Consider the following 288,358-nt stretch of genomic DNA (forward strand, 5'->3'; position numbering starts at 1 on the left):
TTTCTTCTTTTCATGTTTTCAGGCTTAATGGAAATAGTACCGAAAATGTGATCTCACAGATCTGGAGGACTCAAAATTAAGAATGGCAACAACATGCAAGACCCTAATTTTTTTTGACCATTTTTAAACTTCTGAACTGCAAATGCTTAAGGTCCCAGGACCAAGTACTAAATATGCCTTTAATTCTGGGACCCCAGGGTTACTTTGTGGTACATTAGCACTTTCAATTCTAATGTGATCATTTTCAGCCTGAGGCTGAAACAAACCATTTATGGGAGCATACTAAGCAGTTTGATCCTTTGCTCACCACAGAAATGAGTACAGTGATTAAAAAAAAAAATCCATACAACAGAGCCCTGGATGTACATAAGGGCTAGATTGTATGCTTAAGAGCAAAGTAGGCAGGAGAGTACATGAAAACATATACTTGGGCTCAATGGCTCTCAATGAGCATTAGAGGTCACAATGCAAAAAGCAATTCGACATGAGAAATCCCACTGATGTGATAACAAAGTTAATAAGAGCAATGAATGTATAAACAAGGAAGAAGTGATTAGGAGAGGAGATTAAGGTAATTTTATCTCTCTGTACAGTGCAAAATTGACTACTAGGAGAATTCTTCACAGCTGTAAAATATTACTGAAAAAACCCAAAGAAACTCAAGACTCATAGTAGGACTTAAACAAGTAGAGCGTCTTCCAGACAAAACCAGAATAAATTTTCGTTATCTTCTCAGAAAATTTTGGAATGCTCCGAAGAAAAAAACCTAAACAAAAAATCTCTCAAAAATAATCTGAAGATACAGTGCATAATCTTTGATACAGTGGACAAGCCATCATGTGGAAAAAGGTCCAATGTATTTAGATGAAAACACATCTTTCCTTACTTGATCCAAGATGAATGAATAGACACTGTTCTAAGGGAAGTGACAAGTATTTGCCTCTCCCTGTGTTGACTTTAGGTCTAGCTGCCTGACAGAAGAGCACACATAAATAAAACAGAGTTAATGGAGCAAGATATAGTCATAACTAGATGAAATGTAATGGCCTGTGATGTACACAAGGTCAAACTAGATGATCTAATGGTCCCTTCTGGCCTTAAACTTCATAAACTGTTTCTCACAGCTACCCTAATGATCTAGTTGCCAGTTTAGACTTGAGTTGGCTATGAGTTTTCCACAGCAATTTCATTGCAATAGCAGCATCCGGGACAATTTCAGAGCCAGAAGCACTGCAGGTGGCTGAGAAATAGTTTGTACCTGGTGTCCCATGCATGTCAGGAGTGTCACAATGTAGTGATGCATGATACTTGGTTCTCAGGATTTTTGTTTCTGGAGTCTTCGTGGTTTCATTGTCCTGGCTAGCTTGTCCCCAGAAAGGTGCATCTTTCAAAGAATCTGATTTTCCAAACTGATCGTTAGGAAGCCTGTGATCTGGTACTCACAGCTGTGGGGCTGTACATGCACCTGAGCATAGCACTGCTCCAGTGCTGAACAGGCCACAAGTCCCTGTAGAACCTCTATGGAGCAATACCTAATTTAAGGTAGATGGAGGCCTGAAGGCCGATTTTCTTATTTGAAAAACAGTCCCATTGTTTACTTCATCAGCTGGCTACACTTTGCTGCAGGTGCTTTGTACAATGGGGAACACGCTTTTCTTCTCCATCCCATAAAGCTCTCCCATTTATTAGCATTTTTGTGCAGAGTGGTTTACTTGTTGAGGGATTCAATTTCTGTAGGCATCACAACAAAGACAGATGTCCATCAAGTCTGTTAGAAATTAGTGATATCCTTTCATTCAAATTTAATCACAAGTGAAGTTTAACTTGCATTTGTGAAGGATGAGGCATTCAGATATGGTTTTATGGTTACAAAACACATGTAATGATTTTGATACTGGAGCCAATAGGACATCATCAGACAGGAAGAAAATTGTCTCCTTAGTAATATTTAAAATACTTTCAAAACTAAATGCCTTGAGTTGATGCATTCCTAGCTCTTGAAGGGCATAGTAAATTCTCTAATGTATTGGAAATTATATCTAAATGTAATCAGCAAAAGCACTGGTACAGTTTATTTCCAGATGAGACCTTGAAATTCTGCCGTATTTTTCAGATATCATTGTTACACTATCATCCCGTTAATTAATTATTTATCACAATTATCCCTTCTTGCCCTCCATAAGAGTGAGCAGTTTACTTAGTTATATACAAAATCATAGGCTGATACAATTTGCTGACTAGAAAAATCACTGCTGGTTTTTTTGTATTTATTTGTGTAGAAACACATGCATACAGACATGTTTGGTCTTATTGCATAGCTGATAAATTATAATTGATTTACAAAAATTTTCTGGATACTTTACTCTAATGTACCATTATACTAAGAACATGTTGATTATAACAAAAAGCACAGATATTTAAATGGTACTTATGCATTTGCTTATGTGTATATGTGATTTTCCATGCTGGTATAAAATGCATGGCATATTTTTACAATTGCAAATATTTACTGCAATTAAAATTTAAAATAATTAAAATTAATAAATAGTGAAATAATTATTATTTTTTAAAATAAATGACTGAAAAATATTTAGTTATAAAATTATGTGACATAACACAGTTCCAAAATACTTATAGGTATAAAATGTAACTGCAAAAACATCCTTAAGCACCTTTTTGATTACTAATGTCTCATTTGATTTGAGACTTGACTTCAGGCAGTCACCTCATTGCAAATAATCCTGTGGGCTTGCTTGGGACAAATTAACACATTTCACATACAAAAATGAAAGGTCCTGGACTTTGGCACACACTCTGAGCCATGCCAGAGTGTGACAACAGAATTCAGTCTTGTTTTGCTCTGCTTTCTTTTCTCTACAGTACGAAGGCATCTATGAAGGAAAGTAAAACAATCTTTTTTAATGGTCTTTAAAGTTTTTTGAGGCATATCAAATGTGCAGTAGCAATTGAATTGTACCCTAAAATGTCAGCAAGATTTTAATTAGAAGAAAGAGAATCTTAAATGTATCCTTTGCCATCAAAAAAGTGTAATTAAAAAAAAATCTTACTAGGAAAATGCACCAAATTTCAGAAGCTGTCACTGATTTAACTAATGATGAAATCCTTTTAAAAATTATAGTCATGTGCTTTGATAAACATTATAAAGTCTTGATCCATGACTAATCCTTCTTCATTCAATGAAGTTGAAGTACTTTGGGAAAATTTAAGGAAGGAAGAAAATTTGTTGTGAATCAAAATTCTGGAAAAATTACACATCTCCATAAAATTTGTTATTAAGCAATTTTTCTTGTGAATTTTACAAAGGCAACTGAAAATTCAATCAGCTCTGTTTTATGGACTTAATTACTCTTTTAAATAGTTTATTTTCAGTGGTTTTATTAATTTTCAAATACTGAGAAGAAATTATCATATGCTTAGAATAATTTTGCTGTTTTCCTTAAATCAGTATTTTCCATTAGCAATATTTCTTTCTGTCTTTTGTGTACAGAGACATTTCTGACTGACATAAAGCAGATGAACTCAGCAGTCTTCCTACACCCTTAGGAGGAAATGAAAATAAAAGGCCAAAACAGAGAAAAAAATATTTCAAATTGTCGTAAAACAAAACGAAGCTCTTGGCAAGAATTTGTGTAATATATCTAGCAGTTTTAAGATTATCAACCTAACCTCACTGCTTTTGTTAATCTAGTATGAACCTTTGTCTTTCTGGTGAGATTTTCAGGTTCTGTGAACAATGCATGGAGATTGTAATGATGGCCACCTGTCCTCTTCATGCTCATTTCACCCATCATTACAGCTTTGGCACTAATTAGAGGGAGCTAAGAGATAAAGATAAAAATACAATTACTACTTTGGAAAGTACAAGACTTTCTTGGTGTACCAAATTTTTTGGTAAGCAATTTTCACTTGCTGCAAACACAATGAGTGTTTTCTCTCCATTTCAGTTTTAATTTAATTTCCTTCTATTGTATTTCTAATAATGTTCTAAACTATAATTCTCATAACAACTGAGAAAAATTAGTTAGCACCATGAAATTTTAAATTGCATAGGGTTTTTATTTAAAGGAAGCCTTTTGCCTCTGTTTCCCCCATTTACTTAGGCAAAGCAGTGTTTGTAACTTGTTGGTTTTGGAACCTCTCTGTTTGAAAGCCAGATGTCTGCTAAGGAAAGCAGGAGCCGCCCTTGGAATGGAAAATGTAAACACCCTTCCTCTGAATTATTATAATTTTGAAATTAAGGGGGTCTCAGGCAAAGATATGAGGATAGGAATAACATTTCTTTACTGGTGTGTATGATAAAGCAAACAAGCACGCACAGCTGCGGCACCGACCCCAAACAGGACCCGGGGCCCAGTCCCGGCCCGCTCGGCCGCGGGCCCTTTCCGCCTGCTGCAGTTCCGGGCACGGCCAGCAGGGGCGCTGCTGCTGCTGCCGGGGGCGGGGCGGGGGCGGTGATTCCCCGCGCCTGCAGGGGGCGCTGTGGCGCGGGCTGGGACGCGCGCGGTGATGGCGGCTCGGGCCGGGTGGGAAGGGAGGGAGGAGAGGCTGCGCCTCACAGCCCTGGGGCAGCCGATCCCGGTGCCCAGCAGGACTCTGAGGAGCACCAAGCCGGGACGGCAGGAGTCTCGGCAGGCAGGGGGAGCGGGGCTGCAGAGCAGTGACAACTCGGAGCAGTGCTGAAGAAGGGGCAGGGGCAGGGCAGGGGCGGCCCGGCTCCCAGCAGGGCAGGGAGAGGCGAGCTCAGGATCCCGGGCACCCGAACAGTCGCGGATGGGTCCCTCTTGAAGTGAGGGAGGTGATAATAAGGTCTCATTTCAGTCACTGCTCTCACGAGCAGAGGCTCACCTCATGCCGACCGAGAGAGGGAGAGAGAGACAGAGCAGCTGCCCCAGCCTCATCCCTTACCTGCCCAATTCCTGCGGGATCTCTGATCCTCGGGGAGAAACTCCCAGATAACAGAAGTGCAACCAGATGCTGTCCTCCCCTGAGCTTGGCCACTTCTTTTGCTTAAGTACCCAGTTGTTAGTGTTTCCTAGAAACTTATGGGAAAAAAAAATTCTGTAAGTAAAAAGGAACAAAAGGAAAGAAACCTAACCCCCAACAGAACCCTGCACAACTTCTGGGGTGTAGCAGAAAAAGTTGTAAGCAGCTTTGTGTTTACTTTGACAAAAGATGCTCCAAAAGATGTTGTACAATTTGAGTGTCGATATGCCAACTGGCTCCAGATGTTTGTATTGTATTGCTTTTTAAGAATGGGTGTGCAACCATGCATGACATCCCTGTCTCCCTGCTTCTACTGGTGTTACTCTGCCTCTATAGATATCTGCCCTCATTTTCTGGTGATAGTTATGAGAGATGGAACTACATGATCAGCAGACCACATGATACTATAAAAACCACAGGAAGAAATATATAAGGGTTTAAAGGAAGCATTGGCTTAAACTAGTGTGTCAAATGCAAATGTAATGGTGAGTTGCCCTGCTCATAGTTTGAGAGATACGTCATAATTTTTTTTTTGTTTAGGTATTGTGGATACAGGAATTAAGAAAAGCTTTTAATTCCAATTATTAATAATTTTGGTCTAGTCCCTTTGCCCTACAGTATACAGGGTTATTAATCAGTATGAATAACAAAAGAAACTATTTATGATTCAGTTTATAATGACACCACACTCCTGAACTGTAAGTACTATGTCACTGTACTGAAAGAGCACAATGTTTATGTCAAACCTTGCTGGGATGGGGCTCGTTACTTGACAGTGATTATTATGGCAAATATCCCAGTATCCTGCAGCATTTCTACATGGTATTCTCCTTACAGAAAGAGGAGGCAATTGCTCACATGTCTGAGATGAATTATAGCTTCCCAAGATCAGCTGGGAATAAATTAGCTGTCTGCTAAATACAATTAAGGTGGCACGCAATGTTTATTTAGTGCATAAGATAAAGAAACTCCTAGTACAAATATCTCTATATTCAGAATATTATCACTATATAAATAGCTTAACAAGATGAATGGTGGCTTTCTAAAGTAGGCCACATATAAACTGGCTGCCTTATGCCTGTGTCAGATTGACTCTGTTAGTCTTATCTACAGATACTCCTGATCCCTTGCTGGCTCAAGCACAAGTGACCTGCACAGTGTGAAACATCCTGCAGCTTCCCAGTCACTTAAGACAATCAAATGTTTCTTCACAGAAACCTGATTTTTTGACATTACAGGTGGCTTTATCTCAGATTGCTAAGGTTTTTCACCCCTTCTGCCTGATTCATTACACATGTCCTGCTGAGATGGATTGTCACATCTGCAATATTCTGCATCTGCATCCTCCAGTTCACCTAACTCATGTACTCTACATGTGTTGGTTTTTTTTTGTTTGTTTGTTTGTTTATTTATCTTCTCAAACTCAGAGCTTAAGACAAGTGAACAAAGAAAAAGACAATTGGAGGACACCACAAAAGCATCAAGAATAAGCAATGCTCTTGTTCAACAGTGTTTCTGAAGACAAAAACTCAGGCGACATAAACATGAAGACTCCATCTTACTTTGAATGAAAGTACTTCTTTTGCAGAAAGATTTGTGGGATTTACTATTCATTTGTCTCAATCCAATCCCTTAAATGACTTCTGATAAACAGGTGATTTTAAAATGTTTTCCTGTGGCATAAGATGCACTTGTCCTCACTCTTTCCTGCTATTTATTGATTACATTATCCCCAGAAATCAGTCTGGGATCCACTACAGACTAAAATCTTTGCTCATTTATCTATAGTATTTATTTCTGTCTGGTGCATTGAGATAACATCAAGCCTGCCAGTTAAGTAGCTATTCTCAGAGTAGGCCTCTGTTTACAACTCTCACCCAAAAAATATCTTCAGAAACCAGTGAAGTGGCTGTTCTCTCTTCTCTAAAAAAAACTTGTTTGTTTTTTTTTTAATCCTTGTTTTTATTTTTAAAGATAATGATGAATATTTATGCACTGTGGCTTGTGCAGCATGGTGGTAACAACCAGCAGCAAGTTTTGTTGGGGTTTTTTTAGGGTTTGTTCTCTTTCTTTCTTTCTTATTTGTCTAAATAAATGATGTAATAATTTGCATGACAATTGGCTATTGGCATATATATTTCTTTCTATCCCAGGCTTAAGAAGCTTTTGGGAAAGTCAGTATTTTGTTTGTTTTTGTTTAAAGAAGAACATACTGTGAACATATATGAATAAACACGTAGGAGCTTAAAAGAAGCTGCAATTGTATTTAAAATTCCAAAAGTGAAAAGCTGTATTTAAAATTCCAAAAGCTCCTCCCTGCAGAGGGAGCATTTTCTCATTTGAGTTGCTATGGAGACAGGATTTATAAATGCATATACAACACATTAGCAACCTGTTTCTCACATATAATCTACAGGTTTGAAAGCTTTGGGACATGATCATCTTTCTGTATAAGAAGCCTGCTAGGTTGTAACAGTACCACCTGAAGCAGAGACCTTCACTCTAGGAGACTTTGGGGACCACTGCAAAGCAACAAAGGGACCTGAACAGAGATTGCACAATCTGCATTTTTTTTTCCATCTGACTTTTAATAGGGGAACTATACAGTATAGTTCCATTTACATCTTCAATGTAGTTCCATAATTCTTGAGTTGTCTCAAAAAACTTGAGGACTTTAACCTGTCATCACTATAACAAACACCTGATTGAGATTTTTTTAAAGTCACTCTGGGGATAGGACTTGAGCATCTGGGTAATTTTAAAGAAAATGGCTCGATGATAACTGAAAGTGTATGAGCACAAATATTTCTCTTCCATCACTTTGTGTACTTTGTGCGTTACATATTGCTACAGTCCTTTTCGCTAGAGATTCCAGTAAATCCTAAGCAAATTTTATATGAGACAAAAAGTAACGAATAGAAAAACAGTTGTACCAAAACCATTAAAAATTTCAAAGAATACTCGATAGTTAAAGAAGTAAGAACGTGAACTATTTAAATCCCTTTAATCTCCATTTTAACGAGACTTTTATTTCAGATTGAGTTTGCTTGAAATACCTGAAATTTCATTGTCAAGTCTTTATTGTTCATCAACAAAACTATGTATTTTTAAAAGAACAATTCCCCTTCAGAAGCAATATTTTGTAGATACTAATCTTAAAAAGTATTGTTAGCATTGCAATTAATATGTCACAATACATGAGAAATTCTTATTGTCAGCAATTGTACTGCTGAAAATCAAGTCTGCAGTCAAATAACTAGGTGAGTGGTTGTACCCTGACTGATCAAAGGTATCCCAGCTCCAGGACCCACTTGTAGCAGGTGTCTGGAGAAGGACATGGACAGGAGGAACACACAATAATAAACTGAGTCTTTTTCCACCCTCATATGGGATGTAAACCAATTGTTGGGGTACCTCCCCAGTCTAATGGTGTCTTACTTTTAAAATTTTTTCAGCAGTTTTTTTTCCAATATAATGTCCAGCAATTCTTTAATCCATTTTCATTCCTACTGCCCACAAGAAGCTTTGGTAATGTTACACAGCTAAATTGAAGAGGCTTATCTTATTTTGTTGCTTCTAGAGCATGCTCCTATTTCCTGTTGCTCTCAGCACCTGCATCTTGAAAAATGTAATCATGCAATATTCACCTTCATCACACCACTTGGGATTTGTCAATTTTTCATTTTATCCTCCTGAGGTCTGAAAACTTAGGACTGTATTTAGGGTGCTACTGAGGCATTTCTTTCATGATAGCTGCTGCAATAACCAGGACTTTTTTGGCCTTTCTTTGAAATGAGTCCTGTTCTACAGTACTACTTGGGATAAATGCAACATTTGAGGAGTAAGGATTTGCTGAGGGACTCAATGATATTTTGTTTCTTTTCTATTCCTACCTCTGTTGGTGCTGGCAAAGCTGATGAGCTTGATGAGCAACTGACCAGTAAAGTAGTCATTATATCAGACGTAAGAAAGGACATACATTTGTGTCTAGAGTGTCTGAGTTTTTCTTTTTGGTGGAAACCTTATATATCTTGGGAGATTTTTGCAAGCCTAGGGTGTGTGAATGCACTCTATGCACAGTAGTCAGATTAAGAGACATCTGAAAGCCACAGCAGGATTATGACTGACTTAAAGGGAGGCTTAAGGAACTGTCTGACAGTGAGGGAACACCAGTGGATAGTGCACTTCCCTTGAAGACTAAGCACACACTATCAATTTTCATGTTATGAAATTTAATAAAGGCATCATTAATTCTTTTGTCTCCACTTCTTCTCTGCATGCAGGTGAAACAAGTCACTTCTGTTTTGTTGAACCTTGTATTGTTTGTTCCCAGAGTATGACTGTATTTTGCTATACTTCATATAGCTGTAATTTTTTTTTTTGCTTTATTGTACAACTGCATAGAAACAACCTAGTTTTTCACTGAAATAATGCATTTTTAACAACAGCAAGTAAAAGGCAGTATTAAACTGCATCACTGATAACTTTTTTTTTTTTTTACATTCTCTGTTATTTAGGGCTTTTTTAGAATTTTTAAAATTGAAATTGAAAAAAAAACCAGTGGTAACTATATGAACAGTTGTGATAAAGGGATGAATAAGCATGTGAGAAGACAATCTTTTCCTGAGCATACTGCTGTGACAGGCATCAGTGAAGCGGCAAGGGGCAGAAGTCCTTGTGGTAGTGGCTCACTGAGCTCATTCAGTGGCACCACAAGCAACAGTAAATACTAATCACTGTGCAGATAACAAGTAGAATTGGGTTTGGAAGAGCTGCCAAGTAAATTGTCCTGTCTTCAGGATGTCATTTATATGGGTGTGTTAGCGCATCACAACAATTATTTAACTGAGGAAGGAGGAAATGAATGGAAAATTTGTTCAACAACACCCATGCTCATTCAATCAGATCATTCAGACTAGCATTGGAGCACCTGAACATAATTAGTCTCTTGCAAGTCTCACCAATTGCATCAAAGAAATTTTTACCACTTATTTCTGGAGAGAGGTGAAAGATATTCATTATAGATATTCATTACAGATCTTCCTTCCCCTGCTCATAGTGAAATAGAGCAGTGAATCACTGAACCAGAAAATCAGTTTATCATGATCTCTACAAGTGCCAAAGCATGATACACAGTATTCTTTAAAAGAAAAAAAAAACCCAACATAATGTTCAACTAAACAAAACAATAGAACAGCTTGGTCTGCACACTTCTATAGTGAAAGTCCCAGTGTGTCAGAGACAACTGAATAAGGTGCAAGGGCTTACCAGTGCAGAGCACCAGGCTGGAAAAATCTGCACTGTGTCATGTACTCCAGTCTGAGGCAGAACAGTTGTTTGTTTGTTTGATCTGGGGAGATATACAAAAATGTACATTTGCTGTGAGGTGTTCCTGGTGGCCTGGCTCAGCTGTGACCTGCCCAACCTAAACTCAGAAGATCCTCGCCTTGGTGTGAAACACGTAATATCTTGTCTTCAGTCTCACTACTAAGTAAATATCACTGGTTTTCTAGTTGCCTTTTAATGCCTCCCATCTCAGGGAAGGGAACCCAGCTGAACTCCCTCTGCCTGGCTTATGGCCGTGTATTCTGACTTTCTGAGGTCTGACAACAACTGGGTATACCAATAATGATCTTCTATAAAATAAAACACAGCCTTCTTAGAACATACAAAAAGTCTGCACTTTTCTGAGAGTATAGGCTTGATCCAGCACCCAGCATGGGTGTATCAGCCTCTTTGTGAATGGCTACCTCATCAGTGGCTCTATGTTAGCAACTGGAGCTCTGCCTTTTTAATCACTTGTCAGTTGTGTTCCTTCCCAAGCCCAGAGCATTTCTCATTTGAATAATTACTTTCCAACAGTTGAATGAATAAGAGTTAGTTGCAGCCCTCTGCACAAATTATCACCCAATGAATGCAGAATAATGCATTTTAAGTAGTACTCTATTGTATTTATTGTACAGATACTGATGTGTGTTGAATTTGGCCTATATAAGAGGCACTTCCATGGTAAATCATTTCTCTTGACAAAGTCTTTATGTCTGAGAAGAAGTGGAAGATGCAGAAACTTAACTTTGGGTAACCAGTAAGAGGAAGGTGGCTGGCATTAACCTCACCTAAGCACCACTTGAAAACAAGCTGATGTGTTTTGCTCTCCAGGGAATTGCCAGCTCTCCAGGGAATTGCCAGCTGCAGGGTGAGAATGGAGGCCAGGCAGCAGTTGGCAGTGTCTTTTTACAGTAAAACAATAAATCTGTGCTGCATTATTTTCCAAGATGCTGGCTGCCCACACAAATTTAATCACTGGTATGTTTTGAAAAGAAGATAACAGAATGGAAGGGTTACCTCAATGTAGCAGTGTTACTTAATGCTGTCAGTAATAGAGTAGGTAACCATATAGCCAGAAGGATCAATATAATAGCAGGTGCACTTTTCTGCCTTTCACTAGTTCTGTTGTTTTCTGTTTATATGCAACAGCTTTGCTAGCATTTCAAGGTACTGATAGAGACTGTCAATTTCAGGGATTTTCACGCTGGCTCTGGCTCACTTTCTTAGTCTGGCATGAGATTATCGAATCCCCTCCCAAATCTTTTAACATTCTGTCTGTTCCACTGAGATTCCTGGATTTTGACCTCTGGAAGGCAAAGCAGCAGCAGGGTTTGATGCCTGGACAGGGTCTCAAAGGACATTCCCATTGCTCACATCACAGCCCACACTCTCCTGGTCTGGATTCTACAGTCCTCAATGACTCCAGTTCTGCAGTTGTATGCTGCTAGTTGTGTGGAGGCTAGGCTGGTTTGTTGGTGCCACAGACTTGAGATCAAGAATATTCATGTCCATTGGCTGTATTTCTGTCTTTCTAAGGAAAATGTTAACTTTGTCTAAAAAGAGCTGACAGCCAAATTTGCCTTATGTGCCATTCTGACTTGGGGAAGCCATTTTTGGACCCTGCCCCGAGTCATAGTCACATAGGTGTTTAACAGCAAATCTATTCTAAAAGTAACTACTAAGCAATTTGTATGATGGTGCAAGAGAATTTTGCATAGTTTGGGAAAGCTGCATATCCTGCAATATCTCTTTCATATTGCAAACATTACTGATCCCTTCATAATTTTCTAGTATGGAAATCTGTGAGGTTGTACAACACAAGATGAGCCAAAAGCACACTGTAACAGCTTGTGGATCACCTAGCTCTTGCCAGAGTGATTAGACTCCCACTGGCAAACAATCTAACAACAATTACTGCCAATAGGTATTATTTTAACCAAGTGAAGTGCATATTTATTCCGTGGCCTCTGCAGAATCGAAGGCACCATGTTTAGTCTCCATCTGCTTTCTCTTATCCAGGACTCTTTAGATTCTGGGTTGCTAAAACCCCTTGGTGCTAGTGACATTTGCACACATAATTTCCCAAATCACAAAGCAGTAAAAAAGAAAATCCAAAGCAGAAAGACATGACCTGAGCTTATAATGGATCATTTGCAGAGACTTATATGTGTAACTGCTTTGAAGACCTGGAAGACAAATTCTGTCCAGACTCCCTGCACTTTGGGTTGAAGTGGGAGAGGGGAGCAGGGGGTATGAGATCCACATGTTCATCTTACTTTGTCTCCTAACGCTTGCTATTCCTGGCGGTGATGTTTCTTGAAATGTTAATTGTGGGAGCTGGGCATGTCAGTGGTGCTCTTAATAGACTAATTCAACACAGTTTAAAAAAAAAAATCACTTAATGAATAAAGAGACACTGTTAGAAACAGTGATCAGCTGCACCAAAAGCAGTGGTTTGCATGAGGAATGCAGGACTGCTCCTCTGCCCACCTGGCACCACTCTGTCCAGGGCCCTGTCAGTGTATTTCTCCTTATGCTGATGTCTGGCTCTCAAAATCAACCTCAGCAAGAGCTATAAGAACGCACCTGGCTGAGCAGGCATTTCCCCCCCCCCCCCCAGTGGTGAGGCACACAAGTGCAAATACTGCTACTGGCACCCAGCTGGTCACCAGGATGAGAAATTGAGTCAAACATGATGTGTCTCCAAGGAATTCATCTCTAGGACAAGCCATATTTGTTCTCCTTTTGTTAATAGATTTAATAGATGCAATAAAACCAGGACAGGTATTACATTAAGCTACTGAAGGATTTATCAGCTGTCATGCCAGGGTGAAGTTAGACAATGTCTTGCAGAGAGACAAGATGTCCATTCCTGGCTCATCTGGGAATTATCCACTTCACTGCTAGCTGACCTCAAGCAGCTGCACAGGGCACCCAAAAAAGTGGCAAAGACCAAGATACAGGGACGCAGGCAGTCATCAGCTCACTGCACAGCAAACATCAAATTGCCTGAGTTGCAATGAGTGGCACCTCCCAGCCAGGATGTTCACCCAATACTGAGGGTGTGCTCCTGAGGTCATGCACCCCTTATCACAAGCACCAGTCTGTGCATGCCATGACAGGCAGTGCTGCAACTTTCTCATTGGTGACTGGGTGCTTTGAATTCATGGCAGCACATGAATATGGGAATGTGGGCAGCTTATGCTGTTTTTGATGAACAGAATGACAGGAGCCTCCCATCACAGTGATTAACATATTTTCCCACTCACCTTAGACCAAGACCATTGCACATGCTGGAGATACACCACCTCTGCAAGCATACCATGGGACTGTCCCAGTTCACCACAGAACAAAAGGAGGCCTATTGTTAGCAGTTCACCCAGTGTTTGCCAGTGAAAAGGAATAATGTTCGTCACTTCTATCAGGATGTGAACATGCACAAGCCAAATCAGTTCAGACAATTGAGGACAGGGACATCTTGTTTGCCAGGACTGTACCCAAGAGTCACGTGAGGTTGAGGGCCAAGGCAAATGCTCTCCTCTGCGGGGGCAGCTGTGTTGCAACTGGTCTATCCCTGATATATGGTGGGGCGTGATGAGGAGGGCAAACATCTCCATTGAGCCATAAGACACAAGGGTGCTGAGAAGAGATGTTCCCATGTTACTTCTCAGTGGATACCCCAAGCCTCTCAGGACTACTTGGGGCCTGAAGACAACAAGTTCAGCTTCTGTCAGCTTTGTAGGCTGTACTGGCTCCCATTTCCATGTTTTTTCTCCTCTGTCTTACATGGACAAAGCATACTGTTCACCTGCCCCATACATATTGAGAGCATCTGCTGTCTCTGCAGGGCTCAGAAATTAGAGGACACTTAATATGTGCAAAAACCAATTGGCAAAGAGCTGTCTGCTTCAAGGGTGAAGTTGATCACCTCTGCCAGATTGGAAGGTTCTGACCTGCCAAATCAAGCTGGGGAAGAAAAGAGCTTCAATTTAAATATTATGCAGGTCCAGGGCTAGTAGTACCAGGTAGAAGGGCAACAGAAAAGTGGCCAGGAGAGGAAATTTTTTCCCCTTTGATCTGCTATCATTGACCAGTTGTAAATTGCTTTCAGATTGTGAAGCAGAAGGTGATGAATGCCTTGTTATTACTTGTGCAGCCTCAGCTTTCCAAAGAAGGAGCTGGGTTACCCTGAACAGGAGACTACCCTGGGAGTTACTGATATAAATTGATACTCCCACTCCTGCTAATCATCAATAAATTACTTAGCCATTCGCAACAGTTCCTAACTGGGCTAACTGGAGAACTCAGATTAATGAACAAGCAGTCAGCTCTGCCCATGTTGCAACACTCTGAATAGCAGTATATCACTTTTTATGTATTTAAATTAACTGTTTAAGAAAAAAAATGCAAGGACAAAAATCAGGGTAATAGTGACAGACCTGGACTTTCCATGACATTAGCGGTCATTGTATCATAGCAAAGAACTGCTCGGCCTAGAAACATCTTCTTCTGTGTTGCAAGTGCTCAAAATATGTGTAAACAATTTTCCAAGTATCAGTTTTATTTGTCTTTAAGGTCAGACAGGAGGACAGCAAAGCTACATGTCTAATTTTTACAGCATATTTTATACTCTTACTCCCTGATTTTTCTTACTCATCTCTTCTTCCATTGCATTGTATTTAATACAGATTCCAGCCATAAACAGCACATGCTCTTTAGTTCAAATTGTTATTCCTTGTTAAAATGCATTTATTTTCATGATGCGATTATCAGTTCAAAAAAGTAAAACATTTGTTTTACTCTCCACTGTTTTGCTTATGGTCTTTTTAACTAGTATTCTTTACTCAATCACTGATAAAAATAGACCCAAGCCCTAAAATCTTCCAACTATCAAAAGCCATGAATTGCTGAAAAAACTCTGTCTGTTGTGCATGTCAATCTATGCTTCAGAGGTTGAAGTATGGGGGTCTTAGCATAGAAATTAATTGGGTAGTTCTTCAGGTGTTTACTGCAAATATTTTTCTTTCTTGCATGAAATTTTTCGTGCCAGAACCAATGGTTTATGACAAATATTAATAAGCTGCTTTGGTAAGCAAACCTGGGAGCTGGTTAAGTAGACTCTGCCTACCCTGTTCTGAATAGATCCACGTTGTTTTTTTTTCTTTTTGTCCTTTATAAGGCCATGTGTTTTTTTTTTAAACATAAGCTTTCTCACCATTTAAAAAGGAAATTATTATAGCCATTAAAAATACCAATGGGAACAATCAAGAGGCACTGTGAATCACCTTTAAAGCAATACAGCGATCAAGATGATGTTCAAGTTATATGAATCATTTAACACAAAGACTTCTTCACTATGAAATCAGGTGGGGAAATTTGCTGAGATTTAGCGGTAGCAGGTCCAGGACTTATGTTGCATATTCCTTGCTGACTTGGTCAGGGTTTCACAACTCTCTGTGGATTTTATGCAGGAAGTAAGCACTGATAAGCTGAGAGATCTTCAGATGCTGCTATGGAAGGATATTGCTGAGCTGTGCATGAGTGATCTTAAAGAGACTATCAAGTCTGACATGTTTTGGGAGCTTCAGGAGCTCATTAGTCTTTAACAAGACTATTGTTCAACCTGAACTAACACCTTTACCCTTACAGTTGCAGTGGACAGAAGGCAACAAAAATGGCACCAGTCACTGCTTTTAAACTGAACCTCTGCTCTGATACACACCGCATGCTGCAGGGCCGTACGTGCCCAGATGAGAAAAGCAGATACAAAACTCATCTCCTTCGAGTGACCAAGTGATGAGCAAGTTCTTCAACACTTCTTGCCTGCCCAAGGGCCCATCTGGGATTCAGCTAAAAAGATCAGTGGGACTCTGTTGGTACAGGATGGTTGCCGGGGAGGGGAAACCTAAAGTGGCGTCTTGGGTAGGCTGGGCTGCGCAGGAGAGGTACTTGCTGTAATGCTGCAAAAGTTCTGAGTGTACTGCTGAGGCACTCCATGGGCCCTGCTGGCTCATCTGTGTCTTAGGTGCAAAGCCTCCATGAGGAGTGGTAATGTCCTGTCCCTGCTGCAGCTACATGCCCCGAGCCTTAAAAATCCCTGGGGAAAGGGAATGGGGGTGGAGTGTGTGCAGGCTGTTGCACCCATGCTGATGTGACTGCAGGACGATGCTATATGCTGAGGGTTTCTGAAGCTCTCACTGCTCCCAAACAGACTTCATCACAACCAGTTGCCTGCAGAGAGGTGTTTATTTTTGGGATAGCAAAAACCCAACAAATCCAGAAGGCATCAGGATTTTACCATGAAAGTAGGTAAGGCATTTCTAAGCCGCTGCATGAACATGAACTGTCAACAAAAATTTTTAGTGTGTTTTAATAATATTTTCAGTTTTGGACAGATTTCATCCTGAGGCTTCTCCTCAGTAGATTATTTTCCTTTGACCTTTTGAATGATTGTAGCCAGCTCATCTGTCTTGAAGAGGTCTCTTGGCAGAAGGAAGCACATATATTCACAAAGTGGGTCTTGTATTGTTTTACTCTGGCCTTGAAGGGCTTGACTGAGATCAAGCCAGATTATGGAGTGATTTCTAATAAAGTTGCTGAACCTTCCTTTGATTGTCCATGTTCTGAATCTTAATCAAGGACTTGGATTTAATGATATATTTGTTCACAATATATTCATAGAAGACTGACATGAGTTAAAAAGAAAAATCTACATTTTTAACAGGGCTGCAGTTTGAAGGACACTTTTAGGAAAGTGCCAGAAAATACCTGAAGGCCTGCTTCTGCTAGAAGATAAGCAGATGTTTGCTGCCAGCTGCTCACATGAACAAGAATGCAAATAGGACCTTCCTTTGAATACTGAAGACCAAAAAAATGTGTCTACCATTAGGATGGCCATTCCTTTGTCCTATTAATTTTGGTCAGCTCTTCCATGAACTACGAGTTCAGCAACCTGCTTTTGCTTCCCAGTTTTAGAGTGCAAACTTGCCATGCTTCTAAGCATACCAAACGTTTCCTTAATTTCATCCTAAAAAGAATAGAGGTAAACAAAGGCATTCAAACAACAGAAAACAACACACAACACCACATAAAATTTTTAGTGTTTTAAAGTAATAATTTTATCTTTCTTTTGGATGACATTGTTTATTGTAAGACATCATTTTTATTAAATACACTGTAATACAAGAGACTTTCCATGTCATGTTGAGAGAAGCTGGTCACATGATTCACGAACAAAACTTTTAACACTGATACCTAGGCATCACTTTGAAATCAGCCAAGATGCAATGAAAGTTTTAAAGCAATGACTACTTGTAACAAACTGCAAAACAAGAACCACTAAATATTTCCACAGAGACATCACATTAAATAAATTTTTTAAAAAAAGGAAAAAAAAGAAAGGAGAAAGATAGCTCTACACACCAGGTCACAATTTGGTGACAATATAGAGATTTATATTTGTATGTAGATATCTTCCTCTTTACCTAAAGTGACAAACGGAGTGATATCTAGAATATATACACATAAATTATAAGTGGAGAGAAGGGCTGGGACAAATATTTCATAATTAATTGATTCTCTCTCTATTGGTGATTCAATTAAACATAAATGTTAAATTAAATTATTTGTATATAAAACATTCTTAGGTGCTTTTCTACAAGTTACAGAAAGATACACATAAGCTGCAAGAATTAGGCCTCTGGATAGATTTGATTTGTTCTGTTTTCTCACATATTTCAATCAATGGCCTCACTTACTAGCAGCTTCCATAATCTTTGCTCAAATATTCAGTGTCTATAAAATATCAGCCAGTCATCACTCAGAACCTTCTACAAGCAAACAAAAAATCCCCACAGATCTTGTGCAGAATGCATAGACGGAAAAATAACACATCCATCATTTCCCATTTCTTCTCCTGAGACATATGTTTAAAAGATGGCAAAATAGTCACTTGGTTGCTATTGTGAATTTCACAGTGTTTTCCCTGCAACATGTAGACTTTTTTCTTTTTTTTGCTTCATATTTGTGATGAACAACACATCCCCCCACCCTGCCCCAACAAAGGTGTTTTAACTAAGGCTCTAAAGGACCTCTTACTCAAAGAAGCAGTGGTTTATTCCAGCCCTCACAAAAAGAAGATACAACTTCCTGTGCTATCGAAACCTTCATCTCTCTTTAGCAATCCCAACCCAACTTCCTCTCCAGTCCCTCCCTTCTCCTCTCCCCCACATTTTATAGCAGTATTGGAAATTCAGTTACAGGCCTCAACAACCCGAATGTGGACTAGTTCTAGCACATATACATTATACCTTAGTCATTTGGGTCATTTAATTTCTTTTCAAAGTGTTTTGTAAAAGTCTACCTTGACCACAATCTCTTATAAAGTTGAGGAGGGTACAGACAGAAAAAAAAATAGAGGGAAAAAAAGAAATAGAAGGAAAGAAGGAGGAAAGACAGGAAAAGAGAAAGAGGGAAAGGAAATGATAAAAAATAGCAAGGATAAAAAAAAAAAAAAAACAAGATCAAAAAATAAGCAGTTACTTATTAACCTGTAGACAATATATAGATATTTTGCTTTATGGGTCAAAATGAATGCAGTCCTTTAGAAAGTGTAGACTCCATCAGGCATCATGGGATGCTGTTGCTTTACAAGTGTCTTTCTCCATGGTCAGTTCTGAGTTCTGCAGATCTATTGAGAGTGAAGAACAGAGTGCGATGAATGCTACTATTATTACTCCTGAATGTCAGTGTTCTTGTTCTCCAAGTCATGTTGCAGTGTGAATAGTTCAACTCGTTCTTGGAATTATTTAGTTACTGCAGGCAAGTACAAAATGCTAATGGAGCTGCACTATTGTGCTAGAACAATAAAACAACAGGAGCAGAAACCCAGAAAAGACAGTAAAACAAACTCTGTTTTCTGAGCTTGGAAGCTTATCTGTTAATTTCATTGTGAGAAGTCAACAAGTGAGATGGGAATGGAAGAAATGTTTTTATGCAATCATCTGGGGAAGAAAAGTGCTCGTTGTTAAATCTCTGGCATTCTAGCACTGCCTCTGCTGCACACCAGTTAGTTGAATCTTACAAATATAGAAAAAGAAATATCAAAAGAAAAAAATTTGGTTACTCAGCAGACGTTATCAATTTATTAATAGCACTCTAATCATAATTGGTAATAACAGAGGTGTATGTAAATTTATACATATACACACAGCCCATACATAATGTGCATGCATGTCTGCACATATATAAGTAAAATACAACAGACATAGGCATACATGTATATGCTATGTGTGTGTATATATATATATGCCATATGCAAACACACATATATTATATATATCTATATGGTCAGTTCATAGCACAGAAAGTCCTATGTCCAGAAAGACTTTTTAAATGAGCCTGATTGTCATAATTACTTAGTGTACACAATTTACCTGACAGTGCAAGCATGATGAATATGCACATATACTCAACCTTCATTGTGATTTGAACATATTTCTTCCTCTTCTCTGCTCACTCTGCTACACTTACCCATCTTTTCATGAACAAACGCAAACTATGTATAGCTACAGTTTACAGCTTTTCTACTTTGATTACACATTTTATGCACTATCAAGAACATTAATGATATAGGTCAAGGTTATAGGTGGTGGCTCTGTAGAACATTTGGTCCTTTATAAATTTAACAAACTGCTATGTTATTGCACAATGCTTTTTAATACTATTTATTCTCTGAAATGACTCTAAAAGTCTCACTAGTAAACCAAAAAGAAGATGCCATTAAGTACATTTTCAGGGTCTTGTGGTTATTTTTGGTATACATTCTTTCAGTGCTTGCAAAACTTGCTTGCTTTTGGGCTGGAGACACTTTTACAGTAAAAGCATCATCTTAGATGCCTTTTTCTCAGAAAGAACTAAGACAGAATATGCAGGTAGAAACTTAGCAGCCCCCTCCACCAACTGCACCCTCTTCCCACTGCACAGTAAGACGACTCTGATATCTTTCTTTTCCACCACTGTTATTTTGAAGATCAATTTCAAATTCCTTTAAAATATAACATTCATATTCTCAAGAGAATGGGTTTCACTGGATGCTCAGTCTTTTTCTAGTTTTCTGTGAGAACTTCCAAGACAGTCTAGATAAAATCTTAAGGCCCATTTTGTAGGAATCTTCCTCTGGCTTTTTATGTGTTTCCAGTTCAGTAGCAGTTAAGAAATAACATCTAGTTTATTAAAGAAATACTGAGTATGGCTTTATAGTTACACTGTCATGTTTATTTGTAATGCTGCCTTTTCAATGACATTGAGAAGGGTCAAACTTCATCAGTGTCCAGTGAACTGTTTTATTCTGAAAATGTTCAGAATTTTTATAAGCTAGCTCTAAAAGCTTCTGAAGGAAAAACTTAAAGTGCCTCAATAAATAATACATGCGAGCAAATTATATATTAAATGTGCTATGGGAACACTTACAAAAATAAAATGCTTAATTTATTAAATAAAATATCCCCAACACGAAGATGGACTATTTTGATCTGGCTCATATCAATAAGAAATAATAAAAAGAGAAAATGGAAAGAAAGATCACTTTTTTGCAATAACGCCCCCTCACAGAGGGAGGCAGAAGTCTTGAGGAATAGGTAAGGTAGGTTTTCATTTGTAAGAATTCATATTAAAAATAATCCTAGCTCTAAATTTCAAATTGTCAACTTCTAGTTTGAAAAACAACATGTATGCTCATGCAGCGGTCATCAACACAGTGGCCATGCAAATGTTGTACACATACAATGCCAATCCAACCAAAAATAAATTATTTAATAAAGTGTTTATGTTGGTTATGACAGCAATAGTACCAATACAAAAATGACGCTGAGGTCAGAATCTTTGCACTCTGAATAGCAAGCCATAACCACAGAGTAAATTTTTTTTTTGTAGAGATCTTTATCCCCTGCTATGTCTCAAACATAACCAGTGATCTCCGTGCTTTAGATTATTCATGTTATATCAGCCTATAATATCTATAACATTGTAAAGGCATTTTAACATGGCTAATGTCCTCCATTAGCCCCTTCTAATGAAATATAGGTTATATCATTATGAGTTTGCTATGTCTACTAGGGTGTACTACGAGATGAGTGATTGTTTCTGCACAAAGGGCATTAATCGACAAAGACCATGCACAGTTTTGCTTGCACGGTTAAAAAAAGAAAAAAAGAAAGGATTGAGGAAGGAAGGATTATGCTGCTGGACAAGCACAGCATAAGATACACCTGCCTCAGCATTTATAGTTTGTCCTATCAAAATCCTTAGTTCCAACATGTAATCTTGAAATTAATATTGTATGTAACTAAATCTAGCTTCAGCCTTTACTAAAAAAGACTAGCTGGAGAACATTTTTTACACCAGTGGCATGACAATATCCTACCAGAAGACAAAAAAAAGGCATGTGTTTACTTTATCATGTTGTAACACAATTGCGTGCAGTGCAGGCAGCATCTTATTTTGTTTTACTTGATTCTGGCAATGAATGGTGCTGGCAAAGCACCTCCTTAAACAATTCCTTAAGTCCTCAGAAAGACTCTTCAGGGAAATGGCTAAACCCCTTCTTGTCTTCCATCAAATAACTTCAGTGTTTTCATGTAGGGTTGGATGCCACCTGATTTCCCGAAGTCCTCCAGATAGTGTGTCACAGAAGAGTGTCTTCTTTCTATCTGGCTTTGTCTCTGCAAAGAACATTCTTCATGCAGAGAACACCAGTCTTCTTTTTCCACCCACAGGCTGAAGCAAAAAAAAAATGAGGTGAATCCATAGAAACTCCCAGTAGCTATACAGCAGAAATCACAAAGTTTTAGTCAAATATATTTTTCCCTTTTTTTCATCCACATCAAAGGCATGAATACAACAAGGCATTGTTAGTTGTGGTGGGCAAACTGAAGAGTCTGCTGATATAACAGATTGGATTTTTAAGGCCTTTGTCTATGCAGAGTTACAATAATGCAGAAGCCAAATTGATTAGAAAGACAGGAGATAAGGAAAAAAAAAAGATAGAAACTGAGAGAAAGAGAGAAGATACGTCTTGGTAATGTCTAAAAAGTCAATACTGTGTCTACAGATGGAGAAGCACACATTGCTTGCCCTTTGAAAGCTTCTCCGTAACTTTGTCATTAATACTGTCAAAGTTAAGAACACATTTTAATGTAGTTCAGTGGCAGTTGAGCACATTCATTCCCGCAGCCCAGAAGAAGAAATGCTAGGAGACTTTAGCCTAAAATATCCAAGTAGACTGGAGATGCCTTGGCCAAGTTCTGAAGGAGGGAGTGGATTTCTTTGATGTTAAGCCTCATGTGAGGCTCCCGTTGCCAACAGCCCAGCATCAAGTCATACACTTCCTTTGGGCATGTGCGAGGTCGCTGCAGGACTCGGCCCTGAGTGATGCACTCAATCACCTATGAGAAATCACAAGCAAAGGATCAGCTGTGCCAGCTACATAGAGTTCACCCATGGAAGAGTTAACTTTAACCATAGCAGCCTCACTGGTGGCTGCTATGCAGCCATCTCTGGAAAGGACTGCTTTTCTCGGCAGATGTATGAGCAGCAGTATACGATCTGGAAAATTCACTGTAATGTAAGTGGTCAAAGAGCAATAACTTCACTCATGTTAAGTTTACCCACACTGACCACTCCACACATAAGGAAATCGGAGCTGGGAATTAATCCCATAGCTTCTCTCTCTACCCAACTACCACCTCAGAAGGAGGATAAATTTTCAAGCTGCTCATAGAGCATCATTGCCTCTCCTCTCTACCTTCTGCAAGCATATGAGTATCATTGTGGCTAATCTCTGGAAGGGGGATACTTGTGACTGCCTAGAAATCAAGAGATATCTTGATTACTTCAATCTAATCTGTCTGTGGCTAAGGACAGCCACTCTGACACAGTACCATGTATGATACATCTGTTCAGGAGATAGCTAAGGTCCTTTTGATTGTTTCATGGTCTACCCAGGGCAGACTTTATGCTATGCAAAGGAAAAATTAAATTCCAACTGCTGTAGTTCTGCTTGAACACCTTCCATCCATTCAGGGGAGAAAAAGATGAAAAAGAAGAAATTCAAGCATATGGTTCATGACAACACAATAAATACCATATATATGCATTGACCTTTAAGAAATAAATTTGTTGCTGTCTTTTTTCCAGAGACGCTACACCAATAATTTGCATAACAGATTTCCAAATTCAATTTGAGAAAATATTACACACACCTCGTTGTTTGAGAGCTGATACCATGGCTGTTTGCCATAAGTAAAGATTTCCCATAATACAACTCCCAGGCTCCAGACATCGCTTTCTGTGGTGAACTTCCTGTACATTATACTCTCTGGAGGCATCCAACGAATGGGCAGCATGGTGTGACCCCCAACCTGAGAAAAAAAATAAAAGAGTTAGAAATAGTTTCTTCAGACCCTCACAAGACAGTCTAACGACATCAAACATGGAGAATCCATGGTTTCTTTTTTTTTCAATCTGGTAATATTCACTTTGAGGATCTTTGAAGAACGGGGATTCATGGTTCCAACTCCTCTCCCCCAGCAACAACCACACAATATGTTCCTCAACAAAAATCTCAAAAGATGTTGTTTCTGAAGTCTGAACTAATCTTTAATGTTTACTTGGCACACCCTACCTAAGGAACAGGAAAGTCTATATTACACTACCAGCCAACTTTGAATTAGGCCAGTTTCACTCTCTATTTTAACACTCAAGAAACGAAAAAAGATTCATTAAATGAAATCTGGAAAGATGATTCTCTTAGAAACTCTGCAACATCAACTGACATACATGAAGACAATGTGGTCTGACTGTATGAAATGGTAGGAGGATCTGTATGGTTGAATATCCTAATTTTGACTGAATTAAAGCTATTTTAGCATCTGAATAAATGCTATTTTCTCTTGTTAAGTTCCACAGTTAATATATCAAATTATTTTATTCCATGTTAACTACACTGTCCATTAAAAAAAACCAACAAAACACACCAGTCCTTTGGATATATTCCCTTGATAATAAACAGCTTGTAAGATAACGGGTTCCTACCTCAAATCAACTCCTGTTGAATGGGACCTTCACTGAATGAATGCCTTTCTGAGAGCTTTCAGAACATTTTTAACTTTCCTTAGACTTAGATTTCCTAACCTTAATCTAAATTTTTTGAAGTTTTTGATTTCCAGGTTCTAAACAATTTATTATTCCTGGCATGTCCTATTCTGGTTGGATCGCATCAATAAAGAAATCTATTTAAGTAAATTTTAAGCAGTGTAGCTGCTGAGATACTGTGATACAGATACACAGATATGCTAGTTACTTTTGTACCATGAGAGGTGAGAACATTTCCAAGGAAGATTAAAAAAAAAAACAAAAAAACCAAAGCTTTCTCAAGGACATCTTATTCTTGATTAACTCATTTTCCTTTCTGAAAATATATTTAGTTATGAAGCCACATTTACACTTTCAGGATTCTGTCAATTCAAAATATAATTTCTCCTTTGCCATGTAACTTTTGTTACAAATAATGGCCTTCTTGTTCTCATGTTCAAACAGCAAATGGAAGAAAAACCCAACAGTCAGGGTTAACATTATCTCTAAATCACACAGGATATCCATTACCAGTTATGGTAATGCTGCACTAACACTGAATGGTCAACAATTCAGTGTTAGTGCAGCATATCAAACACAGCAATGGCTATGAGAGCTCAGTCCTGTGCATCACTACACGTTCATTAGCAGTGATATCCATGTTCACTACTGATTTCATAGAAACACAAAGTCATGCTAAAATGTTCATAGACTTAGTTTATTATGAGGCGCTTTTTCTACTCTCTCCATATGAGATGTATGTGAGTGATGGAGGAGTATTACTTCACAGGTTGTTGACTGACAGGCAGGGCTCCCAGTTTCAGTTCCTGGCTACAGTGTGGATGTGCTTCTGACTCCATGCAGGTCGCTATGCACAGGTGTCCAAGCCATTTAAAAAGGGACCCAGTTCCTGTGCTGGGTCTGCATTGCACTGATAGAGAATGGATACACATTTTTAAGTGCTTTTTCCAATTTGGCCGATTTGTCTCTATGTTAACAGTTTATCTCCCTGGCAAACAGACTGGTTGTAAGGCTCTGTGCTTTGGTATTTCTCATCAACTTTGATTGAAAAGCCCCTCAAATATGTGGGGAGGTTGAACACACCAATATGCTGAGATGCAACCAAACACTCAGTTTCCCACCTTATCATAACCTAAACTGACATGACAACCAAACGCTTCCAAGCCACTGCCAATTTTAAGCCAGTCTTGAGAGGTATTTAATTAGAAAGACAAAAACGTTAGTCCTTTAGAAACATGCAGCCACATACACCCATTCAAAAGGCAAGTGCCATGAAAAGATCGTTAGTGATGAGAACGTTTTGGTCTCATTAAATATTAAAATGGCTCTTACATCTGCTCATCATATAATCTCTGCTACTGGTTTTGTTCAGCAATTTGACTCATTCCTTTAAAAATTAATGAAAGCCATAGGCAATAAAATATGTGACCTTACTTTTTTTTTGGTCACATCTTAAATCAAGAGATTTTGAAAAAACAATTTAAAAAATCCCCAACCACTCTTCAAATCTTATGTTTTTTCACTACAGATCCAGTTTATTTTTGGTAGGATTCCATGCTGAGTTTTTAATGCCACTCAAGAAAATGAAGGACAATCTCCTCTAGAGTAACATCACCTCTGATCTGTAACATCACACCTAGCTGTCTCTCTTGGCAGTTGTAGCAAGACTGACTTGTTAGTATTGACACCAAGAATTCAGTTTACAGGTAAGCACAAGGCACAGGGCTCATTGGTGCTCTTCCCAGATCATCTTGCCTGGAGCTGTATCCATTCATGTCCCTGAAGGCACAAGAGTTCACCGGACAGAGGGCTTGACCAGTACTGAGAAGTCCTGAGGTCTCTCCATCTCTATCATTCATGTTACTTCAAACACCTCAATATCTTTATGAAGATAGAATTTATTGCCTTTCAAGGTATCAACAAAAGTATATACAGGGTGGTCTTCTTGACAGATGGCACTGCAATGAAGACAATTTATTGCCTTTTAAGGTATCAACAAAAGTATATACAGGGTGGTCTTCTTGACAGATGGCACTGCAATTATGTTATAAGATAACCTTGGCAACACTGACCATGTGTGGCACACTGTGCATCTAACCATGGTCTTAGAGCACCTTGCACTTTAGCTCAGTTCCACCGAAACCACAAGTACAGGCCAAAGGCATTTCTTCAAAATGCATGTTTCCTTCTCTATTAAAAGTCAGTGGTTACTGAGTCAACACTCACTCAGCTCAGAAAAGAATTAAGGGCTCTGCTAGTTGTATGCCTAAAGTGAAGCACATACTTCAGAGCTTTTTGAACTGAAGCCTAGGACTTGACACAACTGTTTGCAGGGTGCCTGAAACAAATTGTGTCTGTTGAGAGCTTCTTTTGATTTTTATCTTAAGAGTCCAAGTGCCCAAGGGTTGTGCCATAGCAGCAGTGAAGAGAGGTGGGGTGCCTTTTTGCTGTTGTTGCCATACTCTCAACAAGGTTAGGAGGTTTTTTCCAAGAGGAACCAGTGAATGAGAACATTACTTCACTGACCAAAGTTTAAAGGTTCTGAGTGCTTCAAAGAGATGCCTTCAGCATATCCTTTAATAAGAAATGCAGGTTATTACAAAGCTCTCAGGTATCACCAGTATTCTGCAGTGTAAGGTCCCTGCCACACATACTGTAATTTCAGTGCCTCTTGATACACATACATTTCAAATGGTTTTGTGCTGTACAGGCTACAGTTATGCCTAAATAAAGCCTTTATATTCAGTCTAGCTAAAGTTATGACAGGATTAAAAACATTAGAATTTTAACTTAATATGTTATCACTTTAAAATTCATAATGTGGCTGTATGACCATTTTATGTATACAAATTAAAGTAGGTTTTCTTGATACTTACCTGAAAGCAGCTGCATTATCACCATAATACCATATAATATCACAATTCTGTTTTATTTAGAGTTGTACTTCTACAGAAATACAGACTTAAGAACTTACTTCCAAATGCCAATTTATGAAAGTACACCCTAGCCCAGCTATAGCCTTTCATTATATTCTAGCTAGCTTTTACTAGCTGCTTTTACTAGCAATACTGGGCTGGAAAACCTGTTAATTAGCCTCTGCAATGTGCAAACAATCCACAGGGAGGAGACTGCTATGCCAAATCAGTGAGCTGTTGTGTTCTCCAAAGAAGCTCTTCTAAGGAAAAACTACCACAATGTCCCATGTATGAAATGTTGCACTTTCCACTACACAATGTCATTAACACTTGTCACCACTTTAAGCAACCATCTTTACAGTGAATTTAGCACTTTGAAAGGTGCCAGAGAAGCTGGCCTTGACATTGTTTTAATCTATTTGCAAACATTAATCTTCTAGGCCTGCTATAGAAGGACCATGTCTTAGTCTTGAAGCAGGGCCTCTAATTTTATAGTTTAAGTTCTTCCAATTAAAAATATATCTGTCTATACCCTGAAATGTTCACTATTCCAACTTCATGGCCCAGCTGCCATAGAAATCCAAGGCCTTGTGTCTGATGATTGTGAGAAAATGGTTTTCTTACAGAGAAGAGAGAATGGTTTTCTCTGTAAGAAAAACCATTGAAAAACCAAATGAAGCCTTGTATTCCTGCTGGAAACAGAAGACAGTGGGTGTAGCTGGGGGAAGCCAGCCTACAGAGATATGGAAGGCACAAGGGGTATGTGGAGCTGCACAGATAAGACACAAGCCACAGGCCAGGAAAGGCACAAGAAATAATCACAGATTATTTCACACAGAATCATCACACAGACTTGCCAAGGTCATCAGAGACCTGAAAGATTGTCTATTTCCTCATCTAGTTAATCATCTAGTTCTAGATCATCTAGCATCACCATAATCACCCCTAAACCATGTCCTCAAGTGCCACATCCAGATGCCTGTTGAACACTTCCAGAGACTGTGACTCCACCATTTTTCTGGGCTACTTTTCCAGTGCCTAATCACTCTTTCAGAGAAAAATTATTTTCTAATCTGAACCTTCCCTGGTGTAATTTAAGGCCATTTCCTCTCATCCTTTCTCTTGAGATATGGTAGAAAAGAGCAAGCATCACCTCACTACAACTTCCTTTCAGGCAGTTATAGAGAGCAATAAATTCTCCCTTCAGCTTCTTCCTCTCTAGACAAAAAAACCCCAGCTCCTTCAGCTGCTCCTTGTAAGGCCTGTGCTCCAGACCCTTCACCAGCCCTGTTGCCCCGCTCTGGACATACTTCAGTAGCTCAGAGCAAGGGGCCCAGAACTGGACACAGGATTTGGGGTGTGGCTTTACCAGTGTGGAGTACAGTGGGACAAACACTGTCCTTGTCCTGGTGGACACACTATGTCTGATACAGTCCTGGATGTCATTGGCCTTCTTGGCTACCTGGGTGTGTGCTGGCTCATGTTCAGCTGCTGCTGACCAGTACCCCTAAGTCTTTTTCTATGGAACAGCTCTTAAAGTACTCCTCCCCCAGCCTGTAGCACTGCATGGGGTTGTTGTGAACCGAGTGCAGAACCCAGCACTTTGCCTTGTTGAACTTCATGCAGCTGTCCTTAAGTCACTCCATCAAGATCTCTCTTGCAGAACCTTCTGACCCTCAGGCAAATCAACCAGTACTGTTGCTAAGATGCCCATTTAATCAATTCACACCAGGTTTATGCCTTATTCATCTGAGTACCATGAGGAGGGATTGGCTGCTTCTTTGCAATGCATGCCAGCTGCAGCCCAGTCTAACTGTAAGTTCACTGGGGGCTGTGGTGCTGGGGGTGATGGGTTGCTTTGGGGCTCCACAACCCAGCTGCAGGGTGCTGCACAGTTAACAAGGGACAGGACAGAGACCAGTCAGAACAGTCTTCCTCCTAAATGCCAGTGACCATGTTTGGGGAAGCTCCAGCACCCCTGGAGAGGACATCAAATGGAATTCCCAGTGTTTGCAGGCGTTCTGTTACATAACCCTTTTCTGATTATCTTTTTTTCCCCCTAATTTCTGGCTTTAAGTAGTAGATTACTCTGAATTCATGCACTAAAAAGCACAGCAACCAATTGCATAGCCTTGGAAAACAAACTTCCTCATTAACATTTCACGTTCCCATGTTCCCACGATTCCTGCAGAGTGACATTTCAGTAATGTGTCATAGCACTTTGTATATTCTGTAAAGACTAGTGATGCTTTTTCTGCCAAGAGAATAAAAGTAATCTCTTTACTTTGTTAGCCCAGTGAAGCTGAATGACTGTCAGGGGTTCAGTCCTGATCCTGTCCCAACGTCCTGTCTGGCTTGTCTGGTGCATCTTTCCACAGTCCTGCTGTTTTCAGGCCTTTTGAAATTCAGGGTGGTAGACTTGAGTGCAGCAATATAGTTCAGCATATGTCCAAATTAAAAGTCATGTGACAAGTATATATTCAATCTCTTTAACACAACCGCACCTTAGTCTGTCAAACTAGAAAGGAGCTGAATCTTTTGAATCATTTGTTCACCCTGTCCTAAAAAAAAATCCAGTATACTTGCAAGATAGTGCCATTTTAGGGTATTTTTCACTATTTATATTTTGGTCTTCTGACTTGTTTTCCCATCTCAGGATGATATAACTGCAAAGAAATGTTCTTTGCAAAAATTATCATGTCTTATTGCTAAAACTGAAAACCTCTCCTCTCTTGCTGAACATCTACTCTTTCCCCCTCGTAAAGCTGGTAAATGTTTCTCTTAGCATATGAAAAAAAAATCAATAATTGTTATTTTCATTTCTTTCATGCCCTGGCCTTGCAGATGAAGTCAATGTCTTCTCTTGAAATATCAGTCCTGCATGTCTACTTGCAGAAAAGAAATATATTATTTTCATAGTCATAATAAACCATACCACTCCAATATAAAATAAGGCATATTATTAGACAATAGCTAAAAATGTGTCCTTTCATTTTCACTTTTAACCCTTATTTATTAATTCTATCAGTGGTTTTGTCAGAAAAGTGAAACGTGGTCTTACAACATTTATTACACTCTAAATTCTCTCTTCAACTGCTCAATATCAGTTCATTATTGTGTGAAAATTTTGTGTCACAGAGACAAAATTCTTCTCGTTAGCCTCTATAAAACCACAAGTAGTATAGAGAAGATGAAGAAAGACCAGTTACTCTGATGTTCATGCAACAAAACAACCAGAAGTTACCAAAAGATGTGTAAATGGCAGGTTCATAATGAAAAAAAAGAGGCACCCTGTCACCTAATGTACATTTGCTTGTGGCACTCACTGACATGGGATACTGCCAATGGGATCAAAAAGTGATTAAACAAATTGATGAAGGATAAAGTCTGACAAGGGTTATCAAATATGAAGTTACTGTCTCTGGCCTAGGGAGCTCTGGAGCTGCAGATGCTGGAGGCTGAGAGTACTTGAGGAAAATATTAATATGTGCTTAGCATGTTTCCATACTATTCCACAGTTACTAGTTTCTCACAGTGACAGAATCCTGGACTAGAAGGGGTTTTGGAGAAGTTATTCCTATGTTTCTGTATAGATGGGCCACATATTGCAATATGCAGTCCTTACTAAACCTCTCAGCAATGCTTATGCAGGGCTAGAAATAATTCTGGCATAAAGATGGAATGATGGGGAGATACCACATGAAATTAAAATAGATCAATGATCTAGAGCATCTTGCAATTCAGCATCATCCAAAGATCTTAAAATGTTAAGTTGAACAGATACAGAAATGGTGCCTATTGTTATGTTTTACACAACACAATATCAATTTGGGCCAGACAAATAGGATAATTAATAAACTGTAGTAGTTATTGCACTACAGGCCATTTACTCCTCTAAGAAAAGAAGATGAAGTGCACTGGATGTGAGATCAGATGAGTGCTGTAAAGAAGATGATGTGATTCACATCTCTGATTAAAAGAAAGATCTCTTATCAGAAAGATAGAAGTGAAGTTAACTTGAGTAGAAATCTGCAGCACTTAAAATGAATGGATAACAGCTTTTTGGTTTCACAGCTGAAGTGTGTATGAACAAAAAAAAGTCTATTCCTTTAAAGTACAATGTCTTTTGATTCAAAATGATAACGTATTTTGGTGTTAAACAACAAACAAACACCTAAGCTAAGAGAAAGGGAGATACGCTGTGGAAAATTAGAAGGAATGACACTTTGAACAGTGTATTTCAGTAAATTCAGTATAGATCTAAATTCTTTTCTGAAGAGAGGAATTCAGGATCTTAGTGAAAAAGCAAGGAGATTGGAAAAGCCAGAGGAGATCTGTTGAATCAGATGACCCTCCTTTCTAAAACACTCTGCATTCTCCTAATTTTCCGTAGCAAGTTATGCCACAGAATAGTTACTGGTCACTCCAGTGGCATGACTTTCAGCTCAGAATGGAGAGTTCATGTGAGGTTCTTTGATATTGAAGTCCTTACAAAAACTTGCCACTATATCCCTTACCTTACCACAGTTTCCACATCTGAATGTCTGCTGGTTGTACCAGCAGATGAAGAGAGATATTAAGTACCAGTAGACAAGGAGCTGGAATGACTCATGTTAAAGTCCTCACAGGCTCCAGGATGATCATCTAATCTGTCCAAGTCAACAGCAAAACAATTTTGCAATGCAATATTAATGAATTGCAGCTACTGCCTTTCTGATTTTCAAAGTGGTTTATAATATATCAAATTCCACTTTTATATTAATCCTAAGTAGTTTGGGCTACCAGGGCTAAGGAGGTTTTAAAAATAATCTTTAATATGCACTGGAAAACTGGCTTCTACAAATCTGTGTCACAGCTAAAATTCAAAACTCTTTTGCTTTTGCAGGTGAGGGTTGGAGGTATAATGTGATGAGATGCCAGATGAACAGCACAGTCAATATCAACAAGTTGCAGGAATTTGAGCACAGACTCTGAAAGCCAAAACACCACACCGCATAAGACAGTATGTGTTCACTGGGAAATCTCTTACTGCTTTGTCAAATCTGAAAGCTATTTCTTAGTTACTAAAGATTGCAACTTTTTCCCATATTTTACTGAAAACCACATTTTTCTTCAAATTTACTGAAGGTTAACATAGCATGTCTGGCTCTATTGGTCATGTCAAATTACATCATAGGAGAAAAGGGGAGCAACAGAGCTTGGTTTGTAGCACTACTTCTCCCTTGTGAGTCACAAAAGTATATTTTATAAAGTACACTGCATGGGAGCGTCACAATTTCTAGCTAAATGTCTCAGATGTTCCAGTTCTTTGAATTTTGTAAGACAGCCTCTTCCCCCTTCCCCCAGATGCTAATAAACAAGGCAATGACAAGATCCTTGTACTCATATTCCTTCTCTTCTGCAGTCTTGATGATGTTTTCTGCTTCACACTTTCTCTGGGCCATAATTTGTTTACATAAACTGGAAAACACAAGATAAAAGTTTCACTAAAATAGAACAGAAAAAATTCTCTGTTGTTTTCCCTCCACGAATTCTAGTTTTTCTCTCCTTACTTGTGCCACAACATCATTCTATGATTTGAAACAAGTATTGCCTCTGAAATGAGGCATCCATCAAACAACATGCAACACAATCATTAAAAATACAAGTAACTACTATTACTGGAGGAAAAAAAAAACCTCATTCCTATGGAGCTTGCAAAATCCTGAATTGTTCTCATCAAATTCGTATGTTGAATTATTCCTCAAGCCATGCTTAAAATATTGTTCTTGGATACAAGAGCCAAAGTGTAGCCCAAGGAGTGATGAACTCATTTTATGGCTCTTGGACAAATTCCTATACTGGTGTAGAGGGAAATTTTGCACGAGCAGAGGGCTTGGAACCATAAATTTGGGGTTTGGTTTCATATTAAGTTGGGTTTTGTTTTGTTTTTTTTTCATTTTTCTTGTCAGTGTTCATCTCTACTGTCAGGACTGTAATTTTCCATTTGGGACTCAATATCCTGCATTGTGTATACAATGGTTCTTGGAATTCACATGGCTGGATTTGTTTAACACCAACACTGAGCTTTAAATTCTGCCTATGAGGCTGAAGCATCTTACCTTCTGCCTGTAAAACAAAGCTGGATAACCTCCTGAGAAGCCAGAATTGGCAGAGGGTGTTAGTCTAGTAAGAAATGGCCCCTGAAACTTCCCTGGGTGTATCCATTCACCGATGGCATGCCATCAGGGCGGAGGTTTGGCTTTCTGATATAAAGCCTCCTTAACTTGCTTATTACCAGGTGATCCTGGGGAACTAAGGAAAATAAGAGTGATCTTTGAAAGGATTTAGGACTCTGCACCAGCACTGCTGCATTTCAGGACTCTCTGAAGATCTAACATACAGATCTCCACACTACAGAATCTGCAATGTACTCCTCACATCCTTCACCAAATGTCAGTACTGTGTGAACAAAGAAGAGATGGGTGGAAAAGAAACACACAACTACACTTATTTTCCTTGCTTTTCCCTCATATTTTATGGTGCCCCAAGGCAGCACTCCTTCCACCTTTTCCTCTGTTTGATGCTACTCCTTATTGTAACCATGCAGCTCTGAGGTGGTTCCATCCTCATATATGCTTATCTTCCTCTCCAGGTAAATAAGAATCCTATTACACATGGAATCCTCTACTTGCTGCACTTCAATAATTACTTCAAAATAAATATAGAAACATAATTTTAGTTCACTTGCTCCAATACAAGTAGGATCTGCAGTAAAATGGAGAGTTCAAAGGTTAGATCTGATTTTTTTTTTAAAAAAAGGCTGCAACTTTACACCAAAGTAATTAGGACAAGTAATGAAATTTTTTAGATCTCTACTATTAGAACTGAAGATCAACTTTTTAATCTTCAATATAAATTTTACATACAGATCTCCCAGACTCCAGAGTTGCCAAGATTAATGAAGTCCTGGAGACATTCAAAATAAGCCAAGTGGGAAATGAAGGTCTTATGTTGTTAGGACAACATATTTCAATTTTTGAGGGGCTTTCTGAGATTGTCTACAGACCCAGTTTTTTAGACTGTCAGGAATACTTCAGGCTAGGACTTCCAAATCAAACTCCGTGAAAATCTATTACTAAACCATGTAATATTTCTATTAGGCTGGAACTAGTATTTTGACTTCTGTTCGCAAAATATCTAGATCAATGGAGTCCTGATCTACATGAGGCTCCTACACAGGCTTGCAGTGTTATAACAATAATAGCAACAACAACAACACTTTTTCTAGTCACTTGTAAAAAATTACAAATGGGTTTACCATAGCACCTGCAGTGTTACTTTTTCATATCACAGTGGGTTAATACAGCTCTAATCCTGTTTGTGAGTCTTTGTACTTCAGAATATTTTTTATCTGTTTTGGATCAAAACTTCTGAAATGTTGTTCCAAAAAGCCTGCATTTCCTTTTAAAGTCATGCTACTTTATTACTCTTTGGACATGTTTAGGACGAACCCCACAGAATATTATTACATGCACTCAATGATGTTCTTATTAAAATGTTATGTGTTTCAGCCCTTTGTATATAATTTTCTTTGCTTTCTTGCCAGGCAAATCTATTTATTCTTTCTGTGTATTAAGCCATCACATTCACTAAATAACCTCTGTGGTTATTTCCATCAAAAACATCCCTGGATCTTGTATCCATCAGGGGTGGTTCTGGTGTTCCCATTAGCCTTGACCCCACACTTAGGCTGCAGCCCCATTTTATTTTCCTTTTCCCTCTGCCAGATAGCAGATCTCTTTCAAGACTCTTCAGTCACTGAGCTAAGAGATTTTTTTAGTGAAAAGCAGATGCAACACTTAAGTTCTAATAGAATCTTCTCCTAAAAGATTATTCTTCCTACCATTATAATTTTTAGTTTGAAAACCCACTGTATTGTGAAAACCCATTCTGTATGATTACTCCAGCCTCCTAGAACAGAGTGTTGATTTTATGACTTGTTAATTTTATCAGTGAGCTTATGCTGAGTAGTTAATACTGACAAAGGAGACTGCCTTGCTAGTTTGGCGAGTATATGTGAGCACTGACATTTTAAATTAATGTCCTCCAAGTTGCTGAAGTGTGCATTTATGTGTTTTAATTCAATTCTTTTGAACACTTTTCAATTCTTTTGAACACTTTACATACTCATTATATTTATATTTTATATTTATATACTCATTGCTATATGAGTGATTGGGTGCTCTGATGCTGAGAACCTTGCACTAGGTAGTGAAAGAACTGGATTAATGCAAGATCATGGAGAGTATATGTATGTATATGTATACATGACATTATAGGGCACTGGTATTTGGTAAAGCACCTCACTGTTATGGTCAGTATGTCACTGATGGAAAGCAAGAGATGCTTCCAGTTTTCTGTGAGAATTCTTGAGCTGTGGAAATAGTCAGGTGGAAGTTAGACATTTGAAAGGCAGAAATAAGGTTCTATGTACTTTCCTTGCCTATTTTGAAGAGATAGCAATGAATATCATATGTAAGCCTACTTGAATCAGACAGAAATTAAGCATTACAATTCCTGGACAAAATGCAATTCCACTTCTTGCTCTTTAAGGTCAGACAACTTCCCAGATTCCATGTCCTCCTGTGAGAGAACACAGTAATGGCAAAAGGAAATCATTGCCTCCATGACTGTCTTAACTATAGCAAAAGTAGGGGAGAATGTTCCCTGTTAAATGAACCTGATATAGGTTACTCCCCCCAATGTACTTGCTCAAATAAGGGCCTCTTTATGCTCAGCAGAAGCACTTTAATGAAGAAGCAGCTACAAAATGAAGCAACAACGTGGCACCCTAGCTCTGGGGAATAGGGAAAGGAATCAAGAGGAGTATCAGTTGAACAGAAAAGAGGACGTGGGAATGGGAAGAGCACAGAGGGTGAGCAGACACAAGGCAATTTCCACTGGCTCCTGATGGATTTCACGGGTTGTGAGCAACCATGCAAAAAGCTTTTCAGCTGTCACCAAGAGCAGGTGGGCTCTCTAAGTGAAACTCAGGCAAAGCTTTGGGGAAAGAATCACAGCATGCAGACTAGCCACAAATTTCTACAGGTCCTGAGGTTATGTCTGCCATCATAGGAACAGACATAATTGTTTTCTCCAAAACTGTAAGTACATTTGCATTTTGTCTTGCAGGAGAAGTATATAACTTTAGTTATTTTGCATTTGAACCAGGATTTCTTCTGCAATGCCCAACACTGGGCAAAAAAGCCTTTTCCATTACTGTCTATGTCCTAGTTCCCTTAGGAGCCTGAGTTGAAATACTCAGCCAGCAAGTTAGGCACCTGTAAATATCTTTATTATTTGTGTCAAAGGCTTGCATTCTATTATCATGCCTTACCACCAAAGGTGAAATTATATCTCTGTGGGATAGCAACTTAAGGCTATGCCATGCTAGTTGCTCATGGTGCTCTTAGATGGAGAGCAAGGGAAGAAATACTATTAATCTTCTGCTGACTTTTAACACTGAGATACATACCAATCACTACAGAGTATTTGCCAAAAGGTCATCTGCAGAATAATTAACTGTAACACTATATAGTAATAAAAAAATCCTATCATTATGATTTGGAAGATTCAAATGTATTTAAAAAATAATATTTTATGTTAACACAATATTATCCTTGTTAATATTAATTAATTAGGCACTGTTCATGCAGAGAAAGAGAAAGATGCCAAAACTTAAATGAAACCTAAAACTGCATCTATAAGCATGAGTTGGGATGCTAGTTCTAGAATTCAATAATCTTTTACTATTCTGAAAAAATGGAAAATCTTTTTCTATTGTACGATGGTATCCAGAAACAGCCTATGTGCAACCAAGCCCTAGATATTTTTGTTTTGTTTTGCTGATACAAAGAAGAAGAGAGTAGAATTAAGCTCTGTAAAGGAAGAGATTGTTGTATTTAGTCTAAGGACTAACTGACAGAAGAATCACAATAAGTTTTGACTATTATGTTAGTACCTTATGATTCAGAAGAATCATAAGTAGCAAAGGATAGGGGGTAAGCAGAATAAGAAGTCAACAAGGCAACAGAAAATTTCCCCCTGTACTTTTGATTTGAGAAAGTCTCCCCTTAAAAATATCTTTCACAACACATTCAAACTGATTGATTAAATGAACTTTTACCTAGCTACTTATGGTACTCTTACTATTCTACTCAACAAAACTGTGGTGGTCAGAAAAATAAGTTCTTGTCTCTGTGAGAATTACTGATGTTTGAAATACTGATGTTTGATTCTGTATCAGGCAAAAGTACTGAATATTTTGTCCGAAATTTGAGCACAACAAAAATTTTTAAAATTAAAAATGCTGGTGTTTCCCAGCAAAACACAGCAGCCAGAGGCTCCCAAAAGATTTGAATGAAAATGTAAACCAAAAATTACTCAGATAATTTGAAATAAAATGTGACTGATGCTCAATTTAGGTCACACATTCTGCAGCATATTTTTGATACTGTGCATCCTCTAAATGGGTGCAGAAATGAAGCAGAGATTTACAGAGGTCTGCTAAGAAGAATCTCAGCAGAGGTTGCTGCTGGAGGGCTGGGAGGTGGAAGGGACCATTATGCTTTTGGAGGGCAGCTTCCTGCACACAGTGCCACTTCTTTGAATATGTAGGTATGCAACATTCAGGGGATTCCCAGTGTGTTTCAAGCCCTGGGTAGCTTGGCACAGTGAAAGGCTGACAGAGACATGATTAGTGGCTTCATGCAATATCACTGGTCTCTGAATTATTTTCGTTATCCCTTCCAGAAAGAATTCTTCCCCCGCTTGGAACTGCTCCATATACAACTCAGATACTCAAGATTTGCACTGAGAGAAGGTACATTTTACAGATATTCACAGAAAAAAAATAAACAAAGCTTCACATGAGATCAATAAAACATGTCTCAAAACAACTGGATCCCAGATAAAGCACTAAAACATTCTATAGGGAACAAAACTACATTGAGAAGAGAATGGATTATCTTACAGCCTAAAAAAAACAAGCAACAACAAAATAATTAATTAATAAGCAAATCCTTCTAATGTTTCTCTAGGCAGACTCTTTCCATGGAAAGTGAAATGATGGTAGAAAGTGATCATGAGCTGTTAAAAAAATAAAAATCTGAAATACTACCAATCAATGTCCCATTAAGATACTTAGAATGCTCTCCCTTCAGATATTAAATATTGTAGCATAACAAAACAAAACCATCTAATAATCTCTCCCCGTGTCTTGCTTTCACCTGTGAGTGACAGAGTTAATTTTCTTCTTAATAGCTGGTACAGGGCTGTGTTTTGGACTTTTTAAGAGAATAATGTTGATAAAACACTGAGGTTTCAATTGCTGCTGAATAGTGCTCACACTAAGTAAAGAACTTTCCAGTTTCCCATGCTCTGCCAGCCAGCAGGTGCACAAGAAGCCAGGGGGGAGCACTACCAGGGCAGCTGACCCAAACTGGCCAAAGGGATATTCCATACCACAGAATATCATGCCCACTGTATAAATCAGGGGGAGCTGATTGGGAGCCACCAGTCACTGCTGGTGGAGGGGCTGGGCATTTTTTGGCAGGTGCTGAACAATTGTATCGTGTGTCACTCTCTTCTTGGGTTTTATTCCTTTGCCCCTCCCCTTTCCATTAATAATACTATTATTAAAATATAAATGTTAAAAAAATAATTATTATAATATTTTAATTTTTGTCAATTTTTAAGCTGTTCTTATCTCAACCCACAAGTCATACTTTTTCTGATTCTCCCTTCCATCCCAGCAGAGGTGGGGAGTCAGCAAGGGGCTGTGCAATAATTAGTTCTCGCTGGGATTAAACCATGACAGACTGTTACATTGCCCTGTTTATTCAGAAACACCACAGAACATTTACAGATCCTGCGCAGCTGCACAAAATTTCAGTAGGAGGCAGCTTTACTGAAGTATTGTCAACCCAGTACAAAATGTTGCAACCATGTAACAGAACAGAGAATATTTTTAAAAAACCCACTGGACTAGGCCAAGAAATTAATAAAAAGACTAATGCAAATAGAAATTAGCTGCTCTACAGGAGGGGGAAGCATATTGCTTGGCATGATAAGTACAGTCTAGCAGACCCCTGTCCTCTGCTCCTGTCAAAATACACCCTGGTCTTCAAGCTGCATTTTTTCTGTAATCCCGTTCTGCCATGGGCTACAAGCTAAGAGGCAGCAGAGAAAATATCAAGTCTTAAGTTCCCCTACTCCTTCCCCTCTCTGCAGTTCTCCAGCTGGACATTTCAGAATGTATAATTTTTGTCCCTATTAGGGGCTTTCTCTATTTTCATGTCCCATTTTTCTTGTGGGGTGGGAATGATGCTGGAGAGCTCATACGTAAGAGAGAGGATGTGTGTCCTGTGTAGGACCCTGTTTGCTGCCCTGCCAGGGCCCTTCAGCTCTCGCCTGCTGCAGCCCTCTTCCACTGGTCCACAGCCCAGGAACCCCTACTGCTGCCTCCACTGCCTGGCCCTGCATACTAATTGGCACATTTAATGACTTTCCCTTGCTGTCCTTCCCTTCTCCTCCTAAGCTGCTGTCTGTGAGCCTGGGAGCCTGGCTGCCATGGAAACTGAGCCGTCAAACACCCTGAACCTGCCCCATCAGCCTTGGGAGAGGATTCCAGGGGTGAAGCTCAAATAAGGGGATGCTGGAGGGGGAATAGAAGGGGAGGAGTGGGAAGGTGCAAGGCTGACTGTGTCAGGAATGGGTCTGGGCTGTTCTGCAACGGGACTGCCCAAGAACAGTATATACACAGCATAAGGAATCAGACATTTAGGAGAAAAACAAGATTACCAGCTTTTTTCCTCACAATGATTCAAATTTCTTTCTGCCCCCTTCGTCCTATCCATTTACTATCTGGATGAAATACCCCTGGTGTATGCACATGCCATATCATCAAAGGGGTTATGACAATCCCAAATCTGGATCCTAAGGACTGTTTTTAGCCAGAAAAAGGGCTGATTACAGCAAGAAAATGGTTTGAGGGGGCCTCAGGCACAAGCTGGCAGAGGACAAATCCCTGCCTAGGCAATAAGACTGTGATCCTCTGCCCAGCTTTTCAGTCCTGCCTCCCTTTCCCAGGCTAACTGCTGGACTGGAGGCGCATGAAAATGCATTTGTGGCACAGTCTGTATGCGCTGATGCCTTTTCTGGACAGGCATCTAGTTCAACACCAGCTCTGTGTCCAAAATAATTCTGGTCTCTGCTTCAGGCTGTGTGGCTGTGGGAATTGTACTTTTGTCCTCAGTTCTGTCTCCTGAGGATTTATGGGCATATAATAAAGGTAAAATGAATGTTTTCTTCAATCTTAGCACTCAAATTTCAGCCTACAAGGGACACTGTCTCTTCCACCCAGTCTCCTTGTAAGCTTTCAGGCCAGCAGTGGTGAATCTCCTTGTGTGTCTTTTTTCTAAGCAAAACTCCCTATGATATGATTTATTCATGAAGGGAGCCCTCAGAAGGTCAATAAAACTGGCGTGCTCCCCAAAATACACAAACAAAACAGAGAAGAAGAAAACCCCACTGGGTCAGCACTTTTCTGAAGACAAGATGAAGCTGTTTATGTCCCAGGCAGACCCACTTATGCAAGGGACATAACAAATGTTTCAACTCTCCTTCTCTATTCCAACCTCTTGAACAACCAGCTCAGTACTGAAAATTTACTTCAGATACAAGTGAGAACTTGCTGTGCCGTAAAGTGAGTGTCACAGGGTTTTGGAGCTGAAGTACCCAACACTCCCAACAAAAGCGCTGCTTGGTATTCCTGTGAAACAGGGGGACCTACTGCAGCTCCGGCTGGGGAGCAGGTCTCAGGCATGACAACAAAGGACACACAGCCCATCTAGCTTCCCAAAGGAAGACACACAGCCCATCTAGCTTCCTCCTTAGCTGAGACCACCAAAGGAGACTTCTGCTTGGATTGCTTCTTTCAGGGACTTCTATGTTGCCTTACACCTGATCTTGCCATCGATTTCAAAAGGGAAAAGGACTGATCATTATAAATTTCAGTACCCTAGCCCTGTTACATGTGAGCTGCTGCTACACAAATTGGTACATAAAAGATGAATAAGTGCAGAAGAACTGTTTGCAAGATATAAGAACGCCTAAACTAAGAATGAAAACTGTTTTACAGGGTTTGCAGCATTTGTGTAAGGCTCTGGTTTCATGCAATTGGAAGTCATTTTATTGAATAGGAAATAATGTTTGAAACAAAAAATGTTAAAGGATTTGCAGGAAGAAAGAAAAGATAAAGATTTTTTTTTCCCCCAAGAAAATAGAGAAACTGCTTAATATTACCAGGGATTCACCTGAGTCAGAAGGCATGCAGGCAGGAAACTTCAGGTTTCTCATTAAAATAAATAGGGAGCTGATGCATGGGAAAAAACAACTCTCTGTATCTTTCTGAACAGAGTGGAAAAAAAAAATCTGCTGGAAGAGATCTCACTCTATCAGCCCAAAGGTGATCTACAGGATGAGTGTGAACAAAGATGATACAGCAGACACAGCATATGTGGATTTTCAAAACAAACACCTTTGATAAGACTCTACATCAGAGGCTATTAAAAGAAAAAGAAAATAAGGCAGCTAAAAGGTTTACAAAAGGCCTTTTTAGGGAGTGAAAACTGGTTAAAGTACAAGAAGCAGTAAGTAAGTCTTCAAGGTCACTTCTCAGGTCAGAGAGAATGCAGTAGTGAAGTCCTCAGAGGCCAGTGTTACAACCAGCTACATTCAACATCTTCAATAGCCTAGAGTCGGAAGGACATTGCCATAGTCAACCTGGGGGGCTGACTAGTTAATGCTGTTAACTAAATGCACAATAAACAGCTCCATAAGCATCTGCTGCCACAAAAACTAAAGACAGTGAGCATCACCAACATAGGTACCAACAACATGGCACAGGGCATAATTCTGCCACTTTACAAAGGCATGGCCCCCTCACATGTCAGTGTGCAGTTGCTTATAAATTCACTAAAATGATGGATAAAGTGAGGTCAGTCAGCAACTACGGCAGAATAGTCATTAACAAAGTCTGAAGAACTGTAACAAGAGAATACTCAAGAAAATTACCAGGAGACAGATTAAAAACAGATGAAAGTATTTTTATACAAAATGGGTACTAAAATTCTGGAGTTGCATCCACATAAATGGACAGTACCGGTAGGTGCAAGCAAGGATAAGACTAAGTCTATGGACTGGTTCACACACAAGAAATAATGAGAACTGTCAGAAGTAACCTCTAACGTCCCACATCCTGATCTTATAGACTCTGGCACAATAGAAGAAAATGCCCACAAAAACTGACAAGAGATAGGGCAGGTAACTTGTAAGAAAATGTGATTCATATCTAAGAACAGGCTCAGTCATTTTTTGGAAAGGGGAGAGAGTCTCCATATTGAACTTGCTTGGGCAGGGTAGGAAGATCAGGAGAGCATCCGTCTAGTCAGCGAAGATTAGGCCAGAATGGAGAGCCCTATGTGAGATGTCTAATTTTGAAGATGGGCTGAGTTTCCACCACACTTTGTCGCTTATTTTTATGTACCAGGTGCATTTCACATCAGCAGGAATGGATTAAACCTTTCATTTGGTAGGAAAATGAAAAATCACCTTTGCATATTGAATTAAAACATAATGAAATGTCTGAAGATCTTTGGCATTTACAACAAGTCCTTGGGTAACCATGTTTATGTGTAGCGGATAAAGGCAGAAACATTTGTGAATGTACTTCATCGGGGCAACTGCTCACGTTTACAACTGTATCATTTCTATATAAATATTTTTATATCACATGTATGATACATATGGGTTTTTTCCCTCTGGAGCAAAAGATTCCAGTGCCATTAGCAATCTAAAGATGCATTATGGAAAACATTTTGAATTACAGGATCTTATAATGTTTTTCTATACAAACTCTTTTGAATACTGCACATTTGCTGGATTGTAAATGCCACATTTTTATGGTGTTTCATGCGGATGGGGGATTTGTTATTCAAAGGATAGTAATCTTGTGCTCAGAAAGGAGGGAGCTGTTAAATATTTCTTAACCACAAGGCTGAAGAACTCCTGCTCTTTCAGCCTCTTAGTGGCCCTCCTCTGAACTCCCTCCAAGGTCCACGTCCTTCTTATCTTGGGGGCCCCAGAGCTGGATGCAGCACTCCAGGTGGGGTCTCACAGAAGTGGAATACAACAACAACAATACAGATTTGGCTATGCCCATCCCCCTGCTCTTTCATGCGCATGAGAGAACCAGTTTTAGCATTTACACATCAAAAACTATCGAAATCAAATGAGTATCTAAGTCTTTTAATTTCATTACTTTAGTCTGATACACTAGAAACTTTAGTGGTCAGTGTTTTTTTCTATAAAGCAAGAAGAAAGCTTTTTGTAAAGCACTTTGTTGAGGTGAAGGACAGGAAATTTCACATTATGTGTTGAATGCCAGAAGAATCATGGAAGGACAAATAAATGCCACATTTTGATGGTGTTTCATGGGGATGGGGGATTTTTTATTCAAAGGATAGTAATCTTGAAATAGCTGTCTGGTAATAACTGTAATTCAACTCACCTGTCTGCAGAAGTCTCCAGGCTCCTTTTAAATTCTGAGTAGTTGCTCTTTAAAAGGCACAGAATCATCCTATATAATTGAAATTACAGTTGCAGAGTTTTAGTCTCTGCGATTTCAGTGTGGAGAAAAACTTCCATAGCCACCCTGGGGCTCATGTTTCCTTCAATGAGAGGTTCCCAGTGCTTGCAGTGAAGACCAAGATCAGAAAAATGCACCCAGACACCCGCTAGAAATCAAACAGCTCATCTTGATGTTATTCAACAGGGTCCCAAACTCAGCAATAGAAGAAAGGATGAACCATTCAATTAACTTCCAGGCAACTTCCACTGGTCCCCTTCTAACAGAATACTATGCTTTTTCTAGACTTTGTGGAAGCTGTTAGAAAGGTTGATTGAGAGAAAAATACCATTCACCTTTGAGAATAACAGGTATCGGTTTGCTTTATTACATCTTCTTCTGTTTCATCCAAGAGGAAAATGAGTCTGTCCATTTCCCTATCCCCACTATGCAAGATTCAGGAAGACTGACCGAGCGTCCTGGTTCTCACATCAGTGTTGGACTGCTGCTGCTGGACTTTCTGATCATATTTGGAATCTCCAGAACATCAACAGACTTTCAGAACTTGAATGCTCTAGAGTGACTGAGGCTGTGATGGCTTTGTACTTTCTGTGAAAGAAGCTTGGTGTATTGCATATAATATGCAATAATGAAAGTGATGAATTTGCTATACATTGAAACTACAGAGAGAACCCAGCACAGTCCAGTGGAAGCTCCAGTACTTCACTTTGCAACAAAGCTGCAATGTTTTGACCTAAAATGAGCTTCTACCTTGCTGAACCAGAAAGGGTTGTAATAACCTTATGACAAATAGAAGCCACTCATGTTCTGAAATGGTCATGAGCAGAAAAGGTAAGCTCAAGTTGTCACACTTCTTTAAAAAAAAAAAAGTGTGAAGAAAACAGAAAGGAGATACAGCTGGAGCAGAAGCAGAACCATTACATATTTTCATCCTCTAAAATCTTCTGACTTTCACTAATAAGTAATGCAGGACACTGGGAAACAAGGTAAAGCAGTATTTTCTCCTGCTGTAGTAAAACAGAAGCACCTATAAAACTAGAACTCAACCTTCCTGGAATGCTGAGGGTTAAAGTTTAATTGTATCTTATCAAAGTCAAGAGCAAAGAGACTGCATGCTGAACTAAAAGATGGGCTTTTCCTGTCACAGTCATGGAGAAGACGTAGTCAAACTTGATTTTCTGCAGTGGGTGTAGTTTCATACACAGCAACAGAAGAAATTCCAAATGAGAGTTGCAGAATTAGTGACAAGTATTTTCATAACTAATAAATATTTTCAAAACTTTTTCCTTGCCCTGAAAATCCAGCCACTTGGAAATGTCTTTCATAAATACTAACAGCTCTACTTTGTATATTTTGTGCAAACTAATGATGGGATAAACTGATCAAGACAAAAGTATTTGTGCTTCAGATTGCTACTCATGCTGGCACTCTGCTTAACCAAGTACTTCCGACACCAGCAAGAGTTTTGGTTCTTTATGTGCTTCAAGGTACCTAAGCTAAGAATTATGCGGAGCACAACAAGTCCTCTGGTCCTCTTGCATCCTAAGGCATAGCTTGTCTGCATTGAATAATTTCCTTCATAAATTGCACAGTGCCACCTTAAAATGAGATTATTCTAAGTTCACCGGTTGTCAAAGAACCTCATGCTTTAATTTGATAACCAGATTGCATAAATTTGTTCTTATGCGAGCATTGTTCTTTAGTTTCAATAGTATTCTTTCATCCCTAATGTTTATTTTAGTCTTTTGAAGCACTCATATAGTACAGTTCTTTTAGACTCTCCTTCAACAAATATTTTAATCAGGAATGCCCTTGTACTGTATTTTGGTTTGGAGAAGTATTCTGTCCTCTCTCCAACCAAGAAAAAAAAAAAATCTTGTTTTTCAGCTGGAATGTTTCATTAACAAAGTTTGTTCAGTTGCTGCAGAAACATTGATGTTGGTGCAGAAAAGCAGATGTTGCAGGAATTAGCTGTTGAGACAAGAGGAGGGCAGGACCTCTGCTTTGGGCAGCAGGGCTGGTTTATGTTGCTTTAAAAGTTTGCTGACCTCTTCGTCTCCAATCGTAAAACTGGCTGTCAATGTTCATCATTGCTTGAGGATGTCTTCTCTGTGTGTGTTCGAGGTTTAACTTTCATATCCCAATAGCTGCTTTGCCTGTATCTTCATATTTATCATTATCCTTTCAAGACCTGATGTTAGAGATTAATTTTGCTTTCAGGCCAAATTAACTCTCCTTCCCACATCATCCTGTCTGCAGTGGCAACACTTTCCTCCTCATATTATTGACATTTAAACAGTCAAGAGACTCCTCTTGTCTATTTTGGTATTCTTTTCAAAGCTAATCTCAAATGCTTTTTGGCCCTTTTCACTGTATCCCTGCTTGTCCATTAGCCTTTCCTTCTTTTGTATTTTTGCTTACTTTCCATGTCTTTTATGAGATGAAATCACCAATAATTCTGCAACTTATTGCTCTCCACTTTTACATGTGATTTAGGGACACACAATTTCCATCTCCTATCTGCATCTATTTAAAGAAAATGTGCATTTCTCCAATTTTTAAGCAGAACACAACAATTAGTTCTTTCTAGTTTTCAAAGTTGACTTGAACAGCAGCAGGAGGACAGCAAGAAAAGAGGTACTTCTAAAATTCTGGGATCCCAATTATTTTAAAGCTAGGAATTCTGAGATTCTCAGGCAGTTTTTGAATCCATAAATACCCGTTTGAACTTTACTTACAATAGAAAGTTACTCAACTACAGGTGCAGATTAATTGCCTATTTTATGTAATCTGAAGGCTAAATAGATCAGACCTATTCCTTTCTTTTTTCATTTTTCCTGTCTTCCATCTTAAACAAATGTATTAAGATGTAATAGATTAAAAGGAATACTTAAGGAAGAATGCTTTATTTACATATCCTCTTTTTTTCTGATCATATTGATTAGCATAATGCTATTTTCCATATCCCTGATGACACAGTTGAAAAAATATAAATGCAAGCTACATTTCAAGCAACTAGCTTGGACATTGTGAGTAGCACAGAGGAAGAAGTGTATGCCTTCAGAAAAGGAACATTCATCCTGCTTCTGAATAGCTTTGCAGTCTGCATTAAGCTCATGTCACAATTTTTGAGCTAGCGGTGTCTGCAGTTTAGATGTACCTTCAGTCTCACACTGTACAGTGGAACTGTATAAACCTCTCCATGAAACTTGTTTGCATTTTCTAATTTATGCCATTTTAGCTGTATTTAAATATGTATTTGAAGGGCTTTTTACCGTGTGCAGTACAGCATAACCTTCAGTTTCCTCATTTTCTATTTAGCATTTTATTCTAGGAACTAAAGTTGATCGAGATGGAAAACCAGGTTAATACTGAATAATAATATGTGTGCATATACAAGCTCCAAACCCACCAATTAGCCCATTTCCAAATTGTGATGGAAATACTTATCGGTCAGAAATGTTCCTCCAAGCATGACTGGTGTAAGAATCACAACTGTGTGTGTCTATGTGAACAGGTAGAAATTGTGCTAGGATTTTTAATTACTTGCAACAGAATTCCCTTTGCAGAAAATGAAAATATTGGACCTATATATTTTAAACAATATACAATCTCTGTATATTGTTTTGTAGATTCAAATAGTATCTATTGGTTTTCTGTTGAGAGGCACATTCCACTCACTGTGTATAGGCATCGACCTTTATTTTAACAAAATTATGCTTTTCCCACACAACTATTCAACACTAGATTCTTTTCTCTAAAAATGGCTGATATGGCATGAGAGACAAGTCCTAGAATATTTGAGGATAGTCAAGGAGCATGGAAAAGTCACGCAATTGAAAACTGCAAAATTTCCTTTTTCATTGGTGCTTTCAATCTAGAAGACAAGACGAGATGTGCTGCCAAAATTATGGCATGAAATATTCAGCTCTATTTTGATCTCTCTTTTTTCTCTGTGTCTTGTTTTGCTAAAGATGATTTAAAACTCTGCTTGCTGAATCCAAAAAACAAACAGCTCATGCATATGACAGGCAGCCAAGAATGCAGGACCCTGCCCTTTGCTTAGCTCACAAGCAAGAAAAATCTTTTACAAGGATAGTGCCAGGCAGTATGCTGCACTAAATCTCATAGTCAGAAAATAACATTGGCAGCATAATCAGCTGCAAAAGGACTGCATGCAGAGCAGTAATTTGCAAAGAGCCCAGCCTATCAGTTAGCCTTCCAAAGCGACTTCGTGGTGACAGGCATCTGGTAAATCAATCTGGAAAGAATCCATATTCTCCTGATAGCATCACAGTTTTATTTTGTGGGCCTGGACTGAGGCAGTATGAGGAACTTAGATGACAAAAACGTTAGGACAAATAATTTGTGATCATACTGACAGTCATGCATGTTTTTTTTCCCCCCTTTTTTCCCCCTTTTTTTTTCCCCTTCTTTTTTTCCCCCCTTTATATTTATACTGGCTGTGAAATAATTGCAATGTTGATGTGTTATCAAAGAATATCTGGCAATACATTTAATGAACAGTTCTTCTTAAAATTCTACTGCCAGAAAAAAAAAAAAAAGAAGAGAAAGAAAAGGAGAAAAATGTATTTGCTCTGTTAAGATTTCTCCCTTTCTGTGTACACCATTACAGCCAGATTTACAGGGACATAATCTTGCAGGCCATAAAATAATCTGAAGGCCTCTCTTCACACACACCCTGAAATGGACTAGATGATGTTATAAAAGAGTTCCTTAAAGGAGGCTCAGATGGCATCATATTTTACATATCAGTTAACAAAACCTCAGATTTTATTTCCAGCAAAACATTTTGATTTGCTTCATGGTGTGGTATGCAAGAATTGGATCACAGGGGATGTGATTTCTTTTCACCCTGTAGATTTAGTAGTGAACATGGAATGAAATCAGATAGAAAGCCATTACAAATTTGCAAGTAATAAGAATAAAAGTAAAATTTCTGTCCCAGTAAAGTCAATGCCAGTTTGCTCATTAGTCTGGGACGTAGACAACTTTTCATTCTTTGGATATGTACCAACATCTTTCTGTCTCCTAGAGAAATTGTACAGGCTGTAGCACTAACTGCTTAGGTCATAGTAATTTTCAATAGCAACAGAAAAGACCCAATATTTTGTGCTTTACAGTATTGTAGTCTCGAGATTATTTTATCTCTAAATGGCTTTAAATCTGTTTCATTTTCATTGTCTACTCCTTTATTACACAGGATCAATATTTTTGTAGATGTAGATCTACAGCCTTACACACTTTTTATCAAAAGTCTCACACAATAGCTCTTTCTGTAAAATCCTGGCCTTTAAGTGTATGATGTGAATAACTGGAGTGACATTCATTTTACAATGTTTACTTCCAGGACTCATATTCATGAAAAACAGCTTGAAGATGTGGAAAAAGCTTGAACTGCATGGAACAGAGGACTGAAATACAGTTTGATGAGACTCAAAAATAATGGATTTCTATCATTTAGACTTCTTCCAAGCATTGGGAAATGGACTGAAGACAGAAAATATAAATGTTATACCTCTCTAGAGATCAAAACAAGTATAAGACTAAATAAGGGAGTAGTTTTGAAATTTCATTTGCATCACCTCTCAGTGTTTGTAGTGCTATCTGATAATTTCAATGGGTCTGACTCTGCTCCCAGCCCAAACATCTGAGCCACCACTATGGCAATATCAAGCCCTGGATGAAATGAACTGTGGAAGAGAAATAGGAACTGATTGTACATCAAATTTAAGGTAAGCTCTTCAAATCTTCATGGACTGGACAGCATTGTTGCAAGAATATTTTTAAGGGCAAATAAATAGTAACTTTTGAAAGCAAATTCAAGGGTATTAAGCTAGTTGTTTGTTGTTTTTTGTTTTGTTTTGGTTTTTTTTTCCCTTGAAAGCATTTCAGTATGCTGTAAAGTAAATGAAGTTACTTCCCGCTCATATGGCTTTTCTTTTGGATGTTTGTTTACCCACCTAATGGAGATAGAAGTATTTGAGTCACCACAATATTTTCTAATTCTTTTGCATCTGTCCTTGATAGAAGGTGCATATTCTGTCATGCACCTTTGTGGTGTTACATTTTAGTTAAAAGGTATGCTCTGTCTCACCCCTCAAAAATGTAGGGTTTATTCCAAGCCTGTGATCCTCCCCTGCAGTATCATGTATCTGTAATCCCATTGGCCCAAGCCTTTTTCCCTGTTCAGCTGTGCCAGGTAGACCACGCTCTCTCTCAGCCCTTTGCTCCCTAGGCTCTCCCTCTCTCCCACTCCCTCCCCCTTTCTCCCTCAGAAACCATGCTGCTCCTGGGGCTGGGACCCCCAATAAACCCCCACCCAATTAGCACCCTCAGAGGCCTGCAGAGTCTCCTTGCCTGCCTGCTGCTACCAGCGAACAAGCAGCTTAGGGGGCCCCCTGGGACCTCAAACGAGCAGCAACACACCTTAAATCAGGCCTTCATCTTTTCCTAAAGTTAGGACACAGCTAGAAGCTTAACAGCATTTTATACCTGTTTTGGCTCCATTTTATGTAAGATTATCATTCAAAGCCAAATTATCTCTCAAGTCTAATTACAAAGTTCCTGAGACTGTAAGATGCAGTATCAGTCTGTTTCTGGAGTCCTCGCCTTCTGGGAAGCTTGGAGAGCAGTTCCTGACAAGGCGTCAAAAACTTCACCACTGTTCATGACATCTGGTATTGAAAACATTTCACAATGGCATCTGTGTTACAGCTACATGGGTAACCACAGATTCTGACTGCATGTTCGCTGTCACTGATGCCAACAGCTTCTGATTAAATCTTTGCTACTGACTTCCCTTCCACATCAGGTTGGAGGGGAGACAAGCTCCATTGGACAGAAGAAGGACCCAGAGAGTGCTGAAGATGGAAATGATCTGAAGTGTCACACAGTTCTTCCCCTCTTCCATCACCACCAGTAGTTCTTTGCTATGCACACACAAAGAGCCAGATTTGTAGCCTCGGCTCTATTACTAGCTGGTGCTGTCCTCTCATCCTCTCCATCCATCCTGTTACACATACCACTTCATAGTCTAATTGTCTAGTTCTTCCTTCCCCTGCTTCCTGAGTTCTGTGGGCCAAAAGAGTGCCGATTGTTCGACTGTTCGTCAAGCCCAGGGTAAAAAATGCATATTTCAGAAAACTGCCTAGCAACTGCTTTCTTTAGTGCAAGGAGAGAGGCCATTTGCATAAGAAAACCTTCCAGCTGGAAGCCTGCAAAGACTGCTGGGAGCTGATTCTGTGACCAGACATCAAAGGAGAATTCCCATTTAAGGATTGCTCCCTCGGGGTGGCCTTTCTGTGCTGTCCCACCATCAGCAGTGGCGGCTGCACAGATCGCACCAGTGCTCTGCAGCACCCAGGAGATGCCATTCCAGTATCCGACTGTGCTCCCAGAGATCTTTTACTGATTTTGTTCTCACACCATCTTTTCCTCACACTGTGCACATCACACATTGAAAAGTCAACAGTTTCAGCTGCTAACCTTTGGAATTCTGTAAAGTGCTTTGCAGATTGCCTGCCAAAAGTGACAATCTGTGGCACTGCAGTACAGTATCTCCAGATATTTACACATGGTTCCTCCCCATACTAAAAGGCTTTATTGTCCGGTCCGGCTGTCTGTCTCTGCCCGGACACGGGTAGGGTGGTTCTTGGGTGGCACGCGTTTTAAAGGACGAGTCTGGACTCTTCAGCTTTTCGATCTTCAGATTGTTTATTGTTCCTTATCTACAAAATTTTCTGTCTGCCCAACAGAGGCCTGATCTGCAAGGCAGCCAAGGGCACTCGTGACTACCCACGGGGCGGTCATGTCTTTTTATACTAAAATCTATGTACATGATATTTACTTTTATTTTCCAATACTTTTCACCCATGTTGGCAAGTACACCTTCACCATAAACCAATCCCCAAGTGCCAACATCACCACAGGAGATGGAAGAAGAAAGAAGAAGGACGAGACATGCCCTGATCCCTCCATCTTGTCTCCATAACCCCCCTGTACCAAAAAACCTTAAAGTTTATATTTCACCCTATAAATGTGTCCCTTTTACACCCTTCACTCTAAAGTGATTCTCAAGTCCTCAAACTGCTGTCACTTCTGTGGATGGATCAAAATCAAGCCACCAAGCACTCTTGGCAACATTCCAGGGTTTCTGAGCCCCCCAAGGGTGCTCCTGGAAACTCTGGACATCGGGAGCGATGTGCTGAGTTCCCACATTTATTAGTCTGCACAAAGGCCTGGCACAGGAAGAAAAACAACTGAAATTACTTAAAAATTTCTCTTGACTTTTTATGCCTAGAAAAGGTTGACCATAAACTTTGCACTTTCTAAAACCCTGGGCAAAACATTGGGTCTAGTAAAGTCAATGGAAATAGCCTCCACCAATACTCCAAGTACAATCCAGCAAATTGTGAACAGGGATGGGATTGAGGACATGGCTCTCTTATGTGCTAATCATCTAAACAACAGTTAAATCGTTTCAGCACCTGCAAAAAAATAGCTCCGTACAGCTCTGCTGCTACTTAATGGAATGAGGCGATTACGATCACAGTTCTGCAAAGCTCTCCAAATTGCAGTTCCTAAGGCTAATTTCAATGTGTGAATCATTGCTTTCCTGCAATTTATATCCATATGTGTGGTTATTTTTGAGAATGATTCAGTTTTGTATGTATAATTTTAAAAGGACTTTTTAAGTTAATGAACATCTGTGCTAAGAGCCCCTCAACAGAAAAGCTTGTGTCAGCCACTGGTGACGATGACTGTGTAGACTTCCTGTTATCCTATAGGCGTGCATGTGGATCCTATGGCTCTCACCAACTGCATAATGCAGGAGTAACCAGCTGAAAAGCACTCCATTAAAATGCTTTAACAATAAGGTGGGAAATCCAAAGCTTCAAGACCCTTGAAAACTGTAATATCTGTTTCATAACCAGCATGGAACCAAATACTAAATTCTTAAAGCTTTTAACAGAAGCAAACAGAGGGAAAAATTCCATTTGAGAATTTCCAAACACTTTAATATCTTGATTGACACACAGTCAACACTTTAAGCTATAGTGTAGCTCAACAGGATTTCTGCATAACATATGTTTCTAGGTACTGCCTCCTGTCTTGAACTTTTTTTCTCAAGATGAACTTGTTTCTTGGCATGCTGCATGAGAACTGTGTTGGTATAAATCTAGTGCTGGTGGATTCACAAGGAAATATTAGGCACTGAAATTCAATAGGTAATCAAGTAACTAGTCACAGCAACAAGGTCACTTTACTTTAGTCTGTCTTTTAATCAGCTTAATTTTTCAACCTAGTTATTATGGGTTTTTGTTTCTGCCGTCTTTACACTCTTTGATCTCACAGACTGAAGGAGAATGTACTCCAGGAGCCATGAAGCTGTCTTCCTATTTGTACATTTAAAGCAAAAGGGGGCTTTAGTCTGGCTAAGTGAAGTATGTCACAACCTCCCAGTTAAAAGTCTCATTTTCTGTATTACCAACCGATCATTAACACTGCAAGACAGAGTTTAGTAAGAAATGATTGTTAAATGCAGCACTCTACACATGTTGGACATCTGATGTTCCTTCTCCTAACACTAATATGGAGAATTTTCTTGGACTCACCTCTTAGGATCTGTGTTGGTGAAAACAGATGGAAACAGAAGTGCAAGTAAGACCAATAACCCTGATGTGAAGATGATGAAAAAACTTCACTTAGGAACTGACTACATCTACAGCTGTACTAAAATTTGGAATTTGTTCTTGCTTAAGACAAAGCTGAAATAAGGTTTTCAGTGAAGAACTGAAAAAGTTAAACAGCTGTAATTCCAAACAAAACCAGAAATCCAACCAGTAGTTGTGTAAGTAAAAGTTGGGGTCAGACCATACCTCCTGCACAGCACAGAATATATTCTGGCATGCGCAAGTAGTGACAGGTATCAAGCAGTGGTGCTTACCCTTGATCATCAGGAAAACACCACGTCCCGGTGCATACCAGTTTTTAAACACTGATGCTACAGTGACTTTTAGGAAGCCCTTTAAAATCATTAGGCCTAATTCTGCTTGTGATTATGTTACTTTAGGTTCAGAGCTACTGCACTGACTTCAAGGCAGCTACTTTGGATGTACATCTCTCAAGCTGGCCTATTATTTCTTGTATTGTTTCCAGTTGCATGAAATCATCTGTGCACGTCTTCCAGGGCTGCTGGAACCCTCTGTCCTCCCCAGCACTACACATGATGCAATGAGACTCTGACGGAGGAGGAAAGCCGAGAAGTCCATGTAGGGAAGCAGATAATTTCCTTTTGAGCAATGGATGCAAAAATAGCAGCTAATAAAAAGCCTTCAAACTGTGCCTTCAAACTGTGACAATTCAATACACACACCTACGAGAATGCCTTGACAAGCTGCTTGACTTCCCAGTAACTCTTTCTTGTTTTCTTTAGTGCAGCCTCCTCCAAACTCCCACACACAGGTATTCATCTCTGTAGTGACAGCTGAGACCTGCAGGTGTTTGCTGCTATTGCCCTTTCAGAATAGACAGACACTTGTTCCTCACTGTAAACATTTGTATCATGATGTTTGCCTGGCTAGTTACAGCCCAAATAATGATAAACCAGCCTTTTCTTTTTTTAGCCCCTTGCTGTCATGCATTAATTCTTTTGCAAATAGGCATTAGGTACTGGAAATAGCTTAAATGAGATCACTCTCTGGTGATTATTTTACTAGCCTTATCTTTTGGAAAACATTTCAGAGAGTGTCACCAGAAAAGTATATCATGCAGTTTCCAGAAATACAGAACTCTACAACATTACATTCATACATGAAGGGAGGAGGGAATGGTTAGTGGGCAGGATGCTCTTCCATTCCTTTAATTCTAATGTTATTTCACTGTTTTTCAAACTGCTACTTTGGCTTTGCTAAGGAACAGCAAAAATCAGAATAAGAACTGCTTGTTGACGACTTTAACACTCACAAGTGTCAAAATGTTTTCTCAAAAGAGTTGTTCATCTTTTTTATGTAGCAAGAAGGTCCAAAATCTATGTATTTTTAAAATAGGCCTGGAATGACAAATTGTGTAACCATTAGTTTTTCTGGAAGTCTGGGAGGTTAAGGGGTTTAATAGCTTTTTCTGTCTTAACTGAAAGCTCATGGGAAATCTATTTTTTAAAAAGACAAACATCCCAGATTACTTAATGTTAGCATCAAATCGAAATTATCAAAGAAACATTAGGAAATAAAGCTACAAAAATCTAGGAAACTTCCTAACTAACCTTTCTCACTCCATCAGCTGTTTACTTTTTGGTAGCCTGATTCTGTTTCTTTAGTTCTTTACACCAATTTAGACAAGATCTGAATTCTAATTAAAAAAAAAAAAAAACCAAAAAAACCAAAGAAAACCAAGACAAAACAAAATAACCCAGCCCCCAAAGAAACCAAAAAAATAACAGAGAAACCACAGTCTTTCTCAAGCACTAGAGGTACAAAATGTGCCAGTATGAATTGCAAAGTCATTCACTGAGGGACTGAACCCAAAAGCTTAGGGGAAAAAAAGGGATGTTTTTCATTTGGAAGAAGTAGAAGATGAGAGTGGCCCAGGGCATTGTCTGACAATACGGTTAACATCTGACAATGACACAGGCTATGTGGGTTTGGATGTACTATCCAGCATATTTTCATTAGAGGCTGGGAGGTACCTCTAATCAAAGAAAGGGAAATACCAGATTTGGAAAATACCACTCGCAGTTCTAGCAACGTCTGTACCAGAAAGAGATACAAAAATTGCTTTTTCACACATTGAAAGTCGTTGGAAAAGGCTAGTGTGAAAAGGAAAAAAAATGAAGTCACTTTTTTTCCTGATAGTGGGCCTTCTTTCTGACAGTCTGGTAGGGGACAGGAGTAGTTTCTCTAAATACAATTGAGATTTAAAGACTGGAAAGATAGTAGAATAATGTGATCAAGTAGGTGTCTATTGCTCATGAGTTAATTCAGGTTGCTGAATTAAAAAAAAAATGCAGCTGTTAGGACAGAGAAGCTGTTGTGCAGCCTTTTGGAATAAGCACTGGCAACACAGGATCCTACTTATTTGCAACATCCACTTTGAGAAGAAGGGACTGTGTGACAGGACAGGAGTGGTTCAGGAGTCAGAAATCCAGGCTTCAGGAACACAAGTTCTGAAGCCTGTTCTATACCTGAGAGGTACTTGAGAAAAAGACTGTCAGCATTTTGCAGGCTGCACCTTATTAACTCATTCAACTAAAGTCTTTCTTCAGGACTTGCCTTTTTGTTTTCCCTCTTGTTTGATTTGAATCTGGATCATCTTTGGTTCCCACACTGCTCTAAGGCGCTGAGGACAGGAAACAAGGCTAGATGTGCTCTGAGGAGCATCACCAAAAGCAAGTTATACCACAGGCTGGTGCAGCTGGCTTGGGCCCACATAGCTTTCTACAGTTTGCCAGTTCAGAAGACAATTTTCACAGAAATGTCTGATGGGGATTGCTCTCACATCTTGCTGTGTGTTAGGTGTGACTGAGTTCTTAAGATCTCTCAGGAAATTTTGCCAAGCATAGCTTCTCTTTAGGTGCTTAGGACACTGTTGAAAACTTCTTCTTTTCCCTGACAGACTAGAATTTTTATGAGGCTTGGTATCTTATATAGAAGGGGCTAAAGTACTAGTGAGTGTTGGTGTTTTCCCTTCAGCATGATGAGGTCTCAGGTTCTTGTTGCTCCTACCCTTAACACCTACTCTGTGGCTTCCCTCAAGAGTGAAAGACTTAGACTCAGTAACTTCTGTCTCTTCTTCCAATCTGATATGCTATGCTCTCTTTAAATAGCAAAATGGTGCAAAATGTGAAGATTTTAAAGACAAAAGGAGTCACTGAAATTTATAATGAAACACATCTCTTAGTCTTCTGCCTGATATGTGCCAGAAGTGAAAGAAACTAATTTGTGAAACTCTCTGTAGTTTTAGGGCAAATTGGGCCTTAAAGAAAGATGGAAACCACACCAGGCCCAGTCTTTTAATAGAGTTTTGAGTGGTTTGTGCAAACTGAAAAAAGGAGTCCACATTTTCTCCACTGTTCTTGTGCTGTTACATAAATGCAAGTAGGTTATACAATAGCTAAATAGGGATTACAAAACTGAGCTCCATAAATCTAAATAAGAAACAGAATGTCTATCCTGCACTGGACAAACATAAAAGTGGGGAAGGGTGAAACTCAGATCCTAATGAAGGTAATGGCAAAGCTCTTGCTTAGTCTGGTGAGATCACAGTTTCATCCCAAACCTTGGCTGAAGCCTGTAGTTGGCTGACCAGGCTGGATGCTTAAAGCTATCCATGTTAAGTTTTTCCAAGTACTGGGATAAGATGACTTCTACTTTTTTTCAAGCTTCTTGCTTATAATTAAGAAATGCTGAAATTATTTTATGATCAAGTACTGAGCAATCACTTGCAAACGTGAACTGGAAGCCTAAAAAGGCCCTGATATATTATCTCTGAATGCAAGAACAAGTAACAACAAAGTGGTTCTTCACAGGCTTTAGTGTCAGCACTTAAAAGCACTGAAAGCTACATTAAAGAATTACCTGGGTATCTTAGAGTAAGATAGGAAACCCTGACCTGTGGGGGTAGGAAATCAAACAGCAAACCTCAGCTATCAACAAAACAAATAAAAGCCCCTAATAAACTTGAGACCTCAGATCTCCAATCAAATAACTTTGTGAAAGGGTCTTTTGTGCTATAAGGATTGCAGTTCAGCAGTGCTGCTAGAGCTGTTTGGCTCACAAACCGAACCAATTACTTGAGAGTTGTTTAACTTTGGCCTGGGGTGTAGAGCACTTATGGGAAAGAAAAATCATCACAGTTTTTTCATGTCCCCGGGGTCTGACTATCAAATCCTACTTCTGTTACATTGGATGCTAGCATGTACATCAGGACTTCCCCTACTTTCAAGATTCCTGCATGATGAAAAAGACAGGAAAAAAGAAAGGGGGAGAAAAAAGGAAAGCTTGTGCAATCACGGCCACACATCATATGTATTCCCAGTCCAAGGGTTACTTCTCTCCCACTCTTCCCTGAAGCATCTCTTAACAGCTGAGCTGATTCAATGCAGAATGTCATTAAAAATCTAACAGTGCACAATGACTTGGGATCATCCTTATCTTACAGAAGCAAGCTATAAATAATCATCTTGGGCAAATCTAACATCATGACTGAGTGGCAGGCTCCAAAAAACAAAAAAACAATTCCAGTGTATTAAAACCCACAAATGACGAACCGTTTTTTGCAGAACTTTTTGGAATTGTGTAAATCTCTCCAGTGAGCATCAGATAAAGCTATCAGGGTTGGGGATGATTTGCTTCTCTGTGAGTGTTTAAGCCTGACCAGTTAAAAAGACTTAGCCTGCTATAAGCAATTAGGTATGGTACGTCAGTGCCATTCCAGTGTTATCATTGACTTAGGCCTGCCAAGGATGCAATTCTCCAGGCAATCATCTGGGATTTCATCATTGCCTTGATTTTTTCATGACCATCTTCTGACCGGCCCACATATGTCTCAGAAATGGCAGGCCAAAACTTCACAGGCTCAACTGGAACTTCAAAATTTATCAGCTGTGAAATATGGTGACATGGCAGGCTGTGGCTCTATCCCTCCTCTGCACTAATTAGAAACCAACTGGAACATGAGGCGCCAGAAAAGCTATCCTTCTTGTTCTTCTTACTGTGTAGAACAAGCAACTTCCCAACTTGAAGTTTCATATCCAGCCATCACTCTGCAAGCTTATACCACCAGTTTGGATGGGGCTATGTTATTTTACACCATCCCCTTTGACACTTGTTTACCTTTTTCTCTCTTCATTTGCATTTCTGTCTTTCACTAACACCTCTCACAATTATCTTTCCCACCTTATTTGTTCCCTCTCTTACATCAATGATTGTACACTCTTCACACTACTCCCTCTTCCTTTGTTATTCCCTGGACTTCCCAGACCCCCTCCTTCACCTCAAAAATAAGTGAAGATAAGGGAGAGAAGGAGGGAAGAAGAGAGGGATTCTGTTATGAGGGACAGAGGGAAATACAATGTACCTCTTAAATGAGATCCTTTCAGAGGTGCCCAAAGACTATCCAGGTTACCCAGGATTTCCTGGACTACTGCTTTGTCTGGGTCACAGGTATTGTTCTAAATTTGTGTTTCTGTGGGTAGAAGCTTTGCTTGAGTACTCATGTGCAAGACTCGAGGATTAAACCCAGATGTGTGTGATCAGGTACACTGATGTCTCCAGGAAGGCCATATGACTACTGAGCTTCTATCCCCTTTTGCAGGTAGCTTTTATGCAGCAGGGGGAATTGCTTTTTTTTTCCAGAAATAAGCAAAGTATATGTTCCAAAATGTTGCCTCCCACTGTAACAACCTTTGGAAACATGTTCTGTCTTGCATATACATTCATTAAGTATAACAACTGACATGGTAAACACTGAAGTATGGAACAGAGACATGACTTCAGTCCCAACAAGTGGTACAAAACTGCAATATGCAAAATCAGATGCAAAATCAAGAAACCTCTGCTCACAGGTGTCCTTTAAAACACAGAGAAAGTTATTACCATCCTGTATATTTTTTAAGCTGTGAAGTGCAGTCATGCTTGTTTTATGTTGATCAAATAATTCAGAGTGCCAGTTTCCAAAATAACAATATACAAGAGGAATCTGGATATGTTTACTAAATACTAGGTTTGTCTTTGAAAGGAAAGAAAATTAACAGTGAACATTTACAGTTAAGTAAACTGTAAAGTAAATTAATAGTACCTTATGAGCTTTTAAGTGAATCAGCATTCAACAATAATTTTCAAAAGTGTAGCATCGTCTACCCTGTCCAGCCTTAGCCAGATGTGGAGACAATCTCTTCCCAGGCATCCCACCAATACTGATGGTGAGGTGACACTTTCCTTTAATAACACAATCCAAATTGACTAGCTAAGAAAGTAATAATGAAAAAGGAATAAGAAATAAGGAGTAGAGAGGCAGATACAAAACATGTGCTTAAGGATGATGAGATTGCCTTACAGGATAAACTCTAGGGTTTGTAAATTATCAGCTTGGTCATGGTTTGCCTTCCCCAAGCCACAAACAGGTTCAGTTCCAATCATGAAACTACAAATGTGATAGCAAACAGCAAGTGGTATCAACTAGATGACTTATCACATAGTACAAAGACTGCATCAACAACAGCATTAATACACTCAGTTTGTTTAGCCCAGCAATCTCTGAAAGCCTTTGCAAAATTCAGATTGCACTTTATGGCAACCAAGTTCAGGAAAAACAGTCAGAATGAAAAGAGCAATGGACTACTCTTATCCTCTGCAAAACAGCTCTTCAACATTAAGAAGAAGGACTAAAGCCCTGGTTTAAGGCAGGAAAACCTTTCAGGTGCTCAGTATAACAAACTTCTCACCTAATCTCTTATTGAGTAAAGTAACTGGTCACTGCTGCTGCCCAGTACTTATTTTTCCTCTAGTTAACTGATGCATTATACAACTGCTTCTCAAATTTACCATTTCCATTTTTCTTAGCAGTATTTAAGAACATATTTTAATACCTTCAAAGTGTTGGGCAAAATTTGATTACCCTTTTTATCTGTTGTTTCTTCTTCACTTATGCCATGAAAATGTGCAAGATTTTTGCCCAGAGAAAAAGACCTTTCTGTGATTTAGAATCAAAACCCAACATATATAAACAACAAAACATGACAGACTACTCTGATTAACTCTCCGAGTTTACCAAAACCTTTAAATTCAGAACCAGGTTCTCCATATGCTAGGCTCTAGATTACCTGACAGACAGATGGTTAAGTATAAAAGCAGATCAGTCACACCAATGTGGTAAGAGGATTAAGCAAGGCCTAGCTTATTATAGCAGTTCACTTACCCGATAGTAGTCTGTGCTGTACACATCTCTAGACATCCCAAAATCCCCAATCTTCACCAGTAGGTTTTCACCAACCAGACAATTCCGAGTAGCAAGATCCCGATGCACAAAGTGCTGTGATGCCAGGTAAACCATACCAGAAGCAATCTGCTGGGCAATGTGAAGCATCTGGGATTGGGTCAGCTCAGCAGGACGGTTGCCCTCTGCCATCAGTCCTGCATCTGGTCCATGTGCCCTGCACCAAAGCACAATCTGATAAACTAAGAGGCCACTTGTGAGGTGGTGAAGTGAAAGGCATCAGTGAGTGTCAGCCCACACAACTCCATCAAAATTGCTATAAAAATAGGGAAAATTTTTTGTCTTGGCTTTTCTCATTTACTGTTTTCCTTTATTGATGAAGGATAGGTGGTCTGAAGAGCACTACAAACAGGGTATATATTACTCAAGGAAATAAGGCATATGTGTTCACAATAGTGCCTGTCTGTCAGAAAGCATCACCTTTCTCCTGTTCCATTCCAGTAATCTTTTCTGGAGAAAGGCTGACAAATGAACCTGCTTGGGAACCAAAGGAAAATCTTATCACTCTGTAAGACTGTAAAACAATTGAGGAAAAGTCAATGAAGTAGCATGCATAACATCACTTTCCCTGTGATTGGCATTCCTTGATTTCTGCAGGGATACAGGCCATTGACCCTTCCATCTTTTCTTAAACAAGAAAGAGCTAACTTCTTTCCCCATTTTAGAAACAAGGACAGCAATTTAAAATTTATACTTCTAATTTCCTATCCAAATGCACAGCAGGAAAGAATTTTTGCGTATTTCATCACCAAGGGTGAGTTCTGCCTGAGACGGGAATCCTTCACAATAGGAAGAGGACACAAAACGCACGCTATTTGGAAAAACAAAATGTCTTCAGAAATATGATGTTTTCAAGACCTAGCAAGTCTCTAAGAAGTAAAAATCAACTGATTAATGAGAGTACTTGTATGCATTTCATCAAAACCAGAGATAGTTTTCATTAGGAAAACCCAGCGAAGTACTGGGTCACATAAGCTTTGCCCATCTTAACTATGTGAGCCCTGGTATGCCTGTACATCCTAGAACCTTGAAGATGCAGATATAAACATTCATATGAACAATGTTTGCAGGAAGAACTAGTAGCTAATCCTTATCCAGTCAATGAGGTAATCTGGCAATCACTACTCATGTGATAGATTTTATAACGTTCTAAATATCCTTTTCCATCCATTCTATTTTTCTGTATTTTCAGATGCCCTTGTTTTTATTCCAATCCTGAAAACTATTCTTTCAAAGAGACCACCTCTCCTCTTCTCTCCTCAATAGACATGAGGCCTTAATTTTTCTCTAGGGTAAGGGCGCAGGAGTTTGGAAAAGATTTTCAAATTAATCAAAATCTGTGAGATCAAATCTGACACTACCAATTAGAAATACGATATTAAAATTGCCCCAAGGGAAGAATTTCATGAGCAAAGTGACAGATGTGAGAAAGAAATGAAGGAGGGTGTGCAGCATTGCTGGGACTGTATCTGGTACCAGGCAAAGCAACTTTCTGCCACAGGGTATGCACAGGCAGCCATTCATCTGGTCTAGGTTGATTGGGGGCAGGAATAAATGGGAGGACATGGAATATCCACCTAAAACTCACTAGCAAATTCCTATTGAAAAGTACTGTACCTTTATCATGCATGGATTTTTTTTAATAAGTGTACTCAGATGCAAATCTCTGACCTGCTAAATTAAAGAACTTTTCATCTTCTGCTAGTTTCCCTGAGGACATGGTCTGCATCTAAAGGAATTTGTAGATTATTCCTAACATTCCAGCTTGCTTGTCCACTCGATGCTGGCCAAAAATGAGGTGATTTTCAGTGTCTGCAATGGCCAGGGATATTGACAGATATTCTCTGCAGCCACGTCATCCACTAGTCTACAGACCAAGCCCCGGGCAGGCACGAGTTTACAGCTTTAGTCCTAGATCTGAACAGGCTTTGGCTGCATGCAGGCAGCCCGGCTCATTTGGGTTAAATTTTCAGATCAATTTTTCTCCAACAGCCTTTGGTGGCGCTGCAGGGTAAGAAATATGGAACAGACCACTTTGCTGTGAACCTCTGGTCTGCAGCACAAGCTGCAGAAAATGTGAGAGGAATGACAAATTGGAGCTTAGGTTTAATAGCTTGTCCCAGCATAATCATTTTATGTTCTAAAGACAAGGGCTGATTAATAGCTTTTTTAAAAGTGAAGGCCTTGAAGTAGGAAATATACTGTCTGCTAAAATACTTTTCTGTACAATAATTCAAAATCAGAGTTACAATGTAAGAAAAAGCCAATCAAAAAGAATCAGGCATAATAAGCATTTCTTATGGAGTAAGAAATTATTTCTCATCAACTGAGAATCTGGCTTCTTCTAATGGAAATTCAGTGTTCTGAAAATGTACTAGGATGGCAGCTAGGGAAACAGCAGTTCTCTCCTGATTCACAGCAGAAGACCAAGCAGACAAACATAAATGCCCTTAATTCTAAAATATACTTAAATCCTTTGCCAGAGAGACAACAATTCTGGGAAGAATAGCGTTTGTTCTGCATCTCCAGTTCAGATCCCAGTTTCTCTGTCACACCTGTTAGCCCTGCCAGTAAGGGAGGATGCTAGTTGACGTCATTTGTTTTATGGCATGGCTACTTTTTCAAGAGGTAGTAAAAAGACAGCAAATTCATTTCACATATGCTATCAGAAAATGCATAAATAGCAGCATTAGCAATCATAGTAATTTCAGTTATATAGAAAATATTAATCCATTTAAAGAGACATCTATTTTGATTCTTTTACAGCTTTGTTAGAGATATCTTCCAAAATGGTGGTACCCCTTGCTATCTTTAGCAGGAAAGACATCTGTACGTTGAAATATCTTTGTGATATTTATTGATAAAATTACACAGTAGACATTGAAAGAATATCTCTTGTATTTTTAACATAGAGCAAATGACATCTCTTAACTGTTTATTTTTATGTCAAAAAGTGTAGGTAGAAATGGCACATACATGAGGCCTTTGTTCATAACTTCCTGGATCATGGGTTACCTATTATTGTGAACCTTATGTATCATCTATTTATTTATAATTGCTCTACTGACAAATTTCAATTTCCTATGCACATTCCTGAACAGCTTTATGAGATAAAGCTCTAAACTGAACCCCAAAGTGTAGCATTTTCCAATTCACAGAAGTTTCCATGGCTCACAGTTTTCTTGCTGCATATTTATAGCAGTCTGTCCAAAACTCTGAGAAGAGGGAAGAAAAAAGGGGTTAGTCTTCAGAAGCTCTCTGACACCTACAGATAGCAATAAGTATTGAGTGGGATTTTCCAAGTGCTACCAGAAAGCCTGTAAGAAAATTATTCCTACTGTAGGATTATAACCACACATTTCAGAATACACGGAAATATATTGGAAACAATATTTCCTTGGTACAAAGCTTGATTTAATGGTACTTCCAAACAGTCAAAGAAACAGAGCCCCACATACTGGTACAAAAGACAAGATTCTTACAATTTGTTTTCTTAGGTGTCTGCTTTTTCCAGTGGTAGCTATTAATTTCACATTAAGTACCAGTAACAGCTACCTTTTCTGCCCACTTTTGGCTCAGGATCACAACACATGTTCATGGATTTACCTGAGGAATTTGTTAAGATCTCCATGCTTCATGTACTCGAAGACCATGATGAGTGGATCACCCTCAACACAGACACCATAGAATTTGACAATGTGCTCATGTTGCAGGTTAGTCAGCAGTTCTGCCTCACGGTGGAAGTCCTTGCGGGCATTATCACTGGCATCTTTCAGTGTCTGGGGGAGAAAATAAAAATATAAGGAAGGACAGATGTTCACAGAAGGTAGGAAATATGTGGGATAGCCCTGTAAGGGTAAGATAAGGATACAGTACAGCATGGAGGATGGAGGAAGTACTTTCTAAATAACTCTTTTAGAAATGCAGATGTGATCTGAAGTGCAATTAAATAATGGCAGTACAATGTTCATTCTCCTGCCACATGTTATTCCAAACAAACAGTTTTCTTGTAAGAGAATGTATGAATACTTATGCTCTTGCTGTGACAAGTGTTTTCCAAACACAGAACAAATAAACTGATCTCATCCCAAAAATATACTAGTACACAGCTGGTTTGTATCCTTGAGCATTTAACTCAAGCAACCCCTAGTATCCTGCTGGTATTTATCTTTATTATTATTTCTTTAAAATAAAACTCTGTTTGTTTAAAATACATGGTATTAATGTGGATCCATTCTTTATGTACTGCTGATGTTAGTCCCTTAGGTAGATTTACACAGATGTCCCTAGACCAGAATAACCTGAGATTTCAGCCAAAAACTTCTTTGAAATTCTGTAAATCTACTCACATGACTAAGATTAGGCATATGTGTAAGTAACTGAAGGTCAAATCCTAAAGTGATAGACATGGAGGAAAGCAGGTGCACAGAGGAATTCTGGGGCATCATTGGATCAAATAGGAGGCTTAAATGTTGTATAATGAAATAATACTAATTTAACTGTCACACATAGGCAGTTTCTGATTTCTCCTTACAAACCACATTTCAAAAGCAAGAAAGCAATTTCATGCACAAAAAAAAGAGCAAGTTCTGACACCAATTAAATGAGGAATAATTATAATTGACAATAAACCACTAATAGTCTCTGTAGTCAAGAGGTACAGTGGTTTGCTATACTAATTCAAAAAATATTTCTAAAACCACAAGAGAAAGATGGCAAGTTACTAACATTCACAATTTATTCTTCACAGAAACTGCTGTCTGGGCTCTGTACCTCTGATTTTAACAATACCTAGGTTTAATACAATGGAAGACAAGACACAAAAGTAGTGGTGATGTTTTAACTAAAGATGCCTTTTTCCTGGCCATCTAGTCCCTTTACTTTCTATCCTGAATTAATATGTAGAGCATGAGACCAACAACACTCACCAGAACAGAAACAGAGTAAGTTGACACTGTCCAATTGTTCTGCCAACAAACTGAGTTTTTAGCAGCAGTAGTCATAGTTTGTTCAAGCTTTTTGTTCAATAGCGACAATTCTGTCCACATTTCTAGTATTATATGTGTGCATGTGTGAAGAAGAGGCTAGAAGGTGACTGTTGGAAAAAACACATCTTTTACTTGTGATACCGCAATCCTGGGTCCTGAAAACTGAATAGCTACCATACTAAAATTCAGATGGGGGGACAAGGACTAGGGCAGCATGGATTGCTGCCTTCCAGGTTCAGGAGACTTTATTTGTGGATTTCAGCCTCTGTGGATCCTAGAAGCAAGAGAAGGCACTCATGCCTTACATGTCCCTTCTCTGAGGAATGTACTTCTGAATCTTAACATACCTTCAGGCACAGAATCCTTTTTTCCATAAGCTTTGCCAATGATGCAACAAGGATATTGCTTCATCAAGGCTTCACTAGCCACAATATATTAGTATACACAGCTTCCCACTGGACATCAAATTTGCTTCCCACTATGGGCTACACACAATCACATCTGAACTGAGTGAGGGCTGGAACTGAAGTGTTTTCCAATACTTTCAGGCTCTGGGATGATGCTTTAACATGATGCAGGCAACAACACACAGTCCAGTGTATCTTACATATACTGAAATCACTTGTAATAATTCTGTTGTCACTTGCGTTTCCTCTGGTAGTTTCATATATGAAGAAATTGGACTGTAATTATTCTCAATAACAGAATTAGAAAAAACAATTAATACAAAACGCATTTTTAAATAATAGCAATCTGGAAAAACACTGCCAGGGAGAAGCAGAGGCTGATCCTCTTTCCAGCAGGCTCTTTCCCTGGAAAGACAGTAAAAATGCTGACAGCTCTGTCCTGTGAGGATGGCATATTGTACATTTGAGAAGATGCTTTTTATCTCACAGAAACAGCAAAATTATCATATGACAGAGCAGTTGCCATGGCAATTCCACATTTTCTGTCAAACAGCAAAATGCAGAAAAGTCTAAAACTCAGGTGAAACTCATGCAGGGTTTCTACTACCATGGGCTGACTAGAATTTCTGTCACCCACCATTGCAAAATCTCCTTTTCATTATTTCATGCAGTGCACAGAATAGACACAATGCATGAGAGAGAGCTGGCACAGTCAGGCAAGGAGGAGACTGGAAGGTAAAAAAATTAATAAGTATGTAGAATTTACATAGAAATGACATTGACTAATGCATTTACCTTGTTCTCAGTACAAGAAAAAAAGAAAAAACCAAAATAAAACCCTAAGAGCACAAAGAGAGGAAAGACATATTAATTATTATTATCATTACTGACAAGAATGCCAAAGCTCTGCATACAAAGCACTTTCACCAGTCGACAGGAGGTTTTCCCAAGTAAGATCTGAGATTCAATCATATGTGCTTTCCAGCCACTCCATGTGCCCTGTGCTGCCCTGTGCTCTGCAGTGAGTGTGGGCTCTGACACCACTCTGTCTGACACCACCTGTGCCACTCTGACACCACAGACCTGCCTTCATGGGCAAGTCAGAGCAACAGCAGGAGGATGGGGCTGTCACCAAAATCAGCAGGACTTGGTAGCCAAACTCTCAAGGCAGCTACATGACTACTACTGTTACTTTCTACTGTTTCAGCCTTCCCCTACAAAATAATTGCTACTGCTTCCCATCAACATACGAGACCTGACTGGTATGTTTCCTCAAGAAATGAAGGGGTGGTTTTGAGTCTTCTCAGAACTGAAGGTCTGAAGAGAATTGGAAATCTTTGGTTTTCCTGTGCAGGTGCCATGGAAATGTTTTTGATCTCACACACATAGCAGTCTGCTAGCTGAGAAAAACCCCCCAGGGGAGCCAGAGGTAGCTGCTAACCTGTGCCTTGTCAACCTCACCTCCCGCTCTGGATAGGCTACACTAGCATGAGATTATGCCTGGGATTCAATCCTATGACGAGACAGTATTGAGCCAGGCCTGAACAAACATAGCAAATGCCCTCAAGAAAACAATAATTTTTCCTTCCTCCTCCTTCTGCTCTCTAAAAGTGCCTGATATGATGTGCTATGGGGGCAATGCTAGTCCAACGCCCAGGTTTTGTCCTATGGAAAATATTTCCAAGCACTCTGTGTTATCTCCAAAAACCTCACACTAATCAAAACCAATTTAAACACATTGCCTCTCTCCTCTTTAAAGGAGCAAAAGCTCATGCTCTTTGGTATTTTATGCTAGGCCTGATCTTTTTTATCTTCGCGGATTTTTCTGGACCTCTTAGCTCCTAAATAATTTGCTGTAGCAACCTCTGCATTTTGGATACCAGCTGACTAATAAGAAGGGAACATGTTGAGTTCGAAGGAGGGATGCTCAGGGCCAGGGATGAGCAATACAGTTTTCCAGCAACTGACAGGCACAGGGAGCTGACAGGGACCACTAGCCAACCTGACCCCCATTGCACGGTTGAGGCTGTGCCTGCTAGCTGCTGAAATCTCCCTGGCACCACCTTACTCTTCAGCAAGCACCTATGTCCACAGGCTCACCAAATATATTTTATAGTAATTGGTGTGTTCTGGTTTTACCCATGATGCTGAAGCTCTCTAAAGCTGTTGTTGTGTGTCAGGAGGAGCTGCCCATTGCTGCTGGAATCCAGGTCTGCTCGTCTACTACTAACTCGGGGATGGAGTCCAGACACCTTCCTTCACTGAAGTGCAGGATAGCTGTACTCCAGTGGAGGCTCCATCCCTCGACCTCTTCTCTGGCTGAGGGATGCCTGTTATCTGAGGTTGGTAACCACAGTGAAAGAGACAAGCATCAGGCAATTAACCCCTCAGTTATGTGAGGACAGTATTGACTGGCTCAGTTCACCAAAAAACTTCCTCTGTGACAACAGCTAGTGTCACATCTTTAAGAGCCAATGACAGAAACATAAAATGGGAATAACCTGTTCCCAGAGGTAATTCTTCCCACAGCTGCCTGCAAGATTCTTATTAAGGACACTATAAAGAGAGGATTTGATAAAAAAAATATATAAAAAACCAAAATAGTATGAGAAATTGCCCAGAAAATGCATAGATTTGTCATCTAGGTCTACATATGGAGACATATGTACCTTTAAAGGCTGAATACTCTTCCATTTGATTTACACTGAGAATGAGCAGCAGAGAGAAAGTGCAGTGCAGCCTTTAACAACAAAAGTGCTAGGCTCCATTTAGACAGGAATTTCAAAAGGAACAAATAAATGGAAATACTTTAATTTTGCTTTAATCAAGCAGTTCCCTAAAGTGATAGAGGAAAGGCCATTTCCATGAAACCACTAAAATACAACAAAAAATTCATTCAGATCTAGTTTTGTCATCTCCTATCTCTTGCTTTTTCCTGTCTATGCTATATCACTTCAGGGCTTAATTTTTTTCCTCACCAGTCAACATGACTGAACTACTCCAAGTATTGAAAACCTTATAACCTTTGCAAACCCAAAAACCTATATTTGATGGAGCACTCTACAAGACTATTCTCCTTTCACGTTCTTCCATTGTCAGATTCAAGACTCTAGTTCTTGTTACCAAATTCAAAAAGATGATCTACATGATTTCTTTTACTGTGTGGTTTCCTCCAAAATGCACACATGGTTGCCTAATTGTGACCTGTCAGATAAAATTATTTTCTGGTCACTTGGCATAGCCCAAATTCTGGACATCTATTCCCCCTGCACTTAATGAGATATTTCAAATGCTGGACACCTCGTTTAGTTTTGGCAGAGTGTTACAGATGGAGATAAAAGATTGTTTTCAGGGAAAGTTTTCAAACTCTGAGAGTGTAGTTTCACCAATACTGTTTTCTAGCTACATCCACAGCTAAGGCTAACAGCTAACCTCAGCTCTTGGATTTTGGGGGGAAAAATAGGGCTTTGTGCAGAGAAGAAGGCTTGGTCTCCAAGCTATAATAATGAAAACTACCCACAGACAATTTCAGTTGCTGACTAAAATAATGGCACAGTCCTGAAAAAGAAAGCTGATCTTTGCCTAGCAATTATGCACATAGCCTATTCACTTAGCTAGTAACAGATTATTTTTTAGACACACATATATATCACATGCATTTTTAATAACCTAGACATTATTTTTCACTAACTGTTCTTCAGACAGACCATAAAAGATTTTGCCCCCTTGTGATGCAATCTGTTTCCTCCCTTTCCTTATATGATTCAGGTCTCATTTTATAATCCACAGCAAGATCAAATACCAAAGTCTCTTAACACTCCATTAGCCTTGTGAACTCTTCTACATGTTCAGAACAGTTACACTGGATTATGGAATAGGAAAACATGATAATTTACAAATAAAACAGCATTAGTTGCAACCATGAATTAATAATGGTAATCCTAGACTCTTTTACCTTCACTGCCACCAAGATCTTGCCCTGCTCAGGACACAGGTTATAGCATTCCGCCAGAAAGACTTTCCCAAAGGCTCCTTCTCCCAGTTCTCTTTTAAGAACAATATTGTGGCGCTTGATGTGATGCACAACTGTAAAAGGAGACAAAATAGAGGTCAGAAGGGAGCTGCAAGTTCAAGATGGGATGGAGCCCATGCTTACAGCCATATGGAGATAGGATTGCCTGTAAAGTAGAGAAGGAATAAAAGAGCCCACATGTCACTCTTTACCATTTCCTGCGAAAAAGACTGAGTTTATACATTTGTATTTGGAGGGTAGTGCATTTTTTGGATAAGAAGACATGGAATTAAGAGTCATCTGGGAACAGGCCATTTATCATCATGGATGTTACGATGACTGCTGCAAAGCATACATAAGACCTAATGCTACTTTTTAAAAAACATTAAGACAGTGAATCAGAAAACAAACAAAGCCTTCCTCACACCTTTTCTACTTTTGTACCTTTAACAATAGCAGAACTCTCCTGTCCAAATCAAAAAAGTTTTAAAATTAACCTAAACCCAAGGTGTCCTCTAAGAAAACCCAATGTGTCCTCTTTCAACTAAATGCAGCTTAACAGTCTGGCTTACTTACTACTTGTAAGCAAACCACTGCTTTCCCATGTTTCTCACAAACACGATTTACAGTATTGATCTGAAGTAAAAGAAACAAAAGATGGACAAAGGTTTTAGTCCACATAGCGAACAGAACCTTAGTTCAACTGCTTCCCAGAATCAATTGATTCAAATCCTGAAGCCCAGGAACATTTTTTTGACTTATTTTACATTCTCCTTTCAGCAAAATCTTCCATTAAAATCTTTAATATTTAAAATACTGTACTAAATTTTGTAGACTACATTATCAATTTACAATGTTCAAGCTAAATAAAGCAGTTCTAAGGACAGTTTAGCTGCCAATAGGGTGGACAGCTTGTGTTGCTGAAACTGTACAATCCAGACAGCATCTGCTGATGATTTCAACCTCAGTGCACTTAGCTGTCTTTGCAAACGCTGAAATTTAACCCTGCCTGGAAGAAGCCCATTTGCAACTTAAGTTCTAAACACAGCAAATTAAATAGCAGTGCACAGGCATCAGGGTGTCTTTGCAAGGGTGAAAATCCCACCTTGGCTGCTCAGCTGCAGGGACCAGGACTGAGCCCTGACAATAATTTACGATCTAACCAGATGCAGACTGACACCTGCCTCCATACTTGGTCACAGGCCTATTCCAAACCAGGTGACCACTTACAAAAAAACCACCTTGCCTCCATGACTAAAGGAGGAGTGCTGATGATAACACTAGTAGGGAGAAATGGCACAGCCTGTCCCTATTTCTATCACCAGTATTTGGAGAAAAGGACCACAGCTTACATGAGAAGAAAATGTGTGTCCCACACCCTAAGCCTACAGAAACCTAACCTGAGCACACCGCATGTAAATACACTTCGTTTCCCTGTGTGTGGACATGAGGGAAATCTGGTGCTGGAGCAGGCTCCAGAGTGAGCAATCCAGCACACATGTGCCATCTTGAGGTGGACACACACCTGAGGGACAGATCTCCACCAGATCAGCTGGCACCTGCCAGAGGGCCCCTGGCCAGTGGGCAAGCAGGCTCCCCGTGCCCTGTGCATAGAGGGGGAAGACTGGATTCTCCCCACAGCCCACCAGACTCACCAGGCTTTGCTGCTTTCCCCACAGATCGTGGCTGCAGGGGGGATTTTCATAGCCTCCTTTTCCAGTGGCAAGTCTTCTAGGAGAGGCTGCACATCCCATTAGGTACATATGAAATAAGACTGCACAGTAGCTACATTTTTTACTCTTGTCACATACTTGTCACATACTAGCATAAAATTAAATTTTGTCATGGTGATGCTTTATTTGGCCAGCTACCTTAGGAGGTCCCCTGCAGTCAGTATGAAGTTGCTTTTATTTTCATTTCCTCCTCAGCACTGGCTTTGCAGGAAAGGCTCAAAATGCAGTCAGCATAGGCCTGAACCAAAACACTCCTTTTCCCCATGGACACAAGTTAACCAGCATCGCTGGCCTCTGCTAATACTGGTCACAAGGTGGACCAGCAGAGCTGAAAGACTGCTGCCCTGGCATGGCACCGGAGCTCCAGAGTGTGGCACGTCTCATCACCTGAGTTTTAAAAATGATTGATAACAAATGAGTGCTACCCCCTATCCCCTAAAAAACTTACCATCCAACCCTGCCTCTTGGGGAGTTCTCTTTCCCTCTGCTTTACTAATATTGCCAGGAGGATGCCTCTGTTCCTTTCCCAGAAGGGAAAGGCAGCAAAGGCAGTTTTTAATTTTTTTCTGCCCACAGCTGCCAAAGACTCGGTGATGAAGGCAATCTGAATTTTGTGTGGGTCCTCTCCATTTTGAGCCCATTATACTGCTAATGTTTGGTCCAGCAGTACAAAGAAGTTTTTTTGGGAAGCTCCTAGAGGACTTTACAAACAATAGAGTAAAAATAAATAAAAACCACACTCAATACTTCTTGGTAGTACACTTACAGCTGCTGTTAAACACTCATATAAACCAGGCAATCGAATAAACAATCCATCCCATAAACCAAACTGTAAAAGCTGAAACACAGCAAGGTGCAGAAGAGACCTGCACAGAATGTATTTGTAACTTATTATGCTCTATCCATTACTGTTACCTTTTTGAACTGTGCTGAGTTACCAAACAAATAAAAAAACTACAGTATGACTAAATGGGCAGACCTTAAACATAAGAACAATGTAACTAAATCAAACACATGTGATGGATATATAAGCTAAGGAAAAAATCCATTTAGCACATTCAGGGCCCCAGCCATAATGACACTGTCTTAAGTGGGAGGATACTTGAGCAGGAGATACACTAGAAAATTCAGGTCAAAGTCTGCTTTCAGTTACTATCAGGATAAAGCAAATTATCTCTGGTAAAGTCCAAGAGATTATCCTGGATTTACATTGAAGAAACAATGCAGAATTTGGCCAAAGAGGACATAAACAAAAAAGTCATAACACTGTCTCACAAGAAAAGGTACACAAACATTCAAATGACATCTATGTATCTCCTTCCTTTGATTCTAAATGGCAATTGCATTTGACCTGCTATTTGTACTTTTAAGAGCATATAATCTCTGGTTTTAAATCTTAACTGATAACTGTAAAAAAAATAGGTTTCATTAAGTTGAAAGCCAAGCAAGTTGAACCTTGCTTCATATAAAATATGAAGCAAGAGAAAACAAATTAAAGAAGGGTAAATGCTGAAAAGAGGCTGAATTAAAATAATACCCACACAGCTAAATCCTTAAAAGCAGGGGGCTCCCATGGATGACTTCAGGGAACCAGAGACAAGAGGGAGTACAACTACAGAAAAAGTCTCTCTTCTCATCTCATGTTCTCAGAAGCATCTCACCAAAAGTGTCGGACCTTTAGGTATTTTACTCACTAGCAGACAGTATGTCACACTGGAAATGATGCAATATATATTTCCAGGTATGAGACTGCACTCCCTAGGTGACCTACCTTTGATGGTGAGGCTGAACAGAGAGGGTCACACCACATTCTGGAATTAGCTCCAGCAGAATAGGCAACTCAAGATCACCTCACCACATTGAATTCCCTGAGTTGGATATGAATGAATCCAGCCAGGGACAGCAAGATACAGTATAAATTATTAATATTTTTTGCCCATATTTAAAAAATGAAATATGACAGAGTGACAGTGTTTCCCCTTGGTCACAAACAATAGGTCTTAACATTTTACCACCACACGTGACCATTATACCATCTAAGCTGACCTTCTAAACTATATGGAGTATAATATTGAGCTGAATGACTTGTATGTGGCAGAAGACTGCCTCCAGAAAGAGACTGTGCCAGTCTTGATTTGAAAGTCTGGACTATCCCCTTGTTTTGATGCATAATCATTTCATTGCTTATAAAAATGCATGCCTTTTTCTTTGTCTCTTCATCATTAACTTATCTGGCTTGCATATGCCTCCTTTTCCTCCTTTTGTCTTTAGGGGACTTTCTCTGATAGTTTTAGTAGCCTTTTCAGGCTTGGTATTAAACACATGTAATCAACATCCTTCTTGCCCTTCTTGGTGAGGCAAAGAGACAGAAGTTCCTTCCCCCAGGAAAGCATTTTCTTCAGTTCACCAGTTATTGTCTTGACTTTTCTCTGGAAAATTTTTTTAAATATCCCTTTAAAAGAAATTGTTTCCAATAGATTTTTTTCCGACTGGAAGCCACTCTCCACAAGGTTGTGATAAAAACATAAAATCAGCTCCCTATATCTCTTCACATCCATAGATTACACTAGTCCTTTCAAGGCTGGACTTCCTAAGGAGCACAAAAATGAAATACTTATGCGGTATTCATGTGTGTCTCATCTTGTAGACCTCACCCAATCACATTATCACAAATGTTGTAGGTTTCAAATGTGTTCCCATCTACCTCATGAGAAGAGCAATGAGATTCATGAAGAGACTGAAACATGGACTCACTGACGGACAATAAACAGACAACAGCTGGCAGGCATTACTGCTCACTGAACTACCAACACTGTAAGATCCTTTTGTGTTGCACACAAATTATCTGCTGAGTCTGCTTCTGAGGATACTGTTCTAAATTTTGCTAGTAGTGTGCACGTGGGACAGTCCTGATGCAATTTGTTGTACCAGGGCTCTGCAATGAGAATGAGAACCTTCAAGGTGCCAAGAAACCTGGCAAGGTGATATTATAAACATAATAACATCTTCATAAGTAAAAAGCAATCATAGAAAAGACTCAGCCTGTGATGTGATGAAAAAAGTTTTGCAAATTTCTTAATTTCTTTTCCCACTATTTCTATTACAATTGTGGACTGAACTATTTCTAAACCTTGCTAGAAAAATACGGATGTAAATGGCCAAGTGATTGTTTAGATAGTGTATCAAATTTTTACAGCATTTGCCACTCACAAAGAAGAAGTTTCTGCTGGAATCCTATAGAAGAAGGATACAAATTTACTACAAAGAGCATGCAGCAAGTCTAGACTGGTGGCTATCAGATTATGCAATAGCAGCATGTCTGCAGTTTCTACAAGCTATTGCCAGAATAGAATTTTGGCTTATTGAGATATCTACTCTCTAACACAGCAAGAAAAGCCAACAACAATGCCTTTTTTTTTTTTCAACCTTTTGACCTGTCAGCCTTCCCTGGATGCAGAAATAGGTCAGCTCAGTTGTATATTTCTGATTATTTGATGCATTTATCCCATACAGCATTCATAACTTATTATCCTGTATGAATTTTTGTGTAGTGCTATTGTTGTTTAATTTTTACAATGTAGCAGCAACAGTTGCTCATGTAAGGCTCATGCCCAGCAGTTGTAGGTACAAATGAACAATCTTTTCATGTCTAAATATATATACATTTTTTGTTTATATAAATGTGTGTGTGTATATAAATGTTCATATATACATATATTTGTGTATGTACATACACACACACTATTATGTATACATATATATAATAGTCCACAACTGAGAACCAACTCACACCTTTTCAACTGAAGTAAAATAAGCTGACAGAAAATCTCCTCTCAGTACCTTGGTACTCTGCTCTAAATGAAAGGTGCTGGATGGTACCAGCTAGAGAAAACTGAGTAGGGAGGATTCACAGAACAATAAGGCCAGAACAAAGGCACTTTGGCCTTGTCAAATCACCTGTGCAAGTCCATCTTCTGAAGCACTTTGAGTCTTGTTTTGTGTCTTTGAAAAAAACACAGAATCATTCAAGAGCTGTAAACCAGTTATCTCTTGGGTGGCCATCAGTAATTTGTCAGGTTTCTTACAAGCATTAGATCCTAAATGGGCTTTAAGGAAGGAATGGCCCACTTAAGTTCTAATGCCAGGTTGAACAAGAAGTGATCTTCCTGGATGAACTGGAGGCATTTATGAAAGACAAACAAGTGACTGTCAGGGGAATGGCATAATTCCCAGGCACTTACTTCCCACTTGTCTGGAGTTACATCTGGTAAATCAAATAAATCTGTGATTGCTGCAGCTTAACCTTTCAGTTGCTTTGTTTACAGCTTAAATCCTCCCAGGATATATATTTAAACCCCAGAATTTTTATTTTCCTGGTTTAGAATTAGGCTTCCTTTTGTAACAGAACTCTGCAGCACCTTGGAGGGTGCCCAGTTCTCGCCTGCCCAGAGCAGCAAGGGCACCACAGATCTTGTCCACTGTAAACTCATTTTGCTGTAGCTGGCATGGCTCTTCTCTGTCCAGAACACAAGTGTTTACTGTCTTTTGGGGTTACTACTCGATTCCTGGTGAGCCATTTTACTTTACTCTTTTTTTCCAGTAATTTTTTTGGTTTAGTTGACCAAGATCCTGTCAGCTTGGCTATAGATAGCCATGATGCCATAATTTATTACATAATTTATTTTGAACACCTATGTTCAAATAAGCATTACTTAAGGATAAATACTAACAAAAATGCTATCATTGTCTTAAATGCATGAGTCTGATGAACTTAATTCACCCTTCGTGGAAAAAAAATAAAATAAATAGTTTATCTATACAGAAACTTGCCCATGCATATTAAAACTGAGGTGAACAAGACCCTCAAGCAAGCTAAAACTGATCTTTTGCATGCTAAAACAATTGGGATATATCAGAATAGCTGAAAGCTTAATTTGGCTGTTTTCAGAAAAAGTACCATATATTAATCATTCTGCATTTCTCTTTCTATGATGTTTCCAGCCTACTAAAAGCTTTTCAGCACAGTACAGTAAATCAGCTTTAAGCAAAATCTGAGCAGGAATTTTGACAAGAACTGCCTTTGCAGATATGTATACACTTAATTTATAAATGCCAATCTCAATGCACTTCTTCCAAGAGGTTAATCATTGTATAACTTAGAGGTTATTGTGTGTGAGTTGCTGTGTAAAACCTGTTAGTATTATTTTATGGGGGCAAATCTGATCTTTCATATTTAACTGGAGACAATGATCTCAACATGAACACTCTTCCTGTTCAGACTTGGTAATCCATTCCCTCCACACGATGCTAATCTTTAGGAATCTTCTGTATTACAGAAATAGGAATACTTTGCAAAGGATGGGAGAATACCATGTAGCATATCTCATATAATAGATACTTGCAGAGGGAGAAGGGCCAATGAACACACTGTCTTCTAAATATTAACTCTTTTCAATCTCTATTTTCAGAAACAGACATAGGCTGAAAGGCATCCCAGGACGCAGGCCTGAGAAGTAGGACCTGAAAGAAACTACCTCCAGAGATGAGACATATTCAAGCTTAGAGTAAATGGGTATAAATGTGAAATTCAAAGGAGATTGCAGTGGTTTTGATCACATTTCTCTGCTTTGCTTTTTCTCTTCTCATTTTAAAAGGAAAAGGAAATAATTTTGTGGCTCTATGTTGCAATAATGAGTGATGCAGGGACCCCAGGCAGGTGCAAAGGAGTGGTCTTTATTGTTACTGCTAGGTAAGGCTTTATAAAGCCTTACCTATCGGTAACAGCTCTACATGAGGGAGTATAGAAGGGTTTTACTGATGGCCTTTCAAAACTAAGTATGAAAAGCAAATGGAGCTTTCAAGCTTGTGAAAGAATTAACCATATGCTTGGCTCACAGTGGAAATTCTATTCCCTTTTTTAAAAGTTAAGCACATACTCAATCTTTATCTTTTTCTGAACTATCTGAAAGACAGCATAACATCTGATCAACCATGTTACATGGGTAGGTCTGCCCTTTGGCAGCTAACTGAAAAGAGAATATCAATGAAAAAATCATAGCAGCATAACAGAACCCAGTCCTATAGATCACTTTTGAGCAAATTATTTACCCTTTTCTTAAGTTTTTTTTTCCCAATTCCTTTTACAGTTCTATCAGGCTGTAACACACTGTGTGGCTTTCTGTAAGGAAACCCAAATCTTACACATTTTTACCTTATGCTTTGCTTTCTTTTAGCCAGTCGAAAGCACAAGGCTCAGTCTCTGCCTGCTTCCTTAACAGTACACAGCTAAGGCTTTGCTGCTACATGGTTGTTTGTTCTTATGATTCTGTGCGTACCTCTTTCTCTCCTGGATGTTGCTGTAAGTGGTCTTTAAACACAAAGAAAAGTTAAAGGTTTAGCTATTTCTGAGGAGGATCCCCAAGTGACAGATAAAGACACTGGATGCTGCAAACAACCAAATTATAAAATCTTCCTCAACCTGCATTATTTACTAGAAAACAAACTCATCAGAATGGAGAAATTACATCTTGAGTCTTCCTACACTTTGAGATGGCAGGAACATCAGTTCACCCTCTGTCCTATGGGGACATAGAAGGGGTTAGCATTATATGCCTGAGCCTCATGTGACAGGAGGGAAGACCAAAACATCATAAAAGGTGAACAAACCTGGACAAGCAGCTATTCCCTTTTACAGACTTGCTGTCCTTCAGCATTTCTGCCTTCTTCCATGGTGAGGCACTTGCTCTGCTTTTGTTTCAATGCCGGACTGGCACACCTTTTTGTTTTGTAACATGCCATACACAGAGGCTTATGTCCCCATAGGGCATTTTCCCCTTGGCCCTGCTACTGTTTCAGAATTCCAGTGCTTATGATGTAATTGGCAGCACATAGGTATGCAAGGCACACCCAGAAAATTCATCTTCACCACTGGGCTGTGACAGATATCTCTACAGCAGCCACAGTGCAGTCAGAAGATTATTACATTGTACTACCTTCAAACAAAAAGACCTTTTAGGTCAACAAAATGGATTCACAAAGGGTTTGCAAGACTGAACATGCTGGGGGTTTTTCAGGATCAAAGCCCTAACAATTGCAAAGAAAAGATGACTTTTCTTTTGTCTTGTTATAAACGCACTTGGGGAAAAAAAATTCTATGTTCCTACACAAGCATAGCGCATGCCTAATTTTTCAAGTTTGAAAAGACCTTATTGCTTATTGCAGACCACACATCACCTCCTCTCCTGATCCAATTCTTCTCTCCTGTATCCTCCAAAGGACTAATATAATAAAGTATATGTTTATACAAAACAAATTATTTCCTGTGTAAAGGCCATGAAGTTTCTTGTCTGGGTGATTTATCATTCTTCAGGGTCTGACAACCTTCCCAAGTCCTAGGCAAGGATGCAAATTACACTGGACCATGCTCCTTGCATTGACCTTTGCAAGCAAAGAGTGGTACTCCTACCTGGGCATTATTTGTAAACTAGACTAAACTATAGCCCAGCCAGATTTGAGAACACTAAAGGTTTTTGTGTTTTTTTTTTAAATAGCAATGAGGTGACAACCTATTCTAATTGTCCTAATAGAAAACCTAGCCTGCTCCATGATAAATTGAGAAAAGAAAACTGTGACTTGTCAGTGGGAACAGGAAGACTTTCTCAGATAATTTCTTCTGCAGGAAAAAAGTCACACGTTTTCTCTTCTGTCTTGGTTCGGCATGTTATTTTCATGCACCATGAAAACAGATCTATATTTCAGACAAATAAGGAGGAATTCTACACCTTTGGTAAAATAAATTTGGTGAGGGAGGAAAAGTCTTCATTACGTTCAGCTCCTTGCAACTGATCTGCACAATATAGAGGCCAGGGCCACTTGTCCTTTAGTGGATCATAGGCAATGCCTCGCTCTGTATGCCCCCACGGCTAGGGACAGCCAGGCACCAGTCACTCAGTCAGCCCATGGTCAGTCTGGCAAATGGAGGTGTGTTTAAAGTAGGATCAGAGATGTCTTGGTTCCACTGCAGACAACAAACCCACAGGTCTGTTTGGTATCAAACAGACTCAGTTCCTTCAGACTCAGTTTAAGTAAGGCCTTTGTAAATTCTCACTAACACATGTAAATCCCCTCCCACACATCAATAAAATTTTATTTTAGAGAAAGAGAATGAACACAGATACATTGATCAAAAGTTAGCTATACAGCATGTCAGGAGCTAATGAAAAACAAAGATATATACTCCTTTAGGATAACAACAGCTTCCCACAGAGTCCAGTGTGATAACAAACTGCCAGAGCCCCAGAACCAACGGTGCCAAAAATCCACCACCAAATGGATCTTTTAAAGCTGTGGCCCATGTCGAGGTTGAGGACAAATTCAGTCTCTGCCAATGTGTTTTCACTACCTATAAGCATCTTGGCTTTGACTTGATAATTATAGTGTGCTGAGCCAACCAGCTGTCACTAAGGAACAGGAGCTGCCCAAATGAAGCAAAATGCATGGATGTTTGCTGCTGATTTCTCACACAATAATGAACCCAGTTACAGCCTTTTGAGGCATGTAAAAGTTACTGCATGAGGCAGTAGGAGATAGAGGGAAAAAAAGAAGAGGAAAGGGAAAAAGAAAGAACTTTGAACATTTTGTTCCAGTCAGTTTTCATGAATGAGGAAAACACCAGGCGTGATTCAATCAAAGGATGCCCTCCCAGAGTCATGCTGTTGCTGGAGAAGTGGCCACTGGGCAGACACCCGAGACATTTATTTCCCAAAGCACACAGACCCAGTCTTTGCTGAAACACGAACTTTCACTGATAGCAGCACACATACATAGCAGGGCAAACAAGAAGAACGGCAGAAACGGCTGAATGAACTTTATTCAGGATCTGACATACAATGTCAGTAAAATGAATGTGACCTAAAGAAGACTGTTACACTTATAACAAGACTGAGTTGGCAGCTTTGCCCAATTAGTACCAGTTCATTTTATGTTGATAACTCGTATACACATATGATGTTCTGTAAAAGCTTAATAGAAGTCGCCATAAATCATAGTCCTTTTTATCCCCTGTGCTCTTTATATTTGGAAAGTACTTTCAGTTGAATCTTCTTTAATACTAGTTGTAGACTGAAATTAATGCAAATGTAATTCTGGGAGTCTCTGCAAGACACCAGAAACACATGGACCAGAAAGGTTCTTTTCTCACCCAGCATCTATATGACTACTGCTCTTAAAAAACAAAACTGTTTTGTTCCAATTACTGTACACCATGATATTTACAGCCGCTTTAGCCTTCACAGAACTAAGATAGGCAAAATGTAGGGGTTTTCTCCCCTTCCTCCTGAAGTTCAAGTTATCTCCGAGCAACAACTGCCAGTTTGCCTATGTACTCACTCACCTACCTGGGAAACATTTTAAGCAGCAGTAACCGACACAAACAGCTGCTACATTTGTTGCACTGTAATGGCAGAGTACCCCACCTGCTTACCAGTAAAGGAGATAGTAAAAATTGCCATGATTTTTACTGTTACCAGTAAAAAGGCTGAATTCTTTTCTCAAGCTGCTTGAACTGACAATTGCAGCCAAGGAAATGGGTGTTGTCCCTTGATATGCCCCTGGCCTGTGCTTAGCTAAAACACTGAAGCCAAGATGTCCCCAGGGTGGCCTAACAGAGCACTTTACAGGCAGTGCTTGTTAACTGCTGCCTCCTGCAAGACCACCACCAGCAGGAGGGCAAGTACAGACTTGCTTTTAGGAGGGACATGTCTGAAGTCTGTAGTCAAACCTGAGGGATACTTTGCCTTTTGGTAATCTAACATCCACAGAATGGCCCTTAGGCAATTTCCGGGCTTTTTGTTTCTAGCCTGTCATTCAGAATTTTAATGAGGAGGAAGGGTCAGAAGCTAAAATAATTATTTATAAACCAATGTCAAGATTTGTTGTGTAGTTTTTCTAATGTTTTCCCATGTACAACTCTAAACTAACTTATAGACTAGTGCATTCCTTTCATCATTGCTTGTCATATTAATTCTCCTTTCTTGTAACATTTTCTTCAGTAAGAGAATGGTAATTCAGCTACATGTTCCAAGAATATAACAGACTCTAACTGCAAAAATAACTATTACTGATTTTCATTTTTCCTTACAGAGAAACTCCACAGAGACAACATTGTTTGCTTCTGAAGACTACACATACACACACACACATACACACAGATTAAAAGGTATTTATCATAAGCATTTTGGCAAACAACTCTTATGAGGCTTCTGCTGAGTGAATCCCTATATGACTTTTTTCCCCACCTTGAAAATAAGGCCAGAAATGCATACCTAGCTGTTTCATAATAGTAGTGTTTTGGGTTTTTTTTAATATTAGTTATTTCCTACTTGAATAGCGTCTCAAAGCTATAAAGCATAAGTTATGTATTCATTAAGATTCTTACTTGGTTTATTTTGAAAACAATGGCACAAACTTCTCACTGCCATCTCACGTTCAAAATCTCAACTGGGAAGTCTTCAGATATGAGTATGACTGCAATAAATACTTCCTTGTAATTTTACTGATTCTGACCTCCTTAAAGTTCATTATAATGCACTCTAAAATAAAATAAATTGGCAATACATTCAGAAAAAAAGCTTTTAAAACAACACTACTTCTCTTGCATTGCATTCAGAATTGTCTTGTATGCCATGAAAGTAATCCTCACTCACAAAATGGGAGCTGGGAAAACAAGTGGGGTTCTTCCAGATTAACTATCACAAAGAGAAACTGCTGAAGAAAGCAATTAAGAAACCCACAGCATCCCCTAATTTAAGACACATTATTAAAAAAAAAAAAAAAGAAAAAACTTGCCATGAACAAAGGAAAATGTGAGGTCTGCTGCAAGCTGTGCCCTAATTCTTTGCTTATTCCAGTCTTTCTGCTGTTAGTTTACAGTATTTTATGCACTATCCTCCATAAAAATTAACAGGTACACAGGTCCTTGGGGATTTACATGCCACAACCAGCACTTCAAAACTACTTGCAATAGCTCTCTTTCCACACCTTCATAGATGTAAACAAATGAAGATTTCTGAACAGGGGCTACGGGTATCATTTGCCTTCATACAGTGCCAAGTAGGCTTTTGAAATGCCAGTTATTGTGGAAACTGGGGAAAATGGTAAATTGCATCCTAATGAGGGCTATTCTAGCTAAGCATTGGGACAACATCATTGAGAAAAATCTCTTCTCAATGCTGTTTAAAAAGGTATTTTCCTCCATAATTTACCAAATTGAAAGCTAGGACAGTAGCTACAAGGAAGCAGCTTGAAAAATCTGCATTGTCCTTGCGACTGTCCTAAAAGAACCTTGCTTTCACACAAAGACCTTGCTGGAAGCCCTAGGTAAGCAGAGCTGTGACAAATCCTGCTCCAGCATTTTTAGCTCAAGTCCAGTTCAAGTCCAGTTCGGCAGGATTCTGACATAACATTCCCAAATCAGTGACAGACTTGTCACTGACATTGAGGGGAACATGAAACAGACATTCTCAAAGAAACAGGGGATGTCTTAGCACAGAAATACCTCTGAAACTGAACAAGCTGTGAGTCTCAATAAGAAGAGAGTACACACATAGAAAGTGTTCTATGTTCTGCAGTTCTCCACTCAGTAATTAATATCTGCAGATATACAGGAGAGGAGGATGATCCCCATTGTGGAGGTTAGTGAGAAGGAACACAGGGGAGAGATAAAATATGGGCAGGGTGCAGCATGAACTCTGAAAAATAGAAGGAAAAGGAAGATGACTAAACCGCTCCTGTTCAAAAGAAAGGGGATCTCCAGACCTCAGGTGATTAGTAGTGCTAGTCAGGTATCCCCGTTTTCTCACTTAAGCATTTTAGGTCCTGTTAATTCATGTTTCTTCATTCTTAACAGTGTTTTATACCTGCTCAGGAAGATAAACATCTGTCCTGCAAAGAATTCCCTTAAAGATTTTATGCAACATTTTACATAAATACTATGCCTGGTACAGAAAGAATTTGTCCATATCCAAACCAACACAAGCCACTTTTTTTCTGCACAGTGATTTTTTTTTTCTGTTACATTTGACAATCATATTTGGGATATGTTTAATAAAAAAAAGAAACTTTTGCTAGCTTGTATATCACTACTTCTTAATGACTCTATTTTAATGCCACATACTGCACAGCTGTGCCTGTTGGAAATATTTCTGCATCCTAATTTGTTAGTTGTCCTACAATTTCAGAAGCTTGTGATCTCTTATGGAAGTTTGCAGATGTAGTTCCCTCTCCCTCCCCAGCTATAGTATGACAATGCATGCCAGAACAAAAGCGCTGGCACAGACTTTGGAGACGGATGTGGAAAGGTTACATAATTTTGCAATAAATTCATTATGATCAAGCAGCACCAGTTAAAACAATCACTCTCCTGGCCAAAGAAATAAGTGAGGAAGAGAAAAACAAAAAACCCAAGTCTTCATTTTTCTGATGTCCTGTTGCATCAAAGCACAGGTTGCAACAAGCTGAGAAAGTGTAATGTGCTTCAACGTCTTTTTCAGTTGCTATGGTACAGTTTCTTATGGAAAATTCCTTGTTCTGCGTGATGTTTTTCCTGCCTCATTTGGGATGGCAGAACCGTTCCTTGTGTCACCTGAGAAACCGGGCTGTCAGTTTCCACCTATTGGTGAGAAAGAAACTCATCAGCAGCAGAACTCAATGGAAAATTCCTTGATTAGAAGTTTCTGCGCTGGAGGCCAACATGACAGTGGGGAGCAAGAACGGATAGGTCAGGGGATGAGGGTGCCACACAGGATATCTGGCTTCCACCTCAGGGTCAGACACAGATTTCCTGTGTAATCTGGGGGCAAAGGATTTAGTCACTGGGACTCCCTGCTCATACAGGCAGGACAACCAAGCATCCTTTCCCCGTTCCTCACCCTGTGCATGAAGCCCCAGGTCTGTAACCTGCCCACTGCACAACGAAGTAGCTCCAGGTTACAGAAGTGGGGCCATAGCCCAAAAGCTCTTCAGGCAAGGGTTATGTGCACCTGCAGAGTCCCCAGTGCTTTGCACAGTGAGGTCTTGTTTGGACCATGGGGCTCTAAAGTAATGCATGGAAATAATACTGAGTGATTTCATTATTTTCTATTTTTAAGGAAAAATATCAACATAGGCAAGGAGGGAAAACTCCAGCTTTACTGTACAGCCAAATAGGAAAAACACTGGGCTTTTGGAGGAGATCTGCAATCTATTTTCTGCATAGATAATACTGAAAATTGCCAGCAACACAGCATAAAAATGGTATTATAGCATGACATTAGTGATAGAAAGCAATCAGGGATCAGGCCATTTCACTAGGGGAATTTTTTTTATGGACCAGTTGGAAGTAATCCAATTTTAAGGTAACATTTTTCCTGCTGGAGTGTTTGCTCTTCCAATCAAAAAAGAATTAGATTCCACCACTTTTGATTCATGACAAAAACAAAGCATGGTTAAAAAGAAAAACGAAACAAATCATTAATGTTTTAATGCTGTTGGATACCTGCGGTACTTCAGAATGCCGAAATTTCCATGGACTCCCTATGGTGGTGAGAAGAGCTTTTGACCTCTCTGACCAAATGGGTTTTTAAAATAATAAATGCATAAGTGTTTGAAAAGAGACTCCTTTCATAATGTCTGTCATGAGAATGAAGAGCATTCAAAATATGACAGTGCAAGTGCATTCCACAGAGCAACTTTTCTGGTGGTGCCAACATTTAAAGCTCCATTGACTTCAGTGGAGTTTCACCATTTAATCTATGAAGGTTTGGACTTGTTGGATATCACTTGCAGTAACGTACAACTTTTTGTCTTTTAGAGTCCCTTATCAGATAAGTTCAACATGAAAAATGATGGAAACAGGTGTAGGAATGAAAGAAAATATACTAATATTAATTAAATATTAGTCAGAACATTTGAAATTTTGATTTCTATAGCATTAATTCCAGCATAAAGCTAATAAAAAAATTCACTGAAAAATATTAATGATGTAAAATAAATTTCAAATATTTGGTGATGATTTTCAGTTACCTTTCTGCTTTCTAAAACAAAGAAACAAATTTAACATTCCAAAGTGGGAAAATCCTTCCCCTTCCCCAGACAAGCACACACATAAACACTCTTACCCATATTTTGAATTATTTTCACAAATTGAAATATTTTCCCTAAAAAATTCTTTTTAAAATACCAACTTGTTTAAATTTTATTGAAGATTTTTTCTTCTGTTTCAATAGTTCAAGTTGAAACTTTAGACAAAATTGAACCAAGTTCCCTCTGCTTTCTCTATTTTAAAGCAGCAAATAATCTCAAAATGCTGAAATCTCCCATGGGAGGAAAATTCTATTTTTGAACAGCTTTACTTCTGTGCATTTAAAATCTCAGCTACTACTGGATTTACTGGATTATACTACTGGAGCTCTGGAGGTGAAGGATTTTTACTGAAGATGGAATAATTCAGTAAAAGCTGTATTATTCTGGCTGTACAAGGAGGTTGGTAAAGGCTGCAGGACCTATCTCACTTTGCATTATGATGGAGGAACCACACTTTCAAGGCTGCCACCAGATGTAGAACTGGTTGCCAGTCTCACACAGAAGCTGTGCAGGATCCGGGCACAGAGTGGAGCACATTGCTCCACTGATTGTTTTCCTCATTCTACCAATGTGGACTCCCAGTTGACAAACTTTATATTCTGATCTGAATTCTGTGACTTAAAAGAAATTGCTCTCAAAATCTCTCCCAGACTGAGCAAAATGATTATAATGAAAGAGGGATTCTGCATTTTGATTCCTATGTTACTGCAAAGACTTCGTCTATGTACCAATCCTTTGGGATAGCAAAAGTTCTGCATGCAATAGTATTTTTGTGTTAGAACTCAGCATTTGGATTATGATGGGCCATCTCATCTTCAGTAAGGATGGTGCCATTATATCAATATTCCTAATAAAAGAAAATCTGAAGAATAGTTCCTCAGCTTTTCAACAGCCAATGTAAATTAGGACACCTTAAATACCCAGAACCTTTGATAATCACAAGCACTGCTGTTACATTTCCCTTCTCCCAGCATCCTAGTAATCTTCCTCCTTGTTTCTCCAGCAGCATAAGTAGAAGCTGGGGCCTGGAGGTGGGGGGCACAGACTGATACAGAAATAAAGAGTGACCTAGAAGAGGTTTTTCTTTTTCATCTTGTATTCTATTGATCCTTTCACACTCCCCAAAGATCTGAGATGTTTATAATTATGACCATAATGCAATGCCATCAAGGATTCAAGACTTCCCTACTGAACAGATAGAGAAGCAATAAACATCAGTTTAAAAGCTATAAAACCAAGTCAACCAATTGTTAAAGCCACAGTTACAAGGCCCTGACACACCAACCTCCAGTTCTCTTCACTTGGGGTACAGAGAAATGTGGGTAAATTCCCTTCTCAACCTGACCAGCCTAGTCAGCTGTTAGGATAAAACATAGCAAAACTGGAAAACTTAATGAACCCACTGGCCTGGTGAAAGGCAATTAGAAAAGCCTTAATCAAACACTGTGTGTTTAACAAGTCAGGTACTGTATCAAAAGCAAAGACTACTTGCCTAAATCCTTTTGCCTTCTTAATCCTATTCCTGAAACCACGGAGAACAAGGGAGGTAGTGATTGTAATTGTGTTAAGTTTGGAGAAGTACAGCTGGAAAACATTGGCTTCATCAGAGTAAATTGACAACAGGCCTACCCTTTGTCTTCCTTATCTTTTATTTCCTTTTCCCTCCCCCATTCTCTGCTTCTTCCTTTTGTTGGGGAGTGGGAGAGCTGTACACTTTGCTGTCTCCCAGAGTGCCACTTCTTACCAGAGCCCTCTCTGGTTATTGCTTGGGTGTGAGTCATAGGATTTTGTATTTTCCTTCCCCTGTTTTCTGAGCATGATTTATATCTGCTGCATCTTTGTGACATTGGTTCAGTTTTGTCCAGTCTAATTAGTTTTCTCAGTAATTGTTTCTTGCAGTTCATATTTATAACACCAAGGTCAACCTTAAGGTGCTTGCTGGCCTAAACACCTAAAGATAAGAATTTTTCTCCATATTTGCAACATGGGCATTATTCCCTGTAGCAAAACCTAAGGACATATACTGTGTTCTGCCCACAAGGAGCAGAAGGTAAAGTTAAAGAAGTTAAAGGTAACAAGCAGAAGTTAAAGGTAACAAGCAGAATGTTAGAGTTCTCATTGACTTTCCTTTGTTCCATAATTTTGCTATAAAATGGAATAGTATACTTCATATTTTTGCATTCATGTATAGGATTCATTTCATAAGTCTTTACATTATTTTTCCCTGATGCTTTGCTCCCCCACCTTTCATTGGGTTGAAGAGGCAGGGATAAGAAACTATTGTGTCATGTGAATCAAACCATCAACCTTCTCTAGATCACATTAACTGTTCAAAAGTGTAATTTTACTTACAGTCCTCCTAGAGCTTGCACAACTTAACAACACACACAAAGAATACACTCAGTAACTCAAGTGTATCAGAATGCAGAAATGCTTAGCTTGCACAGTATTAAATGGCTCATTAATTTACTTAAAAGCAACAATCCAAAAGCTAATTCCAAATACAAAGAACAGCAGTATCTGGGTTTGGTTTGAATATGTTCAAATGGGCTTTGATCTATGCCTGTCTTAGACTGACTACCCAGAGAGCTAATATGCCATGCAAAACTTGAAGTCCAGGTCTGCACAGACACAGCCTCTCCAAAATTTAACCAGAAAGCAGAGTAGGGAATAATGGGCAGCTTGTGACCATGGAGGGTTTATATCCTAGCTTGTGAACCAGGATTTCCTTTCCTTATTACCAGAGCATCAAGATCTAGGAAAGATTTAAACCCAGGACTGATTTCTTTCCTGAGACCGCATTTCCATTCAAATAATTGTTCTTCTTTCTTAAAAATGAAAACTCATCTCTTGAGATGCTTTAGCTAATGAACAGTGTGGATTTTAACATGCATGATTGTATATAGTATAGCCATAGAGAAACACCACAGAAAGCATAACAATGTTTCTTAAAAGCTTTTGCAGACATCTAGATGGGATGTATGACTGCTCTGATGAGGCCAAGAGCTCGCTGTGGGTGGGCACAGTCCTTTTTATATGATGAAAAATAACTATGTCACACAGAGACAGGAACTCCATCCCAAGAGGAGACAAAAAAAACCCCAAGAATTTCTCTGTACACTTTCTCTCCATTGTTATAAAAACACATAATGCTTTTCTGTGTTTTTCCCATAGAAAGTGCTGTATGTATTTCTGTGTACATATTCTGTCAATAAACACAAGCTGCAAAGTCGAGATGGCAAAGATGTCTTCTGCAGGAGAAGTGAATACCTGTGTGCTTTGCTCTGTCTTGAAAAGACTCTGTCTTGCAGTCAAAAAAAGAAACCTACCAGTCCAGAAAAAATCTCTTACCAGTTTGTTTAATGTTGCCATTTACCACAGCCCTGTTTCAGATGTTGAGGCCAATCCTAAAACACTCAGAGATCAATAGGCAGGAAAGACTCATGTTGGTTAAAATGGGAAATCAATTCTGGATGGGGCCTCTAGAGGAAAGCTATCACTGCAAAGAAAAGTTGAATCTTCTCATCTTCCTCTTTCAGTCAGAAGTTGGACTTCATTATCTTGGATGTTTTTTCCAATCTTAATGATTCTATGATTCCTGAAAGATATACTCTGTTTTGCACTGTGTTTATTCCTCAGTGTGGTACAATTCCAGGGTTCTCTATAATTCTGCCATGAAAAGAGGCAAAAACTGTAACTTTAAAGTGCGATTCAAGCTCATGGTAAATGTGGGAAACCATTTCCAGCAACAATATGTGCTACATTAGAATGCATAATACAAAAGCCTTTACCAAATTGGGAAATAGTCATCTTCCTCTTCAGGTAAAAAAGTTAAGTCAAAAAAGGAAATGTGTTCTCCAAGAAGTTCTCTGTGAATTTGAGTCTTAAGTCTGTGCTCCTACCATATCTTCCGGGTGAGAAGTGAGATTTACTGTGTCTGAAACTACACCTCACTGAAAAAAAGCACTGATGTCTCCTCTCAGGGGTGGGCACAAGGCTGAAAGTCCCTTTCCTGCCAGGCTAAGTTGAGCACAGAGCTTTTGAGCTCCATGTCTGATGCCTGCTGGGGCTGGCTATGGCATCTGAAGGAGTCCAGCCCACTAACTCACCCTGCCCAGCAGTGGCACAGAACTGATGTGACTTGGTCACAGCTCACACCTGCAGTCAGCCCTGGGCTGCCGAAGTTGAGGGACTGCAAATTTGCCTCTGCTTGTCCTGCTGCAGAGGGGGTACCCTTCTCCAGGCACTTTGTGAATGCTGTGGGGGTTCAGAGACCTTGGGGCAGAGCTAAAGGCTCGACCCTGTGATTGCACTGAGTGCGGGACACTTATCATCCCTAATCTTCCTAACACATCATTACCTGCCAGGACAGACGAGCATCAGCTCGCTGTTACAATGGCTGTGGGTGATCTGTGACTCACTGGCCTTACAGCTGCTTCTGATCTCTCTGCTCCTCTGCTCTCCTGGTCCTGAGTATTTCAGCCATAGAAGGATATAAATATGTTGCCGTTAGTGTCAGGGAAGGTGTTACATAGTATTCAGGGAATATCTGCTTGTTTACTAGACAGGGTTAGAGTATTTACAAAAGGACATCAGTATGTCACTGAGCACAAGCCAATCTAGGTGTTAGAAGGCTTGAAAGAAATACTCAACTTAAGGTTTATTGGATGCTTATTTTGAAGAAAGGTTCCTAATAGGTACTGCCATTTTCAGGTACTAGAAGAGTTACTACCACGATCCACTGTAGTAATTTGTCCATTCCTGAACTGAGCAGATAAAATACACAAAATGAAGCGAGAATTTACCATCAACATAAGCAGGAATGGCATTGCTGGACAATGATAACACAAATAATTTAATTCTCACCTGATTATACTGCACCTTTGCACACCTGTCATTGCACAAGTGAACTTTATGGACCAAAGCATCACAAAGCCATTAAAACACAACAAGTGTAGCAGGGTACTTCCAAACCAGGGGCTGGAGAATTAGCCTACAAGCATTTCTCTTGCTCTTTACCACTCAAGAAGTGGCTTTTCAAGCTTTCCTACACAGGGCAGGTCAATGCATTTCTGTCCAAAGGCAATCCCATTGCTATTTCAGTCTCAACTCCCTTGAGTGGAGTCTGCAAATACTGCAAAACTGTTGCTTTTCTTCTGATGAGAATAAAATAGGGACAAGATAAATCATGTCCTCCTGCAAAGTGGTTGGAACAAATCAGACATGTAATTATTGTGTTTTCTTTGCCAAAAGCTGAAGCTGAGGTTCTTGTTTCTTTTCCATTTGTTTTTCCCTTTTTCTGTTCCTACTTTGCATGGAACATGTTGCACTTGATGGGTATTGTTTCCAGATATTTCTTGGGGGTTTTTTGTTAAGGCATCCACAGGCCTTCCAAGCTGTTGGCACCAAAAAAAAAGAAGAAGAAAAAAACCTACATCCTTGAAAGAAAGCCTAAGAAACCAAACCCAAACCATCTAAAGAATTTGTCCGCAACACTCAGAAATAAGAGTTGCAGGGTGGGAATGGCTTCATTTCAGAAAGTTTCTAGCTAAAACTCCGGCTCAAGGAAGTATTTCTAATGGCAGTTGAAAACTCTGTCAAATCTGTCTTTCCTTCAAAATTATATAAACTGGAGATTGTTTGAAGTAAGATTTAGTTTCTATCCAGTCTTGGGAATAAATAACATTATAGGGACAGCCATCCCATTTTCCATTCCTCCTTTCCAGTTCAATGGGAAATAAACCAAGGCGGGAGGAGGAAAGGAGGAAAGCATCTCTGAAAACAGCTTTGCTTCCCATCTTCTTAATTCTGATTCCAACCATCCGATACAATTCAGAGCTGCTCAAGGCATCCTCTTGCAGCCTTTTCCTGCAGCCTGTGCAACTACTGACTTTCAGCAGTTTCCAACAACTGGTTTTCAAAGGCATTTAGGTAGCTAAAGGTGAAGCAATAATTTACTGGAATTTCCCAAAGTACTAAGCTGACTAAACCTCTGAATTCTATTGACGAGACTTTACACTTTGAGGCTGTTTAGGGTTCCTTAGAAAACCAGTCGCTTAGTTTTATTTAGCACCTGAATGCTGTTTCAGTGGACTAGCTGACACCTGAAAATGGAATTTAGATTCCCTCAACTGCAGAAATTTATAAAAAAATCCCTAGAGAGAGTATTAGTACTAGAGTACTATTATGTATAATATTAGATATACAGAGATATGTTGCACTATAGAGAAACAGGAAATAATTTATATGCATACAACACATATTTTTTATAAATGCAAAAAAATGCCCCCATGCCACACGTTTTGCAATTAATTGTTTAATTGGCCCCCAAAGCTAACAGGCAAGTTGCTAGCCATAGGTACAGCACAATATTTCATCTGGAGAACTTTAAAGAATTTCAGACCTCATTGCAGCATTTTGACTTAGCTTATTTGACACGTATTTTCCCCTTCAGGAGTTTTGTACTTCAATCCCAATAAGTCCCTCTCAATCTGCAAAGAATAGTCTCCAATTAGTATAAGCACGGAGAGAAGACCAATCCAGTGTTCACCTCGTACCAGATCTGTATGCCTCATAATTCACTCCACATTCTGACCTTTGAAGATCAATAGCCCATTCTCTGTGGAATGGTCTGCTCAATCACAGGCTGAGAAAGCTACTACAACCCTCACTGCCACATGCTGCTGAGCTCAAGGACTGCCTGTCTCTCCTTTTGTCCCTCAGACATATCCCAGTAAGCAGAGGTCCCTTCAGCATCCTTAACCAAGAAAGCAGAGGGTAATGAAAGATGTTTTCACTTCTGTCCAACAAATCAAAAGAAAACTAGCTTAAGGGCAAGTGAGAAAGGGAGAGCTCTAAAAAATGATCATAAAATACATTTCAGCTGTTGATTAATGATGGAAATATGTTCCTGGGATTGTCTACTCACATAATCCTAGTTTTTATATGACTCAAAAATGCTGACCTCAGGTAGTTTACTATACAGAATATATATCTAAATTAAAATGGCATATTAATTAAACATCCTCCACTGAGAAAAAAAAATCTTATATTTTTTTCTCCAGCTGATCTCGTAGAACATGAGAAACCTATTTAAAATTTATTACCAGGCTAAGGCTGACAAAAATATTTTAAGAACATTATAGAGCATTACAGAGTACTTAATAATATTACCAACAGAGTTTTTATTATAAATAATTATTATTTTATCTCTGATAAAATTTTAAATGTCTGTTAGGTTCAACTTGTTGCTGATCTACCCTATACTTGTAAAACAGATGCAGAGAAGTCTGAGAGGAGCTGAGGAGCTCCTCACCAAAAACCTGTCAAAACCAAAAGTAGCATACTTAAACTTTATAAACCTCAGTGGCATTTTTGCTGGGAAAGGCTTCTCACAACCAGCCCTCATATTCATCTCCAGTGGGACGCAGGGGGAAAGCAGCTCCCTGGTAGAATTTAGTAGCTAGAGTACAAATGATGTAGGAAAGGGAGGGACAGTGAGCAGGTGAACTCCTGCTGGGTGTGAGCTGCCATGCAAGTCAATACTGCCCCAATCACGCACAGAATCATGAGGGAAATGCATATATTCAGAGTTCTGATGGCTCCAGGCATAACAGGCCATCCAGACCTCCTGCCTGTGGCAGAACTGCAGTCTTGCAAAGCCAACCACATGGTCCTGCAGGACACAAACTGCTAAACTTCTCTCTCTTGTCAGTCTAAAGGCACCAACAGCCTTATTTGCTGAGAGACAGCTGCTGGCGAGAGCAGTGAAGGTGTTACACACAGCTGAAAAACAACATGGTTCATCACACTGTAACTGCAATAAATACTACTCTGTCTAACCAATGCTTACTGTGGGTATCTGTATTCCTGATAATCTTCTCCCAAAATTCATCCTTAGCTGAGTTCATGCTCAGGGCAAACTGCACTTTTACACAGCATGTTTCTGAATAATGATGCAACTTGCTTGGTGATGAATTCAAGAAAATTAGAAGTAGGGTTTATGAAATACTTTTGGCTAAAAACTTATTCATTTCTAAATTTCTCATACTTAAGTATTTCTCAGATTTAAAATTTCTCATTTTATTCTTACTTCCCTGGGATGTGTGTTTCTTATTTAGCCAGAACTTTCACTAACACAAAGAAATAAATCCAAGGCCAAATCCCACTCCCATGCATAGGCTCATGACAGGGATATTTTCAGAATGGATTACCTTTTTTTTTCCCATTCAGTTTAAGTACTATCCATGCAGGTTTCTGTATATAAAATCAACACCCATAGAACCCAGTCTGCAGAGTCTTAAAAGCATAACTCAATAATTAGAATATAAATTACTATTTGTCATTTACTTGGATAGATGCTCTGGTGACAAAACATTATATGTATTTCTGATAGAGATGTATTATCAAACGACAAACTGAATGTAGCAATGCCGTGCAGACTACACTGCAGTAAAAGCACCACACTGGGTTTTTTCATTTGGAGTAATAATTCTCTCTAATTGCAATGAATATTTCAACATATGTTTAATTTCGTTTATCTTTCATATACTGTGCTCTGTGACTGAAGCCCATAGTTGGGCTTGATGTAGACAGTGTACTTCAGTGCTCTGCTGAGGAAGAGCAGTGTTCTTATCTGAAGTCTACCTGGCAAATTTAAGCAATTTAAAGCCTTAATTAAGGCTTAACCTTAATTTTGACACTGGACACTTCATTGAGAGTGCATGTTTCATACTGTCTTGAGTCATATTATGTAGTTGAAATTCATACTTTGGATCTTCTTTGCTCAGATGTCCTTGTAACATCTGCTATTTACCCTGAAGTATGTTTCATGGGCTGTTATTTCCAGGTGGTAAAACTCTTGTGCTATCCACAAAACAGAGATCAGAGTCAAAGCTGTTCTTTCTTGCAGTTGCATTTCCAGCATTTGGACTTCAGTGAAAATATTTTACTGAATAATCTGGGTGACAGAACAACATTCTGTGTGATAAAATGCAAATATTTTTCAGAGAGAATGATATCTTCCTTTTTTGATTAGACATAAATGGACTTCAAGGACAGATCAAGACTGCAACTAAAGTTGTATCCTGGAGAAAAAAAGTGATTCTGTGGGTTTACCTCAACACTAAATGACGAAATGTATAAGTTTTTCTTTCAAATTCTGAAATTTAATGAGGTAAAATCCCACACTTTTCAAGTTGAAGCCTTCTGCCTTTGGAAGAATGTTGTCCATCTGACTGGGAAACAAAAAAATGCAGGTTTATTAAGTCTCAAAATGAGCATCAGGAGTAAAAGTATCTAATTTCCCTAAAATGCCTTTATTCCCCATTACATTTTATTAGTTGGACAAAGGAAATAAGTGACCACATTCTTGGGAAAAATATCTGAGACTCAGAAGGGTATGGTCTGGGAGAAAAATCTCTTGCCCAGTTGAAAAAAAAAGACAAAGACAACTAATGGAATTACGCCACTAATATATACAACAGCCATTTCTGACATACCTGTGACTTGATGAATGAATGTAAAGACACACAATTTAAATAGTGATTGCAATCAGGGATTAAAATGCAGTCAAACTACAAATGTATTTAGTCAAAATAATAACATTTAACTTCATATATCTTTATGTCCTTATTCTGTCAGTAAAATATCTCCAGAATAAAACAAACAGTAGAATCAGGACAAGAAGTAAATATATTTTATGTACCTCCTTGTAATCTCAACCTCATCCATGCTTGTCTTTCAGCATATAAAGTTTTTGTAGTTTTCAACATCTGAGGAGTCCAAAGTGAGTGCTTTGTTAAACCTCGCAATCACAACTAACAATGAATGCTAGGAATAACAAGTTCAACTTGGACAGAAATGTTTTTCTTCCCAGTCTGGATTTCCCTAAGATTCATCAGTTTTGCTCCTCTGCATTCTAGCTGCTGAGGTCATAGTGTCTTTTATAGGAAAATGAGCTGCTTATAAATTTTCAGCTCTGCAAGCTTTGGGAGTTGATGGAAAATCCCCAGCCTCAGGGCTTAGCTGGCTGAGAAAACACTACAGCAGCCCTTTTTCTGTAGTCACTCAAATACAAAAGCCTTTCAAAAGAGATGGAAATGCCCACAGACTGTTTGTCTTGGGCAATCCTTCTTCTGTGCACAGGGACCAACTTGATTAATTTTTACCTTATAATGTTAGACAAAAATTACCCCTATTCCTCAGGACTGTAGGAAAGTGCAGGGTGACAGACACAGTCTGGAATAAACTCAAATGGAGACTACCCACTACAGGCAGTCTGTATTTTGCACATTGCTACTTTCCAAAGGACACTAACTGCACAGGATAAGCCACACCCAGAAACAGACAAATATGCTGCTCTGCATTAGAGGCCTGTCAGGTCCCTGCAGCCTGAAACTCTCTTGGTGAATTTTATTTTTGCTAGCAGCTTTCATTTCACAAGAGCATCAGTCCCTGCCTGGCAGAGAAGCTTGAGCACCCAGCAAAGAAACATGTGCTGGTGCCAGGCTCTGCTGTGGGACTCCTGGGACAAGGATGCCTGAGAAATACAGACCAGGTAATCACAGCTCCTCCTTTTGTTGCATCTACCCTGGAAATACAGACAACTACGTCTTCATACTGAATGACTCACTGATATTGATCAAAGGGTTGGGAAGAAGGTTGTCAACATGCTGCAAAATTAAGAGAAACCAGACTGCCTTGTATGGTGTCAGTGGTCAGAGCTGTGAAAAACAACAGGGTGTTGAACTACAACTAGCTGCGCCCTTCTGCAACCAGCCTGGTAGAGGAACTGCAGCTCAGTGGGCCCTCATGTCTAGCTGCTCCCCTCTTTTCTCTCTGGTGGCTGTAACAGGGCTGTCTCCCCACAGTAACAGAGAAGGGACAGCTCTGCACACTCATATGCTTCTGCTCTGTTCAAATGCTCCCAAATAATCAAAGCTGAATTTTAAAAAGAATGTAATGAATAAAACAAAAAATAATACAATATACAAAAGAACAAAAAAAAGATCCAGATTTTTTTTGCTGTTTCCTCAGGTTTCTGGGGTGTGCCTTATATTCTGAAATTTTTCATCAGATTTTTGTCATCCAAAAATGAAATCTGACATCATCACCAGAATCCAAGGCCTATGGTTTTAAAAGCAAAAGTACTATGGGAGTCATGATAAAATCATAAGAATAACTGTCCTATTTCTTTTCTCTCTCCAGATTCATTAAAAAAGGTGGACTGAAGCAGAGCACTAGCACACAAAATCTGGCTATGCATATGTTAAAAAGAAATATATTGTTAAAGAACAAGTAAAGTCAGAAAAAGATTGAAGTCACTCTTAACTAAATGGTGTAACAATCCCTAAAATGCAAAAATCCCTAAGCATAAATTGAAAAGTTCAGTGCTCAGAAGGGGATAAAAGAGGGGTGCTCTGAAAACTTCTGCCTTTAAAATTAGCACTGCATATGCAATTAGCAATTTACTCTGGAACTGGAACTATGAGCTAAATTCATTTTTTCAGATCAGCAAAATAAATAAAAATTGTTCTAGAAAAATTATTTCTGCCAATTCATAATCAGCTTCAGACTTTCCTTAATGGAAGCCAACTAGAAGCAAAATAGTTATTATCTAAACTGCGTATTCAGACTCCTACACTTGAAAGAAGAGAATCTGAAAATGCAGAAATACAGAATATACTCAAATTTCCCATATGAAAGTCACAACCCACACCATCTGAAATGCAATAGCTATTTATAAGGCCAGTCACTGAAAACATCTTGCCACTAAACCATCCATTGACTAATCAATAAGCCTGCCCAGTACAGAACGCTCTTTTCCAACACTGAAATCAATTAAATTGACAAAATTGAGTGAGTTGCAAGTACAGATTAGCTGGGAAGTGCAAACTTATGTCAGTGCAGTTATTTCTCCACTCTAGGGGGTCTGAAACCGTGAGCTTGCAAACTTCTTCATCAAAGGGCAAAATTCTAACCTTCCTTTCAGTAGCATCCAAACAAACACAGTGACTTTGTGGGGCAGGGCTGGGAGTTACTGGGGTAAGGCTCAAAGACCAGTTTGATTCTCAAAATCCCAAAACCACCTGCAAGAAATTTCTTATGCAACTCTGCCCTAAGAATCTTAGCCTGGGCACTTCCACTGACATTTTGTGACCTCTCCTGAGGTTTGGCTTTTCACATTTCTACCAACACAACCATGTCAGACTGCATGTCCACCATTAATCATGGAAATCTAGCAGTAATGGACAGAAACAATTCCAAGTGCTGGGCTGCAAGTTAAGTGATGAAGAAAGCCCATAGTTGCTCCTTGAGAAAATGGATTTGTTTCTTTGGTCCTCTTTCAACCGATGTAGCAGTCTTGGCTGATAACTTCAGCAGCTACAACTTCTGTGCAGAGGTGTAGAGGACTAGTTTTTAAAATACCATAGTATTAATTAAAATCTCAAAAATCTTAGAGTCTGTGACAACTTATAAGATTAGTAAATCTAGTAAAGGTTAGGATTTATGCTCCCAAGATATTACATTGTCCAGCTGCTTTCAGGAAACAAAAATCCTGCAAGATTTGCCATCTATGCAAGGTTCATGGACCTGATGATGTTACTTCCCTATGAAGTTATGCCTCAATTTTCAACAGCAACAACTGAACCTTGGTAATTCCCAGGCAAGAGGTTTGCAGGTGGACACACTGGCACCTGGTTTATAATGGCTTAACTGCAAAGAGCACTGTAGCATGTCCAGGCTTCTGGATCTTTCTCACCCACCTGAAATCAGAATTTTCACTATCTGACAAGAATTGATAAATGAGAAATACCTTCTGCTTTCACACAAAAAGGAGCCATGAAGTTTGGAAGGTGTCTGAAACATGTCTGTGTATGACTGTATCATTTCAAGGTGAAAATATTCATGATATTGGAGTGGCAGAGGAAGCCACTAGCCAGCATCAAGCAACAGAACATGGAATGGAAAGAAGCTCTGGGGCAGCATGTCAGACAGACACATGCTGAACAAGCTGATTAGAAATACTGGTAGTTAAGCAGCAAATATCAGCCAATCCCAACTGGAAGATGGAATCTTCTACTGTTACATCAATTAAAGGTAGAGACAAGTGTTGTGTTGAAATGAAAGAAATGCAGTCCTTCTGAGTGAGCACTGGAACTGTGTGACCACTGAAGCTGATGGGTCTTTGGTCTTCACCAGTTTGCTTTTCTCACCCTGAAGGCTGCATCTTAAGAGGAGGAAAGTGCTGTAACTTTTAACCTGAGACAGAGTCTTTAGAAGTCATCACTCTTTTGATTTAGTTATTCAGTAGTGAAAGGACCAAATTACAAGATACACTGATGGGATGTTAAATGACACTGATTGTAATCAACTTTTTAATTTCCTTTTAAACACATGCACTGCTAATTCTTCGCAATGAAGCTTGATACACTGTATTCAGAAATGGTTTTCTGTAGATAAGTCAAAATATGGCCTAATTAGGTAATAAAAAAGAAGCTTCACTTAGTATTAAGAGCAAAAGTATTCCTTCATTTCTGTGAAAACTACAACACAATCTGTATACAGTTTCATCTAGCTTGATGTCTCACCTTCTTCCACAGACCAACACACACTAAATACAAAAGTACCTTTTCCAGCATGACTGTCAGTGATTGTTGGGTTTAATGCTGGTGAACAATGGAACTCAGATCAGAGAGAAAATAAACAAAATTGTTAACTATCTTGCTGGAGATGAGAAACCATATGACATTCGGAGTTGGCATTATTCTATACAGGAACAAGGTACAAAAGTACTTAGGTTAGAGGTTTATAAATACCAGATATACACATCAGGAGGAGGTTGGCAGGTTAAGAAAGGACAAGCACAGCTCTGTAATAATAAACAACTGAGAAGGAAGGAAATATGTGACATTATATCTGGGAAGCCCATTTTTGCCCAAGACAATTTAATTACACTTTTTTTATTGGATAGATGTTCAGTGTGGTATAAGAAATCTGCCTTGGTTTATACACTGCCATAGTTTACCTGATTCTCTCTGCCAAAGCAAAACCACCACTACCACCACCACACCACCACCAAAACACAAAGACTGGGACCACAGTGGCAATGCGGCAGAATGCAGAGAATTAGCCCCTCGAACCTCCCCAGAGCACTGCAGCAAAGTCCTGAAGCATACCCTGCAAGCATTTAGGCACCAACCAAACTTCATGTACTGTGATTAATTTCCCTGACACCATGTGGGTTTCATTGCAGCACAGAAAACCAAATACAGACTTATGTATTTTTAGGATCAGGACCTACTTAACACAAGTCAGCCATGATTTAATATGTCTGTACTTAATGTGCAGTTTACTGAATGTGAGAGAATTCTGTATTTTAGTTCAGTTTGTGTTTTTCCCCAGAACAGCACGTATGTTGTTTCAACACTGATGCTGACGTTAAACACTCTGCAGTTACTGGTGTTTATTTAAAGAATTAAAAAGTTGTCTAGTGCAGCTGGGAACAGAGGTACAGTAGCCTCATGTTTAAAAGCATAGAGAGAACTAGGGATGCTGCTCATTTATGATTCTTTAGCAGCTTTTATTTTTCACAAAAATTAATGTTCTAATCAGAATGCATCTGTATAATGTTTTTCTCATGCTGATCATGTGTCACCAATTCAGTGATTTCCTTGTGATCCCACTGCATATGCTGGGTCAGCATATTCAGATTGTTATTATCTGCTGGTAGAAGAGGTAATACAGCATTTCTAGCCACAAAATAGGGCCACAGAAAAAAGCTATAGTAATAGTGAACACCAGGGATGTACAATAAAAAGGCAGAAAAAGACTTCTTGTTGCAGGACCATTCTTTGGGACCGTGTTTAGTGAAACAATTTGGATCTAAATAAGCATTAAGATTCACAAGGTAAGTCAGTAGTTCAGCATCAGTCTTTTTTTGCAGTGTCAGAAGTCATGCATGCATGCAGTCATGCACAGGTCAGAAAAGATATTTGTTACAGCATTTAGGTTTTGCAAAGTTGGAGGCAAAGGCTTCAAACCTTGACAGTAAGCCCCTATGCTATAGTTTGTGCTAGAAAGTGATATCTTTCAGGGTAGGATACAGAGAGGAAGCAGTTGCAAGCCCAGTGCTCACTAATTATACTGGGAAAGTGTAGAGTGACTTCGCAGAGAAACAATTGAAACTTCCAGTGGCGCTTCAGAACAACCTTCTCTGAAAAACTTAGAGAACTCAGTGTCCTGATGAGAAGTAGTAATCTGTGCAGTTACTATTTATCACAATGTCCTTTAGGTATTTTTTCAGTTATGTATATTAATGCTAATCACTGTTTCAAACCCCAGCATTTAATATGTTCAATTCTGAAACTATTACTGTGTTTGAAAAGTAGCATCTGAAGTAATTGATACTTTTTTTTAACTCTTCATAGTTCAATATGTTTAGCTCTTCATATTTTTTCACATTCCACTTGCAATTAACTGAACATGAAAGAATTTGTATGCAATACATATTGTCCGGCATGCAACCTTCTTCTCTTCTGCTCTACTTTTAAACATTTAAAACAATTTCTGTCTGTGGAGGTTGAGTTGTACAAGAAAATTACAAGAACTGAAGTTTTAACTCTTATGATTTTTACAACTTTACAAATACTCAGATTTGAAAGTTAGGTTATAATAATACGACATCATTATATGATCTGGTGATGTTGATATGATCAATTTAAGAGTAGTGCATATGTAACAATACTGATACTGACTTTTGCTTCAGATCCAAGATCTATTTTCTCCCAAGAATACATTCAGAGCACAGGACTGGCCAAAGACCACTGAAATCAATGGAAAGGCTACCAGTGATTTTGATGAAATATGGTGGGGGTTTGAGCATAACATTGCTCACTTCATTGCCTTGTCACAAAGGCTGAATTTGGCTTAAGACAGAGGTAAAGCAGTTCATCCCATGTACCTTTAGTAAATAGCACACATTTTAACCCCACCATTCCACTCCCAGGAATTTAGAGTATTTTGTTATGCTAGATCTATTAAGGAGCCACTACACTTGCACAGGTAAAATGAATGATTGAAACACATAGAGTTGTCTGTACTTACAGGTATCTGGCTTGAGCTGGCTGTTGGTAATTCCAAAATACTGTGGATTTTCAATGACAGGAATCTTTGTCATCCCAATGATGACTGCATCAGGACCCCCCTCAGAAGAAGAAGGAGTGTTACTGCCATTTGAGATGTGGTGGAGGGGACTGGCTGAATCGTCGTCATTGCTGATGACTGAAGAAGGACCTAGAGTTAGAAAAAAAGATTTTCTTGTAACCCAGTGTATGGTACTCTTCCCTCAGATGAGTAATTTTTTTTTTTTTTTTTTTAAGTTTTGGTCAGTTGTCCTTCATTCCTACAGTCAAAAGCTCTCTTTGTGTGCCTTGTTGACCTTACCTCAAAAATTTTGTATCTCTGGGTGCAGATGGAGAACGGTGGTTTTTGTTCATTAGGAACTGGAATCAAAACAAGTTTTTGTCCGGGTGCATTACCCATCCAGCACAGTCTGTCACTGTGCAATATCTCAAAACTTGTTAAATAATTTTGTCATTCTCAGAAATAAGCTATGGAATATGCACATTAACTTTTTTACCTTATGCCCTACTTGAAGCACACAGCAGTAACAGCACAAATCCAGGGAATGCCTGCCCTACCTGGCATTACAGCAAGACAAAAGACACAGCAAATGGGCTCATCCTGATGTGAGAAGCTGCTAATTTCTGAAAGAAACATGGGTTCAGGGCCAAAATCCAGGGGACAATTTGCATAGTTCCAGAGGTGCAGAGAAGATGCTGAGAGGAGCAGAGGAGTAAAACCTGGAGCTACTGCAGAGAGGCTCATCCTGTCCAGGGGCACATCCTACTGGCTCTCCAGTCCACATATAAATCTAGTCACCTTCCAGAAAAAAGTCTACTGTGAATGGTAATTCAGTGACAGATTTTGTTTTGTTTTCACCTCATGCTTTGTATTTTTAATGAAAGTGCCACACAGATAAAACCTTGCAAATAGATTTTAAAAAAATATCCTTCTTAGCACAGTGTCCCACTTCTGTGAACTGCAGGAGCCTTTGAACTAACAGCAAATCAGCACAGATAACATTTGAACTCTTGACATCTAACCCTGTCACTTAAATTCCACATTACTTCTTCCAGTTTTAGAAAACCAGAAGCATCATTTAGCAGCAAAAAAATTTTGCCTAATGTCCTGACTGAAGAGACAGCAGAGAATACACATATTTCACTTCATTCTCCATCCACATTAACAATAGTTTTTTGGGATGACATTCACATCTTTTAATTGTAACAATCAAAAGACTATGCTAGAAACAGATGGAAAAAATCACCCTCTGGAAGTGCCTATTCTGAAGTAGCATCCTTAGCCAACTGCATTTAGCTTTTGGGCAGCAGCAACAGCTTGAGAAAATGTCTCCCCAAAGAAGGGGGCAGAAGAGAAGATTTTGAGGACAATAAAAAGCTGTATTTACTCCAAGTCACCCAATTGCATGTTGGACTCATGTTGGACTGTTTTAAACTGGACAGAAGGAACACTGTAGAGGCAAGACGGAGGTGAGTAACCTGCCACGTAGATGGCAGCTGTGTCTGCAAGAGTGATAGGGAGTGCAGAGGAGAGACCAGCAGGACCACCAGCAGGTTCTGTATGTACATTACTGAGGACATGAGAGAAGACAAGCAAGATGCATGGCAGCAGACGTACAGCTGAAGAACCAGATGAGAAAAAGGACAGTCCCAAGCACAACAAAGAAATGGCAGCTTTAAAGAAACTCCTGTTCTGTGGCTGACTGTATCATTAACAAAATTACTTCATCATTCGGCATCAGGGCTCACAGCCATAAAACTTAAATATCCTGGCATGCGGCTATTCAACTCTATATTTTGAGACACAAGTATATTCACACCCCTGTCTAGCTTTTCTTTCTCCCCAGTTGGTTTAATAGGGCATGAGGGAAATGTTTTCATAGTTTGAAAAAGTACTTCCCCCCAGCCTGAAACACTAGAAGTAATTTTTCAAATACCTGGCACTTCACGGGAAAGTCACTGTTGACAAATGTAAGTAAAGTCTAGATCTCTGCAATTTATCAAGTGAAATACTCATACCAAGGCTGGTTTTGTCATTACTGATCACTCAGATCCCACATGATTGACTCTACTGGGAAAGATGCCAGGATAAGGAATTTCTGGTAAAAATTTCTGTAATGAAGGGTAGAGCCTAACAAATTGTGGGAATGGGCCACTCAGATGGCACAGCCAATACTTACGTTAAGTCACAACACATTTTTCAGATGCATAAGAGTTTTTTGCACAAACATTTGGAGTGCAACACATTTAAAACTGTATTCAGGTTTTTCGTAGATACCATCCTTACATCTCTAAACTTTCTGAATCTCTACTTGTTGCTCAAAAAAAGCAGGCTGTTTAATACTTTCTTGGGAAAACAAAATACTTTTACACTAATATACTTTAGAATGAGCATCAAATCCCTTCTCTCACAACAAACAGGAAATTCTCTCCACTCTGAAACTTAATAGATGCATGTCTTTAAGTCCTTTTCAGTCCTGCTGTTCTCTGCTGCACAGGAGGAGGCTCTTTTGTCATTGTTTACTTCCAACATACATGCCGTGATGGCAAGGAAAAGTGACCATTACACATTTCTAGGTGTTAAACTGGAATAATGACTAAGGAACTCAGTATAGTCATTGAATAATTTCTGCAGTACTTCAAGATCCAATTTTGTATGGTGAACTACTATTTTCAACCAGTATAAACTGCAAAGTGCTGCAGGTGAAAATAGACAATTGTTCTGTAAATCTACTCAATTAGGTTTAGTGGTAAAAGCTAGTCTTCTGAGTGCTATGAAGCAGGTTCCAAGTATATACAGCTCTCTGAGGTTGGTGAGGGAAACCTGGAAAATAAGGTGACTTTCATGTCAATTCCTGGCCGTACAAAACCATTTAAGAAAAATTCAATTCTAGGAACCTTGTTGCTACATCAGTCTGTGATCCCTCTTATTAGCAACATCTCATGCAATGGTTTTTGTGAATAGCTGTTTGCATTCAAAATCCTATTCCCTATTTGTTTGCTAATTAAGATAATTAGAACCCCTCAGATGAAATTTTTTGTGTATCAGAGGCAGATGAGTTCACATCCTTTCAAACTTCCTTTTTCCTGACCTTTTTTATCAATGTGAGCAATCTTTTACATAGAACATTTCCATGCTTGTTTATTTGTTAGACTATCTACTCATCACAAAGTTACATTTAATTGTCTGAGAGCAATAAGCCACATTACAGCTATAGACCAGCCAGCTCTGCAGCTGGCTATGATATTCAAGTAACGTAAAAGCATTTCTGGGATGCAAGATGAGACTATCACCTGTGATGACAAGAAATGAGAGCTGCCCTTTTCTGAATGGGCTCTGTGCTCAAAATGAAGGATAATTTCTTGAAGCACCTTGGAGTGTGGTTTCATCCACATGAAATGCAGTCACTGAATTACTTGCCAAAGGTAGAACAAGTATGGTAATTACACTCAGTCACCTACTACTGCCTCTGGTTTTCATAAAATCCGTTCTTGGTTTTACACCTGAAATATGAAAATTTTAGACAAAATGAAGTAGGTTGAAGTGATAAGTCATGGGTTATCAGTAGTCACTAGCTATTGCCAAGAGGTGAATCACAGTTGGCTTAAGCTTTTAAGAAGACTACAGAGACCTTCTACCAGTGTGCTGCACAGAATCTTCCCTTGATATCACTTTTAGACAATTTTTCCTAAGAAGACAAGTTGGAGCCAGACAAGAATCGGTTCTGTGCTTTGGGGAAAATGTGGGCTGTCCACCACGGAGATTAATTTATCTTCTGTTTGATATTAAGCTAAAGACTTATCCATTCTGCATCACCTAGGGTCAAGCAAAATCCCTTTTGTATACAAAAAAAAGCCCAGCAGTTCTCTAAAAAAGTTGTGACATGTAAGAAGACCAATTCTATTTGAAACTGATGAGCTATAATAAAACCAAAATGCCTCCAACAGCTGGGAGGGGAATTATCCTCAACACATAATATGGGGACAGGCAGAAACAGCAAACTTCACTTACTGTACATCCCAAGGAGGGCTGTGCTATCCTTCAAACAGTGTATGTCTGCACTGTACTTTACCTTGGTGGTGACAGAACAATTGAATTTCCCTAGGTTAAGAAATAAAATTTAATTCTATTATTTTCAAGGTGTACTGCTATTTTTGAACAGGCAAAGGAGATTCATTATTAATACATACAGCCTTTCATGACAGGAAAAGCTAAGAAAATTGGGATTGTGCAGCCTGCAAAAGAGAAGGCTTCAGGGTGACTTCATTGCATCCTTCCAGCTCCAGAAGAGAGCCTATAGGAAAGATGAAGCAAAACCATTTACAAGAGCATGCAGTGATAGGACAAGGGGCAATGGCTTCAAACTGAAAGACAGTAGGATTAAATTAGATATTAGGAAGAAATTCTCTGCTGTGAGGGTGGTGAGGCACTGGAAAAGGTTGCCCAGAGCCATTCTGTGACTCTATATACTCCTATCACCATCAGAGTTAATGCAATTTTAACATTCATGCTACACTGCTATTTGTTGGAGCTGCTTTTGCACGACACATTTCTGTGCAACACACATCATTCCAATTGTCCCTGAAGTCACTACTAATGGCTCAGGCACACTGGAAGACAATAGGGGTAACAAAATACCACAAACCCGCCTCGATTTTAGCTTTGTGGTTGGAGTTGTGCATTTGCAAGGATGCATACACTTACTCAACTGTTAGGAAGCAGGTCATGTAAAAAGCAGCATTTATAGAGACAATTTTGTGCTGGGACGCCTTAATAAAAATTGTTCCTTCCATGAAAAATTATGTTGATTCTTAGGATGGTTTCTCAGTGGACCTTGCACTAGCATTGGCTCTCGGCTCCCCTGGGAACAGGGGTCAGTCTGTGCCAAGACAGGGTAACAGCACACTGTCAAGTTAAAAGCACAACAGTGAATGCATGTCACATCACTCAGCACCTCTGCTAAATTCCAAGGCTATACTGAATCTTCTCCTTTTTTTCCTTTTGGGAGGGATGTATTTTTTCACTAGTTAAATACACTGTTCTGAAGAGCAATTACACAAGATTTCATGTCCTGTGAGATTCCCATATTTGCTGTAGATTTTTATATTTTCTGCCTGATTGAAATGAAAGTATTAGGCTTCAGCAAGAGCAGATATTCAATTTTTCCTCTTATCAAAGCAAGAGCCAACTTTCTCAGCAGAAGAGGCACCTTTTCAGCTTTACTCTAAAAATTCTGATCTTATCTTTTACTCCCTCTGGAAGCCAAGTAATCAATCACAGCTTGGCACACTTTTTTTCTGACTAAGGTGCTAAGTTTTACTTCAAATATTCCTTTGTATTCCCATGTTCAGAAACTGTGGTACCAAACGTGGTACCAATACTGTTAGAGTGGACAAGAAAGCCAGCACAATAGAAAGAAATGCAATTATAGAAAAAATATTTTATACTATTGGTCTCTTAAACTGCAGTATTTTATATAGGAGGAATTGGATTAAAAGATGTAAATAGAACTCAAGGAATAAACCCAAAACCAAAGCAACTAACCAACCAACCAATCAACAAACCAACCAACCAACCAATCAACCAACCAACCAGCCAACCAACCAACCAACCAACCAACCAACCAACCAAAAGAAGACTGAATATGCTTCCAAAGAGTAACAAGTTAAGTCTTGCTTTGCTTGGTGGAGACCTTCAAAGCGAAGTCAGATTGTTCTGCCAATCTAGAGTGGACTTACTAAAACTATGGTTTTGCTTTGCAGTTGCCAATGTTTGTAATGATGGAAAGCTCAAGGCAAGGCACTTCCATGTTTTGTCAGCAGTTCAGCTATTTGGAGCAATAGCACATCTTGCCTCTACCCACCTTCTAATTGACCTTTCCCATCTCATATCCCCATCCCTGCCAGCTACCCAGACAGCAACCATTAGTCTGAGTCTTTGTGTAGCCATCTCTACAGTCACTGTCACATGCAGTTGGAAAATGAGTAGTAGGGGGTTAATCCTCCTTTGTTGTGGTGAAGAAAAATAAGATCACCCTAAAAAGCATTATACCTGATTCCATCCTGCTAAATCATATTGCTCTTCACAGATCAAAGAGTGCAGGTCCTTCTACCGTGGAACAGTACACTGAGCCAAAACCCACACTGTTACACATTAAGTCTGTGACTCAGAAAACTGAGACTTGCCAGGCTTTAGTGTTTAAAGGATAAACAATTTCACATCTTCTGACAGGTATCATCAATCTATTTAACTGATTTACACCCACCAGTGCTTGTTTAAGCTTGTACTCTGTTGCTTCTTGACATATGAGATGAGAAAAACCTTTTGACACTGCCCAAGAAGTTCAGTTCCCATCCAAGATGATGCTCCCAGGAAGTCAGGAGAACCCAAACAGAGCACTGGAGAACATCCTCACATCCAGCAGACAAATACCTCTGTTCCCCACCAGCATGCGCTTCTAACATTTTCTGAATAAAAAAAGTAAGTAGGCTTCTTCAAGGTGACTCAAAGGAGAGTGGAAAATCAGGGTTTAAACTCGGGAAGCAATCCCTAGGAATCTGTTCACTTACAACAATTGCAAAACAAATTGGAGAAATCAGTTTGAAAATCATGATGAAATTAGACCAATTCAATGATGAATTGTTTTGTTTGGATGATCAAGACAAAAGGTATTTTGCCTTTGTTGTCACGTGAAAAATCAATGTTTAACTTTTTCTCATTTGTTGCAGCTTCAGAAGAAGCCTAATTTGTTTTTTTGTCACTGGACCAGTTTCATACAGAGCAAATTATCTACATTTTTGGATTGTCTTCATTCCCACATGGAAAAATTTAAGTAATGCATACCTTTGAGTCTAATGAAATAACAGGTATGTTATTTAGCTTTACAGTACCAATTTCCAGTGTTGCTAAGTGTCAAGATGCCTTTTCCCTAAAACACACATTCGTCTTGCAGGAAAACTTATTTCAATGCCTCACTCCTCTACAGAGGAACAAACACACATTCTGGGTAATTTCCATTGACATGACTATGCACAGATTTTAGCCATTCAATATTTCATCAGGGCTCTTTGTTCTGGCTTTGAATCTAAGAGCTACAGCTGCATATTTGTTTGCTTGGGTTTTATTCTGGTGCGTGACTGTGAAAGAATCCCAGTCAGTTCCTTTCAGCTGCCTTTCTCCTCACAACCTCCTCTATACTCCCCTGTATCCATGCATTCCTGCATCCCCTCACACACAAGCTTAGAGCAATTGTTTCTGCAAGGGACGACTCCCAAGGATAGCCTAGGGGACCCCTTCATAATGCAAGCAACTCCCAAAAGTCAAGCAACCTACAGGGGGCTGGGATAAAGACACTGGTGTCTTGGTCTGGGGCAGGCTGGCAAGACAGTTCACCCAAGATACCTCCTTTGCAGCACTGCAAAGCCCTGTAAAAAAAAGAATGAGGTGTCTAATACATACTTTGTCTGGAGAGGATGAAAGGCTCCTAACCCCTCTGCCCTGGTTTCAGTCCAGGGCCAGCTCTCCCCAGGGATGTTATCAGCAAAACCTCAACCTGCATCACAAAGGTTGCTGATTTCTTTTTCCCTTTCAGCCAGAAAGAAAGGCATTTGTGAAACAGATCTAACAACTGCAATCTGGCATGCATTGTCACATTCTTATGCACCATAACCAATAAATCCACATAGATCATCTGTGATGAGGTATGCACTACTATTATTTTTGATTTGGAGGCAACAGGAAGAGCACTTTGGCACTGAATTACCCAGCACTGAAGGTGGGATCTCTGTCAAAGTCATGACCAGGACCTGGGAGGAATTGGCAGCCCCAGCTGTCAAACCACAGAGCCCTTTGGGACTCATAGCCCTCCTTGGATATAGGATGAATGGTGGCTGTACAGTTGTTCACTGCTTTGATGACACATTTTCAGTATCTGCAGCTCAGCTGATGTGCCTTCTTATGAAGAACAAGGAATTTATGGCCTCCCATTATTGGTAGTCAAATGAAAGACAGACCTAAGAAAAAAACCTACCTGGGATGTGGGATATTAATCAATATTAATACATGAGCCAGAGAATTAAAGAAAGAACACAGAAAATGTGAAAGAATTTAAGAAAAAATGATTTATCATTTTTTAATATAGATCATCAGTACTATCCATTATAGTCACCTGCAGGCTTGGATATCTTGGAAGCATGGGTAAAATTACTATCCTTCAAAAATGCTACAGTAAAAAATCACCACAATAATAAAAAAGATCAACTAGAATGTACTTGCTGGCATCAAGCAAAAAAATAATAATTCACCTGAAATTAAATCCTTGTTGCCTTTCATTTAATTTCATTTAAGAACTATTTAATTAAAAACTGCTTCCTTACAGACTTCTCATAAATAATCTGAGTGTTCCCACTCCTAAGACTGGGAATGAGGTTCTCTGTTGTCTAGAGGATAAATACAAAGTGTACAGAAGCAATAAAAATTTCCCCATGCTGTGTTTGCTGTCAGAGAAGAACAAAGATATTTGGAGTAGTTAAGTTGAATAATTTTCCAAATTCAGTTCAACAGAGTTAGATGATAAGGCAGATAAGCTAGATTGAGGAGAAAAGCTTCCTGATTTTGAATTGTATTTGATTGTGTGGGTTTTTTTAAGGGGAAAAAAAAAAGCTGACACTATATAAATGTTTTTAAGCCTCAATGATTATTTCCTTGAAGCAGAGAGATAATCTCTACAGGCCTCTTCTATTCAAGCATATCAAATGAAAAAACAATACAGAAAAATCTAGAAATACTCAGAGACGATGAAAAACTGAAGAATTGGGATTTATCGTCTGAGGAGGTACACAAGGGTAGCCTTCCAATGAATGGTTACAATTTTTATTGCATGTCTTTGACAAACAGGAACTAAAAGTTCCATGACAAAAGTGCATTAAAAAAGACTGTGGTAAAAACTTTAGAATAGGTCCCCAGGAACACATCCTCGGGAACTTTGGAACAGATCTTGCTTCCATGAGCACTGGAATTGCTCATAGAAGACTCAGAAATCTCCACTTTTGGAGTTCTTGAAGCTGCATGAGAAAAAATGTCTCTTGGGAAAGATGCAGGTATAGTTGATACAGATTTAGGCTAGGGAAGGATCTCCCAGGGGTTCCTTCATCCCTAAACTTCCATAATGATAAAAAGATAGATCATGAGTGATCTGATAGGAAACACCTTCGGTCTTCAAATGTTGATTTATGTCTATTCAGAACTGAAGGAAGCCCAGAGCTCAACAAATACACATCATAGCTCAATGAAATATTTCCATACATTAGAAGTTCACTTTTCCAGCCTACAGAATGAAGACAGGTTTAGTCTGGTGAGAAGAACACTGGTGCTCTACTACACAGTGGGTTATTCTACCAGAACACACATTGTTTAATAGCATTTTTACATACAATTCATTCAGTGGGAAATTTCCCTTTATTTCTTCAAAAATGTTAATCAGTGGAAGTGTTAATTACATGACATAGTAACACAAAGTCTTGTATAATTTCTTACTTTCTGTCAGTGCAAGACTATTACAGGCCCCCAACATTTGCATGGGTTATAAAATCAACTCTACAGTGAAATATACCTCTGAATTTGTCCCAACAAGCATTCTAGAATAACAGCTTCCAAATATTTTTTGATTTACCACCCGACTAGCTAACCTTAAACCTGACAAGCTACAAAGAAGCAAAACTACATCAACCCAAACATCATGTTCAAATTGTAAACAACATCTGCAGGAATCTGGTATTTATGTTCACTAAGCTCTCACTGAGATGATCTTACAGCTCATCTAGAGCTATTTTGAAGCTGCACTGACATGGACTGCCTCCTCTTCGTCTCCAAACACTTCTCATCCTGGAAAACACGTTTTAAAAATGAAATACAAAGGCCTACATACACATGAAGAGGGCATGGGAACGTGGTGAACTAACACTGTCCCATATATTCCCCGTCAAGAAGTTTGCTTTCACCTTAGGTGAACAGGCTTCGGGTGCTAATGGCCCCAATTTTGCACGTATTTCAAAGGCAGTAGCTGGCCTTTGGAAGAGGGCTGCTGGAAGGGCAGAAGACTTTGGCACAGAATACAAGCTGTACAAAACTAGCCCTCAGTGAGCACAGAGGAAGACAGAGCTAACTTTCCTTCCAAAACATTAACACCTGACATTTTATTCCAATTTATGTTAGATTACTTAGCACTGGTGAAACTGATTCCTTTTGTGTCTGCACAACAGCAGCCATTTCTTTACAGAACCTGTCCACCTGTCCTCAAAGCACTCAGCAATATACATATCCCAGGCCTTTAAACAGATCAGAGGGCATGCTCAGGAAACCTTGATGGTCACAAAGAGACTGGCCATTATCTTCTGTGAAGTTTTTTGGTGCTCAGATATCATGTGTCATGAAAAATACTCATGATATCCAGGTGAAGTATTTGGAACAGTCTTACCAGCAGACCCACTCTAGCACTTCTCCTGTGCACCTCTAAGAAATCCTAAGGAAAAGAAAACCAGCCATTTCCATTGTTATAGATTTCTGGACTATGCTCGATTAGATCTTTTGGACAGTATTTAAAGAACAGTTCACCTTTGAAGCTGGTAGGAAACATAACAGTCTGTTTGGAGGAATATTCCAGCCAAAACATCTTCAGATCAAAGATGCAGAATTGCCTTCCAACACCATCCTTCTTTCCCAAAGCATAATTCCTAAGGCAGTGAAGTTTTAGATTCTCAAAAATCCTTTTCTAATGCAGATCTAAAAATTACTACAGTGGAGCAAATGACACTCATATATAAAAAGGAAACATGTCAAACTTCTGTTCCAGCAGCATCACTCACAAGCTATAGGATTAGCTGCACAAATTCACTGTCTTGCCTCTACATGATAAACCTCTACTGCCATTTACAGACACCTCCTCCTCCTCCCTGCCACATGACGCCTCATCTGCTGGAGATTCCTCCTGTTACCTCTCTCCTGCCAGCTTTCCTTGAAATTGCTGCTATGAGAAGCAGGAAAATGCCACATACTCAAACCTATTTGCAACATACCAGCTAGATCAGCCATCCCAAAAGTGGCCACACCACAAACTCTGGCAGTTTTGCTACAGTGGATTTGGAAAAGGATGCATTAATTCTGAAATTGGTCAGGACATAACAATGAGGTTTTGCTAAAAATTGGGAGTATCTCTACTTCCATTCTTCAAGGCTCTGAACAAAAAAATGCAGTTTCTCTTCATCCAGGATTTTTACCAATTAATTTTTATAAATTAATTCTGCTTCTTCTTCTTCTGAGTATTTTTTATATATCCATTAGCATTTTCCTGATGGGTCTCCTCTGCTTATTTACTCACTTCCTCCTTTATAAAGAGTTTCACTTATCACACTTAACTGAGTCTCTCTTGACCACCTGTCTCATCTATCCTCACTTTTTCCAACAACAACATGGCATCCTGTGGTGTTGTCATTTTTATGTGAGGATTAAATAGCATTAGTACTTGTGAAATTCAAGTATTCTAGAATGACATTCATTTTTTTCAGTCTAGTTCCCTCTTTTATCAAAAATTCAGTCATGGCTGTTTCTTAGCAACAGATTTATCAGAACAGATTTGCATAAAAATCAAATAGTCTCAAAAAGAAACTGCTAAAGAACAGCCTTATTCCTGACCACCATTAAAAGCAAATACTATAAAGCAGAAGAAAATGGTTTTGTAATTCCACAAAAAATCTAATGAACACATGTATGATATTGGCACCAATTGAAGTACATGACCTTATAAACTTTTCTAACTAATGTATCTCTGAAATGATCTGCAAAAATCATCTTCTCATCTTCAGAGATCAACAGACAAAAAAAAAAACCAAAACCAGAAGCACAAACCATGCACAGCGACAATCCTCTATTGCACTGGACTAGATTAAAAATTGGCATCTGCAATGGTCACACACAAAATGGTCTCAATGGACCAAGCTGCAAAAGGCAGACATGTGTGTGAAAAATGCCCACAATCAATTCAACCACAGTAGTACTAGGTAACCAATAATTGGACTTCAGTGCAGGAGCATAATTGGTATTTCTTCATTCTCTAGTCACCAGAGATCTATACCTTATCTATCTATCTATCTATCTATCTATCTATCTATCTATCTATCTATCTATCATCTATCTATCTATCTATCTATCTATCTACCTAATCACCACATTTATACCATATTTCTTTAGAAAGAATTCATTTTCCCCCAAAGATTTTTCTACACCTTACTTCTCTTTGCCAGATGAGGTTTTCCTTTTTTTTTCCTTTTAAAATCCAATATAATATGCTAAACTATGCTAAACTCCAACTAGCTAGTTCATCACAAATGTAAGAAAAGCAAATTCAGAGATAGGGTGAAAGAGTCAAACCAAACACAAAGCATTAGGTCCTTTGAACAGATAAAGTGGAATAGCAAAACCAAGAGTCTAATTCCCTTCCTCTTAATATCAGCCAGGAGTAAGTTATTATATTGATAATGGTTTAAAATTCCTATGAATGACAGTGAAATTAGGACTGCTGTCTTTTTATTAAGAATGATGACAACCTTTTTGGCAAATGCAGTCTTCTCCTGCTGTGGCACTTAGTTGTGGCACTTAGTTATGTCACTGAAAGGTAGCATCTATAACATATGGCTGCACATGAATTATGTTAGGAATGGGTTAAAGTAATTCATCTGTATTATTCCCACAAGACAATGCCAGAAAGGTAATTGCCCATATTTGTACTACTACATTATAGAGAATGTCAGTTTTATGTCTTCCTAATGGTTAACTGAAAATCTATAATATCCATTTCTGTTCCTTGCTGAAATATTAATGTAGGACCAAAACCTGAAATTCCAACTCTGGTCATGCTCAGACAAAACTCCCACTGAAGCCAGTGGGAGTATTGCCAGGGAGAGGATTAAAGACAGTGAGATTTGCTGCATGCTACCAGACATGTATAAGCTACAGAGCTAGATTTTATTTATGATGCTTCTGGGACTATTAAAATTAGGAAGATACTGGTCTTTCACCTTTCAGTCAGGCAGTCATGTGTGCTTGCAGGGAAGGGAAAAATGTAAGGCAAACAAGCCATCTTGCTGGAGGGTGCTTAATGGCAGGCTGGAAGCCAGAAGTTAATCCCTCCTGCAGTGCAGGATCCCTTCCCTTCTCCTCTACAAGGCCCAAAAAGAGGCAGGAAATAGCAAGGCAGCAAGCCTGGATCCCTCGCAAACAGCACTAGCTGCATGGAGTGCAGCAAGCTCATCATTACAAAAAAAATACTGGAGCCATCCACAAAATTCATGCCATTCCAGCACCTGAAGCATGCCTTGGCACATGACCTTTTGGGAGGCTTTAAGCTGGGCCCTGTGCCACAGAGATAAAACAACTCTAAAGGCAGATGGCAGGAAGTAGTCAAGACATAACAGCATCACTGAGCTCCTGCCAGGGCAGGTGGACAACAGCAGCAACCAGAGGAACCTGCTGCCCTCTCGGTGGGTTCCTGGCTCTGCAGGGAGGGGATGCTGCTTTATTGGGGTTCTCAGGTTTTACCGGCCTCCACTGGGTCGTCTTAACTTAAATGGATACAGAAACTCTTTTTTAAAAAGTACGTCTTTTGTCAACTGCACACTTGGATGGTTCTGTTTGTCAGTAGTTTCCAGAGGCATTAGAATCTGATATGTTAAAAGAGCTACAACTTTTCTTCATTTACCAACCAATTTCTCCATATTTTCATGATGCGGCAGCAGTGCCCAAGGAACAAAGATATGACAACCTGAAACAGCTAAGTTATCTAACCAATCTGCAAAAATTAAGGAAAAAGTAAGTCCTGCTCTATGCACTCATTTCAATTTTTATGTGAAAAACAACCCCCATGCCATTATAGATTAATTTTTTTAATGGAATCTCATTTTTAAGAGCATGATTACAACAAGTAATAATCCATAACTGCAGTGATGACAAAAATCTCAGATGAATAAACATCCCTGATTTGTTTTATAGTGAAATACAGTGTTGTGATTTACCCAGGGTCAGAACCAGGGTTCTAGTGTAACCAAAAATGAAACCACAGACCCTTTATGTCCTGTAACATCTAGGTGGAAAACCTCATGAATGCAGAGTGAGACTTATATTAATACTCCGTATTAAAAAATTATATCTCATAGTAGCCTGATTAATGGCACCTGAAACAAAATCTGCAAGTTTCCACAAGGGAGAGAAAAGGTTTTCAAAATTTCTACTCCCCTCTTTGAGACAATGAAACTCTTTGATTTGGTTGATCACAGGGTAACTCAGTCTCTCTGCTACCTATCTTCAACCTTTCTTTTTCGTCTGCCAAAGGTTGCCCTTTCCTGGCATGAGTAGCTGTCCCCTGGCAATTACTGATCAAACTGCTATCATGTGGGCCATCTACCTATCACTAGTGGTTTCAGCTCTCACCGTGTTCAGACCAGAACTCAGGAGCAGAAAATGTTAGAGCCTTGTAGTTAGGGACCACTGATTCCAGAGGCTATACCATCACCTCCTAATGACAGGTAACAACTTCACCTGGGCACCGGGATAGTTGAGTTCAACAGCAACAGGATATATACACATATACTTTTGGATTTCATCAAAGTGTGAAGTTGCAGCAAGCAATGGAAACTTGGTGTCTTCATTAGAAAGAAAAAGCATGATGATAAATCTTTGCCTTTCTCTTGAAAAGGCATGCGGCTCTTCACACTTTTTTTGAGACATTGATAAAACGTGATAAAGTGTGTTTCTTTACCTGGAAAGAGACTTTGCCAACTCCCAAGGGAAAAACAATGCCGACATATGGGAAAAAGTAACTTGTTTTACCACACAGAAAGCAGAAGGCTTGTCTTAGCATGTTCTGCTTCAAAAACTGTACTTCAAATGCCTTGAGAAAGGAAATGCTCAGGCAAATCACAGTAACTTACCTGATTTTGATTCATACTCCCATAAGGAAACAAATGCAGAGTTGATTATTTGGGTTGTATTTTAAAAACATTTAATGTATTTAAAAATTATACACCTGAGCAACTAGTAATAACACAGTTATGTGCAGACACCTTCACAAATGCTATGAGAGACTGAGATATCTATCAATGGGCTACTTGGTACCCAGAAGACAGATTTCACCAAACCTGGCAGACAGTTACATTACAGCATACAAGTAGTATCTCAGATAACAAAAAAATTACTTTTGGCTCATAGAAGATAAAACTAAGTGAGAAATTGACTTCTTAGATTATTTAGTCCCCTGACATTAATGGGAAAAGTCAATGAGCAGGTCTTCCCAGGAGGAAGCCAACACTGATATTCTTTCATAATTTTGACGTCTGTCTCGTATTTACAGCAAGACACAGAGTTTTGAATCTGAATGAAAAAGGGAGTATTACATAAACATTATCTTTTAAAAAGCAAAAACTTAACAAGATTTCACATTTTGTTCTAATTCTATTAGTTAATCTCTAAGGTACGTGGAGTCCTCCGCTTTTTCCTAGGATTCTTAAGACATCTAATATCTGTGAAGAAACTTTTTATGACCATGCAATGATTACAAAATGTACCAGGAATCTCTGATATGGCTAGCCCTATTGACCTTCTCTCTAAGACACTTGGGGATGAAAAGTGTGAGCTAATTTATAAGCTCTGACCTCAGCATCGTGCTAGCTCTCATAAGGAAACATTAAAATTGATTTCATGGCATCTTTAGAAAAAGAAAGGGAGATTCTGGCTTAGGCAGTGGGGTCTATGCTGGTATGTCTACTGGAATAAAGACATCATAAATTCTCAGCACAAGTTGAGAAAAAAATGAAAGAAACCTTACCCAGCCCTCAAACAAAGGTTTATATGAACCTGTGTTCTTGGATCTCGTTCCCTGAGGCAGGGATGACGCATCCATTCCTGAGGCATCATATACTTCAATGATGTTGACACTGAAATTTTGCTAAAACCCTTCAAGGGGAAAACATGGTGACTTTTCAGTAGAACACAATAGTCATCAAGAAACTCCACAGCCAATTGTCCATCTGGACTTTCATCACCTTCTGCTCTCTAAATTCTAGTATGCAACATGAGCTATAAGGAGTTGTTAAGGAACAGCAGTTGGTGGTTGTGGTGGTGCATCCCTCCCTCCCCTAGGCCACATTATCACTGATGTGTGGTTCCCAACACACACTTGCATAATTTTGTTCTGCACATCCGCTATCTTGGGAAGGTGTTGTGGCTAGAATAGCCAGTTAAAATACTTTCCTCCTTCTGAACATGTAAATAGCACAGCATTTTTAAGTGGCAGGTATAAAAGGTACTGTCACATTCATATTCTAACTTATCATGAGATACTATTTGGGATTTTACTAATTATAGTCACAATGTATTAAGGAAATAGATCTTAAGTTTGCTGCAACAACAACAGAAGATGCAATAATGGCATCAGAAAATGGCATATATAAATAAAATATGAATTTGAAAACTACAGTAGAAAAACATAAATAAAACAAACAGGGAGTCTTTAAATTAAAATTTTAAATTACCAGAGCAAGAGCTTAAAATAATTTTTCATTTGTATTTCAAACGCACCTTTCTATTTTCTTTAATCACACTTATTCACTTATTTTAGAAACTGTAGAGTGTATTTTCTTTTAACAGGTAAAAACACATTGCCAAAAGTTCTTTCAGTGTAATTGAAAGACAATATATATGTATCATCAAACAGTATTTTGTGACTTTTTGCAACCTTCTCATGAAACTGCAATACACAAAGAACTGCTTATTATGTGCTCTATATTTTTACTTTAGAGCCTGGTTACTAAAATAATAAAGGAAGAAACATGAATTACTCAAAAGTGATCTTTGAATTTGTTTTAGTTGTAAAATAGTAACAGAATTACAAACTAACCTATGAAATTAACTTTTTATTCTTGAAGTATTTTAATGATAAAAGTAGATGGAAGTTACAGTATCTCAAGACACAAATATCCAATACACGTTTTGTCTTCTTTTCTCATTTAAAAGAATAAAATCAAGACTTCCACAACAATACTTTCAAGTTGCAATTCACGTTCATTAAAAAGAAACCCTTGTTTGCAGTTTTACACTAATTTGGATTATCAAGAATATTAAGACTTTTTTATTTCTTACAGTGTTCCTAATTCCTTTACAGACTTCCTCATTTCCCAGGCAGTGTAATAGGCTATTTTCACTTTTGCCTTTATTCAGAACTTCATTTTTGATTCTTCTCACTAGGTAATAACTTCTTGGTCTACTGAGTCTGAAAACTTTCTATAACAATATTTCAATAGCAAGTTTGTTATTACTACACCAAAAAATATCAAACATGTCACAATCTCAGCATGTTCTTCTACTTGGCATGTTAGAGAATCTAACAATTTATACTGTTTGCATACTTTCTGCAAAATAATTGTATCTACCAGCTTAATCAACATCAGAATTTACCTCTAATAGTCATCTTATTGAAAGCTCCTCCTAGAAAAAGAATGGACCTTTATATTGAGGCTATTTCTCCTAGACACTGAGGATACAGCAAATTAGTTCCAAAAGCATATTTTACATGGATGATGATAAAAAAGCATATGTCTAAAGTACACTGCAGGACATCACAATTGTTCAAATAGGTGAAAAATTTCAAAATTGCCTGTGGGTATAGAAAGCCAACTTGGTACAATACTTAGAGATCTGGTAAGACCCCAGAGGAGAAAAACATGACAAAACATTTTAGAAGCAAGAAAATGAACATTCAATCTGCTGTGGTCCAAACACAGCAATCACATTAATGGGAATATATGACATGCCCAAGTGAAAAGCAAAAAAGATAAAAAATCTGGACATAACCTGTGATACAACCACTTCAACATTCTTTTGTATTCTGTTTCATTAAATATGTCAAGAAATCCAGATAGATCAGGCTAACAAACAGCTAGCCTGACAAAAAGTTCCAAAGCAAAACATGGCCTTCAAATCACAGCACTGATGTTTCCTCAAAATAATTTGGAAAATCACCACATTGTACTTGAATATTTAACCAAACAACTTTTTTTGTTGTAAAGTTGAGTAGATGAAGTATGGCCTGATACACAAAACTTTGTGTCTTACAGGCAACAGCTGAACATGTGGTTATTTGACCTGAATACACATACATTTGTTTGAATGTACATGGTAATAATACATACACTTAAAATAAAGTATGTTAAATAGAAATAAAACTACTGCAAACAGTTGCAGGGCAGCGGGGGAGGGGGGGATGCTTTATAAATAGAATAACCATTAATGATGCTATAAAAATATAATTAAGGAGTTGAATCACACTTCTTATTGGAACACAGGCAACAATAGCATTTTTATAACAATAGATAACAGGTGAGGAACGTAGAAATTGACATATTTTTCAATGCACTGCACTATTATTAATGAAATACAAAATGTGATCAATTTACAGGTAGTGAAAGACACAATGATATTATAGAACTTTATTGGCCTGTTAAAAGTAATTTCATGTAATACATTTTTTATAGATTGTGCAAAGTGTTATGGTAGCAATTTGGAATAAAAACAATGATTGTCTGTTACAAGAAACATGAAAGATTTTAAACACGAAGAATTAGAGGGAAGAGGGGGAGAAAAGACTCACAGCTTGCTGATGGATAACAGCAAATCACAGAATGGGTCAGGTTGAAAGGGACCACAGTGGATCCTCAGGTCCAACCTCCCTGCTCAAGCGAGGTCATCCCAGAGCACATGGCACAGAATTGTGTCCAGATGGTTCTTGAATATCTCCACTGAAGGAGACTGCACAACTTCTCTGGGTGGTCTGTGCCAGCGCCTGGTCACCTGCACAGCAAAGAAGTTCTTCCTCATGTTCAGGTGGAACTTCCTGTGCATCATTTTGTGCCCACTGCCTTTGTCCCGCTATTTGGCTTTTATAATGAGATGCTATGGTGGAAGGCAACTTTGTGCTAAAATTTAGATTATTACTTTTTTCCATGTGTGAAAAAAAATACTTTCCATGTGTGAAAAAATACTTTAAAAAATGTTAAAGTTCTATACTTTTAGGTCAACTTAATGACTCTTCCTTTTTTTAAACTGAGCCTGAAATATAAAAGGAAATATAAAAGCTCTCTCAGGAACAGAGAGCTCTGAATGGTAGTGAAAGATTTGAAGTGTATTTGTTTAAGACTCTGGTCTTAGGTTTTTGCAGTGATGTGGCAGCCCATATGCTTGCACACTAGTAAAGTCAGTGATTCCTATGAAATAGCTGTGGTTTAAAAAAACCCTCTAAAATAATACTAAAGTACTTAGGAAAAAATCAGGATTTCTCTTCTGTTTGGTAGACATACCTGAAAAGGGAGCCCTACTCTGCTTACATCAAAGAAAAGACAAAGCTATCATATGAAAGCCATGACTTTATCCTTTACTTCCTCGAATATCAGATAGTTCTCTGAAATTTTATATGGTTGTTCTTGTCATTTCAGCTGAGGAACAAAGTAACAGTGAAAATATGTATGCAAGGAGACAAGTTTCCTCCTATATTAAGAGGTAATCTGCTTAGTAACCCTGCTGTGACTTGCTGCCTCTAGAGATCACGGGGGAATGGCCCTCTTCAAAATGAAAGCAGTTTGGCTCTATGCTGCCTACAACTCTGCTGCAGGCCAGAACACGTGCTTATCCAACACACTCCTTGCAGCTGAAAAAATATAGCTAGTCATGGAAGGTTGCTATTAAAATTAGAAGTATATAGCATGTCCATACTAAAACAATACACACTCTCACAAGGGCTCTTCCAATCTATTGCTTTTTTTTTGGATGAAAGTAAGTCAACCAGGTAATCTCGAGGCTGATTAAAAGAGAATACCATGTTCTCCAAGTTCAGTCACATACATGCTTTTGGAACTGAACAGCTATATTTATTTCCAATCACTGCATCATTTTCTATCTTCAGAGTAGATTTAATTTGTATGAACAAAAGAAAAACAGAGCAAATGGAAGCCAGCTTCAAAAGTTTGGGCATACACATTCCTATGGAAGTGGGACAATGAAATGGGCTGTGACACGTGAAATACACAGCACCAGCATTCTCTGTGCACTCTATGATGTTGCATTCATGCTCAATGCTTCTAACCACCCACAAACACATGTTCTGGAGATCAGATTATGAAAATCTCAAACAACATGGACCTACATTATAATGTGGAATACTTTACACCATCACATAATGATGGCAAAGTCCTTCAAAAGGATATTCCAAGACGCTACACATTTGTGCCCTAAGAAGAAGAGAGCTTACCACAACTCAAAAAGTAGGACATTTTGCTCTCTGAAGAACAGAAAACAGAACCACCAACAATTGGAAGGAAGAGAAGAAGCCAGAGAGAATGATGGAGAAGAAGAAAATACTAAAAACTTTTACATAAGCTTTTGGGGTTTTCTTTTGAAATAAACATGAACAAAATACTTTGCTGCTCAGTCTACTAATAACTTCTGAATTATTTCAAATAATAAAATAATATTATTATTGTTAATAATAATTACTATTAACTGGAAAAAAATGGCTGAATTAAAAAGAGCTTTGAAAGGGTGATTTTTTTAATCTGTTGGATAATAACTTTCAACTTTACAAACCATTTGCAAGTTTTTAAGCATTAAAATAGATGCAAATGAAGTGATGGCCTTCATGGTGATGATTAGCTGTCAACTAAACATGGACAACTGGGTAAAGGGATTGACAAACTTTGTATGAAGGCTTCTGTTTAAAGAGCCACTTGGAAGTGTATGGGTCATTTTCATATGGCAAAATTCCATGTGTTTTATAGTTTTTGAAAAACCAGGCTTAGGAATGTGCTTTCTTAGGGAAAAAATTGATTTTTAGTGTTTCTGCCAACAGTCAAAAAAGAAAAAGCAATCCCTACAAGAACTATTTGATGTAAAATTGTATTCAACTAGCTGTCTACAGGTTTTCTTGGCATTGTTTGCTGTTTCCAAGGATCTTGATCTTACTCCCACTGAAATGCATGCTTTGCTTCACTGCTGCCTGGGAGAGGTCCAGCTGGTAGACAAATGCAGTGGAAAGGATGAAGACTGCCTTTCACAGGTTACAATAGTCAAGACACATATTGCCATGAAAATGTCTCATAGCAGCCTCAGTCTGCCCTGGTTGTGAGCTTCCAGGACTCCCACTAAAAAAGAGATGGTCTCTAGACATCTTTCTTCAGGAACAGACATTTTGCAACTGCTCCCACCTCGCTTTCCATGACAGGCAGCTGCAGCGAGCACAGCTCTGACCTCTGCCTGGGAACAATGCACTTCTTTGCAACATAGACCTGGCCACTGGTCAAACTTCCATCACATTCAACAGAAACAGGTTTATTTAACAGAGTGGATGACATGACTTGCCTCACACCAAAACAGGCCCAGCAGTGCTTCCTCTCCGGGCCCCAAACTAATCTGCCCATCAAACTGCTAAACAGCTTATCTCAACATGTCTCTGAGCATATTAAATGTCTATCTAAAATAAATTCTAGTACAAATAAACCCCTTCTAGCAGAACTGTAGAAATATGCTTTTATTTTAGTTTCATGTCTGGCACAGCGGAAAAAAATAGCAACTCTGCCTTTAGACATTTCATAGCCTTTTTTATTGTTCAGTAAAACAATATAAAAGCTTTTTAATGTCAAATCCTGGATGTTCATCAATTTTTACCATGTTAATGGTTCCTGTATGATTTTTAGTTTCAGTCTCACTTTATTTTAAGGAGATCAAGAATTTGTAATTAAGTGAGCCCTTTGTAAACCAACACCATTTGGGCAGATCAGAATCTCTACAGTTACAAGCAATGTCACTTACAATCAAGCTGAAAGACAGAAGCTAGTGGGTATCATAATTTCTGTGTTAAAAAGTTTAGCTCCCTTAGCTTTAAGAGTCTCTGTCCACATACTGAAAAAAAACTATTTTAGGAACATGTAGTCTTTTTCCATCAAGCACTAAACATCTGTGCTAAGACATTATTAGTAACAAATCACGTGCTGTAATCCATAATATTCTGTGAATATCTACATCAAGTAATAATGTACTGAGTGTCTAACAAAATGTAGTACAAAATATGTAAGAAGGATATTCTACAATACAGATATAAAAATATATATATATATATATTTCAGTGGTGCATAGATCAGTTGTTTATTAAAGTACCTCCATGATTACATAAAATCCAAAATACTGTGTCAGTACATTCTGAAACATTTGAAGGTCAAACCTACCCCTATCCAATAAAGATGAACTGCAAAGTGCTACAAAATAAATTACAAAAAATTATGTAAAATCCCCAATCAATAACTGTGCATATTTATGCATATAAATATTCTGAATCAGAAAGAACTACTTTTTAAAATTAAATATTTCAAAAGTCAACTACCAAATTCCAGCTTTGAAAGTTTGCTTTTTCTCTGCCAAAAGAAAAGGGTTCAGATTCTCACCTCATTAATTCGGCAATAAATTGTGAACACATAACTGAAATATGCTAACTTTGTCCTAGCAAACTTCAAACTGGAATTTGGGCTACTGTGTCAAGGTCTGCTCATGATCCAATATGCGTTTGATGTAAGTCCACTGACTTTAGTTCAAATGTTGCCCCTAGATGATTGTCTACTGATTTAGAATCACCTCTGTGACATCAGATATTATTTCAACAGGAGGACAGATTCATGGATAAGCAAGAAGTCCAAGAAGAAAATAATTAAAAGGAAGGTAAAATGAGTCAGTAAGCAGAAGAGAAAGTTAGGATCTCTGGAAAATAACACCATGTCTTATAAGACATAGACTTAGGGAGGAAAAAAGGCAGACATTCCTAATACTCTTTCTCAGGAACAGCAGAGCACTTGATGACATCTAACTTCAAACAGGAACTATGATGGATATCCTTAATCGCTGCCATCCCTCCCCAAATCACCACAGTATGTGCAGGGCGACAAAGACAACACGATTCCTAGGTCATCAGTAGACTTCCAGCTCTGTCCTCTTCTTTAATGTGGGGAGCAGAATACATCTTTGGGACAGATTTTTAGCAACTGCATCTCCCCTTCCCTAACTAGTGGAAAGGGAAAGGAAGTATTCCCCTACATAGGGCTAGAAGTATGCAAATGTGGATGCATGTCTTGACTAATAAGGATATTTCTGAAACTTGAGCACAGCAGGGATAAAGAACTTGAATGCAACAGACTCAAGAGAACACAAGAAAAAAGTTGAAGGATTAAGAGTCTTAGAAGGCAAAAAGCAAGTAAATACACAGAAATAGAATTAAAGAGTCAATACAGTACTGTAGAAAGAGAGGAATGATGTATGGCTTTAAAAGACTGCAGTAAAAGAAAAGGCAATAGTGTTACAATGAAAGAGTGAAAATGGCTGAAATTAAAAACAGGTAACAATGAAAAGCAAATATATTAGGGACAAAATAATACTGTCTATTTCATTAAACATAGTTGTAAGGAGTTAAATTCAAAACAAATCTCAAAAATTTAACCAGAATACACAGAAACATAAGCATCTACCTCAGTCTTTCACTACTAGTCTCTCACTCTTTGTAGCTAACTCTCAGTTTAAAAAACCCTGAAACTTCATACTTCTTAAAATTCCCTAAATGGAAAAGATCAAAGTAGACCCCTCAGGATTTGATACATAAATCAAATGAAAATTAATTTCTAGTACTATATCTAAAGGCAGCTCTGCTCTTGAAAGGTTCATGCCTTCATTTAGCTTTACTTGTTACAGTAGACTCTTCTCTGCAGTATAGTGAAGCACATTCTGAAGCATACTTAATAGTTAAATATGAACAGTTAAACAAGCCTCTAAGTCTACATCTGAAGGACCAGCCACATACCATTGTTCATCTTGCTCTTGGCTCAGAATCAGCATTCTGGCCTACTACAGATTGTGTGCTTTTTCAAACTTAGGGACTATCTTGAGTAAGCACAAGCTAACTGAATGTCTAAGTGATGGCACTGGTTCAACAACCAAACACACCAAACAGTATTGCCACCTTTCTGTATATAACTTAGACTCCCCATCTTCCTGGTAAAGTCAGTGGAACTACATACATAATAAGATTTGCAGGGCCAGCTCTGCAATTTACTGCTTCAGGAGTAAAGACCATATTCTGCAAATATACAATAACTTAACTTTAAGGATGTGAACATTTCCACAGAAATCAGTGAGCTTGCACACACACTCAAACTAAGCATTGTAGAAATTTTGCAGAGGTGTTAATTCATTAAAATAAAAGCAGCTTTGCAGTTCACCTTTGATAAATATTATTTATAAAAACAACATCTTTCCAGTTAAGTTCGAACAGAAAAAAAATTGACAGAGGAAACAATATAATTTCATTTCAATGTCATTTTGGAAGACGCAGTGAGGACAAGGCAATAGGAAAGAGTCTGGTAGCTTATTTCTGGAATTTCTTGAGTTTTTTTAGCTGCCTCAGGGCTTCACCTTTCCCTGCTCTTGGAAAAACAGCTACTGATTTGAATGAACTATAGTTCTCCAAACATAACCAATGTTTAAAAGAAAAATCCAAGGGAGGTGGCACTTCACTGGGCAAGAACACTGTCCACTCCCTACAGTGCAGCACACAGATTCCAAGCTCAACATCCCCTCTCTCATCTTTTTCCTTATTTCATTTACCCATCCAGTGGGATCTTATGAAATAAAACAAAACCTAAAAAAAACAAAATAAAGTGTGAGAAATCATGCTTAAAAAAAGAAAAAAAGTCAAAGAAAAATCAATGCAAAGGACCAAACACAAATGAATACTTGACAATCAAACACATACACATAAAAAACATTTAAAGCATACATAAATTAGATAAAAACTGTGCATGAATTTATGAAAATGATGACATTACCTCTATCTTGTGGCTAAAGATTTTATTTGTTAAATTAAAATGTATAACGTGTGCTATTTCTTTGTCTTTAACATATCAACAAACTCAGATTGAGTTGTAATGCAGTAAGTCTAGAATTCTCCAACCAGGAACAGTGCTATATATGGGTTAGAAAAACCTCAGCCAGGTGCTCTGCCTTGTGCCAAGGCTGATGTGAACAGACCAATGTGCACAATCAAGTTCTCTTCCTTTAGTTTGGTACACCAATTACTTTCGTGGTACCCCACTATGCCACAGACTTATTCTAAGTACCAGGATCCTCTGTAACTTTTGTTTCGCACCTTAGCTTTGTGCACATCATTCTTTCTGCCTGCTCTGAACAGGCTGTTGCACTTAGTGGCATTAACTGCCTCTGTAATGGCAGAAAAATGTGGAGCTGGGAGAAATATTAGTCAATTATCTTGAAATTAAGTGTATTTAAATATCAAGAGGAACTTAAAAATCAACAACTAAATATGATGGCAGATTGAAATACATAAAAATCCCCAGGACATGTTCTGGTCTGAGATGAAGGACAAATCTATCCCCCAAAACTTACCTGACTGGCTAAGGACAAGAATTTTTTTAAAAGCTACATAGGGTCCTGTGTGGAATTCAGCTAGCTGACTTAATGGAACAAATACTTCCTAGAACAGCATTGCCTTACCTAGTCTGTTGTTATCTGATGCAGTTGAGTTATTATGTACATCACTGTTGACAGCCACCATTACTTGTTCTAATAACATTTGAAAAAAACACATGTGAGAGTTTTACTATTAGTCAGCAAATGTAAACTTCAATAGTAGTTTTTGTCTGGTTTTTGGGCTTTTTAATCTTGTTTTAATAACAAGTGTTTGTGAAGACTGAAAGCTTACCCATATTCCACAGAAATCTAAACAATTCAGAGCCAAATCTTTATTTGCTTTCAATGAATGGACTTACACTATCAGCTTCAAGAAAAGTTAAATTTCAATGTCAGTAGCAATGACTAATTCATGCACATTGCATTTTCTTGTTTGTTTCTACCCTGAAGTAGGTAATCACACATACAGATGATGAACTTGCTAGTTTGTACAATCCCACATTTCCAAAAGTGTGCGGCAAAATGCCTTTTCTTTGAAACAGTTATTAAGGTCTCATGTAAGATGCCAAAAAACCCCAAAGGAACCTGCTAATTCACAGACAAAAATAGAGTATCAGTTGAAGAAAACCTCATTTCAGAACAGTAAGCAATTATCTGAAGGATATTTAGAAGTTATAGGTTAGAAAAGGAGTAATATCATCAGGGTTTTTAGTAGTCTACAATTAAGTCTACTGCATGGGTGCTACTTTTCTCTTGAATTTCCTAAGTCATTCAGACCTCTCCTGGAATTTTGCTTTCTTAAATATGGGAGACTGCATATGTTCTTGGCAACTTAAGACAAAGGACACGTACATGTATTTACATAAAAACATACATTTATACCACATTTTTAACACGAGAGCAACTCATTGCAAGGGAGAGGTTTTTTGACTTTTAGATTATTCCTTACCTGGTCTGCTGCAGTCAGAGGGAAATCATATTGCTGTTTTAAGACACCTCTGAATTTTAATTCAAGAAGTTGCCAACTAGTGAACTAATATTTAGCGTACAGTACACAGGTAAAATAGAGGTACAGACCAGATCTCTTACAACTACTGCAAACTTCACATGATAAGTCATGATGGAGGGCCAGGGGTGTGGGGAAGGTGGTACAACTATTTTAAGGAAGGCAAGCTGATATGTTCTTGTAAACCACCAGAGATGCTTAGGGAGATGGTTTAATGGTGGGCTTAGTAGTGTTAAGTTAATGATTGGACTTGATGATTTAAAGATATTTTTCAACTAAAGTGATTCTATTATTCTATATTCTTAGTTGCATTTGTGTGTATTTTAGTAACCCTGGCAACCAACAGTGGCATCTAAAACAACCATTATGGGAGAAACCTCAGACCTATGACTGAGCAGTCTACAGGAGTAAAGAAGTCCACAAGGGGAAGGGAGTCCTGCAATTCCTATTGAAGGCAGAAAAATTAATCACAATAAAAACATATTTTAAGGAAAAAACTAAGTAACAGGAGTCAAAAAAAATGAAAGAAAGAAAGGGAAAAGGTAAAAGAAAAAGTGAAAAAAAAGACGAGAGTCTACTAACTTTAATCACTAAAACAAGAAACCAGGTGCAGTACATAAAAAAGGTTATATGAATGCAAAATAATTGTGGGGAGTGGGGCAGACTGGGAGAACAGAGCAAGGAAACAGGACAAATATAAAGATGCAAAAACTGAACAGAAGTGCTTTAAAAAACAAAACTTCATATGTATACTGGATCTCTGACTGTTTGGAGACGTTGAGCTAACAAAGGCAAAATATTATGGGCAGTAGATACTTAGAAGATGATTCCTAAATGGAATGCCAGCTCCCCATTTGACTTCTCAGAGTTCAAATGGAGTCAGTTAGGCAGGTTGAGGGAAAGCTTCATTTTGGGTTGAATTGCTGCCGAGGTGCTAGATTCTGAGTTTAATATTAGTTTTAAAAGTACACTGCTGTTATATAAGCTGCCACTCAGACTTGCTGAGGAAAGTACACTAAAGAATAAAAATGAAAGAACGTCAAAATGAAAGTGGAAGACAGGAAAAAAACTATTCATCTTCCCTGTACAAGGAATGACAGAATTCCATTCATCCTTTAAAGGAACATTATGTATCTGTCTCTCTAAAATGCAAATTTGTCCAAGACAGTAAAGAAAATAATAAGTAGTTTAAAATGTGATAACTTTACTTCCAATAGCAGTTCTTCATTCAAAAAGCTTTAAAATCAGCACTGAATTAATTATGAGTCTTTAAACAAACATCATAAAGAATCTGGAGTACGCTATTTTGGGAATATCAAATTTAAGCCTAACTGCTTAATAGAAAGAGTAGCTTGAATTATATTACTAATAAGGATCTAGTTGAGCTACCAGTGAGGACTTTTTTTGAATCCTATTTTCTAGAAGTACCACAATTGACCATCTCATGAGCTTTGCAGACCTGTATCTCAGATACTGGATGATCTGTACTGTTCTGAGAGTTTAGTCTGATTGGGAGCTGGATAAAATGCCACCAACTAACTGTTCCCAGCTTTTCGATTCATTAGAGAGGAAAGCATGAAAGGAAAAGTATAACAGCAAACCAACTACCTTTATACTACTGTACTGATTTTGAAAGAGGAGCCTTTAAACATGATCATTTTTAAATGTAAAGAAGCCAATTTTTTTCTATCTTCAACCAGCACACAACAAAAAAACTGAGCAGTCAATGGCATTGTAGCATCAAAGGCATCATAACATCTAATTCACATATTTGGGAAAATGACTGTTCTTGAGATAGTTGCACATTCATGGACTCAATTTCTATCTATCCCAAAAATATCAATCACACTTCTTCTCACTGGTTATGTTCCTTACAAGCCACCATCTAAGTCATTCAGGAAGGAAAATATTACATGATGATTATCTTCTGAACTTTCTTCACAAAGCAAGATGCTAAATTTTAGTTGCCTAAAATCCTTCTTGCTCCAACAGGACTTGAAATACCAATGCGTTGTAATAAACTGGAGGTCTGAAGTCAGTCTTTCTTAGTCATTAACAACCTGACCTACACTCTGCCTAAATAAATGTTTCCCATAATGATGACTTAACTGAATACAAAACTTTTTATATATACTCACATCCCACTTGCTAATGATGCCATTACATATGAGTTGCATAAATTTGGAGACCATGTATGTAAATCAAATCATTCAAGGGAAAGTACAAGCAAAACAAGTGCTGAACAACTGAAACTTTCTATGACATTAAGTCTCATCCCATATTCTCTCTTCATCAAGTGCATAACATTTGTTCTAATATTGCATAAGGTTTGCATAAGGTTTATTCAGAATATTGTTTGTGGCATTGATCTAAACATTTGAATCAAAAATCAATGCACATTTTATTTTTTCTAGTGTGGACTAAATGAGCATACATGGCATGTATCTCTTCATTCTTTTTACATGAACTGTGATTCCTATAGAGAAAGTTCAAGCTGATGACTAGAAGGGAAGAAGGCTAAGGTAAGAAGCAGCTGCATTACTGAAAAAAGGAGTCTTATAAAATTTGTCCGTTTCTCATTTCAAGAAGGAAAGAAAATGAAACCATTCATTCCTAGTTCTATTTGCTTCTTGGATCTGAGCCATTGCTTCAAAGAGCAGTGCTGGCTAATGCTGTGGCAAAATCAGGACAAAATGTCACTTAACTTTTGTTGGAAAGTGAGAAGAGAGTCCTGGATAGCTTTTGCTGAATTTCTTTTGCACAAGGAAGAATAATGTCTTAGAGCAATGCCTACACAACAGCAGAAGATAAAATTCTCTGAAGAAATACCTACCATTTCTTAGGATTTTGCAGATTTTACATGCGCCAGTCTCAATACTGCCTTTTGTTTCAGAGCACAAAAATATAAGCATTCACTACAATTTTTTTCTTTCATCTAAAAATAGTTTTTACTTCATGAAATACTAAGACCATGTTTTTAATTCATATAATTAAGAGCTCTAATGACAAGCATAAATATTACTTTTTTAACCTAATGATAAAAGCATGTATAGAAGACAAAAAATTAGACTTATTGGAGGCCAGGAATTCACAGAAAATTCTGTAGCTGAATTCAACATTAGTCTCTATTTTCTGATCCAATTTTCCTGTAACCAAATTTACTTAGTAAATGGGAAAACTAGGACCAGAAGAGACTAAATAGTCTGACCCATGAAGTTATACATCAAGGTAAAGAAATTTGACCCTCTTATATGCTCCAATTACTTATAAAAGGAAGGTAGCACACAATCATATTAAACTCAGGACTATTTACAGAACCCAAAGCTAAAAAATTTCTTCAAAATATACAGTATCTTATGAAGATTTCTTTTCCACTATAACTGTCTCTTCCTCTAATGTCTAAACTTATGCTCCACAGATAAGGATACATGGCTTGTAATTTTATGGATGCTTCCACCTGTATTAGATTTCCAAATAAGCATAATAAAAGTGTAGTCATCAACATCAGTATTGCAGCCAGTATTCAAACTATTTAATTGTTTGTTTCATAAATCTAGACGTTTATGAAATAGAATGGAGGCACATACTTAGGTATAGAACCTCATAAAGCTGTTCTCAGTGTAAAAGAAGTTAGAAATAAGAGATGATAAAACTGGACCTTTTTACTCAACATTTTAGAGACCAAAAATATTTTGCGTTAACAGTCCTCTACACTGTTAACTAGGATTATTTAATACCTTAACCTGTTTTTCTTTAGTTTGATCTTGACTTTTGATTTTATTTCCCAGTATGATGCATTGGATATGATGCTAATTTTCAAAGCAGGCAGCAGAAAAGAAAACATTTGTGCTCTGCACTCTTGAAGGAGAAAATATTGTATCTTTCTCAATGAGAGTCATTACCCTCATGACTTCCAGTGCAATATCCAACCGAAGTTTACTTTTACAGTACTGCTGCTCGTGCTGCAGTTGTTTTGCTTTCTATTGATTAGTCAGTCAAGGACATTAAGAACTGAAGCTCAAACCACCATTACTCAGAGACAGGCAGTACATATATTTTACAGAGCTTCTAATTCAGGGACAGTTAAAGGAAAAAAGAGAGAGTGTGAATAAGCAACTGCTCAGACACTGAAACAGAACCCGGCATTAACAACAGCTCCCCACAGAACCACAGAATATGTGCATTAGTAGAAACCCAACTCACAGGAAAGAGTGTAGCAATTACTATATGCATACACATTTAAAAAAATGGATATCTGCGGGTTATTTTACAGTTCATTTGCATGAAACACTGTATGCCTGAGAGATCAATCAATAAATCAAGGGATGCATTCTCAAGGCTTCCTGCAAGTACTTTAAAAGTCAAAGCTCTTAGGAAAGAAGGCCCTTTACCTTATGACATCCCAAGAATTTGTGCTTAAATGCACTCATTGGTATGCATGTAAAATACAGAAATGCTACTACACAGCTACAATTTTGACAAGCATCAGTTTACAGCCACAAGGAAGATCAGAGCACTTGAAAGACACAGCATAATTATTTCTTGCCCCTTTGAAAGAGAATCACTGTCAATTTTGAAACCATTCTGTCTCTACCCAAATGTTGAAGACAACCCTACCATCCAGTTATCTTGAGTAATTCCAAATATTCTGCATTTTCAATATATGACCTTTTAATAAGAGCTGGAAAGAGAGTTTTTATATACAAATTAGGGAAATAGCAGTACTTGTTACAGTGCAATAAGAGTTATGGAACTGTATCACATATGTTCATTTATAATGGAATTATTTTGCTTACTGTTCCCTCACAATAATATTAACACCTTTGATCTATTACTTTCCTCACAGCTGTTATTGAGCAATTCTTCATCTTCCTTGCTATGACATTTTACCTTGTGTCTGTGAAATCTGAACAATTCTTAAAAGGTGCATCTCATAATCACTCAGTGCTTCTAGTAAAACAATTATGGGGTTTCTTCACTTCATTAATTTCAACTGCCTTCCTTTACAGTCACTACTAATCAAGTACTTCCACACACCAATTAACAATTTTTCTTTAAAAAACCTCATCATTATCTTGATTGTGGTCAATGATCAAGATAATGCACTGACTGCAAACAACCAAGAGCCAAATTCTAGTAGTCCCATTAATATTATGCTACATGAAGATAAACTATGCGATTTCTGTGCACCTCTTCTTCCTCTGTCTTCTGCAGGTTTCTAAGTCCAGAACCAGAGATCACTGGCCCATTTTGTTACAATAATGGCTCAAATATTTCACCCCACAAATTCTCTCTTGATTGAAAACTTAAGATGTATGTGCCATAGGTGATCAGGCCCACACAGTATGTGTTTATGAGATGTTGGTTCTGACGAGATGTTGACAAACCTGGTCTACATCTATGACAAGGCAACACACTTGATGGATGAGGGAAGGGCTATGGATGTTGTCTGCCTATACTTTAGTCAAGCCTTTAAAAGCATTTCCTACAACACTCTCCTGGAGAAACTGGCTGGTCGTGGCTTGGATGAGTGCACTGTTCTCAGGGTTAAAAACCATCTGGATAGCTGGGCCCACAGAGTGTTGGTGAATGGAGTTACATTCAGTTGGTGGCCAGTCACCCATGGCTTTCACAAGGGAAAAAGACAAAAGAGTGAAAGAATGTCACTAGTTATCTCTTACCACAAATCCAATGTCACAAAACGGGAAAAAGACAACCTTCAAGTTGCTGTCCACTGAAGCTTAGCTAAAGTAGTCCTCTGCAGTAACATATGGCCTTTGAGGGTGGTGAAGGATGAGGCACAGTATGCTTCCTCCTGAACCTCGAGGCCTGGTTTTGCATTCCTGAAAAGTCATCTCGAAGTTTTGCATACACTTGTAGGCAGTTTGTAGAATGTGCATTCAGGTCCTGCACCTATTTCAAGGCTCCATAATCTTTTCTTTCTCCCTGGATATTACAGTATATTGGAATCCCTCCCCATCCAGAAGATGGAGAATATTTGTAAGGAAAAATACTGCACAAAACTGTACTAATTGAAGCAATCTGAATCTTCCAAATCCCATCTACTTGGAGCCATTGTGAAAACCACGTGCACTTACTCCAGTCTAGCCTTGATTTGCTTTACTCTGTTCTCAGTTTTACATGGACACAAAATGGTTCTCCATTCAATGAAGCACTCTTCACAGGATATACCAAGAAAAGGAGAAAGTTCTTGGGAAAAGGGAAGATTCCACTCATTTTATTTATGAGTTCTACCTCTTACAGCACCCTTTTGAAGCAACAAATCACGTGCATTTAATGTGCTATTTCCGCCTATATTACTACCACCTTTAGACCCACGCACTTTATAGTAAAAGTAAACAATTTTACTAAGTGATACTATGTAATTACAAATTTAGTTAACATCAAATAAATGAGACATGAATCTATAATAGATACCATGTGTAATTGCCATAGCTGCCAGAGCAGGCTATTAGCAAATCAGTGAATAAGACTGTTCCCTTATTGGAAACTGTATTCCTGCAAGTGGAGTGCATGGGTTTACATCCACATCTGGCACACAGGATGTGTGTATGTTATATGTTATATAACATATAACATATAACATAATATGTATATGTTATATAACTTCGAATTTCTGAATACTCTTTGTCAGCCAAAGAGTGCTGGCTACCACTGACACACTAGGAATAGAAATTTCCAAGGTGTTTAAACAGAAATAGAAATATCCTTTCCCTTTCTGTGCAAGTGAAACCCTAATTCCTGTCCTGTTACCAGGTCAAGTAAAACCACTCTCCAGCATATTACTGTCATATAACTTTGTAGAGACAGAACCAGGAAAGGAGTATTTCTATTGCTCAATTATCACTGTAGCATTGCTGAGGTGAGCCTTCTGAACTTCCCTCTTTCTACACAAAGAATAATCTTGTACATGTATTAAGGTTAACAAAATGCTTGAAATGCATTTGAAATAAACAATATTTCATCTGAAAGAAGAGAGATTTATGTTTTTCCTTAGGATTGATGCTTTCCCTAAAGGCGCCAAGAAAAGCAGAATACTCAGTCTTCACAGTCAAACTGACTTTTCAGTCAATAGGAAGGCATACCAATACACCTGACTCTCCTTTGGTCAGGCAAACAGAAGGCCTACTTTTTGGGTCAAAAACTAAATGGGTTCCAGCCTGCAACAACTGCAGGTCAGGAGCACATGGAACCTGGCAATGCTTTCTTTAGCCATGATGCTGCTGGTATTGGCCAAGGTGGTTTTCTGCACTTCTGCTACAGCCACTGCACAAAGAACCAGCAACAGTGCTAACACCTGCCTTTCTTCCTTTCATAAGACAGGGTTCCCATCTCATTCCCATGTCCCCAGCCTCCCCCCAAAAAATAAACTCAAGACCTACATGGAGCAAGGCTACTGCAAACTATAGCTTGAGTGACCCCTTCATACCTGACTAATCATGTGAATTCAGACACACAAGATGACGTGGAACAGACATACAAGAAAATCCAAACAGTAGTTAACATGCCAAAATCTCTCTGGTGTAAATGGTATGTGCAAGACTAGTTGCTTCCAGGCCCATGTGCTAAGGTAAAGACTTCAAAGACAAAGAGGTTGTCTTTATCAAAAGACAAAGAGGTTCAGGGCACATATTTGCCAGTAAATAAAAATATGCAGGGGTGTATCTTCTTTTCTTTTATTCACAATTATTTAATCTATATTAAAGTAAGTTACTATTTTGACCTACGACAAACCGCATTCTCCTATAAAATGTTCCAGTACATTTCAAAGGAGAGAATGCGTCAAAAATTTTTTTCAAGTACTTATAGGGCCATCCATTGAGGAATGAGGGAGAAGCATGTTTTAAACCAGTGGGTACAATCTATGCCTTTCCCCATGGGCCAGAGACCATAGCCTAGTCCCATTGGCTTTAATGCCATTACAAGTAACCTCAAAGACTGCTGTGCACTGCCTCAGAACCAAGTCAAATTATACAGTATATGCAAACCACACACTGTGACTACTGTCCAGAGAGACCACTTAAGAGATAATGCAGGACTAAGTTATTTCTGATTACATGAAGTTAATTGGAAGAGGTGAGTCAGTTATGTGAGATGCATGCTATTATTGCAACTGAATTTATAATTTTCAAAATGATTGTACCAGTATTTGTTAGTGTAGGGCCCAGAAGTCTGGCATTTGGCCAATGGTAATTATTTAGGCGTGTTGCCATGAATTACTATTGATGGAATACAAAGCAATTTTTGACATTCTGTCAGAAAAATGCATTAAAGGTATTTGAGAGCTTTTGCGATTTTACTCTTGCCTGGACTGGAAAATAAGATGTTGATTGAAAAAATGGTAAAAAAATTAAAAAACCCCACCCAAACCACACACAAACCAAAGTCAAAACACAAGATTTGCAACATCTCCCTGGAGACACAGCTAGGTTTGCTTGCACCAATGGATTCATATCAGTTGCTTCACAATGTATTTGTAATGAGAAAACCAGGACAGCAACTTATGTTTGCACACGCTTATTTACACCATTCCAATTTTTCAAATATTTCAATAGAAAAGAAATAGTTTTCAAGTTCTGTTCAAAGCCCTGACATTAATTTCCCAGATTCATAAGGGAACATAATATGCATCATTAATTATTCACAATTTTGACTGCATGTATATTTTTTTGAACAAAAATGTATGTATCCATGTATACACAACTATACGTAACAGGATACATGCATCCTGAAAAAATGACTGAAATATATGTAGTATTTTATAGTGACATCTGTTCTAAGAATAAGTAATTAATCAGGTCTATTTAATAACATTCTTTATAGGTTAGTCTGAATAGCTTTATTTTCTCACCTTCATTGTCGCAGTCTTGCAATGAAAGCCATATTTGATCTACCAGACCAACTCCTTTTACTTCACCATGAACTGGAATGGAATGCATTACCATTAATGCAATTAATGCCAAGAATTTGGTTTCCAATTGCCAATGCTACTAGTTTTTAAGTTTATATTTCTACATCAATTGCTTTATTTTTCCTTCTACACTGCAGAAGAGAAAACATCCAATGTGATACTTTTAGATTGTTTTCATTTCACATTTATCACCCATAACCATCTATAACATGAGAAAGACTGTCATTATTGGTATTTTTTGGACCGGATTCTACCAGACATAAATTGCGCAAGTGTTTTAGAGCTATAGAAGCACATATCACTTAAAAATATTTATTAAAAATTGCAAGATCATGCTTCATGATAAGCAGTAAGGAGATATTCTTCAGTCACTGGCTAAATTCTTCTTGGTGTATATTCTTGGCCTGCAAAGACAAACTTGTGGTACGAATAGTCTGCACAAAAGTCAGAGTCAAGGCTGGTCATACTGCATGAAGCTTTTTTTTTTTTACTTGGTGCTTATGGTTTTGTCCAGGACTTTTGCTTTTGATGGGTATCACATAGAGGCAAACCCCCTACTACCTAACATTGAAACAGCTTGTTCAGCACCTGGCACTACTTCTCATACCCAGAACTGAAATTAACCTATAACCAACTTGTGTTGCCTAAAGCTTCTGCAAGTGCCCCGCTGTTGTGCCAGAGAACCTGCTGCTCCCTTGCTGAAGGCAGGAGGTACCCATGCAGCTAAACAGCAGGTATCCAAATCTCCCTCTGTTCTACTCCAAGGTACCTCAGCATGTGGCTGAGATCACACAAATGTGGTCAGAAGAATTTTTTGCAAATTCAGTGCTGAACATTCTTTGCAACATGAAAAAAGATTAACTTCACATGCAAAGGCAGCAGATCTGTAGCCAGCAGATCTGGACATAGGTTATAAATTCAATGTAGGGATAAACATCTAAAAATAAAAAAAATATATAAAAGCAAATCCCAGCCAAATGGCAAGGCTCAATTTAAATAATCTATTTAAATTATACCACTTGAAAATTTGTGTAACTGCACATTTATATATATATATATATGTACGTACAAACTCCCTCCAACATATTTCATATGAGTCACTGAAGAGCTTTTTCCTTGGAAATTGCATTAATATTAAAAAGAAACAGCAATAGAAACAGAGTTTCTATTACTAGCATTTTATGAACACCATAAAATCAATAGAACATATAAAGAATTAATTTAGGCCATATTAAATATTATGTCAGTGGAATGAGCAAAGTGAACTGTGGACATTCTTTGACTGATTCAGGATTATGATTAAGAGCAAATTTGGATCCATCATGTTCAACAAGTGTGATTAAATTCATAATATTCTATAATAAAGCTGAGCTCCAGAAGCTTGCTCCTGGAATTATTATGATAACTCTGAACCCTGTAATGACTTTTGACCTTCATCTTGCCCAGATTTTCCTAAAAGGCAGGAAAAGGAAGAGGTGATGGCCTGAATGTTATTTATTATTTTTTAGCCAACAAAAAAATTATACTAGACCAAACTTTTTAGCTCCTGCAAATACATTCAGCTCATTCTACTCAAGTTTACAGATCTTAAACATCACTTTAAAGTCACAGAATTTAATTTTCAAAAAGCAGACACTGTAAAGGTGTATGATGTCTTTGTGAAAATTGAAGCATTTAAGGAAAGATTCTCAGGCTTTTTTGCTTCTAGACAAAGCATCAATACTCTATTTTGGCAGCTTATTCAGAAAGAAATTGCTTGGCTGAGAGAATACTCTAACAGAATTCTAAACAAAAGATATTAAAGTATTTTTCTGTATTTCTGACTATTTATGATATTTCTCAAGACACAAAAGATATTTTACAGGGACAAATAGTTCCACTGCCATTAAAGGAACATTGTTTCCTTTACTGCAACTAAAATACTGGATCTGGTACTCCCCTTAGGATTTACAATATAACTTCAGGAAGTGAGGTTAGTTAATGAGCATGTAACACATTTACTCAGCCTACACTGAACTTAGTTCTAAATAAGGGAAAAGAAATTTATCAAAAATCTAGAAAAAAAGGCAGACAAAAACCATATTAATATTTTTTAAAATATATATTTCACTTGCAGCTTTGGAAAATGAACTAAACATATTAAGATGTATTATTGCCCATGCAATGGAAACAACCTTTCTCTTGCAAAGACAGAAAATTTTCTCAAACTCAACTCTATTTTACAAATCTTGAAAAATCAAATAATTATACATAACTTTGTTTAACAGCTTTCCTGTCCATAATGCAACCACAATATTACTGGAGATAGGATGGCAGGGAAAAAGCCCCTTCCATGCCTAACAGGACTGTTCACAAAAGCAGCACCCTTGTAGCTGGATCAGAGCAGAGCCCTCCCCAGTAATAATGTGACTTTCTGTCCAAACCCAACTATGCTAATAGTTATTGATGACAATCTCGAATAAAATAGTAATTAAATCTTCCAAAACACCCCTATGACTGGACAAGGGTTGTGAGAAGGACAGACATCAAGCAGCAGTTCTGACCTTGAAAGAAAACTATTGATTGGATTTTGCCTTGTGAAAAGAAGGAGGGAAAACTGAAACCAAGCATTCTGAATCATTTATGAGCTCCCACAGGATGGTCCTAACTCCAGTTTTTTACATATCCATGTGCATTTTTCTTTTGGCTTCCACAAAACTAGCTCATATGCAACCTATACATGAAAAGAAACTATAAATTCATTCAAGACAACATGAAGACAACCTGTAGACTGCCACTCAAAGTTTGTGTATGTCAGACTGTGTAACCTTTAACAACATTAATGTTACATATACTTTTAAATACACACACATATATATATGTTTTTGTGTGTATGTGTGTTTACTCATGTTAATCACAGTAAATTAGTAATTACAGTAAATTAGCCCTGAACTCTGAAATACAACACTTCTGCTCACACCAGGGAAATACACATTTTTGTATGCTAGCAAAAAAAGTCCAAAAAAGATTAAAAGAGCAGAGGTAAGAAACAGTGAGCTATACAATGATACAGACACTCATTAAGTGAGAGGGAAAGAGATGAGTACAACATGCAAAGGACAAGGCACAAACCTACTCTATAGCAAAGCCAGAAATAAATGCGCCTTCAGTGCAAGCACAAAACACCTGTATGACCACGCAGTAAGTTCAGCAAGAGCTTCGCAACAGGAATTACAGGGTGCTACACAGAAAGAGAAGAACCATTCATAATGTTTCTGTTCATCTTACATTTGTGCACTAGCTCTGTTCCATAAGACTCAAGCAATGAATGATGAGGTGTTACAATGCCATGAACTGGCAATACCTAAATGCCATATCCAAGGGTCTATAACACCTATGAATTAATTCTTTCTGATAAAACCAGAAAAGAATATTCCAAATTAAAAGACGGTTATTAAATATCTTGTTCCCATTACACTTCAAATTAAAAACCTTCCCACTTTGGTCACGTGTCTGTGTTCAGCCCCATCGCTGTTTTTATACAAAAATCAAGGAGGAATAAAAGGCAGTGGAACACATCTCCATAAAAAAAGTTTGCAATCTCGGCTATAACTCCTACAGCCACCTAACTACAGGTCAGAGAGGACCTGTAATGGTTTGCAAATAATGATCTCCATACAGTCCTATGTATAAAGTCATTTACAGACCAAGGACAAAATTTTCCCCTTCTATGCATGTTACAAATCTGCTATCTGTGGAGTCTATCGCAGTGCTGATTCTGCACTGACAGGTGGCTCCTATTTCCATCAGTGGTGTCTGGGGTGCTGAAAAAGCAATAAGACCAGGGCAAAGAGATTTGTCTCACTGCTGGTTGAACCCTACAGCACCCAACACCATGCCAGAACAAGCCATCCTTCTAATTTTACACAGCTGATCCACAGTTCTAATCAGCTGCTTCTGCATGAACAATGATGCACATGGTGGGTGGGAGAAGCCTCATTTTTTTTTTGTATTCATTATTTTAATTGTATGTATTGTACACACTGAAATTCACTATCATTGAAATAGAGAAAAGTCTGTCTGCTGATTACATTTGTTACTGTATTCTTGGATATGTTCACATCCAATCTTGTGGCTGAATGCCACTGTACAGAGCTTTGCTATCTCAGCTTCCTACCTTTTTGATCCCATAGTAGCTGTGGCAAAAGAAGCACATTTCTTGGCCCTGCATCTTTAGTGACATTGATCTGGTCTTGGTGCATCCCAAATTCAAGGTTCAATATTTTAATTTTTTCTTCCTTTTTTTGTTTGGTTTTCTTAAAAAAGGTGCATTGGAATTCAAGACTATGTAGATTCAATGAGGGGCACCATGTAAAACAGGTGGCTGCAGGACACTGTTAATAACTAAGCAGTAGGACCTCATTTACAACATAAACACAGATGTCTTCCTCTGGTCCCATGATATTATTTTGAGACACAGATAGCTTCTGGTATCAAATTCCACACTAACAAACAAGCCTCACGACTACACAGTTCCACTGACTGCAAGAGCTTGATTTCAGTTTGGCAGCCTTTAGAGACAAGAAAAAAGCTAGCTTCCCAAGCTTTCACTCTGCTGTTACTGAGCTCAGAGCAGCTCCTGGACCCAGTCATGGTGCCTGGACAAAGTCTCTAAGTGTTTGCAAAATACTTGTAAAATATGCATTTCCAAAACCATCTGCACTTAGAAAAAGCTCTTACATTGTTGTTCTGCAATACATTATCAGGTCTCTCTCTCATGTCATCAGAGATGATACTCTCCACAGCTCTCAATCCTCTCCCCTCAAGGTTTTCTTTTGCTTTCATTCCTTTCTTCACTAACTTTCTCACTGTTTTTTTTTGTTTTTTTTTTTTTTTCTTTTTGGCTTCTCTTCATGACATCATGGACCATTACAAAGCCTGGTTGGGACTTTCCCCAGATAGACGAGAAATCACACTATGCCTGTTTTTGTCATGCTTCCAACAGAACTGAAGTGAATCCCACCTTCCTCACAACCAAGTATGGCATCTTCAATCCCAGCAACTCCTACACAGCTCTGGGCTCCTATCTTAGTCCATTCACACCCTTCTTCTTGTATTCAGAATATAATCAATCCTTCCAGTACAAAATTGGAAAAGGGTGTGATTTTTACCTTCTTTGGCTTGTTTTCTCTTAGTTACACCACACCCTTTTCTTCTTTCCTCATCACAACTTCAGAAATTCCCTACCTGCACACCTTTTCTAGTCATCTTCCTTGGACCTGAAGTCCTCCTCTTGTGTACTTCCTTGCCTCTATTTTCACTTCTCTCTCACTCTCTTCATCACTTCTCAGGTCATGTATAAGATCAAGCTTGGGCTTTTTTGGTTTTTATTCTGGAAAAAAGTAATCCTGTCTATTTCTGAAGCTTTTAACTGTGTTTTTCATTGTGCTCAATGACTGATTTGCAGGAGGTTCACCTCCTGTTGCTAGTTGGTTTGCTATTCTTGGACTATTATTCTTCTGACTAGAGTCATCTTTGTGTGTACCCAAAACCTTACTCAGCCCATGACAGCTGACCCATGACTCTTACTCTTGACCCATGACAGTTATTTCCTGCTTCTTTAACATATAATTCCGCTTCTGTGCCTAGGGTTTTGCATGATTTACAATTCAGAACTATTTGTTCAATCAAAACTGCCACACACTACACTTGCTTACAATTATTGAATTCCTTACAGTCTTTCTCAGAAAGGAGAAAATTTAATTTTCTTCATGAAGTAGTAGTCAGGATGACACTAGTATGTGGAATCTCCAATCACAGGTGCTGCTGTGTAAGACAGATGAAGCGCTACACAAAGAACTAGAAAACATTATAGTGCAGAAAAGGAAAACTGAATCTGTTTGCTCTGCTTGCAATAATCAGGCAAAATCAAGTGAAGTTCATTTTCCATATTTTTACATCCTAGATCAATCATCTTTTAGACCTCTTCTGCATTATTAGCAATCCCTTTTAGTGAAATTAAACAAGATGAATGTGCCAGAACAGCAATCATTCCAAAAAAGATGCATCATAAGCAGTGAAGCCGTGTAGTATTTTAAAAATTGATGTATTTGGTTTTTAAGACTAAACTATGACTATACTGGACAAATTAAAATAATGAAATTCTGCTAAATGAAGCAGCAAATTATTTTGATTTATATTTAGGAAAATATTTATCTACCTATAGCTGACTGGCTAGACACCAATATAAGAATGCACTAGCATTCTTATATTGTGTGCACTAGCATGTGTGACCACAAATATGAATGTACATGGACCCTTCAGGCTGTGTAAAAAGGATTCATCAGTTCAGTCTACAACCTGTATTGTGTCTAGGCTCATGCAGTTTTCTTACTGGCACCAGCAAATACCTTTTGCTGCAGCTTTTGTGCTTTACACACACACACCAGCCAATGGAGTCAGCTGCATCTGAAGTGCAGCTAAGGGCACCCTCTAATATTTCAGTTCCTTAAACTCCCTCTTCCATAAGATTTTTGTAGCTAAGACAGAGAAAAATTGCTTGTCCAGAGCAGGCTCAGAAGAGACCTTACTACCTGGGGTTCTTCACTTCTACCTTTTTTTAACTCCTGCCATGTTTGGAAGCAGTAATACCACAAAACACTCATATTTCATTCCCTATCTAAAAAGCTACTTAAGAATCACTCTAAGCTATCCATTCATCCAGAATCCAGTGTTACAGTGCCAAGGTTAATTGAGGAACTAAAGGTCAAGATTAAGTTCCACCTGTTCTCTGGGAGGATTTAGTTTCCAATGTTATTTTCCCAGATGCACATGGAAGCTGACACAGCCAACCACAGGATCTCTGCCTGCAGCTCTTCTCTTCCCAAAGAAATGCTGACCCCCATGAACCTAAATGAGCCTTATTCCCATCTACACTCATTTACTGGCAGAGCAGTTAAAGGTGCCATAGTGTAAAAAACCATTCTGGCTCACTGACCTTTTTTTGTAATTTATGAAGGATGATACAACCACATCAACATATTTAGATACCAATGATGCATTCTATGCAGCTTAGTTCCTCATCCCCTTCAAAAATTCCCCCACTTAGCAAGGCTACTACTTCTGTTTAAAACATCAAGATATCTCTTTGAGTAGGTAACAGACACTGAATTCTGAAGCTGCCACTGTAGCTGAGGGTTTGTTTTTTTTTTTTTTATAATTTTCCTCTTCACATTGAAGCAAACAAATTTGTGACCAAGTTGTTGAACTGTAAGAACACATCTCAATTAAAGTAATTTCATAATATTGCTCACAATCCTGATTGCATTTTCAGGATTGGAATGGAGGAGAAAAGTTATCAGTAGTCACCCACAATGGAATGTAGTTAGAAAAAGACAGGGTACCTAACTAGCTAACTCTGAAGTACCTAATTAAAGTTAAGTAATCTTGAAAGTAGGGGAGCTGAAACAGGCACTAGAAAACCCTCAGAAGCTCCATGCCTTGTTCTTAAAAAGCAAGTAATAAATGACAGGAACTAATTTGGTGTGCATAGAGTGTGGGAGCTCAATGGCAAGGATCACTGCTCCAAGGCCAGCTGGTGTACATAACGATGCACATGAACATCCTTTTTACCAGTGGTGGTCAGTGAGAACAGTGCCTAGCTTTACACTTCATCCAGTCAAAGAACCTGCTGGTAGAAGCATAGGTTTTACTAAGTAAAAAGATTACTCTGACTGCTGGGAGCAAATTGAAATTTGTGAAAATTACCATGGCCTCAAAACCTAATCACTTAAGTGCTAGGTGGCTGTGATTAATACTGAATGCCTACTGCAGCATGAACAGTTTTCAGAGAACATGGATGGGGATAATAGCCAATTGCATAAAGACTGCAAACACATGGAATCCCTCTTCCTTTAGCACCAGGAGGGTACACACTGTCAGCTCAGAGCTGCCACAGGCAACATCAGCAGGCTGGCAGAAAAAGACAGTCTCATTCTTCTCCCAGGATTATCAACTTCGCACTATTTGAATTTGACACCCTTGGGCCTGATCTGTACAACTGGACAGACATTTCCAGTCCCTGCAGGAACATGCAGACTCCGACCTGAGGAACTGTTTGAATACACCAAAAGGAAAAGCAAATTATTCAAATTTCTCCATGTCCTTATGACACAGTGGTTCAACAGTCTGAAAGCAAAAACATACCTCAGCTTAGTTGGTTTGCTATCATGCTGCTCTTGCACTTGCCACAGAACCTGTAGAGTATGTCATGTCCAGGACTCAGGTATGGCCTGCTTTGCCAAGGAGTGAAAGCAAGAATATTTCCTCTGATTCCTCTGCCTTCATGATAGATTATCTGCTGAACTGCACTGTAAGTCAACCATAAGTCATTCAAAACTATTCTATTGCTTTTCTAAAAATGTACTTATTTTATACTTTTCTTTACCAAAATAACATGGTGCTTAATAAACAGAAAGGAAAGTTTTCCTCTCTCATCAGCCTTCCTCTGTGCAGCACAGAACACAGGAACAGCCATGTTGGTCCAACCAAATGAAACATTGTCCTGGGTTGTAAGATATATGTGTATGGTATTTGCCATCTGTCAGAGGTGGGGCAGTTCCCTTCTGTTAATTGGGCAGTTTTCTTTATCTCTTCCACAACCAATCCTCTCTCTGGGGAGATATCTTCTGTTAATGGGCCATTGAGTCTCACTGCATGACTAATAAAAATTACATGTGATGAGATGCTGATTACATCTGATGAGATGCTCTGCCCAGGGGGAGGAGCCAAGCATTCCTACCTGGATATAATCTGAGACTTGGAACAAGAGACAGGCTTTTTCCACTGGATTCCCAAAGGAGCAGCTGTCTTCTCCACTGGATTCCCAGAGGAAGACCAAGCCCATCTACATCACCACTGGACCTTCAGAGGAAGACTACACCCTTCTACAGGATCACTGCTTCAACAGAAACACAGTCATTGCAGGAGGACTGCAGCTGCCATTGAATTGGATTGCTACCAATATCCTGACCAACAGGGTGTCAGGTTGTATTCTGACTCTGTCAGTGGTTTATTTTCTGTTTTTCTTGTACTATTGCATTCGTATTTTTTAAAATTCTCCTAGTAAAGAACTGTTATTCCTATTCCCATATCTTAGCCTGAGAGCACCTTAATTTCAAAATTATAATAATTCAGAGGGAGGGGGTTTACATTTTTATATTTCAAGGAAGGCTCCTGCCTTCCTTAACAGACACCTGTCTTTTCAAACCAAGACAAACATCTGTCGCCCTGCCTCTGACATGAGCCAAAAGCATCTGCCTGAGGGATTGTGTTAGCACAGAACAAGCGCATACCAGAATACCTTTGCCACACCACATCACAAGGACTGCATGTGTCAGAGGTGATACCTTTGTGCTTAATAGCTGTATCGCTGAAACTCACAGCTGCTGGGCAGAAACAGGCCCTGTGCCATCCACCTGACTCACAACCTGTGCTCTTAAGGCACCTGGGCTTTACTAAGCCACTGGCAGGTTGCATGATTTCTTGCAATGGCAGCAGAATAGTCTGTATTAATGTTTGCCTGGAGCAGGCTGGGAGAGGCCACTGCAAAAGCAGATGCAATGCATAAGCTCCAGGCACCATGAAAAGCTGCTACAACACCTGCCTAGCTGGCAAGCCAGTATTCAAAAGCACAGAAAGAGGAATTCAGCAGGGGAGGCTCTCTACTATTCTCCAAAATGACTGACAGCAGTGAGAGCTTACAGGCCTCCAAGACGGCCATGGGTAGAAATGTTTTGCTTGTGGTAGGCACAAAGACACGACTTGATCTTCTAATTCAAAGGTTTTAATTTCACCTTCAAACTACTAGAGAGACATTCAACAAACACATAACTACATCACAGGCAGCTGAAGACAGAAAAAACATGGATAGCTCATAGCGCACATCCCCACGTGCCACAGGAGAAGAGATAACAGTGCAGCTTCGGAAGCTGTGTGACAAAACACTGTAAGGGCTCTCTCCAATAAAAGCAAGGGATGTCAACAGATTCTGGTTCAGACTCTTGTGCAAAAAGGAATGTTATTACAAGTTACATTACTGTTGCTGTCTGTTGCTACAAGTCACAGATGTAACCTTTTGAAAGCACAAACCTATCTTGGAAGACCTTTGGTACCAAAAATTTGAGCTGTGGCCACCGGCTCCTACACCTGAGAGCTCCCGCATGAAATAAAGGGTTCTAGTAACTCAATTTACTGCTTTTTAAGGAATGTTTTTCTCCCAGTCTGAATCACATCTACTGACCACAACTAAAGTTAAAATTTCTCCTACTTTAAAGGCCGTACATGGCAGGTCTCCATGTTGGGGCTGGCCCTGTCAAATGTGGAGGCAAATCTGTGATCACACTCCTCACAAGGGTTACAAATGGACACCTTCCAGCTGCAGATGCTTTCACATATGCTCTGCAGAAGAGTTGTGGCAGTACAGAAATTGTGCCACAACTGTAGGCTGTCCTCTTCTTATTTATGAAAATGATGCCTTTAAAATCCAAAATGTCTGCGAGGGAAAAGGCCTGAGTTCTCAGACACGCCAGCTCTGTAGTACCACACCATCAATGCTCAGAGCAGGCAAGAGGCAAAGGGGCTAATAGAGGGAGGAGGACCAATCATGACTGGCTGGCCAAAGTGCCAAGAAGAAGTGAAGCTTCATGACAAAGAAAATGATAGAACAGTTTGGGCTGGAAGGGGCCTTAAATATCACCTGTTCTCAACCTGTTTGCCATGGGCAACCTTCCACTGTCCCACACTGCTCAAAGCCCCATTCAATCTGGCCTTAAACACTTCCAGCGATGAAGCATGCACAACTTCTCTGGGCAACCTGTTCAATTGCCTCACCACCCTCAAAGTAAAAAGTTTCTTCCTAATATCTAAACTAAACTTAGACTCTTTCAGTCAGTTCACATATTTTGTCATCTGTCAGGAAAAGGTGAAGGACCTTTATAAATACTTCTTGTATGTTTGCATTACTCCACCTTGTGCTCCAGGGTTTTCAGCCATGCCAGACAGTTGAAGGAACAGTGCATTAGCCTTTGACACCATGAATAAAACTGATGTAGCCTAAATAGTAGTTACTAGATAGTTTGCCCATTTTACTTCAATATAAAGGATCCTGTTACATTGCTCCCTCTCTGACCTCTTTTTTAAGAGGCTTCAAAAATCAAACTGAGCAAATTAGAAAGATTCTTGATCCTGCCCTATTTGTTTTTTTAATTTCAAAGATAGATCTAATTTTCCTAAATCTGGTTTCTCATTTCCACACTAGGAGTGCCATCAAGTCTTCCTGGTTTCTGCTATTGGCAAAGCAAACAGCACTAAATGGGACAAAACATGGCAGACTACAAAACAGAAAGTATTACAGACTCTTCTTTAAGAAAGCAATTCTGATTTTTGTGCAGAATACCAAAGAGGTGTCAGGACAAAATGGACTTTGAGGGCAGCACAAAAAGTTCTTCTATTAGGATGACCATTCCTATGTCACTCATGATCCATATATGGAGGAAAAAAGTCATTATCTATAACACACTATTCTGATCCTTACACTGGATTATCACCCAACCTGAGGACTGAATTTAAACCTAGCATTTAAAGTACAAAAATGTGAAAGGATGGAACACTGGCCACTGTGAGGTAGAGAGGCATACTCATATTGCACCAGCGAGGAAGCACTGGCAGGCACATTATCTCCAGAAAAACATCAATTGAGAAGAGCTGTGAGTCACTTGGAAAAGATGTGTTTGGCTACCCACAAAGAGAATACTTTGTGGGTTTCACTGGCTGCAATGAATTAATACCTAATGTACAATGCTGATCCCAGGTTATAGACATTCTGGAGGATGCTGAACATGCATCAGGGTGTGTGTGTGAAAATGAGATATAAAAAGGACCTATTCATTCAGGTTATGAAATGTTACTTGAACTTTTTCCCAGAACTGAAGTAAAACAACTCAAAAATGATGAAAGAAAGAAAGAAAGAAAGAAAGAAAGAAAGAAAGAAAGAAAGAAAGAAAGAAAGAAAGAAAGAAAGAAAGAAAGAAAGAAAGAAAGAAAGAAAGAAAGAAAGAAAGAAAGAAAGAAAGAAAGAAAGAAAGAAAGAAAGAAAGAAAGAAAGAAAGAAAGAAAGAAAGAGAAAAATACAGACCAGCTTTGCTGTTCTTTAGTAATTTTCCTTCTTTCTGATTCACTGATTTTTATTTCATCTGATGAAACTCTGATTCTTCAGTCTGATCACAGGTAAACTTACCATTATCATGATCTACTTTCTCTCCACCTTCCATTCCTCTCATCCTCATTTCCTCCTATATCCCAACTCATTTCTTTCTAAAATTCTCCATAGGTAAACAACAATTTGCCCTCCCAAAGTAACACATTCCTAAAATAGCATGACCTGCATATGGGCAAAAAGTTCATATACTTTTTGAAGCAGGTGAAAATTTACCCTTTGTACATAAAAAAAAAAAAAAAAACCAGAGAAGAAACGGTAAAATAAAGACCTGTGAAGCAAATGTGGATGTAGACTGAACATGGAGTTGGGACTCTGCAGATTAAACTTCTAGGACTGTCTTATTCTTCCACTACCTTGAACTAGGAGCTCTGCTGTTTCTGTGTGGCTCATTCCATATCAAGTAGAGCCTTAGAAAGCATCATTTTCAGCTCTTCTCAATTCTACTGTATCCATGTTTTCTCCTCAATCTCTTTGCATTTCATCTCTAAGCTGTCCTCTACTCAGCATCTCCCCAGTTCTCCATTTCACTTCATGTACACCACATACATGCATATTCCTTCATCCCATCACCTGTGTGTATACTCTTTTAGGAGGAGGGGAAATGAGATACAACAGGTACTTGTTTACAATTGCTTTCCTCATTTTTCACTTGCAATGGCCACGAGGCCTCAGATAATTTTCCCTTTTTCATAATATCAGTATTAATAATACCACCATAGTAGTCTGAATCATGTAAAGTTCTAAGCAAGGTAGTAACTCCTTTTCTCCCTCAATCATTACAACTGAGTTTACATTTTGCAATCAAAGAGTCTAATGCACCACTGCATTATTAAAAATTCCCCAGTTCAGATCTGAGCTAGCTTCATAAATCTTGTCTTAAATATGAGGCATCGTCTACTTGCTCGCTCCTAAAAAAAGAGCTACATTCTTCTATGGTATCTTGCACTTTAGGATTGGACTCAGAAAACGTAATAGCAGACCAAAACAGACACCTAAGACTTAGACGTCAACTTTTATATGAGTAATAACAATGGAACTCTAAAAATGTCTAACACTATGCTCAGATAGGGTGATACAGACCCAAACCAATGCAATAAATAGTGGTCTTTTTTTTTTTACTGAAATACAAGAGAATGGTAACTTAAATATTTTAAGATCTTTGTAAAATCCTTTACATGAAATCACATTTATGGACCAGTTAATACAAACTCTTATTCTTTGACACACTTATAGCAATTTGCTCCTTCAAAGTAAGGTACTTACAAGCATTAACAACTCTATCTTCCAAATGTTCATGTGATAAAGCAATATTACAGCCCCCATTAACAAGTGATGCATCTAAGACAGACAATTTATATGATTGGTCCACAACTACAGGGACTGGAGTGTCAGTGTCAAACAATAAAAAAAGCTCCTTGTGTGTGGTTCAGATGAGCAATATCATCATTGCTTTTACATTGTCTACTCACTAAAACTACTGCAGATTTGAGCACATTCATTTTTCTCTACATCTGATCTTATAGTGCTGAGTCACATGAATTTATCCCTCTTTTACAGTCTGCTCATTGACTAAGTAATGGAATGTTCTAAAGATATTAAAGGATTGACACCCACAGAATTGGCATTGGGTAGGTACAATACAGCACAAAATCACTTCTATAGGTAAAAGTGGAAACTCAAAAAGTTCAGTATTTCAGTGACTTGCTGAAAGTCAAGCAGAAGACATGTTCCCAACTACAAACTTGATCTTTTTAATGATTTTTCTGAAAAGGCAAAATTGTAGCCATTACTACTACAAGCTTAGTGCATACCAATTTGAATATTAGGTCATACTTGTCAAACTGCAGATCCTTGCTGAATATGCAAAGCTTTTCTTTTGTAATTGTTTTAGAATTAAAAGTCAAAGAAGTATTTCTATTTTAACAGAATTTCACTATTCTCCTACTCTATAAGCAACAACCCAATTGCTTAAGCAAGACATGTGATGTATGAGTTAATAATAAACATAAAAACTCTCCCTTTTCCCAGATCAATACTTCAAACTACTCAGAGATACCTAAACACTCCAAAATCCTAATTCTTCAATCACTACTGTGAATGAAACAGGAGTTTTTTAAGTCCCTTGCAATCAGCCCCTCTCCAACTACAAGGTGAAGTTGTGGAAAATTAAAGCAGAAAAACCAATGACCATTTGCTATATGCTTACAGACAAGTAAGACACTAAAGATCTTTCCTGACAGCCCTTAAGTCACACATTCCAACACAGCCAAAGGAATATGCAAAATTCTCAGACAGAATGGTACAGCATTCTACTTTCACCTGGCTTGTATTAAGTAATGTAAATATGTTTGTTTGGGTGCATGAGAGTTAAAGTCAGAAATTATGTTATGTCATTGTGTCAAAAGGATGATTCTGCTTTGTAAGAAGACTCTTACCATGCTTTTGTACTGTGTTTCTTACTCAAACTGAAATATGGTAAGACAACTGAGAAAGATGATGCAACTGAAATTAATTCCAAGCTGCCTTTTCCTGTACTGTCTTTTGGATCAAAGCTCAAAAAGCTACAAGAAGTTAGGAGCAAATAAAATACAGTGAACTGTGATGCACGGAGAAGAAGTATTCCGGAGCTATCAGTGTGCTTCTATTGAGTAACCAATGCTTTTATTTAAAAGGTTTTCAAGGATGTTCATGGCCTAACACATATATTACACAAATCATTTGAGAGAAAGAGCTATCAAGAAGCAGGAGAAAATACCCTGTTTGGATTTTAGAAGGCAAAATCCTTGGATGTGTCCCTAATTTTTAATCAGCTTGATGAAAGAGAATAGCACTCTCATTGACAGTCCAAATTTTAAACTTACACTCAAAAACGTCGACAAGCAGCTATCAAGAACTTTAAGGAAAGGCAGTATTTTGGGGTGTTTGTCCTAAAAGAAACACAGTTTTCTCCCCTAGATCAACCACACAATCTCATTACCTAATCACAGAAAGGTAAGCTTCTGTACTCTGATCAGCACAGACTTGCAAGGCTTTGAACGGGGGGAAGAATTCATAGTCAGGATGTATTTATAAACACAGGAGGTAGTTCAGAGAGTGCTTGAGGAAGGAGAAGCACCTTTCAAAGCATGTCATGCAAGCCCACAGACACAAGAAGATAGCTGGCATTGTCAGAATACAATGTGATTTTCAGACTCTTTTTTCCCTTATCTTTGCAGTCAGCTCAAGGCATTGACAGAAACTTCACATGAACACATTAAAAAAATCCTTCTCACCCTCCATGGAACAAGTACATACATGTTTCCCTCTACTTCTGCCAGTTTCTATCTGTTAACTTAAAAGACAGAAGACACTGGTTTGGGTAAGAGTGGCTTCTCTTTCCTTTCTGACTTTGGTAAAACCTACACAAACTCTATTTATCTCTATAAGTAAAGCTGCTGTGATAATACTCTTTTCATGACAATCCACCTCCAGATTCCCAGGAAGCAGGGAGTACTAGGGATTGTCTTGTCACTGGAACAGGAACAGTTGATATAATCAAAAATGTTTTCATCCTTTTAAGTGAATAATGCTATTTTGAAGTTTATCCGCTAATTTGTCTTCCACCAGTTTTCTTCATACTTCCCTTCATGCTCAATGGCACGATTAACATCTGCAAACTTTGTAGTGGACTGGTTATGCTGTGAACCATTTGGTTACTTCCATCATTATTCAACATGCAAAGTAGAATAAAACAGGATTAGAATTACTGTTCCACAAATCCTCTCAGAGAGTTCACAAATGCTCCTTTGTCCTCTCTACTCCAGTTCCCTTCTTAGTTTTCAGTTTCATAAGCTGGTTAGATGGAGTCAGAAATAAACACAAAACGGTAAGAGCTGTCTTGGCAGCCTCCAGTGAATTCCCACCATAAGCATTTTCACATCCCACAGCAAGCAAGCAAGAAAGCAAGCCAAGGTGTTTCGTAAGAGCAACCCACAAGTCTTAACAAACGCATTTAGGAAATTAAATGAAGCTTTCACCATTTATGCTCAACACCTTGCAAGGGTCTAAAAACCTCACCTCCAAATCCAAGCAACAAAAAGCAGCTTTTCATACAAAGCTGTTGTCACTAGGTCCTGTATAAGAAGGTGTTTAAAATATACACAAGCAGTGAAATAGAGAATCATATTTCACCAATTAGTCTGATGAATTTTGCTGTGGAAGTCTGAAGTCTAGCACAAAATGAGAGCTTTTTGTACTAACTCTATTTTAAGACTCCTCTAGCACGGATCACAGATCTGTTCTGTACTAATACTGTTCCCAAAGTCAATCGTCAGAAACCGCTATCTCCTCTAGCTGTGAAAGACAGAATAAAAATAATTAAGGCAAGAATTAAAACAACTGGTTCATACAGTGCAATCCAACTTCAATCAGAATACAGAACATCTTAAACAAAATGTTTCCGAGTGCATTGTTTGTCCTCCTCACTTCTAAAAACACTCTATTACTACAGTTTGGAAAGGTAACTGAGTAAAATGAACATACCCCAGGTTATTCTCTTACCTTAGATATACCAAATTAATAGAGAAAAGTAAGAAAATAGGGATAATTTATTGCTATACAACTCCTCAACAGACTTTGATGACATATTGATCAGTCCTGCCAAAGAACTGGAAGCTCCCAGAGGACCTGGTGCTCTCTAACACATAGACTGGAAGCTATTCTGCTCAATACAGTACTGGAGAGAAGACCTCAAGGTGAGCTCTGTGGCAGCCTCAGCACATGCAGTGCTTTCAGGTGTGGGCAGCTCTGACACAGCCACAGCTCAGACATGCCTGCCTGATCCACATCTCTCTCTGGGGACTCGGTAACTGTCAGTCCCACACTCCACCCGTGCTCAAGCTCTGCAAGTACAGAAGAACTCAGCAAAGACACAAGTCTAAGAAGTAGGCAGATAATGCCCATGTAAAAGATGGAATAAACTGACATTTAAAAGTAGGAGGCATAAAACAATGTCTACAGAAGCTGCAGATGTCTACTCTGAACCCAAATGAGATGAAAATGTCATCCCTTACATAAAGATATTTCCTACAGGACATGCAGTTATGTTGGCTTACATACCCTTTTTCTTTTCTGATTTTCAATGGAAGATTTTTCCAAATACATGGTTACATGAAAAATAGCATTGGTGACAATTTGACTGCTGCAATTACTGAATGGTTACTTTGTTTTTCCCAAATTACTTGCTGAAGAAGGGTGTGTAGACATTTAATGACAGGATATCTGAGTGACCATGTTGTGTTCTCAGAATGTAACAGAAAAAAGAAGCATAGTTTTTTGTGCATTTCTGCCTGATGTAACTCAGGAAGTTACTTCTTATGAATACAAAAATCATCATTAATTTTTAAGAGGATTTTAAAATCTTGTTTTATAAATGTCTTCCATGGAAAAGCAGATATTTAGCTCCTTCCCATTTCCCTACTGACACTGTTTATTAAACTACCACTATAGCACACTCTTTGCACATGAAGTTTGGATTAATTTTGCTGTGACTGAATTAAATCACAAATGCCTCTGAATTCTCAGGTAGCTGACTTACCCTTTTATTCACAAACTCCAAGATACACATTTAAATGTATTGGCCAATAATGATGGGAAAAAAATCTTCTCATCACGCTCAGCTTGTTTTCCTCATGTTCAAATACACCAAGTTATTTATTTTCATATTTCAGTTCTCAACATATACTTACACTTCAGGCTTTTCAGAGCAGGCAATATTTTCTTATTAGTCTGGGCATTATGTATTTATTTATATCTAATGTCAAGTCTTAAGATATTGTTTTAATACAAACTCAGTAATACAGATAATGATGAGGGGGGAGAGTGTTTCTGGGACTTTGGACTATGGATAGATCCAGATGGTGAATCTCAGGTGTGAATGCTTGCTTTGGAGAAGTTTGAGGTCCACTTAAGGGACAGATGACAGTCACTCCTTTCTCATGAAAGACTCAAGAGTTATTTGTAACTCACAGTGACATTTCAACATTAAAAATAAAATAAGCAATATGTATGAGGCCTTTTTGTAATTTCATATAGTTCATTTCCATGAAATCATATTCTTATTAAAATATGATCCACATGGATAATTTTGCAACAAAGAACTACTCAGGTCAAACTTACCGATTAGGCAAGAACACTATTTTTGTGAGAAGAACTGTATCTGAAGAGACCAAGAAAACAAGTAGCTTCCTGGTGGGTAACTTAAACACTACAACACAAAATAGAACTTTGTGCATTCTCCCTCAGGGTAGGGTTTATTTCCTAGTTTTTTAATAATGTTGGTTGAAATATTTAATGCATATTTTGAAAAACCTAACAAATATTCAGCTTTAGAGAGCTAACAACAAACAATTCTCACTGGTTCTCTCAATCAGCTTCCACCTACTTCAGCTCTCTAAATGCAATTCAGAAAGCCGCGAACAAAAAATTTAGGCTGAACTGTTCAGTCACAGACTAGCGTTCTGCCAAAACTCTGCAGCTCAATCCTGCTGACTTCATGTTGCTATTCAGGATATTTTACAATGACTGTTCTTTTCTAATGCTACTCCAAACAGCAGAGACATATTGGAAGGAGGTGAGAGACAAGATTACAATCCCAGCAGTTGATCTGCACCGACTAGGTTTCTGTTCTGCTCAAATCACATTTGTTCCAGGAAATCTACTCTAAACAGAATACAGGAACACAAAACATAGAGTAGATATCTCTGAAAGGAGCATTTACCAAGAGCATGTAAGCATTATCAAAATATACATCAAAGTGGTACTGTGTCATAAGTACAGTTTAGAAGGACATGGGATTAACAGGAGTCTACCCAAAGATTACTTACCATGTTCTCCACAGACCCTCATCTATACATCTTAAGAAAGAAATGCTCATCTCCTTTAGCACACAGCAAAGCATCTTCTAGGTCTCTCAGCAAGACAGCAAGTTGATTTTTAAATTTTTTTAAATTCTTTCTCTTTTTCTTTTTAAATACAAATTCACCCACATCATCAGACACAGACTGATGATACTAGTAAAAGAATATAGTAACGGAGTTGCTGCAGGTTACACATACCTCCATTGTGTTACACATACCTCCATCTGGCTGTAAAATAAATAAATGAATAAATGAAGGGCTGAGATTTCCCCCTTCCATAGGGACATGGGTACTTGCGACTCTCTCCAGATGCTGCTCCCCAAGAAGCACATGAAAATGCATCTCTCAGAAAGCATCACTATGACAGGATCCACTGCAAATGCACCTTCTGCTGTTGTCATTGGTTCCCCATCACCTTAATGGAACAGTGTAGTACTGTTTAAACTACCTTTTACATACAGATAGATTCTCATCAATCAAACTTGAGCTTAAACTTGAGAATAAATTTCATTTCTTATCTTCTTCCTACCTACACTAACTTGGGAAATATTTTACTCCAGGAATTGCCTCAGGGGATTTTGCTGCAGCAGGCAAAGAAATGGTATTTATCCTAAGAAGAAAACAGAAGTAGAAGTGTTTGATCCAAAATCCTACACTGTCTGCATCTACCTCTTCCTTTACTTACCTGATGAATAATCAAAATATTAAATGTGGTGGCATTTAATGTAGCTATTTTGACTGTTCCTGGTTCAGCAGACGACAGTCTCAGCTCATAAAACCCACAACAATTCTGGAAAGTGTAAAACCAACCCTGCTTACCTTTCATACCAAACTTAGAATGTCTTCCAAACTTCAGAATAATGAGGGTTATTACTAAGCCCGTGCACACCAGTGCTGCAATTCCCACCACAACGTACACCTAAAAAAAGAGAGGACACAAACAGACCTGTTTGTTTTGGTTTTGTGTCTTCAAAGACATCCATCATACAGTCATATTAATCCAGTTATGAAAAGAGATTAATTTCAACTGGGAAACATTTGCACTGAGATCAAGAGTACAGAAAACAGACACTTGTTGAGGTTTCTTCTATTCTGCAGAGAACACAGATTCGGACAGTTATGAGAACTTTTTTAACATCCTACATATTCAAGGCAGATGGGAGGGAGTGCACATCACCCTTTTCCCTTCCAGCAGAGTGGCGTGTTACAAGAAAATAAATAAGAGCAGCACACAGGAAAAAAGAACTTATTGTGGGGATGTTTCAATACTCGTATAAATTACCTGGAGTGGCTGTGAAAGCTCCATCACTGGAAGAACGAAAACCAGAGAGGACACAACCATAAAGAACCATATTGGCCCTGCTTTATTAAGAGCAGCTTGGACCAGAGCTTGGGGAGCTTCCACAGGTCCCACCTTTACCACCTTGGCCATTCAATGACTCTGCTATCAGATGAGACACAACTGTCTTGGATCCTCCCAATTTTTAGCACATTGTCCCAGCTACAGTCTGCTTTCTGGCTCCTGAATGCACACTCTCCTCTGCTTGCTGTTTTACAGAGTCATTGATGGAGGGAGGCTGCAATGTCAACCAGGCTGGTAACCCACTATCAGTTTTCCAACATTTCAGTTCAGGACAGCAGAAGAGGCAAGGCAGCAAATTAGGAAGCCTATCAGTACAGCCACTTGTACTAAAATCTATCACAAGCCATTTAAACAAAAACTTACATGAAATCATGCCTTAAAACAACATATTTTGAAAATTCATTGCAGCATATCATCTTTCTAACATGGAGGTGACTCCAGGATGTAAATTCAACCAGCAATCTCCAAAAAATCTTGGAGATCTTTGTTTTGTAAATGAAGATTTGTTCTCCTTGACTAAAAATTAGATGCAAATTCTTAGGCTAAAAAAATGAAAGTTTCATTTTTCAGAAAAGCAAGGCACAAACCAGCAGTTTTACTTGAACTGAAAAGTGATTCAGTCATTTAAAAAAACTGGGGGAAGGACAAGAGTGGGGAGCACTGATTTTATTTTTCATCCTTTTTTTCCTGAGTTTTGATCACAACACAGTAATAGCTATAGTTTTCTTATAGGCCAGAGTCTTATTATAGTGTCTGCAATTTTGTAAGTTGCGTAGCCAAAAAGTCCACAAATATCACAGATCAGGAAACAATGCGTATACTTACAGTGATGCTATCTTCATTCTCTTTGTTGGAAACATCCGTTGAAGTGATTTGATTACTGTTATTTGTAGCATCTCCAAGATCATTAGGTGTGGTTTCATACTCTTAAGAAAGGAAAAGGTGTTGCTTTTATAACTTCATAACTTTGATGGGGAAATGGTTTTTCTATATTATTTCTGCTCTGTAAGATGGTAAGGCCACTATCAGCTTTAGGAATTTAAGCTCTTTAGACACAACTCATAATTGCTAAAGAAGCCAAAATGTTTTGGAAGAAATCACTGTGGCATGTAATTGAACAAATGTGCTGAGACTGACAAACATGAAATAAAAAAAGCAATCTACATCATAATGTCTATCCCTACTGGAAACACTAGAGTTAAATGAGAACTTCATCCATAGAGCTATTTTTATGTGCTTCTAACTTCCCATTAAAAATGAAAGACTGCCCTCTACACTGAACTTCACCAGCCTTGTATTCAGTCAAATGTAGGACAGTCTTAGAAAATAGCTTGAGCACTTTTGTTTTGCTGAAAAGAACTTGGCAGATGGGTTTCAAGCTATCTTACTAATATAAAATGTGAAATAGCTGTTTTCATTTGTTTGATAAATAATTTAAAAAATATTATATGCACAGAGGTTACATTTTAACATTGCTATCATACTGTTAAACCTTTAAAACTTAAAGTGCCTTACATGGTATGAAGAAATTTGATTGATTTATCAAAATAATTGCACTGACATGGCTGCAGGGACAAAATCAGAACTATTCCATGCAAAAAATTGATCATGGCTCAATTATTTATAAGAACTTCAAAATAAAACACAGAGTCCGTGATCTCCTGAAAAAATTATTCAAATGAGAGAAAAAAATAGTAAAATGTTATACATATGAAGCTAAGATAAACATGCATTAAAATAAAATTTTAAAATGCATTTATTTAATTATTACATCTGGGAACACACATAACATTTTAATTTCATGACTGTAATGTATGCAGATGAAAGAAACAAAGGGCAATAACTGCACCTATTATAAAATACACCTTCAACATTGTAATTTGCATTTGCAATTAAATAGGTGTTTCTTTACATGTTTTTTTTTTTAAATCAGTGCCATAAGCCTACAGATGAAATCTTAAATGTGAATTTGAAAAAGGTCCTGCTAACTACAGTGGCATGAGCATTTCTGAGCATAGAGCTCCAGCTGAACAAGAACAGGGAGAGCTTGCACCTAAGCACTATTCTCCTTTAGCTCCCAAGGCGAATTTGGAGAGCTCAGCTGGCAGTGTTAGTAAGAACTTGCACTGGGCTTTTGATCTTCAGGCATGCAAGGACACATTTGCTTTCTGCAAAGCACTTGCAGGCTCCAGAGTTTTTTTTTGGTACAGGAAGCTGTCAGCTACCTCTGGCACCAGTGCTACAGTCAGCACAGTCAGGATGTCTAAACAACTCACATAGTCTATTTTGGCTCTAAACTATGCATGCCAAAGGACAGGACTCTTTCAAGACAAAATACGTATTAAATACACAGAACTTTCAAGAGAAAAAAATTAATTCCCTGATCTTTTACCACTTGAATTCTCCACCTTTGCACTGCATCTCTGTGTGTGTAGCTTACCATGCAGCAAGGTTAGAGCACCAGCAACAGGAGAATGAACAGCATCCCTTGCTCATCCAGGTAGCACAATATCTGCCTGAATGGCTCACCTGCACAAGCAGCCTGGACTTTCGGACAAGGCTCTGTGCTGACCATCTGTCACTGTGAGTACATCCTTTGCTAGAGAAGAGGAGGAGACTTCTAATTCATTATCTGCAGGCAAAGCCTGCTTTATAACAAGTACTTCAGTCTAAAAAATTTGGGCTTCCTTCACAACCAGCTTAGAAAATTTTCACAAAGATGGTTTTGGCCAACCATCTATTTATTATTGTTTTATAAGACTAACACATAAAACAAATATTTAGAGCCTTTGCTACTCTGACTTTGTAAAACAAACTTCGGAGAAGGAATTTTTTGCTCCCAATTTCACTTGTAAATAACAGCTGATGCTATTTGTAGTTCTGTTTATGCTCAAGCCTGCTGCAAACTACTGGAAATCACACCCTAATGAGAACCATAGGTCTGGTCTGTGAATCCTCTGGGTGCCTTCTATATTAAAATGGGCAAGAGCTAAGGTAGGCTACATTGGTATACTGCTGGTATGCTGACATTGCTTGCTGTCTAACTGTGAATCATTTGCATTTGAGGTATTGCCAGATCTTCAAAGCCTCTTGAAATGGGTGAATCCGGCAAGGCAAACACACGTGACAGCTATCCAGCACTAGCCAGACGATTTGAGTTGAACAAATTCTTGTTCATTTCACTATGAAATTCTGACATAGACACTGAGCACTCCTACAGACAGGATAACGCCTTTTGACTCATGCTACATAAGGCTCATATTGCTCTAGGGCCAGGTTCTCTGGTGCTCTGTACCTCATACAGCCAGCAGTGACTAATAACAGCTGCGGTGATTTGCAGTTAATGCTGGCCAGTATTTTACAGCCATCTCACAAACAAGGTGTACAGTAGCTGGGATAGACACAACAGCACAGTCACATCAGCACCAGGGGGTCACTCTGCACAGTCATTCTGGGGTTTGGCAGATATGGGGCAGGTTGTCTCCCTCATGGTCACAACCATATTAGAAGAGGCATCATGGCATGAAAATACGAACTCAGAGCCAAAGGAGCTGGCTTTGCACTCAATGTCCTGCTCAGACCCATGTGAGTCAGTTTATTTCTCTCAGTTAATTTCCAGATGGTGTCAGGACAGCATTCTTGCTTTGTCTTTTCCAAGAGGTGCCGCAGAGGTGAGCTAGAGGCACAAGTGACTGCTCCACGCTTGCAGCAAGCAGTGCCCCATGCAGGCAGGACTCCCCTCGGCAAACTCAAAGACATGCAGCCTGATGTCACCTCATCAGATCTTCTGATTTCTGTTGTGTGTTCAAAATACTTAACAAAAATATTTGGAAATCACCTCACACACAAGGACAGCAGTTTCAAACAGCAGAAAAAACACCCAGAAATAAAGAGGAAGGCCACCTTCACCAGGACTAGGTCTTGCAGGCTGTGATCTGCTAGCAAAACTTAAAGCACACACACCTCAGCAGAAACCCAGCCAAGTCAGTCAAATCACAGGACTTACATGGCTAAAGCCATACACAGGCATCAGGACCTTGATAAAAACTTCAGAATCAAAATCTTCATGCATACAGCTTATATAATACAACACATGAAGAAACTGTACAAACCATCACCACTTTCCCATCCCCAACCCTCCCTTCTCCTTCTCCTCAAAAAAAAAAAAAAAAGATTTTGGAAAGAGAGGGAGGGGAAGGTATCCTTTGGAGTTTCTAAGCATTTGAAGTCAAATTGATGCTTCAATTGCACATTTGCTAAAGTTTAATGATGTGGAATGGAATCAAAGCAATAACATTTAGATCAGCTTTAGGTAACCTGAGTCATGGGCTATTTCATCCAAATAAAAAGTACTCCAAACAGGATCCAGCTTCAAGCTGTTTGTCTAAGATGAACTTTTCTACTCACCAGAAGTACACTAGAAATATTTTTGAAAACCAGACAGTTGCTTTTCATTCTGCAGCTTCTATTTCAGTGCACACTGGCTTTCACTTGGTACATTTTGCCTAACTAAAAAACTAATGTGAACACTGTGTCATCAAAATCTCCTGGCACACACTCAGCTACCACTGAATTGATGGTCTGCTTATGCAAGAGAGATTAAGGGAAGGTACAAATGAGCGGACAGAGCAAAATAAATTGCCTACAGGAAAACTTACTTGCGCCAACTTCATTTCTAAGTGGGATTTAGGGGTTCATTTTTGGAGGCAAAACAAGTATGGAATCATCCCTGAAAAAATAAATTAGGTTGTATAAAGAGAAATCACAAACTCTCTTTCCTCCAAGAAATGCCTCCAAAAGGTTCACAAAATCTCATGTCTGTGAACTACATCACACAGCAGTCATCCTACAGGATCAACCCATTTGTAACAGTGGATTTATGCTTCTTCTAATGTGAATCAAAAGCAGCATAGAAATAAAACATCATATTGTCATCACATATGCTAAATATAAGGCTGGAGAACCAAAACCACGAAGTACCTCTTAGAGCTGTATCATTCTATGTAACATTTCAATTTAATGAGCCTAACATTTGAACTTTTAATGTTTCAGTTCCTTCATTTCTATTATTAAAATAAAAGAAAATCAAATATATACCATAAACATCTGGATCCAAAATTGGGCCATTACCTGTACATGGAAAAGAGGAAAAAAAAAAAAAGAAAGAAAAGCTTTGTTAATAAATTGCAAATTCTGGAAGAATAAAAATTTCTTTATGAGTAGTTTTAAGATTTGACTTTATTTGCCATAAAGATCATAAGTATCTACATAAATGCAAATCATCATCAATAACTGCAGTCTGTTAATTACATTTACAACCATCTTAGAGTTATTCCAAAGGTTAATATTTTGCTTCATGTCATATGTGCACACAGCACTACTTCTGGCAGGGGCAAGTGTTATTTCACAACTGGGCAAAATACTACTTATGCTTTCCACTATTTATATATATATATATATATATATATATATATATATATATATATATATATATATATATATATATATATATATATGGAATGTGTGCAACAATAACTATTCCTGCTGAAAAATCAAAGATAAAACTTTCCCTGGATTCAAGTGGAAGCAGATTTCACAGAGTTTTAACAGTCACTGATTTGTACCTGATTTAAAAAATTATGCTATTGTATCATTGTGTTAGCAAACCATTTTAAGCTGTGAGCTGGCAAGATAAAGGCTACTAGAAATGGCCTAAGCAGCACCATTTGATTCACTCTGTAAAAGGATGCTTCCAAGAAGCCAGATGTGCAGCTGATACACAGACAGAACTCTTACTGAAAGAGTTAGATGTCTTAGAAACCAGACTTTACACTAGCAAATGGATACCTGTCTAGTCTACACTTCTCTAAATTTTACTAGTTCCTCTTTGCAGTTTTTTCTAATTTTTTACTGCATGTGTGTAAGGTTTAGAACATAAGTGAGTAAAATTCGCAGAACAGCCATAGAAATCAGTGAATTGTTATTAAAGTTTGGCAAAACACCTGTGTTGTGTTTGACCATACCCATTCACTCTGATCTATAATGTACCTCTAGCATAGTTTATGTAGTAGGCTTATAGTTATCTCTTCCATATTTTTTCTCTCTACTTTTGCAGGCTTGGAAATAAAATTAACAAATAATTAAAATCTCTAAGGTTTAATACAACTTCAATAAACCCAATTCTGTTTATAATACTATATAGTAAAGCCACAGCAGTAGCATTGCACAGGCACAATGCCACAGTGAAGTAAATGCAGAACACCATTGTTAGCAGCACAAGAACCTGCTGAAAATACCAGTTGCTACCTATTTGTAGAATGGAAACAGAAAATTAGGCTTATTTTTAAATGCACTTGAAGATATCCCAGTATCTAGGGATATATGTCAATAGATCCCATGAGAACTGTCATGTCAATTGGCAGAAATAAATAACCAGTGAAGAAAGCCTGACTATCTATCCTCAAGTAATCTGACCAGAGATTTTTGTCCACAAAAGTTCATGGATTCAGTTTTCCAGTGTAGAATATCCAGCAGCAGAAAAACAGTATTTCTAACTCACCTTCTGTAATCTGAAGTGGAACAAAAACCCCAAGCAATCAAAAAACTCTTAGTCCTTTATTTATGAGTTAAATGTCAACATTTTTGTTTCTATTCACTGGAATTAGGATAAATTAAGGTTAGTTAACTCCTTAACTCCCTTAACTCCTCCCAGAAATATAAAATATGAAGTCATCAATTCCATTGGAATATCTTTTATCTAATTAACACTTCAAATAAAGCTACAAAAATCAAGATGGTGGACAAACCCCAAATTTCTGTTGAGTATTACTTTTTCTATTTAGCACATAGAAACATACCAACTTAATCATCAGTTGAAGTTATTTTAACATTAAACTTCACCACAGTCCTTTTGCACATTTACACACAATTATTTTCAAGGCCAAGAACAGAATGACACCTTTGTTTTGGCACCCATTAGAAGAGGTTGTTGAGTAAATGAGCTATCAAAAGCCCTGTCCTATTCACTCATCTTTACAAACTACATCAACTACACTTGGATTGTTTGCTTCTTTCTTTATAAATTTGGCATTTCCAAAATAAAGCAGAAGCAAGAGACTCAATCCAAAAACATACTTCTGCGAATAACATTTTATGCTGCACAAGCAATATGCTACTTCTAAGGCATATTTAGCATATTCTTTTGCTTTGACCAGATATATGTGACTTGGACGTATTCAGCTGAATTTTAATGTAGAGAGTTAGTAGAGGAATAAACTTAATTAAAAATATCTATTATTGGTAAAAATGTCTCCCACATTCACTAGCCATTTTGGATCATGTCCTATGAAAGCAGCCTCCAGAATAAACCATGACCATTTTGTGCTTACTGTTCACAGCACTTAGTCTCAAATAATCAAGTCACTCTCAGCAAGAATTGGAAACCAAGAACTTTTGCAGACTAAATATAGTTAAAAACTCAGCCAGTAAAACATGAAATTAATTCTTCCACATCTTCACACTTAAAACAAATTCTTAATTTGCAACATTAACTTGGTTATCATTAGCACAACCAAAATCCCACTATGGTACATGGTTTCCTCTCTTTCATGCCTGCAACCTCAAATCAGTGAAAATAGTCCTTCAAGAAGCATGCTGAAAGTTAGGATCATCTTAGAACAAATTACATCATCATCATGTTTGATCCAACTCCGGAAGTGGACTATTACACTATTGATGTAGAACATGCTTCAGACATATACATTTACTTTGGGTAGGCAAGAAGATTATAGGTTAGGGAATTTTTAAATTTTCTTTTTTTTTTTTCTTTATTTTCAGAGAATTTGCTCAAGTGATGCAATAACCAGAGAATCAGTTTAAAGCTCAGTGAGTATACCCCACCCCATGAAACATCAAGACTGGTATTTAATTCAGTCATGAAGACATGAAAATGAGCATAATGCCAGGGTGTGGGCCTTAATCTTTATGCTTCAGTGTACAATATGTGGGCCAAAAGAAGAAACTGCACAGTAATGACAGCACTGAAAAAGCCTTTTAAGGATTTAAAAAACCTGACAGTGCTTTAAATAGAAATAGTATAGAACAAAAATTGTAATATGATGCATTTGCTTTTATGCGAGCTTCAGTGGAGGAGACAACAATGTTGTGATGTTTTCTGAAGCTCAGTTCCATGATTCTTGCAGGAGAAAACTAAAAACAGTATTGAGGAGGCTAAGTAGCTAAGCCATTTCCCCTGTTGTTAATTTTTAAGACTGGTTTGGTGCCATCCACTATGCATGAACTAATTTCTGATGCAGTTACATCCTGTCTACACATAGTCCCATTTCCTCTATACTCTTCTTGTGAAGCTTACTCCACTACAGATCTTGGGAAATTCTTAAATAATACAGCACAGTTTATATTGGTAGACTTACATTCTATATGAATATAAAAGGGATGGAACAAATAAATTATGTTTTCTTTCTAAATTAGAGGATAGCTACAGTTCTATTTACTGTGGACAGAAGCATAAAGAAAAAACTGGATAGGAAAGGACCAAATAAAATATATCAAAGACCAAAAAACATTATAAGATCACCTAATGTATTACAGGAAGCTGATGCTCTGTGAGAAAATGAAGCCAGGTTTATATTAAATAATCAGGCTGTAAGAGAACTTCCACTGTACACAGAACATCCATGAGGTGAACTGTTTTTTTGAATAATGAAAATGCAGTATTGGGGGATACCAGTAGCTGAAACCATGGCATGTTTCTGTAATGAGTCATTTTAAGAAAGAACTTCAGAGAAAACAGAGGAGAGGAGCAGTGAGCACAGTGGGAGTAAATAAAGCCCAGTTTTATCAGCTCTTTGTCTTCTCCTAAGGATGGGAAAGCAAAAGACCTCCCATCTCTCTCCCCATTTCAGCTCAGCAAACTGAGCTGAAAGGGTAAAAATGAAATACTGACCATATTTTTGCGGTCCGTGGCCTGAGATGTAGGAAGAGAATTTAAATATTCACAATTTTTTGTTTTCCATCCGATAACATTACAGAGCACTGCTGTTTTATAAAAGAATAAAGGCAACTATTTATATCACATGGTCAAAAAGCCAAAGATACATACAGTCTCATATTTGAGATATGACTGTGCAATTATCTGCACAAGATGACACTTCTATTTCTACTCCAAATGTGCAAGGTCCGCTCAGAGTTTTCTTCCACATGCTCCAATAGGCTTGCACATACAGTGACTGTTATTACAGCCACTTCATGAATGGCTTTGAAGATGTGGGAAAAGATCAAACCACAGTGAACATCAGTCACTTACAGTACTCCCTACAATTCAGTGAGCTAGTCCACCTTGAGCCGGCCCACACAGTATTTAGAAATGGCAAGGAGGAATCTTTAGAGCAACTGAAGCTGCAACCACCTCGAATGCTGATACTACTAGCAATGTAGGCACCTGGCTGCCACCTGGACAAAGGGCAATTAGACACCAAAAATGCTGTTAAGATCTGAGACTTTATCTATCCTCCTTCTTGGTTACTTGTTTTTTCTCCAGTTCCCTCCGGTCCCAAAACAACATATTATCATGAACTCACATATCTGCACTATCAATTTTCCAGTAAGGCACTAGATGCCACACAAGCATCCTCCACATCCTTGAGCGCGCTACCTAGTTCCATTCATATGCAGTACAGCAAGTTAAAGAGGGGCTGAATTGGAACTCAGTGCTTTTCAGGGTAAGAACTGAGACTTGGGAAAACTTCAGAAACAGTAACTTTCCATTAGCCTTGGCTAGCAGGGAAGATTTACTCAAAGAGAAGATTTACAGAGCACTGACATGACTGTCCTTCAGAAGTAATAAACAAGAAGAAAACGCTCAAGAAAAGCATTATTTTACAAGTAATATTGAAGACATTCATTCAGAGAAAAAAAAGTTCTATAAAAACCCTAAAAACCTTCCTCCAAAATAATTAAACTGGCCAAAAGCACTATTTCACCACTTTCATCAATTTGCAATCGCTAGCATTAAAAAAAAATACACTCACCATCTCCAGGCACTGACATGAAATGAGCATCAACCCGTTTTTCATCCTCTCCATAATCATTCTTTGCCAGTAAGGTATAAGCACCATTATTCAGGTGTGTAGGATTGTCCAGCTGAAGGCAGCCATGGTATTCACTTTGATTGATAACATGTATTTTAGTACAGATGTATTCAGACTCATTCAGTACAGCTCCTTCATAGAACCACTGCAATGTGGGCTTAGGGTTCCCTTTCACAGTGAATGGAATACACCAGTGGTGGTCCGGAGTCGGAGACTCAATAAATGTGATATTTGGTGCAACTATATTGGAAAAAAGAGTGAAGAACATCAGAATATTCTGAACGTGTCCTTCCTCCCTTCCCTTCCTCCCTTCCTCCCTCCCAAGTTCTCCTGGAAGTACTTTTCATTCATCAGTACAAAATTATGTTACTAGATGGAATGGAACCTATTGGAAGGATACTCACACAGGAACATACCTGCTCTGTCTAGAGTATTACGCTGAACTGAACTGAAGCCGCTCTTCAGAAAGAAATAAAACAAACTAGTTTCAAAGACTGAAAATGTGTTAAATCACTTAAAATGTGTAAGGTGTGGGAACTTCAGTTACTGGACCACTTAGAAGGAGGAGAATGACATTTTAGTTTTACTTTGCTCAAAAGACTGCACAAGAGTGCTGAAGGAAGACAGCAGTATTAAGCAGCATTGAAAATATTTAAAATTGGCCAAAAGCAAGTACTACTGGAAAGACACTCAGCAAAGAATCCAGATTTACAGATTATTTTCTTAACAGAATCAAAGACAAAACAGATTACTTAATTCTCAAGATTATTCTGTCAGGGAAAAAAAATTCTTTACTATACATATTCCTTGTTCAAATCTGCTAAATGCCTCAAGTTTACAGACCTCTACTGTTTCCCTGAAGAGATTATTCCAACACCTTACCCATTATTTTCCTTTATATTTATTCTTAACTAAATTGAATTTCTTCTAGTTATACTCCCTTTTATCACCCATAATAGTCCCAAGCTCAGAATCTCATTGACACTCGTTAACATTTCTAGTTTATGTTTGTTCCCATAGTTATTAGATATCCAATTTCAACCTACAAACCTACATCAATAGTGGTTTTTTTCTAGTTTACTCTGTCATAAGCACACGCTGAGCAAAATTTGAGATCTCCAAAATGTTCCATTCCCATCTTCAATTTAACAGAGGGTTGCAACTTGTGAAAACATGCTGTATAGCTCATGTCAAATGAATTCAGCCTGGAGCTCAGATTTAAGAAACCATTAAGAAACCATTTTAGTGCTTCTCTGCACTATATACCCCTTCCCCCTTCCTTGGCCCTGAGAAATAAGTGTACTATCCAAAGCTATGACAAATAAATTTACATCTGGCCATACAAACATTGAACAAATTAGTTGTTGTTTTAGGTAGTAAGAACATGTGTAGTCTTGTATAATTCTACTAGCCTTTGCAATTCACACTTTGCAATTGCTAAGACAGTGTGCATGTACATACACACCATTACAAACCTTCCCACACTGACAGTGCCATTCAGGAGTCAGCATTTTAGACCTTTACTTACAGACTCTTTTAACTGGAAGACAAAGCAGTCAGAAATACACTTTTTGCAGAATACAGAGCTGAAAAAGATAAATGCAACAATGGCTGACTGGACTACTCCTACATTAACTGCAGTAGATAGTTCACACACCTTAAGGGTTTTCATTTCAACAGGCTGAAGGTCCAAAAAAAATACTTAGAAGAGTTCCTGCCAAGACAGTTTAGCCTCCAGGTCTGTATGGAGGCCCACATACGTACAGAATACCGTAAGCTCAGCGGAGGCTTGGTCCTCTCCCACAATGTTCTCTGCTACACAGGAAATCTCCAGTCCACTATCCATTGATGAGACATTCTTGATGGTGAGAGAGGCAGGGTTCTTATTTGTGTCACTCTGAAAATGATCAGAAAAACATGTATGCGTCAACCACAGCATTAAGAACAAAGGAGAGGGAGGGAATTACTGGCCACAGCTGAATGGCATTTTTCATTTTCCCTTCCTTGTAGCTCTATCTGTCCGTAATTAATCAAAGTCTTATTTTAGTGTCTTATCCAAACAGACATAAAACACATACAGAACCAATTCTAACAGTCAGTGGCAGCAGATTCAAAGCTACAAAGTCCTGCTACAAATATTGCACTCAGCCATGTTTCTGCCCTGCACTTCCAGTCCTTTTTTTACCATTTTATCCCCTCTACACAAATGTTTTTTCCCCTCTAATCATATACCCTTGCTCATACCTCTCTCCTACTTCATGACTGGTCTATCTCTGCCTGTTCTCTAGAATGTTTTCTTCCTGCCTTTATTCTGTCCAATCCTTGCTTTACTCATCCTTTTCTCTCTTTCCTTTAAATTTTTGCTTGACATCTCTTCCACTGCTGCCTTCTGAGCCCTATTGTATCTTGACATGTTTTCTATCTTCTTCTTAACAAAATTTCTTTTGAAAGCTTCCTTTACTCAAGAAACCTTCCACAAGAAACTGCATATCTTCTACTACCTAAACTATTGCCTAAGTGCTGTTTTATGTGTTTAAGAACAAGCTAATTAAGGTAAGAATGATGATTCTTAAAAATCTTGATTCTTAGGATCTTTAGAAATCTGAGTGTCTATCTACAATCTTAAAAAGCATACTGACTTTGCAGCTATGTCACACTGGCTAAACAAATATGACTGAATTACCTCCTCACACAAAAAGCTCTAGTAAAGCTAGTTGTTTGTCTGACATTAATAAATCAGGCCCTTCATATGATCACCAAATAATTATCATTTCCATATTTTAATTTTTCATAAAGAGCTAAGCTACTTTGGTAAACTGGAAAGCAACAAAAACACCCTCCAAAAAAAAAACCAATTATGATAATTTTTAAAACTACTTTTGAGGTACTTTTTGTAATGTACGCTGTCAGTGCTACAGACAGCACAAACAAGTAACCCACTATAATTGTAAAACCACAGCAACTTTAGGTGGCAGTCAACAGGAATATGTGGGAATGCTCCTGCATACAGTCCTGTGCAAACAGAATTCTGAAGCTTGAGATGATAGCCTAACTCTACGCAAGTTCAATGTCCCTTCAGCCTCAGTGTGACAGTAGGGGAGGCAGGTGGAAAAGCAAACACCCCTTCACACATTTTCCTAGTTTGCAATTCTCAGAGCTGAACAGTGCTCAAAGCTGGACTGACTGCAGAGAGGCTGAAACAGGTTCAGGGCTGAAACCTGCAGCAAGAAAAATCTAAACAACATCAGTCAAACTATCCATCAACACAGAAACTCAGAACACAAAAGTTAGCTTTGCAGAACTAAAACCTAGTTTTAACTCTTAAAAGAGCTAACATCCCTCTTTTAAAAGAGGTGAGAGGAAACAGTTAAAAGAAGCATACAAGATGAAGAACATGAAGGCAGAAACTGAGATATAGGAGTGAAAGAAAAGAAACAAAAAGCAACACTTACAGAAAAAAAAAAAGGATAGTTGAGAATCAGAAATAAGGTCTAAAAGGTCATGCTCTTCTTCTACTGAAAAGACTGCTGTGCTCCATGGCTAAGTTTGTAGTCAGCCTATATAATAAGCCCCTCTACAACAGCATGATCAAGTTATGCCAGAATGCTCATGGAAAACTTGAAGCAAACTGACCATGGCATTTCAAAGATAGGAGGGTTAAAAAAATTAGGTGATCTCACTTTTTGAACAGAGTCCCACATTTGTTTTGGCTCCTAAAATTAAAACTTTTAAAAAATTTTGAAAAAGAGTGGAACTTGGCAGAGGTTCCCCACAGTGTTTTAATTTCTTGTTCTCGATGACAACTGATGCCTTGATGCCTTTGGGGAGTTTTACAGATCAGAGAAAATTTTAAAAATACAACTAGAGCTTTGCAGAGCTCTTACTTATGAAAGCTGGAATGAAAGACACACTTCTTCAATTCTGTACAATCCTGATATAATGAACTTTGATAAGAAAATATTAAAAATATGAAACTCAAGAGGTCCTGTCTCCTCCTCACTGCAGGAAGAGTTTTGAAAGTACAGTTCCCACACCTTGTACAGACCAAGAAGCTTAACACAGTGTGCACCATCATGACTATAGGAAAGCAAATGCCATAAAATTGTAATAAACGTAAGTTTTTCCTATTGTGAAATAATAGCAATTTATGAAGTCAGCAGCTGCTTATATGCTCCTCCTTTTTCAATATTTCCATCAGAAAGGACTTAAGCAGCACACAGTCTACAAAAACAAAAAATAAAAATATAGAGAGCCCAGTAAATAAAATTTCCCCATTGAAACCTAGATGGTTTCAATGAGGAAAGATATTCATATATCATAAAAAAAAACCAAAACAAAACAAAACCAACCTGACAATATTTTAAGTAAAATCTTCAATTTCAAGGCTTTCTGATGCTGCTAAGTGTGTTGAAGAAAAATTAAACAAGCCACAAAATATTTACAACCAAATTCCAACACACCAAATTATGAAATATAATATAATTACAGATCCAAAGTTTTTTTCACAATCAGTATAGATTGGATTAAGTCTCTATAGACAGGTATCAATCATAATAAAAAAATGCTTGCATTTCAGTATTCCAATTCACATTACTTCCAAAACTTTACTTTACTCTCATTTATAAGTGAACATCCAAAAAACCAGAGTGCAAATGAGAATCTTGAGAAACAAATGTCTGCCATTCCCCAAAAGCACTGCCACAGCCACCCTTGATTGAAAGTAACTGGAAAATAAATGTAATCCCAACATTAACTTTCTATTTCAACTTTTAATAGAAAGTTAACTAGATCTGGACATGAAACTTCATTCCATCCTTCAGCAGGTGTCAGCTGGATTGTCACGTGTTCGAATATAAACCTTACCTCATGGTTGGAAACAAGATTAGTTACCACCCAGGACACATTGGGGGGTGGCCCGCCAGTAGTATCACAGTACAGCGTGATGCTCTTTCCTTCCACCACGGTGATGTTGTAATTGCTTAAGTTTGCTGAGGGCAAGTCTGTGTGATAGAAAAAACAACACAAAAACCCAATATGTATTTGTATTTGACAGAACAGACACCATGCAAATCTAAGCAAGCAATACATCAAATATTCATTGTAGTCAGTACTATTTAGTCAGACAGTACAAACAGCATCTTTGGAAATAAAAAACTATAATTTGCTGCTACGTATTTTCTGCACCTCCTCTGTTTCACATCCTAAGAAAACATTACTGCATATGGAAATACATTAACTAGTTAATTATACAGGAATATATGTCAGGTGCACAAACAGAAATTATCTTAACTTCAAAATGAAAAAAAAACCTCTTCCTTTACTCTTTAAAACTGGAAATTGTATCTGTTTCTTTATAACATCTACAAAGCAACCTCTGGGTTTTACTGATATTGTGGTATTTCCACTGTTCTTCACAACACTAACAGGAAAATCCAATTAGCTCCCAGTATCCTACAAGAGACTGAAGCCCCCCTCTCATATAGAGGACATAGCTCAAAGTGAGCAGGGCAAAACCTAGAACTTAAGCTCAAAGAGAGGAAAACAGAGAACTTAATAGATTGAACTAGAGAAGGGAAAGGACAGAAGAGAGGGTTAACAATTGCACAGAGCTTTACTCAAGGCACATCAACTGATTTTTCTATTGTCCTAGGAAAAGCAGAAAAGCAGTGAGATATACTCATCAGGAAACAAGACCAGGTTTTACAAGAATTAGAACTCCCCCTCCATCTTACAGAGTTATAAATCACTCTGTGCCTTGTTCTAAGGCATCCAAAGCAATGGGAACTTCCCAGAGTGTAAATTTTTGTGGAACGTTTACAAAACGATAAAGAAATACACAATTGCCCTCTCCAAAATAGCACTAGCAATATCAGTAGATTTCAGGCACAAAGGGATTCACATTTTGTATTTATTTAAGAGGGATTCAGATTTTGTATTTATTTATGTAACAAATAATTATGCATCACTCTAGAAATAACATCCTTCTTAAAAGATACGGGGTCATCATTTGAAGCTGCTACACTCTGCAAAGAGTCTTGGTCTCCTTTATGAGGCATTTCACATCAACTGTTCCAGGCAAATTTTAGTTGCAATTTATCATCTCAAATAATCAAGCTTATCTGCTGTGCAGGACATTTATGCATTATTTTGCAATTTCTCTTCTTCTGAAGAAGAAGCAGCTCTCTTTGGTTGTGTTTTTTAGTTGAGATTACAGCAGTTTCAGCATGGACTTGGTGGTATAGGAGTTTAGCAGAGAAATTTTTCTTTATGTAAAAGGTCCAAAAATAATAAATAACCATCAAATCACTGTGAACATATGCATATGATTGCTGGAGGTTCAACAGAAGCTAGATGTATTGGAAACCTCCCTTAAATTAGTTCAATAAAATATAACTGAGTGGAAGCAATACAGAAAAGAAGATGAATAATTTTCCAGACAATGCTTTCCTGCCTAATAAGATTTGAAGATCAGCACAAGTATACGATAACTGCTCAGGCAATTCTCACAGTGTTTTAAGCAGTGTGCTAATATGATTCCCATTATAGGCATCATGGATTTCTTCTATTATGTTCACTTTATAAATCATGTGTTGAAGTTTATTGAGACAGAGCTGGGGAGTTTGTATGCCTTGATGCAGTAATCTGTTAGCGAAAGTAGCCATCTGCTCTAGCCTGCTGTGAATGCAGATCTCACCAGTGTCTGTCAACTAGCTGAGCAGGAAATAAAACTAATCTTAGGGAACATTTGGATATTAATTATGGTAGTTAGAGAACAAGGGGAGAAGTAATGAGATAATTTGCTTTATAAAGTTACACTTCCACAACACCTCTAAATACTATTCCAACTACTCTTGCCAGACCTGAACATGCAAGGAGAATAAAGATCCCCACTCTTCTTAACCCCACCACTTGGGAGGAGGTCTACATGATAGATTAGCATTTCATTGTGCAAACTGGCACAGCTCCTACTAACACATCACTTCATGTGAAACCTCTCATGCAAGCAAAAATGAAAATAACTTTTGTCCCTTAGAGCTCTCCTTTAAATAGCTGTTAAGTTTTGAGACAACTTCTTCCTGCAATGTGTTTATTCATAGGATAAGCAACTGAAGTTTAATTCCTCTGGTACTGGCTCTGGTTCCCACCGAGAACTAGATCTAGTTATTTTTATTTGCAGAAGTCTGCACGTGTCATGTCGGTGTTACATCTCTAATGGAAACAACTACATCATGCTGCATCCTGCTAGAAGGCTATAAAATAATAGTGCTTGTTATTCTGTATGTTCATAAAGTTTTAAAAACCAATTGCAAGGCCCCTGCTTCTAAAAAGATAAAAACGGAATGGAATGGAATGGAATGGAATGGAATGGAATGGAATTAGAATTAGAGTTAGAATAGATTAGAAATCACATTATTTTGTGTGTTTTCTTTTACTCTTCTTCCCAGTCATAAGATGGGTGGAAAACACAAGAATAGTCTCAGGATTCATTTTTTCTGGTTGGATATATTGAGATAGTGTGCTTTAACTGCAGGCTAATTTTGTTTTGCTTTCCAGTGGCACCCAGACTGCTCCACAGTAGAATCCACACTAGCTGAGATGTGGCTCTATTTGGGAAAAGCAAGACAGTCACATAAGGCCTCATCTAGACATGTGATACATTGCCTTTACCAGTAAAGCAATGACACTAAGCAGCAAAATCTGTACTGAAAAATAACTGCATGCTAAAAGAACACAATATACACAATATACACAATATACACAATATACACAAATGCTCAGTTTGTATGCCCACTGTAGTGTGAGACCATTTATATTGGCCAGTAACACTTTAACTCCTATTGAACTACATAGATAGCCAACCACACTGCCTTTATTCCTGAGTTAATTTGGTTAAATACAGTGGTTTAGATAGTTACAACTTTTGTTGACAGGGACGTGCATTTTAAAGAACTTTGTAAACAGCAGTTGATACAAATTTAGCAGATAGCACAAGCAAATATTTTTGTATACTGCCAGCATAGTAAGATTAGACTGTAGCATAAGGCCCTCTACAAGGTAGACATGATATCATCCTTCCACAAGTTTCATCTTGGTATCTGTCAGACAGATTAATCCATGCCTCAAAACTCAAACCACAGTCTCTGTTCCAAACTTTGATAGAATTAATTATTATAACTCTGGATATCAGCAATAACCCTTCTAAAACCTGATTGATTTTTGCTATATATTTTAAGTTTGCTAAAGTCTTGGCCTTAACCTTCTGCAACAATGTGTTGTATACAGGTTGCATACAAGAGCCTCTTCCTTTTATGAGTTCTGGAATTTCTCTCAGACATTCAAATTTATTGAGTACTTTCCTGTTCTGGTGCAACTGGGTAAAGAGAGCTTCTGAATGATCATTTTAAGAGCACTTTCTTTTATTTTGTTTTTCAAGTCCTCTTTCTTTTTAATAATCTATTCAAATCTTTTCAATCTCTACAAAAATGGGAAGACAGAACCCACTACTGAGAACTTTAAACTGTAATGTAGAGAGTAACACAGTTTGAGAGATGAAATCATACGCTAAAATCCATGTGTTTCCATTATGCACTAGTACATAATAGCTATGTGCTTTCACCACATACAGAATGTATCTTCTCATATTCAGCATGATTAAACTTTATTCTCAGGAAGAGGCAGCTCTGGATTAGAATAAGCAGTCACTTCCCTTACCCCAGCACAACTAGACAGAACTAGAGACAAGCAGGAGGAGCTCATTTATGTCAGCTGAGTCTCTCCAAATACCACCTCATGCTTTAGGAGAAACAAACACTCCTTGAAGTAGAGTTTGGGGAGGGGGGGCATTTACCTTCACAGACCATCATTAGTGCAAAAGGATGGCCTAAAGCCATCAGACAGTGAAACTGCCAAGCATCACTAGGGAATGAGTCACATCTTCCCTGTGCACAGCAGGGACTTCAGCAACCACAAAACCAACACTTTGGATGCCATTTTCAAAGGTTACTACTACATTTGGCTACACAACTGTCAATGGAAATTAAGAAAATGAATGTGCCTGTATTCCTACAGGGCTTTCCAAGTTCTCATGCTGCTACTTATTACTTTCTACAGAAAACTTAGATTGGCCTTCCTAGAGCCAGACTATCACTACATGTCAAAGGAAGGATATGATCTAATAGAGAAATAAAAACTCTACTCTGTAACTCAACTCTTAGCACCAAGAATCTTAGCCAGTATGCTAAAGGAACATTTAAAAGAAGGTGGTCTTAAGCCAGAAGTAAATCCATCATTGCACCAAAGACACTGTTTCACTATCTGCAATAAAAATAAAAAACAACAAAAATTTTTACAAAATTAATACCAGACTCACTTTTCTGCTTCAGCTTTCACTTGCTCAGTTCTAGGATTTTTTTCAGTTGCTAAAAAACCTTTAAAATTATCTCAATATGGTCAATTATCCTCACTAACACCTAAGAAATTACATGATGAAAAAATTAGTACCTGGGAGAATACTGTAAATTCAATATTACTATTGAATTGCTAAATGGTTTTCAATGCAGCCCATGTCATTTCCTGTTTGCTTGGCATGTTTTTGAAGGTCAATTTGTTGTGTAACAAGAACAAGAAGCTACCATGAAAAAATGACCATTGTTTCTGCATCTGATTTTTAACCAAGTACTTTTAATCCTCACCTGAAATCCTTAACCCATCTTTTCAGTAAATATATCAGACACAGAATGATTAAAATAATACTGAGGTAGCAACCATCTATCAAACTGAACCATTCAAGGCAGCCTACCAGAACACTAATTTTTAAAACATCCACTGCAATTCTTAGGGCACAGTGATTAAAATTAGTCTACTTTCCTCACATAAGATTCCAATAAAGTCTAGGATTCTTGTTTCTCCTGGTTTGGTTTTTTCATTCTAGGGACAAAGCATACAAATAATTACCACACTACAGTACAACCTGGTAACAGCCACTACTTGTTTGGAGCCTGAAAACAGGATGGTTGACAATGCAATCATCCACAGTGTCACATGGATCTGTAAATTTCAAAGGTCTTACTTGCTCAAAACTGGCTGTTATGGAAAGCAGGATATGATGATACCATGTTCCTTGTATCATTCTATTGAAATTGTGCCTTGTTTGAAAAGGCAGTAATGTTTACTAATTCCAGAGGTCTTTTCCTATGTGCTTTCAAGGGTTTAAAAAAACAAAACAAAAACAAACAAACAAAAACAGGGAGAAACATTCTAGTAATTCTAGCTATAAAGATAAGAGCTGTCGGATATGTGATTCACCTCTTGGGTTTCACTTAACAAAAGCCTGCAGCCAATAAGCCTGGAGCCAGATTTCCAGCCTAGCTGCATCTTCAAAGACTAAAAAACGATACCCCAAAAATTTACATGCAAAGCATGAATAAAAGAACCACAAGCAATTGTTGTGGTTCCTGTTTTGGAATTGTTCCATTTCCTGTTGTATCACAACCACAGAATCAAAATCCTCAGTACACAGAAAATTGCAGAAATCTCAGAGAAGTTGTAACAAGATGACAAGCACAAATAAATTCAATGAAGATGAAAAAAATATGTTAGGCAAATAATATACAGAATTAGCAGAAATAAAGAACATTTAAAACAAAATTTAATCTTTCATTTATCTTCCAGATCCCAAAGATCACCATCTCCATTTTTTTTCTGGAGCTCTAAGATCCCTTTCCTCTCCAGTCTTCATTTCACGATATTAACCACCATGCATCACTATCACTTCTATAAGATTTTGCCATCACGAACAACAAAACTTGAAATTTCCAACAGGTTAAAATGGAAAGTAAAGGCATCAATCTTAGAGGTATAAGAAGAAAAGATGAAAATGAATCTGGGATTATGACCCATTTCTCCAGATTTCCATACTCTGCACACAGTGTGTGAATGTACATTTAAAAAACCCGGATCAAAATTTCTTCAAGTCTTCAAGAGAATAGACAGCCATTGAATAAAGCACTGAATCACCACTGAATAGACATATGCTTGCCATGTGGCACAGTACATATTAATGGGTGTTTTCCACAATGACCAAATGTACCAATGGTACTTCGCGTAGGTTGGGCAAAACGTATTTCTGTCAGGAGGCAGAATGAAAGATATGGCAGCTCACTGACCTTCCCAAATATTTTAAAACACTAAATGAAATCTCCCTCCTTTCATGGCATGCCTGATTGCCACTCTCAATCAGGAACCTTTATGGAAATCAATTAAACAAGTGCAGTCTATACCAGAAGATGATGAGTCTAATTTAAAGCATTGCTTTCCCAGATCAAATGCACTCTTACTTTGCCTTTATACACTCCATCACTCCATACATAACTAAAGCTTTCACTAGAAGCAAACTTCTTTACACAGAGCCAGCACATGCCACAGCAAAGACTACAAGACTTGCTAACTCCTTGTCATGACCACGGCAACAAGCACTGTCTCCACAGAACTGTGACACCATCACCATCCAAGGCTTCAAAACCTTCATGAATACAGTGCAGCCAAAAATCAGCAAGAGATGTGCACGCATAAATTCATTTGGACAGCAAGTTCTCATCTGCAGTCAACCTCTACAGAAGTTCTGAACGTTGCTGCTGATATTTCAAATCAGATGAAGGGCTTACATCTCCAAGGTTTACCTCAGCTCTTTAACTTCTTCCCAGGACTTTTCTTTTAAGACCCTTAGATGTACTCTGGATTCTAATAGGAAGGTGCTGAATAAAATAGGATCTTGCATATCATTACCTGGTCCCCAGTAGTAATATAAGCACTTTGTCTGCAAGAATTTTGAGATGAAGTGTTTTTACAGAAGCTATCAACCTTATCAACAATTCTCTTGCTAGTAGTATCATGAAGGTATCCCACCTTCATGAATGGCTAAGGAAATTAAATTACACCTGGAAAAATTGTTCTAATATGGCATTTAAGCTACAGTTGAGCCACAATAGCTTTCAAAGGAAAACAAAAGACAGGTAGTGCCATTGGGCTGAATATATCAGCCACAAGCTTAACAGATGAACTGAGAGTTAAACAGCCTTTGAAGTGTAAGTTAATGAGGCCCAAACCAGCTTAAGCAAACCTCTAACAAATGGCATCTAATTCACCAAGTGTATGTAATGCAGTTTCAATATTGTTATCTGCAGAATTTCATGTGTGTCCAGAAAATACTCAAAATAATGCTGACCTGCCTAATGTTGCAACATGATAAACATGTGATCCTGAAATAGGAACATTTTCAGAGAACAACATAAAAAAAGTAAAACTATAGGTTTCACTTTTGGTACCAAGTATACCATATGCCAAGTATATTACTGAAGGGATGTCTTGAAAAAAGGATTCCCCTTTTAAAGAAAACAGTACTTTCTTTAGATTTCAGGTAGAGTTATCTAGTCATCAGTCTTCACCTAGACAGAGCAAAGTAAGACTATCACCACAAAAGAGTCAAAGAGAGCTAGTCTCCTTAGCAGGTCAGTACTCCACCCTTACACAGATGTGCCAAGTCAGGCACAGAGAGTACCTCTGTAAATCTGCACAATATAATGAGTTCAGAGATATTTCTTTCCCTTGGATAATGCTTTACTTCTTTCTATTTCTAATCTACTTTGTATTACAAATCTCCTTTGTTGACACTAAGGCAGAACTTGAATCAGTATTAGCAAACAAAAATTGGCTTTTTTTAATATGAGACATTCACATATGCCACATGTGGCTAAACTATCCTCATTCACAATCTCTGATTTACATAGATTGTAATGTATAAAGATCTGTATGAAAGTTGATGTTTGATTCACAAATAGGAAAATGTTGCATGTTCAGAAGAAAGTTATATACGTATCTTTGAATATGGGATTCCTGTTGCCTTTCAAATTCAATAAAATTTTGGTTATTTCCACTTACAAGCTAGAAAATTCTTCTAATTAAGTTTAGAAAGTTTTAACTCAAGACCAACAGTGAAACTCCATTACTGTCAAAGTCTCTCAAAAAAATGAAGTTTTTCACATAGCCCACGATCACAGGTACGAATTAAAACTCTTACAGAGAAAATAAGAAGAGTTTGCCTCTACACATCATGCACCACATCTAGTTCTTGTGCCAAAATAAACAACAGAGGCTAGAGAATCCATGAATATTCTGAAACACAAACACTGAGAACATTTAAGTATTTTTTAAAACTCAATTCTGCCTGTAATATTTTCCTTCTAATATGCTTATCAGTGAAATCTATCTGATAGTGGAAAAGAATGTCTACATCCACTGGATTATGCCTTTGCTTGTGGTTTTAGACTGCATTGTACTGCAATTGCTTAACATCTAATGCTTATTTTATTGGCTCAGTAGTAGTACAAATCTTTTCTGTAAATTCAAAGAAACAAATGTGTCAATCCTTCAGTTTGCCTTTATTCCTTCTTAGGATTTATAACCACCTGCCTCCAGTCTCGTTTTGCCACAAACTTATTTACCTTTAGCAGAAAAAACAAAATCTCCAGGAACAGGCTTAAATGAAGCTAGACCCAGTTCCAGTCCATTTTCAGTCATCTGAGCAATTGCCTGTTGAAATCATGGGTTTCCACAACAAGTAAGAAATGAGTAAGCAGTTATTTTAGCTTGAAATCCTACATTACAACAACTTCTAAAATTTTTTCTGCCATACATACACAAGTATCCTAGTATGCACTAAGAGCAACACCACGGTAGTTTGTGCGCAGGAGAAAAGACAGGCAAAGAAGGTGAACATTCATTAAATCACATAGGTCTTAGACAAGACAGCAGTTCTGCTGACAGGCTGCAGATGTAAACAGCCAGCCATTCTGAATATACCTTAGTGATATGTAAAGCATATTAGCACAGGAAACTAATCTGCAACATTGTTCCGTAGACTGCAGCTAGCATACGTGACCAGTGATAAGAAAGAAGGCAGCTAAAAAATAATATATGATAAAAAAAGCATCCAAGGCTGGCACAGTAAGCAAAACCTAAAGACAGATTCAGCATGAAATCTCCATATACAAAACTAAATTGGCCAGATAAGGTAAAATGCCATTAACCAGACTGAGATGCAAAGCAATACAAATTCTGTACAGGACTGCAGAGACAGCTGTAGAAGCCACGCCTTTTCCCAAAATACCAGAAGATAAAAAGACTTCTTTCCGTATCACTGAAATCAATGGTAATGACTCAGTAAGTGTCTGCCAGAGGGGCAAGCAACATATCAACAATCAGTCCCAAGGATGTGGTCCTGCCTCCCTGGCATTCAGCAAGCTCCAGGTGATCTGCAGACTGACAGTCTTCTGAGTAACCTTACCCAAGGCACAGAATATGCCCTGCTTCCAAGGACTTAAGACACTGGTGGCAATAACCAACAGAGCTTAGAAGCATTAATAAGAATAAAGTGTTTATTCATTTAGTTCTCTTCATTGATTTACTAGTGCTATTTACCAGATGGAAACAAAAGGAGATATCCCAGGTGGTGGTGCTGTCCACGCTGTATAGATAACTGATAAATGCTCTGAAAATGGCAAAACTGAACATGACCATCTCTATACACAAAAAGCTCTGCTTCTGTGGTAGATGCAACTTGAAAATCTTTGACACAGTAATTACACATGATCCTAAAACCTAGAAGAATTTGACTATTTTCATCATATCTACGTACATTTCAAATGCAGTTGGAAAAATAATTATTGACTGACACTTTTAATATTGCAGTTGGAAAGGATCTTCTAGATAGTGAGCATACCTGATTTTAAACCTCAAGAAATTAAATAACAAAGTTGATGACATCTAAATGGCAATCTTTAATGAGCACATTATTGAACACTCCCACCGTACAAACAGTTAGCAAAGGACCACAGAAATTTCCTAATTTTCTCATCAATTACCTACAAACCAAACTCCTATGATCAATAAACCACATTGGGCTCTACCTACTTCCCAGCAAAAGATTTATTTACAGCACACAGCAGAAAGACAACCTATTATCAAAACATTTACCACATACTGTATAGGCCTCCTACTATAAGACTATGAAGTAACACCTTAGTAACACAAAGAAGACTGCACTTTTGCTTAGTTTACCAATTTAAAAAAAAAAAGAAAAAACAAATTCACCAAGAAGATGAGATGGAATCATTTCATTAGCAGAGAAAATTAGAAAAGCAGAGAAAATGTTTCACTAAAAAAATGCAGAAGCCTTCATGCTCAAAAATTTCTCTTCACATCAAAGGGAGCTAAAAAACATCCCAGAGTTCACAGGAAAAAAATTCAATATGTCAAAAATTTAATTTCTCCTCTGTTTCAGTTCTATATATTAGCCTCCCAAAAGGTTCTGGAAATGAAATATACCAGCTTCATCCATGGTTTTGTTTTGAAACTAAGTCTTGTCCTTTAAAATACAGAAAGATACCTGTGAAGATACTGAAACCAAGAGCCATGCATTCAATTTTTCAGATATCTTCCAGAACACAGCCCACCAATATGGGGGTCATTGCTCTTCACCAGGCATTCTCCACTCTATGTCTAGGAAAAGGATGGGCTGTCATCTTTATTAAAAATCTATGTCCTACATTGGTTAATTTTGAAAAGATAAATTAAGAGGAAACAGCTGCTAAAACAAAAGAAAAAAAGGGAGAGGAAAAGTGATGTAAAATTTGGTGATATTTGGATTCTGTAAACTAACATAAATTATATGTTGGCATGTTGCTGGCATCCACTCAGATCTTCAATACAATACATGCTTTCCATATGCATATTACACATACTGCAAATTCCAGTCTAAATGTTGTATATACTTACCTTCCCTCCTCCTTTTCCTCTTCTATTTGGAAGTACCAGCTTTCCTTGTCATGACAAGTATTTTAGTCAAGATATGCCCACAGGATGCACAAATGTGTACACATATATGCACCTAAACAGCATCCAGGGCCCAGGGACAAGCCTGTTTTGGCTGCAGATGGTTAAGAAATCAGAGGAAAGAACTAATCTCTCACAGGTTTAATTCTGGGTATTTAACACTAAAAGTTTTCAAAGGAAAACCCTAGCAACCTGGTAGCTTCTAGACACACCAGCTAAGAATGTTACAAAATGTGCTGGAATTTCTCTCTTGCAATAATTGATCTCAGTCCAACAGCTGACCTCTTTACACCCAGCACATTAATCTACCCTCTAGTCCATCCAGCTGGAGCAGAAGGTTGGGTCCATTTAGCTCAGCTAGCTATTATATCTCTCATTTCAGGTAAATCAGATCCTGGAGCACACAAGACCAACTCTGCCGCTACAAGATCCCGGAACATATGGGGGTTTTTTAATTGCATGAGACACTAACATCATTTCTGCCACCATACCTGGCCCCAGAAAGAAGCTGGGCACAAGATCAACAGTGATATGAGGCCACAAAACACATTATTGACAGTAAATGCTGCACTTGCTGAGCCTGCAGTGATCCCCACCATGGCTGTTCTTTGGCCAGCTTCTATCAGAGGATGTCACACCCTCCACACAGGCAGTGGAGAAAATGATGCTCAATGGACAATGATGGAAGGAGAAAAAGTATAATTTCTCCTACAGGTCACATTCACTTATAGCTGTTCCTATCCAAATCAGCCCTCCATTAGGATCTTCTTGCCCTCTTTCCTTCCTGCCTGCCTGCTGCTGGGGACCCCAGTTTCCCACTCTGCTTCTAGAGTCCAGCAGATGTGACATCATGCTAGAAACACCCCATTTCTGCCCCTCATATACAGAGGAGGAGAAATCTCCAGCTGGTGAGTGAAACCTTTCTCCAGCTGTCCCAGGACCATACACAGGCAGCAAAACTGTATACGAAAAAGGGAAGGAGATCGCCTTATTGTTATATAATTTTTCAAATTCTTCTAGATCCATGTATCTGAAAACAATATGTTGCAATATGCCACAGACCTAAGTTTGATATAACTCTTTTGTACAACCTTTAAAGTTGTTTCACTAGCATGGAGAACAGAGTTCTTGCTAATTTGTCTCAAGTGGCATGTAGTTCTGAATTTTCTTCCTATGGCCCTAATACTAGTATTTTTGAAGGAAAATAGAGATTTCATTAACTATAGATACCTGAAAAAAATTCAAGTAGGTAAAATTGAGCTATTGAGTTTGGAAACACTAATATTTAGTTCAACAAAGGCACATGCATTCTGTATAATACTTGTTTGTTATCTATAATCAGTATTCTATTTCCCTGCCCTTGAATAATGGTACATTCTTAAAGGATCAAGAGAAAAATGAACAGGTTTACATGAACTGATGAAGGGCCTTGAGAGAAGCCATATGGGGTGTGGCTGAGGTCACTTAACCTGGAAGAGACTGATGGAAGACCTCACTGGTGTCTTCAACTTCCTCATAAGGGGAAGAGGAGGGGCAGGCGCTGATCTCTTTACACTTGTAACCAATGACAGGACTCAAGGAAATGGTATGAAGATGAGTCAGGGGAATTTAGGTTGGATATCAGGAGTGTGGCTGGGCATTGGAACAGGCTCCCCATGGAACTGGTCCCAGCGCTAATCCTGTCTGACTTAAAAAGCATTTGGACAATTCTCTTGGGTACATGGTGTTACTCTTGGAGTGTCCCATGCAGGGCCAGGAGTTGGACTCCATGATCCTGATGGGTCCCTTCCAACTCAGGATATTCTGTGATCCTGTAATTCTATGAAGTTCCAAGAACTATTCCATGTGGGACAAAAAAACACTGACAGACCATCAGCCTTTCCTTTAGAGCACTGTTGACATCCTGAGAAGTACTTTGTAGAAAAGCATGTTCGTTTTTGCCTGGCTCACAATAACTTAGCAATAGTTTTATGTTAAAAGAATATTACCGCAGTTCGGGACCTTCATATCCAGCAAGGCTGTCTTCTTATTGTTGTCATCTATGCAATATAAGTCCTGAGTTTCTGTGTAAAACTTGGTCTCTTGAAATTTCTTGATCCACATGATTTCACAGGAACATTTGAATGGATTATCCACCAATATCCTACAGGAAAAAACGCCCATTTTTTTTAGAAAGTTATATGTGACACACATATAGGAAAAAAAAATGAGGGGCAAGGGGGCTCCAAGCATTCAGCTGGGTGAAAACACAAGTTAGTTATTTAGGTTAAGGAAGGCAGGATGAACCCTTTAATTAAGAGGCATAACACATGCGCCCTTGGTAAGCTCAGTGCAGAGTAAGCTGCCAATTTGGTAACAGTTTCCCTGTAGGGAATTAAGTGCTGCATCCACTGAGGGCCCAGAATACCATAGGCAGGAGAGACCACACAAGGGATTTTGCTACTATTTCAAATTCATCAGTGTAAGTCAGGAGCCCATGGAGAACGGCCGCTCAAGAAGATCCATTTTATTTAATAAATCAGGAAGTGATTAGAATTCATCTCTTCTACACCTGAGCCACCACTTAGTTACCTCAGAAATGGTTTACTGCTGTGGAGTGGTAAATTCTTTATAAAGTCAAACAGTCTTGGATTATACACACACTCTTCCAACTTTAATCACAAAAAAGGATTTTGCCTAATCTTTAAAATTCATCTGCTACAACGCTCTAGAAAAACCTCACAGGAAAACCGTAGGCAATGTCATGAAGAAATACTAAATGAAAAAATGGTCCTGAAATAGAAATTGATACAGTACCCTGCCTGGAATTTAAACCACAGGTTAGCAAACCTAACAAACTGCAGTTTTAAAATTTAATAAAACTACACAACAGTGTAATGCAATTACATGCATGTTAAATATGAACAGAAACGGATCTACATAAAGAGTGACCAGTATTATTTTTCCTTCTACTGGCATACATGAGATCCAATAAAGTGGGTGAGCAAGTGTCTGTTTAAGGCATTTCATTGCCAGGAGAACAGTCATTCTTAACAAAGTTTCAGAGGTAATTTTGATGTACAGAAGCTCAAGTTTCTTGCAGAATCTATGCTCACAAATGTCTCCTGAAGACATGAAGTGTGCATATCATGAAAAAAATTTTCTTATTAGACCAGTTCCCCCAAAAGCCATCTCAAGTCCTTTGAGGAGAAACAACTGCAGGGATCCTCAAAAGTGTCTGAAGGAGCAATTTGTATTCACAGAAGTCATCCTCTGGCTTCAACATGCAGCATGAACAAAAATTGTTTGCACAAGACATAGTATGAACATGATAACTCCTTGGGTCAAAACCTATCTCATGCACTTTCAAAACAGTGACATTTACTTCTAGCTTCTGTTTCATTCTATCCTGAAAAGAGAAATTTCTCTTGACCAATGGCTGACCAGTCTTCTTCTAGTGTTTCATTTTTTGTTAAACCCATCTAAGGAGTTAGGCACATCATTGGCAGGATGCTGGATGCATAATGCCCCTCTACAGACACTTGTGTGAAAGAAAAATTCTGACCTACAGTAAGCAAATTCCAAGTCTTTATCCTGTTTGCTCTAATTTAATGGCTGCAGTTCATTTGTTCTAGAAGAAACCTTCCAAAGTGGCATCTACTTCTCTGTAATACCTGGTGACTATTCTCCACTTCACTTTATTCTAAACTTCTCATCCCTTTACATTTCGTTATGCAAAGGTACTGACAGGACAAACATACTTGTTTGTCAGCTTGAGGGGAAGTTCTTCAGAAGTTATTTATGGCAACATTCATATCTCAGATTCACCTACCAACACACTTCCTGCTCTCCTGTTTCTGATCTTGCAGCTATGTATTGAACACTTATTGACAGAATTGTTCAACTATACTGATTTTATCACTGCTTGTTTTCCTTTCAGGCTCTGCTTTTATCCCTCTACTTCCTTTTCCTCATTTCCCCCCATCTGTTTATCTCACTTTATCCCATTTGTTTGCATAACTTCAGTTTGTATAGTCCTACACTCCCTCTCCCAAGCCCACAACACTCTACCTCAATTTTGTATCCCCTTTTTTTCTCAACTTGTACATCATCATCTATTGTCTCCATACCTCAAATAGTATTCTCTTTAACATTCACACTATCCCTTTTCCCCATATCTGGTTCACTCCCACTACATTTGCCCTGCTTCTTCATGTAGAAGCAACAGAACAACAAAGGACATGGAGCAATGGGAGAGCTTTGCAACTAGCTAGTCTCCTCATTAGAGAGCTCAACTCAAGTTATTAAAAAAATATTCCAGTGAGCAGTGTTCCCAGGGCCATAAAGAAAATAATTATACCAACTCAATTATCAACAAAATATACCTAAGGGCCATAATCTCTTTTTGTGCCACTGAGATTTGCTCATTTCTCTTCTCACATGCTGAAGTTCAGCAGAAGAGGACTAGGATTGCATGTCAGGTAGTTCATATTTGGATTGGCACTTTGGACAAATTCTGACTCTGATCTGAGATCCAGGAGAGCCACCTCCCTCTCCTCTGCAGCCACCAGATCTCCCAGAACTCCTGCAGGCTCTCTGCAGATTAGCAGAGAATGCACAGGATGACCAAAATTTTGGATCACGTATCAATAAGAAAATATGGCAGATGTTACAGAGAATAAAAATGTTAGTATTGAAAAAAATCAATAAAGACATGTTTACCAGTGCTTTCATTGCTAAACAATTACATAAAGTACAGTGCAACTCAAGAATTTGAGAACATAAAAATACTCTTAAATAGCCAGCCACACCACTATAAGAATATGAGAAACAGTCTTATATGAATGTGTGCGAAAGACTGTATTTTCACTAGTTCAAATACTTAAATAAACACCAGTAGTTTTGTGTGAAGTAACCTCACAATAAAATATCTTAAAGCTGAAGGAATAGGCTATTTTGACCTCTACATTGCTTAAAAATATATACCTAAACTTCTTGAAGCCCTGGAATCAAAATTTCTCTGCATTTAAGTGTTCAGAATTGATGCTTTCTTTGGACCAGAACTGCACTTCTAATTCCTCTACCTTCAAGAGAACAAACTTTGAAGTGTTATTCTTCCATTCCAGCCAAAAATAAACTTATATTTTAAGAAATGACAACTTACAGATCAGACAAACCCAGATGGCGAAAAGGCTTCTTGGACAAACTTGAGAGCTTGTTTCTGGATAAATTGCTATGGCAAAAGAGAAAGATTGCATTAATTAGAATTGCTTCTTCTTACACTAAAAATACAGTTTGTCTCTCTTGAAAAAGCAATAAAGAACTAGAACCAGCTCTAAAAATCCTTTGACTTCAATTGTAAAAGGGTAGTGTTCAGTCTTGATGTTTTCAAGGGCTTGAGTCCTGTCAGCATGTAATGTCAAGTACATTCAAAATCAAACTCAACAGGGATCAATATTTTCACTTTTAGCACTTTGTCAATTGCAGAAAAGCAGCAGATTTAACTGTGTTTCAAAAGTATTTTGTAAAGTCCAGGTGTTAATTACATGCTCAATTTATTCATGTGAAATGGGTGTATCCCTTTCTTTGATGCTGCACCAAACTCTGTACTCATATAAGCCCTCCTCACATGCTAGCACACATCCACATCAGAGCTTTTTAGTTGTTCTTTGCAAATTGCATGTGCAGTATGCACCCACATGGAAGATCAAAAGGAAAACTGTAAAATGCCTGTATTGGGCTTTTTTTATGTCAATTAAGCATTTACGGTTTCCAGTGGTAATTAAGTGAAAGGTCTTCTCCCAATATGCAGAGCAAAGAAATGTTGATTGGAACCAGAAATACTCCTCCTCTCACAGCTTACAAAACTGCTTTCTCCACCCCAAAGCAAAATAATGCTGGTTTTGTAAAGTCTTATCAGTCTATGAATTAAAGATGGTGAGAGCAGTAAACTGTTTAACTGCCAGCAGTAAAGCACAGATCAGTGTTATGAACCAAAATATCATGAGTTTTATGTGGTATTATAAAGGTGCCATAGGGGCTCCACACTTACTGTTGCATTGCATCTAAACTCTGGGTTTAAATATCTTTTTTTCTTTTTTTAATCTGATTAAAGAACACAGTGTTTACTTCCAAACTTTCAGATGTTGATCTTTGAGTACAAGATAATTTTCACAGAAATTACAAGCTGGATATTCTAAAAATGTCTAGAGCAGAATCAGAGAGATTATATTTCATCACTGATTCCTTCCGGCAAAAAAGAGCCTGAAGTTTACAAACTGACTGGTCCTTACATGTGAGAGCAAAACACAAGAGCTACTATTTCATTAGTCAGCTGAACTCATGGACCCTGATCAGATAAATTGACATTATGAAGCAATTTGCATATAGAACAGAAGTTATGTTTAAGCAAAAACTGTCATTATCCATATTTTTCCTAGTATGCACATGCTTTGTGTTGGGAGTTTGAATAAAAGAAGCAGGATCCTCATACTGACTTGGGCTTCTGCCTCCAACATGGAGCCACATCAAACCCCATCCTTCCATGGGAAACTCTTCACTCACCACACAGGAAGATCACTCCTGTTCCCACACTGACAAGTGGCATGTATGGAGGCCCCTGTGGTATTGCCAGACAAGGCATGCCTTTCTTATCTGAAGATCAAATAAATCCTACCTTTCCCAAAAGAGAACCAGATATACAGAGCGCTTTACCTGCAGACCACTGCTGTAAATGTATCACCTTAAGCAATACTTTGACAGTAAATTTAATTTTATATATATATATTTTTCATAAGGTGATCCCTTATTGTTGACTACAGAGATGCCTACTGTGGTCTTTTTAATTCATGTTAAGTGAAAAAAATCACTGTCAGGGTTATTTTGAAGTAGTTAATGATCCCACTTCCACTTCCATAGAAAGAGAATATGAATTAATTTCCCAATTCAACCACACACAAAAAGACCACAGCAAGCAGCCCAAAGAAAATACATCTGAGGTTCTAAAGGGGTTTTTTTATTATAGGAAAAAAATGTCAAGAGTAGAGAGCCTGGCCTCAAAGCTAAACTTAAGGAGAGGACTCAGATTCAGTCAAAAGCATGACTGTATTTTACATGAAAATATGAAGCTCACTTTAAACTTGCTAGCCCTAATTCAGCTAAAAGCAAACCAGTGGCAATATGAGTAGAACAAAACCAGACTGAGAAACCACATAAATATTTATAGAGCTAGCATCATGAGCAGAGTTCTATCACTGATAGTGCTTCTGAAAAGGGGAGGCAAGAAAGGAGGGAACAGACCTAAGGAGAACTGGGGGAAAGAGGTGAAGACATGGCCATTTTGCTACACTCAGTCTCCCTCCACAGGCAATACCCTGCTCTGCCTATGGCTGGAACCAGCCCTGTGTGCAAACAAGGGGAAATCTGCTGCAAGGTTGATCTCAAATGGTTTCCTTTGGCTGCCTTTCCTAGACCTGAACGGTGCAGAGATATAAATACATTTTGATACCTGGAGCTGTATACACACACTACACTTGCAATCTATGATTCAGTGATGCACTTAGACGCAGGCTCGCAGATAACAACAACTATTTTTAAAAGTTTTTATAAATAGGCACTTGCTGTGAAATGTTTTCACATTTAAAGGCACTGACAATATACCATGCATGTGTATAACACATTACTGTTAGCAGCAAATAAGCTTATAAACTACAGCAAATGAGACTGTTGGCTAACGGACAGTGAAAACAACAAAAATTAGATGAGCAAGGCTATTAATTACAGTTTTATAGCATCTATTACAACATTTATTTTCCTGTTGTTTATGTTATTACTCAAATCTTCTCATGATAGATAATTTTAGAAAGATACATGGACTACATAAGCTTTCCCAAGAAAATAAGGAAATCACAAAAAAGGGCTTGATAAAATGCATGTTAATAAGTTTCTTTTAAACTGGTACTCTTGTATGATTCATAAATTAATGCTACTTTTATATAACATAGCTCCTTAACTACATGAAAAGACTTTTCATAGAACAAAAAAGAAAGCTGTAACAGTATCACAGCAAAATTAATGCTTATAAAGTTACCTCAATCTTCAGAAAAATGTTTTTTGTTTTCTTTATGGGATAGTAAAAAATTTGTTTCCAAATAAAATCTAAGACTTCTCAAAGACCTGTACTGTACATTACCCTTGCAAAATGAAATTCCTTTAGTGCTTAATAGTTTTCACTGTCCCAACCACAACAGGAGCTATACTTCCTTCATAGGCAGTCAACAGGATTTTTATTGCTGATGACAACAAGCCATGATTCACTGGGGCTTTCAGAAACATTTTAGTGCATAATGACTTGCCAAAGAAAACAAACAAATGCATTTTGCAGGGATAACAGATCAGCCTCAGTAAAAAATACCTCTATACTTAGTGCTTTGTCCTGTGCATCTAGAGCCGCTGGTGCCACTTAATATTTTCCATCTTATCTGGGCTTATCCTGTGTCTGCCCACATTACTAAATCCCCACCAAAAGAAAACACAGTACGAGACTGGATAATGTCTTCATAATGTAACTATTCTGCATCAAGAACTCATCTATATCAACCAAACAGATGTCAAGTCAGTCTAATTTGTTTCCAACAAGGAGCTTCATGAGTTACAGCTCTACCAAAGTCTACTTACCAGCAGATACATATTCCCAGTTTGACTGCATGCTCAAATTGCTGAAACATTTTAAAGGCATCTTATCCAACAGGATTCTAGCAGCCTAGCAGCTCACATATGTACAGTGATACCTTTCCCTCAAGTGGTGACTTTGATACGGTCTCTGTTCTGTTCAATGGTCAGTTTTCTGAAAACTTGTTTACCTGTGTAAGTTTTGGTTAAAAGCAAACACTGGAGACAGACACACTTTCTGACTGCATGAAACCCATTTCCCTATGGCAACAGGCAAAAAAGCCTCTCGAGAGGATCATACCAGTTATCACACTTTCTGTGGTGTCTACCTGCCCAGACAGCTGGAAAGGTCTTCCAAAATTCTAGTGATGTTTCTCCAAACCAAATTCATTATTTCTCACACTGTACTCATGGTCATGGAGAGAACTGATTCCTTTCCTCATCATAACTGCTCTTCTTTTAAAGATAAGACAAGCACAGAAGCATAGAATCATAGAATAGTTTAAGGGACCTTTAACTGTGATCTAGTTCCATTTCTCCAACATCTTCAACTATACCAGCTTGCTCTGAGCCCCATCCAATGTAACCCTGAATACTTCCAGGGCTGAGGCATCCAGCATGTCCCTGCGCAACCTGTGCCAGTGTTTCATCACCCTTACTGCAAAAAACTTCTTCCTTATATCTAATCTGAATCAACCTCTTTGATTTTCAGACCATTATTCTTTGCCCTATTGCAATGATGTATGTTCCTTTTCAATCTTCTCTTTATTGCACTGAACATACCCAGCCTCTGAGCCTCCTTATATTACTTGCTTTACAAGCTTCTTCTGGCTCCACTGCTCTTCTCTGTAGCATCTTTCAAGATGAGTAGATTCAGTGTCCTAATCTATATACAGTATTCCAATAGATTCCCTCAGAGTGGCTAATGCAATGGGGAAAAGATGTAAAAATGTAACACAATATTCCTTTTGATCCCAGACTTGAATTTGCTTTGTTCTGCCTCATTGCACAGAGAGAGAATCCCACTTCTTTTCCAGCAGAGTCACTAAATCTTCCTCTGCAAATATGCCCCTCAGACAGCATGTTCTTATTGCATATTTCCACAGCCAGTGCACATCCACTAGGCTTTATGGAATTTCATAGTTTACAGTCATAATTCACTGAGCAACTGTTACACGGGCAAACACTTGAATTTACTCTGGAACATACTTCCTTTATATTACCAACTGATTATAGTAAAAGCTCTTATTAATGATTATATGAAGTGATATAAATTTCACAGGCTCACAAGGTCTGGTTCACACTCCTCTGGTGACTGTTCCATATTAAAGATAGCAATTACTGTCTAGACAGAAACGGACATTCACGTCCACTTCCTTACACAAATTAATTGCTGTTGTTTAGAAAACACCGGTCAGAAAGTGATTCCATCTCATAAGCAAAGCAATCAAATCAAACAAAACCCTGTGTTCTTTTCCACAGTTCTTTCCTTTCTAAGGAAGTATCTTACAAAGCCAAGGTTTGGCATTATGACTTCCCAATCTCACTAGGATAAAAGCAAAGCATTTGGTTAAATGTTAATACAGGTTAGTGTTCCCCTATTGAAGATGTATGGACTAAAGCACACACTTGTTATATCTAGCTAAAACAAGGTACTTGTGAGAAACTGAGCCACTCACATGATCTCAGTGTTTTACTAAATCCACAGTTTCCCATGTAAGTAGAAAAGTGAGCTACTCTATGTCTGTCCCACACAGACGGCACAAAAGTTGTAGGAAGAGAACTTTGATCAGTTCATCCTTTGCTAAATCTAAAGCATAACAAATCTAGGAAAACACAGTCAAAAAGCTGTACAGGTACAAATTCTGCTTCCTGTAGGTCATGAGTTACAAATCACATTTGGGTGTAAAAGAAATGTCATTCCTACATTCTGCTCTGGGTGCATTAGTTCTGATCTTGAGTGAGCTTTCTAAGTGAATCACCTCTAGGACTTCAGTTCACAGTTCTATCTTATTCTCTGGGCACATACACTCATCAAAATATTAGATGTGCTCCATGCATGCATCTCCTGCACTGCAGCTGCTAAAATATGTTCAGCTCATCAAATCAGACTAGAGCTAGTCAAAACCATGTCACTGAGTGTGATGCACAGTGTGGACATCATACCCTCAAGAGACACAGTCTTTGGGCTACATTACTTATCACAAAAGACACAGTACCCTTCTAGAGACAGAATAATGAAGTGGATGGTCTTTTCCATAAAAACATTATGTTTTCATGATCCGCTGGTTCCTTACTATATATGTCTTATTTAAGGGCAATTAACAATAGAAGACTATTCTAAGTCTGTCTTGCTAAAATGCATTTAAATTAAGCAAGTGGTAAGAGATAGAAATAAATTAACAATAAAAAAATTAACATGAGATGGGTGGTTTTTACTTAGAATGCAGACACTATTCTTACATGTATTGTAGGTTCACATTTTTCACAAATGCATGACGGGACACGAATCTTAGGCCTGAATCCACCACAGTCCTAGGAAAATAAATAAAACCATTAAAATGTTTAATTTAAAATATGATGAAAAGTGTAATGAAAATATTAAACTATTAAAATAAGAGTTTGGATGAAATCTCTACAAAGCTGAGCTGCAAGATTTACAGCTTTCCTCAGTACACACAAAGTTAGGCATACATGCTTCTATAAAAGAAATACAGAAGAAATAGTTGTATAAAATGTATCTCATACTCACAGATTTTTAAGTCCAACATAAAATCCAACCTCATTGTCATTGATACTTTCCAAATTTGGCTGGTTTGCGATGTAACTGTTAAAAAAGCAAAACAGAAAGAAGTATGTAAGTGGATCCTTCCTTGACTTTCTGACTGTTCAGAAATTATGCGCTGATGTATGGAAGTGAGTTATGATTGCTGACCTACTGTAATTAGTTCTAAGTCCTAATTAGACCAGCTGCAAAGCAAAAGTGCTCCTTAAAATCTTCCTCATCATTTAAATGGTACTTTGTGGGACAAGGGAGCAGCTCATTATTACACAGGGGAAATGAAGAAAGCAAGTCAACCTGAAGGCCAAATAAATATGCACTGCAATGTCACCATTCTCCAAGACACATGTCCTTACCTCACGGATTTAACAACAACAAAGGAGGCAAGTTTAAAGGTAGTACTGGAGTTATCCCCACTTATGAAAGACAATTGTACTTCCCTAGTCTTTTCCCTCATGTTGTTAACTTAATGAGTTCTTTACACTTACTTTTCCCTGACACAAAGTAATTTCAGTTCTCTTTATGAGGTGTGTCAATGGGAAAAATGAGAAAGGAAAGGTTGTACTTCATGATGTTATACACACAAGCAGAAATTAAGAGACAAGAAACTGCTGTATCAGACTAAAGTACTGAGTCCACTCACATATCCTTAATATCTGCCTAAAAAGATGTGGGCATGCAAGCCAGTCCTTTGTATTATGACCATGTGAGATCTATGAATACCCAGTGACATCCCATAGACTGGAAATAAAATGCTCACAGCAAATGTATCATTACTTCTTCTACAGGAAGAAAAGGTTTCACAGTAGAAATCACACAATCCAGGAAGAATAAATGAGTGGAAACTGCAATTTTTCTGACATTATGGGCAGAAAATATGCCTGATTTAAGGCATGCCTTGCTAAAGACTCCACACATTTCAAAATATTAGCCCAGTCCCAGAAAAACTTAGAGATTACATGTGCTGTCACAAGCATCACAAACTAACCAAATATGCAGGTGCTCCTAAAATGAATGAGTCTTTCTTTGTTAGAAGAAAACTTTTCTTCATTCAAAGCATTTTTTAGAATTTATTTACAGGGAATTCCGGTTAATTAGTAAGAAGGTAAATTGCTCTTCCAAAGGCAATTCATGCACCTGAGCTGGTGCATGGATTGCCTTGTTAAAAGAAATTCATTGTGTTTCTAAATCCCAACAGAAGCCTGAGAATCCCATAAGTTGGTTTGGGCTCTCCTCCAAAGCTATGCTCTCACCATGCACCAGGAAAAGTAAAAAGTTTCCCCTAATGGCATCCACTGTCCCTTGGGAAAAAGAAGGGCAGTAAAAAGAATGCATGATGCTAGATGGAACACATCACTACACCATCATATGAGATTGACTGTTCTGCAAGACTTTTCAGAATAAGATTAACAAAGTGTATCCATTAGAAGATAAGAGTCCTTTGTTTTTTATGTTTCCTTTCCTGAATTTTTAAGACAGAGTAATTTAATATCTCAGTATATACGAATCTATTTTGTTTGGTTGGGGTTTTGTTGTGGGTTGGTAAGTTTACATATTTTGCCAAGTAATAGTAATGAAATAGTATATAAATATCTACTAATTCCTTCATCTAAGAGTCCTGCAAGTCAATGAACATACTTCCTTTAAACATGCCCTGAAGAACTTATTTTTGAGTTAAATATCATCCATCTTCTCTGCCACTTAGACCTTATAATGCTAAAATAAAGTTATGCAAGAGGTTTCAAAGGTATCTTCCTCATCCTCTCCTCAGTTATCAAACAACAGTAATCCAGTCAAGGTCAAATAGAGACAGGGAAATCACATGAGAGCAGGAATTGAGGAAAATGGATAGTGAAACACAAAGTGTGAAAAGACTCAGATTTAAGGAAAGGAAACAGAATAACCAGTTGCACTAGCTAAGAATTAGGCCATCAAAAAAACCCCCAAAAACAACAAAACCAACAAGCAACCCCCCCCCCAAAAAAACCCAAAAAAACAAAAAAAAAACCCCAAAACCTGGCAAACACTGCCAAAATGCAGACCTATCACTTAAACACACATATCACCAATCCAAATGTGAGACTGCAATTTTAATCACATAAATATTTAACCAGAATCACTCACTACAAGAAACTCCAGACCTTGACATAACTTACAGTGTTCCACAAAAATTTGTTAGTGTATTACATCCTGTGTTAAACCTCAGTATAAAATAGTTCAGCTCTGCTGAAGGCAATGAAGCTTCACAATTTACATCGGACACAAACCTTAGTATGAGCACACAATCTACATAAAGAGATTGGTATTGGTCCATCAGGGAATAGACCAAACAAATTATATTTGGGAAGAAGTAGTATGAGTTTGTGGTATCTTCTTTCCTTCTCTTATTGCATCCCTTAGAAGAAGCCCTAGGTGGGGGAGAGCAGGGCATTCTTTACTTGGAGCTGGTTCGAGCTGAAAGAACCAAAAGAAACCATTGCTTTTCCACAACCATACTGGTTGGGACCCAGAAGAATTTTTATCTAAGTGCAAATAATTTAATAACTGCTCTGCAATACACTTGTAAATGCACTCTCAGTACAGAACACAGTAAAGTTTTACAACAGTAGAGCAAAGTTCATGCACTTGGAAATCCTTGAAGAAAGAGTGGACAGACATAATTTACCATAAGCAGGTCACATCCTCTTATACTTCCCTACTCACTTAACAAGTCTGTTTCAAGTTAAGCCTTTGCAGCTATGTCATAGCAGTGAGAAAGACAAAGAGTAGAATGATGTAGCTGTACCCTATAAGGGGAAGTTGCTCTTCTGTTTAATTTAGAGGGAGATCTGAAATAAAACCTCTCCCTAACAGAAGTCTATTTTTACCTTCTTCACAACTACTTTACCTTAATGTTACTTATCATCAAACATTAATACTCTAAAAGCTTTGACTTGCAGTGGGCGACACTGAGAAATGTAATTTGCCTGCCTGCCCTTAAGAATATCAACCCTATTCTTTAACGGAACATTTTTACTGTAGCACAGAAGAAAAACATACTGACTCACAGCTGGCTGAAGTCACGTGAAGAGCTTGGAAGCTCCCACTGCACACCACAGCACTGTTGCACTGCCAGAACCTGGCTGGATAGCACCAGACAGACCACATATATCAGTTCACAAATACTGGCTGCCACCTCGAAATCAAGCCCTTAGCTGCCTACAAAGCTATTTGCTTGATTATACTATAGCATTCTGCATCTCCTTCAATGAGTAGTCAGTAACCAATAATTGTTTCAAACCCTTAATTTAATCTCTCCATTGTAAACTACTGAATAATTCTAATAAAGGGATTCAGAATCACACACCTAGGTTGCACACTGCAGCCTACAACAGCATGTTCATCTCGCCACACTTCAGCAGCTACTGAACAATGTCACACACTCACACTTCACCACTGTTACATTTTGGAAACAATAGTTTTAAATCCTTATCTATAAGAGTCATTTCCTCCAAGATCTCCTTTGAGAGGGTAGTCTTCACTTATGCTCATTATAAAAATGAAAGGATACAGATTATGTTTAACATCAGTGAAGCAACTTCTGAACTGCAAAAGCATGAAGAGAAAGTGGGTTCTGATCTCTTTAAAGCCATCTAGATTATTTCATGTTCCTTAGTAATTTAAAAAATGGATTCCATACCAACTTTCAAATCTTTTCCTTAACCTGAATATAAAAGGCCACCAGAAATATGCCTTCCTAACTTACTTACTCTATTTCCTCCTGCTTAATGTATGTTAAGGTATACTACTCCATCTGGAGCTATAAGGACATGTTGGAAAAAAACTAGCACATGCTAGTCTTAACAACATGGATGCATGTAGTGCAGCTCCAGAAGTATTTCTGTTGGAAAAAAAATTCCTTTATGGGAAATATATTTTCTTAACACTCCAAAAAATAAATCAATTTATATGTCTAGCTCTAGTTCATACAAAAAAGGAATTTAAAATTAATAAACACTCACTGGTGAAATGAACTGAACTCTGAACTCTGGAAAAACTTTATGTTCCAAGTTGTTTTTTCACTAAGTCTTTAGGGGACAAAGGCAGCACACTTCAGACATTGAACTGTCAGTAGATTAATTACCATTTAATGACAGGTCACGTATGTCCCTAGTCTAGACTACTGTGAGAGCTGTACGTTAATATTGAGAATTAAACATTGCAATCTTCCCTGGTGCCATATCTTCTTACAAACTCAAATGTGATACCAAGTTCTTTAAAAGGTGAGCTAAAACTTAGAGGCATTTTCAACAAATGCTGACTGATTCATTGTTATGCATTAAGATCATGTAAAATTTGTAAAATTGATACAATACTTAATGAAACCTGGCATATTGAACCGGGTTACATTTGTAGCCCCTCTGAAACCAAGTTTAAAATGATGCTGAAGTGGCACGGACTCACAGTCGGAAAATGAAGCCCAGAGCTACACAAGTTGCATATCAGGAATGTAAAGTTTCAGACAGGTGTAGGCATCAATGCTATAATTTCTGCTCAATCAAGAAATCCTCCTGCATAGGACCAAGCTTCCTCTAGGAAGGAAATGCAATGAGTGTGATACGGACACCCAAATCCAGCAAATATTCTACAGACACACATGTTTACTCCAATTATTTTATTCTATTTTGCTTCCTCCATCTGGTAACATAAGTATGAAATTTAGTGAGGATAACTTCAGGAAACAGAAACTCTATTGCTAGAGGAGCGTGCCATAACTCAGGAAAGATACAGTGTGTCAAGACCATCCACGGTGGACCTACCTAACACTCAGAAATTTTACCAGTGCTTGACTCCTCCTTTGGCTGCCCAGTGTCTCCTGACAAATGCTGCAGTGGATTTTTGGGGTTTTTTTGGTTTTTTTTAATCCGTGAATCACCCTGTGTTTCACAAAGAGTGAAAAACCACTATCACAGGTTCCCTAAGGGCTTTTTCCTCACATTTAGAGTATTTAACCACAAGTCACAGAAGAGTTCAGGAAATAGCTCTCCACGTGCCAGTACAGCAGCTCTGGAGACAACATAATTAGCTCTGGGATCTTTCTTCAGAGACACAGGCATGCCCATTTTTTCAGCAAATCCTGCACTGCACACATCCCATACTCAGGTAAGGCATTGTTCAGGACAATCTGGAACTCAACATTTCACAGGCAATGTCAGAGATCAGTTAATTTCAAGAATTCCCTGTTCTTGATGTGTGGCTGTGTCAACTGCCAGGAGGCAATGGGGCCCCGACATTCTGTGCCACAACAGTATACTATTATCCAATTAGCAGCACGTAGCTGCCACTGCAAATTGATTCTCCAAAGCCATCATCTTGAACAATTAGTGCCAACCCACCAGTTTAAAGCAGAAGAAAACAGGAATTCAGTGGAGATACCAATCTTGTTTTGGCACTCCAGGAGCATATCTGTGCTCTTGCTTATGACTACAGCTGCCTGGAAAATGGGAAGTCCATGCCTGGATTCTCTTTAGAGAGCAGACTACCAAATCAAGCAAACTCTTAAGACATTTCATGCAGCTTTCCAGATTTAAGATTTATGCTCTTGATGAGCTCCATCTTCAGAATTACTTTCCCCCAAATGCATGCAGAGCTTATCTAAGTATTTTCTCCATTTAGAGACCTGTCCTCCCCTTTGAGATCCCCAAGTCTGTATATTTGATATTGCATCGAGACATGAATTTTTGATGTTTTTCCAGGAATATATGACAGCTACAGACATGTTTTTCCTTAGCAAAGATATTTTGGAAATGTTGATATTCCTTTTTATTGTCAGAAGGCCAAACAATGACCTATTATTCTAAAAGATATACCTTAATCTCTGACCTTATACTTAGCTTCAAAACACGTTTTTATCCCCTGTGTATGAAATAATCTATGCAGATTGCTAGGATGAGGCTTAAACTCATACAAACCCTTTATAATATATATGCTAAAAATCACACAGTAAATTAACATACAAAAGGAGAGTAGTGAAGGTGGCTTTCCATTATTTATCAACAGAAAGCAGCCATAAGACTAATCTTTATTATTGTTGTTGTTGATGATATTATTTCCTTGCAAGGATGAAAGAACATCTCAAAGGAATGAATAAATACAAATATAAGTGACAGTTCTTTCTCCTGCAGAACCACATAGTCTTCAAAAATAATAGTAGTAATGCAAATACTCTCTTTTCAGCACTTGCATACATGATCTCTATAGCTGTCACTGGCCTTGATGCAAATGAGAATGGAAAAACATCCATTGCACAAGAGCACAGTAAGATTTCAGACAGCCATTCCTTATATGCATCTTTCTAAGTCCCTCAGAGAATAAAAACATTAAAGCTTCTTGGTTGCTGTCAAAACCTTGGAATTCTCTTCCTTTCAGGTGCCCATACTCAGACAGTGACTTTCTGGAAGAGATGTCTTAGGTAGCTGCACATCCTTTGGAATTAGATAGCCCTTCTGACATATATCAGTATCCCCCACAACAGTCTTTTCCTGTGTCTGGGTTCTAACATGTTCAGTATTCTTTGACTCTTTCAGTCAACATAAGACATTCCTTCTGAAATCTACTTTGAAGTCAGTCTTCTCCCACATATACAATTCCCACTGTTTGACAATAAGGTTTCGTTTTATTCAGTTTAAAATTACTGGCTATTAGAATATCAAATACTCCAATCAATCTGCTCTGGATCATTGGATCATTGAGACATATATCTGCACCTGCTACCCCATTTAATGTCTCATTAACTGCATGCAGTGCATTTCATGCCAAATACAGATCAAAAGGCAGTACTTCCAAAGGGTGGAGTGAAGATGCAAAATTTAAAGCCCTCTATCCAGGAAAATCCATCTATATCCTATTAATACATTACATTTACTGAACAATTTGACTCCTGACATCTCAAAACATAGTCCCCTTTCCATTAGCCAACAAAAAGTTTCTTTCTTCTGTTTTCATATAAGTCCTGAGAGCCTACATATGGTCATAACCTCTACCCCTTTTCTGTGCAATTATTACATAGAGAATCCAACAAGTAGAAGTTTTTCCATTCTGCAAATGATATCATCTGCTGCCAGGGTTCACAATTGGTTTCCTAGACTCCCTTCCAAGACCTGTGAAACATCTTCTGCAGCCCTAATCACAGATCTGTTTCTTCTCCAAGACATTCTTGTCTTTTAATGAAAAACATACATGAATAGAACTTCACATTATGTTACTGAAACATTCCAAAAGGGTTATGGGTTGTCCTTTTCATGTTTACTTCACCCTGTCTAGCACCAGAATGGGTTGCCACTTTCTGTATGATGACACCAATCCTACCACTTAAATTTAGCCTTTGCATTTTTCAGAGAACGTTTCAACATCGTTTGTTGATGCATTCTTCAGATGCACCTTTCAGATGCATTCTTCACTGCTTCACATTTATCTGCTCTTCACAGTTTCTTATTTCACTTTATCACATTTATTTACATTATAGTTTAATCCACTTTTCATTGTAGCTGGCCAAGCTTTTGAATTCATAGCTTCTTGTATTAGCATTATTCCACTTGAGGAATCCTGTTCTTCATTTAATGGAAGTAGTTTCTTACTTGCACTGCAAATATTAGCATAATGATGTGTTTATTACACTTTCTGCACAATTGTCAGAATCCAGAATATTTCTATACTTGTGCTGACTGCCATATTGCTGCTACTGTTTCCTTTCCACATTCCTGTACTAGGCCAGTTTGATTTTGAGCAAATTCTCTGTCACAATGGTACACCCAGACAACCATCCTGTGTCTTTGAGTTTTCTCTTTGTATTTCTGTTTGTTTTGCTATGTGACATATGCAATGCTCCTTCTAGACTGTGATCAGCTTGTACTCATAAAGCCTGCTCATGGCTGTATTTGTTGTTATACTTTTGAAGTAAGGAAAATATGCTATTTTGTAAGCATTTATTTTAGTTATATATTACGTATTATGTATAACGTATTACGTATTACACATTATAGTTTCAAACCTTAGATCAGCTTCTCTACCATTGTGCCTTCAAATGAAACACTTACCCTGCATGTACCTCTTTCACAAGATGACATCTTTAGTTAGTCTCCAACCTTCTTTACTACCTCTGAAAAGCTGCCTTCTCCTCACCACCACTACTTTCACAGCATTCGTCATTTACTTTTACAGCTTTTGTCCCTGGCACTGCTTATGAGTGGAGTAGTACTTCTCTTATCCTCCAGCCTGTTTCTGCTTATGGTTCTCATGACTGCACCCCAGTACCAGACACACCTTTCAGCATTCCTCCACCCTACACATCCTCTGCAGCAGTGCCCCTGGCCCAAGACATAGGTGGTGATAGTGAAGTGTTCACCTGCAAATATTAGATAGATTGGTATTTTGATGATTACTCGAACTGCTGGGATGCTCACCTCCTAAAACTTTAATTTTAGACACTCAGTGTGAAGGGCAACACTGCTACAAGTTAAACTGTTCATTAGAACTCATGAGAACACGCAGAAGTGCTCTAAAGCAGGCAAAAAACTCTGCATGTAACCAAACCATGCAACAGAAGGGAAAACTGCCCTGTGTCAATGCAGACAGGAATGCCACAAAGAGTTGGGAGAAATGCTGGGAGTCTTTCTTCCACCCACACCAACCTCTAAGGCAAGCAGTATCTATTTCTGCACCTGTGCTACCTTCATATCCCCTAAATGACATAAGCCTCAGGCAACAAGACAGTCATAGTGCACAAACACGATCCAGGACTTGTAGTGATATCTATAGCAGAGGTAGTATCCAGCATTAGTATTTTCTACCTAGGTGGCTTGATGCCACATGGATTTGCATCAATTCAAAATGTTTGTAATTTTGTAATTTTGTTATATTTGTAATAATGGCAAAACCATCACCAGACAGTCAAGGGAGGGGATTGTTCTGCTTTACTCTGCACTGCTCTGCACACCTTGAATATTGTCTGCAGTTTTGGGCCCATGATAAGAACAATATTAAACTATTGGAGAACATCCAGAGGACAGCAACAAAGATGGTGAAGGGTCTTGACGGGAAGCCATATGAGTAGCAGCTGAGGCCACTTGGTGTGTTCAGCCTGGAGACTGAGGACAGACCTCACTGCAGTTACAACTTCCTCATGAGGGGAAGAGGAGGGGCAGCCACTGATCTCTCCTCTGTAGTGACCAGTGACAGAACCTGAGGGAACAGCCTGAAGCTGTATCAGGGGAGGTTTAAGTTGGATATTAGGAAAGGATTTTTCACCCAGAGGGTGTTTGGGCACTGGAACAGCTCCCCAGTGAAATGGTCACAGCACCAGCCTGACAAAGTTCAAGAAGCACTTGGACAATGATCTCAACACATGGTGTGACTCTTGGGGGTGGTGCTCTCTGCAGGGCCTGGAGCTGGACTCAGTGATCTTTGAGGGTCCATTCCAACTCAGCATATTCTGAGACTCTGTGATATGTGCACAATAGAGTCTTAGAAAGATGCTTACTTACCACCATCCTAAACTTAAAACTCTTAAAACATATGCTTATGCACATTACATAGTTGGACCCATAGAGTCGATAAAACTGCTCCCAGCTGGAGGGTACAGTATATACGTTTACCAGGTGAAGATCACTGTATGCATAATGTGTTCCAAAACCTGTTTCTAAAAATTAGAAGAGGCAAGACTGGAGAGGAGAACAGGCCATGAATAGGCAGTAGACTATTCACCCACCTAGTGAGTGAGGAAGAGAAAAAAAAAAAGACATCTTTTTATGAGGCTGAAGACCACACATTTTGAGGAAATGCTGTAAATAATGCTCCAGCGGCATCTGGGGCACCAGATTCAATTTCTTTGGTTCCCTAAGGAAACATGATTCCAGCCTCTCAGAAGATACCATATTTACAAAGCCATCTGAAAGAGGGCAATCTCCACCTTACCTGTTTGTGCTGTTCTCATTTTGGCTGTAATTTAACACTCAGTGAAGCAGGAGCAGGACTCAGCTGTCTCACTACACAAATAAGCATCACAGCTTCTTAGCTAAACAGACTGTCCTGCTCTCTGACCCAAAAGCACATTTGAATGTTCTATGCCAAAGAAGGCAACTCAGACAGGAAGAACCAAGGCAAGCCCACATCTGTACACCATACAGGATCAGCAGTTAAGATGCTCACATGCAAGACCTTGGTTCAGACCTATGCTCTGCTTCTAGCAGATGCATGCTGAAATGGTTCACCTTGGACCACAAAATCAGTTTACCCCATGCATGCTAAAAGGAAGGTCTTGCTTTGTTCCCCCACCCCAGTGAGCTAAGTCCCCAGTGTTTTCTTAATAGTCAGTGGTGATGGAAGGGGATAACTGCATGGGGTAATTTGCAGTGCGAACCTAATTTAACCTCCTGAATCACTTCCTAGAAGAGTGTGGAGCGTAGCCTACTTCCATTGTGGAGAATAGCCAGTTGAGTTAAGTGCCTTAGCTACAGAGCTAGAAGGGAGTTGCCAGATTTTAAATGCTGAGGCCTGAGACAGTCCCAGACATGATTAGTAGGTCCAGCACATGACACCCAGAGCACATGCTGTGGGAAGGTCTTTCAGTCCATGCCCAGTAAGTCTGACATGCCCAGGATGTGCACATGATTTATCCACATATGCTTGCCGTGCCGTCTGGCATTCAGAAAACCAGACAGTCGTTGCAAAAGAACGGGAAGTCACACCCTATGCACTCTTCACATGAATCTTACTGCCCAATGTGGGGTAGCCATGCTCCACAAGATACCTGCTGAACACAGCCTTAGTTTTACAGGCATGGTTAGGAAATTAGAATGGTAAAACTAATTTCATTTACATCTAAAACGGGAAGATTTCTTTTGGCTCACCTGTCAAACTAGCAGGAAAAATAGCTAACTTTCCCAGCCTCAACTACAGCTCTGTGGACAGATCCTTTCATAAGGAGCTCAGAAGTGTTACCATTTCACTGTTATCTGTTTCAGCAATAGATTGACTTTGATTAATTATTTGCCTTCCTTTTATTTATACATCAGACAACTATACAATGAACCATATATCCTCTACAAATACATAGCAGGAGCTGTATTGAGGCATCACACTGCAACAGAGCTGCAACCTGTTTTTGCATGAGGAGCTTCATTCCAAAGCAAAATTATCTAAAATGTTGCAAAAGGCTCCTGCCTGCAATACTCAATCATAGCTTCCACTTACCTCAACATATTTTATATTCATACAGAACAAAAACACATGAAAGGGAAAAAAACCTGCAAGTCAAAAACACATCAAGTAATCGAGCAACAACCCCCATGTCTTCCAAATTTTAAAAAGGCTGGAAAATGCCTGAATCAAGGTTCCTTTCATCCTTCTCGTACATACTCTAAACTATGCTGGTGAAACACTAACTCCATTCATTTTTGTCACTGACTTTACATAGGCCAGAATCCCAGCCTCAGCTTCCCCTGAAATAAAAAGCATCTAACTACCTTGCATGATCAGGACTAGTTTGCTTTAGCAAAGTAAAGTTCAAGTTATACCACTCAAAGATTACAATCTCTCAAAGTGCCTCTGAAAATACCTTGGACACCTTTGGTCTGCTTCCTTCCATTTTACCTTACTTCTGAAGAAAAAAAAAATCTCATTACTTCAGGCCTTGTCCAGGAAAAAAAGAATATTGACCTGAAACCTGATCTCCAATAATTTATCCTAACAATGAAAACACAACACAGAAACATATATAGCTGAATTGGTATTAAAAATATTTAAGTGTCAGCTGTAGCCTCTTACCAATGCAGGTAATTTTCTTAGAAGAAAGTAATAACAAAAATAAATGCTGAATTTCCATGGTGTGACTCCTTTCCAGTAAGTCCACTACAATTGTGCAATGTGATCATGAGATGATTGTAGAGTTCAGCACCTTGCATGGAGGAAGCAGGGCCACAAGTGAGATTGAAATCTTGGATTTCAGGAGAGATAACTTTAGCCTCTTCAAGGATCTTCTTGGAAGAATCCCATGGGAACAGGCCCTGCGGAGAACAGGGGTCCAAGAGAGCTGATCAATAAATATTCAAGGATTACCTCCTCCAGGCTCAAGACCAGTACATCCTGATGAGTAAGAAATGGAGCAAAGAGGGCAAGACAGCTGCACGGATGAGCAAAAAACTCCTGTCAAAAGCAAAGCACAAGCAGGAGATACACAGGAAGTGAAAGCAGCAACAGGACACTTGGAACAAATAAAAAGATGCTGTCCTGATGGGATGCATTCACAAGGAGCTGAGGAGGAGCTGGCAGACACCATAGTGGGGCTGCTTGCAGTTGTCTTGGAAAAGTCATGTGATCAAGAGAGGTGTCTGAGGACTGGAAGAAAATAAATGTCACCCCAGTCTTCAAAATGGGCAAGAAGGAGGACCCAGAGGACAACTGGCCAGCCAGCTCCACCTTGATCCTTGGAAAGTGCCTCATTCTGGAGGCCACCTTTATCCACATGGATGCCAAGAGGGTGATCAGAATTAGTCATCATGGATTCAGCAAAGGGGAATCATTCTTGACCATCCTGATTGCCTTCCATAATGGGACAACTACCTGGATGGGTGAGGGCTATTGTCTACCTCGACTCCAGCAGGGCTTTAGATCCTGTCTTACATGATATCCTCATAGGCAAGTCTAGGAAGCATGAACTAAATGAGTGGACAGTAAGCTGGATTGAGAACTGGCTGAATGGCAGATCCCAAAGAGCTGCAATCAGTGGCACAAGGTCTAGTTGGAGGCTCCTCACACATGGTGTCCCCCATCAGGGGGACACTGGGCCCAGCATTGTTTAATTTGTTCAGCAGTGATTTGGACAAAGAGACAGAGACCTCCTCAGCAGGTCACTGACAGCACAAAGCTGGGAGCAGTGGCTAATAGCCCTGAGTGCAGCCTTGACAGGATGGAGAGATGGGCAGAGAAGAACTGTCTGAAATTCAACCAAAGTAAAAGCAGGGTCCTGCATTGGGGAGGAATAACCCCAGGCACCAGCACAGGCTGGGGGTGGTTCTGCTGGAAAGCAGGTCTGAGGAAAAGGACATGAAGGTCCAGGTGGACAGCAAGCTGTCCATGAGCCAGCAGTGTGTCCTGGTGGCCAAGAAGGCCAATGGTGTCCTGGGGTGCATTGGGAAGAGCATTGCCAGCAGGGTGAGGGGGGTGATCCTGTCCTTCTACTCAGCCCTGGTGAGGCACATCTGGAGTGCTGTGTCCAGTTCTGGGCTCCTCAGGACAAGAGAGACATGGAGCTCCTGGGAGAGAGCAGCAGAGGGCTATGAAGATGATTAAAGGCCTGGAGCATCTCCTATACATGGAAAGGTGGAAGAAGCTGGGCCTGTTCTGCCTTGAGAAGAGATCACTCAGAGGTGATCTTGTCAATGGATGGAAGTATCTGAAAGAACAATGTCAACAGGATAGAAGCAGGCTCTCCTTGGTGATGCTGAGCAATAGGAGAAAGGTAGTGGGCAGAAACTGATACACAGCAAGTTTCATCCAAATATAAGGAAGAACTTCTTTACTGTGCAGGTGACCAGGCATTGGAACAGATTGCCTGGAGAGGTTGTGGAGCCTCCCTCACTGGAGCTATTCAAGAACCATCTGGATACAGCACTGTGCCATGTGCTCTTGTAGGCCCTTCTTGAGCAGGGAGGTTGGACCAGATGATCCCACCAGTGGTCCCTTTCAATCTGACCTATTTTGTGATCCTGAGATACTGTAATACTACGATTAATAGCTATTAGTAGCTATGTAAAAACACAGAAACTCCATATTGCATTTCAGGCCAGGCAGTAGTTTGTTTTGCCTTTTGCAGTTTCTGAAAATATAGATTCACAATCAACCAGGAATTAAGATGCATCCCAATTATATATGATCATATATAATTTAACAGCAATGATGTACTACATACATCTGGATGAAGAGATCTTCACAAACATAACAGCATCCTGTAAAAAAGCATATTCACAGCCCAAGCAGTAGAAGATTTCAGACCTCTATGGATTTATCTCTCCATTCGAAATGCATGTAAATTAGTCAGTTTATACAATCTGCTTTGCTTTTTAAAGGGCAGTTTTTAAAGAGCAGTTTTTCAGAGGTAACAAGCTAAATATACATCTGACATCAACAACATACTGAAGCAGTTTTAGAATTCTTTCCTCCATTACCTTCTACATTTCTCCTGTTCGGGCAAGGATATCTGGATGACCACCTTAAAGGCCATACTCTTAGACATTTGTGTAGAGAGAGATGACAAACATGGGAGAAAGAATTGCAATCCAAAAAAAAAAAAAAAAAAAGGACAATAAGGGATCCCTCTTTACTTAAAAATGAAAACCAAAATGGAGAAATCAGGTCCGTGTTCAGTTACATAAAATTTTTTTGCTCTACAGTGATTAGAGATCCAGAATATTGCTAAGCTACTTTCTCTGTTACACTTGTCAGCACAAAAATAATGGAGAAAAAATAGAACCTGAGAAATCTGGAAAATGCCATCCTAAAGATATCACAGGCTGCACTGCCAGCCCTATTTTGTCATTAGTATGGAAAAAAATGGAAGTTTCTTGAAAAGAACGTGTTCAAGACCAAATCTTTTATTTAAGAATATACATACCAAACCTTTTTCAAAACTCTTGAGTGACCAAAGATATTGAGGGAGAGACAGTGTTCCTGCCACCCTGCCCAACACTGACTGCCTTCTGAAGGATGAAGCTCTCTTCCAGCCTCATGAGCTGTTTTGTCTCTGCCTGATTGAGATAGCTTCAGTGGAAACCCTCAGGAGCCCCATCAGTCCTCAGAAACCAGAAGGGCAATGTCTAGAACAAGACATACAAAAGGTTCCCCGGGAGAAAAAAAAAAGAACAAAATTCAGTGCTTTGCGATCCCAGAGTATTTTCAGAGCCTAGAAATTACAAAACTGATTTTCACAGTGCTTACTTTTAATTCACCTTAACCAATTACCCAGATTTTTAAAGGAAGTTTTTTTTTTAAAAAAAGGACAAATTCCTAAATGAAGCTATTACGTCACCACTGTCCAAAACGCCTTTAATAATTTGTAGCCTGGTGTCTCATGTTTTATTATACAATTCCAAGTCACCAGAAATAACTTCTCAATCCAGCCAAGTCATGCAATGATGCACAGCCAGAAGTTGCTTTGAGGAGGAAGGGGCTAGAGGCTGAGGAGCCTTGCAGACAGTTTTATATGACATTAAATCTACAACAGTCTCAAAATCGAGAATAAAAAAAGACTCAAAATACCAACAGCTCTGAGCTTCAATGAATTTAAACATGCTTTTTTTTTAGCACAAGCTCACATGACTTGTTAAATAATTTACTCTATAAATTACTTATCCTGTCTTACTTATTAACAATTCTAGAGTGCTTTATATAACTGCATTAGAAATTTATTTTGTGGTTTTGAAATGTACGCAATACACAATCACCTCTCTTTTAATAAGCAAGAGCTTAAAAGTCACCTACTATTTTGTTGGCAAGCAGTTCTTCTTGAAAAACACCAATTAATTTCAAACCTCATTCACCTGAATAATCATAAGTAAACGTATTAATGACTTAATAGCAGAACTATGAAGCTAGGCCAGGAATATACTTGTACTGCAAGATGTCACTTTTAAATCAAAGCCATTTGAAGAGTCATGTACACTGAGATAAAACAGCAATACATTTTCCTTAATGAGAAAATATTATACTAGTCCTTTTACAAGAAGTCCTGACCACTCTAAAAATTTCTCACTTACTATCCTATTAATATTTTTGCATGAGTGATCTCAACAAGGCCACTTATTTGCTATTGTGTCTACAATGCATGGATTTTACAAAACTGATAAAGTGTTTTTGCTTTTGTCACTCTTGGTCCTTGGTTTTTAATGTATCAATGACTGATACCATTTATCCTAATGCAGAACCTCACTCTGGAGTTCAATTTGTCTCCAATAATACCAAAGTGACCAAACAATTATTACAAGTACAGTCTGTTATGATAAGCACCAATACTTGTTTTCTAGATAAAGACCAGTCCATGCCATCATCTTAACCAACCAGGCATATCTAAAATCTGTCTCATTTACTGTAGTAGAACACTATGCAAAAACAGCCAGGAAGGGAAAGAGTGAGAGAGATGACTAAGAAAGCACCAGGCATAAATACTCTTATGCCCTCCCACACCAAGTTTCAGCAGCTGGCCTTCATAGGGCTGATGCAGAGGTACCTCTCCATAGATTTGGATGCTGGATCTGAGCAGGAATCAAGAAGCAGCTGGACTGGGATGAGACTGCTTATAAACTCTAAAGCACAATCCACTTGTAGACCAAAACAGTGAAGCACCTGAGTGTTAAGTGGTGGAGGCTGCCAGATAAATGGTACCTCATCTCTGTTATTCCTGCTGCACCATTCCATCTTTTTCCATTTCTTAAAGCCAAGTGGAAAACCCTGACTGCCCACTCACATCCTGCCTGCTCAGTGCCATCCACCTGGCCCACGGCCAATCCTCTGCACCACCATGGGTTTCACATACACAACCTGACCATGCAGTTATCCCAGCGCTCCCAGTGCCTGTGGCTGGGCTAAAAAACTGAGCTCAGGACCCATGCCATGGGTGCCTGCGGGTGTTTTGCCTAGGACTGCAGGATTCACTCCTGTCAAGACCAGGACATAACCAACAAGTGAAGGATTGAGTTCAATAGATACTCATTAAATACACTCAAATAAGTTCTTCAAATTAATTGTCTTATACTTTTTACATGTTATTTATACCAGGAGTAATTCCACTAGAGACCAAAGGAATGTATCTGCAGAGCACATAAAAGAAGAACCAGGCCTGAAGCTACACTGAAGCTAAGTGAAATGTAACACTCCAGTCTCTTAAACCTGTTTTTAGCTAGAATTAAGCAAGATCTGTGGTGTTATAAACAGTTTGACAATCTGTACCTACTATATTAGAACTGCTTCTGTATGTATTTAGTGTTTACTAGCTCACACAATGAAATAATATGACAGCTACTGCAGTTCAATTTTTAATTTGTCTATAAACTAATTAAAGGGTCCCTGTGTTTTATGTTAAAAGCACAGATGAAAATACCATCTTAAATATGTGCAACAGCATCTCCTGAGAAATCCATGACTCAAAATTATTTTTAGATCACCAAATAAAACAATGTGCAATGTCACAGAATGATACAGTAAAAACCAAAAAGAACTGTAAATAAAATGATGCTTTAAAAAACCCAGAAAAATTAAAGCCAAAAGTATCAATTTAAAATGACTAGACACGTTTTAAGCTCATCATGGAAGAAAACATATTTACAGTATGTGTTTTCTGTTCTGGCCTTTCAAACCAGAGATTAAATTTGACATGAAAATTGCTCTGTTACTTCTAAACAGAATGCACTGGATAAAAAGGCTACCAAAGCCTATAAAAATGATCACAGATGCATAGCTCAAAGTATTTTTTTTTCTATTTACGCAATCTACGTAAGTATCTAAATCAATAACAGTTATAACTCAGAAAGACCATTTCTTTATCACAGGTCCTAAAAAATCTCCCAAAGGTAGGCCATATGTGAGTAGTAGAAATTAATGCCTCCAGCTTTTCCCTGAGCAAAGGCAGGGAACTGCAGGAATGCAGCCCAAAGGCTAGAATTTAATCTAAACTCACACCATGTTTCACAGTACTTTTTTATTTCTTCTAAAAGATACTGAAAAACAGAAGAAGGATGGAGAATACAAATAGTGAGAAATCTGTATAGATTTGGGGCAAATATGCTGGTATCTTTTACATTAAATGTCACAGAAAACAATTCAAAAACAGGGGTAGGGAAATACAAACAAAACAGCTTGAGAAGGTTTTTCCCGAGATCTATCATCTACACATCCAGTATCCAAAATTTTTTGCTCTGCAAGTGGTTTTCTTAGGCAATGGACATGAACGCCATGGTGCTCTGAACTGTGAAACTATGCCGGATTTAACACAAAAAGCTGCAGAACTCCCTCATCAAACACTGTCTTCGAGGCAAACGAGGATGGAAGCACCACACGGGAAGGAGAGGAAAAAAAACTTTTTCCTCACGCTTAATTAGTGTTCTCTAATTCCTTCCCAATTGCTGACAAGCAGCACTATGTTCATTCCTTGCAGGTTTTGTATTTTTTCCTTCCAGCCACCTCCACTGAGAAGGTCAGAGCAGGTTTGCATTCCTATGGTTAGGGTATGAAAGACAGTTTGCTTCACTTTCTGGCGCATCTCTTCCTTCACTTTTTTTTCTTTTTTTCTTTTTTAAAAATATAAAACAAGAGAAATCTGGGGCGAAGGGCAAGCCACCTACCAATACTCTCGGTTCGCAGCGATAAGCTGAGGGAACGAAAGTTAAAAAAAAAAAAAAAAAGAAAAAAGAAATAGAAAAAACCCTCCGTTTCATACCTGCTGCCGCCGCAGAGGTGCGGGCTGAGCGGTGCGCAACCCGCGGCAGCAGCTGGGGCAATGGTCGGAGACGAAGTCCTGGTCCCGTTCCCCGGCTGCCCCGCGGTCCCGCTGCAGCCGGCGCCGACCCCCCGCCCCGCTCCCCGCGACCTGCATCGCCAACAATTAGGATTCATCATCTAAACGGGCTGGCAGCGGCAGCTGTGGCAAGCCGCGTCCAAATAAAATCACACGGGGCTTTCAGGCGTCCAGCACCGCGTCTGCCCGCGGACTAAAAGCCTCTGGCGTGGGTCAGTTCCCCGCCGCCCCCGCCCGCAGCTTCCCCCGCCTGCTCCGGCCCGTCGCCCCCGCGCCCGGCCCCGGGCCGTACTCACATCTCGGTAACATTGTCCCCCTCGGCGCTCCTCTGCGGCACGGGGAAAGAGGCGATGCCCGGCGACGATCCCGTGCACCAGATCCGCCAGGAGCTGCACCCGCAGGACGCGGGGCAGCCCAGCGCACTCGGCCAGCAGCCCAGCACCAGGCAGCACAAGCCCCACAGCCGCGTCAGGCCGGGCCCCGGCCTCCGCCGCCAGGACACCATGCTCACCCCAGCACTGCCCCGACAGCCTCCTCCTGCTCCCGCCGCCGCCGCCGCTGCCGGGGCGCACGGCTGGAGGGTGCGCAGCTTTCCGCGCCGCGGGCGGGCACCCCGAGCCGGGGCTCACATGGGCGCGCCGCAGCCGCAGCCACCGGCGCCCCGCGGCTCGGAGCGCCCCGGGCGCTGCGCGGGGCGGAGGGGGCCCGAGCCGGGCGCCGCGGCGACAGGGGCGAGCGGGGCCTCCGGCGGCGCGGCACCTGCCCTTAGTCCCGCGGGCGGACAGCGGCACCGCCTGCCCCCGCGGCTGCTGCCGATGATGCTGCAAAACGCGCGGGGCGGCGGGGGCAGGTGGCGGAGGCTGCGCTCCTTTCTGCGGGGGCTCGGGCTGCCGCTGCCCGCCGGAGGGACGGCGAGCGGGCGGCGAGGGAGGCGCAGCGAGCGGCGGCGGCGGGGCTCAGAGCTCCGCGCTCGCCCCTTTATGCACCGTCTCCTCCTCCCTCCCTCCAGCTGATAATAAAGCAGCTCCGGCTCCTGCTCCAGCCCAAGACGGGGAGCTGCCGGCAAAGTGACGTGGGGCTGACGCAGAGAGGGGCAGAAACTCCACAAAATGAGCCTGAAATAAAAATGAAAAAAAAAGGACAAGGGAGGGAGGAGGGGGGAGCGGGGGAAAGGGAGGGTGCCGAAGAGCAGATACCAATAGGCAGCCTGCACTTGAGCTTTCAGCCTCGCACGTACATGTACACACATACACACACACACACTCATACAGGCGTACAAGCACCCCGCGGGATGGGCAGCGCGGCGCCGCCTGTGCGGACTGTGTGTCCCGCCGGGCGGACGGAGACAACGTGCCGAGAGGCACCTGGCATGCCCGCCAGGGCGGGATCTCGCCATCGGGTTATAAACGGGGATGTGCGAGAACTCCGGGAGACGACGGATGAGCGACCCTAAAACGCCTTGTTTTCCTCCTGACAGCTCCGCGGTCGGGGCTGCTTTTCGTTTTTCTGCCCCCACCCCCAGCTGCGGGTTTCCGCAGCGCTGCCGATGCACCGGATCCCGCCGCAGTGCCCCGCGCTGAGCGCTCCGCAGGCGCCACCGCGCGTCCCGCCGCCGCCGTGCACCGCGGCCCGCCCCGGGGCGCCCTGCAACCCCGGCCGCCCCACTGACCCCCAGCGCCGGGGGGACGGACACGACACAGCACCAGAAGTAGTAATCGTTTCCGTACATCGAGGCTGAGGCAAGTCTGAATGACATAGGTGTGTCACGTATTCGCAGGTGCAAAGACCAGCTGATCTGAGATGCTCTTCCCTTGCCGTTTCTGAGATTCTGTGCTTCTGTCCTGGCACATGTCATCTGTGACGACGGGTTCTTCACTTACCGCTTCACCATTAAGTATAAAGGTGTTGGTGGCCCTTTTCTTACCTAGTTACCCAAGCTGAGTATTTTGAAGTCACTAAATCAGGGCGAATTAAAGAAAAAAAGGTTACAGAATTCCTATTACAAAGGTACAGAACAAACAGTTAGTACATTGTTAGAAGGTGCTTGGGAATCAATTTGACATGACACTAATTGAAAACACACTCCATCCAGGAAAATCCACATCTTACCAGGTGGATTTGCAGGCCAGGCATGAGTTGGTTTTGCTTTAAAAGAACATCCTTCTAAGAAAGTCATAGCCATATACCTAGCTGAAACACACTATACAGAAATAACATACCTCCCCATAAAGCAACAAATGCAGACGGTACAAAAAGACATAATCAAAAGTATTGTCAGTCATGATACTTTTAAACCAAAGTTTTGAAGTTTAAGTAAAATTGTTGTATAGATACTCTGAATATACTGCCTCTCTATGAAGTTCAGGACTTTGAAGTAAAGTATTTCTCTGAACAAAATATTTATGGAAGGGTAACAAGTAAAATTAAAATGTCATGCAGCAATTTTCTAGAGGAAAAAATTGGTGATTTTTAAAGAATTTGGAGGAAAGAGAAAGAAAAATTAATAGCATAAACTGCAATATGATTCAAATTAGAAAAGACCTTGAGAAAGAGCCTTAATGCAGAATAGAAGTAAAATTTTAAAACCAGTAAGTTGCTGTAACACCCACATTACTGTTCTCCAGCCAAGTCTCCTTACAGCTTTGGAAAATGTGTTTTATTCCCCCTCTCTCTCCTGGAGGAACACAAAGACATCACCTCTTTAGGGCAATAAATACCCATTTTAACTGTCCTAGTGAGTCTATGGCAGCAAACTCACATCAGTCTAATCATATATACTGAATCAGCATATATACTAATCAGAATCTACTGAACATTATTCTTTCACAGGCATCTCTGTTTTCTGTGAATCAGTGAAATTGAGGAGTTGTCAAAGAAGTTTTAGATAAAACCATGCAGTTGGATCAAATTGGCTTATTAGATAATTTAATATTGTTGAAAGAGTAAAGTTCTGTAGGCCAGATCATATATTCGTAAGGCTACAGACCAGTGTTAAATAAAGCTTGAGGCAACACTTGGAAAAGGGTATTATCACCCGTTGTGGTAAACATCAGTTTATGTTTGCTGCAATTCAAAATATTTCTCATAGGAGTGTTGCTGAACTGTACAGGAATCTTGTCTTAGAAGGTTTAAGACACATAGATTTCTATATGACAATGCCAAAAATTACCAGGCTTGAAAATATGATGGTAATATTGCCAAATACTGTTAAAAATCTATTTTCTCCCTAAAATTAGTATTTTACCAAAATTGACTGGGAGAAGAATGTGGGAAGAAACAAACTTTTCAGGCCACCAAAGTTGTCAAAATGAAAGCTATGGAATGCTCCATCAAGAAATACATTGCTGCCTTAGTGGGGGAAACAGCAGCCTTTTCTACAGGCACAGCAGCCCTTTCTAAAGACTCACCTGCTTTGGGTCTTTAAATTCTAAAATTACTAAAGGGTAGCTGTACAAAGAAATTTGATAGTAAATCATGACTTCATTTCTACATAGACAAGTTTTATTTCTATGTTAACTGTGCATATTTTTCTTACAGATTCAAGAAAGTAGAAAAGAACTTAAAATACTCAAGTACTTCCTATTAATCAGTACTTAAGGAAGAGCCACAATATGAAGCAGTATTTAAGGGAGAGCCACAACTAAACCACTAAAGACAAGTAGCTTTCTGGTAATGCTACAAGACCAAACATCATCCTGAAGGTGGTAAAATTACAGCAAAGACTTTAAAATATTACAAAGCTGTAGAGTGTGATCAGAGGACTCGAAAATATGAATTGAGTCAAGATTGAAAAAACTCACTTTCTTCAGTTCATGAAAGAACTGACAGGAAGTTCAATAACACCCCTGAAATATATAACAAGGACAGGTAATATTTTTTGTCAATAGGATAGAACAAGGATTAATACACTTGATTTACAACAAGGCAGATTCATGTTTGACATCATGAAAACTTTTGAAAAGGACAGTTAAGCACAGCAAATAGATCACTTCAGAGAACACTCAATCTTGAGTAATAGAGCCTTCTCAGAGAAGGTGAGGTAAACCTCTTCGGAGCTGGTAAAGAGATTTGCCTTAGGCAGGTGAAAACAAATCAATGACTTCCCAGAAATTCTGTTCCTTTGCAATACATGTTTCTTTGCCCATTTTTATTTTACTGACATAGATAAAGTTATGGGAGAACATTCATCTGAATATACTACAAGAAAAACCTGAAGATACTGGAAAACTCACTGTTTGCTTGAAATCGCTGCTCTAAAGTTGATTGTTTGATTACTCAAAAGTTTTGAAACTTTAGCTCATACACCATACATAAAGAATGTGTCACAGCATTGGAATTAGTTTAAAGATTTAAGCATGTATTTCTGGAAAAGAGGTAGGAGCTGAAAACTCAGAGTCCTTGCGAAAGTACTGTTATTTAGGTGGAGGAATAAGGAGTTATTATTACCACAGAGTCTGGGAACAGGTAAAGGCCACATAATTTGTGTGTGTGTTATGGTATCCTATCCCATCCAAAGGAATGTGTTCTCAAAGACCAGTCTTACCAAAACTGTGCAGAAATAAACTGCTTAAACTTTGCTTACAGTTTGAGAATTTATAGCTCTTACAAGACGGAGAGGTTGGAGAGTTCATGGGACCTCATGTTCTTTTCAGAAACATTTTGTTTTCCAGTGAAATACCCCAATTCCCATGAAACTTTTCACATGAAGGTGTTCTTGCGTTCAAGCTAGAATTGTGGTCTGAGACAGACGTCTGTACCATGACTCAGAGCAAGCCTGTGAACTCCAGCTGACAACATCTTTTGGGCTGATAACTACACTGAGGTGTACCTCCTCGTCCTATATGAAATCCCACATCTTTTCCCTAAATGACAAAATTTAGCTTCCACACAACACTTTTCTGAATTTCCTCCAAACATGAGGCACTCTCCGAGTGTTTTAGCCTACATTTTAATCTTTCCAGTGTTCCACCTATTTGCAGATTTATTTAGCTACTTTATCCTGGCTCATTTTGCATTCCTAATAGCGTGTTTACCTTATCACTTTGAAGCACTGCTCAGCCTTCATTGGCTTTAAAGTGAAGCTGAATCCTGCCACCTTGTGCTCAAGAAAATCAGTACATCTCTTTATTTTGGGAAGAAGAGAAAAAAGAGGAAAAGGGAAGGAAAAGTTTATTAACTACCATGTTTCTATTAAACAAGGAATCCATTGAGGATCTGAAGATTTAATTGGTTGGGTCCAGTTTGATATTGCCTGAGATGTCTACCTGAGATCTTCTCAAAAGGACAATCACTCTCCTAAAGACACTGTTCATACCATGAACAGCCACTTTTCAAATCTCCACAGGGTTTTGAAGCTGTGGCCTCCCGCATGACCTGACGCAGATAAGACACTTATCCAGCCTCTCATCCCATAACCTCTGTCTGTTTAATGGCTCAAGGTATTAATCATAGTGTTCTGGTTATGCTTGGTCACGTTTGCTATGAGAGTAGCATTACTTTCTTTCCATCAATAAGAAATCACATCACAGACTGAATAGAAAGAGCCATTTTATAAAAAAAATATTATAAAAAATAGAAAAAAAAAGAGTATTTTTGAGGAGGTGGTAAGAGTGATGCTTGTAAGGAGCCATGGATGTCCCTTTTCTGCTGAAGTACAAGTCAACATTCTTTTTTTCTGTCTGACAGGATTCCAGCAGTACCTTTCTGGTAATGTGTGAATGCAAACATCATCCTGAAGGTGGTAGAACTGAAACAGACTTGGAAAGGCATCTTCCTCCACCACATGCCCAATTGGGCCTCCTCCTCAACCCTGTGTTGTCCTGTATCCCTGCCCCTCCCTTCCCTGCACATTGTTGCTGTGAGCTCCTACCTCAGCATCAGCCAATCTTATCCACCTCTCTTGTGAGTCTCTGTGTAGCCAGACAAAAAGTGCAGCTTGTTGATTCTGCAGCTATCCACTCACCACATTGGATACCTAGTACCAAACATAAATGGTGTGCCTACCTGTAAGACTTCAGCAACAGACCAAAGCAACTGATCAGCACCAATGTTCTATTTTGCTGTGTTTTTTCCAAACAGTGTTTGTTCAGGTTAAGTTTGTATCAATTGCATGGATTTCCTCGGTTCATAGAAGTAATTTCTTCCTCAGATAACTCAGCTGACTCTCCACATGCCTGTTTGCACATACGTATTTTGTTGTGCGAATCATGCTTCTTTCCAATTACAAGGATTCAACAGGTGGCAAATGGCAACATAATAAAAATCTGACAGCCAGTTGTCAGTTTTCTCCCCATTTAAAAGCTGTCCAAACTGTAAGGATTTTTTGGCCTTGTTGAGCCAATGATATTCTGAATCTTCCTTTAGAGTAGTCAATGTAAAATAAGATAAAGGAAAAAAAAGACAAAGAAAGACTCCCCAAAACCCAGTCTCTAGGACACTAATTTAAAACATCCAAAACCATCAGTCATCTGAAAATTTAGTTACTGGAACATTGCAAGCTGGCTTCATTTAGCACAAGTTACTGAGTTACAGCTGCTCTCACCATTTACATTCACACAGACTATATAACATTGTGCATTGCTTGTAGTTATGATTTTTGACTCCTTGTCCTTCTAGGGACCTGAAGAAAGAAAGCTCAGTAATTTATTGCTCAAGATAGATATCATTAGGGTTTTGATGCAGATATGCTTATCATGGTTGTGCTAGTTAGTGTTTCATTCTAATAGAGAGAAAATCTCATTATAAAGCCTGTTTCTCCAAGGGGAAATACTGCTTGTACAGTTGTGTTCATTGTTGATAGCATACAGAGGACACAGTAATTGTGTTCCAAAACTACTGATGAGGTCTGAGCTTGCTGCTTGTCACAATGGCACAGATAACAGCCATGAGCAGTGATAAGCAGTCAAACCAGGAGAGACCTAGAAGGTCAGAAATCAATTGCTTCCAGCTGATCGATTTAGGACTGACAGATCCTGATGGTTGGTATAGCAGCTGTAAATGGAGGTAATTATTCTGCTTATGAATAATATACTGTGAATGTCTTGGTAAATCCAATCTTCATCTAACTGAAAATCACGTGTACAGGACAATGATTAATTTTTCTCTCCCTTTTTTAAGAATATTGGTACTAGAGATAATACTACGTAAACCTAATACTTGTTAACAGTTTCTGTTTCCTGTTTGACTCTTCCTGTGTCTAATTATATTTTACATAGTTTGTGCAGCTTCTATACAATAGAATAATTTACATGATATTAATTCTTTTTAAGAGCGAGTAAGAAGAAAACAGGAGAACCTTTATAAAAGGCCTGGTAATTTCTTTGCAGTACAATAAATTATTCTGCTCCCAAAAAATGTCCATCTTGTCCACTGTTTATGAAATAATCTCTTGATGCTGACAGCCATTCTCTGGCCTGACTTAAAAGAACATATTGACAAGTTTGCTGCAGAGTCACTCTGCTATCTTCCGGAGGCTTTCCTCAAGATTCAAGATTATTTTCAGGATATAGTCTAACATGGAAGCTGTGCAGAGCCCTTTTAACACTTTCTTCAGCCTTCTGTCTCCCTACATCCTCTCCCTGCCTCAACTACTTGTGAAGCCACACCCTTGCTGATTATTTTCTGTGGTTTCCACAGCCTTTAGTGGCCACCAAGATTTTCTGATCTTTTTGTACTTTCCTACAGAGTCTTCTCCTCTCCACAACACCTAGAATTGCTCACAGGGCATGAGGGACTCTCTTACATAATGTTCTGCAGGTTTCTATGGTACTTCCACTCAGTTTCCCACAGCAACCATACAGAGCAGGAGACATTTTAAGATGTACCATCATCAGTTATAAATCCTTCTCACAAAATTTAGATAACATTGTTTTTTCATATGGTCATGTCCAGCTAAGACAGAAGCACCATTTGGTGTTAGTTTTCTAAGTTCGACAATATTGTCTTGTGCCTCTGAGTCAAAGAAAGAACTGATAGTCATCATTCTGGTAACAAGAAATGCAAAAAAAGTTTAAAGTCTTGAAGTATTTGGGTTTTGAAAGTATTAGCTTAAATCAGTCTCTGTGGCTTTGGTACCTTAGTCAAATGTCTAGGTAAGGCAGTGTCCAGCTGCCTCCCCCAAGCAGCTGGACCAGTGGGATTAAGCACATTATGTACAATTCTGTGTAGAAACAATGCTGAACTGTTGACTGTTGTCAGTATTCACAGTCATTTAAGGTGAATTCACCTTACAACTTAGGTCCTGAAGCTGAAGTTGGTGAAAAATCTTATCACCTTAACTGAAGCTTACCTATCATGCACAACTTAGTCCTCAGCAGTTAAATCCTGTTTGGGTTGCACTTTTTTGCTTTGGCCTCATGTGCCATCTGTTAGCTTGAAATTACAATGTAGCAAATGTTTATACCTACTTTCAGTGGAATTTGCTTTAGGTTTTTGAAAATATTATCTTTCTTAGATGTAAGAAAATTCTTGTTAGTGAATTATATTCATGCCCAAAATACTTGATTTTATTATCTTCCTGTGTTGGTCTTGTTGACTGGGGGTTTTTTTGTCAACATGCCATGTTGATGCTTAAATTTTCACTAAATGTATTTTCACTTGAACATTTGATCCACAAATTACAGGGCAAAAAGGACCTTCTATCAAACTCATCAACATAAGTCAGTTAATACTTGTTTTTACTCCATCATTTGCAGATTTATTACTAATCTTACCTGAAGGACACCTCTCTTCAGAGGCTGGTACTTTTACTCGTCATTTACATAGGCAATGCTTTTTGGGATCTCTTCCCATCAGAAGTACCTCCGAATGGCATCTCTTGCTTCCAGGGCCACTACTGTCAGATGCCACACCTCACTCATGTCATAGGGCTTCTTCTAAAGCCCTATTTTAGATAAATACAAATTTATGGGTGAGGTAACTAACAACACCAGTGGCACATCAGCTGCAGTGTTCAGGTTTTTTCTAGATCTTTTATCTCTTCAGTTATTTCAAAATTTAGTCCATCCCAGCTGGACAGACAAGCAGATGAAATAACAGGAGATGAACTCACCCTGTAACAGATGAAAGAAACATTTACTGTGGATTCATTGCTCCCCACAGTTAAGAGATGAGGTTGGCGTTCCACATTTAACTTACTCCTTACAAGTACCACTGACCAATTATCTCTGCAGCCAAAATTCTCAGATTTTGTTAGTAATTTGGTCCCACACATAGAAAAGAAGGGGAAAAAATCCAGAAGTTTGACATTAAACCTCATACCTGTTGATATCAAACAAACACAGCCTTTCTTAGCTGTGCCCATTTTAATCTGCTTTTGAAGACCTCTCCTGAAGAATGACTACATTCTGAAGAAGATAGATTTTCCTTAGCAGCAGAGGAGGACTTACTATATTTAGAATTTAGGACTTACTATATTTAGAATTTAGAAGCCAGGACTTACTATATTTAGAATTTCACAGCATAACTCTATGTTTCTTTTATACTTAGTCAGGAGAGATGGACAATGGCTGAAATATCTCACCCTACAGTAAAGTCTGATCCATGTTAGATGGATCATCTCCTATTTCTCTACTGATTGCAAGGTGACTACCTAGATGTGGAAGCTTTTATTCTAGATGCATATATTTAAGTGAATCTCCTTAATCATTCCATCCCACAAAAAACATTTCTTGATTACAAGTCCTTGTAATTTTTTATCTCTGTCAATTAAGTTAAAAGATATGAAGGAGTGTTTGCCAGAAAAACAGTGGGCAAAATCCCCTTCAATTCCATGTGTATAACATTCCAATAAGGTTTGTATATTAATTACAAGATTAATTTCACTGACTAATAGCCAGTAACATTTTGTTTTCATCTTGATTCAAGCAGATGATTCTTCATCAAGTCTACATGTAGAAGAATTCTTTTGCCAAAGATGTAGCTGTTCAACTACAAAGTGTGTTACAAGACACACACACATACCTATAACAGCCCAGTTTTTGCCTTTGGTTTCTGCCCCTGGGAACTCTCATGCTTTCAGAGTAATTGATTGGTGTTTTCTTGCTGAATCCCAGATACTCAAACATGTCCACCTATTTTAACCAATGAAGCAAAGCCCTCAGGATGCAAAGTAATTCCTGAAATCTAGCCTAAAAGCTCATGTTCTTGTAGCCCATACCTGTTAGTTTCATTTATCTACCCCAGGAATCCTTTCTTCTCCTCTACTGTCCTCACCAGTATTCAAAACCCCACAATTCATTTTCTTTTAGCTCCTACAGTCAGAATAAAACGCCTTCTGTGCAGCATTCTTCTTCTTGGCACATGACTATGCCTCATTAGAGCTTTGTACAGTCATATCAGCCACGGATTTCCCAGTATTTTGTAGAGAAGTATAATTTTCTAAAGTCAGGGTTCACACATGGCCAAATCCAATTCATGTACTAGTTTTGCCCTTTAGTGGTGATAGTTACTCATAGCAGGACTTGAGTCTCTCTCTTTCACTTATGGCATCCCAACTTGCTGGTCCAGTCCAGATTCTGCTGCAGCTACAAGGCTTTCACCAAGCCTGGTCCAGGTGTCCCGGGCCTTTCCAGTTCTTTCCACTTGTATGACTATGCTTGAAGGCCAAGGTACCTATGTTAAAAAAAAAAGGTTATTTTTCCTATCATTTTGATGATGGAAGGGGTCTCGTGTCCTACATCATGTTGCATATGTACACACATTAGATTTTGGGTGGCCCAAGAGGAGTCACTGAGAAGTGGTTAGTCTTCTTCTCCATCACTATTTATGGTGTTTTGACTGGATTTGTTTCATGGAATGACTCTTGCATAGCAGTTCCTACAACTTTTTTTTAAATTTTTTTTTATTTGAGAGACAGTGGAGTGTTTAAAGAGATTTCCAGGCCTTCATCAACACAGAGATTCTGGTCATAAGAATATTTAGGATGGGCACAATCCCTTGCATGCTGTTTGAACCACAAGCAGTATTTCCTGAAAGGCAGATGGCCTGATAGCTAAAAGGTTAAAAGCTTTGCTAAATATGTGTGTTTATTGCCATTGATTGTGGATTTGATGGTATTTAAGTGTACTGGTAAAGGAAACCACTGATGTAGGTCCCTCTCCTTGTCATCCTTACTCAATCCCAGTGTGAAACAACCTTGAAGACTCAATTCATTAATTGACCACAGAATGTGGGTCAAAGGACTGAAGTACATGGATGATAAATACTGCGGTTTGTTAAATCTGGGTACATGGAAGTTCACTGCAGCTTCAGTGTAACTTTCTATGTGGTGAGAGGACTAACAAAAAAACAGGATTGAGTTGACACAAAACATCTAACATGGCTGAAAAAATCTTTTCAGACCTTCAAAGTTTGTTTCAGGAGCTCATTTCACTTGGCAGACTTAGGTATGTGTGGAAAAGAATGTCTCTATTCTGAAAAGCAAGAAAGGAAATACTAATCAGTAAGATGATATGCAAAACTTATATGCAAAATTCCCATTAAGATGATATGCAAATTGCACAAAGTTTTTAATACTTGTAGAACTGCTTAATTTTTTCTGTTCTGGTTTTTTGACCTGAAGTTAAAATAAATAGTTTGCCTTGCTTCCTTAGTTGTACCTGGATTTGTAAAATTTGCATTTAATTTTAAAGGTAAGATACAGAAGAAATAAACAATGATAACACATATGATAAGTGACAGTACAACAACGTGCATTTGTGATTCAATTAATAATAGACTAGTATATACACAAAACACTTTTGTTTACAATAATATATAACCATTAGGATTATTCTTCCCAAGCATTTTTGTAGTCTAAAAAGCTTCTGTAATATATTTACAGTATTTAGAGAATTAGTGTGGTAGCACAATCCCAGAAGTCACTGGTACAAGTAGTATTTTGTAGAAGTTATTCAATATTACAAACACACTGTGTTACTTCTGTTGACCTAGAAATGCAGACCATAAGCACAAGGAGGCAAACCCTTTAAAGCTGACAAAACCAGAAATCACATCCTTCTGCAAGCAAAACAGCGGCCATGAAAATATGTTTTGACTGTTGCTGCTTTTGAAATAAGTTCCTATTCTGGTTACCTAGAATGATTCCTGAGAATTCAGAGTCATATGAAGACCAATGTCTCGATTAAAAACTTGTACAAAAGTGTAAAAAGCATGCTGTCCCTTTTTGAAATGGATACTATTTCTTCCACCTTAGGGTACTGTGGTTTTGTGGAGTCACCATGTGCATTAACACATTTGTCTGCACATCCTGAACAGTATCCGTGCTAGTAACTCAGGTAAAATGAGGAAGCTGTTCAATTGTCACTTTAGACAACTTGGAAAATGGGGATTTTTTTACCTCAGTATTGTGAGACAAAAAAAAAAAAAAAAAATTGACAATGCCTCCTACTTGAGGCTAAACACAAGAAGACCCAGCAAAATCAAGAGCATCTTGATCAATCAAGAGCTATCAAGGGGACTTAACAAGCTACCTGAAAACAGAACACAAAGCTGACTCAGCTGTGTTCAGTTGGCAAGGTCAGGGAAGAGTGGAGACCATTTGCCCCAGAGTGATAATTGTTGGCTGTAGAATGGTCTCCCAAGAGAACATTGCTGGATGTACCAACACCTGGCACATCTAAAGTCATATTAAATAAAGCAGTATAACCTCTGCTGTAAATCGTGGACTTTCATTGGCCTGCTAATGTTCTAACATTTTACCCTGGTGATGCCCAGTATAATCTAATTACCAAACTTCTGACATAGCACTTCTTTTTAAAGTTATTTTCATGCTTGTGTAAATACAGGGTTGAGTCAAAAGTTGTTTGCCATTATGTTAAATGAGACTTTTTCAGAATTTTTCCTGCATTTAAAATTAATACTGCCTTTCTGGAGTAGTGAGAGGGTAAAATGAAGAAGTTCATTTTCTGTGCCACTTCTTGTGTGTCTTCTCTTTATAGAAGGGGATCTTATCTTACAGAACATCCCTTAGCTTTTTATTTATGTGGTGTACATTGGCCCAGATGATTTCAGACACTGTGAAAGTGGATGTTCCTAACTGAAAAATTGCTCAATGTGTTGTTACAGGGACTTAATTGACCATTTGACTTTTAAGCTCAATCTCAGTATGAGAAGGTCAATTATTTTGAGGTTTTTCATGCTTTATGACTGCTGAGTGTGACAGCACTCTGTGAAAAATATAAAGTAATAAGGGAATACAATAGCATTTTGAACCCTGATTAAAGGAAAACAAACAAAATAATAAGAGTAGTATGCCAAATGTAAACATAGGAATAATACTGGACTGTTCTTAATAGAGGCCTGGGGCACTGGAGTAAGTCAGGCTGTGCTAGCATTCAAAACTATCTATCTTGATAGTGTCATTATCTCTTTGTCTGGCAATAATGGTGCTAAAAGCTGTGCTTTCACATAAAATACGGTAAGACAAAAGGCCTGACTCAACAATGAGTTACCCTGCTTTTGTGTCATGGTAACCCCTCTGAAAACAAGCTGAAGCAAAAAGATGTAACTGGATGTTGAAGATGTTAATCTAGCTCATCTCAAGGAAAAGATTTCTACTTGCCAATTTTGCTTACTAAAATCATCTCACTTGATTGAAGCAGAACATGAAACAATGTTCCATAGCATTATATTTAAAGTGGACAATCTTATAAATGTCACAGCGAACTACAGGAATTATATCCTACTTCTCGTCTATGTTTTTATGAACATTGTCATTGGGAACTGTTCATAAAAACATATCGATACTCACAATCTTCAAAATATTTTTCTTAGCATACAAAGCAAAAGATGCTGTACTGTAATTTGAGAGATATTACTTATGAAGGCAAGCAATCATGGCAGAAAAGTTTTTGCTTTTGCTTCAAAATGTAGACAATTTTTGAAGAAAAGTTGTATCTGAAAACAGGAGCAAGTATTATTGCTAGATTGCTGAAAGAAGAGGTTGGCTCTATGCAATTTAAAGACCCCTATAAAGGATGAATATGAATAACAAATACATGTCTTGGAGTAATCTTAGACTTTGTAAATCATTCATTTTGTCACCTGAAAGACACTTTGTATGTATTACCTGTACCAGGGAAGAGATCCAGGATCACAATAAGACTTGGAAAAAATTGCAGAAGTTTTAGCCATTTAATTATATTTTCTGTGAGGCTGAAGGAATCCTGCAGAGATCACCCCCTGTAACAAGGACAACTGCTTAAGGCATTGAATTCCAGGCATTCCCAGCAGTGTAACTTTTAGTCTTGGTGTTGAGTAGTGGGCAACGATTGCAAAACCAGTGTGCCCATGGGATGGCCTGTCAGAAAGAGTTGCCAGAATAATAAGCATTCCCTAGCTGAATCCAGAGGCTCAAAAGTCCCAATTCCCAAATTCAGAGTGATCATCAAGGGACAAAAAATAAATGCCTAATAATTTCCTAAGGAAATACAGCTATGTTCTGAGCTAGGTACCAAACCAAGAGCTAATTGGGTCACTGTGTTCCGATGAATGAGCTGTTCTGTTGGATATCTTTTGTTTGGGTAGTCAGTTTTGCTTTAGTTTTACCCCTTTTTGAAAATAAAATATTTAGCATAATTTTGTCCCATGCATGAAGCTACTTCCAAAGAAAAGCATTCCTGCTACTCCTCCCAGAAGACTATAGAGACACGTGTGAATTGCAGGATATGAAGCCATAGAAACAACATCCCTAATCGTGTTTTATTGAGGGAATTGTGATGGCTTTGCAACTTGAAAACTTTGAGAAACTTTTCAACACCTTTTGAAGGATCAGAATTGAACCTTAGTCAGACAGGAGAAGTGTGAAACCAGTGATATTCTCCTGCAAATTTCTGGGGAATGATGGACTCTATTTCTAAATTTTCTTAACTTATTCTTATAGGATTCACCTAAACTATGAGAAATGAACACCTTCTCCAAATGGATTGCTAAATTTTTTCTCCATCCTTGTACTTCATTCTCTCTCAATACTTAGAAATAATTTGGGAAAATTTAAATTTTATTTAGCACAATGATTTTCTAATGGCAAATTCCTATGCTTTGTGTGCACAGCATTCTTATTATTCTGTGCAGACCAGGCCTTACAACAGTAAAAAAATAGAAGTTCCTGTAAGTGTTGTTCAGGTTTCTATCTTTGAAGAGCAAACTCATGGAAATTTTTATAGCTATATCAAATACTGCTTGCTGGTGCATGCTGTGATTCTCTTTCCTGAATCAGAAATTTGGAGATTCAACTCACAGGCTGTGAGCTTGCCTCCTACATGAAGCTGACATCACAGTTAATTAAAAGAAAGTCACTGTACTACTGGCATTCTTGAGATGAAGGATTAGCGTAGCACATTCTGGACAGCATACAACTCCTACAAATTATACCACAAATTGCTTGGCACAGACACAAGCTCTCATCATTAAGGGAAAGTGGAAGAACACTGTTGGGATTCCTGATGTAGGGTAAAAACAACAAAACCCCTCCAATTATTCAATCTTCAGGGATGAAAAGCACAAAAACTACATTAGTGGGTACCTGATGGCAAGGTGTAAACTGCATAAGATTGCACCAGACAATGCTAAGAGGTAGTAACTGCCACTAATTCCTCAACAGAAGTAGGAAGTTCTTACACTCCTCTCATATCTATCTCCACTCTTCTGTAACAGGATATGTTCATTCATTTATTTCCCAGGATGAGGCTGAGCACAGCGGATATATTCACACTTATCCCCATATTCCTTATTTCTAGGCATTTTGTTTAACAATGATAACGAATCAGTGAATAATACTTACTGTCTCCTCTCAGCCAAGTATTCATGGGAATCCAAACTCAGTTACTTTTGAAGCTGTCTGCACTCCTGTTGGTTGATGAACTCTTGATCTTTGTCATTTCTTGTTTTAGATCAGGACTTCCTGGTAAAGCTGATGTCTGTGACAAGCCTTCTTGACTCTGTGATTCCCAGAAAATGCAGAGAAAAGACACCCCAGTGACTATGACTCACACTTGGAAGCTACTGCAGGTCCCAGCTCAGAAGCTCTCCTCTCTTGTCTTGACTCATCAGGGGTGTAAAACAACCTATGATCTCCTAACACTGCTCATTACAGCCAAACTGAAAAGAAGAAAGAAAAGAAAATGAAGCTCACTTCTGTTTATAACCATGTTTTCACTGCAATAGTTAGAAGTATATTTTCTCTGCCATACTTTGTTTTTTGTCATCTTCAAAGTCACCTTCTACTCTGAGCTGGATAGAGATTCTAATTTCTAAAGAGAAGAAACCTATTTTTTAGTTTATTTTTAGAGAAAAAATTTAATAAAGCAGCTCATTAAATAAGTTGGTTCAGTTTCCTGGATATGTCTCATATTCTATCTAATGTGCAGAGAAAGATTTGATTGCCAAAGTATAGAATATTTGTTTTGCTAACTGTTTCTCCTAGTCAACAATCCTGTTAACATGTAAGGTGTGGTATACCCTCATATCTGTAATCATAGGTGCATGGGAACAAATCACATGTGTGTAGACATACAGCTTTTTTTCCATTACAGATTAGATTAGATTTATTAGGAACATCTATAACTCACATGCATGCTCTGTGGTGCATCCATTTAGGACAATAGTAGATCCTTTGGGTCATCTCTTAGTCAGAAACTGCAGGCACACTTCCCTGCTCTCTTGCCAACACAAGCATTCCAGAGACAGGACAGCATCAGCAGTGTCCTCCCTATGTTTGTTTCTCGTGTTTGAAAAGGAAATTTGAGGCATAGCTATCCCAACAGTTTACAAATCTGGTCTGCTGGGATTCAGCTATGAGATCTGGAGTGACAGCCAACATTTTTCTCCAAATCCAGATAGCTGAGAGGTGTTGCAGACCTTCAAGCCTGTGATGATAGACCTCTCTGAATTTCGTGAGTTCACTCGTAGTTATATGAATTAGTTCAGGATGAGAATGATCTGAAAAGGAAGGAGGGTCATGTTAGAAGTTACCAACATCATCCCATATTCCTAAAGCTCTAGAGATCTACATTGTTCAGAGAAAGAGAAGTTGCATGTGTTTTTTTAAAGCATGCACAAAGCTTTATTAAACCACTGCATCTTTTTTGAAAGAAAATCAGCAAAAAGGGGTTTTATCAACTATAATGTACATGTGGCAAATGCAATGTTTTAAGAGATTCACATTTTCAAAATAGGTGGTCCATGTGAGTGAGCAAAGTTATTGTTCTGCTGCAAAATTCCTGTATTTATGGGATTGAATAGCTAAATATGAAACAGGAAGAAAAAGAAAAGAAGAAAACAATGGAAAAAAAGTTTTGCTTTAAGTGGACAAGCACATTTATTTGCTGTGTTCCTACACTTCACAACTGTAACACAGTATAAACCAGCTAAAAGTCAAATTCACCCTATCAGATAACTGGCTTTTCACTTCTCCATTTGAGTCACAGCCAGGTGATAAGTCCAGTCAAAAATGCCACATCTCAAACTGTTGACAATTTAATTAGAATTTCTTGACGGCTTTTAGTCCACAAGTGCCCTGCCAGGCAGCCAGATAGGCGAATCTTCGCTTCCTCGCACGGGCAGCACCATTTGCGCGGATCGACAGACACAGACTCTGCTATGCCAGCAAAGCAAGGCTAGTCTATTACACAGTTTACCAGTATTTATAGGTCACTACATTTGCACAAAATTTTCCACTCAGACCTTTTTGTCCCAGTCCCCTTTAGAAACACAATCTTCCCGATAATCCCTCTTTACACTGGTAATGTCCTTGTTAAACTCTTTCGCCATGCAATGTCCTTGTTATCTCTTCTCTCATCAGAGCAGTCTGCATCACCAGACACAATGTCTTCACTTCTGTTCTTGCCTTGAGTTTGTCTCTCCCTTGGCTTTCACAGTACCAGGGCCAAAAGGTCGGCGGCCCTACCCAGCTCAGCTTCTGTAGCTGTCTCATCTCCCACAACCAAGTCCGTTACAGCTTTCTGCAAGAGAAGAAAGCCAGTATTTCAAGCTACTTTATTTTTCTCTCCTCTACTTCCATTTCTCCACTGTTTTTTGATATGTTTTGGGAACGGTTGGAGGGGTTTTTTTGTGATTTTGGGGTGGGTTTGGTTTTGTCTGGTTGGTTAGTTTTATTTGATGATTTTGTTTTTGTAGTTATTGGGAGGATTGGCTACAATTTAAATTAATTAGTCTCCATTTTTCATTTTCCCAGCATCTTTCATGTGGGTGGAAATTTGGTCTCAACTTTTTGGAAACTTCTAAAAGATCATTTAACTGGTATTTAGTGCACCTAGAAAAGATACAAATCAGAAACATCTGTGACTTCCAAGAAGTGTGAAATGGTATTAGCTTGTTTGGAGATCAGATCCAGATAGTTCAATACAGTCCATGCTCTGTGTACATTTTTATTCCCGTTAAAAATTTAGAAGGCAGCCTTTTAATGTCTTTGCATTAACTTAAATTGTAGTCAGTCTTTAAAGCAATCAGAGAGATGGTATTAAAAGCATATTAATAATAAAACAGATACTTTAAAAAAACTTAGTAACAACCTGAGTCCACTTTATATTTCACAGAGCTTGCCTGGCTGAGAACTACTGTACTTCAGTCAAATTTCAAACTGGAGCCATGAGTGGAAAATTCTAACTTTTCACTGAAAAAACAATACTTGATTATTCTGCTTAGTTACTTTTTAAGAAGAAAATGCCACTTTGGTCCTTGAATTAACTCCTGAAATCAGTTAGTGTAATTTACTTCTAAGGACTGAGACCAAAGTATGAAATAGTCATCCATGGAGGATCAAACAATACCACCTAAGCTGGACAGAGGCTTTTTTCTCTGTTAGAAATTACAACAGAAGAAAGGGAACTTGTCTTTGTTAAGCTCCTGTAGTTTCACCAGCAAGAAAGTTTCCAGAAGCAAGGCTTAACCACAGCTAGTACAGGATCTGAATACCAAGGTGTAGAAAGGCACAAACTTAGCAGGTTCATCTTCAGGCATGGTCACAGGTCTGCATTTACTCTACTGCCAGGGTGTAAGAGAAAAATTTTAAAGATACCTTTAGAGCCAATAGTATTACTTAGAAACATCTCCTGTATCCCCTAGCTTGCCAGCTTCCCTAGCTTTAGTGCTCTATTTTAATCCTATGCTAGATTTCAATAGAATACAGTGACTTTTTCCATATTCCCAGTGCTTGTACTACTTATTTTGTGACACCCAACCTCACCAACACCACACATGCCCATGCTACTTCAAGAATACAGATAGAGCTGTACAGATACACTGACATAACTTCACAGCCATTTGTCATGGTTTAGAGACACATTTTAGGAGAAAACACACTGGAAAGGGTGTTTTTCTCTAAAGAAAAGGGCTCTAACAATCCCCTTTAGCCAATGAGAGAAATTAATATCAGTGGGGGAAAATGAAAAAAGGTGAAACTGTTTATTAACAAAGCAAGATACTCGGAAGGCACTGGAAAAAAATTGAACCTTACACCCCATCCTGACCTTGCCTTGTGGCTGGGAAGCAAAGATGGTGGCTGGCTTCCTTTGTCTCAGGAGAAGGGAGAGAAAAAAATCTCACACAGCAGCTGGGAACCTGTTGGATTTTGGGCATTGGTCTCCTCCTCACAGCAGGCAGAATTTGTGGATTTTAGTGTCCTTTCTTGTGTTGGTTCAGCTTCCCCAAGGTCTTGGGTTCATGGTGACCACCACTGATTCCCTGAACAGATCAGGAAAAAAAAACCCAAACCAACCAAAAAAACAACAACAACAAAAAACCCCAAACAACCTAACTGAAAACAGCCGAAGGAGGGAAAAAAAAACCCAAAAAGCTGCTGAGAGTATTCCAGTACCACCTCCAAGCTATGGGAAGGGAAAAAAAAGAAACTTGCTTCAAGCTAGTAGAAAGCAATGCAACAAAAGGAGCAAGGTAGGGTCCTGGTCCACGCTGCAGCCTGAGCACACCAGAGAGTGAGGTTTGCACAGAGCCTGGCCAGGGTTTCCAGTCTCCAGCCCTGCCACCTGGTTCATCTAAAGTACAGCAGCCATTTCTGGGCATAAAACAATGCAAAGATGATTAAGTAATAGAGTATCATCATAAAACCACCCCAAGACACTATTCTAAAGAAAAAAATCTGCATTATTGGTAGAATTTTTCTTGATGCAGCTGAAACTGCCAACTCATTTAAAAAATATTGATTTAAAGAATGTTAGCTATCTTTACATCTATAAATGTCTCTGGTTGGTTCAGATTTTTAGAGGCCTATTTGCTCTGTCTGGTGCTGCGAGTAATATAGGCTTATAGAACACAAGCACAGGACAGTTGTGCTCAAATACCTATAAAGCTTATTACAAACACTGAAGCAAAAATTTTTCTTTGGCAATTACAGGAGATAAAACCAAAATATCAATACTACCCTTTCTAAGAGACTGGATCCACAGAGATCTAAGTTGTTTCTTAAGTTACAGAGGTAGCTACTTCTCCAGTTATACATTCAAGTATACATTAAATAAGTTCTGGGACAAATGGTCTTTAAGGAATCTTTACACTTAACATCTTCTTTAAGGGCTTCACTGAAATTACTTATTATGTTTGTAGTAACATATTGCCTCAGGCCTGTGGAAATTGAATACATACAGATACTGCCTTTAATAAAAATAGATTAATATCCTACTTCTCTTGTAATAGCTTTAAAAAGCAACAGGAACTAAGCACATAGTTTTAAAACTATTTGACAGTCTCCAGCTGACTCAAGGTGGCTCCTGTTTCAGAGCAAAAATACTATCCAATACTCAGACTAGAAGCCAGTTGTAAATTGTCTTCTTTTGTCTTGTCTTCTTTTACATTTGTTATCATGTTTACTACAGAAACATGAGTTGAAGGTAGGTACAATGCTCTGGCCTGAGCCAAGCATCCTCTACGACTTGCAGGAAAAAAAACCCTACTGTCCCCTGAGGACATCTTCATCTTCCCTGGATGAAGAGAGAGGCCCTTAATCTTCAGGGAACTTTCTGGTAGTCTTATCTTCTGATCCAGCACAATCTGTTGAATTCATACATTCCATGACTAAAGACCAGACAGAGTAAGGGAGAGCAGAAAACATTCTTTTAAAGATTCTGCTTCATATTATTCCACATTGCCACAACCCTTTGCACTGGACTGGGTGGGAGCACAGCACGTATGGCTGGGTTCTCATTGGTGGCGCCACCACCCCAGCCAGCCCCTCTCTGCTGCCTCACTGCTGGCTCACCCTGCTGGGTGGAACACCCAGACCTCACTGCTCTGATGGCTACTGCCACACGGGGCCTCTCCTGGACAAGGGTGAGGATACAGCCAGGTAAAAATAACAGAGCCTGGAGGAAGTACAAGCTCCAGGACTGAGCATTATGGATAAAGTAAAAGAAAAGATGCCGCAACTTTGTTTATCAGAGGTGGCAGTTGCCTCCTCAATGACTTTCACTTCTTGACCTTGGCTGCAAGGTGTGATGCATAAACTTTGGAGTTAGCCTCTGGGCTCTGTACCTAGCAGACAGGAACTTTGGGAAGTCAATGCTGAGCAGCTGTGTTAGCATCACAAGGACTCTGGTCTCTACATTTAATATCCACATTTAATAGCATTATTGCAGAAAATATTTATACCTTATTTCACACTTGCTTATTTTCAGAGACCAACAATTAAAGAGGTACCAAACTCTCTTCAGATCAGAGGGTAACAAGCTAGAAAGGAGAGGCAGGGTCCTAGAAAATCCTGTTCATAAAAATAAAATGTTTAACATCAGTGTGTATGGATTACAAAGGGTGACAGATCAAAAGATATACAGGAATCTCCGGTGATCTCTTTCACCGTCTCCCCATTGTGTGCTATTAATTGCACAACCAGCTGTTGTGCAATTAGAGTGTCATCACAAGGCACTCTAAGAAAGATTTGACAAATAAGTGACAGATGCTTTGCCAGGTACCTGCTATCTCAGGAACTGCTAAACACTTAGTTTTATACCACATTTAATTGCATAAACCAGTTTAGTTTTAGGGAAAGAAAAAAAGAAAAAAAAAGATGGTGCTCTGCAGTTCCTTAAAATACTGGACTTAAATTAGAAATTAAGTCAGAAACAAAGGGTCTTGAAAGGAGTTTAAAACAATGAAGAAATTATAAATTCAGCAATGAAGGTTGAATCTCCCAGAGAAGAAACATAAACTTTTTACTGATTTCAAAAGCAGAATTTTCCTCCAGGGCACCTCTGTCCTCTGCTTCCCCTTGGGGTTCATCTGGCTTTCTTCAGACTCTATGTGTTCTCAGATCCTTTGTTTTCCCTCACTCTGAAGGGAACATATTGGTCAGCTCAATATGCCACCCCTTCAGTGCATTTTTTAGACCAGCTTGATTTACAGGTTGATCCCAGTAGTTAATATCAACATGGGAGCCAGTCCTAGGCACTTTAATGGGTCAGAAGAGGAATTCACATCACCTCTGTATCCAAGGACAAAGACAATGTCTTTTCAGAGATATAGAAATATTTGGGCATCACTAAATGATCAGACTTCAGAATCACTCTTCAGAAAAAACAAGCAGAGATTCCATTTTACAACCTTGGAACAAAATAGAAGCATGCATACAAACACAACATCACGGAACTTTTTTAAGTTGGATGGGATTTAAGTGCTATGAGTATGTGTGTATTTTTAAATCCATATTTTTACCTGATAGCCAAGAAAATTTGAAAAGTGTAAGATATCATTGAAGGACACTTCTGAGTCATCCTTTTCTCCCACACCAAATGTCAAACACTTATGGGCTGTGATGCAATAGGCACAGGCTTTGTTAGTGGGCTATCTAAGCAAATATCCACCCCTTACTCCTGGTCTCCTTCAGATAACTTCCTCTGTGCTGTTGCTGAGACACTCAGCCATTTTACAGCAAGGGTCTTCCACAGCTGAGGTGAGTTTTGGTAGGCTTGCAGAAAGGAAGTCACAAACTCTTGGGGATTAACCCAGAACTATTGCCATTTAAACAGGAGAACTTCAGGACACAGTGTAGTCACAAGTTACCTTTCAAGAGTCATATTCTTCATTTATGGAGGGAAAAGAGAGAAATAAGGCATTCACATAAAAGTTTATACTGGAAAAATGCAAAAAAAAGCCAACAGAAAACCTGACTGATCTTTTCCTGGACCACATTACATGTCACTAGTTATATGAAGATTGGAGATTTTATTCGCATCTTACATCTGTAAGAATATTCAGGAGTATTTTTAAAACACAGTCTTTGTGCTGGAAAAAAAAAGTTTATAATTAAAACAAGCTAAAGATGAAGAAGAGTATAGCTTTTTGGTTTGTACATAAAAGACAGAAAATGGCAGGGGAAAAATATTCATAGGCATGTGATAGTAATGCAATTGCAATTATATAACAAGCATGCAAACTCAATAAGTTTGAGTTTTCTTTATCGGAATTAGATGAGTATGGCTGAAACTGTCTTTCTAAGCACAAAGCACGCGTATACAAAATGTATAAGGCATTAACTAAATGAAAAGAGAGCCTTTGATGTTTCTAGATATCAGGTTTCATTTATAGTTATTAAAAAATCTAGTCTGATCTTTACTCAGCATTTGTTTACTAATTTTTACTAATTCTAACACATTCCAAGTTTTTTTGATAGGTGTTTTATATATCACAATGCATCAGGTTTGCATGGCCAGATTTTAGGTGTTACAGGAATGGCTTCTGTGAGAAGATGTTGGAAGCTTCCTCCACCCCTTATAGAACCAATCCCAACTGGCTTCCAGACAGATGGGGATTGCTGCCAAGCCTGGGCCAATCAGAAATGGTGGCAACACTCCTGTGATAACAGATTTAAGAACAGGGGAGAAAAAAGGTGATTGTGCAGCTGTAACTGCAGCCAGAAAAAAACAGGGTGAGAACATGTGAGAGGAGCAACTCTGCAGACACCAAGGTCAGTGGAGAAGGAGGGGCAGGAGGTGCTCCAGGTGCCAGAGCTGAGGTTCCCCTGCAGCCTGTGGTGCAGCCCATGGTGAGGCAGCTGTGCCACTGCAGCCCATGGAAATCCATGGGGATGCAGAGATCCACCTGCAGCTCTTGGAGGAGCAAGTGGATGCCTGAGGGAAAGCTAAGGGAGACCTCTGCTGAAATAGGCACTTGGCTGGGGCCTGCAGCCCAGTGGAGGGAGTAGCCTACTCTGAAGCAGTTTTCTTGGAAGGACTTGTGATCCCATGGGGGACCCACACTGGAGTATGCTGCTTCTAAAGGTCTACGCCGCACTCCATGGAAGAATGGCCTGCACTGGAGCAGTTTGTGGAGGACTGTTGCCCATGGGATGGACTCATGGTAGAGAACTTTGTGGAAAACTATCTCCTGTGGGAGGAACCCCACACTGAAGTGGGAGAAGAGCTCCTCTTCCTGTGCAGCAACAGGACGAATTTGTGATGAAGGATTGTAACCCCCATTCACTGTCTTCCTGCACCATTGTGAGGGAGTGGGTCACGTTGCCTGGAATCAGAAGAAAAACTTTTCCAAACAATGTTAAAGTAGTAGTACAAAGAGCAGATTTTTAATGAAAACTTTCAGGTGCACAATACATAGGTATGAACTGCATATTTTTATAAGGTTTATATATTAGTATATTTAGCAGGTACATCCCATAAGAGACCAGTTGCCCCAGCAATGCATGCTTGGATCAGCCTCTTGGAGTTGCTCTAGGGGCTTATTTCCCTATTTCTTGTTATGTCTCTTAAGTTCTAGTGCAAAAGAGAGGGTTAGAAATTATTTTCTTGAAAATAAGACTAAACAGAATTTCAAAAATGTGACATAGCTACTGTTCTAAAGTGTGAAAAGGGGTAATAAGGTGCTAGAGGCTATAGAACTAGGCATTAAAAATCTACAAAGTTACAAATATATGAAAAATATTAAAAACAAAAAAAATCTTTAGGCATCAGTAAAACTTGAGAAAGAGGGAGGAGATGGGGAAAAGTGTTTTAAGGTTTATTTTACTTCTAATTATCCTGCTCTGATTTTGTTAGCAGTAAACTCAATTCATTTCCATAAGCTGAGTCTGTTTTACCCATGACAGTATTTGATGAGCAATCTCTCTCCCAGTCCTTATCTCATCTCATGAACCCTTCATATTTTCTTTTCCCTGTCTGGTTGCAGAAGGGAGAGATAGAGTGGCTTGAATGAGTGTCTGGCACCCAGCCAGGGTCAACCCACTACACACAAGTATTCTGAACATCTCTTTTCTTCTCATTTACTCTCTTGTTAAAGCCAAGACAAACTGTAGGATCTAAAACACATAGGTTGAACTTTACAGCAGGAGGCACTAGTACTGAAATTTAATCCCTTATTAGATTTTAGGAGCCTTACTATTTCCTGTAGAAAAAACCTCCAAACCAAAAAACAACACCACATGAAAAATCCTGTGAAAGAACCAAATAATGACAGAGGCCTTAAGACTTACACGATGCTCTTGGAAGACAATGAATTTGGCATAAATCTTTTCACTTGCATAAATCTGTTCTGAAAGCCTGAAATTTCCAAGTTCTAAGCCAACACAAAGCTTTACCTTTCTGTTAAATTAATCCTGCCCCTCTGTGCTTTTTCACTTTTTCCATCTCTGTCCCACATTTCAGTTATGGCTTTTTCAGGTCCTTTGGACTCCACCACTTCACAGACGGGAGAATTTTCATATTGAGAACCCTTCATATCTTATGTTACCAATTAATGCAATGTCTCAAGATAAAATCTGAGAAGATAAAATATTAGATTCACAAGCAGGCCCATTTCTAATAAAGCTTTCTGTAATGGAAACTTATTTTTAGAAAGTTAATAAAGAGATTCATCTTCCAGACCAGAGGCAGTAGGAAAATTAACAATTGTTTAATCATGCAGATCAGTAAGATGCTCAATGTTAAGTGTAAGACTAGTCATTGACCCTTTCTAGTGAATGAATGGATTATTATGTTTAACATTTCAATTTAGCCCAATACCACAAGTGCACAGTAATTGTGATTTTATTATACAGACACATAAATTATGCAGTGTTTTTTATGATCGATAGCCTTTAGAACATCACACTGAAAGTAAGAAAGTAGTACACTCTGTTTAATTTTTACTGACATTAAAGTCATAAGGAACACAGAAATTTGAACAGCTTTAAAGAAAAAGTCAACACTGTAGAAATTAAATTGTCCAGTTTTAGCATAGTATCTGTCAATCAATATATGGATAGTTGCTTAGGAAATGAATCTGTAATCTCAAAAAGAAAATAAGGACATTGTAATAATAAAGCCTGGCTTAATATACTCATTATTTTGCCTCTATACTAAAATAATATATAATGCCTGTAGGATATTTTACAATTTAACACTGCAAACAAAAGCCCCATATGTTTCATTATTTTCTTTAGCTCTTCCAAAAACAAGATATTCTTTTCTAGTTCTGCAGAAAGAGCAAGGACTTTAGGGAAAACACAATGCTGAACAATTGCTTTCAACATGAGGATCTCTAGGGAGGCTCTGTTTCACTCTCTGTGGGAAAGGACCTTTTTGGTTATTTTGTGATTCATCCATTTTCAGACTGCAGAGAGCAAAAGTCTGAAAAACATGAGTGTGATGCAGTGAAAAGCATTGCAAAAGGAGGGTTGGATGTAGACATTCTGATGTGAGTGGGTGTTATTTGGACAATGAGCAATACTAGCTCTGCTCCTGGGCTTTCTTTTTGAGTATCTGCCTTTCTGACTGACACAGACGAAGAACTCTCTTGCTTCAACTGCTTCCATTCATGCACAAAACTCTTACAACACAATCGTGTGCTTATTGACTCAAAGGTGCTTTCTCATCTATAGGTACAAGCACGCCTGCTGGTATTGCAGCACAGTACTAATGCTTCATTTCACATTTATCAGAAACTACAGCACTTATGCATGTTTGTCTAATGCATACACAATTCTCAGAGCCTGTCTCTTGCAGTTCTCTATCTGTTCTCTGCCCAGCCACCTTTTCTGGGCAGTTTGCTGATATGTTTAAATGGCTGTGGTCGCCTTTTCAACAGGTCAGCACCACCAAATGCTCTTTAAGGCTTTTCCAAACATCTTATACATTTCTAAAGAACACAAGTAGCTCTGATTTGGGAATTTTTTTCACCGGTAGCTCAGTGTATTTTCTCGGTGGGGTCCAGTCTTGTTGGAGTGCTCCATAATTACTCAGTCACTGCTTTGCTCAGGACACTGATCATGGTGTCCTCACCATGAATCCTAGAGCAGCATGTTCTGTATGTCATGATTTGTATGGAATCTTATTTCAAAAACTAGCTACTTAGATCTGTCAATAAACTAATTTGAGTATGCTATAAGTACAGGATAATACTGCTCTTTGATGTTACAAAGATCTTTTAGATATTCTTTGAGCCAACAGAATCAAACAAATATTCATCAGCCTTAGTTCCTCTGTCTATTATTCTGCACACTACAACTAATACTATAATTCTTAAAAGTTCTTTGGCTTCACAGCAACAGGTTTGATTATTTTCTATCTACCAAAACATTCAGATGTAATCAATATTAAACCTCACTAGAGAGGTTTCTTTACAAATTGACTGCAAATCAGAGTTGTTGCTCTAAAATATAATCTAAAGTTCTGTCTGATCATTAGTTTATCCTTGGCTGATTTGGGTTTTTATTAATTCTGCCAAAAATTACATATTCTGAAATGAAGGGAAAACAATAAAAATGGTCACATGCTCATGTCTGAGACACATAAAATTTAAATTGCTGAATGATCTCGCAGAATAATATCAGTGATCTGTGAATTGTGCTTTTAAGCATTATTTTATTGGCTGTTGTGTAACAAGTTACCCTGGGTATGAGCTGCTACCTGCTTGCATGGTGACATTTACAGGCACTTCAAGATGTATAAGTCCAGGACCAGAGGAAAAACACCAGTGTGGTTGTGAGATGTGGAGTGTGACATTGTCCTGCTACTGCCATGTCAGAGTTGCTAACATAGAGCACAACAGGTGAGTGAATAATTCTAGAAAAAAGAATCTGTCAAGACTGGGAAAGGAGGAGGAGGGATATTGAAGTGAGAGATCTTTCTTCTGTCTAATACAAGGACTTCTGTAACATCTTGATATTATGACAAGGAGCACATAAGTGAAATGCAACTCTCTCACTTTTCATAACTATTCCCATAATTAATACTTCTTCCCCCAGGTAACAATTAACAGGACCAGAGAAAATATTAGGTGGATAAGCATTGTCAAGCATTAACAGGGTGATATGGAAGTCATAGAATCCCCATCCCTGGCAGTGTTCAGAAGGCATGTGTATGTCACACTTGGAGACATGTTAAATGTTTAACACAGTGGTACTTCATTAAGAGTTGGACTGTTGTCTTAGAGGTCTCTTCCAACCTTAATGATTCTGTGATTCTGTGATTTGTCATTAAACATGAAAAGTCTGATTTTTAAGGTCACAGATACACAATTTCCCCTTATGCTACTTTATGTCAGTTCTAAACCCCAAGTTAAATAAATAAATATACAAAAGCTATTTCCCATCTAAATATTTTGATGCAGAGATGCACTAAACGTTTCTTGTTGATGCAGAGATACACTAAACATTTCTCCATGTTGTTGTACTCACTGGTTTAAAATATGACAATTTTAAATTCTTCAGTATTCTATCAGTCTTGGATGGCCTGGATGATAGGATAGATATGCCTGGCAGCAAGTTTGCATGATAGAAATTTGGGAGAAGTTGTTGATACACAAGATGGTTGTGCAGCTATTCAGAGGGTCATGGACAACCTGGAGACATAGAAAAACAAGTAAATAAGTTCAAAGGAAATTTGAAAGTCTTGCCACTGGGAAGTAATAACGCCATGTATTATGGAAGAAATATAGTATGCCATGGATCACTCACTGGAGGCTGACTGCCTGGACAATGGCTGTTCAGAAAAGGCCCTGAGAGGCCACAAGGTAAACATAAGGCAAAAATGTGCCTTTGTGAAAAGAAAACCAACAACCTCTAGCTTTAGGGGGAGCATCAGCAGCAGTCTGAGGGGCACCTTGCTTTCCCTTCCATTTGGAGTAATGTGTCCAGTGGGCTCCCTACAAGAGATAGACACACTGGAGCAATTATACCAAAGAGCTTTAAGGGATTCTAGGAGACTGCAGCATCCTTTATGCAAGGAGAGGCTGAGGCAGTGGGGACTCCTTGGCCTTAGGAGAAGAAATGTCTCAGGGGAATCTTATCTAATCTAAATAGCACACGGGTATAAGCAAAGAATATGGAGCCAACTCTTCTCAATGGAGGACAAAAGGAGTTAAGATAGATGAAATTCCATTTAAGCCTAAAATCCACCTTCTTTGCTGGGAGTATGGTGTAAGACTGGAACATATGGGGGTTGAATTATCTCCATCCTTAAAGTGATTCAATACCAGACTAGACACGGCTCTGATAAACCTGCTCTTGCTGATCATGTTTTGAGCAGACACCTTGGACTTAGAAGAAATCCAGTCATGCCTTCTGAACTTAACTGTCGTGTGATTTTTTGATTGCATTTGCTATGTGCAGTGGAGTTCTGAAGACTGATAAGTTCTCATTTCACCACAGTGTATCTCCTGCCTCCTTTTATTTTTTGGTATACTCATGACCTTTACATAATAGCTGAATAGACATACACTACCCAAAAAATCTCAAACCTTCAGAAAACATTATCTATACAAATGTACATTTTGTGTGACAAAAAAGTAGATAATTTGTTATAATCTTCCAAAATATTCATGCTAGTCTTAGCCCAAAATCCTCTGTGTTCTCTGATCTTTTTCTGCAGCCTGTTCCCATATCAACAAAAGTGACTTTTAATTAAAGCAATCTCCACGTTACAGTTCTGGAATGCTGTAATTTTTGTGTTGATATTTTCTCTGAACATGTTACAGTTCTGAAAAACAACATGTGGTACAGAATAGAGACCAAATTAAAATATATATTTAAGATAGCAGTTGGAATTAATGTGATACCTAAGAAACATCTGACAAAACTGGAACTCTGAAAAGTTATAAGGTTTATTATCAGACTGGAAATGAGACTTCTGCTTAGATGCACCAGTAATGTGAGCTGCCTGAAGGACAGCCTGGCTAGAGGGGAAAAAGAAGCTGAACAGAAGAAAATGTCTGCTGGAAAATACTGTCAGAAAATGCCAGCTTGGAAGCCATGAACCTGGGAACTAAGCTTATGAACTGGTACCATCCTTGAAAAGGGCAGCTGGTCTCTCGGAAATACTGCTGGGAACAGTAGTACACTTAGGAAGGAGGAGACATCCTGAGATACTCATCAATAAGTGCAAACACAAGGAACTGAAATGACACCTTCTCATTCAAGACGGTGGAAAACAGTCTAAGAAAAACAGAAATTTCTCAGAAATAACAGAAAACCCCATCACCAGTTGAAAAAGAGAAATTGAAACATCTATTGGCTGCACAAAAAGATGATATTCTGTGCCATTTCATGTCTCTAATATAAAACAAGTTTAATTTCTACACAAAGCTGAATCTCTCTTCCTGGGAGTATACCTTGCCACACCTACTTTTTCTTTTCTAAATAGATTGAATTCTCCACATTAACTTTCTATGAGATCTTGGGTTATCACTCCAGATTCTGTACCACAGATCACCTTTGAAGTAAGACAGCCTGTAATCTCATTGGTCCCCCTTTTTGGACCCACTTTTGGGGCAGGTTTGGTCTGTGTTCTCATTTCTGGGATGGTTGGGTTCACCTCTGGGATTAGTTTGCCCCTCACTTTGGGGTGGTCTGTTACCTTCTGAAATCTGTCTGATTCCCTTGATATTGATATTATAGATCTATATAAATAGTCTATCATATCTGGTACTACATTGTTGATAAGTTGCTTCAATAATGAAAAGCTCATAGTAACTTGTAAAAATATATACCTAATTGGTAGTTGCTGTTAGTGATTGCTGTTCTATGATTGATTGTTGCTATCATACTACTGCTACTACTATTGACTGATACTATATTATTGATTGTTGATACTAGTTTGCAATAGCTGGGTATACATACATACATACATACATACATGTGTATATATATATATATATATATATATATATATATATATCTACACAGACACACTTTTACTCTTTGATCATAGCTGTACTTGTTATATGTGATTTTTTACTATGTTTTCTGTTCCAGTTTACTTGTTAGTTTTAAATTTTGTGGTATTTGTGGTAATTTGTAATAGAGCAGAGAAATTTAGAGGATGAAGTCTCCATATCCTTCAGCATTAGGGAATCCTAGAAACCCATAGCCATAATCTCCAGACACCCTCTCTTTTATTCTCAACACCCATGCACCTTCATCTCCATCTCATTAAAGGAATACCAACAAAGTGATACAAAAACTATATAGGCGTGTTCCTTGCACACAAAAGTATCTAGATGGCATACTAGTTGCCTGTTTAGTGCCTCTGTCTCTATTTCAGAGTCTTACATAGGGGATGACTTTGAGTATATAATCTGTCAATTTCAGGGACTCCCAGATAAAATCAATTACCTCTGCAATGCTCTTAGTTGCCCAAAAAGTGTTAAAGGCAAAGAGATGAAAAGGAGGACAGCCACTAAAAAGGACAGAAAGACAGGGAGACAAAGAGAAAGCTAAAAAGCAGTCAGAAAAGACTATCTACCTTGAATTTCCCACCTATAAATGCAGCTAATGGTATTTTTATCTTTTACAAAGTACTCAGTTGTATTCAAGTCTGAGTTGAGTGCACTTCAGTCAATGCAAAATATCTCTGTCTCATCAGGATGTGAACTACTGATTGCAGGTGGAAATGTATGTGTAATTCCAACAACGTGACTGACATTCTGATTTCATTTTTTCCCATCTAGTTGTGACTGTCAGTAGTACTACAACCTGCCTGTAATCTACTGTATACAAGAGAAAAAGATAGGCAGAGCATGACAACTCCACAAAGATTTGAGGGGTTTGAGAGACCTTTCAGCTGGGAAAGAAACAGAAAAATTCTGCATATTAAGGCCTGTATCTGCAAAATAAAGTATTGCAGAAAAAATTTTATTCTCTTGAAGTCTAAATACACTAGGTAGGAGTCTTCTTACTGAAATTAGGCATCAAATACAATATTTTCAGTTAGCCTCCCTTTACAGTCAACAACAGGAAACAGGTACTTTGTGGGAAATTAGTCAAATCCATGTCAAAAGCCAGATGAAGGACTGGATTAGTTATACTATGAAGATGATGAATTTTTGTAACTAGCTTCTAAACACAGAGCATTCATACCTCACCTTTTAGCTTTTGATGCCTATGTCAATCAGCAGTCAGAACTGATTAGCTGTACCTTAAAAAAATATAGACTTAACCTCAGTCTAGGAAAAACACACCTTAAGAGAAATGAAATCTATCCAACTTCCCAAAAATAGCATAAGTATACTGACTGGTGCAGAAATATGACAACTAAGATGCCGCATGCTTCTTTCAAAACACACATGTGCTCACACTGCTGGGAATGCAAAAAAACAATGCAGTCTGAGCCAAGAGAGGAGAAAGTCCACTTTTTCATAGGCAGTGTAGAAGGAAAGTACCTACAGGAAAAAAATAAAATCATTATTTGCAGTAAAAATTGTATCCAAGTACAGGCAGGGAGCATAGCTTTTACATAGATATTGAGAAGACAGCCAGCAAAAATGACAAACATTATATTACCCTGTTCTAAATATTATTATTTCTTCAAATAGTTTCTTGTAAAATGAGCCTGAGTATTTGTTTGTCTTTGCCTTTCTATCTCCCTGAAGAGCTGAATGGTTAGTCAAGACTGGCTTCTGCAGAAAAGTTATGTCTAAGGTGAGAATGGGTCAGATGTTCTGTTTCTGTCACTGAGTTATCTGAGTGTCAAAGCCTCTGCATCTGGGATGTGAAACAAGTGGACTAAATAATCCAGATAGTGTGCTCAAAAATTCAAGACAAAAAGTCAAACAGATACATAGTCAAAGGAAAGTTTAAAAACAAAACATTCAATACAGTGAGACCTGAAAGCAACAGCCTCACAAGTGATGAGCCAGGGAAACTTTATGTACACCATACCAGTGCTTACAAGAGAAGAGGCTTAAAATAAAAAAACAAACAAACAACAACAACAACCCAAAAAAAAAAAAAACCCACAAAAACAAAACAAAACAAAACAAAACAAAAAAAAACAAAAACCCCAACCAACAACAAAAAACCCCAAAACCTCAAATATTTTTCTCCAAAAATGACAAAGCAGTTTGAAGTGTTTCTCCAGAATATGCTCCCTGAGACTTCCTCAAGAGCAGCACAAAAAATATCTTTTTTGCAGATCATTTAGATTCATTGGCAAATTGTTCTGCCAAAGCTTTCTTGTGCAGTTCTAACTACAAAATATTAACTTTTCAATACCTGTAAAAATTACTTTTTCAATACCCATTGTGCTGTAAGGCTAAATTTGGTTTATTGCTTTTAATGGCAGTAATCCACAGAGAATCCCAATATTATAAAGTTTTTACCCTAAGGAATGATTAAAATTTTTTGGTTATTTTTACATTCAAGTCTTCCACATAGGTTTAGTGATGTTCAAAAGACTGCATCTTTTTATGGGGGTTCTTTCACCTTTATATGACTGAAATTCAATTAATATTCTCATGTTCTATTTTCAATACATCATCATGCACAACTTTGCTGATTTATAAAACATTAAGTTGTCACAGAATTAATAAAAATTCCCAGAGGGATTCTTTTTCCACACTTGTACTCAATATATTATTTTCCTAGAAAGGGGTAAGTACCATGTACTTACCTTAAGGCCTAGATTTTGTTTTCATTTACTGTAGAATTAGACACAGGTAATTCATTAAGTAAATGCACTTGCCCCTCTTATAACCAGCATAAAAGATTGTGAGAATCTAGCCACCATAGAAGCAGTAGCACCAACTGCATTTTAGACTAAATACTGGTTTCCATTCTTTTTCCCAGTTTTCATGAAGACAAGGGTTAATAGTTATTCCCTGCTGATGTCATTATCAGAGTGATCAGCAGTCTGCCAAGTCTTTCCCATAAACCATAATATTTGAACCAATGAGTAGGTAATTTCAGATAAAGGAAGGATTCACTGTTAAGTTCTGGGAAAACAAGTGGCTTTTTGGTTAGGCTTAGTAAGTGACTTTTTAGCTGAATGTATTGAATTTGGTATCATCTCAAATGAGGAAAAGAGATTAAAATAAATTCAAATGTTATTAGATGCCCAAAAATCCACATTATATATCCCATATCTTTAGAAAAGCAGCAGTTGTAACCTGAATCTTTATTAAAAAAGTCAGATCTTTTGTATAAGACACGAATCCACTGGAATCCAAACTAAAAGGATGTTTTTTGTTACTCATACATATGTACTCTGCCTGAATTTTTCAAGGAATGTTTTTTTTTCTGTAGACAAAATTTGGACGAAAGAAGTTCAACTCCTTTAGAAAACAAAGAATGCTGGAGAAAAGCAAAATTAATTCCATTTATTAGGATATAATTTTTTAAAACTGTCCTACCTGGGAACACAAAAGAAATGAAGTGTGAAACGTCCTGCCTGTCACTGTTCTGGGCAGCAGATAGCATGTCTATGACTCTCAGTCCTTTGTTCACTGAAAATAATAATTTTTTATAAAAATGTTACATCCTTTCCTGTGTCAATCAACAGTTTTATATCCAACAAATAAGCAATGGCAAAAGTAAAATAATACTAGAGCTAGTATTTAGACAGGAAAAACATACTGCATTTTTTGGTGAATTGATGAACAGCAATTGAAAATACTTCTGGAATTGTTAGAGGAGGTTGTGGGTTTCTTTGGACAGTCAGTCCTAACTTTGTGTGCTTCACCATCTCATAAAATGAAGATATGACCTGAAAGCACTCTTGTAATTGTTATGCTTGTTTGACTGCGTTGCTGATAGCCAACAAATCTTATGGGAATTTAAGCAAAACACTGCATTTTAAAAGAGAGCTTATCATATGGTCAAGTCCTTTGATTAATTCAGTTAACAATTTTATGAACTGTGATCCAGCACGACTTATTTTCTGGTTAGGTAGGAGGTTATTTGCATTTAATATACAGGCCTTACACTTCATTAGTGTTGACTTTGTAAATTAGTCTGAGTATCTCTTAAACACTAAGTTTTTTCACATCTTCTCTTTTTGTTAGCAGAAAATAGATTATCCTTTCCTTCTTCAAGGGACATAAAAGCAAGTCATACCCATGCCTTTTTAAATGATGAGAAAAAACTTGAAGTGATATTAGAAAGTTTGGTCCCAAGAAATACAATATCTCAAATGACATTTTGCTAAACTCTATGGATCAGATACACAGATTGAAATGCAGCTTCTTCTTTCCTTTGTAACCTGTTGCTGTAGTTCATATTCAGAGGTTCCTATAATTTGAAGAAATGCAAATAATTTCCAGGAGAAAACATTTTGTCCTGCTGCCTTCGCTTACTTTTGTGATCTTTCAATCTGAACATGTCCAGGTAAATGCATATTAATCAATGCCATTTCTGTTAGTCATGACACAAGTAGTCAATCATTTACCAAAAATAAAGAGATTTAGAAAACACAGATTTTGTTCCTGACACCTTCTTGGTTCTCACAAAACCCAATCTCCATCTGATTTGTCTCACATAACAGGCTGTTGTTAAGATTAACTGTATATATTCAGAATATCTATGCTGGAGATTCAGAAAATAGTAGTTTTCTGGCAAATCATATACATTTGTTCAGAGAGTTAATTTTAGAAGACAAATAATGGCATTCCAAGGAATTAAGGAGAAAATGGCTGAGAATTGATCGGAGTTGCCTTACTCTTTTAAAGAGGATGTTATCCATTCATGAGCTTGATACATTTCATTAAGACTGTCAGCAAGTACACAGTGATAAGACAATGGAAAGCATTCATTTTAATTATCTAGAATATTTCCCCTGTGCAAGTTGAAAATAGCTTCATTTCATTCTAGTAATGAAAGGATAAAGAAAGCAATCATTTTATAGCTAGATACAGTTGAGAAAACAAATGCTGCATAGTTTACAAAGAGACATATTTTTGCATAAATTTACTTGGCTATTTTTTTTTGCTTGATTGGTTTGTTCATTGGTTAGTTTGAATTTTTTGTTTAACATGAACATTAATCTTAAAAGCAAGACCTTTTTAGTAACATAGTTAATGTTGAGTTTTCTTCCTCCAAAATTACACTATAGGCTTTCAAACCTGTTTTTAAATATATATTATCAGTTAATTTTGCTTTTTTTGTACATTGAAATGTTTCAATTTAAAAAACTGTTCTGATTTTGAGTGTGGATCATAATAGAATCTATGGTGACCGTGCTATTCTCATGGCTGCTACCTCACATACCTGCTGGGATCCTTTCTCTTGCACTGACCAATGAACAGTCATCTATAATTCACTATGCATTTACTAAAAAAGCATACAAGCACAAATAAATCAAAATTCAGGAGACTTACTTCTACCTAATCCTAATGATCAATGCATCACTAAATGCATCACTTTGTTAAAAACCAACAAAGACAGGAAATCTAGAAGTTTGTATTGAAAGATAGATTTTGAAAACAAAAATAAACAGAAAATATCATTTTCACTCATGATACTTAAGACCATTGATGAAATGCTTCACTAAAGATCATAGGATGTAACCTTGTATGTGTGTGGACTTGGTAAAGGAGGCTTTTAGTAGTAGATGATTTTTGCTAAATACAGATTAGAAAAGTGGCACTCTATGATATTAATTTATCAGTTATATTTCTACCACAGTGTTAGACCAGGAATAGCTTAATTAAACCATGATGATTTAGTCATAAAGCCCAGAGTGACAGTGGGTAACCTGTTTTATCAAGTGGATGAAGGATTCTGTTCAGATCAAGGCTCTGAACAGAAGTTGAGGCTCTGAGTGAAGTCGAGTTCTTTGGCAGCAACAAATCTTTCCAAGGAGGTTTGCCAAAGCACAGTACATCCACTACCTTCTGGAAGAACCCACCACCATCCAGCAACCTCAAAACTGGACAGAATAGGTGCAGTTCTACATAGAAAAGCTAAATAACCTTTCTCAGAGAGATCTTATCAAAAAGCTGCAGTGAAGATTTTTATAGCAAACACAATCTCCTCTCTCCAATAATGTTGACTTTAGTTTTGCATAATTCTGGAAACATCAAGGTAGGAATTTGGATTTAAAAGTGAAGAGAATTATTTTCTCATATAAAGGAAAAAATGATTATGCGGGTATTAGGATGATGCACAGGACATAGCAATTGGGAGTGAACACAGTTCATACTACAATCAGGATTTCCACTCTCTACTTACTCATAGTTCTTTCAGCTGTTAGAGTAGAAACTGAATGAAGAACAGAGATTTTCCCACACCCTTCTGGAAAAAAGTGGCAAGGCTGGGCAAGCAGTCTATGAAATGGGTAAGAAATTGTTTAGCAGGGCACACTTAGGGAGGGGTGATCACTGGTTTTCATTCAGACTGGCAGCCTGGCACAAGGGGGGTTCCTCAGGGATTAATGCTCCAAATCTTCACAGATGTTGTGGACAATGCCATCTTACAAAGAGACCTGTACAGGCTGAAAGGGTGGGGCTGGCCAGAGCAGTGCGAGGTGCAGCAGAGACAAGAGCACAGCCCTGCACCTGGGGTGGCACCACCACAGTGCCCAGCACAGGCTGTGACCCGCCCATCTGGGGAGCAGCCTTGCTGAAAGGGACGGGGAGGTTCAGGGGACAATCTCCTGACCATGAGTCATGGGTGGCGCTGCAGCTATGAGGGCAATCAGGGTCTGGGCTGCAGCTGCAGGGGCTCTGGCAGACAGGGACCCTGGGCCCTGGGCTGGCAGACAGGGACAGAGCGGATCAGCACTGATGGCAGACAGGGACAGAGAGGATCAGCACTGATGGCCGACAGGGACAGAGCAGATCAGCACCGCTGGCAGACAGGGACAGAGCGGATCAGCACCGCTGGCAGACAGGGACAGAGAGGATCAGCACTGCTGGCAGACAGGGACAGAGAGGATCAGCACCACTGGCAGACAGGGACAGAGCAGATCAGCACTGCTGGCAGACAGGGACAGAGAGGATCAGCACTGGTGGCAGACAGGGACAGAGCGGATCAGCACCGCTGGCAGACAGGGACAGAGAGGATCAGCACCACTGGCAGACAGGGACAGAGAGGATCAGCACCGCTGGCAGACAGGGACAGAGCGGATCAGCACCGCTGGCAGACAGGGACAGAGAGGATCAGCACTGGTGGCAGACAGGGACAGAGAGGATCAGCACCACTGGCAGACAGGGACAGAGAGGATCAGCACCGCTGGCAGACAGGGACAGAGCGGATCAGCACTGGTGGCAGACAGGGACAGAGCAGATCAGCACCGGTGGCAGACAGGGACAGAGAGGATCAGCACTGGTGGCAGACAGGGACAGAGCAGATCAGCACCGCTGGCAGACAGGGACAGAGCAGATCAGCACCGCTGGCAGACAGGGCCAGAGCAGATCAGCAGCACTGGGGGCAGACAGGGACAGAGCGGATCAGCACTGGTGGCAGACAGGGACAGAGAGGATCAGCACACCCCAAGCACAGCTCGTCAGGCAGCGCCCACGGGAAGCAGCGCCTCTCCTGCTGGGCCTCACAATTCAAGGAAGACACAAAAATGAACAAAGGGCTGCAGAACCTGCCCTGTGAGGAAAGACAGAAGGAGGCCTTTTGTCCCTGAAGACAAGAAGGATCAGAAGGGGCATCATCACAGTATTCCAGTACTTAGAAGCGGTTACAAAGAATATAGATGTTCTCACATCACATGGTGAAGACGAGGGGCAAAATGTACAAGAAGACATTTTCTTGACATAAGAAAGACATTTTTTACAATGAGAGCAATCATTCATTGGAACAACAATCCCCAGGAACCAATAGAACCCTCATAACGGTAGATGCAACTCTGGAGGATGCTAGGTTATATCATCTGGTTCCCCTTTCCTATGAAAAAATGTGGACCAGATATTTTCTTGAGATCTCTTACAGCTGTGTTATTCTGTGATTTTATTGGGTTTTTTTCATTAATGGCCACATAATTCTTCATTTCTCTTTCTCTCAAAATTGAAGGGATGTCCTCAGGGCTCTAATTATTGTTGGTGGTGTCTACTCTAGCACATATCAGAATTTCTCCATGGAAACAGGATGCATGAGGAATCTGAAGTAAAAAAAAGAAAGAATTAATTCTAAGTATCAGCTGAGTAGCAGTTCCAGCAATGATTATTCTGTCAGCCTTCAGCTAATTGCTCAACATGTTATTAGAAGATTTCCGATCATATTTAAAAGCAAACATAAATTATTTTCCTGAGAATAAATAACACAGACTTGACTATGATGTCATTCATATAATCTTTTCATACACTGGCAGTTGGAGCTGGGTCTGGTTACAGTTAACTTATGAAAATTCAAAGTTGCTCTGCTGATCTGCAAGACTTCCTTCAAATTACACACAGTGAGATCAGGGTCTAGATTCTTCATTTTAATAGGCAACACCTAATTTAGAGCAGCATGAAGTTACAATCAGACCTGGAATATGAAGAAACAGTGGAGTTACACTTTTAAGATATAGAAGACTATAGTATATTGAGACTTGGATGCCCAGTACACAGGCTGAAATATGAAAAATGAAGGTTTATGTTCACACCTGAAATGCAAATGTAAAACAGATGTGTAGCTATCTCTTTTAATTCTATGAACCTCACATTGATCACAGCACAAAAATATGTAACACATCATATTTGAATCAATGGAAAGCCTGTATTACACAAGTGACTGTAAGGAGCTCACTGTAAGTATATCTGGTTTAATTTGAGCCTGTGAAGTTGGGTTTTTCCCCTAGATCAGGCCCAAAACACCTACGGCTGAAAAATCATTCACTGCAAAAATATCCTATTAATAACTTGTGAATCCCCAATGCTGTCAAAATATAAGGCTTCAGTGAATTACAAACATATTTATGCAGGGTATGAGTTGCCATTTACATATTCATATGTATATAAAATGGCACCTATTTATGTACATTTGTACATATTTCATTTCTACCTATTCATAAGAGATATAAGTTGCTATTTTTTATTATACTTCAGCTGAATCTGCTGAATTACCTCAATTTTTTTGGTATAACATTATTTTCTTACAGCATGACACACCAGATTAGGAATAGAACAAAATGTACAGCACCAGATTATAGAAATTATTTATTTATTGTGTCTAGAGTAAAGCAGCCAGGGCTGCTAAATTTCTTTCCCTATTGTTCTGCACAAAATAATCCTTAGTGTCTTTGTGTCCTGGGACACACTCCAGCATGGAGCTTAGAAAATACTAGTACAGCTCTTCTGCAGAAGGGGGTGGTTTATTGTTAAATAAGTATTTTTCAAACCTCCAGTCTGCTATGTGGTGTTCTTTCCATGTTCTTCAGGGTTTTGCAATCCCTTCCTGTTTTAGCCTGCCAGTAAAATGAAAGATTGACATTATTCTGTGAGGTTCTGGCAATCTATTGATCTGTGATCTCTACAATGAACTCATGAAAGAGCGTTCACTGTCCGGAAGAGCACATGATAAAATCAGGTGCAGGAGAGGCCCAAACATATGGTGTGGAAGCACCACCTAGACAAAGGCAGTAACTTATTACGGGCCAAAAATGTTCCTACTTTCAGAACTAAGTGACACAAATAACAGAAACAGAGGTTACAAAAACCTATTGTCACAGGGGTGGATGACAAAAAACAAAACAGAGAACTTCCCTTAAGTAATCTGAAAGAGGAGAGGTCATGGCATAGCTCTGGGATCCAACCAAAGCATCCTTTTCCTGCACACATCTTTTTGACTTCAGCCAGTTTTGGATATGATTGACAGGATATATCATATTTTGAGCAGGGAGGAAATTCAGAGCAATTTCTTACTACACAGTTGTGCTCCTGCAATCTGTGAAGGGCTAGCTAGCCCCAGCATTAGATTACCAGATGCACAAGGGTTCACTAATCCGTTAGCTATTACATCTGCATTCCAGGGTTTTCATAAGAAATGCAACAGCTGTGAATCTCTGAAGTGTCTCCTAAAGCAATGACTGACTTGGAGATAATCACTCCCTTTTCCCTTAGAACAGGATAGAGTTTCCTCTGTGGCTTCATGCTGCTGGAAGGGATTCTGGATAACCTCTGACTGTTTAATCCCTGCAGACCTTGGGAGCAGTGCAAGTGTGGGTGGTGAATGATGGAAAAAGTTTTCCTACTGAATTCTGAGAATTCTTACCCTTCAGGTGCTCCCTCTTTTACAAGAGTGTCAGTGATCTGCTGTCAAAATGTTCAGGAGACATTTGAAGAAAAATATTTTTCGCTAGGCTGAGATAAGCCCCATGTCTCAGAGGTGCATAAACAAGTCCAAAAGAGCTGAAGGAAGAAGAGAAGCTGCATGCAGAACTTTTTAAACAAAAGAGCAACTTCACTTATTAAATAAAGTTATTATTCTAAGAAATTGTTTATATTCTAAAAATGTGCTAAGGGCATGAATAGTGAGGAAGTGAGTTAAAACTAAATTTGGAGATAATAAATAGCATTTTATAGAATTGTTAAATCACAGAATATGCTGAGTTTGATCATTGAGTCCAGCTCCTGGCCCTGCACAGTGCCATCCCCATCCCCATTGCACCATGTGCCAAAGAGCCTTGTCCAAACACTTGTTGAACTCTGTCAGGTGCTGTGACCACTTCCCTGGGGAGCTGTTCCAGTACCCAAACACCCTCTGGGTGAAAAACTTTCTCCTGCTATCTAGCCTAAACCTCCTTGACTCAGCTTCATGTTGTTTCCTTGAGTCCTGTCTCTGGTCTTATTTCAAGGCAATGAAAGCAAAAATAGTGAATTTGATTCCTTCAGGTTCAAGCAATAAGTCTTGTGTGAAGCTGCGCAAACAGTCATTAGCAAAGAAATTTTACTGAAAGGGATACCCAAATGACAAGCAGGACATTTAAATTGCTTGTCCCCTCTCCATCCTTAATCTTTGCCTTTTGATCTTAAAAACCAAATTTATAGAAAGTCTTCAAGCTTTTCCCAGATCTTAATGTGAAATTATGAAGGTAAAAATAGTTCATCTCTCTTTCTGAAAATTATGATCTTTGGTCTCCCAAACTCCAAGGAAAGGCAAACATAGGTAATGTCTCCAGCTGAACTCCTTCCTCCTGACAAAACACAAAGCATAAATTCATGCTGAGAATATCCTCAAAGCCAAATTAGTTACATCCAAACCTGAGTGTCTATAACAGGTTGCATTTCATCTGAAAGACTACAGCAAGCCAGGTTAAGTCTGTCCTTCACAAGAAGGACTCATTTTGGCTTTTTACCATAGATCCATACTGAATGAGTGCAGAATCACAAGGTGAGGGCATCTTAACTCAAAAGCACTCTGCATTTCAGCCCTAGGGTACAATCCATCTTGAAAATGAAATCAAGAATATCAGGCCAATGACTATGAAAACATTCATGTATTATCTTTGAACCTGTACCAATGTGTATCTCACTTTATGAAAATTACTTCTCATCTGGGACCTTCTGAATCATTGGCAAATCTTTTACCATTTAAGATCCCGATTGTGATTATCCCTTGATCTTGAAAGTTCTGGCACTGCTTTCTACTGTAATGTCTCCTTGTCCATTGTCATGGAAGGAGGCAGAAGAAAAGGACAGGAGAGAGAAGATTAATTTTTAATTTGGGCATGGTTAAAGTGCAATTTCTGGGCATTATAGCAGGTAAATTCAGACACACTGAAGACAAGTCCTGAGGTATTTTATGATCATGTAACGAGTACGAAGAGAATTACCCTACCAAAGCAACATCATTTATTTTAAAGTTGAACTCAGCAATTCAGCATTATGTCTTATAAGTAGAAATATTTTGGCTCAGTTTGTATCACTTATAGCTATATTGGCTAAAGATTATTTTAGTATGTATCATATCACTAAATTTAACAGGATGAAGAAACTTCCATGGTTCCTGTCCATAACACATTTTCCAGAAGAGTAGAAGGTACCATGTCTTTGTTTAGACTCAGCTACTGTTTGTTACTGTTAGTTTATGCTATTTCTCAAAAATCTAAGAGTTGTCTAGGAAGAATGAAGAGATTCTATTTTTCCAAGAGCTACCATCTGTGTTGGATTTAGGGAGCTTGTAAAAACCTAATGTCAAATAAAGTTGCATATTTTCAATGCTGAAGGATGAAGAAAAATTACTTAGAACAACATATTTGTTTAGAGCAGTTTATGTCGGTTTATTACTTTATGAAATATTCAGGCTATTTCTTCTTGCTTAATAGACATACTAGATGAAATGAGACACAGGCTAAATAGATAAGGTATGACCATGGAAGAAAATTTCATAACAATAAAATATTAAATTAAAACAGATGTTGCAAAGTTTAAATGCAAAAGATTCAAAATTTACAGGAATAGGTGAATGGGATAGTTGCAGCTTAGGCATCAGTCTACAATCCACATAGCCTAATTTTCAAAGCTGTTGACTATTCAGTTGTTCTGGGTGCTCTAGAAATTATATTTAGGTACAGAGAAAGTTTGCAAATTATCCTAACTTCTAACATTTTTACCCACACTGCAAAAATGTCCCTTTACAAGCATTTTGAAAAGCCTTATTAGTACAGGCTGAATACACAGTTTATCTACTTATTAATAGGAAACTGTCTTGATTGTTCTCCAAACACACTTTGTTAATAGATCAATGCTCAAGCAAGGTACCAGAAACTGCAGTACGTATCAATTTCTAAAGCATAAATACCAAGTGGCCACATTTCTTTCTGTCATAACTTTACATCAGTCTGTTCTGCTCCTTCAGAGACTGTGGATCAAGTGACATGAGGGCACAAGGGAATCAGATACTCCTACCAAAACACCAGTGCAGGACAGAATCGGGAAAAAAATATATAGTCTATGCCATTGGGCAAATAGGAACAAACATGAGCTTGAAGGATGCACAACTTTCCATGCTGCACAGAAATAAAGTAATTACACTGTAGGTGCCCTCAGTTAAAATATATGGGAAGTTTACTGGGTGTAAAATAAAGAAAGAGAACTTAGAAGAGGAAGAAAGTAATCTCAGAGAGCAGTTTTTATTGTTTTGTAGTTCCAACAGTGGCCAGTGTTTATATTATAAATCTTCAAAGTCTACTTTATTTCAAAGTCTTTTTTAACTTTTCACTTTTCAATTGCTTTATTGAAGAGGGGATTATTTTCCATTTTGTCAACTGTGAAGGTGTAAACTAGTAGCTGGGAATGTGCTTGTTTTAAATATTTCTGTTTAATGCAATGAAGGAGATATTACAGGCTTTGATATGATTCTCCTTGCAGATGCTTGGTTGCCTCATCTTTTACCATTGAACCCTTTATTTTATGAAATTTTAGGGTTTGTTCAGAGTAAGATAACATTTTGATATAGATTTAAACTCTCAGCTCATTGTGTAAACTATTCTTTATGCTGTCTGATCTGGTTCTCAATCACTTTACTTTTATAATGATTATATACCCTTAGTGAGATATTAATGAGATTAAGAATAGATGCATTGCATTATCACTACATTATCATTGTTCACATTGTCTATCCATGAGTCTTTTCTGTTCCCATGTCCATACACACATAGTATTTCATACAACAAATGCCATTGATAGACCAGAAACAGGCTTTTGCAGTTTCTGGTCTTCATCCTGCAACTGCATCTAACTCTGAGTCTCACCTGAACTACTGACATCAGAAAAGAAAAAAAAAGCAGAAAGGACTCACTGCTCTTTCTCCAAACTGCATCCCGTGCAAGCTCAGCCATACTGAGCTGGGTGTCTTCTCACCTCCTGCTCTCACTCAGCCCTGGGCCCTGCAGCAGGACAGCCTCACCTGGGACTGCCACAGGCTCTGAATCGCCAGGATCACACCCTCCAAGAGGCACTGGACTGCGGCTGTCGTCATGCCCATATCCAACCTCTGCCCTCATCCACCCTTCTTTGTCTAAAATCAATGCTGAAAAAGAGGCAAGAGCAGGCCATGAGTGGCCACCCAAGACAGAACAGATGATTTCTATATAATAAATAATAACAAACTGTTTTAACCAGATCCGAAGCAGAGCACAGTTTTTTCAAAAGAAATGGAAAAAGCATATAAAATTGTTTGATAGTTACCAGTGTGTTCAATTAAGACCCATAGTCCTTACGGAGCAGGAGGAGGTTCACTTAGGACAATAACACTAAACTTCATTCTGGCAAAAATTCCATTCATTTTATCTGATTGGTTTCATTTTTCAGTGCAGGATAAACATATTAATTTACAACAGCAGCTACAGAAACAATGGCTAGCATTATTTTCCTACACTTATCAACATCCCCTTCCTTTAGAAAAAATTTAAAAACATATATGTGACACTTTATTGTAACAACAAGCAAGTTAAATAGCCATATTTATATTGTCTAAAAGCAACTGCGTACATGAAAGTCCACATATTAAGCAGGAAAAACAGATGAAATTGTTTACCATTCCACCCACATGTAAAGCATAAAACTTGAGGCTAAAACAGAAAGGAAAGCAGAGGAATTCTTAAGGCATTTACAAGCCCTCAGAATTAGGGTTTAATTGCAGTGTAAAACAATTTGGGATGAGAGCAAGCAGATAAGGGAAATCTTTTACTTTTAGCAGACCTTTTTTTTTTTTTACTTCAATAAAATGTTATCCCACAGTTAGGCCAGACCCCCACAGTTGTTTGTGAGATGTCTGTTGTTGAATATTCTTCTCTCTGATGGCTGTGATGGGGCCAGGAACCTCAGTAGAAAAATTCCTTGGAGGAGGTGCAGCTCAAGGCCTTAAAGCAATATAATCCACTCTGGATTTCTTCAGGTTTTAAAGTATACAAGTGACTCCACAATGGCTAAATCTATGCTTTGGCTGGTATTTTTCCAAGTACTCCTGCATCTTTGTAGTTCAAACTGAAACACAAACATTCTTAGAGAGACCAGAAAATATTTGCCAAAAATTCTAATGGCAAGTGTTAAAACAGCTCTCAAGAGATTAAATGCTGAGGTGCTTTACTCTTAGGCCACAGAAATTACCTTAGTGCTTGACCTCCATCTTCCAGATAGAAAAATTCAAAGAAGAAAAATCAGATTAGACACTGAAACTTAAGGGAAGATTTGGGATCCTCAGTACTGGAAGAAGTTATGTTTATTGGATTTCTATCACGTTTCTGTTAGTAGAGAACATAAATTTATCCATCTATAACAAGTTCTGCACAGTGCGGATGGCAAATGAAAGATTTATCTTCTAGGCTTCATGAAAGATCATTTAAAAAGCTTCCAAAAGGAGTCACAGTTGTAAGCAAAAGTAAAAGCTTGAATCCATGAGAATTTTAATCAGCGCTTGCTGATGTAAAATTTTCTGATTTCCTAGGCTTCTGTGGCTCTATATGGCACATTGGTGCTATGTAAAAATGCTTCGTGGAAAAAAACAGGATATATAGCTTTTACTTAAATATCATTGTCAAATACTTTATAATGATAACAACAACATATATATACTTATATAAGTGTTCAAGTGGAGGAAATTAATTTCTTCAAATCACTGAAAGATAAAAGTAATCTGCCAGAAATTAAGAAACTGACTGGGTAACGTCAATAATCCTCATTTCTTATGGACTAAGGTGATTCTTTTGATGAATAGTGAGAACAACAGACTCTTATGAATATATAGCGAGCTTTTATAATTGCTTTAGTAATTCCATTGATCCAAAAAATAACATAAATAAGGTACCCTGCCTAAATACAAAATGCCAAACTTCTCCAACCCCCCGATTAAAGGCAATTTTCAGAATTATACATGCTTTTGCAGACATCTGCCTTCAGTGTAGCCTCCCTTGGCTAGCACTCAAAAAACCAACATGGTCCCTGTACAGCTGGCGTTGAATGTTGCAAACCAGCTATAGTACTGAATCCTCATAAGGGTAAGGAACATAACATTGGTATGTAAGGGAGCATCACAGGTTGGAGTTTGGTGGAGGTGGCACAGCAGGATGTGAACTGACTTTTAGCCATGAATGGTGACATATACCCTGAACCTAATCAAGGAGTGAAATCACAGCTTGGAAGCATGATAAGAAGCATAATAGGTTAAAAAGGTCTTGGTCTGTCCCTTATGTGACATTTAATAAGAGTTAGTTCTGCCATGCCTATTTGTGCAGAGGTTGGGATTCTGGTAAGCATTTGCCTACATCCTAGCCAGTCTGGGATGAAGGTGGTTTGAAAAACTGGTTACTAAAGCATGATTTGGAAGCTTGATTCCTCATGGAATCCAGAAATCTCCTGACCCTGACTGGTAACAACTCAATGGACATCCTGGCTTGAAATGGCCATGAGGGTTTTTGACAATTTTTTAGTAGGTAATGCCATCTGATTATAGCAGGGGTGCCAGAACAGTCAGCCTGGTGCATTTCAAACTTTACATGTGGTAGTTAATGAAAGCAATTGGCCATCTCTGGCAGAAGATGTTTCCTTAAGGGTATATAAACAAGCTTTTAGCAGAGTCATCCAGGTCAGCCCTGCCAGCTTTCTTGCATGTGACAAAACCAGATGTGACAAAAATAACATAGAAAATTGGTCTTTCAGAAGCCTAAGAAATTAAAGATTACCAAAGAAATATTAATTTCCCTCTGTAAAATTTGGAAAAGGTCAGTGCATTTTAAGTGTCTCTTAAATGCATTTAAAATCAAAAAGGTTTCATTTTAATGTGTAGTGGTGTTTTTGCATTTTGCAGCATAGGTTCATTGTCAAGAGCTTTTAAGTAGCTATCATCCTCTTGGACGGATTTGCCACTTAAACAGATGACAATAGAAAATAGCTATGCTCACCTTTCCTATTATTGACTCTGACTATTCCCTGAAATAATTCGGTTTAGTGGTGTTTCAAGAACAAACTGATCCCATCTGCATTAATCTCTTGCCAACACATTGATGTTCTAGAGAACACATGAATTTACATCTCAACTGGCCTGAGGCTGTTACTTTAAAAAACCCCAACCAACCAAACACAAAAATTACCAAACTTACATGAGGACATCAGGCCTGTGATTTGAATAATGAGGCACTTACTGTGATCATCTGAAAACAAAACTTGCTTAGTATTCCTGATAAGTGATTTTCAGTTTAAAGCCAAAACTTTCCATATTCTGTCTCCAAGATAATTTTTTAGAGAAAGCTCCTATTTAATTTTTACATTTGGTTTATGATAGATAATATCTTTTTTGGTAATCTGCAGTTCATAGCCAGTATTTGATACATGAAGTGAAGAACCTTTTGATTAGTAGACCCCAGGAACCCTATATGATCTCTGGATTATTTTTCAGGAACTCTTCAATACGGTGTCTTTCCAGCCTGTCTACAATTATATCACTGCTTCCTGTCAGTCATGAATGAATGTATTAGCAGAATTTCCTCTTGAATCTTAGCACTTCACCAAATTAAATGGAATTGGGATTTCAGATTTTTTCAGAGCATAGATATGTATTGCCAATGGTCTTGCATTACAAAAATATTTTGATAAATTCACCTTTATGTGATTATTATAGAAAAATACATCAAAGCCTAAAGAATTCCATGTCTGTTTTTCTTACTTTTTAAAAACTTCAACTGCCAGGGACATGTCTTGTTTTACCCAGAAGTTTTTGATGTCAGAACTGTAAGCTGTAAAAAACTCCACTCACTTGTTTGTTGATAACATCACAGATATTGCTAAAACACATTCGATTCACTTCCAGCATTTGTCAGTGGCATTTCAATGGCATGCATATGAGAGTTTCTAATCCATCAAAATTCTTTGGAATGGAAACTGTTTCACTTCAAATACAAAGCCTGCAGAGCTAAGGCCTACAGTTACACAGTTTCCCAGAAATTTAATCTGCCTCTAGACACAAAAGTAAGGTATTTTAATGCATGAAAAGTGGGGTTTTCTGCTATTTTTTTAATATTTACCAATAACTTACTGCACTCCAAGGAGAAAATTATTCAAAGATGAGGAGAAAAAGACAAATACTGAAAAATTAGTACTATGCAAACCATCCAATCACTTTATTGTGAGGTATGTCTGAACCATAGATGCTTTAAGATACTCAAAATTAGACAAGACTATCCATATGACTTTTTGGTCCTATTTTTTACAACTGCCTTAAAAATATTACTTTATTGTTGCTGAAAAAAATGGTGTCAAATCAAATTTTATAGCATTGAATGCCCATTTCCCTGTTTATCTTCATTTTTCACTACTCCTGTGCCAAAATGAAAAGTAAGTATTTTGCCAAGTGTATACTTGCTGAACATGTTTGGGAACATGATACCCTGTGCTATGATATGGTAAGATGATTTTGTCTTCTAGGGTAATTCCTATAGATTAAAATATATGTGTTCTTTGTGTTACTACCATATACAATAATGTATGAATAAATACAGAGCTTAAATCACTAGGGAAAGATGTAGCTTTTAAAACTATTGGTAAGTGAAAGGTCTTCATTCAAGGATGCTAACTCATTTCTAAATATCCTGAGCTCCTTTGAATACTTGCTAAGGATTCTGTACCCAAGAATGAAGACAAAACTAAACCATTTTGACTGCTATTTTTAGGAACTCAAAAGGACAGCATCTCTGCAATAGATAAAGTAGACCAACCAGAGCTTTTGATATCTCCCTCAACGAGATATATGGCAATTTGTCAGACTGCAGCACATACCTCCAAATCTCTCAGTGAATTGAATGCTATCAGGACTTTGCTGTCTTATCTCTCCTCACCCACTCCCACACAAAGATGCTCTCCAATTAGGCTTTCTATCACCAAGGAAAAATTAGGATATTTCACCACTCCTGAGCAGAGTGACCCAGGGGACATTTAGGACAATACACTAATGTTGCCATACCAATCTGAATTAAGACAAACTGCAACATATTGACTGGGTCTCTAAGATTCATACACTGGCATAATCAACATGAATGAGTGAGAAAACACTTCTCAGCCATCCAGCAGTTCCTAAATTGGCTAAAGTATTCCCAAATGGAAAACATTTCCTTTTCAACAAAGATTGTGGAAACATTTAGCTATGAAATCATGCCTCTTGAAGAACACGTATCATCTGCTTCTAAATTTGAACACAAAGATGCTCTGTAGATAGAAATTATTTACCTTTTGACTCTAATGAGTTTTGCAGCACAGACAGAAAAATAAAAGAGAAGATGTACCTTCTTTATAAAATAGTGTCAGGTATATGATTGAATTCACAATCTCAAATACACTTCTTTTCCTGAAACTGCCTTTAAGTGTGAAGCTGCTGCCTATAAAATGTTCAACAGCAAGATTGAAGTACAATTCTTCAATTTTACAAAAGAAGAAAAAGCAAAGCATAGCTGGGGTTTTTTTTGGCTTTGGCTTCATGTGTTTTGAGGGTGGGGTTTGCAGGTAAGACTCACAGCACAGCACTGGTGTGGTTAGTTGTACTAGTTGCAGCCTTCTGTGGCAGCATCTTGGAGGTCCCCAAGTTCATCTGGTTAACAAACATTCATATCCTACCACTCTGAGTACAAAGTGGTTAACCACAAAGTGGCAGCCCTCCATAACTGGCTCTGCTTTCACTAAGCTCTTATTTATGAGAACTGTCACAGTTTATCAATGGTATTCTCTGACTCACTGCCCCCACTGAGACCCTTCCAAACCTCATGCCACTTTCTCCCCCTCCCCTTTCCCACTGGGGCAGGATGAAGTTGGGAATTGGAGGCACAGAAGGTGAAGATCACAGGTTAAGAAAAGAATTTACTGGAAACAGCAGTGAGATAAGAAAACAAACAGTAAGAGCAACAACATTCGTTTTAAAAGTATTAAAAAAAGAGGGTCATTCACATACAAAAATGGTAACCACAGGCCCTGGCACAATGAACAGTGGTGGACAGCCTCTCACCTGCCTTACATGTTTTTTCTACTGGAAGCCCTTCTTCCCCAGAGCCAGAGAGCCCCTTCCCCCTGACCCCAGCAACAATCTGAGGTGGTACAGAATGATATCTGGGTTCTGGTCATGCACCCTCAGACATGCATCCCCTGCCCAGCTACTGTAAAAAATCAACCCTGTCCAGGCCAAAGCACACAAATCTCCTGCATTTCAGTGCTGCTTTAGAGAGTCTGGTTTTAAGTCTCTGTATGCCTAAGTCATATTACTCAAAATACTGACCTTGAATTCCTCACTTTTGAAAAAAACTATAGGAAAATACAATTTTGGCAAAAGTAGAGTCTGAATTCAGTTTTTAAGTGCAAAATGTCACAACTATTTCAATGCTGCTTATTGAGATTTTAGTATAAAAATAAATGAGGTATTGGAAGGTACATTTATTTCTGTAGTAACTATATTGAAACTTTCTGGTGACTCATGATGTCTGCATTTTATTTCATGTTCTATTTTTATTAAAATATCTTGGTAATGATTCCTTCATAGGTGAGTGTGAAGACCTTTGGTTAGTCACATAATTAACCTGGAACAATCCTAAGCTTTGTCATGGTACTGTCACCTATTCAGTATCCCACCCTGCAAGTGTCCAAGAATATTTATAAATCATTTGCTTCTTGACAAAAAAGAAAAATCCCAGTGGTTCACCAACATACATGCAACTTGTTCTGTTAAAATGGTGCCACAATATGACTTTGTTTTGGTGTTATTCTCTGCTGTAGTACAGGAGTACTTTCTAAATTCACAACTCCATGTCCTCCTGGAACCTGCAGTCAAAACTTGGGAGTAAGGGCCAATAAACTCAGCTATTACTTTATTTAATTATTAATTATTCTATTTAATAAAAATCAATAAATCCATTGCACTGGAGGACAAATATTTTATCCAATCACTATTTACTTAGTGCCCCCCTCAAAAGTGACTTGAGAGATGATTGGATATACAGATGGAATGAACATCACATAAAAAAATGCACTTACTTCTGGCAAAAAAGGAGGGTGCACGCTATTGAAAAGGCTTCATGTTTTCCTAAGCTTACTTATCAGACATAATTACCTATTTTTTCTATTGATTTTTTGTCAAAAAATTCATTAGAATTTTTCTTTTCGATAGGATCAAGATCTGCTCAGTTTCTTGGGCCTTTTCCTATTTGTTGTCCATCTAAAGAACAAAAACAGGCATTACAATTTAGGAAATCAATCAGAGTAATCAGTTTGCAGGAAGGCATGCTTTAGTCAGAATTCTGATTATTAATTTCTTTACCTTTTAACTACAAAAATACATTTCAGGAGAAGAAAAAATTTTATAGATGAGGAATGAGTCAGACTGAGAGTAACAGGTGATTATTCCACTTCAGACATCAAATGCATGCCATACAATGTGTGAGAGTGAGGAATCACAACAGAATTTTTAAATTCAAAACAGTATCACCCTTTACATACTCTAGAATGTCCTCAAGAAACTGAACATATTGTTACAGAGAAAAATAGTTTAGATAGATAGATAGATAGATAGATAGATAGATAGATAGATAGATAGATAGATAGATAGATAGATATTATGACTTACACCTGAAATCTGAGGGGAAAAAACTTGAGCACTACACTCTTTTGCCACTAGGTTAGCATTAGGATTTGTGATTCTCTCACCACAAGTTCATATCTGTGTCTAAGGCATGGTATCAACCACCTACCTGGTGAAAAACCTACTTAGAATATAAACCAACATACCAGAAAATATATATCCTATAACATTATTCATAAAATCTAAGCTAAAGGAACATTTGTGGAGGATCTAAGAGCAAAGAGGAACACAGCTAACACTGCAATATTCATTTGCAGTGTTAGCAGAATTCCACGACCACACACAGTTCCACCACTCATAAGAACTTCTAAGGATTTAAGCCTGAGGTTACCCATATTTATTCTAGAGGGGGCATATCTCATGAGAAAACTTTCCTGCCAATTTGGAGGAAAGAAGACAGAGCTGAAGTATGCCAGTGCTTCAAGAAGCATAGAAAGGGTTCAGATGTAGAATTTCTTATTAAAACCCTGAAATGCTGGTGTAATAGCTAGTGGATTAGTGGATGGAGCATCTGGTAATCTAATGCTGGGATTAGGCCTTTATGGATTGCTGGGAGCACAACTGCAGCACAGAGGTGCTCTGCATGTCCTCCCTTTTCATGAAGCCAAAATGTTTATACAAAAATGGCAAATCACCCTGTGGGCTGATTTGCAAGTTTACTCCTACTTAACACTGGAAGGCCTTTTAACTTGCCTGCTGAGATGCTTTGAAGTTCTGACTTCCACAAGAACTTAAAGGTTAACTCCATGTGGATGATACTAAGTAGATGATCAAAGCCTGGAGCATCAAACTGGAACACTAACTTTGTTTTTCTTCTGCCTGTAGAATTACAGATTGGAGTCTTTGTCCTCATGAGTTGACCTCTCTCCAGCTTTTCTGGAAGATGCCCTTCTTCCAGCATGCAGAGCTGAAAGATTATGAAGTTGATTGGCCTTTATTGCTCAGGCAAGGTATGCCTGATCCATGCACTGCTGCTCTCAGGGAAGCTCTTGTCTTCCAAATGGCACCACTATGGAATTTGCCAGAGAGTGGTAGGTGGAACAGTGTTGGAATAGCAGTGTCATTTCAGGTGGGATTTGCTGGCTGTCCCCTGGAGGCCAGCAGCTGGGGGGCTCCCTGAGAGGGCAGGACAGAGCCAGCAGCGAGGGCTGTCCCACCACACCAGTTAAGGAGCAAAAGGGCAACCCCAGCTCAAGGCACAGCTGAAAGTCAGCTCCCAGAGGACAGGAGGGCCTTCAGCCACTGCCTCCTTGCAGGGCATCTGGAAGGCCCTGGCAAGAGAGGAACACAGTCGTCCTATGAGCTGGTGGTCATAGGTCCCAGTGGCCAAAATTCCTGCAGAGGCATGATGTTTCCAGGTGTGACATAAAGTAGGAGAGGTATAAAACCCATGGGCCCAATCTTTCCACTGAACAGCAGAAACAGTGGAATCTGATCCTCAGTTCACATTTCCTCTAAAAATCCATTTATATTTCAAGAATTATTCTGTGTGCTCACATGCAGATTTTAAGTATCATGACATTACCAGTCAGACTCTAGACTTTTTGGGAAATACTTTGTGGTCTTTGATATTAGCCATAACATGTTTTGTTCTGGGCTAAGATACAAAATCAGTAATGAAAACAATTTCTTTTTAAAGAAAATTTCTTTCTTACTTTCATACTTACAGAAGGTTCATAGTTTACTGTAATGTTATTGCACATGGGTCAGGGCAATCCCAAACATAGATACATAGGCTGGGTGGAGAATAGATCCAGACTAGCCCTGGGGTGAGAAAAAAGCTCAGTATGACTCAGGTCTGCATGCTTGCATCCCAGAAGGCCAAGTGTATCCTGGGCTGCATCAAAAGAGGCATGAGCAGCAGGTTGAGGCAGGTATTCTGCTCTTCTGAGAGCCTCTCATGAGTGAGAAAGACATGGACCTGTTGGAAGGAGACCAGAGGAGAACCACTAAGTTGATCTCAGGGTTGGAAGGTCTCTCCTATGAAGACAGGCTGTTCAGCCTACAGAAGAAAAGGTTCTAGAGAGACATTGTAGAAGCGTTCCAGTACCTAAAGGGGATTTACAAGAAGGCTGCAGAAGGACTTTTCACAAGGGCATGTAATGAGAGGAAAAGGGGGAATGACTTGAAGTTGTAAAAAGCTAGGTTTAGATTAGATATTAGGAAGAAATTCTTGGAAGTGAGGTTGGTGAGGCACAGGAACAGGTTGGCCAGAGAGGTTGTGTATGCCCCATCCCTAGAGGTGTTGAAGACCAGGCTGGACAGGGCTCTGAGCAACCTGGTGTAGTAGATAGTGCCCTGCTCACAGCAGAAGTGTTGGAGCTCCATGATTTTTCAGGTCCCTTCCAACCCAAACCGTTCTGTTTCTGTGATTGTGGCACTTGTGACATTGGCTCAGTTACAGAATAAACTCCAGAGCCTTACTCAATATCTTCTAAATGGAGATGAGAAATTATATTAGAAGGAAAATTATGTTACAGGCAAAACTTAGCAACTCTGCTTATATGTAAGTGACTTCTGATGGCTTGTATAAATATGAGTTCTCTGTGTATTGCACTCCAGAGCTTTAAATGGTGTTGCACTGTGACCCAAAAATGGTGTTCAGGCACATTGATTGCCTGAATGCATCTGTTATGCATTTAGTTTTCAAGGATCTGAAGGAAAATAAAAATGTCAATTTTTATCTTGTGCACCATATGGTCCAGACATTTTAGATCTGGCAGCTTAATCTCACAGATCTGGCAGTTTAGTCTCACTGTGTTGTTTTTCATTTTTTAAAACAAAACCCCCCCCTTTAATACATAGCACAATGCTAAATTAAAACCCCTATGTAGTATGTATCTAGTATGGTCTCACTTATAAATGTTGTCACAGTGATGTGTGCTGGAGGACTTCTGGATTCTTAGACAGAAGACACCAATAATTCATACATGGAGATCATAACATTAGGGATCTCAACACAGTGCTATATCATTCTCCTCAGCCAGCAGCATCCCCTCTTTAAATGTAAATTCTTGGGAGTTCAAATTCTTTTGTATTATTCATTCAGACACAGCTTTGCACAACAGGACACTGATCGACACAGGGTGCCATGAAAGCAGAAATGATTCTAGACTTTCAGCTTAAATGGCTTCAAGGTCCTTCCCTTAAATGCTGCACACTCTACTAATGTACAGCTTTGCCATTTGGGATATTAGTTGATGTGAAAGGATGTGTATTCATCTGAGACAGATCCAGCTGGGAAGAGTTTTAATGCTTTGTTGTGACTGAAACTGTAAGCTCTATAGACTAAAAAGGTGGAGATGTTTGATGTTTGCTTAGATACACTTTCTTGTCTTCATATTATTACACAGTTATATTACAGAGACCACTTTTCTCTGACTTGCAGCAGTAACAAAGGCCAAAAGAACTTACTCTTTCCATGTCCCTTCATTATAATCCTATAAGTAAATGCAAATACAAAATTGTAGTCTTCTGCTACTTGTTAGCTGATGTAGTAAACTCTCTGCCTTTGTTGTATGACTTACTATTTCTAGGGTTGGCTTTGTAGTACTTGTAGGCATCTTAAATACAAAATTCTGTTTATGGTAGCTGTATAACAAATTTACAGTCCACCATGTATTGGACAGTTTAATATGGAGTTTGTTTCCAATGTAGTTATTACCATCACTCATGATTACATCATTTGCATTTTATAAAACAACAAATAAAATTACTTCCAAGTCTAAAAGCTCAGTTGGAAAAATGTGGGAATGAAACAAGCTAAATTATATTGACCAGGGTATTCACATGCAAGCAGAGAATTGGAATACCATCTTTAAAAAGTAAGAATTGTTCTACGATGTGATCTTCAGTCCCTCTTATCCATCTTTCCATTTCTCAGTCTGACCAGCGCAGGATGCTTCAGAAGAACGTGTAAGAGTGTTACAGAAGTGGCAGTAGAATTAAAGTCCTTTACAACTGTATTCATCTAAGTTCTAATAGTTAAATTCAGCTTAACTTCTAGAGTTTCTGTCTAACAAACCTGTTCCTTTCTAAGTAACAATATCTGCAATAACTTAAATTTTGAGACTGCAAACTATTTTCTTCTTACAGTTGCTAGATTATTGTCCTTGATTACTTGCTGGGATGTGGCCTCAATATACTACGCCTCTGGAAACGTACAGCCTTTATCAGTTAGGAATTTTATAATTTCTTGTAAAATTTAATAGCTCAAGTTTTGCTAGAGAAATCATATATTCCTGATCTAATTTACTTCACTGACCATTTTAAATATGCATGCACTAAAACAGCACCTCATTTATTCCCTTTCTGTGGTAAGATATGTTTTCTACCTCTGTTAGAAAAAGCATCCTTCTTTCATGCTTTAACCACTTGCATGCATTCTTAACACCTGACCAAGACTATGGTAGAAAATGGTGAAATTGCTGTTACACAGAGATGAAGGTAAACCACTATATATCTCTGTACTATTGTTTTCCATACTGATCAGCATACACTCTTCTCTTGAAAGGAGATGTTGATTTTCCTTTGTATTTTGTTGCTTGTTGGCTATTTTTGCAATAGGTTCATATTTAATTGGCCATGCAGATGCTGTACTCCTTCACTCACAACCTTAAAAAACTCAATAAAATATGGAAGTCAAATGTTTTCCTCCATTGAACAACAGATGATGCACTTGTTTGGATTAGATGTTGTCTGCCACCTGCCTGCTACGGAGGGAAGGTGATGGACTCTCAGTATGTAAATTTGAACCTTAGTTGAGAGTTTCAGTTGAAAGATGGACCAGGGCTCAACACAGCAAATAATTTCAGGGAAGCAGAAGTGGTGTCCTACTCTGCTTGCCAATATATTTTTGGCCTTAGAAAATAAAATGGAGAGCTTGCTTTCTGAGGAGCTCCCATTTCAAAAACTTCCACTACCTTCCAGTCCTTCTGAAGCCACTCTGACTTGAAAAGCTGGTAAGGTCTGACAGTTCTGTCATTAGAAACATGGTGCCTCTGCTCTTCATGGTGTGGAAGAAGGGACCATGTCAGTACACTTCTGCAGCACTTGGCTCTCTTTCTTCTGCAAAATAGTAAGATGTACTTAGGCTCCATTTCAAAGCAGATGTTTGAGACAATTCCTAAAAAGCAAAGGGTATAAGCCTGTGTTTAACTCTTAATAGCTTTTCTTGCCTCATTTTTTTAATTGTGAACTCTATCAAGCTTTTCAAATTGCATATTAAAAAAGAAATCAAAGAGCTGCACAGCCCCTTAGTTTAAAAGCTTCATCAGTTTGTCACCTTGGGATTTCATGTCCATCAATCTTATTGCTGAAACATGTTATGTTCAGAACAATCAATGAAGTGTCTTGTCTATAAAAGAGTTATAGCTTCTAGAAATCTGAGGCAACTATTATAGACTATCTGAGGCAACTATTATAGTGGTTGCTACAAACTAATAGAAACTAAATGGAATGGGAATAACAAGCCCAGGAGAACCCATAGGAAAAGGACAAAACAATAAAAAAAAATCTCTTTTCAGGCAAAAAGTAGAAATGAAATAGCATAAGTAATAGAAAAATCACAGTAATTACAGGGTGACGAAAAACCACACTATTGAAAGAAATCATGAAATACAGACACACAAAAGAACAGTATGCATACCTCTTGCAAGTGCTCATTTTTTACAATTTGTCACTGGCAATGTATCAGATTTACAATGTAATCCATCAAAAAGTCATCCCAGACACCTCTTAGGATGGTGAAATTTAAATTCAAAAAAACCCAGTGACCTAAAAAAGCAGAAAATAATACTGCTGCTTCTTTAGCATGCTGGTTTTTTTTCAGTATAAACATTATAATATACTTGCCAGTGCATATGAACCACATTGAACTTAATTGCAACTGAAGTCACCCTTACCTACTAAGGGAATGAGGTGAGTTTTTTCCTATATGAATATATCTCAGATCTGCTCTGGAAGAAGAACTGCCATGAGTGAGACAAGCCAGTAATGAAAGATAATCACTCCTTACAATTTATGACGACTTGCTAAAGGTACACATTACAGGTAGCTCAACAGTCAGTAATTCTAAAAAAGCACTGCTAAATAACACTAAATAACCAGAAGCATGAGTATTTTAGTATTTCCTTATTTAACAATGAATGCAGCTGGCATTCAATTTGCAGGAGGGAGGCAGTCACAGTTTGGGACTTGGCTTTTTATCAATGATCAAGTGATGAGGACAAGGATGAAACAAATGAATGATCTAACAAGAAAGGTGTTGTCCCTATTGATTGTGCACTTCTGCAGTAACAGAAAAAGGTTCCTACTAAATACATAGTATTTAGAAGCCTAGCTGCTGTTCAGTATCAGTAGGAATTATATTTTTAATTATATTTTTAATAGGCATCTGAGCCTCAGAAGTTTAATTTTTATCAAAAATCTAACCATGATTGGCCTCCTAAATCCCACCAGTGCCCTCAGAGAATCTCCTTTGGAGTCTAAAAATGGCAATTTTACACTTGGAATATTGCCTATAAATTGCAGAGAATTACACAGAGATGCACTTATTTCATCTCTTATGCTTTATCAACCAATAATATTACTTCACAGTTTTTTAGCTAGGATCTCTTACTACAGAGAAGCTGTAATATGGGAATTCCCTTTGGTTTTCATTAATTCAATACAATTCTGAGACTTGCAGATTCAGCAAGATTTTGTATTGTAATTTAACTGGTCTTGCAGGTCAAGAGCATCGATTTGTTCCACTTGGATGAAGACAAGAACACCTCAAGAGCAGGTTTTGTGTTTGGAGGTCGCTGACCTCCAGTCAAAGGCTAGAGTGCAAGGAGGCATTATTCCTGTCATATCATGGGGGGAAAAAAGACAGCTGAACAATATGCATGAAATGGTCTCTCTCACTGTACTGTGTTCACTAGGAGATGTTACAGAGTTAGTAAAATTATTCATAAACACTCCAAAGCAGTGTAACAGGCAGACTTTGCAAATAATACACATAAATAGCAGTATGCAAAATAAAAATTAATTTCCAGCTGTGAAAAGCCTGACAAGTGTTTTCACCTGGTAAAGACACCAACTTGAGACCTCTTGATACCTCACAATATGAATAACTTTATCAGGGGCAATTGGCTCTGTATCAACCACACATCAAGTTCCTTCATACTTTATAAGAGTGATGCTCTTCTAAACAGTAAGGATTCACTGACTCTTTCCTTATTTTCTGCAGACAGTAGAGCTGTAAATAATACTGGCTTTCTTAATTATTTTTTATTGCAATTGGTTCAATTAACTTGCCTAATACTGAATCAGAGTCTGTGCTCTTCCAGTGATGTGGTACAAGGCCACATTTGTGCTTTCAGAAAGGCAGCAGAAAACACTCTCTCCCTGCTCAGCTCAACTTCACCTGAGGAGGTGTCTAAAAAAGATTTTTTGACAGTTAGAGAAAACTACTTAACTGGTCTGCTCCCAAAACAAAAAGCTATTTTACTCTAAGCTCTAGTCAAATACTAGGTACAGAAACAAACAAAAGAGTAATCATGCCAAACAGTCTCTGGCATATTCTTACAACACAGTTATATCTGGCTATATCAAGGGGTTTTTATGGTATATGTCTATATGTGTTATAGAAGATAAGTCCTTCCTAAAGAAGGACCTGGGTGTACTGGTCAATGAAAATTTGAATGAGCTGGCAATGTGTGCATGCAGCCCAGATCAACCTCATCCTGGGCTGCATCCAAAGCAGCGTGGGCAGCAGGGCCAGGGAGGGGATTCTGCCATTCTGCCCCTCTGCTCTGCTCTGGTGAGAGCCCACCTGGAACCCTGCATCCAGCTCTGGGGTCCCAGCACAGGAAGAATATCAATCTGTTAAAACAGGTCCAAAGGAGGGTTACTAAGATGTTTCGATGGCACCTCTCCTACAAGGGAAGACTGAGAGAGCAGGAGTTTTTCAGCCTGGAGAAGGCCCCAGGGAGCCCCCACTGCAGTCTGCAGCAGTTAAGTGAAGCATATAAAAAAAGAAGTAGATCAACTTTATACACAATCAGATAATGATAGGACAAGGCAGGACAGTTTTAAACTAAAAAAGAAGAGATTAGAATAGATATTAGGAACAAAAATTACTTTTTGAGGGTGGTTGAGTCACTGGAGCAGGTTGTCCAGAAAAATTGTGGGTGTCTCATCCCTGCCAATGTTTAAGGCCAGGTTGGATGGGACCTTGAACAACCTGCTCTAGTGAAAGAGATCCCTGCCAATGGCATGGGGGTTGAAACTAGGTGATCCATCCAACTCAAAGCATTCCACAATTCTATGTCTCTATAATAGATGTAGAAGTGTGATTCCTAATGCAGAAGAATTTCCAAGCCAGTTTTAATCTGCCAAGACCAATGCAGCAACTGGTACACAAGCCTATCAGGGACACTGAACATTTTCATTTCTAGCATGGGCTCAGGTTTTGGCTGTCATGTTTTGACACATTTTCTTGCCATCAGAAAACCCAGTGTGAACACTTTGTAAAGTAAAAGTACATCTTTTTCTGAAGGTTTGGTTTCCACTTATTAAACTCCAGAATTGTTAATAGTCAGCACCAAGACAATCAAAGTTCAGTCCCAGTCTGTTTCAAGAGCTGGTTAAACCTACTGCCTATATCTTGGTCATCTATGGATTATTCTTAGAGTACGACAGAACTGAATCCTTCATTTCTTGCATGCATCTAATTGATACACTTATCTTCCAAGTTTGCCATTTCTGGGAAGTTTTGGAAGAAGGCCTTGCTCTTGTTAACCCTGGGAGCCAACTACTGTCACTGTTTACCTGAATTCCTAGATGAGGAAAGGGTTCAGCCTTCCCCATAAAAGAACTGTGTGCCCACAACTCTGGAATTTGAACTTCACCAATATAGCTTTATGGAAAATGTTGACATGTTTGGCAATGGCCTTAGCAATAAATACCTCAGGCCTCCCCTTTTGGAAATAGATTTTTCTCCTTTTATCAGAAAAATCACTACATAAAAGTGCCATGCTTTGGGATAGTTCAGTTATGTATTTATGGCATCAAGACTGAAATGCATGGGATTTACAAATGTACATTCAAGTATGCTTAGGACTCCCAACAAAGAGAATGGACTGCACAACACCAGTGGATCTTGACTAAAATGCGTTCCCATATGGATTTTAGGAAGCTTTCTTAACAAAAGTGCATCCCTTTTTTTTTTTTTGCACATGTGTGCTATTTTGTACGTTGCAGTTGGGGTTACAGTAATTCTGCTTCTGAAGTAACAAAATTAAATCTAGAGTCTGTCATATAGGTAGTATTCTGGTATTTACAGGGTTCTGTTAAGAGTCTGCCCATTTATTTCTGCTCTGATGAATTTATTATTTGGGGTCCTGTTTATCAAGGTATCATCATTGCTTTGATTAACCAGCATATAGATTCCATCTGTTTTCCTGCTTCATGCATGTGACTGTGGTGGGCAGCTACTGGAAAAACAGAGGAATGTTGCTTGTGTAAAATATAGAAATTAGGATCTATGTTCAATTATTCCACACACTGACCTACAAACTGGTTTAGAAGTTGTTTATGTAACTTTGAAGGGTTTAGGTGTCACCTAAGAAAAGTACATTAGAAACATCTGAAAAGGCAGCCTGAGGATAACTGTCTTTATGTGCAAATGGAAAATTTCCAAAACCCAAAATATGAAGATATGTTGTACACCCAGGCTAAGCTATGTATACATCTCTACGCAGAACAGAAGCAAAGGAACAACGGGATTCAAAAAAATTGAGTACGATAAAAGCAAAGGAAGAGGGTTTTGATTTTGAATGTATTTTGTAGAGTACAAGAATGAAACTGGCTAGCCTCAGCTGTTTCAACATAACTTATTTCCATATGGTAAAATAATACATTGCAGAAATTTCATTATTTCTTTGCCTGACTCATCTTTGTATTTACTCAAAAAGTAATTTTCTATTCAAATGGAAGAATTGTTGTACCATTGCTTGTATTGGTAAGGAACAATAACAAACCTTGTCCCGTAGTTTTCCTTTGGGGAAAAAAAAAAAACACCAAAAAAATCAAACTTCGAAGGAAATTACAGCTCTGTAATTTTCACTCTAATGCAGCAGATGCCCTCATCACCACTCTGTCTAGCTGATGCTTATAGGCTACTGTTACAAATTTAAAGAAAAACACAGAGAAAACCTTCACTGGGAGAAGCCATTTAGTGAATAGTCAGTTTTAAAACTGAGTAAATACTCTTTTTACCCTTTAGCTATAAGAAAAAAAGCTTTTATTGTCCAATTTTTAGATCTCAAGAGCTAGAAGAGTAGAAGACATTAGGCACATACACTTCATTCTCTTCTCATTCACACTGGGGTAATGCAGCATTAATAATAGAGAGGCTTTCTGTACCTGCAAACTCCTACTTGTTAGAGTAGTATATAGATTAGGCCCCCAACTGGTTCAAATCACAGCCTCTACTGGAGCTGCATCAATCTGCAGTCATCAAGGGACAAACCAGCCTGTTTTCTAAGTGGTAAAATTACAAGCCAGTCAAATCCAGTTGTTTTGCCATTAACCACATTGGCGCGACATTTTTCCCATACTTGAGAAATTGTCAGGAGCTATTGCATGGTTTAACCCCAGCTGGAAATTAAACCCCATGCAGCTGCTCAAGTCCCTCCAGCCCCTCAGGTGACAGAGACAAAAGGCAAATATCCCAAGTTGAGACAAAAATACCTTACTGGAAACATCAATGAGATAAGAAAACACAGAGTAACAGCAACAATATTAATAACTGTAGTGTATAAAAGAGGGTGATTATTTGAAAAATGCTTCCTGAGTCCAATCTGATGTGATGTGACTGCTGTCAGAACCACCCCACTGCTCCATTAGCTGCTTGGTCCCTTGGAAAAGGAACAAAATGACAATGACCTCCCTGCCTGGCAACTTTTTTTTCCCAGCTGGTGCTGCAACCCACTTCTTCCCAAAAGCCAGAATCCCCTACTTTCGCCGCAGCAAGGACATGAGGTAATATAGAGTAACAATCCAGACTCAGCACCAGGCTCCACTCCCTCTCAGCTACTGTGGAAAATTAACCCTGTCCTTGGCTGATACTAGGACTCCTATACAAATCACAAATACTTTTATAGCATGAGAGAATATATTCTAAAATAAATTCCATGTATTTGATGTTACTTTGAGGTTTTTTGCAAATTAATGACTGTGTAAGATAAATTAATATATGTTTTCAGTAATATTCAGTGTTTTTTCCCCCACTGGTAGCTAATTGCCTCTTTGTGATGATGTGTTGAATATATGCAGATTATTTCACAAATTAAGACTGTGCCAAAATACTTCTTCACTTAAAACATTAACTTTCTATGTTTTCTTTAAAATGTTTTACTATCCTACCATTTTCCTTATTGATTCAAAGCTAGTAAATAATAACCAGAATATTGCTTTGATTGATGTATGAGGTTCAATTTCTAATGTGGTTATTAAGGAAATGCTTTGTTAAAGAGCTTGCATTATGTATTTGAAAGACAAATAAAATCATAATTAATGTGCATTTGCAGTCCAAACTTAGACATCCTCTTATTCTTCCCTGAGATACAAGGACATTTCAAGATCAGTGAGCTGAATGACCAACATTAGTGCATTGGTAAGTTAGCCTTCAATTAATGAAACTGGGTACAGACAAAATTTCAAGAAAAACAGCACCGTGTTGCATGATACATATCTGCAAACATTAGAGCCTTTCACTGACCCCTAGATTTTCATCCGTTGCAGTCTAAGCATAAGTGAATTTACAAGCTTGTATGTTTTCACTAGGCACAATTCCAGAATATCTTAATATTCAAAGTCCACTTCCCATTGACCATTGTCTGTCAGAGGCAATACCATATTCAGACTACAACCTCAAAAGCTTCCAAAATCAAAGTATGAAATCTTTGCCAGAGAGGAGGGGAGTAAACTATTTAGGCAGCATCTTATCATCACAGAGCACTGATGAGCTTCTTTTCTCATTCAATCAATGTGCATTTAGTTCCTACCTGATTTGAAGCTCTATGCTGTTTTAAATTAATCTTCTGTTGATGGTGACCGTAGCTAAATCTTTTCTGAATGGATATAACAAGGATGCTACAGATTAAAGTTGCCTTTAAGGAGATACTCTGATGCTGACAAAGATTAAAAACATCAGAATCACTTATTTAATTATTTTTCAGATTAACTGTCTCTTTCCACTCCATTCTGTGATTTACAGTGCTGTGGGATGGGAAGAGAGATCAAGACTTCATTCTACAAGTCCAAGAAAAACCACAGGATTTCAAAGTCTAAGTATCTTTTACAGCTCAGTTCCATGGGCTGGAAAATCCTAAGCCATGGTGTTGCAGAAGCTTCCTACATTCTACCCTTATTGTAAAGATGACCACCACTTCTCAGACAGCAGCAATGAAATCACTAGAAATTATGGGTCTGTGCAATCAAAAAAAGGTATTGAGCTGTGAACCATAAAGATTCAGCAGTGGGAACCAATCCAACTGCTTCAACTCACCCCACTCAAATACTTTGGACCCTTTGCCTAGTACAGTTTCAAAATACTGTTTTCCCTTGGCTTATTGAAGTATCTAGAAATTAGGCAAGGTGCATTACTTTTTTCCAAGTGCTTTATGTAGAAGTCCCTGTGCTGTCTCTTTCTAATGAGGGTGTAACAGAAATTTTTACTTCTAAAAGTAAAACATCTAGGATATCTTTGTCCTGATTCATCAAAGCCCTCATTGAAAATACAACCATTTCAATGGCATAATAATTAACATCTTGAAATTAAGAATTAAGACTTCAGTGAGATCTACATGCAAAATATTGAAACATTTTCTTTCTAAACAACAGAAGGAGATTTTTACACAGATGTTCAGTAATGAAGGGAAATTATAACAGCTGGAATGTTTTGTATAAACACAGGCTCGATTTTTAGCTCTTCCTGTCTTCTTTCATTTAATTCAGCTACATCTATCTATATTTTATATTAACCTCCTAAGCAGAGAGGGTTTTGTTATATGTGATTTCTAAAGCACTACCTTAAAGTCTTGCTTTATGGATTACAGGCAATTCCTAAATTATATTCATATCCTTTTAGCATTCTTAGATCAAATTAAACTGATATTATGGAATGTAAAGTGATATATCTGCAAAGACATGAGTATAATTTGTCTGTACCTTGTGATGATAGGTTTTCTGTTTAAGCAGAGACTTAATATTTTTCTCACACAAGTTCTACATTGCTAATCCAGTTTCAGTAGCTTTTCCTAGTGCTCATTTACAGAAGTAACATGACTTGAGGGATGTTTTCCCTCTTCAATATATAAGAAAATGGAATACTCTTTCCAAGACAGCAGTATTATAACAGTCAAATGAAAAAGTCCTGAAATTATATCCATCTTAAAGATTAGGTAGTTGTTCCTATTAGTGGTTGTTCATACCTCTGTCACTTTTGAGCTTTTGAACCTCCACAGCTGGGAAAAATGAGTGGCAGGAAAATTCACAAAAAAAATATTAAAATCTGCAAATATTTGGCCTCTTTTCAAAAATTTCCCTCATCCTAAATCTAGCATTATTGCCATCCACAGTTATATGGTGATAAAAGTTCAATGATGATGGATTCCTTCAGGAACTTACATGGATTTTGTCCGCCTCACATAAATCCATAAAATATATTGATGCCATGTATTTATTGATGCCAAGAGACAGCTGTACAGCTATATCAGTGTAGTTCAGCACCAGGGATCTTCACTACTCCTCATTTCTCATTATAGTTCCTCTCCCATTTCAGACAGGCTGGTGCTGGTTTCTTATGAAGCAAAAAATTCTCCATATTTTGTATTCTACATGGTAAGCATTTGGTCCTCCATGCTATGCAAGTAATATACAGTCCTTGGTCTGAATTAGTGTGCTTCAAATCTTTTCAGAGGTCCAAAATAAGTGAAGTGGACCTACCAGTTTGTTTCTTTGTTTTAGCACCTAGTTTACTAAGTCCAACTAATAACTGCTAATGAGAATAAACTCAGGTCTTTATTTGCTTCTGCAAGACTTCAACAGATACCAACATTCCCATTAACTCCCAAGATATACTGACTGATTGAATGTAGAAACCAGAATTTTAAAGTTCATTAAGAATACTGTTGAGAGTTTCTTTACTCTCATGTCAGCACCTGATTCATGAGCATGCTTCCGAGTTGGAAGAGTATATGGTGAGCAACAAGCAATGTGATACCTAGAAAAGTAATAAGAATTTGTTCTGCATGGCTTTATGGATTTCATGGATTCATGTAAGGCAGAAAAACGCCACGTAAGTTCCTGAAGGAATTCAGCATCATCAAAATTTTATCACAAATGAGATATGACCCAGGGGTTCAATGGTCAATTATATGCTTGCAACAGCCCACTGGGCAATTTTCCAGTCAAATATCCAGTCACCATTGATGAAGCTCAGTGAAATTTACACTATGTCCACAGAATGTAAAATGACTGCAAGAAATCTCATTTCTCAAATGAGACAAAAACAGACTATCTGATCAGGACTGCCCATAGTTTTCTCTGAAAAACCACGTCTTATTTATGTTATCCAAACTTGCAGGTGAATTCTATCTTTGCTTGATACAATCTTGATATAAACAGTTGGTTTAGGAATTAGTGAATAGGACCCTTTGGCAACCTGCCCTCAGGGATGAAGGACGACAAGCAGAGTAAACTGCTGACTAATCTTTAAGGACTTTTTCCTTGGACTAAAAAAGCCCTCTTTCCCATGCATAAGAAATCAGGCAAGGAGGGCAGGGGACAGGCATGGTTCAGAAAGACCCTCCTAATGAAATAATAAGAAATAAATGCATATGCAGTGGAATCAGGTATGCTGGGAATAATACAGGGATGATTTTTTATACAGACTGGATCACATTATGTACAGCTGGTGTTGGATTGGGCAGTGGATAAAAAAAAAACTTATTAGGAAGGACTTCTACAAGTACATTAGTCTAAAAAGGATGATCAAAGAAAATATACCCTCCCTAAAAAATAAGATAGGAGAGATTGTGACAACTGACATGAAAGCTATGTGTGGGACAATTTCCCCTCCATCAGCTGCTGGGAGCTTGGGGGCCCCCCATGAATGCTCTGTCCAGCCCCCAGGGGAGCCAGGCCAGGTGTGTAGGGGACTTTACTGCTCCAGTTCCAACACCAGGTCAATGCAGAGGAAAAAAACTCACTATAAACTCAAATGTGATTCATACTCAAAAATATTTTCCCCAGTTTTCAATGGTAATCTCTTTTCCCCCCCATCTCTCAAGCCCCCGAGTCTTTAAATAAGGACTGGAGGGGGATGAAGTCCCTCCCATTGCTGAAGATCAGGTTCAAATCTGCAAGCCTGGAGAAGAAGTTTTTCAATAAGGATGCTTATAAGGAAGACAGAGAGACAATTTTTACTAAGACCTGCCTGTAAAGACAGGACAAGGAGAAATGGCTTTAAGGTGAAGGAGGTGGGTTTAGATTACATATAAGGAAGAATTTTTTTTATTATGAGAGTGGTGAGACTCTGGGACATGTTCCCTAGAGTAGTTGTGGATATCTCATCCCTGGAAGTGTTCAAGGTCATGGTGTATGAGGCTTTGAAAAACATGGTTTAATGAAATATGTTGAGATTGGACCACATGATCTTTAAAGGTCCCTTCTGACCCAAACCATTCTATGATTCTACATTACTATGAACTTTTATACTTACAGCAACATTGAATTTTATATATAGTTAATGTGGCACATAGGAACAGTCAATATCCTGTTTAGGGTCATTATGATATTATTAGGGGAGGCAAATGAAAAATTAGCTCTCCTGCAGCACTGTTGGTCATTCTGGAGATGGTCCCAGCAATGAGGTTGTGTTCTTATGTTTTCTCCCATCTCTTAGATCAGGATTATATATTTAGCTGAAGTGAGTAAACCACCTTAGGTGACTGACTTCTTCCTTTTTCCCCACCACAGTTACCTGCTTTCTAGTTTTCTTCCAAGACTACCTCATATGCTTTTCCAGCACAAGCAACTATGCAGCAAATCAGAGCAGGGAACAAACCTGGTAGAAAAATAACCTCTTATTTAAATAGATTTTTTTTTGTTTGCCACACAGCCAGACACAAAGGTGGTAACATTTGGTCAGAGAAACACTTAACTATATAACCTGTCAGTAAGTTCTCAAAAAACTGTTGCAGGCCTTTCAATGGGAGCCTGTATTTGACCATCTCCTTGATGGAAATCCTGATGTTATTGCCACAGAAAGCAAAATACTTGATGTAATATTCACATATACTAGAAAGGAAGTGCATAGTTACTGTGTATTTCTTATCTATTATAAGTGAAAGCAACCAGAGAGAGCCTATATTATATAGATCTACATAAAGAAAGGGACAGTTTAGAAAATCCATTGTGTTTTGAATCAGTAGCTTTTGCTCTGCTCAACTCATTTCCTAGCTCCCCTCACTATGTCATGGGTAATGTATATCTTAAAGTCACATTTGCACCAGAACTGGAATCTCTATCAGAACTACTCACACAACACCAAGCATTAACAGTGAAAATGTATCTTCATTGCAGCTCAGCTACTGATTTACAGAATCATAGAATCATATAGTTTGGAAAAGACCTTCAAGATTACAGAGTCAAACAGTTGTAGTGCTGCCAAATCCACCACTAAACCAAGTCCCTGAGTGCCACATCTACACATATGGTGACTCAACCTTGTCCCTGGGCAGCCTGTTCAAAAACTCTCCAACTCATTCCTTAAAGAAATATTTCTAATATTCAATCTAAACTTCCCCCAGAACATGGCAAGAGGCAATTTCCTCTTATCCACACTCATCAAAGATTATACCTGTCTAAAACATGAACAGCCACTTTCTCCAGAAAAAATGCTGCCAAAGTTGTCCTGGTTCTGACCAGGATTAGTTTTTGCAGTAACCAGGAGGGAGGTAATTCTACACTACCTCATATCATTGTCAAGGGTGGGGACAAAAGACACTCTTCTGGGGAGAAGGGGCTCCTTCTGGTCACGAAAACAGAGTGGGAGAAGCCATCTGGTGATTGGTTATTGTTGCAGGCTTTCCATGTGAATCCTTTCTTTTTTTATACATTTTGTCAATAATATTGTTGATATTACTGTTTGTTTTCTTATCACATTGCTGTTTCCAGTAAATTCCTGTAATGTCAACCCATGATCTCTGCATTTGGTGCCTCCAGCTGGAGGGGTGGGCAGAAAGGGGAAACAGTGTGTGGTTTTAGTAGGAATACTAAATTGGAGAATAGCATTCCCATGGCAAATGCCTTTAATAAGGTCCAGGGAGACAGCGTCCACAACTTTTTACACACCCTCTGAGCAAGTCACTTGTCACAAAAGAAGACCAGGTTGGTCAAGCAGGACCTGCCTTTCACAAACCCCTGCTCAGAGGGCTGAGTACCGTGAGGATAGCTGATCTGACTATTAACAATTGATACAAAGAAGGCAGTACCCCAGTCTTTTCCTCATTCTTTGCTGCAGTGTTTGTCCCAGAGTCCAGGAAATGATTGAGATTCTCCTTGGTCCTTCTTCCATTCTAATGTATTTATAAAAACATTTTTTACTATCTCTTACAGCAGTAGCCAAATCAATTTCTAGCTAGGCTTTTACCTTCTAATTTGCTCCTGTATAACCTAACAATACCCTTGTAGTTCTTCTGAGTTCCTGCCCCTTCTTCCTAGTAGCTAGTAGATCCTCTTTTTTCCCCTGAGTTCCTATAAAAGCTCCCTATTCTTTTAAGCTAGTTTTCTTCTCCACCATCTCATCTTTCAGTACCTGGGGACAACTGTGCTCTTGTGCCTGTAATTTTTTCTTTTTGAAGAATGTCCAGTCTTCCTGGAACCCTTTGCTATTAAGAACTGCCTCCCAAGGTATTCTTTCAACCACCATCCTGAACAGGCCAAAGTGTGTCCTCCAGAAGTCCAAGACAGTGGCTTTGCTGTCCTCTCTCCGTCTCTGAGAATCAAAAACCATCATTTTGGTTGCTGCCTAAGCTGGCCACCACATCACCCACCAGTATATTAACAACAGCAGGTCTAGTGGAGCACCTTACCTAGCTGGGTTCCTCACAAGCTGCATTAGCAAGTTATCTTCCACACACTCCAGGAACCTCCTGGACTGCTTCCTCTCGGATCTCTTGTTTCTGCCTATTTCTGGCAGACATCTAGTGAGTTGAAGTCCCCCACAAGAACAAAGGCCAGAAACCACAAGACTTCTCCCACCTGTTTACAGAATATTTCATCTACCTCTTCACTCTGGCTGGATGGTGTCTAACAGACTCCCACTAGGATATCTGCTTTGTTGGCCTTCCCCTAGGTCTTTAACCATAAACATTAGACCATACTGTTACTATCATTAAGCTCTAGAATATCAAAACACTCCCTGAAATATAGGGCCACCCTACCAATTCTCAATTGTTTTCTATCCCTAATGCAGAAGCATTACTGCAGCACTTCAGTTGTGCAAGTTATCCTACCCTGTTTCCATGGTGGTAACTATGTAAATGACTTCCAGCTCCTCCTGCTTGCTGTCCATGCTGTGTGCATTGGTGTACATGCAATTCAGTTGAGTTATCTGTCCTGTCACTTTGGAGAGGGGAGAAGCCCTAACTCCTATGTGAAAATAAAATTAAATCTATGCCACCATAATCTGGTCTTTCTATAACAGCTACCAGGATACAGCAAAAAAACACCCAGGAAAAGGTAAAAAATTATTTTTCTTAAGGTAACTTTTTGGGGTTTTTTTTCCCTGGCAGGATAAAATTTCTGATATAGTCAGGATTCTCTCAGACACCAGTGAGTTGCACAAATCTAGAAACTCAGTCAATTTCTCAGTTTGGTTAGAAAACTATGGTGCTGCACTCTCTGAACTTACAAGTGTTTTTACATGGATGTTTTATGTTCTGCTCTCCTGAGCCTCCATAAGTAGGACTCTAGAAGCCCATTTATTTCATTTGAGACATTTTAACAGAATATTGAACAAAGAATTATCTCCTCAAAGAGAACTGTTGCATAATATATTTATGGATTTAAAAACTGATACATGCCCAGATTGTATGGATTTATGTGCTTGAGAAAGAAAGACCTAATGGATGTAATTTATAGTAAGTATATGAGATTGATACCCTTGTTTATTGATGTCAATAATCTATTAATATTTGAAATACAGTTATATTCCTATTATTTATACATACTTTAGAACATAATTCATCTTTTTTCTGTGATGGTTTCTCAGTAACCTCTCCACATTTCTTCTAATTACATTTTTACAATGACATATTTAAGGCTATACTGTATTTGTCTCCAACTTTGAAATTCATTGGCAACCATAAATTCAGAACTTTAATACAGTGTTTTAATGTTTCTTAAGAGAGGAGAGCAGGTGTAGGTATGGAAAACCTCCAATTAAAAAAAAAATGAAGCAAGGAATCAAAGGATTTCAAAGTCAAGTCACACTCTTTATGGGGAGTGGGGGGAGGAGTAAAAGAGTACGATATACATTCTAGCTGCAAATATTTCTTTGAGACAAGATACCTGTACCATTTTTTTCATCTTGCTCAGCTCAAAGTGCATAACACTAATATAAAATCAGAATTCCTTGTTGGGCTATCTGTCTTACAGATATACTTAAGCAGGATTTATAGCCAAAATCTGGGGTGAATGCATCCATATCTGAATCCATTCAGATGTGAAAATGAAGCTAGGAAAGGTATATTAACACTCCTGCTTGACCTGAAATTTTGTAAGACATTATTGGTTCTGTTTCTAAACTTGACCAGGATTGTCTAACCTCCACAAAAGCATACAAGAAAGAATTCTTTGATAAGTACTGTCCAGTTGAATGTTGCAAGTACATTTCTTACACACAGACTCAAACCAAAGTTTGTTCACTACTTTCTCTCAAAATACAGCCAAAAGAGACCACCTCATTTTTGTAAAAAAAAAGCAAATAAAGCAGTCACATAGGCAGCAGAGAATCCTCTGATGGGATTCAAGCCATGAAAACACCCAACTGACCCTGTTATACAACATCACAAGAGATATAGAGAAAATTAGGAATATGAATTGGCATCCCTTTTTCCCCACAAGCTTGAACAGTAAGCTACCTCTTTTTTGTATGAGAAATTTTATACTTTCTGTCCAGTCATGATATGTGCGCAGGAGAAAACTTGTTGGAGACAAGCAAAAAGTTGAGGAGCACAGGTTGAATACCTGTACCAGCAAGCTTGTCTGCATGGAGGAGTTCTTTAAGATCAAGAATTGAGGTTAGTCTAACATATTAACATAGCCCCTACCAACTCCTCAACCCTTCTTCAAAGGGATAAAATTTCACTGCATCCCTGCTGTCAGGTTATTTCCTATTGATTTATTCAGGTTACAGATTTTCTGGGGCACCAGTCTGAAATACAGTGCCTTTACTTACTATAAAATGAGAGAAGGGCTTACAGGTCTAGGGATCATATTTTGGTCCTGCACCACATATTTGACTTGCAGATGTTCATATTTATTGGTTTGAGTTGTCAATTTTAAGTGGCATCAGGTCAGCTCTTTATAGTACTCTCAGAGAATATGCCAGAAGAGAATTAAACTTCAAGAGCAATCTGATGTGAACAGTTACCAACTTATTTCACACTGGTTCAGCATTTAGCTCACCTACAATTTGTCTTTACTAAGGTGATAAGTCTTTCAATTAAAGATAAAAACTGCAGAGAGACCTTTGCTCTTCATAGATGTGCTACTTAAAGCTTTCTCTTTTTCCACACCCCAGGTGCTAGCAACTGCTTTCTTGCTGTAGGTTGCCACCCTTGCAGTTCAGTGCATGTGAATGATTCTTATTTCCCTGCCAGCAATCCAGCTGCATTAATTTCAACAGTTCATGTAATAGTTTGAATTAACTTAGTTTATTTTACCTGATCTGAATTAAGAAGCATTCCAGGACCAGTTTAACAGGACACAATAGTGGGAGGTGGAGATTTCAAACAATCCAAGAAAGATACCCACAGGGAGTGAACAGTAACATCTTTAGCTGATGCTGCTGCACTCAAAAAGGAGCATCTGTCCATTATATAAAATGCAG

At 38.5% G+C, this 288,358-nt stretch overlaps 1 protein-coding gene across 3 annotated transcripts; it reads right to left on the reverse strand.

Annotated features, from left to right (window-relative positions):
• Positions 1 to 17,425: 17,425 nt before the first annotated feature.
• NTRK2 (neurotrophic receptor tyrosine kinase 2) lies at positions 17,426 to 215,090 on the reverse strand. Of its 3 annotated transcripts, XM_066569673.1 has the most exons (18): positions 214,781 to 215,090; positions 195,914 to 195,988; positions 195,625 to 195,696; positions 189,656 to 189,724; positions 186,501 to 186,655; positions 173,488 to 173,624; positions 170,389 to 170,521; positions 168,565 to 168,864; positions 163,613 to 163,645; positions 159,341 to 159,441; positions 157,972 to 158,071; positions 137,941 to 138,012; positions 102,470 to 102,658; positions 70,455 to 70,585; positions 64,711 to 64,883; positions 61,027 to 61,261; positions 23,592 to 23,750; positions 17,426 to 22,775 (listed from the first exon to the last, which is right to left on the reverse strand). In XM_066569673.1, the coding sequence occupies exons 1-18, from the start codon at positions 214,987 to 214,989 to the stop codon at positions 22,590 to 22,592; spliced, it is 2,529 nt and encodes an 842-aa protein (XP_066425770.1). In that variant the 5' UTR covers positions 214,990 to 215,090; the 3' UTR covers positions 17,426 to 22,589. The 3 variants fall into 3 exon arrangements, with proteins under 3 accessions (XP_066425770.1, XP_066425768.1, XP_066425769.1); XM_066569671.1 differs by lacking the exon at positions 137,941 to 138,012 and having other exon boundaries at positions 214,781 to 215,089; XM_066569672.1 differs by lacking the exons at positions 17,426 to 22,775; positions 23,592 to 23,750; positions 61,027 to 61,261; ... (1 more) ...; positions 70,455 to 70,585; positions 137,941 to 138,012 and adding an exon at positions 81,096 to 84,911 and having other exon boundaries at positions 214,781 to 215,085.
• Positions 215,091 to 288,358: the final 73,268 nt, after the last annotated feature.

This window comes from Molothrus aeneus, chromosome Z (assembly GCF_037042795.1).
Source record: "Molothrus aeneus isolate 106 chromosome Z, BPBGC_Maene_1.0, whole genome shotgun sequence".
Lineage (NCBI taxonomy): Eukaryota > Metazoa > Chordata > Aves > Passeriformes > Icteridae > Molothrus > Molothrus aeneus.

What these genes read in the sequence shown, in the direction of transcription:
- NTRK2 (XM_066569673.1), bottom strand. Translation starts at nt 214,989, where the DNA reads ATGGTGTCCTGGCGGCGGAGGCCGGGGCCCGGCCTGACGCGGCTGTGG. An exon ending in TATGTTGGACTTAAAAATCT is followed by an intron (nt 195,697 to 195,913) that starts GTGAGTATGAGA and finishes TTATTTTCCTAG; the next exon opens with GACTGTGGTGGATTCAGGCC. An exon ending in CATCTGGGTTTGTCTGATCT is followed by an intron (nt 186,656 to 189,655) that starts GTAAGTTGTCAT and finishes TTTTTCCTGTAG; the next exon opens with GATATTGGTGGATAATCCAT.